The sequence below is a fragment of the Serinus canaria genome, chromosome 4, assembly GCF_022539315.1.
Source record: "Serinus canaria isolate serCan28SL12 chromosome 4, serCan2020, whole genome shotgun sequence".
NCBI classification, from domain to species: Eukaryota; Metazoa; Chordata; class Aves; order Passeriformes; family Fringillidae; genus Serinus; species Serinus canaria.
Genome location: NC_066317.1, coordinates 7,416,980 through 7,705,337, shown reverse-complemented (window position 1 = coordinate 7,705,337; position 288,358 = coordinate 7,416,980).

Below are 288,358 nucleotides of genomic sequence, written 5' to 3'. Positions count from 1 at the left end.
AGCAGGAATCTGGTCTCCTAACATGTTGTCTGAGGATGTGGAAAAACCACACCAGTTCTAATTTACACTACCAAAGCAAAAGTCAGGGCAATGAGGGTGAAATAGCAATATTTTAGGAAAGCCTGATTTCCATACCATTGTAGAAATAGAAAATGGATACAAAGGATTCATGTCAGTAGTTGCTGGTTTCCTTTTCCCTTTCTGAGGCAGAGAAAGATCAAAACCCCTGAGGCTGGCCAAAACCCCTGAGGGAGGCCAAAAGCAGATTTCAGCCCTGTTTTGATGTTTCTCATCATGGTTGGAGGAGAGAGGAGGAGCTGCAGAGATCCAGGGCTGTCTTTCTGTTGTGTTTGCTGTTTGGGCAGTGTAGCTGAGAGGCTTTGAAGTGGCATTTGCCATCTGAGCAGGATAAAATACATGTTTTGGGGATGGTAGGACTGTCCCAGAGCTGCATGTGCCATGATGGTGCATCTTCACTTGACCTTGCTGGGGACAGGGCAAGACACAGAATCATAGAACGTTTCAGGTTGGAAAGGACCTTCCAAAGGTCGACCTTCCATCCCCCTGGCATGGGCAAGGACACCTGTCAATAGACTAGGATGCTCAAATCCCTATACAATACAGCCTTGAACTGTCACTGACAGGGCTTTGGGGGCAGACAAAGGTGATACAGAGATTCTGTTATCAGAAGGTATGAAAAAGTACTTTACTATTAGAAATCTACAGTTCTTACAGAAACAATGGTGGACTTAAGACTTGATTGTCTTTTAGGAATTTTTTCCTCACTTATTGGTCAAGAAGGGACAACTCCCTCTGGTGCACATCTTTGACAAACAGAGATTGCTTGCTAGGTGCAGAGATTGAGAAAATAATTGTTTAAATTCTTTCTCTGAGCTTTCTCACAGCTTCCCACGAAAATCCTGGAGACCTGTGTCTCTCTCTGTTCAGAGGACATGTTATTCCCACATTGAACACTTCCAGGGCAGACCACCCACAGTTTGAGCAACCTGTGCCAGTGTCTCACCACCCTAGTAGTGAGGAATTTCATTCCAGTATTTGACATAACCCTACAAGCCCCTGTAAAAAGTCCCTCTGTAGTTCTCTTGTAGTGTCCCTCTTGTGATTCTCTTGCCATCAGGTACTGATGGACAATCTAAGGTCCCCTCAGAGCCTTCTCTCCTCTAGGCTGAACAGACTCAGCCTGCCTTCACAGCTCAGGTGTCCCATCCCTCTGACCATTTCTGTGTCCCTCCTCTGGAGCTGCTTCCACAGGCCCATGTCCTTCCTGTTCTGAGGAGCCCAGAGCTGCATGCAGTACTCCTACAAAGTGCCACCTTTCGGGCTGGCAGGTGACTTCTGTGGCACCCCAGCACTGGCCCCATCAGCATGTCAGCCTGGCACAAGCCACAGGATCACTGGGTCTGCGTTTCATTGTGGGTATTTTGCTGTTTCTTTGTTGAGGCAAAATTCTTCCAATGAAAAACATCTGACTGCTGAGCTCTGGGTCCCAGCTGGCAAAAGAAAGTCAACCTCTTATTACCCAGCAATGAACTGTGTTAACATCTTGTTAGGGTTGAGAAATACCCAGATAATTGTACGTGACCAGTTTTCCCTTGCTCTGTTGGTTGCTGCATCGTGGCATGAAACAAGACACTGTCCCTTGAAGGATCTTGGGCAAGGATTTTTCACATGCATAAAAATGTGCCAGAAAATTACTCTGTCGTAGTTTACATCATTCTGAGTGGGTTGGCCAAAGCCTACATTCCTTGTGCAACTTTAAGTTGCCCCAGGATGCCGGAAATGTTTTTTATAGGGATTGGAAACATGTCACACTAACTGAGGGGGGACCAGAAGCCCTGTGGAAAGGCAGTAGAGTCCAGGCAGGGTGCCCAAATTGTGTCTTAAATGGAACCACATACTCGGCTTTTGTGAACTAAATCCCATCCTAGGTGCACACACAAGCAATACACTATAGACACAAGCATTATTGTAAACTTATGTCAGCTCTGATGCAAAACAACAGAAATTTATGTTCCTTATTTTTCTGATGAAAGTACCGAGGCACTAAGGGAATTTGCCACATGTAAAATCACTACAAGACACAGGCCTCACCACAGTTTATTTTAGTAGCCCAAGTTGCTTCTCATTGTAGACTCTGAAAAGCTATTATTTCCCAAATGTATCCAAAATGAGTCTGAACATGTTTGCCTGTAATGCAACAAGGTGCAGTTAATTACAGGAAGCTTTAGAAGTGTTCAGCTCATGTGCTGCTGACACAGCAGGGGTGGGTCGGTCTGAAGGGAAGGGGAGCGCCGAGGACAATCCCTGTGTGGGAACCACCTTCAGAACAAAACCTGAGACTTCAAAGCAGGGGAAAAAAAACAAAAACCTAAACCCAACACACCAACCAACCCCCTGCAACACTTCTAAAATGTTATAATAAATGGAGTGAAAATAACGTGCCCATTTACATTTCTTTGTTCTTATTTGCAGTTTGACTTAATGTCAGGAGATTGCCAAAGTTTCAGCATCAGCATCTGTGCTCACCAGCTTCAACAAGACTTAGAAGAAAGAAAAGGAAGAAAAAAGCAGTTTATATTTTGTAAATTACCTGTGCTCATGTGCAGCTTACATACAGGGGCGTTGATGTATGCAATAGGGTTACTTTTAAGCAGAGCTGCAGCTTGAGGTGTGTTTCCCAACTTGGAGACCTGGTTTTGGGCCCAAAATTGCTGAATGCTTCAGTACTTATCCTTTGTGTCTTGTACAGCACCAAACCCCTGATTAATGTGGTATCTAAAGAATGAAAATGCCTCCTCCCCTCTAGCTTTTACTACTTTAATAGACATTTACTATAGTTTTAAATAATATTTTTATCAGCAGAGATCAGCAAAATTCCCACTGGACAGAGCCCCTTTAATAATGATGTATAACCAACTTCTGCAAGAGTGTTTTTACCAGAACTTCCAAATTTCTTGAGGTTTAGATTATTTTATAAGCAGTCAAACATTTTTATTTGTACTATTTATTATGTCAAACAGACAGAGAAGTGTTTTAACATCCAGCTGTGCTTCAATTCATTCTTGATTTGATTAAGGGGGTCTGCTGCATTTTGTTAATATAGAACCGTTAGCTAAGAACTTTTTTAAAAAGTGCTCTTCAGATAGTCTAATCCACTAAATTCAGATAGTCTTTAAAAAAGAGCTGCATTTTATTCCTTTTGCATGATATTCCACCATAAATTAAAATGAAATCTGTTGGCCTGCAGCTCCTTTTCATAATAATTCTTCACGTTTGAAAAACATCGACTCCTTTTTATTTTTATTTATATGAATGACATTTATATTTATTCTAAACTAGTGAAGACTTAACATCATCCAGTGCAAAAATCTAATGAAAAAATGTATTCTTGCCCACCAGGTCATTTTGCTTTGAATTTCAGGGTCACTTTCTTTAAATATTATTATATGAATCATCTCTATTTGCACTGATAATAAAATGTTTTCTGGTGTTCTCACACTAAAATTTATGAAAATAAAAAAACGTGATGCAGACACAAAAACACAAGTTTGTGAAACTGGATCATCCTGTACCTTTATTTGAGATAAAGTTCCTAGTTAAAATTTAAAATATTGCTGAAATTATTTCCTGAGGAAGTTATTTTGGTATTTTACAGTTAACTACACATGAATAAAACCAATGCCTATGAACAGCAATATTTTAAGTATTTTAAAATGCTCCAACTTTAAATAAATTGATGACCAGTGAGATCATCCCTAGACATTCAATAGCAATGGTGTTACAGGAGTGTCACTGAGACAGTAATAATGATGACATCATACTATCACGCAAAGTGTATTCTGTATGACTCACTGCTGCTTTTTTATAGAAGTCTTAGCTTCAGAAATGAATATGTGAGATGACTGATTGGGTGGATGAGCACAGAAAACAGAGAGACAAAAGTATTTTAAAAAAATCCATGTAATTTCTAATTTTATTTTTTGTAAGTTTCAGGATGCTGCCTGAAATCCAGACATGGCACAAACTGAACAGGTAACAGTAATTTTTCTTGATCAACTCTTCTATAGAAGTAAGTTTTAAATCATGTTAATGGATGGCAGAGTTTAACTCAAAAACCTGACAACAAAGGGAATCTGGTAAATGAGTTGCTTAAAAAGGATTTATATGTTTATATAAAATATGTTTATAAATATGTTTATATGTTGTAGTAAGTACTTCCCAGCTTTCATATTCTAATTACTTTAGACTGCTGCTTGAAAAGCAGTTGGTTATTATTACATTTAGACATGGTTTTGGTTTGTTTTCTTTCTGGTGCCATCTCTTCCAACTCTACAGGGATAGATATACATATATATATACACATTGTATATGCATGAAACATTTCCCTTTAATTTAGAGATATATATATTATATATGTATGAAATATTTATTTTAATTTTTTGGTTACAATCATCATGCAAATTATTGTGCTTATTGCATGACCCAGTTCACTGAACTGGAAAGAGAAGTGATTTTGTCATTTGGAGTTGCTCTTGGTTTATTACCTCACCATGCAGAGTGTGCACAAGCACTGTGTGTGGCTTTATTGAGTGGGAAAAGAGAGAACAAGACAGACTACTTGGGTAACAGCAGAATTTGAAGAATGTACACAGGCCTGTCCTCCTTTGCCCTGGGTTAATGTTGAATGCTTTAGACAGTATTGCAGAAGAGGCCTGGGTTTACAGCTCTGATTCTGGGGCTCAAAACACTGCTTTTCTATATTTTAATCCCATGTGTTAGCCTGAAAGCCTTATGGAGCCTACCAGATCACTGCAGCTGCATTGAATTCATCATGCAACTCTTCTGCTACAGGGAGAGCTGACAGATAAGATTTCCCCCCCGTTTTCTCCCACAGAAACTCTGAACAATAATCTTGTACTTGCCTAGGTAATAGTGTGTGATTTTTCCCAGACACTTAAGCTGCTATAAATCAAGTAAGTACATGTGTGTCAGAGGAAGACATAACCCTTTTTTTATGAATGTGTTAGAAGAACTGTCAGAAAGGGATATTGATTCTGGTTTTGTACAGGGAACTAGTGAGAACAACCAATCAATGGAACACAGGGAGAACTTAACATTGTTATGAAATATTTAGGTTGTAGGGAAGTATAAAAATTAAACAAATTTCCAATGGACAACAGCAGCATAACTTTTTTTTGCTAAAGAGAAGATGAAAAGCAGAGATTGGTGATTAAAAAAAAACAAAATGAAAGAGTAGCAGAAACAAATGTATCATGAAGACTTACATAAAGGCCCTATACATTGATACATTTTAATTAGAATATTTTGACTAAGAGAGCACAATTCTGAGTATCTGTTTACCAAAATGTATACTATAGTATGCAAACCTGGGTTATGTTTTGCTCAAGGTGCCCTGAACTGAGAGAAATTAATAAACAATTACAAAAGTACTTAAAATGGTCATTAAATGTTAAGAGAAAATACATATTAACATAATATGGGTTTAGAAAAAGAAAAACACCAAAGCCAAACACCATGATCTCAACAATTATTAAAAAAATCATTTGCAATATTATTTTTTTTCCTTGAGTTTTTTCTTACTGTACTAGTACCCTTTTCAAGCTCAGTTGATTAAAATCTTGGAGCAAGCGCGGTGTTTTGTTGGATCTAATTGTCTTTTGTTAAGAACTAGTTATGTGTGCTTGAAATATCTTCATGGTTGATGGCACTGAGGGCAAAAAATTTACCCTATGATATCAACAGCCAACCAAATTAAGCATGTGGCCTACTTGTATTGGAACAGCTATCTGCCCAAGGAATAGGAAGCATGTGTTCCAAAATGGAGTTGATTGAAGTCTTTCAAAATTAATTAAAACTTGAGTCATGGAGTATTTGACAATGGTAATTTTTGTGTGTAAATAGTGTAACTGGCAAAATAATACAACTTAAGTGTGGTGTTTGGTATCACAATTGGCCAACAATTATCTGAGGATTTTGGTCTTGAAGTGGCAGCCTTTCCATATTTCTGAAATACGGAAACTGGTGAGGTCCCCTCTCAGCCCCAGCTCTGAAATTTATACCCTTGAAGGCACAGTGTACAATAAAGAAATAAAGAGTGCTTTTCCTAATTTGACTGCAGAGTTCAGCACTGCAAAAGAAAGTTTCTTCTTAAATAGCAAAATCATAGAATCAGAGAATGGTTTTGGTTGGAAGGAACCTTAGATTCCACCTGGCTGCCATGGACAAGGACACCTTTCAGTAGACCAGGTTGTTCAAGGTCCCATCCAGGCTAGCATTGAACATTTCCAGGGATGTGGCACCCACAGCTGCTCTTGGCAAGCTAGGGCAGTGACCCACCCCCCTCACAGCGAGGCATTCCTTCCTTATGTCTAACCTAAACCTTCCCTCCTTCAGTTCGAAGCCATTTCCCCTTCTCCTGTCACAACCTGCCCCTGTAAAAAGTCCCTCTCCTGCTCTCTTGGAACCCCTTTAGGTACTGGAAGGTTCTATGAGGTCTCCCCAGAGCCTTTTCTCCAGACTGAACAGCCCCAGCTGTCTCAGACTGTCTTCACAGGGGAAGTGCTCCAGACCTTTCATCATCTTGGAGGCCTCCTCTGGATTGGCTCCAGCAGGTCCTGATGCTTGCTGGTGTTTCTATCATCACAGAATGGGTAGGTCAGAAGAGACCTCAGAGGGTCATCTGGTCCAACCTCCCTGCTCAAACAGGGTCATCCTAAAGCACATTGTACAGCATTGCAGCCAGACAGTTCTGGAATATCTCCCGTGGGAATATCTCTACAACCTCTCTGGGCAAGCTGTTCCAGTGCATGTTCACCCACATAGAAAGCAACTCTTCCTCAGGTGGAACTTCCTGTGCATCAATTTCTGCCCATTTCCTCTTGTTCCATGGCCTTGCACCACTGAGCAGAGCCTGGTCCATCCTCTTGGCCTTTCAGATTCTTACAGACACAGGTGAGGTCCCCTCTCAGCCCCAGCCTCCTCAGCCTTTCCTCATTGGAGAGACATTCCAGTCCCTCCATCACCACCTTCCATCTTTGCTGGATCCGCTGCAGGAGCTCCACGCGTCTCTTGGAGTGAGTAGCCCAAAGCTGTCACAGTGCTGTCCCTCACAAGGGCTGGCCCCTAATTGCTGACCTGCCTAAGGAATCCTGCTGTGCTTTTTGAATCCTCACAGGGTGGTGTTAACCTGGAAGAAACAACACCATAATTCTGTTTTGCTCTAGGGCTGAACATGAATCTGGTGGCTCAGAGGTCTGTCACAGGCAGGGGGGAGGAGATGCCCACCATGACATGTCCTGCTCATACAAAACCTGTATGGCCTTATTTTTCATCAGAACAAACTGTTTTGCTCATGACCTGTGCAACTGAAGTAAACACTTGATTTTAGTAGGATTTAGATGTGTGTTTAAGCACTTTGAACTGAATCTTAAAAGCAGTATGTGTACCTAATCTCAACTGCTTCTAGTCAGTCTGCTGCCTGCTTGTCTTCAGCACCTGTTGCAAGGGATAATGAATCTTATTAAAATAAACCTTCAGGGGGAAAAAAAAAGGAAAAAGGAAAAAAAAAAGTGATTTTTTCTTTGTATTTTTTCAACACTTCTAAAGGGCAGAAAGGAAAAGTTTAAAAATATATGATGAAGCCAGAGGGCTGAGTACTGATCTGAAGAATTTTGTGATGTATGCTAAAGATCTGATATCTCAAATGTCTTATCAAAGTCCATGATCAAGGAAGTTCAGTTTTACTGTGAAAGACAGACACAAGATGTTTGCAATAATCATTTTAGAATGGTTGGTGCAGAGAGGAAGGCAGAAAACTTCCAAAAGTTGAACTTCAGCTCCAGTCCAAAGGGAAATGTGAATTTCCCTGTGGATTTTTTAGATAGGGCTGCTTCTTCTCACAATATTCACCTGGATCAAGAGATGATTCAACTGGAAATTACTCATAAGTTGTTGTCGTTGTTGTTTTAACTAACCATTTCTAGTAAACTTTTTTTTTTTAATAATAAAGTAGCATTTTGCAATAAAAAAGATCATAAAGTGGATTTAGAAGTATAAAATACAAAATCTCTGGAAATATTCAACCTTAAAGAAAAGACATTGTGAGATAAGAGGTTTAGGATTATCTTTCCAGGTGGAATATCCTTAAGCCTTTTTAAAAACCATGAAAATTTCCTTCCTCTTCCATCACACTGATGTGCAAAAAAGAACATGTTGTGACCAGGAGAAAATAATTTGTGTTAAACAAGACCATTACTAACTATAATATTTCATAATAAATAGTCTTCTTAAAGTGATGTTCTAGCAGTGCAGTATTTGTTATGCCCTTCATTAATTTGTCAAGATTAATTTTAATGACTGAATTTGTTCTTTAATTTAATATAGTATTAATGGAAGGGGGAGAGAGATACATTTTTTAATAATTTGAATAAATCAACGTGAAAGATTATTTGAGATATTAGGTATAGATCTAAGAAAATAATTATATTTAAAAATGTATTTCCCACACTATTTTCCATTATTTAAATGGAACATACTGAAAAAAATGCTAAGATAAAGCAAATGTGGTTTTGCTGCCAAAGCTGAAGTTTTAATCTTTTGTATTAACATATATAAAACTGGTAAAAATATGTTAAAAGAAACATCTGCTATCATAATTCATGATTAATAGTAGCCTCTCTCTTCAGTCATGAGTATTCCATGTGCATAATGAAACTTGATAGAGTTTGTCATTAGAAACAGTCTGGAAACTGAAATAAATAACTTCAGAAAAGGTAAATGTCAGTATCTTTGTAAACAGAATGTGAGAGACATCAAAGAGACAAAGATGATGTAAAAGGAGAATAGGTTGTGTGTAGGTTACAAGGAACATACAAATATTAAACAAGTCAGCTGGCCATGTCTGAACAATGGATAATCTTGGATACTTCTCTTTACATTGGATGTCTGAGCACCCACAGAGCTTTGCCCTGGGATGTCCTTGAGCAATGGTCAAGCATCCAGCCAGAACCAAACCAGTTCATCCATGTAACTCTAGGGAGCACTGCAGTGCTGGAAATCTGATAAAAGAATATTTAAAGATGAGGTTCTGGCAGTTCAGAGTTAAGAGTCTATGAATCTTAAAACAAGAACAGCAGTCATTAAAATTAAAACATAAAGTTCTAAACTGAGTTATAACATATTGCTACTTTGCATTTCCCTGTTCTCATAAAATAATGTGCTGTGATGTTTATTACAATATCCTGTTTTTTTATTTCCTTCTTTTGCCCCACTTGCTCTATGCTACTATTGACAGTGAGGAAGAATAAGGGATGAGAAGTGCTCAGGTGCAATTTTTAAAGTTGATGGGGAGGTTTGTTGCTTTGTTTTCTTCAAATTTATTTTCAGAGCTCTTAAACGTGGCCATGATGACTTTGGTTTAATCTAGAAATATACTGCTACTAAACTTCAAGGTAAAACACCAGACATTATATATGTAATTCCAAACATTTGTTATACTCAGTCAGGCCCTTTTGCTGTGATAAAAAGTAAGGGTAAAAATTAGTAAGGACTATGGCCCATATTTACTGAAACAATACAAAATGTAATTCTGTGACCTGTTTTTAACACCTGAGTTTTTATTCTATATTTGCTCTGTTTCTTGTGAATTTGGCAACTAAATACATTCCAAATACTTTGCACAAACTCTCATATTCCCATAGGTCTGATGGTGATCAGGATGGCTTAGTGACCTGTGACCAGCTTTATTTCAATCTCAGAATCATGGAATACCATGTCCAAAGTACACCACTAGGATTATCTGGTCCAGCATTCCTTTCCCTTTCCCTTTCCCTTTCCCTTTCCCTTTCCCTTTCCCTTTCCCTTTCCCTTTCCCTTTCCCTTTCCCTTTCCCTTTCCCTTTCCCTTTCCCTTTCCCTTTCCCTTGCCCTTGCCCTTGCCCTTGCCCTTGCCCTTGCCCTTGCCCTTGCCCTTGCCCTTGCCCTTGCCCTTGCCCTTGCCCTTGCCCTTTCCCTTTCCCTTTCCCTTTCCCTTTCCCTTTCCCTTGCCCTTTCCCTTGCCCTTGCCCTTGCCCTTGCCCTTGCCCTTGCCCTTGCCCTTGCCCTTGCCCTTGCCCTTGCCCTTTCCTTCAATATAATTTATTTCTATTCCAGCACTGCACCATTTGATATTAAGGGAGTAGAGCACACACAGACATGCTGGCCCAGTTTCTCTGGAGGGTTGGGGAGTTCCAGTGGGCAAAGCCACTGGGACATGGTGTTCCCTCCTGTCCCTTGCAGCCCTTTCTGGCAGTAATTCCACGGTGCCGTACAGCACCATCCTCCGATGGCAACAACAGCAGAAAAGAGGCTCTAAATGATGGTTTGGGGTGCTGCAAGGCTCTTAAGGGCTTGGTGGAGAAATGTTGTTATGTTTGTGCTGACCCTGTAACTTGGGTTGACCCCTGTGGGCTGCCCTCTGCTGCCTTGGACTGCTGGAACCTTGAATGGACAACAACCGCCTTGAGGAGAAGGCACCCTTTTACTTCTCAAAGTGTCTCAAAGTAAAAGACACCCTTTTACTTCTCCATTCCCTGCTGGAGGGAGGTTTGTGCTGTAAAACCACGAGCTTTTCTCCCAGCAGAAAGGAAGGGAAAGGCATCAGCCAGCTTCACTCTCTGTTTCAGGAGAGAAACTCAACTCATTGTCACAGACCAGTATCACCGAGGTAAAGACGAGTCTGGGGAATCCAGATAAATCTGCTCAATCCTAACTGGAATTTCAGCTCAGGCTATGGGGATATAAACTGTCAAATGCAATGGATCAGGCCTGTCACTTCTTCCATCAAAACCAAAAATAAACCACTTTTTTTTGGTCCCATTATTTAGTTTCAAGCTGTTTCTCACAATGTGAAGAAAAAGCAGAAAGCAAAGGTTTCATTATAATACATTCGAGGTGTAACTGATTGAGTAATCAATGTATTTGAGTTCTTTGTCACATAATAACAAAAAAAAATTCTAATGAACTTCTTAAAAATTGTATTTCTTGAAAGGATGAAAGTATGTAATTAGAAATTGATTGGTGTAGCTATGAGATCAAACTGAGGGTTTTAAATGTAATGGTTGAAAATTAGTTTTTTCTCAGTACTCTGGTCTCTCTAGTATCTCTGTGCCTCAAGAATTCTGAAATAACCTCATAGATCTAGTTCTGTATTCCTGTCAATGGATAAAATTACTAGATTATTAAAGAGATTGCCTTTTATTTTGCATGTTTAGGGGGAAAATTGCTAATATTTAAGTGATGTATGATTTTTATTACTAGTTTTGATTACAGTTTCTTAAATGAGAGACCTTTTTTACTGTTTTTTTAAGAGAGATTTAGAGGGAAAATATTATGTCTTTTTAAAAGAAAATGCAGTCTTAACTTCCTTGGGTTAGAGGTATCTTCATTCCTTTTTCCACTGTCGAAAAGGTCATTAAAAAAGCCAACAAGGGGAAAAAATCCTTAATTATCTTAAATGTGAAAATGTTCTTATATTTTGTTTAAAAAATATGGGGTGATAAACTTAGATTCTCTGTGAGAACCAGAGCAGATTGGATTTTATTGTAAAAGCAATTGGGTTTTTTTTGTTCCTTCTGCCTTGGAGAGGATGAGTATGTCAGCAGACCATTTTGACCAGTCAAAGCTGATTTTTACATTCAAATTCAGCATAAACATGTGCAAGTTAAGAAGCAATATTAAATTAGATGCCTGAAGAAAACTGATGCACAAGAAATGCTTGAGCTTTATATTTAGCACCTAACATTTGTGAGTCTTCATGCTTGATGAACTTACATGAGGTTTTGAAATGTAGCAAATCTCTTCCCAAAATTAAGTTATGCTTTTATAAATGTCATTCTGGCAAGGAGCAAAAGCAACTAACATAATTTATTTTCCATATTTCATCACAGGAGAAGATTTTTCTTCATTGAATTTTTATCTGTGCTAAGGAGCTTTCTTTTTTTAAGTGACTCAGTACCCCAGTTTTATTGTGCAGATAAAGGAGTTTGGTTTGTGCAGCAAAAGCATTATTCATTTTATTTTAGAGGTAATTTTAAAATATGGGCTGTATATTAATGTAGCCTATTCATTCTAAGTGACATATAAAGCAGGCTTATCTTGACTTACCTTTTCAATGGTGCAGCACTGGGTGCCTGCTCTCTTCATTGTTATACTGGTAGCATACAGGACCCATTTTCTTTACATCATCTGATATATATTCTTTTTTTTTTTTTCCCTCCCTCTTCCTAATTCATTGTTTAATGTTAAATAGTGTGGTCTGGTATTTTCTCCCCACATCTTTTATGCATTATTTCTCACTTTCAAAAGGTTATACGGTCTGATTATTTTAATTTATTTCTCATGTGCTCAATATGGATTGGTCCTGAACTTTAGGCTGCTAAAATTTTGGACTAGAACTTTGCATTTAAAAGAAAGTACGTAGGGAGTGACACTAAGTAGTTGAGACAGTCACTTAAAATAAGTTAGATTAATGGAAAATTAGAGTTTTCTGAATAGAAATGAGCAGGAATACAGAGATTACAGAGATTTGTAACCCATATAAGTCCTAATACTTTTTCAAATAGTAGAATGTAGTATGTAGGCAATTCATTGAATGCTATTAAAAAAAAATACTTTCATCATCTTATTTGCTCATTTAATTAAAATTAAATTGCTGTGGGATATCTGAGGATGCTGTAGAAATGCCAAAAATAAAATCAGAACTGTAAGAGAAATTAAGATCAATCATTGTGTGTTCCTCCTACCACAGAAATTTAGTGCCATATGTGATCAGTAGTCAGCAGCCTAATAAACTTCACTTACTTCTTTATAACCCTGGAATTTTATTAGAATGTGTAATATATCTTGAGATATGTAAGGCATGTTTAATTGTACTCAGTCACACCTTTTAATGAGGTGAAGCTTCTTAGCCATCCATTTTTATTTGTTATTAAAGTGGTAGCATTGCTGAATTAATGGAGGTTAATAAAAAATCCCTAATGCCTTAGTCAAACTTTGCCAGTCCTGGAGATGAAGAATTGATTTAAGTTGTGTTTGCTATAGACACAGATAAACTCCATAAAGGGCACATTTTCATATTCCTACCTATGAATAAATTATTTTAAGGAGAACAAATGATTTAGACTGTTATCTCTGCTGGGCATCTGTGATCATGTGGGACATAATGAGCTCTTTCTCATGCAGGCTGTACACTGAGGCATCCCACAAAACACAGCAGGAATTTGGGACTCAGTTTCTGATGTGCTAGAAATATGATGCTATTACTTCAAGGGCTCCTCTAACCACATACAAGATTCACTAAACCACATTAAACTGAATTTGGGATCACCTTTAAAAATTTTTTTAGGCCATAGTTTTAATTTCCTTTCAGTACACTTTTATGAACAAGCTTTGAATGCTTTGAGTTGATAGGTTTCCTTGCATAAATTGTTACTTATTTTTTTAAATCAAATGTTCTGTATGAGAACAGTCAAATGTTTTGTGTGTGTTTCTGGTTTGCAGTTTAAGCTCTTTCTGGCAACAGAGAGAGAGTTTTGTGACATAGCATTGTCCTTTGTAATGAAATATACCAAGATCTCCCATATCAGGTCAGAAGAAAGTCTTATGTAGCCAAATTTTCATGTTTACCAGAGAACAGCAATTCAGAAATAAAATAAAATAAAATAAAAAGAGGGCATGCTAAAAGGGATCTTTCCCTCTTTTGCAGTCCTTTTCAGTTTCTTTCTAGCCATTTCCCTCTCACCTGCCTTGTGCCAGCAGAGAGCACAGTATTTGCTCTGTGGATCTGTGAAAGGGCTCAGACCTGGTAGGTGAGAAGCCAAGTGCTGCTGCAGCTGATGTACTGTGAGACAGCACAGCACACATGTGAGTTTCACATCTGAGCAATGGGTCAGTTTACCTAGCTCTGTCAGGGCCCATGGATAAAGGTTTATTCCTGTAAATCCTAAAATGGGGGATTTGCTTAATTTACAGAGCATATGCCTGGTAAACTTTACATAGTCTTGAAAAAAGAGTTAATGTAAAATAAATAAAAACTGATAATAATTTACAAATATTTTAGCTCAGTTCAGTTCCTCAGCAACGTGGTGATAAACAAACCCTCAGCTCTCATGGTTTGCTTTTTCCTCTCTTGCAGCTACCCCCAGCTCCCAAACTCTTCCTCTTTCTCACGTCTGAGCAGAAACCATTTGAAAGACAGCTTTTAGCAGCATGCTTGCCTGCTGTTGTGAGAGTCAGGGAGGATGGAAGACATATTGCTCTAACTGCACCTTAGTGTGTCTAAATTGAGTGCAGAGCACAAGTAACTCAGGTGCAAAGGTCTGGGAGAGATTCCATACAAGTTATCAAGATTTATGCCACCTCAGATGACTGTATTTTATTACATCTGTTCTGAACAAGGATGCTATTTTGCATCCACACCATCATTTGGATGAAGAGGTACCTGAAAAGCAGAAGCTATTGGGTGAGAAAGAACATGAAATTGCACTTGGAGTGTTTGACTCATCCCAAACCACACATCTTTGAGCTGAAGAGCCTCATTCATGGGAATGCTGTTCTTTCCCTCTCTATACTCCTGGATGTTTCAGCCTTGTCCTAGGGTAATGGAGTAGAGAAAACTGCTGACAGGTACAACTGTGGGATTCTGGTTAGTTGCCGTTTATTTCAGCACAAAGAGCTGCAAAGTTACATAGCTGTGAAATGTCCCCTTTGGTTACAAAATGGTGAATATCCTGCTACCAGTTGTTGAGCTTGATCTAAGTGCATTCGTGTTGTTCCTATTAATTTTCTTTATTTCTAGAAGGCAAAGGTGATATTAGCATTTAAATTAAAAAATATTTGTTTTTCTGATTCCTTATTATTTACTGTTCTATGGACCCATTCAAAACTACTAAATTGTTTTTTCCTCATTTGGTCTGTAATTTTCTGAACCAACTTTTATTCCATAATGTTTGCCCTTTACACACAGAGATTGCCCTCAAATGCTGAACCTTCATCAAAAGCACTTTCCAAAGTGGAAATAACTTTGTCATTAGAAAAAGGGGAATTGTGTTCTGAAACAATTCTTCATTTAATCTTCAAGATTATCAACACCTTTTATCCTTTCATCCATTTCTGGCTGGAATCTTCAATTATATTCTCCTGAAAAGAAATGAACTTTCTAGTCCCTGGCTCCATGTTGAATTCGGGTTGCTTACCCAAACTTTGTACAATACCTATTTTTTAAGTCATGTAACCTTCCAAAGAGGGGCTAAAAATGAAAATAAAAAGCACCTTCAAGCAAAGATGATATAACATTACATGACATTAATCATTTTACCATTAAAAGAATCATTACTGCCTCTACTTTGTTGAAAGACAGGAAATGTGATTCTTTGTTTTTGTTGTAGTTTGCTCTCCTGTAACAAGCACTCAATTTTGGATATATTTTAGTCAGATTTTGGTGCAGAGCCTAGTGTTTCCTAGTCAGAACATAAAGATGCAGCTGTTCCATGTCTGGGCTTAAATATGAAGCTCAGCTTGATATATTGCTTTAAACGTGACAAGAAAATTAAAACTCAGAGAGCTTGACATACACAAAAGCTTTAGAATGAGCTGTATAAGAATAAAAATGTAATATATTGCTATAGCATATGTAGCTAAGTTATCCCTGAAGCTGTCTACACTTCAAAAATACATGGAGTACACACCAGGCATCTCTTTGCAAATCTATATGATGCTGTAAACAAGGTATTTTTCCACACATTTTAGCTAGATTTTCCTTGTACAGAACCTGATGATTACATGTTGAATTATATAAAAGGTTACTACAGGTTACGTAATCATTTGCACCACAAAATAATTCTACACCACAAAATGCATTTCAAAGTCATTTTCTTGAACAATGTAGATTAGAGGATCAGAGCTGCTCAGCAAGTCCCAGTCATCCTGTGCCTCACATTCCACATCAAAAACAGGTTGGGGAGTCTTGTGTGGGCTTTTTTCTTTTCAGTTTTGCTTTGAACACTTGAGGTGAAAACCTTGTCCTTTTGAAGTCATCATCAGGAGTTAATCCAGCATGAAAATAGAGTCTACGAAGGTTGGATCCCAACAGACTAGGGATTTGGGTCTCCCTCACAAGCCAGTTTCTTCAGCTTTTGTAGATGGGGTAGAGATAACTTGTTAAAATCGTTCGTCTGGAGGGGAGGGAGGGACGGGCGGGAGGGAGGGAGGAGGGCGGGAGGGCGGGAGGGAGGGAGGGAGGGAGGGAGGGAGGGAGGGCGGGGGAGGGAGGGAGGGAGGGAGAGAGGGGAGAGGGAGGAGAGAGAGAGAGAGAGAGAGGGGAGAGAGAGAGCGGGGAGAGAGAGAGAGAGAGAGAGAAGGAAAGGGAAGGAGGGAGGAAGGAAGGAAGGAAGGAAGACGGAAGGAAGACGGAAAGGAAGGAAGGGAAGGAAGGAGGAATGAATGCCTGTAATGACACTTCCCTGCCTTCCTTAATTCCTGCATTCCTTCCTTCCGTTACTTCCTTCCTTCCTTCTTTCCTTCAGTACTTCTTCCTCCTTCCTTTCCTTCCTTTTCTCAGTGTGATACTTCATGGAAGTGTTAAACATGTTCTGCTGCCTATGTTCCCTGTTTTCCTTGTCTGAACACAATGACTAATGATATCTGAAGAAACTAAATATTGAAGGGAAAGCAAGTATATTTAAAAGGGATGTATACACAAAGAGCAGAACATCAGATTTATCACAAGCTCCTAATTATGATGAATGACAAAATGTTGTCAGACTGTGCTTGTCAGCATGACTTTGCTTGCTATCATAAAGTTTTAATGTAATATCAGTTTGGTGAATGATAGCCTGGCTTTTTTTTTTTGTTTAAAGAGACCAGATGGAGTGAAGAATAAAGCAGGGATTTATTAGGAGGTCTCAATGGATCCACTTTGGGCAGCACAGGAGCCCAGCCAGGGCTACACCCCAGATGAGCCCAAAATGGTGACAAAATGGACAACCAGTCATGGGGTCTCTCACTTATATAAGTTCTGGTACATTTGCTTATTGGGATTAATTTTCCAATTATAGCTTTAGGTTATGAAGTCCCATCCTTCTTGTTTTTCTCTCTTCATTCTACCATTGTTTATGCTCTAGGGCCTGAGATTTGAATCATTTGTCCTTGGATCCCCAGCTAGAGAAGGAATTGTTTTGTCTCCCTACTCTGTGCACAGAGCTCACCATCCCCTCATGTGAAGCCCAGACCCACCCACTAAAGCAGCACAGAACCTGAAAAAATACAAAAGCTAAAACCTGAGGTATCAAAACAAGTTGAAGCAAACCAATGGCTTCTTTTTGAAAAGGATAAATTAAACTAGGCCTTCAGTAGTGCTCTAGGGGTGGTGGGTTTCAAAGGCCACAAAAATAGGTGATGGAAGGCTACAAAGTCTGGGATCTGATGGATGTGTCCTCTGCTGATAGCAATCACAACTGACAGAGGTTTGCAGGAAGCTCAGAGAATATTATGCACAAGAAGGGGAAGGAACCAGTTGACTCTGAAAAAATGCTGGTTTGTGTAAAGTAAGTTGCATATGTGGTTCTACCTGCAGTATGCTGTAATTCTGGGCAGATTAGGACAAAAATGAGTAACAATTAAAAGTTAAATGAAAAAAAAAGGCATGGTTTTATCTCATGCCACATCTAGTAATGAGACAACTTGTACAGCATTAATCCCTTGACAGAGGGCAACTCTAGCTCTTCTACCTTTATATTTCACTAATGATTTTCTTATTATTCTTCTTCCTTTGCATGTAAGAATGAAAAGTAAAGGATTCTATCAAGGACTTGAGGTTACCAAAAAATTTTTGTCTGCAGTTGTCCCACATGACAATTTTTTGTCCAAGCAGATCTTTTGAATTCCACTGGTGAGGAGAATGCAAAAACCTCCTCCCAATCCAGCCAACTTTTCTGAACAGTCAATAAGGAAAAACAAAGCACAGTAAAGAATTCCATTGGCACCCCCAGGTTTGATTAAAGCAAGGCACATGGTAGCAACCCAAATGCAGAGCTCTTGTACTCCCAAAATGAAAATTATCAGAGAGAATAAGAGGGAAATCAGACAGAGGAAAAGCTAGGAGTAAAACAGAGCTTGCATTACTTGCTGAAGATGTAAAAACTTTCTGCAGAGAACTTCAGTAAGCTCGTCGCATGGCTGGGAATCCAGCCAGGGAAAATCCAAATTTCTGGGAGTTTACTGACTATAGAAAGACAATTAAAAAACAGAGGATGAGGAAGCCATTAGAGGAATAAAAATTTTGGAGCTTTTTCTTGATATCTTGTGTCCTTTTCTTTTTCTTTGTCTCAAAGCAGGTTGCCTCTGTTTCTGAAGCTGTGGTGGAAAAGCACAGAGAGCACAAGCATGGCATTTCTTTGACTGATATTCTTTCTCATATCATGAGAAGTCAGGTTTTTCCAATGAAAAATGCCTCAAACTCTTCGTGAGCTTGTGGTTATGGAAATAGAGCCACAAGAGAACAATTTGGACTCAAAAATGATGAGAAATTTGTCAGGAAGCACAGATAAATCTTACTGCTGCTGAAGATGTACTTGATATTATCAGTCTTGTAACATCTGTGCTTGTTTTATTTTGAAACAAGCTCTGTCCCTCTCTCACTTTTGCAATATGTTTAATTATTATAGTGAATATTAACCTAGAGTGTTCATTGTCTTCTCTTATGGCTTATTTTTTCTCCTTGCCATTTCATCTGATTATTGCTGCTTGAGTTCTGTTTCCCATGATGCCAGATCCTTATTAGCTGTCAGTGTTTATTTCTAGAGTAAACTGTGCATGTGTTTTATTTACAAGTTTTGGCCTTACTGAATAACTAGTGCCAAATAAAAATGTATTTTTTTTATGGAAGAGATCCTCAACAGTGACAACATGGATAGGGTTTTTTTTCCTATACCCATATCTTTTTTTTCTTTTGGCCTACTTATGAAAAGGATTAATGTCTGTTTATAAGCCTACTCTACATAATAATAACATTTTTCAGTACAATAAGCCACATAAAATTCCAAACACAACTATAACTGTACCACCAAAAAACAAATGAAAACAACCCAATTTTCACAGAAGTTCACATGGCACTTCTGATGAATCTATATTGCATTTGTCTATAGAAAAAAAATCCAAACAACTGCACACTCTCCTTGTCTCTTAGACTAAAAGAATCTCAAGGCTTCTATGTGCAAAGCAGCAAATGAGATTATTGAAAATGTACCTGTCCTGTTTTCCTTGATAAACATCAAATCTTATTTTAGCACTATATTAATACACATAAAACTTATTGGTTGATTGCTAACAACTTGTTTGAATATGACAAGAATTTTAATAAAAGTTTTAGGTTTTTCAAGAAAATAAAGCAGAAAAAGCTTGTGAAAAGGATTTACAGTAATGGAAACCATTGTTGTGTGTACTGCAAAAATCCATTTTTCTCCACATGTTTTACATGTGGATTTTAAGCAATCTTTGTCTAAACTTACTGTGGAGAATATAGTTTCTAAAGTAAAGACCAGACTGGCTATATTTGTGCAATACTTGGCTATTATTTGTTTTGTAATATAAGTTACTTCAGAGGATTTGCTCTCATAGATTTTTGTCATGTACAAAGTAGTATTTACTTTGATAAGAATGGTGAAATATGCTGCAATAATTTTTCAAACTCTAGACCCAGCCTATTTAGCAAAATATTTTCATGTCTTCAGAGAAATTATTTTCCACTAATAAGCAGAGGCATAAATGGCTGTTTAAGGGGCAGCTGTTTCCTGAAAATATTGAGTATCAAGAGAAACCACTCCAACATAGTCACAGAAAAGAAGAACTCTCAGCAACAGGGGCAGCATCTTTGTAAATGTTCTCTTGTCTTTCAGGTCCCAAATGCTTCCATTTCCTCCCATTCCCCACATGGAAATTTGATTTTGTTTGAATATAAATGATATTATTATTTATATTTTAATTAGCTCCTTTTTGGTCCCATGTTTGTTGTCTCCTTAAGCAATTCTGTTGATCTGCTTCCCATTTTCAATTTGATGGCCTAAAGACTTTTCCTAAAGACTTTTCTTCATGAGCTATCAAAACGCCACATATACTCAGGAAAAAGGTTAAAATCTTCGCTTGTCTTCCTCTGCTCACCTTAGTTGTCTTTGCCTGTTTGATACAAAAAATGAGGTGAAAAAATGATGAGTGAAAAAATGGTAAGGCCTGCCTATGGCTTCCAAACAGATAAAGCCTTGGTGAGTCCTGTCCCTCTCTCTTCCTCCTTTAAATCACTGAATTTAAGTGTAGACAGAAGAGCTGACATTTCTAAAGGAAAAATTTCGAGGAGAAATTAATTTCACCGACATTTTGTGGCATATCATTGAAAACTGAACTTCCCCTTATGCTTTCTTGTGAAAGAGGGTGCTGGTGAGGGGCAGAGGAAAATTACTTTTAGACCAGGCCTTGACAAGAGTGCAGGATTCTGGTGAATTTGGTTGGAGCAAGCTGTGTGTTAGCAACAAAAGGCATTTTTCTCTCTGTCGTCCTTACAGTTTTTATTTGATCATTTTTTTTATACAGTGCTTTAGTCTAGGCTTTCTTTACATCATTGCAAAGGTTAATGGAAAAAGAAAGGTCATTAAAATGGGAAAAAAAAAGAACAAATCTCTTAAAAATTAAGTAGAATATACAGTAGTAACTGTAAGAAAAAGAGGTGGCAAGGGACTTTTTTTGGTGGACAAAAGCCCCAAAAAACCTTTCCATTGCTGCTGTCACGCCGTGTTGTGCATGGGAGAGAAGAGTAACAAAAAAATACTCCTTGAAGAGCTCCATTTTTGTTTTCTAATTTTGAAAGCACTTTCTGTTCTCCTGTTGTCATTTCTAAGTAATAACTGCTTACAAAGAACACTTCTCAGCCATAGATATCAAGGCACTTAAAATAGACATTAGTTCTTCCTTTTTATATATGAGCAACCTGAGAAGCAGGGAAGTGACAATTCTCTCCTAAAGTGACCTGCAGAGTCAGTGCTGGAATCAAGAAGAAAATCAACCACATCAGCTGGGAAACATATAGTTCTATTGAAAATAAAAACCAAAAAACCCATGGGGAAATGGAATTGAAAGGTAGGCAATTTTTGTCAGTCTTTCACAGAAAATTAAGGGGGGGGGTCACAATTCAGAAAATCAAATACATTTTGAAGGTCTGGACAGGAAACGCCTCTTCTTTCAAAATTTGTCAAGCATTCAGCTCAGCAGTCTTGCTCCACCCACACAATCCTCTGCTGTGATGGGGACACTTGGGGACCCCTTCCAGTGACATTGTTGTCAACTCCAGATGTGCTGTTTTGAAGGGTTCAAGTTATTGGCTTGCTCTTATTTGAAAGTAATTGTGTATTTAATAGATGAACTTTGGAAAACCCTGAGTGCCATGAAAAATTAAATAGGTTTTTTAGAGGCTGGTGGATGGCTTCCAAAATATTTGGCATTCTTGAAAGCTTTAAATTTTTATTTGATGTGTCTTTGGTGGATGAAAGGCAATAGTAACACTTGACTTGGATCCAGAAAAACTTTAAAATAGGAGTAATTGATTTGCTTCAATAATAATCAAAATGTATGTCTTTGTTAAAAGTTCTTGAGTGCTCAGGATGTCCCTTGTTTTGTGGTGAGTGAATGGTCCCGAAACATTTGTGTGACCAGGACTGTCAATGTGGAAAGGCAGATAGGCTGATTAGAGATTTAAACTAGGAAAAGAAGAATCCCTGAGAATGGAGGGATGAGATCTCAGAACTCACCTATCAGTGGTATAAAGGGCCAACACAACATTTGCCCCGACAAAAGTATGTGATTTAAAACAGAAAAGATAAATATTAATACACCAGCAATGCAAAAACTGTGGGGTTTTTATCACATCAGATAATGAAATTGACACCAGAAGCTGAAAATAAATGTAAAAGAGCTTTAGACATCATTCTAAAAATACAACTACCTGTCTATATAATGTTTAAATTACAATTATAAATAATAAGCAAGGCAGAATCAGTTTGACTAGAACTAAGAGCAAATGCCCAGAGTATGCTGCTGGTGCATAAAATTCAGAAGTAGCCTCAGAGTGGAACTGTTCCAGAAGGGAAGGACAGAAAAAATTTGCTCTCTCTTTCAGTTCTAATGGAGTTTGGTTAAAACTTGAGTATCAGTTAAGTGGCTGCTTGCTGATGCATAATTTATGAAGAGTAAAAGATCCATGTATTTAATTGAATTCATATTGCACGGCTCTTGCCACGCGACCAATAATTCTTCATAAACCCACTTCAACTTTCTTCTCTAGAAAGTTCCTTCTTCCTTTCCTGCCAGAAGAATGGCTGGTGGATCCTGAAGCACGTTTTTCAGCCATTTAGGTTGACCACTCTACATTTTGAGGTGCAGAATCTGTGACAGGAAAGGGGGATGGCACTTCCTGGGGGTATGCTAAAGAAGCAAAGAGAAAAAAGGAGGAAAACCACAGGCTCAGGACCAGCCATAAGAGGGCAGCTTTGGAACAGAGCCTAATGTGTTTGCTTGACCCACTGTCTTTTCACAATACAATATCTTCAGCTGAAGGTAAAAAAGAAATTTTAGAAGGGCTCCCTTTGGGGTTTTTAGACCAGCTCAGCCTTTGATTGCTTCTTTAGGATGGCAGTGGGACAAAGAGAAGCCAGTCCCTGTTCTGACTCTATGGGGATGAAGGATCTGGGCTGAGCAGTCTCACTTGAACAAGCTGGAGTGAGATACCACCTTGCACATCTCATGATTTCCTCCTACTGAGAAACTGTTGTGGGTCAGTCTCTGCCTATAACTCAACAAGATTTCATCTGTGCTCTGGGTGAACAGAGCATCTGCAACATTGAGGTATTATCTGCTGCAGTTAGGTAAGCATATTAATGATTCTATCTTTTTTTAAAAAATATTATTATCTTCTAGTCTGGTGTTAGAACTGCAAAGAAAATAATGGGTAACAGTTAATCATCTATGTGATTTTTCCTCTTCAGTTCCCTTTTCATTCCCCCACACTTCTTTGAGGATATTATGTATTTAATCTTTGAGCCAATAAAAACTTCTTTTAATGCTGAATTTTTTCCAGTAATTTAGGAATTGACTTTAAGTAGCACCACTTATAGTGAAGGAGAATATATAATGCACTTAGTGGAAAAACTCCCAGTGGGTCCATGAGCAAGTTCCTTGTATATTTTTTGTCCTGAATTGAAGTCTCTAAAAACTGTGAAATCAGTCTGCTGTACCTAAGCAGGTAAGGAAGCACATTTCATTCCCTTCTGTATAATTTACAGATGTGCAAATTTGAAAACCTGAAAACACCTAGACTATAAAACACAGGCTATTAAAATCTCACAAAGCTGTTGGTGCATGGAAGTTGTACTCAGGTGGAAGGATATACATAGAGATATAAAGCCATCAAATAATGTGAAATTCCCTGGTGACTTGGTCCTTACTCACTAGATATTCATTAACCTATTCCAGGGCTGAAACTTGTTCATTTTACTTTGCAGCAACTAAGCCTTGCAGTATTTAAAAAATACTTTAAAATGTGTCAATATGCTTTACTTTGGAATATGTACTACACTTCTGGCAGCTTTTTGTATGGACAGATTTAACTCCTGAGTTGGTGGATTTTATTGTCTTTGTGACAAATTTTGAGAAGTGGATTGTTCTCGGGTGGTCTGGCCTACTTTTTTTTTTTTTTTTTTTCATAGTCAGAGTATAAATTACACCAGGATGTTTTTAACATGCCCAAAGATCTCCACTTTACTTTTCAGTCTAGAACCACGAACCAGCAACATGTGCAGTTGGCATCAGACATTTGGCTCTTGCCCACCGAAGGTGAAAGCTAGTGTATATTTGTTTTGTTACAAAATTCAAACCTTGAAAACCTAGAAAAAGATGAGGGTAATTTTGAATTGGTAATAGAAACTTACTATTCCTAGAAATTTCCCCTTAGACACCACACCAGGCTGATAAATTAATAATTTTATTAAAGGTTCAGAAATGTTGTGAGCTTGATATGCCATCACTCTTTCCTCCTTACCTCTTTTTCAAAACAAACATTAAGTTCAATACACACAAGTCTACAAAAAAGCTCTTTGGAGAAACCCATCTTTTAATTTAGAGGAAAATCACACCTATTATGCATTCCAAGTTCAGTTCCAAAAGGAACATTACTGTTTTCCTAGCACTAAACAGCATCAGCACACTCAAGACATGTTTTAAAGATAACTTCCTATTTTCAATTGCACCAGAAGATGGCAATAGTAATTTTTAATAATCAATAGCAATAATAATTTCACCAAAGTCAGTGAGAGTTCATGAGGAAAGGAGCTTGCAAGATGGTTTCATACTCTTTGGGTTAACTTGCATCTCTACTTGCCAATTTCAATCAAAATTTGAGATGTAGAGAGGTAAGAACATGGGTATAAATATAACTATTTGAGACAATTTGTATTTATTCTGTTTTTAAAAGTACAGTGAAATAGAGTATTTGGAAACTGGAGTACTTTAATCATTATTAGCTTCAGAATACTCTGCTTCCATCACTGGTGTGTCATCTTGCTGTGAGCTGCTCCTGAAGGTGAGGGTAACAAAGCTTCTTGTTAATAGATCTCTTGGGGCTGAATAGAGGGAAATAACACAGATTGACCTGTGTTTATGTGGGATTTATTTTAGAATAGTTTGACTGCAGTGGAAGGCAGATATACAACCCTCTTGGTTACCTAGAGAAATGAAAAAATATAAAAGTATAGAGATTTTGCTTGGGAAAATACATAAGGGAAAGAAAAAGAAAAGCAGAAAGATGTCACCACCCATGGATGTGTAAGGACTTAAAGAATGCAGTTAACTTCTTAAAACACTGTCAAAGAAGGAACTTCCCATAGGATAAGCCACCACAAACAGGAATTTGATACAAGCACAGACAGCACAGCAGGAAGAAGATAATTCCAGGCTTAACAGAGGTGGAGGTTAGGATAGCATCCAAGCAAAAATTCCCACCCTGGCAAACTGTGGGAAAGGAAGCAAGTGCTTATACACATACCTTCTCAAGTTATGGGAATGGCATCCGTGCCCCAGGAAACCTGGAGCTTGGGCTGTATAAGGTGATACCCCAGGAAAACAAATCCAGGACCTCCACCATTGAGAAGGCCAGGGTGAAGAAGGACCAGTGGGATGCCATAGGGATCCACATGAGGGTGATATCTTTTGATAGGTTAGAAATGTGGGATGTGGCTGGGGGTGTGTATTCTATTGCCATCTGTAAGAGGCTAGGCAGTTACCTTCTGTTAATTGGGCCATCTGTTAAAACCAGGTGGGGCAGTTTGCTTTATCTCTTCCACAACCCATCCTCCCTCTGGGAAATATCTTCTGTTAATGGGCCATGGAGTGTCCCTGCATGGCGAGAAAATTCCATCAGCCATTGGGAGATGCTCCACCCTAGGGGAGGAGCCAAGCATTCCTACCTGGAGATAATCTGAGATTTGGAGCACCACAGGCAGCCTTTTCCCACTGCATTCCCAGAGGAAGACCAGGCCCATCTACACCACCACCGGACCTTCAGAAGAAAACTTCACCCTTCTATAGGATCACTGCTCCAACAGAGCCACACCTGTCACTGCAGGAGGGCTGCAGCCACCATTTAATGGGACTGCCATCAACACCCTGACCCACAGGGTGTCAGGTTGTACTCTGTCAGTGGGGTTTTTTTATACCATTGCATTTGTATTTATAATTTTCCTATTATTATTGGAAAGTTATTCCTATTCCCATATCTTTGCCTGAGAGCCCCTGAATTTACAAAATTATAGCCCCAAGTTCAATGGGTTAATGCACATTCAGGTTCAGGTGGGAATGCCCAGGTACCTCCCCTGGCAGGGGAGGATTTTTGTGCTGTCATTTACGTGCAGTCTTCTGGTGGAAGGCTTCAGAAATGAGTCTGGGGATGCTTGGGGGGTCTTTGATGGCCTGTGACCCCTTCTAAGACATGGCTGCAGTTTCTCATGTCCCTGTAGTTGAGCCAGTTATGCCCCATCAGAAGGGATGAAAACCCTCAGACCTATGTGAATGACCTGATACCTCTCCTAGAGGGGAGCTTTACACCTGAGCCAGTTGTGCAAGGGAGGATATTGGCATGATAAAAAGCAGAATCCCAGCTCCTCAGGAGGTGTTTCTTATCGGCCTTCTCCCTTATCTGGCTCAAAACTCAGCTTGTTGCTAAACAAAGGTTGGTTTGTCACGGTCACTACACTTCAAAAACTCCTCCTCCCGTTCAGCTGCTGGTGCAAACCTGGCCTCAGCAAGGCACCCAGATGATTTTGCAAATGGCTGATTGTTTTGAGTCATTAACCTTCAACAGTTCTCACACAACCGTGTCTCTTTGCTTTTATTTTATTCATCCTTATTTTGAGGAAAGCCATAGAACCAGAGTCCACTTCAAGACAAATGCAAAAATCCACCTTAATTACTGCAGATACTAGAACGTGTGGAACCACAGCAAATTTCAAGCATTTTATTAGTCCATGTAAGAGCATATGAATGATCATCTTGACATTTCAAAATTGGTTCATAAATTCTACTGCACATGTTGTGATTTCTGCCTGAGCCCTTGCTAGTTCTTAGTTTGCTCTGCTGTGTGCTGTAGTGATTTGCAATCCTGACACACAAGTGTCAGGTAACAACACAAGTGGTTCCTCTACTTCCCTCAGGTGCAGTTACTGTGATTACTGTTGGCTTGCTCAACAGCAACACCACTAAAATTTTTGGTTTTGCTGATAATTTCTTAATCTGGCATCCTGAGCAATCCTAAAGTGCTGAGCATGTCTTCTAATATATAGATAAATATATATTTATATAAAATACATGAGTATTAACTTAATCAAAACCATAGCTCAGGCTGTCTTTCAACATTAAAAAAATTGCTGGGGAGCAATACTGGGTTAAAATATTTCATCCCCACTCATTGTTCCTGCCCAAAGCCATACTGTGAAGAAAACTGATCTGAGATCCAACTAAACTATTTTCTTCTTAAGGAAAAAAAAATGACAAGTGTGTTGTTGCGTGGCTGAATCCATTATCTGAATCCCTCCGTGGTTGAGGGCTGCCCACAGAGGTGGTTGTTTCTCACATGTAGGAGCAAGAACTGTACTTCAGAACATTCTAAAGCCCAGATCACATAAATAGAAATGAGATGTTTTTTTCTGCAGGCTCCTACCTCTGTCTGCCCCGGGGCAGCTCATGCTGAGCCCCATCACTGCTGTTCTGGTGCCTCTTTACAACCATGTTGACCCTCCACATCCAAGAAGACATTTCAGCTGGTGAATTAAGGCACCAATCTGCATTAAGGCACCAATCTCAATTCTCCAGATTTATTTTCTGTTATGGAGGCGTCAGTAAAGAAAAAAGGTTTGTGCACTGTATCTCAGGCAGGTGCAAGTGGATTTGGCTGTGCTAAAAGCTGATTTGTGTCATGTGAGCACAGCCAAGGGCACAGTAAACCTGTGCTACCAAGCAAAGCTGAGAGGCAGAGCACAGATGTCTGAATTTGGTGCCTTATGAAGTTTATGCTCAGCAGACAATGTGTCTGGGACCTCTCCACATCTGCCCACATCTGTGCTTGCATCAACACTGTCATTCAGGTGGTCAGCACAGTGGATAGGGCACAGGGTCATTTGATAGGAAAACCCAGACAACAGGCTGATAAAGTCAGCCATGAATTTTAAAATTTAATTGAAATTGCTTACAGATGTTTTAGGGCAGACTTTTTCTCAATTATTTAACTAATGCTATAGAGCATGTTACTGAGAAGGACCACTTTGATCTGGGCTGTGTACAAACAGCCAGTTTCTTTGCATCAACACTTCCCTAAGCATGCCTGTAAATTAGACATTCAAATATTTAAGATCACAGCAGACTGTAAAATAAAGATGCTTTAGAATGTACTGTATATTTCCACAGGGACTTCACATAATCAAAGTAAAAGTGCTGGCCCAACAATTTGACTTAAGAGCTGGGAAGGGAGAGAGAGAGAGAGCAGAGGTATTGGTGTCAGCAGGGGGTTCATAATCTGAATAAACTTTCAAATGAAAACAGTATGGAAAAGCTCTGTACCTTAAGGGCAGAACAGCTTTATTGTATCAAGTAGTTTATTTGGTTTGTTATGGCTTTCTCTGCAGAACAAAATTACCAGTGTCTGCTGGCTAAATGGAAAACACTTGGATCATAAAAATATCAAATGAATCTCTTTGGCAACCACTAAAAATCTACACACGTTTATGTAACTGTTATTTTTCTTCCTGTTATATACTGTCTGGAAATATAGCCTGAAGCTTCCTTAGATCTCTTGGAAAGAACTAGCATTCAGATCCCTGCTGCAAAAATACATTGCTTAGTACAGGTTAATTTTTATAAAGTTCTTTGAGAGATTTTTATTCGCTCCTTCGTAATGATTTTTGTACTAGAAGAGATCCACTTATTCATAGCAAACAGATGTTGACAGGAAAGCCCTAACATCTGCTTTCCAGTGGCCATCAAGCTTTTGTGAATTAGTAAATATGGAACAGATTGTGAATTTGTTTTGAATGCTTTAAAGTGGGAGTATTTAATACCTGCCTCAGAGCTTTTGGGTCCCAGAGAAAAAGTGAGCTGCTAATGGATTTCTGGTTGTTTAGAAGGCTTAAAAAGCAGCACAAGGCAGCCTGCAAATGTGGGACTTCCCAACTTCTTAAAATGAACCTTTGTATAGTTTCTATATAAAGGAAAAAGCCAACTAAAGACAATTATTTCTACTAACAGAGTCAGAGGAGGCCTTTCCTACAAGGTGATAGATGTGTATCTTTCTTGCATAGGTCATGTGTCCCCAGAAGAAACCAAATCTTTCCCAGCAGAAACAAAACTGTTATGTGACTTACAGATATGATCTTGCCTTTTGTCTAGACAAAATAATAAGCCAAACACAGCAGAATCATGTTAGACACCCACTGATTTTATTAAGGTCAGTGAAAATATGGCTGTAAATTTAAGAGAAACTAGTTTGTTGGGGTTTTTTCTTCACAGACTTGTTTCAATTGATTTAAAAGCTCCAAATGATTAATATCTCTACTAAAAATAATTTTCTGGTTTATATCAATTACCAGATTTTTTAGCCACTTGGAGTCCCTTCCACAGAAGTTGTTTCAGTGGTTGCAAGTAAACCTGCTTTTTATCTGATGCTCTTTCTATTACCCTTGGCTTTTCCACAACAATTTACTCTTTCACTAAAGGCATTTGCTCAAAGCTGTACATTTTATATTTAGAGAATATGTGCTAGAAAGATCTAGACTGATGGGACATCTACATTAATTTTGGGATGTGGGAGATATTTATCCTTAGAGAAGAAAGAAGATAGGAGTGTCAGACTTTGAAGTGACTTGAAATCCCAGCTCCATATCAAGATCTTCACTGGTGCTTACACAACTTCACAGCTTTCCACTTAGGAAAGTTGCTTGCAGTGTGATGTCAAAGTCTGAAACAATACTTTTGATCAAGTGCCAGCATCTCAGCACCCGTGTCTTTCTGCAGTTAATGTGTATTGTCCAATTCCTTTGCACTGTAGTGTAATTTTTCCCAGTAATTTTTACTTATTTTTGATCTCCAAGATGGCTCATTTTGCTATGAGGCTTCGGACAAAACTTTCCATTAGTGTTGATCAAGAAGATGATGGTTGAGAAGCCAGGTAGCACCTGGCCTCATATACCCTAATAACCTTACAATAACTCATCCAATTTATGAGGACTCTGATGCTTTTGCCATTTTGATAAGAAAACTTTATGAGGAGTAGGCATTTCATTTTTTTTTTTTTGTTTGGGAGTGCAGTTGGAGAGGGATTCTGGGAGGATTAGTGAGCTGGAGATCAAAAGTGTGTTCTGTCACTTAAAATGGAGCCATGTGCTGCATCTGAAAGGCAATCAAACCCACTCTGTCTGGTGTCCTCTGAAAGACAGAGGATCCCTTCAGAGCTCTGCCTCTTTAGAGAGAAAATGCCTTCTCCCTGGCTCTTGCATGCTTTGTTCTGGCTTTTGTGATCTTCATTCTCTGTGTTCCCTCAAAAATATCTCTGTTTCTGTGATTTATAGATCAAAATACATTCTCTGATGTGGCTGGCTCTTGATCCCTTAACTGCTTTGAAAACTTGAATTAAGGCTTTCAGCTTGTGTAAGAACGTGCCTGGATGCCAGTGGAAGTTTTTCAGCATAAACTTCATTTTCTACTCAACCCAAAGCCCTGGAAGGAGGAAGTCAGTCACACAGTCACCATCAGGATCTGTAAGTAACTCTGGATTTTGGACTTGCCCAACAATTACAAAAATAGAGCACAGGATTATGAAGCCATGTGCCAGCTTAGCCATGCCTTCATCTGGGAGAAACACCTTTCTAGAAAGGGATGGGTGGTGAAAAGCATTTTTGGAAAACACAGACATTCCAAGTGTAATTTTGCTTCACTTCAGGCAGCAGATTTTGCTGCACTGGAGGAAAAGGTGGATATAATTTTGAAGTTTTTCTGCTGTCTAATATGATTTTGGTCTTTTCTCAGTTCTGTGTGTTCATTCACAAGCTAAGAGGTCTCCTGTTTTGAAGAAGATTTAAAGATTGCTTCAGCTGAAATAAATGGTAAATAGAGGTATTTTACTAGAACACTGCTGACAGCTAAACCAGCCTGTCTTGTGTCCTCTGCCACAGGTCCAAAAAGAAGAGGATCAATAATGTAATTCTCTCATTTGAAGCTTCTGATTTTCTTTTTTTGCTTTTTATGCAAATTTTACTAACCAAGATTTTGTTTCTCTAATCATCTGTAACAACATATCTATGTAAAAATGGGCAAACCCTTTTTTTTTTGTAGCTTATGCAGTTGTAGTTGAATTTCATTGCCAGCAATGAAACTCAATTAGCAAAATCTGCCTACTTCCAGGAAAAATAAAAAAAAAGGCCTAATCTTTGGACCTGAATGTAAACATGATATCCAGAGATATTATTTCACATTTATTATCTATTCAGTGCACAACAATTCCAGCACCTTAAACTGCAGTAATATCAATGCAGTTCAGCTTAATTTTCTCTTGGCTCCCTCCCCTTTTTCTATTTGAAAACTAGAAAGGGATAAAGTGGGGCAATTGCATTTTGTAGAAAATTGCCTGGCTGATTCCATATTTACAGCCTTTATTAACCTGACAGGGAAGAGTGGAATAGCCAGCAAATCAAGGACAGGGTTGAAAATGTCAAAGTTGTGGAGCATAATACCATCATTACCAAAGTACATCAGGTATTATTAAAAGTTTGATAGTTCCCTCTTATGACAAGTACAGTAATGAGAACAGAAAATACACAAAATTAATTTATTTTTATGCCAAAAAATAATAATGAGGTGAGATGATTACATCCAATTTGCAATCTCAAACTTGTCATTTCCCAATGGACTGGACCAGTAATTTTAGTAGCTTAATTAAATCAGTGGTAATAATTCCTCCTCCCTTCCCCCATCTGCTCAGAAGAGGGAAAATTTAATGGAAAGGGAAGAAGATTTCCACAATAAAAATTGTCTTTAGGTTTGCACTCAAGACAGGGATTAAGCTGTTTAATAGAATTTTTTTCTGTGCTCTTGAACATTGTTCTTTCAGAACTTGTGAGTTAATATTTGGAAGAAACCTCAAGAATTGTCTTTACACCTTCCTGAAGGTGAATTACTTAAGCTACATGGAAAAAACTTTATAACTTTATTGTTTCTATAAACACTATATGTATGTGTTATTTTCCTAAAATAATAGTGGAACAGTTTTCCTGTATGCAAAATATTTGAGAATGTGATCAAATAATACTTTTGTATCTGTTCATGTTGTAAACTTCTTGGTGCAGAATAATTGAAAGGTTAATAAGGTAACTGGCATCCACTTCAAAATGATATTCAACAGCACTACACAAGCCTCCAGTAATTAGTATTTTAATTAGTCACTTAGTTGCAACCATAATTTGTTGCATTTCTACCCTGCTATGTCCTGTAAAACTGAAGTGTCTATTTTATGCCACCAATAACCATTAATTACAAATTAGGCCATCTCAGTGCTTAAGGGTTACAAGAGAAGACAATTTAATTCCATCTAGAAATTTTTGACACCTGTATGAAGCTTATGCTCCTTGAAACTTAACTCTATTGGCATCATCTCCATTTGATTGTTGCTCATCAGTTTAATAATTTTTATTTCATTAAGATCTTCCAATCAACATCAGCTTCTGAGTATAAAAGCTAATTTGGAAGGTCTCTTAGGTTTTCTGTTAGCCATTTGGATATCCTAATTATTAGATAGATATTTATATCTGATGGCTTTTTCTCTTACATTCAGATCTTCTTAGAAGGGGGACACAGGGTTGATGGAAAAAACCTGAAAAGACTAAAGTTCTTGGCCATGCTGCTTAAGTATTAGGTGGAAAAGACTACTTTATTTAATATTATATCATCATCTACTCCGAATATTTCTAATGAGAATCCTACTGACTTGATTCATTGCCATTAGATACACAGAAAAAAATCTGGAGGAAAATATGTGGGCTGCTTACTGAGAAAATGTGGAAATGACATTAAGGCTGATTGAACAGTAATTAATTATGAAGATAGCTTTTATATATAGAAAGGTATAATTTTTGGGGGTTTTTTTTTGTGGTTTTTTTTTGGAAAATTTTTTTTTGGAATGGCCAAATGCAAGTTTGCAGGACTGAGAACAAAGAATTTTGGGCAGAGTCTTCAAGTTGTAAGAAGATATCCTGGGAATACCACTTGGAGAAGGAGCTGGGGTCACAAGCAGCTAAGAGTCAGCAGTGTCCAAGCTGCCAGAGGTGTGTTGCATCCCTGGGAAGATATCTGAGCTTTGAGTAGGGAATATAAACTAAAAATATAACTTCTGCAAAAACATTGAGGGTCTCTCCAGCCAAAATCATTAGACCATCAATAGTTGCACCATTGGCATGCAGCTGCCAAAGGCACCCAGATAAACAGAGACAAATCAGATCCCTGGGAGTTTCCAGCTGGTGGTGCAAGGCAGGACTTTGACAAAACAAGGGCTCTCCAGCTATGAATTTCTTCTGGTGAGTGTCCTTCCTTGAAGGCTGAGAGTGAAGAGAAGTTGACAGTGGGTAGCTGCTCTTGTTTTGTGTCCTGGGAAAGCCATTGTCCCAGGACCTCAGGGCCAGGGAAGGTGCAGCCACCCCAGCCATCCCTGCCATGGGGCAGCTGTGGCTCCTGTGCTCTGTGAGGGACAAGAGGATGGGGCTTCACCTGGTTGGAGCTGTGGCAGTGCCATGCTGGTGGCAGTGCCATGCTGGTGGCAGTGCCATGCTTCAATTAACCCCAGCTGGCAACCGAGTCCATGCAGCCACTCGCTCCTTCCCTCTCTGGCCCTGGTGGGATGGAAGGAGAACCAGAAGAAAAGTAAAATTACTCAGTTGAGATAAGAACAATTTAATTGAATCAATGTACAAAATAATAATATAATAATAATAATAATAATATAATAATAATAATAATAATAATAATAATAATATAATAATAATAATAATAGTGATTAATAATAACAATCAAGTAATTTGGTGTTCCTGGCTTTGCAAATCTTTACTCATAAGAAACTCCCCAGGCTCTCCATGGAATTCCTGTGGTTTATTTCTGCCCTAGCTCCCCCAAACCCATATGCAGCATCTTTTACCCCTTGTGGTGCTGTCACTGTAGGTGGTTTCATTCTCATTTTGTTCTCACTGACATAGGCCTGCTGTCATTTATCCCCTTTAATTGTTGCTAAAGAGCCTCCTCTTACTCTGCATGTATTGCACACAGAGATTTTCATCTGATATTCTATTTGCCATTCACAAAACTCATACAGTAATTTGTAAATATTAGGTATATTTTGAATCCTTCTGTGAAATCCAGTGTTTGGGGTTGGAGCTTTAACCTCTAATTTTTAAATAAATTCTTGTGAACACTTAAATAACACAGGTTGTGAGACTACACCAGGATTTAAATGAAAAAATAAGTTAAGCTTTCACTTATCCATTAACCTTCTATTTTCCTGGAAGAAGCTGTTTCTGTCAGCATTTTTATTATGACTGGGATGAATGGAGAGGGAGGTAAAGTCTGCTCTAAGCAGATGGTTGTCAAAAAACTGCACATAGAAATAGAGAATGTAAAAAGAAATGAGAGATGTTCTCCCATTTTGTAGTTATTTCACAAATAGTGAGTAAAAGTTACATTATAGACAAAAGGAAAATGGTAAAAAACTCAGTAATGCCAGAAATTAAAAAGAAAAGCAGTAAAGTTGTTGAAAAGTATTTTATAAAAAAATTTGTGTGGTTAACCCCAAGACCTTTAATGATCAATGTTGATAGGACTGAAAACAACAAGAAAAAAATCAAAATAATAAGAACCATATTTGTTGATTGATAATCTCATATTTGAGATATTGAAATGAAAATTAAGTTTTACAAATCCTTGCTTCTGAAAATCAAGTGTCTGTCATGAATGCAAAGGAAAGCTATTGCAAAGATAAATAAATTTATCAGCTAAGCTGCTATCATCTGATTGCATTTGATTGTGGGTGAAAATCTAAATGTTCTCTCAACCATTTCTTTCCAGTTAGAGAATTCTTGTTAGTCTATTCCCTGATTCTTTCTGGAAAATCATCGATTGGGACAGTGTTTTCATACTTAAAGGAGTTTCTGCATAAGAGACATGGACTAACCATTTGTTATGTAATTCAAAAGTGCACAGGTTCAACAGAAAATGGAACTACTGGACAGGTAAGTATCTAGCAGATTTTTAAAAACAGTGTTTGACTGCTTTGCAGTCTTCATCTCTACAAAGGTGCCTGTATTTTGGTTCACTGATGAGACATGGGAGAGCAATTCCTCAATGGGAGTTTTACAGGCAGATTAGGACTGCACAAGTGGCTCTTGGTGTAACTGCAGAATCTGTTTGCATGTTTGGGTTATGGGGTTGCTTAACCTCAAACTGCAGCAGAATTTATTGAACTGACAGAATAAAGAGGGGCTGCAGCATGAATCCACTGAAGTGCCTTTGAACTGTATTAAATTGAGGGTCTTCACTGACTTTGATTGTACATATATACTTATAATATATAGTATTATTGTGGTTTTTCTATAGTTTGTAAAGAATACACATAATGTACTGCTATAGTAACAATGATAATTTCAATGTATCAAAACTCTATAAAATCAAAGGAAAATGAGGGTGTTTTTTTAGTTTATTTTTGAGATCATTTGTATTTGAGTTTAATTTTGAAGGGTACCATTTCCTCATTCATTCTGGAAAAAATTGCTTTAAATCCAAGGTCTGTTCCTGACTAGTACTTCAATTACCAATGCTTCCTATGCAAGAAGAAGAGAGGCATCACTTTTGTATAAAAAGGTATTGCTGCTCTAAACTCAGAGGTTAATTTGAGTACTGAAAATGTGTACACTACTTTGGCAGTTTAACAGGTACTTTGAGCCCTTGTAAATTGGTTTATACTACAAGGATAAAAATTACAAGGGTTACTAATCTTCATGCTGAAATCATTAAGCTAATTACCACCAACTGTTTTATTATCCAAGCATATTAAGGGAAATGTAGTTGCAATCCTGGAGCAATGAGTAAAACCTGAGTAGGTGTGCACCAGCCTGTGCTTTAAATGACGTGCTGGAAAATGCAGACTGAAGCTTCTGCATGTGCCTGGCACAACTTTCCCACTGGTGAACTTTTAGACAGTAGATATATCAAGTGGAATATTCTCCCTGCAAGCAGATCCGTTATTTCTCACAATAAAACCACATCAGAGCTCCTTTTCTGGTGTTTTTTGCTAATTATTGTGCTCCCTCTCATTTGGTTTACATCTCTTCCTTGCATCAGATAAGGCTATTATGTGCTATTATTTTTTCAAGTCAGAACTCCACACTTGCAAAATCTATTTGTAACACTGTAATTTGAGTCTTCCAAAGGAAATGAACAAATCTTGGATGATTCTCTTTTTTAATTAACGCTGCCAGTAGGGTTTTGATTTCCTTCCTTTTGTGTTTAACATGAAAATATTTCCCATTCTCCCAAAAGGAAAGTGCAAATGCCTTCATGAAGTCTTCCTAAGCTGTAGTAAAATTCTGAAAATGTACAAAAATGATTCTGAAAGTAAATGAGTATGTTGTGCTACACTTCACACCAGATATGGGCCACTACCTTTCCCAGCACAGTTTGGCAAAATAGGTTCACAACCACATAAAAATAATTCTAGACTGTTTTCTTTTATAATCAATAACACAAAAAAATAATCACCTGAATTTCCCAAAACATATTTTAATTTTTTTTTAAGTAACAAGAAATTCTTTAGTGAGAAAAAGTAACCATTTTTTTCAGTAATGGGATAAAAGTTGTTAATAAGTAACATTAATATTAATATTCAGTTGTTGTATTATTTTAATATCTTTTTATTAAAAGCCAGGTGGTCATAGGAAGCTTGTCAGGTAACTTTAGTGATAAAGGCCATGACAACCAGACTAAGCAAAGTGAACATCCTGAGGAAATAAATCAGAAAATGAGGCTTAATAAGTAACCTGTATATATTTCAATACTGCCTTTTGGGTGTTGGGCTCTTGTAATCAAGACAAATGTTCTGCATAGATTGGGATTAGAGGAGGGAATTAGAGAATAGTAAAAACAAATAATAACAAAAGAAAACTTTAAACTGTTTAGAATAATTGGGAAAGGGATGATTTTACTTTTCTGTTCATGTTTCCTGCTTACAGAGAAGGCATCCCAAAGCAGAAGGATGTACTGCACAGAAGAGCAGCAGATTTGTTCCCCCAGCCCAGCACCTCTCCTTTCAGCCCCATACCTCAGGTGCTCTTGGCTCCCCAGGGATGAATCACAAAAATGAAAGGCAAATAATCTGTGGGAAAGCAATGAACTAAGTCAATACAAATAAAATATATAATTCCAGGAAGTTTTTGTTGGTTTGGGTGAGTCAAACTTGTACACAAGACTCAAATTCCTTTTTTTCCTAGCATGCCCCCAGGTGGCTACCATAGTGATTCCTTCCCAGGGTGTTGTGCTGCTGCTTTGCAACATCTGGAACAAGAAGGCATACACCAATACTTAGTTCTTATAATGCAGATGTTTTCAACATTATTGTATCACAGCCAGACTTTTCATTTTTTTCCTCTCTTTTCCTCCATACATTTCCTCCGTATGTCAGTAGAAATCTTTTTTATGGGAAGGCCCAATTGCATTAATGGCTCTCTCAGCCCATGAAGCTGTCAAACCCAGGATGATTATGCCAAAAAAGTCTTCTGTACACACTGTCATACCCTTAACTGGTGTAAATTGACTTAGCCTCATTGACTTTAATGGCACTATATTTGCAAAACACTTATGTCAACTCTGAATCTGAACCACTGTATTAAACCCATTACAATGTGAGATAACTACCCAGGGACTGTATTTACACTTTAGATGTTCCTGTGTAAATACAGAGGGAAAACATTTCCTGGAAGCTCTACATTTAACCATTAAATGACATCCAATTACTCTGTATTTCATTAAAGTTACCTTCTCAATGAATGGATGAGAGGAAAATAAACAGCCCTTAGAGCTCTTATTTGTGATGGGTCTGCCACAGAATCACAGAGGGTCCCTTGAGGTACTGCCTCATTGAAAATATTTTTTTTTTTTGCCTTAGTGTACAAATTTCAAGCTTTCAGTCTCACAAAAATTAAAAAAAAAACATGATGGTCTTACAGATGTATAAAATTATGGAGCTCAAACACACAGTGAAAACAACAGCTCCCTGGAGTTTTGCAGAGGACCAGGGAAAAGAAAGGTTAGGTTTTTTGGATGTGACACCTTGTTTTTGTTTCAGCTCTTTCATTGTAAGGGATGTGTACAAGCCTAGTGCATTAGTCTGCTGTTGGGAGAGAACATGTAGTTACAGAAATGTCTGACAGATGGGAAGTGCCTGGGGGATCTGGGGTCAGAGGATAACTGATTGCTCACACATTATCTAGTAAAGTAAATAAATAACTGACATTTTAGTCTCTGAAAAATCAGTGAAAAGCCCACAAGTTGACTGGTTTGGACAATATATGGATTCCTGAACTGCTCAGAGATGGTATTAACTGATTTTTCTGTTAGGAAATAAAATATTGAATGCTGCTAAATTTTAACTGTTGCATACAAGTTGGAAACTATGAAAAATGCAAGCAGTATAGGTTTTTACACAGTAAATACCACATTAAATTTCTGGAAAGAACAGTGGTCATTTTGAATTACAGGACAATTTGGAAGTTTCTGATTTCCAACAGAATGCCCATAAGACTCAGGTGAAAATGGTTCACAGGGAAGCACTCTTCAAATGGATAACAAGAGAAAATGTATGCTAGCTAGATCTAGCTAGATGATGGTTTCCACTCTTAAAAAACAATTAAAATCTGTACTGCAAGTCAGACTAAGCATTCCAAGGGCAGGGCTGTGACTTGGAGTTTACAAGAGCAGCTCACAATCAGAGGTGAAGAATAAACTCTTGACAGAACGTACTTGAATCAGATTTAAAACTCTTTCTGTGCTTTTCTTTCAGCTCTCTCTGGATTTTCCCCTCCCATGACCCTCTGGGAACACAGGTGACAGGACCTGTGTGCTCAAGCACTCTACAAAACCTCTGTGAGTGCAGGAGAACAGGAGGGGGTGGGTTTCTCACCATTCCTTGAGCAGTTCTTTGTCACCCTTGGCAAAAGGCATTATAGTAGGGGGTGCAGCTCCCATTTGGTAGCAAAATAGGAAAAATCTGAGTTTCCTGCATGTGAAAGAATAGCTGCTGCCCACTCTCCAGTTGCAGGTCCAGCCTTTCCTTCCAAAGCTGCCTGCTTGATCTTCCTTTGGTCATGCTAACACCATTTTAAAATGAGGGCTTGGTGATGCTTGGTAAAGCTCTAATATGTTGTTATGGGGTTTTATCTTTTTCCACAGAACATCTGACAGCCATGACATGTAGGTTTGATGAAATAACTCCATTTTTAAGTCAGAATCCCAGCTGGGCTTGCATGGATGGAAAGGACATTGCCTTCACACCAACCTGTGAGTTTATACAGATAGTTTATCTTACCCTGAGACATTGGTACTGCTGAGTTTGTTAGTGGGTGTCCTCACAACACCATGAACTAACCAGTGTTTGCTTGCTGCAGAGCAGGGTCAGAAATCTGTGGCTGTTTTTACCTCACCTCTTCTAGGAATTCACTCTGCTGAGACCATGCAACAGCCTGTGTACAACTCAGAGATTAAACATAATCCTCTGCTTTCCACTGCTGTCCAAAAATACACTGCCCTGGAAACTCCTGCTGGAGTGACTCATCTGTATCAGAGGATACAAGAGTGGCTCTGCCCAGGGGTTTTTCCTTAAGTGTGTCATATGGTTTTTGTCCTTGAAATCTGTGGAAAGAAAAGATTGCTGACCCAGTTCCCATCACGCCAGTGTCTGAGCATCCCTTTGTCCATGACTCAGAAGCTGACTTTTTACTGAAGACAAGCTACTAGGAACTCCAGGTTATCACTGTTTCTGTAATTCTGATGGCTAATGGGAAAACTGGGTGAGTTCCAGTTCAAGCATGTTGTCAGCAAGTTTCTTTATATGAATACAATACGGGCTAAATAGCTGGGTAGTGGCCCAGCAGAATTTATGAAGAGGTTGTTCTGCTCCATTCCAAAGTGTGGGGCTTTCCCACACAGCACTTACCACAGAAAACTTTGAGGAAAAAAGAATAAAACAGTCACAATCTTCTCCATTATAATTCCACCTGTCCATTTCAAAGGAAATATAGGCTTTATGCAGGCTGTCAAAAGATTTATAGCCTGAAAACCTTCAGGCTATATATTGAGCTGAAAAACTTTAAAGATACTTTCAACTCCATGTGTAATTATTACTGCACAGATATAATTCTAGAAAATACAGTGAAAAAAAAATCATACTCATTCCAGATGTAAAAAATAATCAAGTGGGAGAGTATTTCTATCAATGTCAGTGTGACTTTTCATGTAAAAATGTGTTTTCAGTCTTCTTTGCTCTTTCAAGTGTACATTTGACATATTGATGATGAACATTCTGTAAAAACAAAATGCATTTTGGGGCTAAAATTCAGTGTGAGTTGTATTTCAAGGTGTCTTGCAGGTATTTTAACAGGTGGCTGTGACAACATTGTTTGACGGGTAGATTGTAAAATTAAAAAGGGGGAGGAAAAAAAGAAGGAATTTTAAATTTTGATAAATTTGGTTCATACTATAAATTACCAAAACATGGGATCTTTACACAGCCTGTTTCACAAAATGAGCAATTCCTTAAATAATTCTGGAAAATAAGCACATAGACTTAAATGTTGGTTTAAACATAAAGGTTGATCTCTCATCAGCAAAAATAAAGCTTCAGCTTTGTTAAAGGTATCACAATGAGAAAATGAAGCTTTACCAATATTATCCTTTTAAATTTATTGATTCAGCTCAAGTTTCCTAAATGATGAAATGATATCTGGGATTTTAAGCTATTTGTTTTCCTGACATTATAATATACCTTTAATTGTCAAGAATAACAAGGAAGAGCAAAGGTTGCAGATAATCTAGTATATTCTGAGCAAAATCTAGCCTGAAGGTAGGCTTGTCTTTGAAAGAGGGGGAAGGAACAACAGTTAAATGATGCTTTCAATTTACTAGGCTGATTAGAAGTAATTCAAGTACTTCAAGTGATGTAAAGCTTTAAATCTATTGATTAAATTTGCATCTCTTAATTTTGAAATGATCATTTATGTGGAGTGTAGCCTAAACTGCAGAATCTTTTACAACTTAAGTATTGATTTTCAATATGTCAAATGTACTAATTATAATGGATATTTTGTAGATTGCATTTTTAATATTAATATTTGCTTGCATTTTAACCACTGATATCAAAGATATTTTGCAGAATTTTATGTGTCATCACATGTTACTCCACTGGACAAAAAAAAACCAAAAAAACAAACAAGCAGAAGTAGCTACTTTCAGTATAGAAGAACTTGAAGACTGTGGCATAAAACAGAAATGCAGAAAAGCTCCAGTTTTGGTACTGGCACTGCATGGAATTGACTGCATCCAGTCTTTAGCAGATTCTATAGCAGAGAGCCATGAACAAATGGGTTGAGTGAACTGGCTTCAGGCATTCTGTCCCTCAGAGTTGCAGTCTGACAGAGCTGTGCTGTGTTTTTAACACCTTTTTGAGCTGTGCCCTTGCTCAGCAGCACATGTTTGGAGATCCTTCCTGACAATTTTGGACATTTTCATCAGAGAGACACATTCTACATCAGTTAATCTTGGTGATTTAGACCAGTTTTCCTCAGGACAAAGACAGCACAGTAAAATTTGAGTTGCATTTGACCTTCTTCAGAGACCTTTCACACGTTGTGTGATTTGCCTTTTGTAGTTCAATTTCACCTCTCCTCTGAACCAGAGACCTTAAGACTATACTTTTTTTTTCAGCTGACAGAACACCTTTCAAATTATTTAATATTGATTAAAATGTTGTTATCCCTATGTGAAGAAGTAAGACAGCACAACTATATCATATATTTATAGGCAATCAAATATACAAAGCTGCCATTTGAACCCAGGGCTCTTCCTAGAGTGAGTCCAGTCTATGGAGGCAAAGAGGCTCTCAAAGGACCTCCTAGGTGTGTACAGTAAGTTCTTCAAATATAACTGTCTTTTTCTAGTCCTTTCTCCTCATTAGAAGTGTCTTTTCCAGTCCTTTATCCTGATGCTCAGTGCAGAAACAATAGACCCTTGAAATCTATGATATGGATGTAGCATGTTCCCTAGAGACAAGGACACTTTAAAGGAGTAAAATATAAATGAAAGCTACATTGCATGAAGAATTTAGAAACCTGTTGCTCACCATTACACAAGGACATAAGAAGAATAGAATCTATAAAAAGGCATAGATCATTTAATGAAAATGAGAGTGGACATTGGCAGCATTCATACTTTGTTAATATCTTATTGAAAGATTTCTATAGGGGGCAGAGAATAAAGACATCAAGGGATGTTGTATTAGTGAACAAGGAATGATGTTTAAGGAAAGATGTAACAATTCACACAGAGAAAAGGTAAATAGTAGAGCTTACTGGAAAATTAAATATGTTCTTTGCCTCTGAGCTGTTTGGTGGTTTGGTGGCAGTGATTTAGATGTCCTAGTTCAGTGTAAGATGAATTAAGGTTACTGTAAGGGAGATGCAGCCAAGCAGTGTGAATGTACATGCCTACATTGCACAGTCCAATACTTGCCAGAGGGAATTACCTCCTGTAATCCAGACTAATTGAGCTCAGATCCAGGATCACCACTTTTGGGAGAGCTCTGAAATATGGAAAAGAGGAAAAGCCAAGCTTCTGCTGCCTCTTAGCAAAGGTCTCAGGCTACACTTCCAGAGGGGTGGATGGGCAGGTCCTGGCTGTGTCTGTGCATGCTTGTGCTGTCCTTCTCAGGGAGATCTTCCAGTGATGCCAGCAATGGGAAAAGGCAATCTGCTCTTGGAAAGGTCTGGTGCTGTACTATGGCATTTCAGAAGACTCAGGGTGAGTTAGCCAAGGTTATTCCAGGAGTGTTGTTGTGTCACTTTGCCTTGGATCCACTGGGTCAGATGGGGGCTGGGCTATGATTTTTTTCTCTTTGCAAACTTGAACTTTGTAAAATTATGCAAGCAAATGGTGAAGATGGACATGTGACTCTAAAGCCCTGCTTCTATCATTGTACATCCTTAAATGGGTTGCTGTGGTCTCAGGTGGATCTCACTATGTTTTTATGTTCTGTTTAAATGTGTTTTATAGTAAAACAAATGGCAATGTAGTTTTTTTTTTTGCTACCAGAAAGCACAAACTGGAGATTTCTACCTGAAGGAGTCTCCAACTTCTTTAATATTTAGCTTGAAATATTCTTCTTTAATGAAAGGGTTTGGTTGAAGGCTTTGAGTACATGTAAGTGATACATTTCTCCCAATCATAACATTCATTATATTCAATCTGTAATATGCATATTTCATTTTTAAAAATACATAAAAAATGCTCAAAATCCTTGATTACTCAGGAATTATGTGCAATGAATTTATGAGATAATGTTTCCAGGCTTGTCAATAAAGCCTAAACCCCTGCTGTGATGAAGCTTATGTCATGTGCTGCACACACATTTCTGGCACAATAATATGACCTGGTTTTACCTTCCTTTATTTAACTCTTATCAAATGGGTCATTTATCCTGTACTAAAAGCTCTGAAGGAACAAAAAGCAGCAACTGATAATATCATAATAAAAGAGAGCTGCAGGTATTATTTAGATTGCTATTTAGAGCAAATAACAATCTGTAAGTAATAGAAGAGGCACATGGAGCACTGCTGACTTGGGAGTAGCCTTTGGATAAATGGATGCTCTTCCAGTTATGTGATTAGAGGAAAAACATTTAAAAGTGCTAACAGCTATATTTCCATTCTTGTTCCGTACCTTTCAAACACTTTTTCTAATTTCTGGTAGAAAACAAAGCCCAGTGCATGCCTGCTGAACAGAGAATTTAAGCAGCTGAACATGTTCCCCAAAATTGAATTGCAGATGATTAGCAGATAGAACTTGGCAATGGAATCACTGATGTGAAAGGGGAAATGTTTTCCAAGAAAGCAATATATTTGGGACAGGGCAGGGATTTAGTAGGCACAGTAAGGATTATTTCATTTAAAGCCCACTCTATATTTGCACATTATGTGTGATGTTCAGCTGGCATATCTAATTTGTGACCAGCATTTCACCTGCTAGTAAGGAAACAGCTTTGGCAATTCCAGCTCTCTCCAGTCCTATGACCTCACCAGACATCAGAGATTCAGAGATCTCTCAGGTTTTGTATACTGATAATTTTGCAGGGGAAGTAAAACAGTAAAAGAAAGTTTCAAATTACTTTAAAATATACCCAAAGTAGTGTCTTATATAATTATTTTTTAATATCCAGTCCTTATTTTTAAATTGCAATAGATATGCCTGATATGCTAGAGACTGAAAAGTGATTATAGATGCAGTTTTGGCTCTCCCTTTATGCAGGGCTCTCATTTTGATAACTTTCTGTATCTCTTACTACTCTATCTTATTTATAGTCTCTCTTTAGAATCTCTGTTTGCAGTCTCTCCTCTGTTTTCTTTTTCTTCAATCACACACAAATGTTTGTGTTACCTCAATGAAGGCAAGGCTTCGATAATTCTGTCTGATAAAGATTTCCTCTTCTCATTATGCTGCTTCTAAATTCCAACAAACAAGAAATACTGTTATTTAGCTGGTTACCAGCCCCAAATGTGTTTCAGTGCTTAAGCAAACACAGCTGGGTGCATGAAACTGTAATGAAGAAAGAAAACATCCCCAATATAAATGAAGCTGTGTTTCTTGCACTCACCTAAAATCTCTACATATGAGTTAGTTACACTTACAAAATCACATTTTTTTTACACAGCCATTTGGCACACTTTAAGCCATGACAAGATTTTATAAATTTTCCATTGTTTTAACAGTTTTCAGTGCAGACACCAACTAAATGATCTAATTTCTTAGAGTAGTTGCTTATACAGAATTTAGATTTAAGCTTAGGCTGTCTAAATACCTGCAGCAAAATCTCGTTCCTCTAACTTCAAACAATTTTGTGCTGCAGGATTTAGTGGAAAGGGTGGATAGAGTAAAAGGATTTAAGAAAATGCACAATATGCTTTGAAATGCTTGTTATCATTGCTGAGCATTTGCTGATTTTTTCAGGATTTCTGCACAAATTCAGGAAAGGGGACTTGAGGTGGATCCACATTAAAAACTCACTATGAACAACAGAGCTGGAAATCTACCTGAAAGAGGAAATATTCTGTAAACTAAAGCTACTCCCCTTCTCATCCCACCAAGAAAAGAGAAGTGTGAATTCAGTTTTCTTCTTTTGAAAATGCAGAAATTAAAGTGTTGCAGGAGCACTGTAGGAAGGAGGCAAGTAGCATGCAAATAAAAGAATAAGAGCAATTGGATGTACCTTGAAAAAAACCCCAAATATGTAGAGAATGATGAGTTGGAGCTCTTGTATAAAGCAATGCCCACAAACCAGGTGGGAAGCAGCAGATGCCCAGAAAGAATTGCAATTACACCATAGATAGTGGGAAAGCACACGTGCAGATAATTTTTGTTTTCCTTTCAACTCTTCTCTTTTATTCTTCCCCTGGTTTGTACTAAACCCTGAAGCATGTGAACCCTGCAAATAAGAAAATGTTGCAGAGTAATGTTGATTCAGTAACACTTTGTGTGCTCATTAGCTGTGTGCATTGTAATTGAACTCTCTTACGTGTGGCAGCCACAGGGATGCCAAATGAATACATTATGGTAAATGCTGAGATGGTGAATATCAAATTAATTGCAAGTGAGTGAACATTTCCCATTTTCCATTGATTCCATAGCATTCAAAGTTTAGATTCTTTTAAAAATAAGGTTTGGAGCAGTGACATGAGAGGCTTACTGTATTGTGATATAGAATATGATCAGCTGGTGCTAAGTTATTCTCTGAGGCTTCATGAGAATTTTGTTGGCATTTTAAAACAAGGAGCAGGTAAAGAAACTATTTTTCTAGAAACTGAAAACAGATGAAGGATTATTCACTTGCATCCTTTGTAAGATTTCCTAGACAGAGGTCCGTGAACACTGACCAGCCATCACAAGGAAAAATGGGGATAACTGCTAAAGCAAGAAGTCATTTTTCATTTTGCAAACCATGCCTCTGGAGTGGTGGGAAAACAGAAGGAAAAGGTTTTATTGTTGTCATGCTTGGATTAAATGCTGCTTGAATAAACAAACAAAATGTTCACACTTTAAACACAAGCCTTGTTCTTTATTCAAATAAGCAGTGCTTCCACCAGGTGCCCCAGCCTTCAGGTAGCATTTATTTGCAGGAGCAGTTGTCATCAATGCTGCCTTGCCTGCACAGTAATTTGTTTTATAAATGGCCCCACAGAAATAAATGGCCCTACTCTGGGAGGTGTTTACCAATGGCTGAAGAGTTCAGCAGCCACGTTTCTGGTGAAGAAAATATGAAACTAAAACCACATCTGCTGTGCTTCTGGTGGGCAGAAAGAGCCTGCAGAATACAAGGTTAACACATGTCATGCTTATGTAAAGTCATTTTTACTGTGTTTTCATGAGCTACACTAAATATCATGTAAATCACATGCCTGTGGACTAGTTGATCTCTTCTGACATAGCTTGCATGGACTTCAAGAAAAAGAATGCAGATTTGCTCCTGAGTTCAGTGCCACCGAGCTGCTGCTCCTTCTCTTTGACTTGCCTTGGAATTAGACCTCTAAATTGGAATAAAAGATTATAGGGTTGGTCTGTTTACATTTAACACAAGAGTTTGCAGAAATAAAACGACATGAGCAAGAGTAAGCAGGTGGCCAGCTGGGTATTCCATGAGAAACTGCTGTAAATTAGGAAGAAACCCGTGCTCCATAAATGACTGGCTGACTGCAGAGAGCAAGAATGCCACTCCTCATGGCAGCAGCTGAAATGTCTGGTGGTAATGAGAGAGGGAAAAACTACTGGGGCTCTCAGGCAGAAAGAATGAAAGGTCAGACCTGGACACTTCTGTGCATTCCCCTTTCCTTCCCTTTCCCCTGCAGGAAATGTTCAACCTCAGGGGCTGTCCTGGCATACAAAACACTGAGGTGTGGGGATGAAGGCAATTTTTGCCTCTTTCCTTTGATGCTGGGTGAATTTTAAGTGCAAATGAAAGAAAGCACTTTGTGTCTCAGCCTATGAGGCTTCCAAAGTGCAACATTTCTCTCTTTTTGCCCTCACTTCTCTTGATATGCTGCCTGAATTGCATCTCTACCATGGTATTACTTTGATAGTTTTTCTGCTTTTCTCATTCCCCTAACATATTAAACTCTCTCTGAGAGTTTTTCCATCATCCAAAATACTAATTTTCTGATGTTTTCTTTCCATGGCCAATGGAAAGCTATGAAAGGCCTCATATTAGGTTATTTTCTCAAAAAAAAATTAGGGACATAAGGTCCTTTAAATAAAGTTGAAAATCATCCAAGCAGGAATGTTCATGACCAAGATGGGTCCAGGTGAGTCTGGAATTCAGTGAGTAGGCACAGATTAGGGAACACCTGATGGCTGCACTTGGAGGTCTTTTCCATCCTTTCTGGTTCTACCCAGTTCCATCACCTAACAAATATTCTTTTTTACTACAGATTGTGTCTTTTTGCCTACAGCACAGAAGGAATAAGTCTGAGGGAGGTGCAGTCTGAGCAGCAACACAGAGGCACAGACAGATGAGCAGACTTACAGAATTGTTTTAGAAAGGGGAGGACTTGAGGTGCAAGCACTTGTTCAAGGTCACCAAAGCTGTCTGAGACCAACCTTACCCTTCCCTGATGTTATCCAGTTCCTTATGCCTAAAATCACCACTCTTTCCTTTTGCCAAGTCCAGGCATTTTCCTAGCACAGTTAAATTTAATCTCTGCTGTACACTGAGGTGTTTTGGGACCCTGCAGCTATGGGTGGGCCCTAGGGTATGTGAAAGGTGAATTTCCTGGGTAAATTTGGAAAGAGCAGCGTTTATTTATACACACACCGACAAGTACTTGTAAACTTCCCCTGCAGAGTTATTTTTGTCTGCTAGCTCAAATTTGTCAGCTGCAGGGAGGTATTTTGGTGAGCTGAGAGGAGGATGCTTTTCAGGGATGGAGCAACACTGGCATGGACCAGAGGGCTTCCCACTCTGAGGGATTCTAGGGACAAGTGACTGCCCAGCATCAGCAGGGCTCCTCCCTCAGGTCTGGATTTGAGAGAAGCACAGGGATTCAAAGATTGGTGTTTTGCTTTTTTTTTGCTGTAGTTTTGTTTTCATGGAGGGATGCAGTGATGCAAGGATCAGCAGAGCTACCCTGAAGTTTGGAGTTTTTGTGCTGTACTGACTTCCCCAGAGAGTATGCCCATGACATTACAGGGATCTGTAAACACTTAAGGAATTCTCTTGGGGCTCTCTTCCTCTTTTTTCTATGCCATGTGCTCTTGCTGTGCTCTTTAACTTTGTAACATCATTTAAAGTACCACTGTTTTGAATATAAGGTTTCCATTTATAATATTCATTTCATATTTCAGGTTTTTCTCTTAAAAGGCAATCCCCACTCTGTGGGGATCTTCTGTGTCTCCAAGCCAGGGGAAAAAAAAAAGAAAAGAGATCTAAGTAAACCAGCCAGAAAAATCTGGGATATTCTTTGTTGCACCTAATGGTGCTATTGGTTTGCTGATTTTTTCCCCCAAGAAACAAGTAGCCAGCTCTGCTATCATGATCTCCAATATCGATTCAGATATTAGCAAGCCTGGTAATCTCTAAATTCCATGCTATCATTTTTCCTGGTAATTTACATAGAAAGAGTTTAATATTAATGCTCCCACTTTCACTATATCATATAGAAATTATGAGAAAGATTTTAACTTGGAATGTACAATAATATCCACTTAAACTCATTGCTTCTTGTAAATAAATGTTTTTGAAAGCTTCTCTTCTGAGCTGGTATTTTTCATTATTTCCCTCTTGTGTAGCAATAATTTCTTGGTTAAAAATGCAAAAAACATATAAACTGTTTTTGAGAAAGGTGTGTTCCTAGTTGCAAAATGAAGACCTTTTGCCTCCCAGGTTAAAAAAAAAACTCAGGAGTTCCCATAGCTTTATGTGCAATTCATGAGCGAGCTCTAAGGAAGCAATAACCCCATTTTGTGCAGACAAGTGGCAAGGGATGGATGGATGAAGATGAAGAATGAGCAGAAGCATCGTTTGCCAGCACACCTGATGGCACAATGACAGTGATGTTTCTTGGCTCATGCATCACCCCAGGTGGAGCTATATGTCACTTCCATCCAGCACAAGGGTCAGTCTGTGGGGGATATTATCACTTTTTAAGTCACTGCCTCTCTGCCAACTTGCTCTGGGGGCAGTGCAATTACCTGATTTTCTTCCTGTGGGCTTGATCTCAAACTCCTGCATGCAGCTAGAGAGGTGATCAGTTAAGGATTGCCATAATCAGGTGAGTTAGTCCTGCATCTCTCTGTCCTGTGCTGCTCCATCAGCTTCACCTCTGCTGGGGCACAGCCTGGGGCTAACACCAACCTGCTCAAATTCCTGTGGTGCAGACAGGGGAGCTTCAGATTGCATTTTAGGGGAGATTTCATCAGTGAAAGAGCAGCCAAACCTTGGAACAGGCTGATGTTTCAAGGGGGGAAATCCCCATCCCTGGAGGTGTTGAATTGATGTGTGGGTGTGGAGCTTAGGGACATGGCTCAGTGGTGCTGCTGTTAGGTTGATGGCTGGCCTTGATGACCTTAGAGGTCTTTTCCAGCCCTAATGAAACACCTAGTGCCTCTTACAAGGTGTAAATCATTATTTTCCCCTCTGCAATCACAAGGGTGCACATCCAATCTGTTTTTCCAGCTGTGGCAGATGAAAACCTTCTCTAGATACTCTATGCAAAGCTGTTGACAACTAAGAGTGGCAGGCTGAATTTCAGATACTCTCAGAAGATCTTAAATGTTTCTTAAATGTCTGACCTTGTGTTCCTTTCTCCCATAAATCTTTTTTTTTCCCTCCTAATGGACCCATGTGGAACGATGTCCACACATGATGAAGAGCTGCAGGCTACAAATTTTTTTTGTGATGTTACCAGTTGCCCATATCAACACATCTAAGAAAGAAAAAAAAAAATCCTGATTTATACTGAGCATTGAATTTTCACAGTGAGTCAACACATCTAAGTAGAGTCAGATCTCAATTACTTGCACTCTTGTTGATGTTGCCCACAACATGTGTTTTTTTCACCTTGCAGAAATCCAAAAAAAGGCATTCAGTTTTCAACACCTTTAGGCTTTGTGATGACATAATGGCTTAGTTTTGTAACAACAAGATGAAATATTGACTGTCATGGAATTGACTGTCAAGCTGAACTTTGTGTGGTTTGGTTTTTTTACAAATTAAAGCTGTCTTTTCATTTTCAGCCTTGCATACAATACCTGTGTTCTGAGAAATGCATAGCTTGGAAAGTCTGGGTGCTGTGACAAGAAAAAGACTGTTCCTATTTACTGTGATTAAATTTAGGACTAAAAAGCTACAAATACAAAGCACATGGGACAGCTCATCTGTAATACCAGCTATTTCTTCTACATTTGATGTCTGGACACCAAAAACACCCCAAAAATCATGGAATGAAATGTAGTTTTAAAACAATCTAAACATATTACAATAGACAACAACATTGATTATGGGCTTCATTTTGCTGCAAATCTCTATCATTATTAAATAGACTCTGTTAAATGTCTGAAGAATGAAGTCACATGGGTAGCTCTTGGTATTAGTCCTGGACAGTTCTCTAGCACCATATCATGATTTTCCAAAGCATATTGCTTCAGCAAAAAAAATAATTGCAAAAAGATACAAGACCTTCTTGCAATCCTCTCAAAAAGCCACCCTTACAAAAGGCATTTTTAGAGAAGAGGACACTGAAAAGCAGTGGTCTATTGCACATCATATGCTTGAGCCATCTCAGCTCTTTCCCAGCAGGAAATCTGATCTAGAGCATATGGTAAATTCACATGCAAAAGCACGACAGACTTTAAATGGCAGTTCCTAATTAGCACCTTATTAGTGTTCAGGTTCTGGCAGTGTCAGCAACAGCATGAAATACACGGTCTAGATTTTTGCATTTAGGATGGAATGACACCAGTTTAAACACATTTTGTGAAATTTGATTCTAATGACAGCAGAGGATAGCATAGATCTTCTACAATGCAAAATTGCATTAGGCTTTTGAAATCCTTGAACTTTTGGGCAACTGTACACAAAACAAAATTTTGTGTTAATATACTACAAATGTTCCACGGGCTACATTTGCTTTTTCCACATGTAATTTTCAGACAAAATATCCAAACTTGCCAGAAGTTTCCCAAAGACAATTTCAGTGCTGTTGTTAAGAGTTCTCTGTGAACAATCTGTATTTAGTTTACACAAAGTAACAGTCAGTGAGTAAAACAGGCAAATGACGTCCAGTTAGATTGGTGAAAGTTTTTTTTTTTTTTAAATATTGATTTTATCAAAGCAAATATTAAGTTACTTGTGATTTGGGCCTGTCATATGGACATGTACAGACTGAGAATATTGGGATGAGAATAATGGGATGAGTAGGGATGGAGAAAAAGCTGTTACCTTCCAGCAAGTGCCCTGAAAGGTAGCAGAAAGCTGGTGTTGCTTATAACCAAAACTGCTTGGTTTGCCTGAATGGTTTACCTGCTAGGCATGTCTGGACTGCTCATCTAAGCCATCTCACAAGGTATGCTCTACCTTTCCATTTGACATTTAAATAAAATATGAGAAAACCATGGTTGACAAAGTTGTTATAAACAATGGCAGTGAGAGATCAGTCTGCCCAGCAGTAGCTAACAAGAATGTAAGGGTTTTGGGGTTTTTTTTTTTTAAGGCAGCAACCACATTGGAAGACTGGTTCTACCAGGAAACAGAAAAGTATATTCTTGCTATGTGAAACCATTACACACAAGTTTCCAACACACTGACTCTTTTGGGGAGTTGCCTGTCTGTTTAAACCTAACCTCCCATCATATTTAGCAATTTTTTGCATAGCCAGAATGCCTGCAATTGTTCAGAGTGGGGTTGGGTTGGGCTGGATTTCCACCAAACAGTGACCAGAAGGAAAGCCATGAGCTGCAAACCTTGTATATGACTTTTTAGGGAGAAAAGAATAAGGTAAAGCACTTGGCCTACCTGAAAACCTCATTGCCATTGGCACTTCTGCTGGTTGATCTCCAGGAGGCTCTTTTGGATGAAATTAGAATCTGATGGGATGGGACAGGGAAAATAATTCACAAGGCCACCAGAAATGGTTCTTTGACTGATTTGTGTGTGGTTCTTTTCCTGATTAAGTAACAGCTGTTTCCATTGATTTGCATGTGGTAAAATACTTTGATAGAGTGAAAAAATACCAAGCAAGAGTAAAACCAGTTCTGTTCTCAGGAATTAGCTCTGTAGCTCTGGCTAAACTAATTGCATTTTCAGAAACACAAAACATGAGGAGAGGTGTGTACTCAAATCTGCACTAATAGTCTTTCTAACTCATTTAATGCCTGGAACAGAGTGAAAACAAAACTGAAAAAACCCCACATATGATAAATTAGGTGTCTGGCTATTTTTTTTTTCTTCTGTGGTCAAATTAATATGAGCAAGTGCTACTTGCTTCTCATTTCATTGTTTTGGTTTTTTTTTTTGTTTGTTTTGTTTTTTTTTTTTTTTTCTTTTTTAACTTGAGGGGAAATGTTGTCTGATATTGGCAATTTTTTTTTAATTCCATAGGTAGCTATAGTAATATAATATCACTTAAGTTCCTTAAATTAATAAATTTAGGGAATATGACCACTACTAGCACAAGCTCTTGCCTAAAATGGCAGCTTGAGTAAGCAAAGAGAGGGTTATAGAGATGAAATGATTAAAACAAAAGATTAAAAATAAAGTCTTGTTACATTTAGAGGTTTGAGTATTCACCAAAAATGAACAGAGAGGCTGCATGTTTTTTCATTAGTTTCACTAAAATGTAGTGTGCCTAAGCAAATTAGTTAAAGCTGTTTAGAGAATTAAATATGACTGCAGGAGGATAATTTTAGTGTCTAATCTCACATAGTCATGCCAAGCTAATTTTATTCTCCCTTTTCCCTTTTTAACTCAATGCACTTCTTTAAAACCGTGATAACTTGCTTTCCCTCATTATAAATATATATGTATATATGGAGACTGATATATATATTTATGTATATACATGTAAAAATATTTATAAAGATATGCACCATCATCTGTAAGACTAAAATATAGGAAAATAACTCTACATACTGACTGGGAGAGAGGGAACAAAAATAAATATCACATTAAACTGTGGATTTGTTTCTTTTGAGTGCTGTGCATTTGGTAGCACCTCTAACTTTCCACCAGTGAGTTTTACCATATTTAGGGAGTAAGCCAAAAGAAATCAGACCGTCAAAAATTATACATTGATGTGTCTCCATTTGAGTAACTTATATTTCATTAACTGTGCTGTGACAGAAGTTAAAGTGGGTTTTGTTCTTGATTTCAAGGCCCTCTATTGGTAAATATTGCCTCTATATGAGAGGACTGAGGATAATCCTTGGCCTGTGAGTTGGAAGGAAATTAACCATAATTTCTTTTAATGGGCATTCACAATTTTCAGACCTCAGCAATTATCAGACATGTGATCTGAAAAGAAGAAAATATAAAGAATAGGATTTCTTAATTTTTTTTTTTTTTTTAGATAACAGTAGGTGAAGGTAAAAATATGTGTTCTTCTCTTTGGATGACTTACCTGAGGGTTATATTATTTTTTTTATATTTAGTGTTCTCCCACACTTCCAAAATAAGAATCATCACTTCTGGTATCATCACTAGAACATGCAAGAACCATAAAGAGAAAAACATCTCTGAGGACCTGGTCATGAAATGATCATTACTTTCTTGCTAAATAGGGGTATAGTGACTTTGAATGTAAGCTGCAGGGTAAGAGCATGCAACACCTAAGCAGGCTGTACAGAGGAAGAAACTACCATCAGAAAACTTCATTGCACAGCACAGTCTGCACATTTTGATGTTTCTTTCTGATGAACTTGTAGAAATTTTTTTTTATTATTTAGCCATCTCTGTTAGAAACCATTGCTGCCATAAAGAGGAAATAGTTTGATTAGTCTTTGTAAGAAAAAGGTAGCATTGCAGCTAATAGTGATATCCTGCTATTCACTTAATCCTTTTTTTATACAGAAAAAACTTTTTTGTGTGTTATCAGGTGTTGTTATTCTCAGAAAGTGAATATACAGCTTCATGGGCATTTACCCTTGAAGACTGGCTGCTTTACAGCATTTAGTCAGAGCAGCAACAAAACTGTATTTGGGGCTGCACTTGCAGTATCTGCAGGCAGAGCAAAACAAATTAAGGGCAAACTAATGTGTGGCCAGGTACAACTTCACCCTCTGCTCTGGATTTTTCTCTCTGCTGTTGAACAAAGCCAAACACAGAGCCCTTTTTGAGTGCTTTGTTTAGATTGAGAACATCTGAATTGTAATGGTTCAACACCCCTTTGCACAACCTGACTGACGAGGGGGTAGCTGTGGGGTGGGAGGGACAAGACTTGCTCTGCCAGTGGCAGTGGCCTTAAAATCACCCTGGGATAGCAGCCTGAGAGTCACAGGACAGGCCTTTCATCCCTCTTTGATTAGAGGTTTGGCTTGCATAGAGCCAGCCTTAATGTTTGTTATAATATGAAGTGACAGCTTTGAGAATTTTTTTTCCTAAAGTTGATGGTGTTGGGGATGGGGAATTCGGCTGCAGTGTGCAGGTGATGTCCTTAAACTGTTCCTGTGATGTCCTTGAAGAGTTTGTTTAGGAGGTTAAACTTAATTAAATACAAAGAATTAGATTAGAAATATGTGAGGAATCTGCTGAATCACTTTTCTACCTGAAAAGCAATGTTTTCTTCTCAAATTACTCTTTATATTTTGATGCATACCCACCCAGCAGTGGACTAGGTGAAGCAAAAGAATGCTGGCTGCTCTTGGAACAAGCCATCAATGTAAGGGAAAGAGAGCAGCAGTCCTCAGCACAACATGAGGAAAATAAGAAAACAAGCAGGCTTTAGTGATGGGTGATTTCAATTTCCCAGTATGAACTGGGAAAACTGAAAAGCATGGCACAATGAAAAATAAAATTATAGAAGAAATAAAGAGTTATTGACCTATGGTGTCAGAGTACTAATAGGACTTGTCCTTTCCAATCTCAGCAAAAATGTGCAGTTAGTAGATTAGAAACAGCAAAGCCACTTGGTTCAAGTGACCCCATGATTAAATTCAATATAACTTAGAACACTAAGCCAAATAGATCAAAACCACAATATGAACTCTCAAAGGTCTCTATGGGAAAAAAAATTGGAGAAAAGGAACAATAATGGAAGGTGTTTCAAGTGATGAATTAAGTTTTTTCCTAACATTGCCAAGATGCAGATTTCTTGGGGGAAGATATGAATGTGGGGAGTTAATCCTTACAGTCTGACCATTGTGCTTTCTGTGAACTTTATATTAGATAAATGTGTTCTATTACTGAATCCCTGCTAAAATTGTTGTGCAAGATCCATAGTTACAGCTTTACCTGGGAGAGTGGGGACAAATATCACTGCCTATTTATATCCATTTGCTAATCACAGGAGGGTTGCTCGGGTTATGGCTGTTCCTCTATTTAGTGATTTAACCTCAGTCCTTGATTACAGCAGGGGAAAGCCTTTGTAGAAGTTTATATTTTATTGTTCTGGCATTGCAGAAAAAGATACCAAAATCTAGGAATCACACTGGAGAGCTCCTAGACATGCACTGAACATGGTGATGCAGATGTGGAATTAATGCATTTGTGCTATGTCTCTTCTGAAATAGCAGTGCAGATCCTTGAGCCATCTTTGGCTAGATTTTTAACTTAGTCCTCTTCCTTGTTTTGTCTCATTAAAAAAGTGCAAACTGGAAATAAGGAAAAGGAGAAGTATCTCATTTTCAAAGAATGTACCATGAATGGTCAAAATACTCAGGTGTCACCAGAACAAGGCAGTATAGACAAATCTTGGAGATGATTTATGCAGATTCTGGTAGAGCCCTTCCTTGTGTTTCAAGGAAAGAGATGAAAAAAGACCACCCCACACTTCATTGCTATGAGGTTTGGTGTTAAAGCTGCAGTTTTGTGCCCTTTGTTGGACAGGCTGTTGTGGTTTTTTAAGCTTCAGTCTGCTCCTCTAGAGACACTGATAATTCATTTAATTTTGCAATGGTACTCTCTTGCTTAATTTTTAAGCTTCTATGATCATTTGTGTAAGTAGGAAACATCATGGAGATTAATAAATCACCAAACCCTCCCTCCCAAGAAGTTGGTATACTTTTAGCATTTAAAGTCTCTTTAAAGGTTCATTTTATGCAAATTTTGGAACTTTCAGAAAATATCTCCAGGGATCAGAGACTTTCTTATGGTTTGTCCAACATTTCAATGAGTGTGGGCTGTGGCACTCTGGATAATTTTTTTTTTATTATTATTTTAAATTATTATTTTTATCAGAAAGTATTCTCTTGTCTTTCTTTGTATTCATCTTTTTTTCTTTAGTCCACATTACTTAGAACCTAGCAATTTCCATTTTCTCAGTACAGTATTAGAGTCAATGCCCATTAAATGGAAAGAGAAGGGAGGAGTTAAACAAAGAATTATCTTTGTACCCTAGAATATAATGAAAAATGCTGACAATATAAAATATTATGACATTATATCAAAATAAAATGTCCACCTCATTTGTAAACTTTTCTCATCAGACATTTCAAAATATTTTAAAAATTGTTTGAAAAATAAATGGAATAGAAAAAGCACTTCACTATAAAACTCAGAGTATATAAACCTTGTATTAGACTACTTGAACATAAGGGTACAAACTGGGATCTCCTGATTCTTGGAAAAGGCCTTGTAGGTAAGTTTATTGCCCAAGCTGGATTGTTTTTCCTTTTCACTGACCAGAATTGCTGTTCAGCACCCACAAAGGGCTGTGGGTCAAAAGTGTTGGAGAACACCTTTGTGCAAATTTATTTCCCATACTGGAGTTTTCAGGGCAGCCTTTTAGAGCTATCTCTGCTCATTTTCTTCTAACTATAGGTTATATATGCAGAGCAATGCATGTCTGAAACTCCCTTTTTATTGTCAAAATAAATATCTGAGTTAAAAAAAAAAATTAATCTGCTTCAAATACTGCCTTGGGGGTGGTGGCAAGTGTTCATAAGGACGTACCTGACAGAGCATTTGTTGTGCAGCTCCCAGGCATAACGAGGCTGAGAGGCTCTCCACTTGTTCAGTTTGTGGGCCAGCATCCAGATCAGCTAAAGGATGACATTTTTGGAGTATTACATCTGCAGAGCACATCAAACATATGTAATGCCATATGGTCACCAAGTGCTTATGGACTTTTTATTTATTAGGTAAGCTACCAGAGTTAATATTAGGTATGAAACAGTTTATATGCCATCAAAAGAGAAAAGAACCCAAAATTTTAGAAATAAGTTGAACACACAAAGAAATGAATCTTATTACTGTTTTTTGCAGAGGTGTGCAATGGCAATAATAAATCCTGTGGAGACAGCCAGATCAGATTCAACCTGAAGGAATCATGCACTCAGGTATGTTTGGTTAGCTCTCAAACTGACTTGGTTAGCTCTCAAAAGGCAGCTATGCCTTTTATCAACAATTCCTCATGCCAGGCAATGGACCAATATCCTGTGCTGGCAAATGGGTAAAGCTGGCAGCAGTGGTCCCAGCTTTAATCAGCACCTAGTTTTACATCTCTTGTATCCAGCTGTGGTCCTGTTATCCAAGAAGTTAACTTATCTTCAATTTTCTCTCCCCAGTCTTGCCCTCTTCCCCTTTAATCTCTCTTGAGCTACCCTCATGCCCTCATCTTTACCATTTCAGCACACCCTCAGCTTTAAACATGGATATCCTAGATATCCCTCAAGTCAGGGAAAGAGAGATGCTACTCATCCCACCAGACCCATCACCTTTAGCCATAGAACACTTAAATTCATGCCTAATCCTCTCTGTCAGCATGCTAGAAAGCACCATGAGGCAGGTTTATGTTTTAGTTTATATTTTACCAGGAGTAAAAAATATAACAGTTTATATTAAACCAGGAGTGTGGTATTTCTGGGGTCCCCAGTCGTGGGGAGGAAAGATGAGTCTGACTCCATGTTCTCAGAAGGCTGATTTATTATTTTATTATACTGTATTACATTAAAGAATGCTATAGTAAACTATACTGAAGAGTAGAGAAAGGATACTTACAGAAGGTTTAACAAGATATTAATGAAAAACTCATGACTCTCTCTAGAGCCTCAGCACAGCTGGACTTGGATTGGTCATTAAGGTAAAACAATTCACATGAAACCAATGAAACAATCACATGTTGGATAAACAATGTCCAAAGCAGCAAAACACAGGAGAAGCAAATAAGATGATATTGTTTTCCTTTTTCTCTGAGGCTTCTCAGCTTCCCAGGAGAAAATCCTGAGCAAAGAGATTTTTCCAGAAAATATGATGGTGACACAGAAGTTCATATTTTTAAAGTCCAGGATGTATTCTGATGTTGCTAGGCACTTTTTTTCCTTAGACATTGACCACAGTACCTGCCCTGACACTACAACATGAGATGTGATGCTCAGGGATGCTCTGGTCTCAGGCACTGCTACAAGGCTTACAGGTGTCTGCTCTGAGCCTGAAAAGTGTCAGGCCAAAAGAGCCTCTCAAAGTTTCCCAGGAAAGGACTTCAAATTACCAATTTCTGCTTCTGTTTGTCTTTCAGCAAATGCCACAAAATATAATGCACACTCCTGTCCCCAGACCCCATGAAGCTACACTTAGGCTTCATAATGCCATTGCCCTCTGCAATGAAATATCTAATTATCTTCTCATCTCTCTCTCTCTCTTTGTTTTTTTTTTTTTTTTTTTTTTTTTTTTTTTTTTTTCTGGACGGAAACCAGTGTGAGTTGCTCTTAATAACAAACTTAGCTACCCTTGGGCAGATGCTAGATGCTTCAGTTGTCTATGTATAAATACCTACAGGTACTAAATTTAGGTGAAAATAGAGTATTTCTCTTTCATAAACACCTGAAATCAGCTCTGTGCCAAATTTAGAATGACAAATCTGGCCATATATTCAATATAATCCACTCTGAACATCTATCTACTCCCAAACACTGGACAATGCTATAACAATTTTGGGACTTAATGTGGAAGAAAAAAGGCCATGAACCAAAAAAATTTCCAGAATCCTAGATTCCTAAAGGGTTTTTTTCCTGAGATAGGATGGAAATATTTTTGGTTGGCTTTTTGAATCTTAGAATTATTCAGGAAAGGTTTTCTCTTATCTATGATAGTCCAGGGAAAGAACTGGACTATCATAGTTGGCCTTGGACAACTAATCCCTACATATATAGAGCTAGACACTGGTTGAAATTATTAAGAAAAAAAATTTAACTGTTAATTTATGTTTAAGTACGAGTAGCTTCTCATTAAATCAGTGCTTTACTATTTATCCAGGTTACTTGTTTCCAATTTCTGTGATTTTTGCCAAGTAATTAAAAAGTAGTGTATTCTTTGGTTTTGAAAATCTTGAGTTATCACAGCAAGAAGCATATGTTCAGCCAATGGAACTGACATGTGTTTGAATTAGGACTTAACTGAGTCTTAAAACACACCTATTAAAAAGACAAATTACATGTAAATAGCAATATTATTCTACATAGTTGGACATAGTCCATCTTGTATTGATTGATGTTTTCCTTGAGCAAGAATTGTTTTGAAGAACCTGAGATTGGTGTGTTTTGTTTGCTTCATTTCAAAAGAAAATGATTTTGGTTAGACCTGGCCAAAAATCACAATTTCTATCTAGTGGGAAATTTTTGTATTGAAACACTTGGGGTTTTTTTCCCAAATCTAGTCAAACTTGAAAGACTGAAATTTCACACATTTTTTTTATCAAGCACCTGGGGAAAAAAAAACCTCAAAAAAGGTAGAAACAGTAAAACATATTTTGTGTGATTTCAGTAATAAATTGAATTTTCTATGCTACTGGTTTGCCCCAATGAGTTGCAGTTCAAAAACCTCATGGAATCATCCTCCTTGCATGGCTCCCTGACCTGACAACATCTCCCTAGGTGCAACCTGCATGAGCTAGAGAGGAGAATTCTCTAAGGGAAACTTTGATTGACAAGGCCATGGGGGACAAAATGCAATAAAAGAAGAAAGGAGTTTTCTTCAGGACACGGGTGGAAGAACACCTTGGAGTGACTTTCTTTTTAAATGAAATAACAGGGAAGGAAGCAAACATCATTCCAACATAAAGAAGAAGAATTTGCTGGAAAAAACCCAAACCAACTAGTTTCTGCCAGTGATACAACTTAAAAAAAAATAATAATGGCAAAGTAGAGGAGAATGATGGCATTGCAGTGGTTTGTCTTTTGTTCCTGTGTGTAATTTTTCTGGTCACTGTGATATGCTGACACATGGGTTTGGAATGTTTGTACTAGATGATTATGGATGTTTTGATTGAGTAGGTATGAGGTTGGATTTTTCTGACCTCTGCAAGTACAACAAGATATTTATAAGACCCCTGTAACCCCCAATGATGTTATTAATGTAGGTATGCTATACACACAAGTGACTTATAGTCCAATAAATAGAATAAAATTCTGTGTAAAACAAATGCTTTATAGCTTTGAATGCATATATGAAATAATACATGGAGGTGTTGATGAAATGGAAGGCTTTAAAATGCATTCTTCACTCCTTTCCCTGATACATTGGTTTCATTATCAATTACCACCATCTCCTCCCATGCCAGGGAGACTGGGCAGATGAAAATCCCAACTTTTGCTTTGTGTCAGGGAGAGAAGCAGTAGCAGTTACAGGTGACTGTGGGTTTTTTTCTGCTGAAGAACAGAATTCAGTGGAAAACTCCTGTCCATCTCTAACATTTTTTGATTACTTTGCACAGGAGTTCCCTGGAAGGCACAACCAGCACATGTGAAGCCTCAGTCACGCCTGGGTGCAGAGGCAGCTTCCAGTGTCCTCAGCTTCTCCCACCTGGGAAGCAGCTTCAGGATGCACTAATTAGCTCCAGCAGAGGACTCCACTAGGGTTTCTGGTCTCACTTCAGGTTTCCCTTCACTTTAATTTGATATTAAGTATCTAAGGAAAACATGTCCTTTAAGCTATCCTCGGTGGGCAAAAGGTCTGTTCAGAAGTTCAGGGTTTTTTTCCTGAAGATTTTAGTAGATGACAATAGAGAGCTATTCATATATCTCTTTATTAGCTTATTTCTCAAGATTTTTTTTCTTTTTAAACGTTTTTTTAGCAAAATTAATTCTACTTTTTGCAGAGTTTTGTGTATGCTGACAAATGCTTAACACAGGCACAAAATACCAAGAGATTAATTGCATGCTTAAAATTACACAAACTGTTTGTTGGACACCCAAGATATTCCAGGAATAAAGTGTCCATGCTCTGAATAGACTAAAAGACATCATTTCAGAGCTCATGCCTTGCCCATCTCTTCTTTTTGTAGCCACATTTCCCTTCACAGACAAAAGCAAGGCACAACTTCCCAAAGATATTTTCTAGGGTTCACATTGTCTGAACCTCAGAGAAAAAAAACCACAATTCTTATCTCAATTGATAAGAGATAAGAATGGTTGTTGTCCAAAAGTTGAATGAATTGTGGAAGATTGTTTACCTAAAAGAATTTGCTTGATTAAATTCTAGTGTGAGTGTTTTAATTCATTAACCAATTAAATCCATGTGCATGTGTCAGGACTGTCAGCTGACAGTCACGAGATTCTAAGCAGTTCAATTAGGTGCTTGTGCAAATTCAATTAAAATTAAGTTTAATATAGTTTAATATAATAGAAAATAATATAAAATAATATAAAATGATATAGTAAATAATTAACATTCTAATATCAATGGAGTCAAATACATTTACCTCCCTTCATTGGGGGTGCCCTGAATCCAATACCTTTCTGATCCGTGCTACAGCATGAATGCATGGCAGGATAAAGGCAGCTAATCCCCAGCTCCAGGTGCTTTCAGGATGGAGGCAAGGCCCCTTGCCATGGCCAGGGAGCTGGGGAAGAGCAGCACCAGATGGCCTTGCAGGGAGTGGCGTGGAGCCAGCAGCAGCTCAGCCACAGCCCCACCAGGCAGAGCTGGTTTCATCCTGCCCAGCTAAAAACTCTGCTCCTGGGAAGTGCCATGCCATGGGAGCTCAGGGCATCAGGAGCTTACTGCCCTCACCCTAGGGCTCAGGGCAGTAAGATCCAAAAGGAGCAGAGAGCCAAGGGACATGGAGGCAGTTTGGTGGCTGTGCAAAGGAGCAGTTTGGGTCAGCTGAGGACAGATCTGAGCCATGGCTTGCAAGCCCTGCTTGATTCCAGCTGAGTCTACAGAGCCATTTAGATCCCTGCAAGATGTCTTCAACCTTGGAGTGTTCATTAACCAGGCTGTTTCAGTCCCCCAGTATGACTGAGCTGACTGTAGCTAGCAGGGCTGGACTACTTGCAAGTATTTAAACTGTAGGACTCTCTTTCTTAAGTGATTTGTCTTTGTGCCTTTGCACTTGACTAATTTCTTGTTCCTGATAGTTGCTCCATTTAATATTCTATTTGTATTTTCCATTCTGTTTCTAACTAGATGTGCACCTTCACCAGCATTACTGCTAATGATTTTCTCTTTTCATCAATAAAACACATATTCTCTGGAGTGACAGTAAGTTCATCTGTTAGAAAATGCATTACTGTTAATAAGACAACACAAATAAGGAAGAAAATTTTTTTCAGCCTGGCAACACAACAGTAGCATCACTTTACTTCTGCCACTTGTGTGTGTGTTTGGGAGGAGGAGTAGGCTCTCTTCTTCCTTCCATTTCCAGCAGAGGTTTTGTGGTTCAGTTGCTAGAACTGGAGGGATAATTTCTTTCTGTAGTATTTAAAAAATGTGTCAAAACCAGAAATAACAGATAATGGAAGTTTTTTGATAGGCAACATCAAATAGAGAATTGTGAGATGAGACAGTGGAACTTATCTTCTGGTAGCTAATTTCAAGGATGTCTTTGCCTACTCAGGATGCCCATCTCTCTCTCTCATCATGGAACAAAAGCATTATTTAAAATTAAATTTTCCCCATGTTCAGGATCCCTGCAAAGTTGATGTCTCAGTAAGTAGCAATGCTGGGGTCTGGCTGTACAACTGTCTCTGACTGATCCTGCAGGTTTGTGCATCAGCTTGGTGTGGAACTACATCCCAAGCACACAATTGTAGCATGGTTTTGTGGGCTGCAGATGTTGGCTTTTGACAACTAATCTGGCTCTTACAGGACAAAATGAAAAATTTCATGGCACATTTTGTTTTCTGTGGGCTTTGTGGTGAATGATACATGAGCCTGTAATCATTTTTGTAGTCTGCTACTGTGCTTATTCATGGGCAGCATAACCTGAGTAAAACAGTCTATTGTCTGTGTTCCCTTTTTTGGACAAAATCCCCAAAATCCACAGAAGTGTTTATTAGTCATATTAATCCCCATCTTTTACAAAGTTAGTTTAATAATCTCAATTCACTAATTTATATGCATGAGAAAGAAAGTGGCCTAATGATTAGCCAGCAGACAGTGGGCTGAGTAGGAGGCACTGTCCCTCCTGTGGTGCAGTGCAAAATTCAGTCTCCAAAGACTCTCATGCTTGGGACAAGTGTTGGGTGAGGTTGATGATTTTTTCCCCTGCTTCTCTGCCAGCTCTGCTTTTTCCACCTCTCTGCAGCAACAAATGACTCTGCACATGGCTGGGTGTGAAAGTAGAAATAATAGGTTTTGTCAGCTTGAATTTCCAATCTTTTTTTTTCCCAAGGAAAAACTGCATCTTTTTCTTGGTGTAAAGTTATTCCCACAGCTGCAGTCTCTGGTGTGTGTGCATGTGTGTGGGAATTGCAAGGTAATAAAGTGCTGGACACTCACTGGTTGTTTTTTAAGAAGCAACCAAACAATACTGGCCTGCCAGATTGCTGGCTGGAGTGTTTGGGTAGGAAATGGATCCTCAAAAAGTGCTTGCTGCCAAGGCTCTTTGATGTCTGTGATCTTCAAGCCTTGGCCTTTTTTAGTCCTGTTGACTTTTCCCTGCAAGATGGTCACCAATAAGCTAGGACACTTTCAAAATGTAATAATGAATAAACTGGTTACTGCATGGCAATGAATAAACACCTCTGGTTATCTTTATATTCCAATATAATAATAATAATAAAGGAAAATAGATCTTCCCTACTCTGACAATGACTCAAGGTCATATTAAAATATCCATGATGATTTTTGCCTGTTGACATATCCTCAGCAGACACAAACATAGGTAGCAAAAGAAAAAAAAAAAAAAAAAAACAAAACAAAAAACCAACAACTCTCCTATGGCTTTAACACCTTTAAACCAGAAAAGAATTTCAAGGGAGCACTGAATCTGGAGACTGAACGTGATTGATCCCTAAAATATTGAGAATAAAAATGATAATGTGTAAAACAATATAAAAATACAAGACTAAAAAGCTCATTTGACTACATGCATGAGAGGAAGAAAGACTACATCAATATTTTATTTGTCTTATATAAAAAGTATTGGCTTACAACTAGGTTGTGTAAAAAGAGCATAATTTTGTTTCAGTACTTACTTTCAGACGTTAATATAACCACTTTCCATATGTTTCTACAATGATAATTATAAAAAGGACCTTTCAGTGCCTGAGATTTTGCCTAGAAATTGTGCCAACTCCTACAATTCCTCAAGTGTGTGTCTTCTTTGGGGGCGTTAATTTTCAATCCTGCTGGGTTTTGTTAAATAAAATTCCTATTCATAAAGTAATTGTAATTAATTCCTGACCATCCTAAAAGGAATTCCCCGTTTTCCAAGAACTTTCCAAGGTAAAAGAAATATGTTTTAGAAGTACTGCAATAACTCTCTGAAGCTGCAGTAGTTCTAAAGACATTTTCAGGTGTATACTAAAATATATTAACCCAATTGGCTTTCAGGATGTGGCTGACCACAAGTGCTTGTATGAGCATTAAAGCTGTTGTATGTTCACTTACCTTCCTCAAGAGATATTACTCAATACATTTGAAATCAACATAAAACATTGGAAATGCTTTGGGTACAAATTTTACATTGCCTCCAAGGTCAACTTGTGTCTTCCCTTGAGTAGTACAGGTATGACTACAGTCTTCCCTCAGCTCTGGATCACAACTATAAGCAAATAATTAAATATTCCAGCATATGGTTTGCTTCCATCAATGGTCAACTTTTACAAGAGGACATGGAAGCTGTTTGAGGAAAGAGGTATTCTCCACCTGATGTGCTTAGGAAGAATTGCAAAAATCACTCATGCTACTTTTTAATGAGTACCTACTGTCTCCATAATGCTTTCTTCTTTAATTCTGAAGACATTTGTTTAAATATATATAGGCTTACTTCTGGGAAAAGATGACAAATAATTTTTCTCCAAGCACAGAGCTCCAGATGGTGTAAGAGTGTACACAAACAATGCTTGTAGAAATCCTGCCATTAAAATGCATAAAATCCTTGAATTTCCTGAGTTGGAAGAGACCTGTTGATGTCATTGAGCCAACTCCTTGCACAGGAGAGCTCCAAGAATTACATCATGCACTTGGGAGAGTTGACCAAACATGTTTGAGCTCTGTAGGGTTGGTGCTGTGACCACTGCCCTGGGGAGCCCATTCCAGTGCCCAGCCACCCTCTGGGTGAAGAATCTTTTCCTAATATCCAACCTAAACCTCCCCTGACACAGCTTCAGGCTTTGCTCTCAGGTGCTGATCATCAGAGGGATGAGATTGGATCCTGCTCCTCCTCTTCCTCTCAGAAGCTAGTGGTTACTGCAATGAGGTCCACATCAATCTCCTCCTCCAGGCTGAACAGACCAAACCACCTCAGCTGCTCCTCATAAGCTTCCTCTCTAGATTTACATGGCTGATCTTTTTTCCAGCTGTCAAACTGGACACACAGACTCCTCAGCTACAGTAGGGATTTGCTCCCTCAGAACACACACAGGTAGTGTGGGATTAATTCCTAGGGACTTTGAGCCTAGGTATGAGGTTTCTGACTCCCCTGAGCATGGAAGATGCTGTGTGAGGGTGCTGCCACCCAAAAAGGTGCACATGGTCCAGTGGGTTGACCCCATTAGCTTGAAAGTCAAGTTTTACTGTTGTGTCCTTCACGTGCTTCCATGAGTGAGCAGGTGCCTGTTTCACTCACCTGATCAGTTCCCTTTGTCCAAGTTTCCAAAGCATTTGTTCCTTGAACTGGAGATTTTAGCAAAAGGCAGGGAGAGCAGGTCTTGGGGTGAGCTTCTGTGCAGACACAAGTTATTTGGCCTTAGATGCATGGTGAAGTTGAATGGACTAAGTTGATGTTTTGGAAGGTGTTTCACATTGGCTGAATGATGCTTTAAACCAAAGTTCTCTGATTCTCTAAATTGGCCAGTAGAGTCTTTTTTCTTACTTGGTTGAGAATATCTTGCCAGTATTTGTCCTGTGTGTGTAACTCAGACTACATGAACCACTGTAGGCTCTTTTGCAAGCCTTGTCAAGAGAGTTTTTTGGGGCCTTACAGAGAGCTTCACTTTCACATTACTAACTCTGGTTTGTTTCACTTGGTCCTTGAGAAGAAGGAGCCTCTTTCATCCAACATGACAAATGGAAATAGCAGACACCACAGAAAAAATTCTGTTTGCCCTAGCTAAAACAAGCAATTGGGAAAAATTAATTTGCAGGAAAACCTCAGTGAAGAGCAGTGATAGCTGAAGGCAGTGGTAGAGCAGTCTGCAGTGTTACTGTCAGTCCTATGTCTGCTTCTGAGGACAGTGAAGACTTTGTGCCTTCAAGCTGATTGAATCCTCACAAATGAAGTCAGGAACCATTCTGGGCAGGCTGTAGGAGTTGTCTAAGACCTGGATGAAGCAGGACTCTTGAGATTGCTTGGCTCTGAGTGGCTGTTGAGCAGGAAAATGCTTGTAAGTCGTTGAACAATCACTGATGTGATAAATTCTTAAAAAGCTCTTTTGAAGAATTAATTTTCATATTTTTACTACTACGGTTACATTGATATTTGTATACAAGTGAGTTATGTCTGCTGTGGGAAACAGCTTTAAAATTTCTAGTCAGTTTTGCATTTAAATTCTTAACCATAACGTTGCATTAATGCAGTTGCATTGAATATTAAATTGATTTAAAGGTATTAATACTATATACAATATGCACTCTTTAGGATGCAAATATCTTAATGCAGTAACAAAATGGAAATTGGAAAATATTATTCACATTCTTGATACAATATTAGCTTTTTGCATTAATTCCTGATGGCTTATATTCATTATAGCAAAATGACTTGAATGGAATTCTTTAATTTATAAAAGTGTAAATGAGCTCTGACTCGATTGCTGGACCTTGTAGTGTCACAATATGTCTATTAATTTTGAGTGCAGTGAGTGAACCCTTATAAAACCTCTCACAAAATAGCTTCCTCTGGCAAATGTGTTGAATTGAAATTATGAATGCTTCAGTAAAAAACTGATGTGGTCTTGTGAGCTAGAATAAAAAAAAGTCCCAAACCTTAACCTTAGGAAAAAACCACGCAGTTCTAACACAATTAGGTATTTACCAAAAGCATTGCATCTGAGTGATCAGTAGGAGCATAAATGAACTGACAGTCCCTTGGAAGGCATTCCCTGTTGGCTGGCTGTAAATCTGTCATCTTTGTGCTTAGGTCCCTGAAAGGACAGAAGATTATGGGGTGGCAGTGCCAGCACCCGTGGAAAACATCCCAAGCAGAGAATAAGACAGTCAAATAAAAAAACTTTTTATACCAAATATCCAATGTGGATCTACTAAACCTCCATTCCAGCTGTGGTCACCTGGCCTCTCTTCCCTGTCGTGGTGAGGATGTGGGTACAATCTTAAATAAAGATTATCACCTCAGATATTCCATCATCACCTCCCACAAATTTTTTCCCCCTTTTTCCTCAAAAAAAATTGAAATTCTTCAGGGAAGAAACTTTGTGTCAGCTTACCACCTTGCCCTGATCTGGGCTGAACCTCGGAGTGCTGCTGTGACCCAAACCATTCTCTGATCCAGCATGTTTACCATGGGCAATTCTTTAGGGAGAAAATACTGCATTTTCAGTAATTATGAAGAATATTTCTCTTCTCCAAAACAACAATTCACCTACCATGAGAGTAGTATGTACTTCCACCACAAATGCAGCTGGTAAATGCTGTCAAAAATATATTGTAACTTTTACTCAAATTTTTAATGCTAATGCACCTTTTATGCAAAACAATCACTAGAATTTTTTTTTTCTGAATGTGTTTTCCTTATGAAGAGAGTGTTAATGGAAACACATCCTATGCTGAAACAGGTTTACTGTTTGTTTCTAAAAACAGCCTCTTTAACACAGATCTCTTTAATGAAAATATAATGTAAACACAAACCCTCTACAAGACTGTATATTTTTCTGCTGCAGCCCTCTTCAATGGAACTGTCCATACACATTTCACTGATTGTTTTCCATTAAAACACATTAAACAAATCCTGTTTAAAACCAACATCTAGATCAGAATTTTTATAAACAGTTTTAGCTAAGCATTTTAAACACAATCAACTTGGTACAGAAAGAAACGTTTAAGATACTTCTTGTTAATTCACTTTACAGTGACTTTTTTCATTTCCAGTGGAAAAAGTGGGGAAATAGGGTAATACAAGCAAGTTTTGAGGGCAGTCACATTAAAATATGCTTTACATCAGGTAACATTGTTCTCAAACTGAGTTACATAGAATTGCCTCTGAAGTCTTTCTTCTCTACTCTTGGGTTAGGAGACTTCACCCCTTAGGCAGAGCCTGTATTTAGAAAGAGTCACTTACTAGAGGTCAACAACACTGAAAACAACTCCACAGGGTAATAACCTGAATTTGTCAGTGCCCTCTCAAGAAAGAATCTGTTTGTATATTCTCTCAGGAGAAGGTGGGTTAATGCACCGCCCTGCTTTTCCAAAGAAGCACTTCCCAAAGAAGATTTGTGGCTTTTGCCCACACCAGCAGCTCCACTGTGGTTGGCAGGAGCCCTTTAGGCATGGCCCCATGCTGCTTCCCTGCAAGTTCTTCTCCATAAAGTTATTCCCATCCCGTTCATTGCAGCCCCTGTGGTTGTGCCAGGTCTTCCCTGCTGAGCCCTGCTTGCAGAGGAGCTGGCTGTGACTTGAGCAGGAGTTTGGCACTGAAGAGTATTGGTTTCTCTGGGTCTGGATTGAAGGCTCTTGAGATGGCAGTTCATGTTTGGACTCAGGTGTTTATTATTTCTTATCAGTAACACAGTCTCACTGCTGGGAGTTCAGCAGCTTTTCACTAGCAAGGCACAAAATGGCCAACAATCTCTTGTTCCAAGGTCTTTTAAGACTAAACTATCCAATTCAGAACTGACACCTGGATTATTTCCCTTTTAACCCAATAACTGATCCCAAGGAGCCCTCAATGCAGACTTTCTGCCCAATTACAAAATGCCACCCAATCCCAAGAAGAAGAAGGAAGAAGAAGCATGAAGAAGAAACCCAGGACAACACCCTGTGCCTTCCATCTTACTTCCATCCTCTACATACTAAAAATCCCCAAACCCAAATTTGTCCCCAAGTGATATACCTACACTGCTCTCTATAATTTATTTCACACTTTTGTGGATTCCAGTCTATCTTGAAGTTTAGGAAACTTTCTCCATGAATGAGGGTCAGAGTCAGGGCTCCCCTGGGGGTCAGGACACTCCAGAGCAGAGAGAGAAATATTCCCAGTGCCTTGGGTTTCCTCAAAATAGGGACAAACAGAGTCCTGAAAGGTTAGAGGTTTGAGGTTCAGAGATCCTAAGATGACACCTCTGCAAAACAAGGAATTTGGTCACCGAGGCAAGGAATTATTTTTTTCCATTGTCAGACCTTCTCCTGTCGCATGATTTGGAACTGCTAAAAATGCAGCTGCCAGGCCCTCTTATTCTCACTGTTTCTGCAAGAGGTAGTGACCTGTAAGAGCAAATTGCCTCTTTTTATTTTTTTTTCCCCTTAAAACTCAGGGTTTAAAAGAAACTAAGCAAATTATGAAGAATGTATTAGAAACCAACCCAGGTTTCTAAGAGAAACTAAGCAAATGCTTTATTTCAACAAAATAGACTAATGGATCCCCCCCAGGGTGACTTATCTGTCTTTGAATTCCATGAAATTATACACCAGGAGCCACCATGTAGCTCAAGCTGGGAAAGATATTCTCTGCTTGTTAACTTCATAGGAATGGACTGGTTGCAATTTGGAAAGGATTAGCTCCTCCTTTAAAGATTAAATATTACCATTGCCCTCATTTAGGAATCACTGTTTCTTTAACACATTTGGGTCTTTGTAGTCCTAGCAAATATGCTGGAAAGATTCATGGGTGGTGAAAGTTTTGGATGTGTGCAGGAGCACTGGGAGCACACAGGAGGAATGTGGGCCAAAGAACAGACCTGCTCTTTGATTGCCTGTGTCCAGAGTTCCCACTGCCTCACAGAGAAGAGAGATATTGCAAGTTCTGTGTTCTCTCTAAGCCCATTGCAGAAGTTTCCAGGCTTCAGCATCACATCAGATGGAAAATTCTTTAGGTGACTTTAAATGGGCTCTTTCAATATGTGAAGTTACCGCTTCCTATTGTAGAACAGTGGGAAATTGAAGTGCTTAGACAGGGAGCTATATTTAAAATCCTAGCATTTTCATACAGCTAGCTTATTTCAAGGGCTAGAGCAGCCTTGAAGCAAATTATCCTTTGTCCTGGTTCAGGCTGTACATGATAAGCTCTCCATCCCATTCTGTTCAGTGTTGTTCCTCTTTTTGTTTTTGCTCTCTCTCAAAACTCCGGCAAGAAAAGAAAACAACCCCAATACTCAAATATCTTTCATCATGTTGCTGCCATGAGCCTTTCACCCTTAGCCATAACAGGAGCATTAAATCAGTATTTAGCAAGGATGAGTATTAGGAAAAAGCTTCTGTGCCTTAGTTCTCTACAAATAAAAGGACAAAATTTCAAATCTGGCTTTTGTTTCAGTGAAGCATTACAATAGATAAACATTCAATAACAGTGAGCTGTGACATTTACAGAGAGGAAAACATTTGAACACAGAGATTTAGCAAATTCTCAGGATTCTCAAGAGCAAATCTAAAATATTGCATCTCATTGTCCCCAGCTGAGCCCTGTGGACACTCACTGAGGAAAACCACTTTCTGTCTGCTATGAAGCAGACTCCTGAATGTGTCCATTTTTTTTTCCTAGCCATTTTACACACACTGAATTTGTTTCTTGGACTGAATTTTGGTCTTCTTTTTGGAGTTGTTATAAATGGTCTAAGGTAACCAAGAAGGTGACTAAGTTTTGGTGCTGAAAAAGGCATGATATTTTAAATTCTGTCTGCAACCTTTGAACTGTGGTGTAAAAATATGACCTAGATGTGAGAGTGAGGAATTTGAGTGAAGGAGCAGTATCTATTGATCTCTGTGGACTTTGAGGAGAGTGAAATGGTTTATAGGGTCTCTTTACTCTCACTGCCTGGAACAGCAGGGCAAAGAGAGAAGAAATAAATGTCTTTCTCCCAGTACTTGTCAAATAACTGCTGCAAATTATCCCTCCAAGGGACAAGGTAGACCAAGAGAGTATGTTCATAAATCAAGAGTAAAGTGGCAAGACTGTGGCCAAAATTCAGAGAGAAGGATTAAATAAAAGTTTATGGGATAGAAAATTGACTTATAAAAATTGAACTTTTTTTGTATTAACAAGCTACATGGACTACCAGATCAAGATTAATTAAATGCAATCTCTGTCACAGAATTATCCAATAAGAACAAGTTATATATGGACATTGTATGTCTATATATTTCATACAAGTAATGTTCTGTAAATGAGCATGTGCCCAGTATTTCCAGGTATCTTTTGCCCAAGGCAATATGATTCAACAGCCTGTGTAAGCTGACATGAAAATGGGAGGAAATTATTGCAACAAAGAAAGCTTGTAAAAGTGAAATCTCTTTTTTTCTTCCATATTATGTGGGAAACACTCATCATGTAACTCTGACATACTCTTTGATAGGAAATAACTAATTTCTTGAATCTGCTGTTTCTTGGTTGAATGACTTTAACAAAATGTGTAACAGTATAGAAAATCTAGTTATTCAATTACACTTTCTGTTGTGCAGTAAAAAAAGGGCACAGCCCAACAAAACACTTGAGTGTTTACAAGCTGAAATATATTCCAGTAGCATCTTATTAGGAGTTAATATCTTGGGTGATATATCAGCACTAAATGTACCATCCCAACTGAAATAATAAATTTCATTTTAGTTCTGCTTAATAGCAAGCATGAATCAGAAAATGTTTCCTGAATTTTATTAAAATTCTGTTATAGCTCATTTATAACTGAGGACAATGAAGTGCATACAGAATACAGAATGGTATAATCAGTGAAAAGATAAAGAGCTCCAAGCTACCTATTCTATATTGTTAACATAAATGGAAAATAAGATTGGATCAAGATAAGAGTTTTGCAAGACTGCCTTGGTTTTGTTCTGAAGAAAATTTTCCCCTCTATGGTCTGACATGCATTTTATTCTGTGTAAGGGCCCAATCTAGAAGTGTTCACCCAGACAATGAATGCATGAGCTGCACGTGGTCTCTGAGCAGCATGGTTGTGTTTGTGACTTGCTGCAGTTAAGGCACGTCAATAAAATGAAATCTCCAGCACTTCAGCCTCAGCCTGCAGTACTTCATGAGCAGCTGGCAGAATCCTTCACTGATCTGTATCAAGTAGAGACTGTGTGGCCTGCAGAAACTGAGTGATCAAACAGCATCACTGGGCTGCTGCAGTAAAAATTATATAATGTGCTTCTCAATTCAGCTGTACTGGGGAAAACTGCAGTGCTATTTTTGAGGGGCAGCTGAACAAAATGCATATTCTATTGAAGCTTCTTTTTGGAGTAAAGCCCAGTGTCTTGAACTTGTTTGCAATTGAACTGAATTCTGTTTCCTTCGTTTTTGCCACACACCGGTCTCCAGGCATGACTGTTATCCTTTGGAATTTACATTAGCTTCCTTGAGAAGTGCATGCCTGTTCAAGTGTGTGTGTGTATACACATGTGTAAAAATCCTATGTGTTTGCAGCTATTCTATTTCTAAAATGCTCAAGATAGAGGACAACAATGGTTGACTGTCACTGTCATATTTTCTAATAAGTCCCTTCACCAGGATTTGTTTTCCTGGGAAGATGAGAAGCCTCAGTGAAAAAAACAATATTATCTCATTTGCTTATCTCTGTTTTGCTGCTTTGGAATGTGGCTGGAGACGTTTACCAACAGGTGCATGCTTGATTGGTTTCATGTGAATTGGTTTTATTTAATGACCAATCACCATCAGCTGTGTCGGACTCTGAGTAGTCACTCACAAGTTTTTCATTATCAGTCACAATTTTTTCATTATCATTCTTGTTAAACCTTTCTTTAGTATAGTTTTAGTAAAGTATTCTTTAATATAATTGCATAAAATAGTAAATCAGCCTTCTGAGAACATGGAGTCAGATTCTCTTCTCTCACCTCGTCCTGGGGACTCCATCAAACTCAACAGTAGACAAAGATTTAACAAATTCCTCTGTTTGAGGTTTGTTGTTTGTTTTTTTTTTTTTAGTAAGACATCAGAGCATTTTGATCTGCAGGTGCTATAAAGTAATAAAGGGCTTTATTTCTCACAGCCAATGCAGTGTTGGCCTTGGCAGAGCAGAGGAGGGCAGGTGTTTGTCACCTGGAGCAATATTTTCAGTATGAAACAAACAAAGTTTAGTACTGACCAAGATGCTGCTATTAGATCTGTGGGTGAAGAACTTAAATCTACATTTGGGATTTCTTGCTACCAAAATTCTTTGCTATAAGAAGCCCTTTCTTGAGACTTTCTACTTTCGAGTATTACATTTTTTCTGAAAGTAAGAGCCATTATAAACATTAGGCATGGAAAAGTGAAGCAGCAAGAGCTGTAATATCTACTATTTAGGCCATTTTGTAAAGCCTTAAAGGTTGGAAATGTAAAGAATTAAAAATACATTAAAAATACATTTGTGAGGTCTAGAAAGTACCATTGGAGTTCAATGATTCCCTTTTTTCTCAACATAATGTCACGTCTATTCCTTTTATTTCTCTATATATGTATTCAGGCATAAATGTGCATGTGCACTCATGGTGTATCAGGTCCCCAGTTAGAGATCTGTGTAATTTAAACTGCATCTATACATCACTATCAGATCTCCACTGCTTACTGCTGCTGAGTTGTATGTAGGTGATAACAGCTGGACACTCTTCACTGAATAGCTGATGCCTGAACTAAGAACAGTGTCAACTGAACCTAACCTATAAAGGCAAAAAATTAGTAGGGCTGTTCTCTTTTTTTTTTTGTTTTAAACTTAATTCCATGTTCTGAAGGTGGTGAGAAGTGTAGTGTCTTATAATTTAAATAATTTCTCAGTAGTTAATGAATTAATTGTTTAGTCCTTGGAAATATTTTTTTTCTTTTCCCAACTTAAGGGAATGTTTAGAAGTTTTTTTTTTAAGAAATATTTATGAAAATATTTTGTCTGCAGAAATCCTTATTTAGAATTTTTAGTGATGACTGGAGATCTATTTTTCTTTTTTTTAAGGAAAAAGAAAAAGATATAGCACCATACCACTGAGAAGTCTCTCTTGGAAACTGTCAAAGAGAGAAATTCTATCATTACCCCTACCTGAATGATTTTTAAACACCCTACCAACATTTGTCATTTTGTTTGTCTATGAAATAAAAAACTCCAAAATATCCAGTTTTAGAACAATTTCAAATCTGTTCTCATCTGAAGAAAAATGCACACACATTATATATGAAAATATTTATACATATATATTTAAAAAAAAATCTTATTCTCCTTTATCATGGACCTCAGATTATTAAGGGAGCTCACCTAATACTGGTTCCAAGTTTAATGTCCAAGTTAGAGACTTGGATGTTTCTAGGCATCTGTTACAGCCCAGTGCCATTTCACAGCAAAAAATATTGACTGTCAGTAGGAACCTGACATTTAAAATCCTCTTGCTCCATTGATCCTCACAGTAAATACCTTTACAATAATCTTTTTATTAAAAAACTTCTAAGAACGATGAACTAAGGATTGGGACAGAGCTATTAATGAGTAAAAAACAAAGTAACTAACTCCAGACATGCTTTAGATATTTGATATAAGATATTTGGAATATAATTTAGGTATTAGATATTTGGAAGATTACTGTGGATGATTATTGACTTCCTGCACAGAAATGCACAGATATTTGTTAATATCTCAGATCCTAACACAGTTCCTGAATTCATGCCATTTAATTTTTATTCTTTAAACAGAATGAATTACAGGTTCACTCCTTCAAGGCAAATGATTATTCTTTTTCTAGGATTCCAACAAAAATAATATTAATTCTATTTAACTGGCATAAATGAGGGTTATTTTTATCATTAAAGAAGTAAACATACTTATTAGAAATATAATTAAAGTATACAGAAAATTACAGGGATCTTCTCACAGGAATCCACAGAGATCTGTCTGGTAGCAGAACACAAGAAAACCCTGCAGTTGGCACTTCTAGTTTAATGTTTCTTGTGACTGGGGTCATCTTAGTAAAAAAAATCAGTGTTGGACTGCTCCAGATGCTGATCCTGGGCCTCTGGGTTTGTGCACTTTGAGGAAGAGCTGGGAGAAGGACAAAGCATTTTTCCATGGCCACGTGTAGACATGTGACTGTTAGGAAAAATAATCAATAGCTATTTGTCTAGGGCTGGAAATACAAGGTGCAGCTGGTGTGTATTCTGTTGCCATCTGTTAGAGGTGGGGCACTTACCTTCTGTTAATGGGGCACCTGTAAAAAACAGGTGGGGCAGTTTGCTTTATCTCTTCCACAGCCAATTGAGTGCCACTGAGCGGGCCATGGAGTGTCACTGCATGGCTGAGAAAATTCCATCATCCCATTGGGAGATGCTCTGCCCAGGGGGAGGAGTCAAGCATTCCTACCTGGATATAATCTGAGATTTGGAACACCACAGGCAGCCTTTTCCCACTGCATTCCCAGAGGAGCAGCTTTCTTTTCCACTGGATTCCCGGAGGAAGACCAGGCCCATCTACACCACCACTGGATCTTCAGAGGAAAACTCCACCCTTCTACAGGATCACTGCTCCAACAGAACCAGACCTGTCACTGCAGGAGGGCTGCAGCCACCATTTAATGGGACTGCTACCAACACCCTGACCCACAGGGTGTCAGGTTGTACTCTCACTCTGTCAGTGCTGTTTTGTGCTACTGAATTTTATTTTTATTCTTTGGGGTTCTTTTTTTCTCAAATAAGAACTGTTATTCCTACTCCCATCTCTTTGCCTGAGAGCCCCTTAATTTCAAAATTATAATAATTTGCAGGGAGTGGGTTTGCATTCTCCATTTCAAGGGAGGCTCCTGCCTTCCTTAGCAGACACCTGTCTTTTCAAACCAAGACACTTTTAATTATCATTAGCAGGTAAAAAGCATCAAATTCAGTGACAAGCCTCAGCAGATGAACCTGATTCACATGTCCCATCCCTCACGTTGCTTTCTAAACCCCAGCTTTTGTCACAAGAGGTGTCTATTCAGATGGTTAAGAGTTATTGCTGTCATCACCACCATACAGGTCAGGCTTTTTCCAGCCTATTTCATAAATTCTGTTGCCAAGTACTTTTAGAGAGCATTTTATTTGGCCCATTTTGGCTTCAAATGAGAGTTGAGTAGTTTTGCCTACTCCAATCCATTCTGCTTGTGCACTTTTTGTATCTCCTCACTTTGCAAAAATTTGGATTATGTTTTTGTTAAAATTTGGATTGTGTCTACATAGGAACTGCCCAAATTTATAAAGAAAAAAGCCTATAGAAGATGGAGACCTTTGCATGGCACAAGGACCTTGATCCTGAACTTTTCCATATGAAATATGAGGACAGGTGTAATTCTGATGAGTGTTAGCTCTGATATAAATTAGGAATAGCTGGTCTGAAGTCAGCAGAGTTGTATTAGTCTAAAAAGGATGTGAAAAGATCAGGCTACACATACATTACTAATATAAATATGAAATTTTCTGTGGTTTTATTTGTGTAAGTGTAAATATAAAGATATTTTTAATTTTAGAATTCTCTGCTACTAATAGTATTTTTATTTAAAAAAAAAAGAAGCTAAGTCTAGAAAGGAAAATGTTTGATTCTGAATTATTTGAAGGTGTTTTCCAGGTAAAACACCACAGGTCATATTTTTTTTTTAATCTGCTTACATTTGGACTTCACTACTTAGATTTCAAATGTAATTATACTATGTATACTTACGTATACTATGTAATTATACATAGACTACATGAACAAAATTTTGTCAGCTGTTTCCAGAGTTAATTCAGTCTAGAGTCACATTTTCAAACACTGCTAATTAATGTGTATATATAAGATCGATTGCACCATGCAAATTTTCTGAAATTAAAGATCTGGATCTTAGAGATTGTTTTCAGAGAACAATAAATCAAAAAATTTGCAAATATGTCTCCTGGATAATGTTGCAGAAGATTCTCTAAGTATAATTATAAAGTAGCAAGTCAATAGTGCTGGTTAGATTTGGAAGAAAAGGCCACTGTGTTGGTGTCCTTCACTAACATTTTGAGTGATTCTGTTTAAAATGAAAAAATTAGCTGCATGTGAGACTTGGTATTTTTCCACAAAACCAAAAATGAGCTTTTTTGACTTAATGTTGTGTGTAGGCATCTCTCCAGACACCTCTATTTTTGTTTGTTTGTTTTAAAACCTTCCTATGGATGTAACCTAGACACAAAAAAATATAAATAATGACAATGGGATTTATGTATGTGCAGCTGATATAAAAGTGGACATCATTTGGAGCCAGCTGTGCCACTACCTGTTGTGATGGAAATGGAGTTATGATTGCTAAATATTCATTTGGTTGCTGAGATGTTTATTAAGTGAGTGTTGGTTTGGATTAATATGAGCCTTTATGGAAAAATCAGCAGGGTGGAAACAGAGTACGTCAAGGTAAGCCAGGTAGTCAGAGATTCTTAAAGGGCATTGGGAATGTAGAATATCTCTGCAGTCAAAAGAGCTTCAGCAATCAAAAGGGGGAAAAAAACAGAGCTAAGGAGTTGTTTTAGGAGAGCATAAAAGTTATAGGATCACTCTGATTTCTGCAATATCTCTGACTGCTTTCTCAGGAGGGCAATTTGGAGAACAAAGTTAGGTTAACTGCATAGTGCCTAAAGTGAGGGTTTGCTATTATTATTCTGAGCTTCATTACCATTGACAAAATCAATAACAATTTGTAAGAAAGCTGTCAGGAGTACCTCAGTGATGCAGAGACGAAGCCAAAGGAACTTAGGTGGGGTTTGCCCAAAGGAGAGGAGCAGAAAAGTGTGTCCAAGCAGATGGCTGAGGCTGTAGGGTCACCCACGTCCCCCTGTAACATCCTGTTTCTCCAGTGCTGGAGAGAAGACACTTGTGCATCCCTTGTTTTTCATCTCTGCTTTGGGAAAAGAGGCAGGAAGAGAAGTGTTGTTTACTACATGTGGGCCTTGAAAGCCTGAGAAATGCATTTCACGCCGTGCTGTGCCTGAAGAAAACTTTGCTTCCTTCTGATGTGTGAGGCCAAGCTATTCAAGAGCCACTGTTATGTAAATATTTACATTTGTAAAAAGTATTTTTTTCTCGTCATAATTATATCTATTCAGTGCCTACCGTACTCAGCAGCAAGCATTAAAACAAGACCCTTGCAAAGAGAAATCCCAGTCATTTGACAAAGAAGACTGCAATAATCCTCTGCTACTTGCTCCCCCCCTCCATTTTAATTGTTAATAACTTTTCAGCATGCAGGAGAAGTAATCTCCCACCATGCTAAAGCAGCCAACCTAATTGAAAAGAAATACCAGTCATCTAGTGCACAGCTGAAAAATTCAGCTAAAATGCAATCTGTCATTATCTTTCCAATGCCAATTTTAAATAGGTATTAAAGTAAATGGGGGAAACATCTTCTCGTTTCTCTTGCGGTATCATTTCGTTTTTACAGAAATCCCTAATCCCCAAATAAAGATTCTGCTTGATACCAAACAAAACACTCAAGACAGCCTCTAGTGTCTTGGAAACCAGATCCAAAAATAGAGGAAAAATTTCCCTATCATGAATTAATCTCATTTGAAAATGATTTTAAAAATACAGTTTATGCAATGCAAATCCTCGCTCCCAGAATAACCTGTATTTGTGGTTGTTATGCCACAGTCAAGAGATAAATTACTGCTCAGTGAGCTGTTTCAGCACAGCAACGTGAACTGCAGCTAGGATTAAGGAAACTGATGAAGCATAACTTACCATGAAAGAAATGAAAACATTTTATGGGACATATGGGTATTATTGACAGGTTTCTACTTTTTGATACGATGAACTCTTTCAGCAGGAGATAGTATCTGAAAAGTAGCCTGCATTAGGAAATTGTATGCCACATTTAAAAGTATTCACACTTTTAGTCCCCAAATTATTATGTGCTATATAACACATTTCAATTTAATTGGAAGAATATTGTATTGTGATGCTGAAAACTTGTTTAATGGAGTTAATATTTCAGCTCAGTAGGGAAAGTTGGATTCATTTGAAGCTGAGACATCCTCAGATTTGTAATTACCAAAGCATACTTCTGAGTAGGGAAAAGTATTTTGAAAATACGTCAGGTGGGGCCTTACAGAAAATCCATCAAGTCCTTAACAGGTCAAGCTCAAATAAAATCTTAGTAAAGCTATTACCAACAAAGTGCATTTGGTTCTGGTCTCAGGACAACTTTCTTCAGACTCCTCCACTGACTGAAATTCCCACAACTGCAGAAACCTCAGGATCTGTACTATGCTGCATGTGCTCTGCAAGTGTAAGAAAATAGCTGGTTAAAAAGATCCTGCTATATGAAGCTTGTCAAATTGAAAAAGGGAGTTTTTAACATTCTACCCTAAAACAGGAAAGATAATTATTTCTTCCTTCAGCAGCCTTGTTTTCTCTGTTCCTTCCCTGAAGTAGTAAAAGATTCAGCCAGATTGAACAAAGTCTATGCTCTCAGGAGAAATCATCTGCTGGTAGAAAATTATGTGACATTTCTTATGTTATTCTTTTCCAGTGTTCACAAACTGGAAAATTTTGTACTTCAAACAAGACCTCTGTTGTAGCTGCAGTTGTTGTGGTAGAGAAGAAGAGAACAAGAAACAGGGTTAGGAAGAATCACATCCTAATGTGTGCATTCTTCAGTCCTTTTGTGTGAATCAATAGCTACTAGTGTTTTAGAGGGATCTAATTCAGTAGTTTTCAAGACTCTTCCTGTGAGGTAGTGTAAGTCTCTTCTCACTCAGTGTCCATGTAGTCCTAAATTCATGGGACACAGATGTTTAGAGCAAGATTTCCTTACATGATGCTTCTTCAAACTTTGTTTTTGGTCAGTCTGCATTCTGCTAGGGCTTGCACATGGACATGGTTGGTAACAAAGCTTATTGTGTCACTGGTGGGAACCAGTACTAGAGAGTAAGTTTTAGTCTAGGGAATAAGAAAAAAATCTTTACTGTCTGGATGGTGAGGAACTGGAACAGATTGCCAAGACTTGTGGATGCCCCATCTCTGGAAGTGTTCAAGGACAGGTTGGATGGAGCTCTGAGCAACCTGGTCTACTGGAATGTATCTCTGCCCATGGTGAGGGAGGCTGGGACTAGATCATCTTTAAGGTCCAGTCCAACCCAAACCACTCCATGACCACTCCATGACCCTATAAATCTTGATAGACATTTCAAGTAGAGTGAAAAAAGCACACCTTTTTTGACTTTTACATTTGTTCTGGTGACATTTTTTAAGTCAAAGCTGAAAACCAGATACATTTCTGGTGGGACTCACACAGGGAACACTGGAACAGGCTCCCTAGGGAAGTGGTGTTTCAACCATCCCTGAAAGTGTGCAAAACATGAATAGGTGTGGTCTTTATTTTGATCTTTTTTAGTGGGCAAGGTGGTATATGTTTGAAAGTTGGGCTTGACCTTGGAGTTCTTTTCCCACTTTAGTGATTCTGTGATTCTAAGATGAAGGAAGATAAAAGAACACTGAGGAGAATCGTGGCAAAGACTGTTTGGAATATGAACTACATGATTTTATATAAGCTGCATTATTCTTCACTGCAACTCAAAATCTGAAAGACATGTTTTTCATGCTCTCTGTATTTAATTTGGAATTTGGGAAGGGACAAAACAATGACAATGATAATAAAAGTGATATTAATAATAATCTCTCTCAGGGGCAGAGAGGAAAAAGGGAATTTTGGTGATATTGTAGTGAGACTGCATGTGGAATGCAGATTAGTACGAATTAGGTAAAAGGAAATGTTTGTGCAAAAGGCTGCCCATCTGAATACAGATTTCATAATCAGCACAAGAAGACGTTGAAAACAAAGAATGTTTTTCTTATGTCCTACAGAATGTCATTATTTTCAGAAGTTGCACTGTGTTGAAGGCATCATAATATGCAGCACAGGATCTAGATGAGAAAATCAAACCAGTAAACTCATAGCACCCAAAATGCCTGCTTTTCAAAAGCAGAGTACTAAACTAAAGAGAGAGCCAAGGCAGAAAAATGATGTTTTCTGGACATTTGATAGCAGTGAATTACCCATGGTAATAACTGTGGTATATGGAAAATTTTCGGTATCCTTCCCCCCACATCAAGATATTTGCACTTCTACCTCTTCTGCCTGTTACTCAACATGTAAGTTAAAAAGTAAATTGTTAGATAGCCTTAAATTATACTTTTTATGTATACTTATTTATACTTCTTATGCTACTTAATTTATATAATATAGGAGGAGTGCTAACATGCAATTTCCCAAACAGAATGTGGCTTCTGTATATTCTGTTGTTCTCTGCCAGGGCTTAAAAAGAAAATAAGAACAAGATATTCTAGAACTCTGGTTAAGAGCTTGTTAGTTATATTTATCACAGAAATTGCCTAAAAATATTAAAATACCTGTTACCTGTTGTTTAGGTTTTCATGGACTCTTTAGAGTTCCAGTAGGGTGATTGGTTTTTTGGAGCTCTTTTGGTGTCTAGGGAAGTGCCCTCAATGTGTAGGCTGAGTGGCCATAATTCTGTTTCTTTTAAATCCATGTCTCCCAAACATGTTCCACAAATTCTTTCAGTTAAACTTTTGAATTAAGTTTATTTTGTACTTAATGACTCTCCACCAGATCTACGCTGGGGTTTAGTATAGCAATCGACACTTTGGGGGGAGTGAGATAAAATTGTCACAAAAAGAAAAGATAAACAAACCAACTTATAAAAAGTATTTGCAATTCCTTGTAAATGCCAAATATCCTTAGCTAAAGTTAACTGCCACAAAAACTGCCCCAGTGTCCTCATCACTAACGACAGGACAAGTCCCAGCTGGAACTATTTATTGGCTTAGTCAAGTGCTCCACTGCTTTGTTCTAAATATGTCAACTTTGATTCATCCTCGAGCTTAGTTCCTGTCAAACACTGTTAAATGGAACTGGAATCAGCATTGCACCTAGGCATCCACTAAGCCAAAACCAAAATCACTTCTGCAGAAATGTTAGTAATCCGTGGCACTAAAGAGTCATGGCATTCCTGTGAGGGAACCTTGTACAAAAGGGAAGTCTGGTCTCATCTTTGGCACCAGCTAGAGGTAAGAAGTTCATAACATCAGTACTGAAAGCTTTGGCAACAAGCTTTGTGACCTCAGAAGAGTGAAACTTCTCTTTGTTTGGGTGATTGATATTGTCAGGGCACATGCAGGAGTACATCACCAGGAGTTAGGATTGTCCTCACCAGCTAAAACATTGGCAGTGTTCAGCTAAACATTTTATTGGAGCTTGTTGGTGGGAGACTAAATGGAAAAAAAATAATAATTTTGAGAGATGAATGGTAAAGCACAAAAATTTTTGAAGTGGGTAAGAGAAAAACAGGTGTCATCTACAGACTGCAACAGCAGTTAAAGGAATCTACTCAGAATGGCATGATATCTTCTTCTCTTCATATCATGCAAAGGCAGCATTTACACAGATTTCAAAGGGTATCGTTGTGGAAAACAGCATCTGAAAGCAGCAAATACTTGGGTGCCATGTATTCCATTAAGGAGGAATGCTACCAGTAACTGCTAATGTAATAATTTACATTATGGTGAAAAGTAAAATTAGAAGGTAAGCTGGGTAAATGGACATTCACAAGGTATCTGAACACAATGTGATTTATTTTGAGCAGAGGTCTTCAAAATGGGAGAATGACCTCCAAGGACTCCGAGGGGTGCAAACCTTTAGGAACTTTTTCAGACAAGTCTGAATGAAGAAAAGAAACTATATGTTTCTTTTCTGTGAAAAAGAGAGTGTGTGACATGGTCTCAAAAGATATTTAAAGTGGAACATAAGGGTGCATTCTCATTAATTTGTTGTAAATGTCATCAGGATATGCCAGGAGAGATATAGGCTGGGCACTAGGAAAAAAAATCTTCACTGAAAGACTTTTCAGGCACTAGAACAATCTGCCCAGGGAAGTTGTGGAGTCACCATTCCTGGAGGTGTTTAAAAGTTAGGTGTGAACCTTGGGAACATTTTGGGTCCTTTACCACTGGACTTGGCAGTGTTGGGTTAACAGTTTGAGTCTAGGAACTTAGAGGTATTTTCCAATCTGAATATTTTGTGATCTTTTATTATTTTATTATGCATTTAATAAAACTTCTACACAAAGCTGCTCTTTCCTTAGTGTAGTCCATAGGGCTCTGGATGGCAAGGTCCCCTTCCCTTCACCAATGACCAAGGCTTTTCTTTCAGTTGGCTCCTAACTATTGTCCAAATCTCCTATGGAATTCCAGTCCTCCCTGCCTTTTTGAAAAGGTCAAAATTCTTGGTGTGGAGAAGAGAGATTACTGAGGAATTCTACAACTACAGCATCTGAATATTTCCATCCTTTTCTTCCATAATTTCTTCTAAAAACCTATTCTGGAATTGGAAAGTCTTTCCAAATATGTGTGTGATTTCATGGCTAGGTGGGTCTGAAGAAGAGGAATTCCCAGGTTCTGGCATGTCAGCAATTTGTGCTGTCTTCACAGCATTGCTGTTTGCTGCTTTGGTGTGTGCAGTGTGTGTGTATGTCTGTGCACAGGGATCAAACACTAGCAAGTAAGAACTCTTCACTCACTCTAGCAACAGTGATTTGAATATTTTGTGCTCTGGGCAAAGCACAGGAAGAGTTAAGGCTTGTTTAGCTGTCAGCCTGCCACAATATTTACTTTTGTATTTACAAATATTCAGTGCATCTGATTCAAGCAAAGCTAAGAACGATTTCACCTTAAATCACTAACACAACAGAAGCCAAAAACTTGTAACACTTATTTCTTTTAAATACTGAAAAAAAAAACCAAAACCTCGAAGGCCATATAACATTGGTGGTTAAATGTGCTAAAAACCATGGTGAATGCAGTCCTGTTTCGGATTTAATTTCAAAATTTCTAGATAATAGTAATTTAACTCTTTTTATGTTACATGTATTCAATTTTATAGCAGACTAATTAGAATCCTGGAATTTGCTTAACCAAGCATTAGACCAGAAACATCAATGCTGTAATATTTCATTAATGAGGGAAGCATTGTGAATAACTAATGAATTTTATTAAGACTAGTGTATTTAACAAGAGGAATAGCTGGTAGGCCAAGGAAAGATTTTTAGCAAGAAGTCTGTGGAAGTAAGTCACTGAAAGGTAAAATAATAAACTTGTTGGACACACTGAGGAGCTGGTTTAACTTTGGCAGTCATAGGGTGAAGGCACTGTAGTTGATAAGTCAGTGGCTAGAAGGGTCCTGAAGTAACAGCATTTGACATGCCTGGGAGATCTCATCAAAGGCAAAGGAAGATCCCTGACAAGAGAAATACTAAAAAGGACTCCTGGTGGGAAAGCTGCTGCCATGCAGGAAACTGTTTCAGATAAAGATATCCAAGAAACTCCTGCCCCCTGGGAGGCAGAAGTGCTTCTAATAATTGATGGATAGTATTAAGATATGTTGGTACAGATACTTTTGGAGCAGTATGAACAGCACCAAGTGTATATTAGGAAAGTAACATTTCATTTGTTTACTTTTGTTGTGCTTAATAAACAAGTTTTGAGCCTTTTTTGGTATCCAGGCAGTTATTAATTTATTGGTAATGTACATCAGAACTAGAGTCACACTACCAATGTTGTAGCCTTTCTTACCACTAGTTCAATAAATTTCATAGTAATGTGATTACTGAATGATTCAGCTGTTGTAAATATAATAGCTTTTAATGCACTTATTTGCATTGACCTAATGTTCCAGACCAACTAAATGTAGCATTCCCCTTCCCCAGGTTCAGTGCTAAAAGAGAACAGCTTAGTTTATCTTTTGCATAAACCTAGCTTTAAACACATCCTTGAGCCTCCTCAGTAAATAAACCTTAGTAAATAAACCTTTCTGGCTGGTGAAAAAGCTGAGTGTAGCTCAGAGCCATGCCTAGGTTTAGAAGAGATTGGCAGGTCATCCAGCAGCAAATACAAATGAGAACAGAAAAAAAAAAGAGGAATCTGTCCCTGGTGTGGAATTACTTCTGCAATGCCACCTGGTGCAGAACTTCTTTACAAAACCCCAGAAGGTATCACCTATCAGCTGAAGGGCAGGCTGCAGCAAAGCAGCCAGTACATGGGGGAACAGGTGTAGAATAAGTAGAGAAATAAAATATAGTGAAAAGAACCCATACATGCAAGAACTGTTGTCCTTCTGCGGAAAGTTAGTGACCCAAAACCTGTTTCTTCCATCTGTTTGGTCTTGGTTTGAACTCTAGGTGTGAACAGATGATCTGTATATCACATCACCTTTTGTTCCAGGCCTCTGACCACTGGGAAAAAATCCAAAAAGTTATTCTTCTGCTTTCAAAGCTATGTTACAATTTTTAAAACTTTTGGTCTTTTTTTTTTTTTTTCATCCTGGACAAAGCTGGGGCTTTGAATGCAAAGTTCAAGAGAATTATACTGCTGCTAATTTCTGGTATCTCAAGTAGTGTGTGCAATCCAAAGGCAAAATATTGATAGAGAAAAGATTAGGCATATTTCATTTAACCAGCTGTGTTTTACAAATAAAAATCCTGTGGAAGAGTTACTTAGGTCTTCAAGACACAGGACACTTTAAACTTTCAGTTGGAGATTATAAATCCAGAAAGCAACCAAAACAGTCACCTAAACTTACTACAAATATAGCAGTAGCAATGAAATTCTCCAATTAATTCCAATTTAAACCAGTTAATATATAATTTCAGATTTAAATGCAGCTTTGAAGGATTCCCTATATTGTAGGTCAGTTGTTTGGTAGCTCTGTGGTGCAGTAAATTTGGTATTGCCACTGCTAGCCAAAAGGCACAGATGTTGCATTAGCCCTGCAAATCACCCAAGCTGAGCCTGGCCAGGCTTGCCTTGGCTGCCCTTCTTTGGCTCGACTAAAGATGAAGTTTAGCTTTTTTTGTCTGATGAGCAGTTGAATATTTCCTAACTTTTTTTTCTTTAGGTTAGTAATTGTGTGGTGCAGTGTTACAATAATTTTGTTGCGTATTGGTAAGTAACAACCAGCAATAGTAAAATGTTATTTGCAGAGCCAAATACCTCTGACCCCTCAAAAAATAATATGGAGCTGAGGAGAAACAGGCAAAGGATGGTAGCAAAGGCCTTCCTTGAAAGGCACAGCCTTGGGATGACAGCAGATGTTATAAAGATGCAATAAACAAATTGCCAATGTTGCCAAGAAACCTAGCCTTGGAAATCCCTTAAAATGAGTTACAGGTCAAAACAGAGGGAAGAGCAAATGCCTGGAATGTGCAGCACACACTGTGTGAGCCACAGTGCATGGGGATATCTTGTGGGGGTGTAGATTAATGGAGATCAAGGTACACAATGGATTAAAAGCAATCAGAATCAAAGTGATGCAGACCTTAGAGCTGGGAGAAGGAGAAAGCCACTGTCAGCATCCCTCTCCTTGTGGTGTAGAAGGCTGACCTCTGATCCCAGTTTGCCCACCTCTTCCTCTTGCAAGAGTTCTCATCTCTGACTTTAGGATCTGGAAAATCAGGGGAAGGGGTAGCACAACACAAGGGAAAGGATAGATATACAAAGTGCACAGATAAAAAAATTAGAATGTCCTATTAATGAGGCTTTTTTGCATAATAATATAGTCAGAACAATCAGCATCAGTATTTTAATTGGAGTAGTAAGTCTTTGAATAGGCACAATAAAGTTCAGAATAACAATGAATTCTTGGCTGCAAATATAGGAATTTTCTTCCTCTATCCCACAAAAGCTGGAAAAGGTACAGATTCTACTATTAATTAACCTCAGTCATAAATCTGCATTTTAAAAAATTGCTTTATTTGTCTCGATTAACAATTGCCACCCCACCTGAATTTGTCATGTCTGGCTTCTGCTACATAAATCTCTGGGCGATTGCACATCCCTCTGTAATCAAATCAATACTCTGCAGACAAGTTTTTTACAGTTCAAGTTAGTTTTTAACTTTTTGTTTGAAAAGATGGAATAAATAGATCCTCATTTACCAGTGATTTTTAAAAACAAAATGTGACTTCTAGTGTTGTTCTTGTGTCTCTTTACTTTTTTTTAAATTGTACAAATTCTTCTGAAATCAAATGTAGTAGACTCAGACAGATGATGTCAGTACTGGTTATTCCTATGGTAGGAAAACATTCTTTGTATTCCTTCCTGGTGTCCTCTGTACATGCAGCTCTTTGTTCTTTCTGCCTCAATCTGACTCTAGAAATTAATGTCAGACTGATGATTTCATTTGCTGTCCTGAAGGAGCCCCCACCTACCAGCAAATTATGAAAATATTTTCTAACCATAATATATGCCATAAAAGCTGTTTTGAAGTGTGTTTTCTTTGCTGAGATTATCTTTCCTGCCTTTTTCTTCCCTTGGTATTTTGCTAAAGCCTCTGTTTCTAATATTGTTTGTTGTTGTCTGCTTTCTCCTTTCCCATTTAATGCATCTTCTTTAATTTAAGAATGCTGGGATTTTTTTTCTGCTTGTGTTAGCCTGGTCTCTTGTTCCACAGAATTTTAAGACAGGGACCAAACTCCAAGTGAATATCATGGCTATGTTTTCTCATGCTTTATTTGATAATTTTTAAAATATTTATTTATTTAATTGATAATATTACTTCTTTTTATAATTACTTACTTCTTCAGCCTGAGTCTTTCCTTTGACAGCTTAAACCTACAGTTTGTGCATGTTAAAACACTGAGGTACATGGATGGCACTTGGGCAAGCAGTCTTTGAAGCTGTGATATCCAGCTCTCTCTGTGAGAATGAGATCTGACATCAAGTCCAGTGTGCCAGATAATTCACTTTAGAAGTAGCTCCCAGTTGTTGACAATTGTTTCAGAAGCTCACAAATTATTTTTTTATTATGGGAAGAATGATATGTCAAGAGGAGATCATAGCAAAACCGTCCCTGATAATAAAGTTGGGATTTTTTTATGGGATAGGAAGCATTACAAATAACTTGTTATGACTTTCTCTCATTTAGACTGTGGCTTGGCATGAGTATCTTCTCTTTTAATACCCAGATTTCTAATATTTTTTCTGTCTCAATTTCCCTTGTTGCCTCAGTAATCTGATTCTCAGTGTGATGTACAGTGTACAAGTCAGCACTTGTCCTTCCCTTCATTCTTCCTGTTTGCATCAATTCATATCATTCAGCTGGCTCATCCCTGCCAGATCCAAGGTTCATTGAAGATAGCAGAAAGAATTATGATGACTTCACTCTGATTTGAATAAAACAGTTATTTAGGTGTGGAGAATCTCATGTGATGTCAGCCAAGTTGCACGATGAGATGGTGCAAACACTTAGCAAGACTGAGAGCACAGTGTCCATACAGAGTTCAGCAGCATCTATTTTAGGTGCTAATGTGGGTAAGAAACAAAATTAAATAATTGACAGCTTGTCTTCTTTTGGCAGGCAGTCACTGGGATTCATGAAATATGCCTTAGTGAATTTGGGAAAAACCAACTTTCATAATTAGAAAGCACTAAACTCTCAAAAAAATATATATTTCTAGCCATACCATTAAAAAAAAAAAAACCCAAACAACCGAAACCAAACCAACAAAATAGGCTGGATTCTAAATATGCTGATTTTTAAATAAATTGTAGGTATTTTCCTACTGGAAACCCTTATGGGTCATGGATCATTTTGTTTAAATTAACTATCTTTGAACAAATATTGAGCAGTCATTTTGCCTATGAATTGAAAACAAAGCATCTCAAAGACATGGTCTGTTGTCATACCCAGCAAACTGGATTTTTCACTTTATCCACAACTATTATCACCTTCCTTTTGTGCATGGAAATGGATTGACCTAGTGGGTCAAACAGTTTATATAATTTACCTACACAGTTTCCTGCTTGCTGGCTGTGACATGTGCTCATCAGTGCAGATCAAAGAGCTGTCCATTGGTAAATACTCCTGATAAAATCATGGTAATAGTTTTGCAGCACTGAAGTGCTGCTCAGTAAAATGTGTTTTTATTTGATAGAGACCTCTCAGCTTTGCCTTCTTTTGGTGCTTGAGACCCCCTTGACATATTATTGAGTGGGTGGATGACTCCTGGGATTGCCCTGGCAAAGGCACCAGTCCCTGGGAGAGATGAGCAGGGAAGCAGAGGGGCCATGAGAGGATTCCTAGAGCAATTCCTAGAGCTCCATGCAGTAATGCAGAGTCAAGAGGACTGTGCATAATGCATGGGGAACAAAAGGCATGTGCTGTCAGATACCTTTGAATGCTGCCTGGGAGGAAGGCAGCTAAATAACCCAGGAATTTTTTAATCCAAGATCAGAAGCAGACCACAACAGAGGGTTCATAATCACCTGCTCACTTGCAAGCTGTTAGATTGTATTGAAAAATTTATGCATTCTCATTTCTTAAAGCTACCTTTGAAAGTTTGTCATTAATGGGAAATCTATCAGGTTAAATAAAAGTCAATCATTAGCAGGAGCTTAAATGCACTATAAACAGGAATTGTGCTTTATTTTATATTTTAGTGCCATTAAACTGTTTCTGTGGCAGAGATTCCTTAAACTAGCCTGGGCTTTTTTATGTTTTTCTCTTTTTTTAGCACTTACCAGTAGGAGTGGGAAAATCATAGAATCATCGATTATGGAAGGGAAGGATCACCTGGTCCAAATTTTCTTGGCAAAAACATGGTCAAAATGAGATGGCCCAGCTCTCTGTCCAGCTGAATCTTAAAAGTGTCCAACACTGGGGATTCCAGCACTCCCCTGAGATTATTTTAGTGGCTGATTAACTCTTTGAAAATGGGATTCTCCATCTTTTCTTTGTGGAGAGGATTTAAATACTAGTAATCGGTGATAAGGTCTTCCCCAAGCCTTCTTTTCTCAAGGCTAAAAAAACCTAACTCTTGTATGAACATTAGAGGATATTTACCTAAGAGAAATAACCAGCTAACCACTATATTTGCCTTTGTCAAAAAAAAAAGAAAAAGTTATAACTTTATGCATTAAACTATTTAATTCAGAATTCCTTCTGGAAAATGAATCTTGTAAAATGTAACAATTTTACCAATGGTTAGATCTCTCATGTACAGGCAGAATAAAGTTTAAGAACCTTAAAATATTTGTGTTTCTATTTGCATATTTTAAAAAGGCATGGAAAAATCACATCTGCAGACCTCTGTTGTGATTGTTCTGGGATCTCCCCTCCAGCCACCTGAGATGCTTATTGTAAATCTGGAACACAGTATTCTTTAATACCTTGCATCTTTCACCGTACCACAGCAATGAAATTATATGTATATAGTATTCATAAATAAAACAACTAATTCCAGTTCAGCTTCCAGCATGTAACCCAGTGACCCACACTGCAGAAAGAGGCAGGAAAAGATTACACACTTGGCTTTTCTTTCTGAGGTTGGGCTTATCAACATCCTTTCTCACAGGACATTGCTTATGGAAGGAGTGTGGGTAATATTCTTGTTCTACACACACAAAGTCTGCTAATAAGGATTAATGTGAGGCTTACTCATAGAATTTTAAATATTTACAATGCACCTGTTTACACAGTATCACTTTGAGGTTAAACACCCAGCTTAATACTTGTGCCTACTCTTAGTGTCTTTTTACCAGACTATTTATTTTAACAATTAGCAAATAAATGAAAAGAATAATGAATGTAATTTTGCATAAATACCTACTCACAAGACAGAGCTTTTTCTTACCCTTTTTTGTCTTTGTAATAAGCAAAGGTTATAATATGAGTCAATCCTATTTGACTGCAAAAAAATTGGCTGGTGTCATCCAATCCTTTGAAGATTAGTTTTTCAGTAATGAATTATATATGTTACAGATAAACCCTAGGCAGTATGTGTCTCTACACTGTTATAAAAACATCTAGCTGAGAGGGACTTTCAGAAATGTCTTCCTTAATCAAAGTGGGATCTACTCCATTAGTGTCACTTTTTGACAGAAGATTGACCAAGCTGATTGCTCACTATCCAAAATTTTTTAAAAGTGACTCCAGATGGGCAAGTGAGGCAACCCTTTAATTTTCTCTCTATCTGGCACAGGCATTGAGAAGAAATTGTTCCTTTCTTTTCAGGAAAGCATTTCACCCACCAGAGGTGGGAGATAGCCCTGTTCCCCCTGATACTCCATTCTACACACCTTTCCCTGGTTGTGTCAGAAGTGCTCTGCAGCTCTTCACACCCCTCACACCCTTTGTTTCCCTTGGGGTTTGCTCTGCTGATTTGTCCTTTTTGCCAAACCCAAGTGCCAGAGGCAGGCTCAGTGTCCTGCTGAGATCTTGCAGGTGCTGGGCAGAGCAGGAGGATTGCTTGATGCATTTTTCAGGCTGAACTTCTATTGATGCATGCCATGGTGACATCTGCCTGTCTCATGAAGACATGACGCTGTCCATTTTGCTTGAGCATGTAACACCACATTGCCTTCAGGCCCTGTGCTGGAGGAGTGCTGTCTGCTTGGCTGTTCCCTGCCTGGTACATCTGCAGCTGGCTGTTCCTAAGTATAGCAACTTGTACCTCTCCCCCCTGAGCTGCCTCTGGAGCATTTCCCTACTTTTTTTTTGAGATCTCTTTGGTGGCTAGTCCCAGTTTCTAGCATGGTCCTTCCTGTCTTCATGTTTTCTCTAATTCTGCACAGAAGCTCCCTCTTCTTTCATTAATTAAGGATTGAAAAGAGCTGTTTGAAAGCTGGGGCCCTGTGGGAAGGCATTTAATATTTGCTTCCAGAGTACATTTGGAAAGGCTTCTGGGAGGTGCTCTCCAACCACTCCTGCACCCATGTTACAGCATTCAATCTAGACCATGTTTCCCTAGGTTAAAAGATTGTACTGTGAAATAATGTCATGTTTTGATGGAAAGATACATGATGCTTCTTGCTTCTCTCTAACCACATAGCTGGGTACTGTGTGGCTGAAGGAAATGAGCCAATTTTACATGATTTGTTCTTTGCAAGCCTCACTTGGTTCATCTTGCCTCTGCTTCCCCAGTTTTAAATAATTTACAACCTTTTCATTTTGCTAAACAGGTCTCTTCATCCCTTTTAAAATTTAAATTAATTATATATTTGCAAGAGACTTGATAGTTAACTTCTTCTTTATTGTACCTGACAAAGATTTTCCTCAGTACAAATATGGTACATAGTTTGAGGCTCGTGGCTCCTGCAGGATGCAGACATATCTTGCATTTAGGCTCAGGTGATTAAGAAAATTTATTGTTAAAATATTTTTCATGAATATCCAGGCCTAAAATTCATTGTAGTATTAACATGGCTAACCTGAAACAGGCCAAGTCTGAATACCTGGAGTTATTATTGGCCATAGGAGAAGAAAAGAGGGCAGGAAAAACATCAGTGTTGTGTCTGTGCAATGCTGTATTGTGAATAGCCATCAAATGCACAGCTATGGTAAGAATACTGGATCAAGAACAATTGCAAGTTGTCATAAGTTTTCTTTGCAGTAGCTAAGGGGCCTGTGAATTTATTTTCTCTTTGAGGACTGAGGCTTCAGATGTGAGTCCAGTTTCTTATTTGCATGTGAGATTACCTTTCTCTCTTTTGGCCTAATAAAGTGGAGTGCATTTGATTTATGTATTATTTTCAAAAATGCTGAATATTTTAGGTAACAGGGCAGAAAATTATATCCTCTATATGAGTACAGAGGTGATGGAGTAGGAGAGAATAAAGGTTTAATTTCTACTATGCAACATTATTTTCCACTGCTGCAGGACAGGCCTAAAAATTGTTTTTTAAGAACTCACATTTTATATAGTTTAAATTCAGCAGTTCTTATGTTCTCCCTTGGCACTTCTCTGCTATGGAATCTGGAAACTGAGGTCAGTCAGAGCTATAAAGGTTAGAACTGGCCTAGAGTGACACAGCAGTTGTGCAGATGAGGAGAGCACAGGGAGCTGAGCAATCTCATCCATTATTTCCTTGTGAATTGCCCAGCAGCAATAGGCAAGGTCCACAGTGCATATGGAAAGGAATTTCATTCACAAATATTGAGTTTTGCTGTGGTTGGAAAACATTTAGATGGGAAGTCTGAATACTGAGCTCTACACTGGATGCATCACAGACCAGCAGCATCTTGCCAAGAGAATTTCTGGTAGCACTGTTGTATTTCATGCTATGATGTGTTAGTAATTGAAATAGATGAGCCTTAAAATTCCAGGACAAAAATGCTGAAAATTCTGAAAAATATTTTTAATATCAACGTTCAGGTATAGGTGTGGAGAAAGGTATGGGGGTAGGAAGGGTTTCCATGGCAAAAAATGTTGGAAGAGAAGCAACACTTCTCTGTTATGACATCACTCTGTAAAGTGAACATCCACTTAAAGAAAGATACTTTAAACCCTACCAAAAAATTTACAACCACTAAAATGACAAGGTTGATAGCTGTATGGACAAAAATAACTATTAGGGACAAACAACAAACACAACAATATTCTCTATCAGGAGCTAAAAGTGGACTGTTCCAGTTCAATTTTATGAGCCTTTTTATTCTGGATTGAATCTATACATTTCTAATGATGTCATTTTATATCTACAGTGGTGATTCACATCGGGATGATTTTAAGATACTAAAAAGAAATGTATCAAACTTCTATTGCCCTAAGGTAATCCAAGCTAAATCCATCCTCTAATTACTTATTTCTGACTTCAGGCATACAGAAAACTGACGATCAACAAACACTGGTTTCAGAGGCTGACATTGGTGGACATCTGAATTTCCTGAAGTGGTGAATAGGCTTGAACTGGATGAATTGAGTAAAGAAACCTAGAAAAACCAAGCTCCTTAGTTTGCTATAAAAGGCACTCAGTTAATGTCCCTTTTGCTGAATACCCCCTCTAGAGTGAACACTCCTGACTATTTGCTGAGGAGGACAAGTGGTTTGCCAGAAGTGATTAAATGACACTTTGAGGGGGCAAGTTGACACATATTTAAAAATGGACATCCTATCTAAATTCCCTTCTCCTTAAACTCTGCCCTTAAGACAAGCTAGTGTGCAGAGCAGGCAGCTGTGTTGTTTATCTGCATGATATAGATAATCTTACAGATGAAGCCTTTTGTTATGGTCTTTGTAACCAGTGTCATATAAGCAGCTTAAGGCTCCTCTTGCCTATGTCAAGTCACCACACTGTGGAGAGGTTTATAACTCTTACTTCAGCTCAATACTGCTGTGAGTGACATCGAGGCTCTCATAATAATCAGTGGACCTGTCATAAAACTGTATTAAATTCTTAGCTCAGTAACCAGATATGTGTTGGAAATCACATAACAAGCCATTTGTTATGACCCATGTAGTTACAGCAGTTACAGCAGAGCCCATTTTAATTAACAGTAAGTTTCAGGTTATGCAGTTTGAGATCTTATATGTAGAACATAACCCTTTCTGTTCCAAACCTCTTTTTCAAACAGTTGAAACGACAGTTTGCACTTAAAATTTCATTTCTATCATGTTCTTCTACCAAAATAATTGTAAACACAAGGGCAGGGTTCTCCTGTGCAGGCACAGGTGAGTGCCCAGCCTGAGCACTGATCCATTCTCTGATTAAGTGCCCTGTGTAAGAAATCTGTGAGGCTGGGGTTTGTTTTAGCTTTGCTTTGTGTGGAAAGAACCAAGATGCCCTAGACAGGAGAACTTCCTCCAGGTAAGATAGATAAGCACTAGGACATTTCCACAGGAGTGAGGGGTCCTAGAAGGTTTAGACTGGTTTAGACTGAAGGAGAGAAGTCATCCATCCATCCATCCATCCATCCATCCATCCATCCATCCATCCATCCATCCATCCATCCATCCATCCATCCATCCATCCATCCATCCATCCATCCATCCATCCATCCATCCATCCATCCATCCTCTCCATGTCCAGCCCCACCTCTGCACTCTCCTTCATGCCTGCTACTCCTTCCTTAGCTCCATGACTTCTTGTTATTTATAGCCTAAGTGTCTTGTGAAAGATTATAAACCTTTCTTCTGGAGACTTATAAATCATACAGTCCCATTGTAAGGAAAATTGAAATAATGTTGTTTTCAAGCTTTCTAGAATTATGATTTCCTTGCTCCGCCACAGGATCTCTTCTGTCTAGTTATTCCTCATATTTGGAATATGGTTTGAAAAGTAGATTTTGCTCCCAAATATTTTTCAGTCAACTAAACTTTCCTTTTGCTCCACTGTAAGTTATTTTTAGAGCTACAAACACAAATGATTTGAATACTTTGAATAATTTCCATTTCAAAAATTATCATTTTTTTCTTTCTTTGTAATTTACTTCCTATTAATACACTTGATGTCAGCAGTAATGCAGAGAAAAAAAGCATTCATATGCTCTGCAGCTTTGTCTTTTGTTTTATGAATTAAAATACTGGAAGCAAGATGAGAGCAGTGTGGAAAATAGTACTCTGGAAATGCTGCTTCTATGGTTAATGAAAAACCTTCTGAAATGGAATCTGAATAGATTAATTTGGTTGTCAAGTGTACAATAAGATGCAGAGGAAGTTTTTGGTAGTTTTTTTTTTTTGTCTTTTTAATTACATAATGATCACAGATTTTGAGTTTAGGCTTTTTTTTCTTTTTTTTTTGGGGGTCTATGTTTTTGTGTGGTTTTTTTTCTTTTTCTTCAAATGTGCAGAATGAAACATAGAAAAACAGTTCAAGTAGGTCTTTGGTTGCTTCTAGGAATAAATATATTGTGTGAACTCAGGCATAGCATAAATGGCAAATTTACACTGAATTTAGTGTGTGAACATTTAGTAAACACTCAGAATATCTTTCCTGGTAAAAAAGCACTATATGAAGCTAAGGAGTTTTGCATACAAAAGCAAGTCAGAATAACATTTTTTTGTGAACCAGCAGGTACAAATATTGCAGATGGAGTTGCACTTCAGAGAGGAAAATTGTCTGTCTGTCTTGTCATGGATGAGTGATGTTGCTTACATTATCCCTAGAAAAATCTTTCTTAAAATCAGATTTAGGCATGTGTGTATGTGATGATAAAAGAAATTGTCTATGAGAAAAAGAGGAAGGGAGAGAGAGAAACTGAGATGGAGAAACCCTACTTTCCTTGGGTTTATTTGTTAATAAAGTTTGTAGCATGTTTCATGGAACGGAAGACCTTCATTGCTGGGAAGCATTTTGTCTTTTCCTGTTCTTCCAGTAAGAAACTATTCATCAGCTTTCCTGGGATTTTCAGTATTTAGGAACTCAAGGAGTCATGAAAAAGTAGCTTTGATGGCACAGCAGAGAACACTGTTAGCAAGTCATGCTGCAAGTCACAGGCCATGGCAAGTAGCATTGGAATGCAGAAAAGTGTTAACAGAGCACTTCTCTTCTCTCTGGCACCCCAAAATCAAGAGCAAATCTCTCTGGGTTGATATTCCAGCTTGCCTCTGTATGCATAATACAGGAGAAAACCTGAGCACACCTGAAAATGTGCATAAATTAACATAAATAATGCTGATTTATCTGGGCCTAAACTCCAGGGTGTCCTCTGTGGGCAGAGAACAGTTGTGGGATTTTCTGAGTCCCCCATTGTTGGGAGGAAATGATGAATCTGACCCCACGTTCTCAGAAGGGTAATGTATTATTTTATGATACTATATTACATTAAAGAATGTTAAATTAACTACATTAAAGAATAGAGAAAGGATACAGACAGAAGGCTGAAAGATAATAATGAAAAACTCGTGACTCTCTCCAGAGCCCTGACAGAGCTGGATGGTGATTGGTTATTAAGTAAAAAAAAATCACATGAAACCAATGGAACAATCACCTGTTGGATAAACAATCTCCAAACCACATTCCAAAGCAGCAAAACGCAGGAGAAGCAAATGAGATCACTTTGTTTTCCTTTTTCTCTGAGGCTTCTCAGCTTCCCAGGAGAAGAATCCTGGGCAAGGGGATTTTTCCAGAAAATATGAATGTGGCAAAGGGTAATTTAGCAAAGGTGCAAAGAAGCAGCAGAGTAGCATTCAGAGGATATGAAAGTGGTTATGGCCTTTCCTCTAGCCCACTGGATTCTTAGACATATATGACATTAAGAAATGCTGACAGCCTTTTTTTTTTTCTTTTTTGGTTGCCCTTAATACTTCCAACATCTACATTTTCCCTTTATGTTTTTGTTATTTTATTATTATTTTTTTCTGCATTTAAAAGGCCTTAATTCATCTGCTGCATGTTTCTGAAAGGAGGAAAGGCAGCAATCGTACTCCCTACCAAACTGATGGTGAAATATAACAACAAATCATGGTTCTGGGAGCCAATACTGTCAAGAGAATAATTTTACTCTCTGATACTTTAAAAGCACTTTTTAAAGCTCTTCCTTGTGATGTACTTAGAAAAGCAAAACAAATATGAGAAAAACAGTTTCAGACAGCTAGCAAAGACGACCTGCCAACAAACTAGGTCCAAAACTACTCTTGAATACTTCAGCTTGCAGTTAAGTCAGTGTCCCCCTCATAACTCTGTGTGATGAGTCTGATAAGCATGTGTGAGATTATTTTTAGGCAAGGCAGGACTTTTCAATCTAGTGAGACTGCTGTATTACCAGGTCTATGGTCCACATATTTAGAGCATTTCCACTGCTGTCCAGAATGGCTAGAAATTCTGTGTGATGTTGCCTTTCATCTTGGGCTATTTTTTGCACATCTGCAGAAACTGTGGGTACATAAAGTGCTTGAATAGTAACAAAATTATTTGTCAGACAGAATAATGTTTGTGCAAAATAACATTGTTGCTTTTCCCGTTTGTGCTAAATCTAATAATTTCTAATTAAAAATTTAATTTTTTTAAATTTAAAAATTATTATTAGTTATACAGAATTCTCTCATACGTTTGGGAATAAGTTTTTCTGAGGAAAAATTTTCAGGTTCATTTGAGAATTTGTGATTCTAATGATCTAATATTCATTGAAACTGATGTTATATGTTTTTCATGTTACAATAGTAGTTTCATATCACAGATTTTGTTCCATTTTTTATACTTTTTGGATTGTCATTTCTTTAGCAAAGCTTCCAAAGTTTGTGGAAATTAAAGGTGTAAAACCATCTAAAAGTATTGTCAGAATAAGTTACTATGCCAGAAAAGTGAAAGCTGAGTGAGGGAGCCCTACCAAGATGCTGTTCTGATATTCCATATCCACACACAGCAGACTTGAGTGTCATCCTTTAAACCCAAATGTTCTTCCTCCTTTTCTATTCTGCTGTAATTTTAAACTCCTCACTGACCATCTTAACAAAATCTGCAATGCTGTTTTACCTTGGAGAAACAGCATTTCTGTACACTCAAATAGGTGTATTTAGACCACTTGAGTTCTTCAAACTACTGTTTTTAAACATTTTACCAATAGCCTTCTCTCCCCATCAAACAACAAGGTAAATCATATGTTGTGTTGATAGGGCTGTGTTACAAAAGCAAACATTTTCTTTTCTGAAAAAACAACATATTTCTGCACATCCTAAAAATGTAGCCAGTGTTATTTAAGGGTGCAGATGGACTGAAAGTGTTTAACAGGAAGGCTGTAACTGATTTGGAGAACACCTTTCATAGGAATGACAGCTGTAACATTGCTGCTTACCTTCTCCAGCCATTCCCCCTTGTTCTACTTGTCCTATCACTCCAAGTCTTTGCAAAAAATCCCTCTCCAGCTCTCCTCTGCCCCTTTAGGTACTGGAATGTGCTTTAAAGTCCTCCCAGAGCCATCTTTTCTCCAGGCTGAACAAACCCCAGCCTGGGCTGTCTTCATAAGAGAAGTGCAAGGTGACAAACACTGCTAATTCTCGGGTGGACTAAAGCAAAGAGGTGGATTTCAGTTCATGGTCATTGTACTAGGCTGGACAAAAGGATGTGGGAGAGGAAGTCTCTTTTATCTTTTTCCTTTTCCACTTTGTCTCTTTTTATCTTTTCCAAAAATTGACATTCTGCAGGGTTGTTGCTCTAGGATGTGTTCTTGGTTTACTTTCAAGTTTGTATGATTTACCAAGGACTAATTCAGAACCTTGAGCATTATTTGAAGTGTGGCATGTCAAGCCAAAAAGAAATGTCCAGCAGCACTGTAAACTGGAAGAAATCCCATTTTTTAATAAGCATTAGTCATCATTTTTAAACTCACCAGGAAGATGAAAGGCTTGTTTAGAGTGAAAATGAAAACAAAGGTTAAATAGTACTTGTTAAAATTATTATTCAGCTCAGCAGGTAACTCAGTGCATTGCAACTAAACATGATCTTTTGAAATGTAGAAAAGGTAAAGTAAAATTACCATGACTTAAAGGATATATTAAAATTATTTATGTTTCATATTGCATAGCATTGTCAGACAAAAGTATAACATGATGAAATATAACATTATTTTCAATGAAATCTAGCAGTCAGTTTTAGAAATACATATATCAGAAAGCATGGAAAAGTACATTACAGCAGTAGTATGGTTATTGTGCTCAAGTCTTTTTAAAAATAATACAAAACCACTTCTTATGATTCTGATAAAAGTCTAGATGCTGTACTAATAGATTAGGATTTTGCTAAATCTTATGGAATTGTAAAGTCTTAATACTTACCTAATAATTCACTAGAATTTTGAGGCATTAATCATGGTGATGTCATCATCATGTGTCAGCACTTATCATTGCAATGGTCTGCAAATTTAAAACAATAAATGTTATAAAAAATAGTTTTCCATCTTGACTAATATAACTCCCATTTTTATGATCTCACTAAATGTTTTCTCTCCCACTTTTAGGGTTTAGTAATGCTTCCACCAGACATATCAGGCAGCCCACCTCATGTCTGCTCGTTTTAATAATCTAAAACTTGGTACCCACCTTTTTAAATCTAGTTTAATGCTGCCCTCTTCATTTTTCTGTGCCATGACTTCATAACTATGTTTCTGATGACAGCTTGATCTTGTGCTTCCTTCTCCTTGACTTTATATGAAAACCTTTCCCACTGGAGTTTTGGTACATTTGTGGAAACTTTCACATCAAATCATTCTCTCTTTCATGGTTGTGTGTCTTCAAACATCTTTCCTTCTTTTGCTTTTTATGGTTTCTCTTTTTAAAGAGCTTCCTGTGCCTGTATTGAATGAATGGTATAAAAATATGCACAAATTTGCATAATTGCTGCTAGATGTTTTTCAGGAAGTTGTTACTTTCTTTAAAGCAGCCTGAGGAATATTTTAGGTTGCTGTCACCTCTCCACTATTATAAAGAAATAAAATGCATAGAAATAGAAATAGGATTTACCTTTTCTGCTGGCATATGTAACTAACTGCAAGTGCTTTAGGCTCAGAGGGAGAAGGAAGCAGGTAAAAGAGAGAAATGCAAGGAAGTTATATGATTACTGCCCAAAGGTCATGTTTTGTAGTGGCAATAATATAAATGGAAAAATAGGACTATGGAGCAAATATATGACTTTATGAGATCTGCCCACAGGTAGCTCTGAGTGAAAGAGCACATGGAGCTACAGACACAAGAGACCTGCTGTATTATGACTCAATTTTCTAATTGTTATTGAGCTCTTAATTGGGCATGAAGTTCCTTTAGCCATATCAGAATTTGCCTAGCTCATTGGCTTGATAAAACCTTGGAGGCCAAACCTGTCCCTTACAGGGCTACACTGACTTCCATGAGACCTCAGCAAGGAGAAATTACTTTTATTAATATGATATTAGTGCTGCATACTGAGGGATGTATGTGTCTTGACATAGCATTCCATTTTAAAAAGATCAGGTTTATACATAGAAAATTAGGATGTGTCTTGAGATTATTCCCTCCTGGAAATGATTGTTTTGAACTCAGCGTTTGCTCTTTGAACCAGAAGTCCCATTTTAGCAGGGTGGGTTTGTGCTGCAAACAGAAGCAGTCAGGCTGAGCAGACTCTCTGTAAACAGCCCTGCTAATGGAAGAGCACCCCTAATCAAGCCAGGATCATGGCCAGTGTAAACAGTTTAAATAGTTAATGAAATTTACTTAGTAAAATGCAAGCTAGTGGATTTACATGGGGACTCCATATAGACAGAGGACTCTCTGTCCATTACCAGGCTTTTAAACCAGCCAGTTAAGGTGCTGGATGGGTTTGTTCTGATGCTCTTACCATCAGAGTTGGCTGAAATAAGGAGTTGCAGAACAAGGGAGAAGGTAGAAATGTCATTAGTTTGCAACAGACATATTAATAAAGCCTGACTAGCTTAATCAGAATTTTGGGTCACCATTCCTAAACTACTTAGTTATTTTTGTTCCTTAACAACAAGCATAATTCAAGTTTTATTTTCTCTCTATCTTCTTTTACAGAAAAAAATAGGAAATTCAAACCCCAATTCAAATAACGGAAAAAATAAATTAAAAGGTTAAAGTGTGTTTAAATTTGTCTTTTGAAAAACACCTTTACACCTGCTATAAAACATCCCTTATTTGACTGAAGAGTTTATTTTTCATATGGCAATTTCCTGTGCCCGGAAAATCTCTCCAATCATTCAACATGAATGTCCCAGGGATTTTGGAACAGTTCCAGCAATACTATCAAATATTCTTGGTGATACCTACTGGCCTTTAAGTTCCCCTTTCACCAGTAAAGTCCTGTTGTGCTTTTGGGTTTTTTGTTTTTTTTTTTTCTTTTTTAAAGAAAATAAATCCAAGCCCACACCAAACAGGAAGATGAAAACCAGGTGATGTTGGGTTGGTTGGATACAGCTACTTTTCAGCTGTGGAAATTCCACACACTTTACCTGTGATCTAAAGAGCTTAATGGCCTCATTTGCAGCAATGATGAGACTCAGTGGAAAGCAAGGGTTGGAAAGCAAATGCTTATGCCTGAAACTGGGACCATGAAGATCTTGATTCACCCCCTGGTAACTTCGTGTGTGTCATAGATCTGTAACCAGTTTATGGGTAATCCCCCCCAAGTTCCCTCTATTTCTGATTGTGTGGATGACAAAATGCCCTCTTTTTAACATCAAGAAGGATCTTGGCTCTCAGCTGGAGGTTATGCCTGATAAAATTTGTTGAAGTAGACCAGCCTTGACAAAAGGCTTGATTTAGTCATTAATTTAGTCTGGTTTCCAGAGCTGGTTATCACAAAAAATTTTAAAAGAAGCTAAATACAGCTCTTGTACTGAGAAAAAGGGGAGAAGATCCTCTTTTCTCTCCTTGTTCAGTGGTTAAAATACGACCTTGGGATTGTGTGGCTCACAGAAAGATAGAATGTCTGCATTACACAGGCATGATGCTCAACCATCACAGATAATAAACTGTTTCTAGCAATGGATGACAAAGAAAAAAATTTGGAAATGTGGGCACAAGGCTCACACTCCATTCTTCATGCTCAGTCATGAAATACTTTTTTTGAGGGTGCCAAGGGTGAAAAATACCTGCCTGGAAAATGGGACACCAGCTGGAGCCCCCTGGGCCTTGCAGGGAGGTGCTCCCTGTTTTGATTTGGGAGCTTCTGGAAGACTGCAGAAGCCATCCCTGGTAAGTGCTGGCATTGCCTTTGGACCAGGACAGAGTAAATTTTTGCCATATCCAGGAGGGCTGGTTGTCCTATGGCACTGCATGTCATTGCCAGGGGTGGGGACAAGAGAAGGGAATCTTATCTCTGGCTGGGGAGCATGGCAGCACACCTGGGTGATGTTGTTTCTGCATTGTTCCTTCCAAAGAAGGAACCATGAGGGGATTCTAAAGATCCCTTGGGCAAAGTTAGACACAAATAAGGTCGATATTACATCTAAGAGTTGGCCATGACAGAGAGGATAGAAAAGGCAGAAGCAAGAGAAGAAAGAAAAAGAGATGTGAGAAAAAATGAGAGAGAGAGAGAGAGAGAGGGAGAAGAAGTTACCACCTTGGCTCTCATGATGTCCTGTCAGTCCAATTCAGCAGTGACACCGTGCTGGCAGCAGTGGGACAGCCCAGCCAGTGTCAGGGCAGGACAATGACACTGAGGCAAGCAGGACAGCAGCAGGACACTAGGACAGAAGCAGGGACAACGACACGGGCTAGGGCTGGGACAGCAGCGGGGACACGGTGACAATCAGGGGCAGGGCAGGGTCACTGAAGGCTGGGCTGGGGCCCCAGGGCAAGGTAGGAGCAGCTTTGAGCTGAGAGAGTTCTAGGGCTCCAGGCTGTGCTGGGCAATGTGACACAATCCATCATTCCTTACATACCATATAGAACCTCCCATGGTCCCATCCTGGGCATGCCAAGAAAGGCAAGGCAAGAGAGGTTTAGCAGAGGAAAAGAAGCAAACTGTGGGGATTTCTTGGCATAGCCATGGCTTCAGAGGGAGCCAGGTCTCAGCAGCTTGGTAAACTAAGACACCCAGTCCCTGGAGCTAGTCCTGGTCCTCTACATCTGAATTTGAAGAATCATTCCAGTAAATGCCATCTTCTCTTTCAGGCCCGAGGGCGACTGAAAGCTGTTCTACTATTAGAGAAAAATGCATTATTAGAAGTGGTAGGAATGAGTCCATCTTAAAAGAGAGAAAAGGGAAAAGTTGATTTAAAAGCCTACTTTGATATCATTAGCATTTTCCCTACTTCAGCAAACCCTCTTCTCCTTGCCCTAATGTCATTTTTAACAAGAAGGAAGCAGAAAAAACTTCTTTAGAAAATGAGGATACAATTTTCAGAGCAAAAGTTTTGATAAGTGCACACTTACTTATAAAAATACCCAAGATATAATTTCTTTGCTAAATTTTTCCAAAACAGCTAAAACAAAGTAACTTGTAATTTTCATGATGATTGACATTTTTACATTTATTATTTTTTAACCAAAAAGAAAATACATTAGTGGTTTGTATAAAGCTAAATAAAGTTATTTCTAGTTAAATAATTCAATCAATGAAGGGCTGAGATAACACTTGTTTGTATACAAGGTCTTTATTAATTAGTTATGTGCATAATTTATCTTCCCCACAACTGTCTACCAGTGCATTTTCAGTGACAACCTATTTACATTCTTTCTAATTGTATGAGCAAGATCTCAGATAAACATCACTTATATGCCAACTGAATAATTGTTTGACAGCATTTTGCATCCTTGATGAAACATGAAGAAAAAAAAAAATCCACTAACAATGGCACTGCTGCCAGGACCAGTTATCCCACTGCAAAATCCAAACTTCAATGCTAGGAAACAGATGACAAAAACTACAAAATTTTATGGATGTATCTATTCTTTCTATTGCACATTATAATTTGGCTCATGAGTTGTACAGAAAGCAGTACATGGTTTTAACAAGCAGTCTTAAAAGAGCAGATTAACAGGTGGAAGGAAAGGGATTAGGCTTTTATCTAACATCAACATTGCACAACAGAGTACCCACTCTGCTGGGAATAATTAGTTTGTTTAAACCTCTTTAGATTTAAAAGCATCATTTTTATTAATTGAGTGTTTAGAATCCTGTTCTTCCCTTTTCAATCCTGTTTTTTCATGGCTCTGTATAGCAATAGGCATAAAAAATTGATTAAAGGCATGTTCCTCTTTTTTCCCAATGTTTTTACTTCTCATATAGTATTAAAGGCATTTCTCTTAAGAAGTCAAAGTATACTAAATATATTTGTGCTTGAAATTACCTGAATTCTCAGTTTAAATGGTTATTTGTGCTTCATTAAGCAAACATTCCTATACTTAAATGGTGCTTGTATTTTTTAGCAACTTTTAGGCCCTAACTGATGACAAATGTGCTCATGACCCAATGACTACCAGGGGAATTTCCATTCTACAGTTAGTTAAATAACTTCATTTGGGTCACAATGCATACAGTAGAGTCAATGAGGCAGCCACGCTGGCCAAATCAGCCTTTGATGTACTGACAAGCTGTAAAAAAATCAAAGATTATCCAAAATGCTTGGAAATATCAAACAGCCAACTCAACTTTCTATATTAAATGTAGTCAATAATATCATGTGCAATAGAAAGCATACTCTCACATGACTAATCCCATTATTTTTCCTGTTATTTTTCACTAGCCTGTACATACATGTGTATAAATACACATTTGCATACAATCATTTTATAACATCATAGAAAAGGTTGAGTTAGAAGGGACCTTAAAGAAAATTTAGTTCTAACCCACCTGCCTCAGGCAGGGATGCCACCCCCACACCAGACTAAGTTGCTCTGGGCCCCACTCAACCTGGTCTCAAAACTCACATTTCTCTATATTTATATGCATTTTAACCCATAAAATATATATTTTAAATTTCTTTCTCCCATATGCATTTCAGTTATTCTTTCCCTACTGAGTTTTGCTAATCTCTATTTGATGTTTTTGGGGGTTTCAAAAAGTGACTTTTTTGCTAAATCCCTTCTCCATTGATTTTTTCACAAGCCACATATCCTCAGATTTGTCACAGGGATAAAGCTACCCCTTCAGAGGGGTATTTGCATCACTACTCACTAGTCAGTGCTGGATTTAACATTGTATAATTGCAGCAATTACTTTTGTTTTTATTTTTTTCCTGTGTTTTGTAACTTCTAGGTAAAAATTAGCCCGTGAGTACCTTCAAAGAGTAGCAATGTAGTACAAAATAATTTTATTTTATTCAGTTTCTTCCCATGTTTTAGATGGATTATTGAAGCCTGAGTAGCTGTTCATCTGTGCTCTCCTTCAGTGTGGGTATTCAGGAAAAAAAACAAAACAACAAAACACTTCTTTCCATATGAATTTTCAAAGAAGAGTTAAAATAAAAAGCAGATTTCTTTGTGAAAGTTCATTTGTTTAGGAATATCCTTAGAAGCCTGTTTAATGAATGAAGTCTTTGGTGTTCCTTCAGTTGTCTGTATGAAGATCTGAAGTTTATTTGTGACGTATTGAAGGTTTGATCTACCCTAAAAAGGAAACCAGAAAACTTTCAAGCCTGAAATGAAAATTAGATTTGCATTGTTTAAAAATGTGGTGCTAATGATTTCCTATTGGGGAAACACCTGTTACTAGCAGAGTATTAAAAACAGTGTTCCAGATCCCATGAAAGTGAATAAAGAGCTCAAAGAACCATTCAGACAGAAAGCCTTCAACAAAATTCAGCAAAGACTATCAATCACCCTAGGAAGCCTTGATGAAATGTTTTCATTACTTCTAAACAACAAAAGGTGTCTTCCAGGGGGAAAAAAAAGAAATCCTTGGGGATATTTCAGCTGATTAATTAGACAAATAAGATGTCTCTTTTGTAACAAAGTGGTTACAAACAACATTGCAGTGTGCCTCTCAAACTTCAGAAAGTAGGCATTTCAATACAGCTAGGAAAATTTAAATTTCAAAGCATGTTCTTTGTCATTTTTAGTAAATGCCTGTGTGTTTAGGAGGAAGAGAGTAATTGAAGGCAAATCTGAGGGAAAGCCATCATAGAGAGTTTTATTCTTCCATTCCAGCTCCTGTTGATTGGTATCTCATCTGGAAATTCATCCCATTGATCAAGGGTGATGATTTCCATAGGAAGGCAGCACTCAGGAGGAGCACTGTGGCACATTGCAGACCATCATTCCCTGACATCCACACAGATCTCTGTGTGCACTCAATGACTATTGTCAAGGATGGCTCCTCCTAAAGTAAACACAGCAAAATGAAACATTTCTGCACTGAGAGCTGGCATGTGAGAAATGGCCAGGGACTAATGAAAGGGAGCTCCTCATTTTTTGTAAAAGTTTCAGCAGTGCTGTATATATGACTTTTTGTTCCTTAAACTTTGAAGACCAAGGGCCACCAATATGATAATTTTCATGGTTCATGGCATAGCTGATGGCATGTAATTTTATTAGCTGATTTCAAATCAAGTCTACAACTCCTGCTTGAGCTAGATATTGTTTAATAAGATAGCTAATATTATTTTAAATACTTTATGCAACAGAGAATTGACTGCTTCAACAGAGTTGTTCCAATTTCATGATTCTTAAATATTTTCCCCTAATTCCTTGCCTGATTATATCCACTTCAAGACACTGCAATGTCGCGTTGTACCAGTGCCTGCATCAAAATTCCTTTATTAAAAATCTATTTTCTTGCATTTACTCAGAATCACTTTTTTTAATAAATGACCTCATTATTTTTTCTTTAAGTTTCTCACTGTAAAACAGATTTCCTGGAGTACAAAGCATACCTTGTCGTTTTTCAGTCCTTTAAAAAGTATACTTACTTTGAAGCATGAAAACTTAATATTAGAATGGTTATATCATTGACATATAAACATTATTTAACATATATTGTAACATCATCAACATATAAGATATAAAAGAGCATTTTCTATGCTTTTATTCAATATTCTCCAACTGTTAACCACAGCTAAGATTTTTAGGTGCCTAGTTAATGAATTTTGATACTCTAGAGTAATTATTTAAAAGATTGCTTCATATGACTTATCTAAAACATGATGTTGAGCAAACAATATAGAAAAATAGAGCAGGAAATTTATATAACCCATTAAAATAAACTTCAGTTATGTATTTAATCTCATGACTTTTAATATTCTTTATCATAAACTGAAGTTTAGAAACATTGGTTGTACATATCTCACTGTAAATTTAAGTGTACCTCTATATTTGAATTTTGTGTGATTTGGAACCCTTGATTTGTGGATGTTCACAAGATTTCTGAATGTTTATTGCCATTAACCTCCAGCTGGATGATTTCAGCCTTGATACCTCTTAAAATGTGTGCTCTAGTAATTTATCTATATCAGTGAAGAGCAGCCTCACCTCTTCTGCCAGCAGTTATTTCTCTGTTAGAGCAGAGGATCCTTAGTTCAATCAGCTCTTCTAAATGGATTGTTTTTATTTCCCCTCCACCATGGAGTGTGATGGGATTTCCCTGATGGATGAGTCCAACTCCAATGCATCTGAGGAATCAGCCACATCTGTGTGCTACATCTATTGTTATAATAATCACAGGAATGCAGAACTCATGAGGATCTCTTCCATATTCTGACCTGTGTTGAAAAAAAAATGAAGAAACAAAAATATTAGATGCTCTGAAGTCTCTTTTAATGCAAATGCTGTATATAAAATCTTTTAGTAAGTGTAAAGATAAATTTTTTCTGTTAATTTTCAGTGATCAAATTTATCAGAAAAGATGTTAAAATATATCAAAATCTGTGACATTTCAAAGCTGCAGAATATACTGTTTAGTTGGCCTGTGAAAATTATGATATTACAAATTGCAGAACAGCAAAAGTGTTTTTATTTTTTCTAGCTAAGGACCTATTGTACCTTTTCATTTCATTTGATTCTGATTTTTTGGGGCTTTTTTCTGAATTACAGAGTCATTCAGATCGAATGGATAAGTAGCCATTCAGCTACTTAGATCATGATAAATAGGACCAAAAAGTATTACATCTCCATTTTAGAGGAGATATCCCCTTGAAAAATTTTGGAAAGCTCAGCTGACATCAGTAATGACAACCTGAACAGTACAGCTGAAGAATATTGAAAATTATTGTAAGTGTCTACTGAATATCTGTGAATGGTAGAAATACTGTGCAATAATAATATGTGGAGAAAATTTGTGTTTTGCTGGATCAGACCTAATAGTTGTGTAAACTCACAGTGTTCATAATCTGTAAAAGCTTCAAATTTTTCACTGTAAAAATGATTTTCCTCATCACAGATTTTCTAATCACAAACCCCAATTTCTAGAAGATCTAAAGACAGGATAAATTTGCTTTCCTTAAGATACAGCAAATAAAAACCTAAAGATGTTCAGATACCATTTAGGTTTTGAATGTTGGTACTCCATAGAATGAAAACCAAAAGAAAATCCTCCCTGGATTAATATTTCCCTTGACAAATGAATTCAAAGCACCTGTTTTTGAAAAAGGCAGCCCAAGAGATGTAGGTGTGTTATAGAGTAGGTGTTAAACAGTGCACTCTATCATTTGTTTTGTAAATCTTCTCTGATATTTTATAACCCTTTTATATTCCAATATTGTAATTACAACCTGTGAATTATAGATGTAATTATGTTGCAATTACTGTAATGAGGACAGCAAGAGCAGTGCAGAATCAGTTGAAGACAACTTGATAAATGCAAGTGAAAAACAAAAGAAACAGAAAAGAATGTAATTCCATGTCAATGGTGAAACCATAGTAATATATTGTCTTTTCAAGCTAAAGGAGAGATTTTTTTCAGGATTTAACATGCAAAACAAAAAGTAAGCAAATCTAAAAATATCATGACTGGGAATAATCTTGAAAACTCCTAGATGCTTTTTAAGATATCAGAGTGCTGTGTGAGGCTCAAGACTGGGATCAAGCAATCAATACATTTGTGGGGTTTTCCACCAATACTTTTATGTGTCTTTATTATTTATTTTTTTCTTTTGATCATCAGAGAGTTTATTATGTGTTCTGATCCACTGATTATGTTTGCTGCTGTCATGTCCAAATTAACTGCGAATTCCTTTCTCTTATTTTATAATTGACAACAAACCCCTGATTTTTGAGGAGCTGTGTTCTTGGCAGCTGTGTCCAGGTTGCCAAGGCAAGGTTTATTGAGACCTATTCACCAAAATCCCATGCATGAGGGCTGCAGACAAACTGTGGTAAGTAAGTAATTATTTTGTTGTTTGTGTCCTTCTGTATGGATTCTTCTGTCGTGTCATGTCGGTGATTATGGTGCTGGAGATGCCTTCAGGTCTGAAGTGGTTTTCATACAACACTTAAGCAGCCCCTGTCCAAATCTGCAGTACAGAGTCTCTCTCACAGAGAACAAGCACAAAACTGCCAGCCCTGAATTCTGGCCTATGCTTCTGTCAGCTGATTTAATCCTTCCAGCTCTAAGGAAGATTTCTCATACCATATGCCTTTATTTGTTGACCAGGGATTTAAACCCCTCGGCTAATCTGAGTCTGTTGTGAGGCTGCAGCTAGGCTGGGAGGGGCTCTCTCCTGGAATAAAACATCATTCCATGGGATATATGAACTTTCATGGTTCCCTGATCCCCTGCAGCAGTGTCACTGTCAAGCTGTGAAGCTCATCTCCAGGGTGATGTGCCTGGGAGTTGTGATTCCCACACCTTGTCATTCTGAAACAGCTGGACTTTCCTGGGAGTGGAGAATCTGTCCTCAGCTTTCTCCCCCAAAATGCACTTCAGGGACCTAATTGCACTTAATGAGAAACACCAAGGAAACTTCAGCTAATAAGGGCTTCTCTGTTTGCCTGCTTAAGAGTTTGAAGCACAGTTTTGTCATGACGCTGCCCACACCAAGGTGCTTTCTGCTTTCATTTCTCAGAAATACCTCACAGATTTTATATATTAATCTTCATGTGTTCAGCAGTAACCAGTCTGTTGATTTATAGTATCAAGGCAGACTATTGGCCTGCTTTATTTTTTTTTTTTTCTTTCCCCTGCTATGACAGCCTGGAATGCCATCTGCTGCTGGGATTCTTATCCCTTAAACTAAGTGTGTAATTCAAGTATACCATACAGTATTGTACTTCTGGTTTTTTTTAAACTGCACAGCTGTTGGGTACAAAAGATAAACTCCAACAGTGCTGTTTTAAGTCTGTTATCTATTAAATATCAATGAAGCCACGCATTGTTTAACACCATTATTAAAGATGAGGTTTTTCTCCAAACAATCAAATAAACAATCTGCAGCATCCAAACCAAGGAGGGGGATTTCATTAGGCTGTTGGGTATATCTAATGGCCTCATTTATCAAACCTTACAGAACAAAGATGTTCATTCACTTGAAATGGTACAGTCCTGCACTTAAAACAGTAATGCTTAGGAAAAATATAAAATGATTCCTACTAAAGAGGGAAGAAGGAAATACTGCAAGATAAAGTCTTGAGCGAATTAAATAGGCAATGGGTAAAGAATATATTCCATCTTAAGTTGTTGTAATTAACTCTTGAGAGAGATTCTCAGTTGGCTGGAGGATTTGAGCAAATCACATGCTCATAATTTGTATTTAAAGGAAACATTTTAAATGAGAGTAATTTTTGAAAATATTCACACACAGATGTTTTGGTATAGGCCAAAAAGAAAATCAAAATATCAAATCAAACAACAACAAAAAAAAAGCTCTTTATTTTTGCTTGACATGTTCTAGTCACTTTTAACCTGGAAAGGATTTGAAGATTTTCAGTACAATGAGAACCCAGTGGAAACATGTCACCACACACTGTGTCATACGTAACACGTGGGCATATCTGATGCCTTGTCAGCAAATCAGGAGTCAGGCTACAGAAAGAATATTCAAATAATTCTGTAAGAGAGTGTTAACCATAGAGAGATGCATATTAATCTCCCCTCCAAAGAAATCTGACTCACTGGAAGAAGCTGTACCCACAGCAGGAAGAATGGGAGGCACCTGGGAGAGGCAGCTCTGTTAGTCAGCACCAATGTTTGCTTTACAAATTCTTTCATCAGAAAATAAATCTGGGAGCTGCTCCTTTGCAACACCCAAAACCTTGAAGGGCTGCTTAAATACTGGCTGCCAAATAATATTGTAATGCAGAATATTTGAGTATTTTTTTCTGGAGGCAAGATTAGAAGCAGAAGTATGTCTTGTGCCACATGCTCTAGTCAATGCAATAAAGAATTTGGCTTTGATTCTGGGGCAAAATACCTGATTTTTTAAAAAAAATTAAAATTTGGAAACGAGAGACAGTCCCTTCACCATGTCTTCCCCTTACATCAGGGGAGCTGTAGGATTCTCCTGAGATGCAGATTTGAACTCTTTAGGGCTGAGGAAGCCATTGAATCTTGTCTTTGGCATGCTGGCACCTGAGATGCCATTTTAAAAATAGGGCATTTCTACAGCTTCCTCCCTCCTTCAGATATATTTTTGTATGTAAATAACCCATGACTGCTTTTTCTGATGTAATTCACTCCTGACTGTTAAGTAACTCTGAGATGGCAGGAGCATTTCTCCTTTTAGAAAGTAACCACAAGTATTTTCCTTCTTTAACTACGTGGGGACAATTCTCAAGGCAGATGGAAACAAACATTTGCTGCTCAAGGATGAATCCTTAAATAAAAGCACACAGGCATCAATAGACACCAGCTTAAATGGGTTTTGCAGGGTTTTGAGAATTGGTCTCCTGGAGTTGGCTTCCTCATTCTGCCTAAGCTCCTTGGGGCTGCTGCTGTAACCACAGGATCTTCCCTCACTGTACCTGTGCAGCTCTGAGATGAACTCCCTCTGATACCTCTGAGATCAACACAGGATAAAAACTGGGGTGTGCCTTTGAGTTTATGTCACAATTTTCAAGTCCGCTTATTGGGTTAGGCGCTTATCTTCGACTGAATTTTGGATGTGATTTTTACACCTAGCAGGAGCCTTTAAAATTTCAAAATCTTAAAATGTAGCATCTGAGAGTAAAACCTGATGCAGGTCTGGGAGGTTGTGCTGAGGTGTTTTTGTACTGTAGCTGAGACAATTCTATGAGAAATATTTAGAAAATCACAATCATGGATATCATTTTAAAATGCCTGTGAAGACTTGAATGTGCAGCTGTGATTGATCACTTTTTTGCAGTGCTGTGGTGTCCCAGTCCCATGAGAGGTAGTGGGAACCTTGTTGCTGATTTAAAGAACAGAAGACTGAAAAATTCCCTTGTGAAGAGGACCAGATCATTCTTATGAGAGAGTCAGGAACAGTGGCATTAACTAACTATTTGATGCTACCTCTATTCCAATTTCAGCATATTCAAATGAAAACAGCATTGGAAGCCAAAAGAGGAATGGTTTTGAGTGTGCTTCAGAATAAATTTTTCTTTTTTCTGTTTTGGTTTGGTTTGAGGAGGGTTTTTTTTTTTTTGTTTTTTGGTTGGTTGGTCAAATAACCTCTCCCTGCTCCTAGCAGGCAGCTGCACAATAAAGCCAGCCCCCAGAGCCATTTATAAAGTACAGGGTCCAATTCCTGACCCCAAGCCCTGCTCGCTGTGAGCTTCCAGGAGTGAATTTTGTGTTGATGACAAGTAAACATTGCTAATGGAAGTTCCATTTGTCCTCAGTTTTCACCTTGGGCTCTTTGGCTGCCTGTTCAATTTCCTACACTCCTCACCGTGCCTCAGGGTCCTTATTCCTGCTCTTTGGGCACTGGGATCTTCAGCAGGTTCCAGTTCTGCACTGGGGGGTGGGAAGCCAGCGCTGCTGAGCTGTGCCTGGGTATCTCACTGGTGCAGCCATGGGCAATGCAAGAGGGTTTGGCAAGGAGGATGCACTGCTTGCTTCCATGTTTCCATAAGTGCTCCTGTGTTCCAGAGGTGCTGATAAAATGCAGGGTGTGAGCGTATTTTGGGGTCTGAGAGGGGTATGAAGTGAGGCTGCTCCAGGCAGGGAGGTGGAGGGAGATAATCCAGGGGTTTCTGACTTTAACAGCAGGTCAGGAATTAGGTGACTTACTAGAGAATGTCATTAGAGAACACCCAGGCAGTCTGGGTATAATAAACAACAAAGCCTTAAGTCCAGAGGACCCCATTAACACTCAAATGTGTCTTTAAAAGTATTAAAGCCTAACAACACCACAGACTACTTTGTATTTTAGCTTTAAGATGCTCAGGAGTATTAGGTGTAAAGCCAGCATGAGAATCTGCCATGTGTTAAGTCTATCTGGCTGCAGCATCCAACCACTCCTTCCTAGCCTTTTTTGCCCTTAGATCCATCTCCCATATTGAAGGGGCAAATTTTAAAGCAAATAAAATAATCATGGATGTGGAGGTCTGGCAGGGTCTTGGAGTTCAGGTTCTTTCAAATAGGAAGCAAAAAAAATTAACAATATATAGTCTGCATAAGCCAAAAAAATAGATAACTATTGACTGAAACATCTTAATTCTCTAAGTTTAACATCTTTTACTGGAAAACACACCTAATGCTTTAAAACTTGAAAATATAAATTTAAAAAGAAAATTAAAATGGAAAGCATTTGGTTCCCAGAATGATGAAATGAGATATTTTGACATTTATAGAAATTGCTTACACTTATAAAATGAAGTTCCTGTAAAGCTTACTTGATTTGTGCAATGTTAACTTTCCAGAGACATGAGCAGTCTGTCAGCACGTTCCATGGAAATGCCAGGCATTCATATTAAAAGCAGTAAATAACACATTTGCAAACACAAGCATCTGAAACAAAGCACAAATAATACAATAATAGATGGCACCTAATGGCAGCTTTTTAGGCATCATGCAAACTTACACTCAGGTGTTGTTTACTACTTTGGGAATTTTTGCCATTGGGTAAAAAAATCAGTTCCATGAGCATCACAATAAACTTTTGTAAGGAAGCTAAACTTTTTAATAACTGCTTGTACCTGCCACAAGGAGCTCATTTGTCACAATCTAAAGTGTACTGTTCATCTTCACAACCATCACAGTTTGGCTAGTCACAGGGTACTCATTTAAATATAATGAGTCCTATCTAGGAAAGAAGCAGAGAAGAAAACAATTTAGTATTATGGACTGGAAGAGTATAATAAAACCAGTGATAATCAGCTTTTCTTGCTAAATGAATTTTCCAGGTTTGCAATGTGACTATTCTAGATTTCAAAACTTGGCAGGACAAAGCCTAGGGGTAGTTTGGGTAGTCTGGTGCCAGGCAGAAATTGGATGGGTGGACATCCCTTCTCTGGGGATGCTCCATGAGTGCTCCCCTTGCTTTCTCAGCTCTGCCATGCTGCTGAGTGACATCAGTGGGTGTGCCAGGGTGATAGGGGACATCAGCAGTGCTGGCAGGTCACCCCAGTGGGTATGGCTGAGGCACAGACCGGGGGAGCTGCAGGCAGCATGTGACAACGTGTGCCCCTCGGGCAGTGGGGTCAGTAAGCACAGAGCTCCCCCTGAACCCCCAGGGCCAGGCAGTGGGAATCCTCCACCCTCTCCAGACAATGTTTTCACTCAAGGATCCTAGAAAACTGGGCACTCTCTCCTGTGTGGTAGAAAACACAGAACTTCAGAACTTGACTGCATTTGCAAAACCCTTGGTTTCTCACTGGCAGTGGCTCGTGCCTTCTGTGTAATGCTGCTTGCAGCAACACCTGTGCAGGTCCTTCCCAGCACCTCACTTGATAATAATCTGAAGAAATAGTCATAATAATTTGAAATTATGGTGCAAGGCAGCTATCCAGAGCAGAGGGGGATATAAGCAATCATAAACATGTTTAGTGAGAAGTTATCACATCACTGAGCCTGACTTGTTTCATTCAAAACAGCTCTGTGTACTTTCCTTCACCCACAGCACCATTCCTGGGGAGCTTTCCTGGAGCTTCTGAAGGAATATTCTGGGTGCTTCTGTGCCAGCATCTTACAGAAGGTTTCTGCAGAAAACTGAAAAAATAAATCATCTGTGAGACAGAAAAGCAACTCTTTTGTTTGCATTGCCTTTGGATGGCTATGGTCCATAAACAATGAGCCAAAAAAGAGGGAAGAGAAGGGAGGAGCATTTATACATGGCTCTATCTTATATTCCAAATCTATGCCTGCATGAGATAAAGGACCACAGAGCACAGGCCTTTTTGCACCTGCCCACGTTCAGTCACATCCCAGCTGAGGAGAGAGCAGGTCAGGGAGGGAGGGAGGGAGGTGGTTTGGCTGCATGAATTTCATCTCAGCAGCCATGCACCTTGTGCCTTTAGTGCTCAGAATAGCATTGAGGCCAAGCTGTGGATGACTAATTTTCTTGGGAGGACTGGAGATGCCAAGGTAACTAACGTCACTTTGGTCTGCCCCCTCCTTCCTATTCTTTGTGCTGGGGAGAGGCACGAGGCACTTGGAAACAGGAATATTTAGTGCACATGGATTCAGAGCTGTGCTTCTGACAAAAGCCCCTGCAAGTGACAAAAAAACCACAGGAATTTTTTCTTTCTAATAGTGGCTGCTAATGTATTGGTAGCCATCAGGATTAACCATCAGGAAAAGGATTAAAGGAGCTGCATTGAATGTACCATCCCTAAAATATACCAGTTCAGCATTTAGTATTATTATTATTATTATTATTATTATTATTATTATTATTATTATTATTATTATTATTATTATTATTATTTCTTCTAAAATAAAAATTTAAAAAAATTAAGAAAGCTTTTCTTATCTATTCCTGGTTCCAGCATTACCAATGGAAAGGCTGCTGGGATTATCCATCTTTCAATTGAACTGTGTCAGAATGCAAGGCCTACATTTGGGGTAAGCAGGACGTTCCATTTAATTAAAAGCATTGCTGCTGTGATCCTCAGCCCTGTGAATTAGTCCTGCCCCGGGGATAAAGGGAAGCACACTAATTGTAAGCTGATTTGCTGGTTGTTTTTTGGGCAACTGGATGGCACTGCTATTTACACTAAATGCAGTCAAGTATCCTCTTAATACAGACATGGATTACACACATTAAGCAGAAGACAACATAATCTGAAAGCACACTGAAATGTAACAGAAATCCTGACAAAATCTAAACCAGCTGTTGGGCAGCTACAAATTACTTCTGGAACCCCTCCTAAGAGTTTTAGTGAAATAAATAGAATGGTAAAGAGCAGGGGAGAAAAGAACACCCAGCAATACAAACCCTTAGAATAATGACAGTGAGTGAAAAATTAACATCTTTTAAGATTTCTGAGTATTTCTTGCTAAAGAAAAGATATTTTACAAAACTTAATATGAGCATAAATGCTCACACATTTACACATTGTTTGCTGTCACCCAAAACCTTCAATTTTTTTTTTCTGCTTGGCTCCCAAACTCTGTAATGAAACTAAATCATGCACATTTCACACACAGGGTGCAAATATTTTCATAGAGATATTTTTTTAAAATTTTCCCTTTTTGCCTCTGGAACACTGAAGGGTATTCAGAATGGGTATGAGGATCACTCATTCTCTTTCTGATTTTCCATTTGCTACTTGTAAGAAAGTCTGGCATCAATGTGTAGCCAAATTTAATTACCTCTGGCAGGTAGGGGAACTCTAGGATTCAGGAAAGCTGGCCTTGATTCTAGTTTGTTTCCACTTCAGTTTTATTCACATTCTGAATAAAAAGGAAAGCATCTTATATTGAACAGTCTGAGGATTTAAAAGCTGTATATCAAATAAAAGTTTGGTAAAGATTTTGTAATAGTCGTGCTTAAAATTATGAATATTTATGATCTGATTTTGATCTCATTCTGATGGAAATGTTGCTAATGGAAGAGAAGCTGTTTTGGGTTTTTTTACATAAAAAATGCTATTTTTGTTATTTGGTATTTGTTTTTGTCTCTCCTGTCGATTTGATGGTGTCAGCTAGTTCAAAATACCTCTATGTGATGAACTGTGGGAGGGTTGTGCAATAAAAACCTTCTGTGACCAGACCCTCAGCCAAGAAAGAAAGGTTGCATTCTACACTTGGCAGTGTTTTAATCAACTTAGTAATAACTCTGTCTAGGTACAAAGATTTCCATCTCCAAAGGTCAAGCTGCTGGGTGCAATATGCATAATGAAGTCCTTGTCAACAAGGAGGAGCCAGGAAACTGGATCACCAGGGCCTGTTTGTTTTTGCAGTCAGGTAGTAGATGAGGCTTAAAATTAAAATAAAAATAAAATAAAATAAAATAAAATAAAATAAAATAAAATAAAATAAAATAATAAAATAAAATAACTTACAATATAAAAATATACACTCATGGTTTTACTAAGAAGAGGCAAAAAAGCACGGAAAAAAACCTCACACATAAGTTAGCTATAAGTTGTCTGTTTCACTGAAATAATAAAAAAAGAAAGATGGGAAATGAAGGTAACTTTCTACTATTAATTTCTAATATTCTTATCACTGTAACTAATTATATTTATAATTTTTTGCTTGCTTTTATCTGGCTTTTCTAAGCGGGTTTTTGTTTTTCCTTATGAAAATAGTATAAAAAGTATTTTCCCCTTGCAGAAAGGGAAAAATGGGTTTTGAGGTAACAGGACCTTATTACTGAGAACAAATTCATGTGAAGGGCTAGATGTACTTCAGATAAAGGAGAAAAAATGAAAACAAATTTTCTTGTTACATATGAAACCTAAAACTGATATGTTTCAAAGACATTGAGGTGAGCTTATCCCTGTGTCCCTCAGTCAGCACTCTTGGGTTGACAGAGGTTGAGAGAAGCTGTGACATTTTACTGATATGACCTGAAAAAAAAAAAAACCATCCTAAATCAAATTTGTGTTAGACAGCTTGATCTGACTTCTGAAGACTTGATTGTAATTAGTAGTTTTTGTTTTATTCCCATTATTTATTGTTTTTTCTTTAAACAGAAAGAGTAGAGGATATATGCAATATTATACTGGGTTTAGAGAGAGCTGTCACAGTCCATCAATTCATTTAATTCTAGTAAAAAAACGGATTCTGGACAGCAGGGGAAAAAAAAAAAAAAAAAAGAAATTTGTTTGGCTTTTTTTCCCCCCAGAAATGCTTTTCTTTGACTTTATCAAACCCTGAAATCACAGAATCATTAAGGTTGGAAAAAACCTCTAAAATCATCAAGTCCAATCATAATACACCTACGTATTTTCCCAGAAGAGTTGTTCAGATACCTTCATTTAAAAGTAACTTATTTAGGCCTTGGGAATCACATTAAAAGTAAAATAAAATAAAAATTGAAAAATAAAATAAAATAAAAATTGAAAAATAAAATAAAATAAAATAAAATAAAATAAAATAAAATAAAATAAAATAAAATAAAATAAAATAATAAATAAAATAAATAAAATGTGTCACATTAAGTGGACTTTTATATGTGCTGAGTTTAAAAAGGTCACCTGGATTTCAGATATTTTTGCTCTACCTCAGTAGCATCAATGTCTTTGTCCATTTTTGTTGTTATTTGTTTTTTTTTTCTTAAAACAGAGATTTCTCCTCTTCTTCCTCTGGATTCAGGTGGGCAGCAGCTGTTCCACTTTTATGTCATTGATGTATTTGTTCATGCTTTAGATGTTTAAAACATTTTTAAAAAATTAAAAACTCAATTCAAAGAAACGATAGTCATGGCATGGAAAGTAGGAATTAGAGAATTCCACAGTTCTAACCTTACTAAAGAAAATATTTTATATTTTCTTACTTTTTTCTAGGAATTCTGGCAATTATTTTATTTAGCTTATTAAATAGAAGAAGAATGTCTCTTCAGTATAGAGTGTTCTTTTCAATAAGTCAGTTATCAGTTCTCCTACTGATTAAATACTTTAACCTCTTTATAAAAGTGAATTTTATTAAGGAAGACTGTTCATTACACCACCGCGCAGCACAGCATTTATGCAAAACTTATCTGGTATATGATATTCTAGAAAAAAAAAAAAAAAGTCCATTTCCTTTCTATTGTATTGTTTTCAAAAGTATTTGTGAGCAAAATTTCAGGATTTTGTGAAATGAAATTTCACATGAACTTCACGGAACGAAATGAAGTTGATGGAAAGCTTACCATTTTTATGAGTTAATGTGCTCTTACCTGTACACAACTCAGATACACCTTCAGGACAGTGGGACAGGGACATGCCACCAGCACAAAGAGGCATTGGTGGTGCCCTGAACCACGAGAAGGGGTTCTCACAAGTGAGTGGGTGATGCAGCACCTAGCCAAGGAGAAATTAGCATGGCTTTATTTAAGAGTAAATGAGGGGAAAAAAAAAAATTCCTGCCTCAAATGTTCTGTAAAATAAATGGTAACTGTGGAGACACACAACATGGCTGAGCTCCCGTGGAGATTATGGGGATATAACTTTTTTGTCTGGGCCAGCTGCAGTATTAGACACCTCAGAAGGATGTGCTGTGTACAGAATTTCTGGTCTTCCCTAACAAGCACTCTGGAGGTGGAGGTATTTTCCTGTCCCCTGCTCTCTGAGATGCAGAAGATGAAATCTTATTATCCTGCGCCCGAAGCCTTCAGGGAGAGATTCCATTTTGAAAAGAACCAACTCCTTCTAGTAACTCAATTTCCAACAAGATCCGTACAAAAGATAAGTTGTCAGATAATCAGAGATGGTTCTTTTTGGTGGGATTCCACCAGAATAGTGGGCAAACAACCCACTGGAAGATAAAACACCTATTACCAGCACAAAGTGTAAGTCCCTCTAAGCAAGGTTTTGCCTGTGTGAATGACCGATACCATCTGGAAGCAGAAGATTGACAGGCTAGAAGGCAGTTAAAGATAATAACAGGGCACCTGAGAATCACTGAGGGAATTTATCACTGTCACAGGGTGTGCTAAGTAGCACACCACAAGGGTTGGCTGCTTCTTTTTTCCCTCGTGCAATTTGAGCCTCCGAACTGGTTTCACATGCAGCTGAAGCAAGGCAGCACAATGGATATTTTCCCTCATAATGCTGTCCTGCTGGTTTCAAATGCATCTCATTAGTGCAGTTTCCTTCTATGTAGCTCAACCAATACTGTCCACAAAAATTGCTGTAATTACTATTGTCCAAGCTGCATAAAGCAGAGATTATAATTTAAAATTTGCAGGCAAACTTAATTCTGATGCATTCTTGCTCTCTTCTGATACAGGCAGCAGATTTTATTTCTGGTTGCTGTTCATTTTCTCTAAAGTAACTGCATTATTGGTATTTCCTACGTGCTGACATTTACATAAAAAATTACATAAAGGAGGCAACAGAATGAGGAAGCATGGTCACCCTCCCTTTGTGTTGAAAATATACAAAATATGAAGCATTGCAGGTGAAATCCACCCATATGCTAAAAAACCCCTGATTCATGATCTGTGTGTGCATTTAATCCCACCTCAGCTCTCAAAATAGAGTGTGGTGGGAGTTGTGATACATGAAGTGGCAGATTGAAGCTATGGCTGTGAACAAATTGTGAACTCCTTGCTGCCTGGTGAATCCTGTTTTGTTTCAGGTCGTTTCTTCTCTATCCTCATCTCAAATTTAGGTATTGCTTTTAAAAGAGATTATAATATATTTTGTTGAATAAATTGTGTTCTATTTAGTGAAAAGGACTTGGTAGTTACTGAAAAATATGCTTGAGAATGCAAGCTAAAGTATTGAAGAGTCATAAATGTTAAGACATCCTCCCGTGGGCTACTTCTTTTGTATTATTAGGTTCATTGATGTGAAGCTTCTTGTGTTCTGAAACAAAGCTAGAAAAAAAAACTCAATAGATATGCATTTCAGCTAAAGTATGTAAACCAGCTTTTTAAAGGAAACCTAATTTTCAAGGAAGGATATGCTCTTTTTTTAATTTATTTTTTTTTCCCCCAAAACAGTGACTGTTTACTCTGATCATTGCAAACCTTGCAGCTGGGCCAATAAAAGACTCTTGAGAAAAGCTTGTGCTGTTCAAATCCTTCCCTGATTGCTCTTCTGAAGGTATGGGCCTCTGCTGAATTTTAACTAAGAAGGGTGTTTTGGGTTAGTAATTCTTTCCTTGGAGAGTTTGGGGCTACCATGAGCATTCCTGCCATCCCTGAGGCTTGCTTGGTCCTTGAGGTCTGCAAGGGATGTACACCTCCTGCCATTCACCACCATCTTCAGTGTAATTTCTTTCTTCCCTCTGCCCTAATCTACCATCCTGTGTCTTTTCCCACTATTTCTTCACAGTCCTTTTTTCCTGGAGGCCTTTTTGTGTGCTCACCACAGACAGATATTTAATGTAATTTAGCTGTTGTATGCTATAGCCGAACAGATTTTAAAGCAGAAGATTTATGATTTGCCCTCATTTGAGGCAGCAGAAGGCATTCCTCACTCTGAAAACCAATTGCCTTTGCAACCTGAAATGTGTGACACACCTAATTGAAATTAACCTGCTTGTTACTATCTGTGGTGTGCTGATTTCAGTCTCCTGCTCAGAACGAGCTGCCCGGATTGCTTTGATTTCACCTGCCTCTCCTCACCTCTCACCTTGAAAAACCCCTCAATTGCTAGAAAGTTTCAGTCTGAAGGTTTGTCCAACTAGTTAAAATAAATGCAAGGGGATCTAAAAGACAGCCAGGAGAAGCAGTGCCTGTGTGCTGGATTTTCACAGTATGGTAGCACTGGCTGTATTTTGTGATTCATTTCCTTGCCCTAAATAAATTAATTCCAACCACAGTCTCTTGAAATCCTTTACCAAGAAAGATCCCATACTGTTAAAGTCTTTTGGTCAGTTCTGTGTTATATATACAGAGCCTGATAGTTCTTGTTATTTGAAGATTTATGGGATAATTAGATCAGTTTTCTTCTTGACCTTGCCTGCCTTGTGGAGCTGCTTTTCAAGTTTGGAAGCAAAGGCCTTAACTAGACAAGAGAAAACTGGGCATTACCACTTTCCTGGGAGCTCCATATGGTTTTCAATTAAGGGGAATATATAGGTAATGGCTGCCAATTGTATCAATTTGTGCAGGGTTCCTGAGAAATGGCAGTGGAACCCAGGGCATCCCCTACAATGAAATGGGAGAGACAGAATGGGGGAGATGAAAATGAAGGGACAGAGAATGTCCGGAAAACACTTAAAGCATCACCCTGACCACAAAGGAACAGAGCTCAGAAACCCAAACCTCTCTGTGTGGAGAGCACAGGCACTGGGACAGAATTGTATTAGAGACAAAGGCACTCCTAAAATCTTCCTTTAACTAAAAATCAAGTTATCCTGATCCCTGGCTTTGATTATTTTAATTTGCCCCAAGGAAGAAAAAGAACCATTCTGAATTCTATTTTAAATCATCTCTGCATCCAGATCTCTTAGCCATCCAGTATATTTCCTCAGAGAAATTTATTTTTAAAACCTTTATTTTTACGTTTAATTATTATGAAATGAAGAAAAAATTAACTTCATATCCCCTGGCCTAGTAAGCAGAATCACTACATCTGATCAGAGGCAATTTGGCAGCCTCCTCTTAAAATGTTAAGATGATATTCATTTTCTTCATCACCCCCATCAATAAGATGCAGAGAAAAGTGGCACAACATTTATAATCAGCAAGTGCCTGCAATCCATAAGCAGTTTCCAAAGCATCCGTGACACATCGGGCGGCGTATTCATCTCCGTAGGAGGGCTGGATCTATCTCTGGCTGTCTCATTCTACAATTCAGCCAGGTCCCTGAAATTCTGAGAAGATTGTTGGCTGTTTGTGGCACCCTCAGGGTGAGCATGATGGCAGAACACAGCTGGCAGCCTGTCTCAGACTCGGCTCTTGGTGCTGTCTGGGGAATGAGAGGAGAACACGGGACTAAAATAGGGAATCCCACGCTGCTAGGTGCCATGGAGGCCAGGAAGGCAGAGAAGCTCCATGGAGGAAAAGCCCACAAATTGCTGTTTGAAATAGTTGCTTGGAAAAAAATCCTCATCTTAGGAACTCCTAGAGAGAAAAAATTGGCATGGACCAATGGTGCCTTGGTCTAGAAGCTGAGAGGAGCAGCAGTGTGCTGTGTCCATGTGACACACAGGGCATGGCCAACCTGTGCTCTGTGATGTTATGCATGTTTTTGGTAATATTTCTGCACAGATATCCCCATGGAACATGAGAACAGTGTGTTGGAAATCTGTCTGAGTGACAGGCATACCCCTGACATCTTGGGGCAGAGGGCTGTGGTTATGTGCCTGCCCTCATGTTATGGGACATGTCACCTGTCAGACCCTTCTCAACATTACATCCAAACTTCCCAGAAGCTCCCCTGCAGTGGGTAGAAGATACTCCACCTGCCTAAATAGAAAGAGACAAACACCTTGCCCAAGTTCACAGAAATGGCTTGGTACAAGAGCCAAGCACAGAGTCGAGCAGTTTGGACTCCTCGAAGTTTGTTCTAATCAATAATCACTATATCTCATGAATGTGTGATTATTATGCCTGCATCCACAGCTTGCCATCACAGAAAGGCATTGCAGGTTTAATTCCTCTCACAATTATGTCACTTTTAAATGTGTCACCTGTGTCAGCACTGACCAGTGTTGGTGCTGGAGCCAGGTCTCCCTCCCTACAGGAAGGCTTCTGGCCAGGAGGATCTGCTCAGAAAGTGGAGATGAGTTACTTGCTTCTGTTTGTTTCCCTATTGATCCTGTACATTGCTGCATAGAAAGTGGATTTTTACATTCTTTAGTGTAACGTAGTTTAAAACATTCTTACATACTTTCTTAAATTACAGATTTTACCCATTTCTGTGTTTTGGTTTTTGCCCTGCTTGGCTTGAAGAATGTAAATGAGCAAAGAGTGGCTGTCAAGGTTATCAGCATCTTCCTCAGGCAAAGCAAGATCTTGGTGGTTTAAAATGCTTTCTTTGCTCCCAAAAGTTATTTGTCCCAAGGAGAGATGTGCTAGGCTTATCTGTTACAGTTATCTTATTTCTCTCAGTCATAGTGACGGTTGTCACATGTAAACAAACCATGTCTATTTATCTGTTTATTTAAAATCATCCTTTTGTTATCTGTGTGCACAGTAAATACTTTGTTAAGGGTATTTTGAGTTTACTAGGAAACTGTTAAGGAAGTAGGTGCTGCTACTCTTCAATAGAAAAACAGGTATGTGAATAAGATCAATGCAGTATGAAGGGACTTACATAGACTTGAAGCCCATAAATTAATGAAAAATGTGAGTTAAACTCACTGCAAACATTATTAGGAAAAGTTATCCAGCCAGCTCTATGAGCTACCAAGTAAAAAATGAAATTATAAAGGTAAGGTGATTATGGTAATTTATCATTTAGCTGTCATTTAAATATGAAACTAGTATAACTCCCAAGATTTGCAGGTCAAGGGTTCCCTCCTGCATATTTCAGGAAGGGCTGCCTCCAATTTTTTGGTGAAAGATTGCCATTTATTTCACTAATCAGTAATCCCTCAATAATGTGAATGTAGAGGATGCAATTTCTTGGTAGCCACATACTCTCTCACGTTTCAGGGTATTGGATACACTGCAGCCTTAGTCTAACAAGCCATAAACTACTTGAGTTCAAGAAATGTACATAATTCACTACATCAGGCTATGGTTTGAAGTGCATATGAAGGGTGTACCCTACAAATATGAGCCCCTAGAAGTGCAATGTGATGGCTTTTTATGTTAGGCTTGCTAATTTGGAATGCCTTAGTAGTGATTTAAAAAAGGAACCTGAAACCCACAAGAATAATCTATATGACTTCTTGTCATGATAAATTTTCTCACTGCCGATAAATCATTTGTCCCCTGCTGTAATTCATTTCAATCCACAATCTACTTTTGTTTATTAGTCAGAAGTTAAATAAACTTGTAGTACCAAAATGTATATCTCCCCAGATGGCATATAAATCTTGGTTTTTCTTCTTAGTTACAAAGGGGCAAGCTGAGAGTAATTCCAGTGACGACAGTTGTGACACATTTAAAATTGACATAATTGTGAGAGGAATTAAACCTGCAATGCATTTCTGAGATGGCAAGCACTGGCAAGCTGTGGATGCAGGCATAGTAATCACACATTCATGACATATAGTGATTATTGATTAAAACAAAGTTTGAGGAGTCCAAACTGCTCGACTCTGTGCTTGGCTCTTGTACCAAACCATTTCTGTGAACTTGGGCAAGGTGTTTATAACTTTCTATTTAGGCAGATGGAATATTTTCCATCCACTGCAGGGGAGCTTCTGGGAGGTTTGGATGTAATGTTGAGAGGGGTCTGACAGGTGACATGTCCCATAACATGAGGGCAGGCACATAACCACAGCCCTCTGCCCCAAGATGTTGGGGGTATGCCTGTCCCTCAGACAGGAAGCCCTAAATCCTTAACAGATTTCCAGCACACTGTTCTCATGTTCCATGGGGAGAGCTGAGCAGAAATACTGCCAAACACATATATAACACCACAGAACAACACACTGACTCAATCCAGGGTGATGTATAGCATATGACAGGTCTTCAGAGGGCCCAAGGAAATGGTGCAGTCTGTTTGGCTAGTTTTTATTTTATATAATGAATTCCATTTGTATCTCGGGCTACAGTGTCTGCTTCCCCAAGATTCATTAGCTGGAGTAGAACTGCTTTGTTAGGCAAGTATTTACAAGCCTGCAGCTGCAGTGGGGCTGGCTCTTTTTGCATTGTTGAAAACAGTGTCATGAAGCCAAGGAAGACTACGTAAATTATTAGGCTAATGCATTCCTGTAGATAAAAAATAAATTGAATTGTTCCTTCCACTGAATTAAAAAATCTTTCATACGGAGAATGCTATGAAGAAATGCCTGCTGCCAAGAAAACATAAAACTTAGCCATAAGAAGGAGGTAAATGCAATCTTATTCACTCTGCTTATTGCAGTTCAGATTAGAAAAGAGACTTTGCAGAGGAGACCAAGAGAAATACTGCTCTTGCTGGGCTGGCTGCTTGTAAAGTCTTTGAAACATTGAATTGATAAGGTTGGAAAAGACCTTTAAGATCCTCAAGTCCAACTATCAATGTTGAACTGCTACTAAGTTCACCATAAACTATGTCCTTAAGTGCCATATCCATGAGCTTTTTGAACACTTCCAGGGATGGTGACTCTAGACATCCCTAGGCAGCCTTTTCCCATATTTTAAAACCCTTTCTGTAGGAAAAAAAAAATAATCCTAATGTCTAATCCAAACTTCCCCTGGTGCAAATAGATATAATTTTGTCTTGTCCTATTTGTTAGCTGGAAGGACTCATCACAGGCAAAGTCTGGAGGTATGAGTGTTGATGGCAGATGCAACCACTTGGCTTCTAAATGGAGAGGTGGAGTCAGCATCCCTGGAAGTGCTCAGAAAATGAGTGGATTTGGCACTTTGTGAGGTGCTTTAGTGGGCATGGTTCAGGGTTGGACTTGGTGTTCTTTTCCAACATTGCTAATGATCTCATGATTCTAAAATGAGGCCATGAAATCATGAGTCCTGAGATTCAGGAGAGTGCAAACACAGAAAATATTCCCTCTCCAGCAGAGGTCTTCACCCAGAGCTCTGATGAGTCATTACAGGGTTTGGCATGATATTCTGCAAGAAACACACCCTGCTCATGATGCTTTGGAGATACAAGGACTGTTAGCACTCTTCAAAAGCACCAGAATAAAAGGAAAATGAATACACCCCTGAGCACAGGGAAGCTTTGCTCTTAAGGAAAACCCAGCATTAAAAAAAAAATTAAGAATTGGGCACTGTAGGAGAAAACAGTGAATTTCCCAGGAAGGCAGAATGAAAGGTCAGAATCAGTCTTAGCATGCAGAGAAAGTTTCCTGCTATGGGAAGCTGACCTACCATGATCAGCAACATTTTCTTTCTCAGAAGAAAGAATAGAGCAATGAACAGGAGGAGGAGGAGGGAAGGAGAAGACTTAAAAAATACCAGTGTCAGTGGTAATGCACAGATGAAACATATTTTTTGAAATAAAGTCCAGTGATGTTTAAAAAGCAAAACAATATCACTTTTAAAATATAAATATAACAAAGATTCTATAAGTATCAATCCTAGAGAAATACTGAAAATGAAATCATCAGAAATAAGTTGTCTGATAAAATTAAAATCAAGCCGAGGTATTTCTGAGCAACTCAACACAAGTAACCAAAATTAAACAGAAGCACGGTGAAAGAATTTGTGGAAAAAATGCCATCTAGATAAAAATTGAAGTTGCCCACCCAAGTATTAACCTCCCATGTTCATTTATAATATTTTTTTTTAAAAAAGGTATTTTTTCACATTCCATCTCTTGCCCCAAGCCATTTGCTTTTATTTATATTAGGCAGAATCATGGTAACTGCAAGCCAAGGGCAGTTCATAGGTCACATTTTATGTAGAGATGTTGATATGCAGAAGTATTTAAAAATCTTGGTTTTTCCACCCCAATGCTAGACTTTCTCTCCACACTAATTTTGTCTCCATTTACAGTCCACTTAAATAAAAGGGACTCGTCAGAAATTTGAGACCTGAAATTCTGGATCGCAGCATTAGTCAATATGCAAAACCCACAACATAAGAAGGTTTCAGGCCTTTTAGATACACTCCAAACAAATTTGACCTCAACATTATGGATTCATAGCTCACAATTTTGTTTTTTCCCCTGTCTAAAACTAAGTCCTATTGCATTCTATGGCAGATGTAGTGTACAAGAAATAATAAAAAAAAAAAGCCATATTAACAACCATTTTCATTCTGAATAATTAGAACAAACTGAAAATAATAGTTTTCATTTTTAGCATCCAGTAGCAGGATGAATGCTAGCATGAAATTTGATGGCTCAGTTTATGGATGTTGCCAATAGGTGGTGCTACTATTTTTATATTTAATACTGTCTCCAGCAGCTCAGACTGTCTGCTCTGACCATCAGGAGAACACAAGAGTTTGCCTTTTTCAGGAGTGTCTCTCAGAGTAAAATGATGTGTGGGCTTGTGATTATTTTAGTGGCAGCAAATAAGAGATAAAACAGATTGAGAAAACATGATTCCTTTCATTATTAGATATAAAGTTTTGAGAAGTAGTTATGTAGAAAAATAAAGAAAAAAATGCCTGTGTATAATTTTGCTTGTATATATCTCACCTGTGCTTTAGCTGTGAATTTTTCAGTCACAGAGACAACTTTGTGTCAGTGGAGGCCTGATTCAACACAGATGAAAGGCAGTGAGAGAGTGGAGAGCAAAGTAAGCATAATTTGAATTTAATTTGTTTCATTTTAGCTTTGTTCTCCAGCTGTGAATGGTACAAAACTTCTAATTTGACATTAAGAAATTTGACATTTCTCTCTACATTATTTCTAAAGCAGACACGTGGCTGAGCACTTTGAAACACAGGAACAGACAGAGGTTAAACTCAGTGGCTTAATAAATACAACTTTCTTACTGGGGCTTCTAGTACTCAGCTGATTCACTGGCTATTTCTGCAAAATGCAAAATAGAATGTCAGTGTGTGGTGGCACATGTGATTTGGGGCATTAAAAACCAAAAGGAGGTTTCAGAATGTAATATTTGCACTCAAACCTGCTCCTCTGCACTGGTTTTCTGTCTCTCTAAATTTTTGGAAGTGTGGAGAGACATGCTCTATAGTGAAGTTAGGTGAATACAGATGTGTGTTAGGCATAGACCTGTATTCTGTGAAGTCTGCTTTTCAAGCACAGTGTGGCTCTGAGATTGCACTCATAACATCACAAAAGATGGATTGACAGCTCCTGACACCAGAGACCTTTATTTATCTTCAAAATAGGTACAGAGCAAGGACCAGGCAGAATTATTTATTATCGCTTCTCAGAAATCTATTCTGTATTTATTTACTCCCTGTTGGAAAATCATTTCTTAACAGCCATCTGGAGAGCTGCTGCTGGGATGGGAAGGGAATTTATTTTATTTTGAGTGTTCAATGAAGCCATCAGGAAAACTTCAGCTGTGGTGCAGACACCTCTCAGTCTGAGCTGTGCTTTTGGATTGAGATCTCAAACTCAGTTACTCACTGTGAGAAAAATCAAGAAGGCCTCAGACTAGAACATTTTTCTACCCAGACTTGGTTTTAAACAATTGCATGACAGTGAAAAATACCCTACTAATTCTGAGATTAAAAACAAAAGGAAAAAAAAAAAAAGAAAAAAAAGAGAAAATAAAAGAAAATGAGAAACTACCTAGTTTTTAGCATACTATTTAGTATAATATTTAGCATACTATTTGTACTATTGCTTGTTTAACCTATGGTAGGTAAATTATTAAATCAGTAGCTGATCTCTTTAGATCAAGGACAAATGAAGAAATACCAAGAAAGAAAGCAAAGGAAGGGTAAAGTAGATACCAATGAGCATATGCAAGTACATTTAGTATAAAATATACAACATCAACTAAACAGTTCTAGCAAATATTGCTCACAAATATCTCCACAAAGTGTAATCTATTTTTTTTTTTTATGAGTAAATCCTTATGGGGTTTTTTTCATTTCCTTATTGATTGAAAAGTATGGAACAGCCCAAGTCATGTAACTAATACAGAGATTTCTTATGCTCATCTGAATTTAGGATGATCCATGTGCTGAGGACAAGGGATAGAAAAGGAAATGAGGACTGTTTTCATTCCCTCCTTCTTAGAACAAGATAAAAATGAGATTCAATAAAGGCAGGTAATTGGTGAGGTAAAGAAGTGATAGCAAAGCATGTCCAGTTGACAATAGAAGCCAGAAGTGTAAAATTAATATTCTGTCTTGGCCTATCTTTCCTCTCTGGCACTACTTTTAGATTATTTAAAATAACTTTTATCTTTAAATAATAACTCCATGCAGAATGGCAAAAGCCTTGTCCTACATACTGATATTCCTGATAGAAACACAATTAAACAAATTATATTTAAACTTTATGTCTGTGTCCTTATCCTACTTGAATGAAAAAGGGATCAATGAGAAAGTATTTCTGTAAGTCCAAATGATATTTCCTGAAGAGCAAATAGCGTGGTCTGAGATAATTTCAGGTGACTTAAGCATGATGCATGAACATCTTTACTAGAAAAACTTAAAGACTGTTCAAAAGTCTTGCAAAAGTTTCCATCCAACTGCTTAATTAAAGAATGCAGGGACTATAAGTTTCCTAGAAAGACTCAGCTCAGAAATATTACTTCAGAAAAGACAAAGCAAATAATCTTACAAATATTTGCAACTATAGCTGGTCTATTAAGGTCATGGAAATATATGAAAAATGAGGGATGGACAGGAAGATTGATGAAAATGGTACATGGGAAACAATGGCCAGAGTTACCAACTAGAATGAAACAAATAATGTTTTTTTTTTAATTGTTTCATGTTTTATACTTTACTATTATTATTATTATTATTATTATTATTATTATTATTATTATTATTATTATTGATGTTGTTGTTGTTGTTGTTATTGTTATTGTTATTATTGTTACTACTCTTCAAGCATATGCTTTTAGAAAAGACTCTTGATCTGGAACCTAATGGTATGACTTGCTGCTTTGTCTGGGCTGCAAAATTTTATTTTCCACTGTACAAGAAGCTGAGTGCAGAAATTATATTTGTTTTTTTGGAGGACTGGTAATTTAAAGTGCCAATTAGTTGTAGGTGAAACTAGCATGGGAGTTTGGAGATGATGTTTTGATAGACCATTTTATGTCACCTGGTTTGAATGGATATAGTTTTGCCTTCAATAAGCACTTGGATTAGACACCTTCTCAAAAAGCTAAGAGTCCAATTTGCTGACGAATTCCTAGGTGCATAGAACTGATAAATAAACTTCATTTGCCCTGGGAAAATCTGGCATACTGGTAAGGAGACTCTGGAGCAGTGGGTTAGCTGGCATGTGCTGCCAGAGAAAGTGTGAATGGACCTTGTTCCCCAGGCAGTGCTCCAGAGCTGCAGAAGAGGTTCCTGCTTTCCCTTCCCTGGTTTCTCTAGTGATGCAACACCAAAATCTGACACAATGAAGTGCAGGAAAGACAACTGTGCTGAAAAGGGGGATCTTCAGAGAGCAGGCTTGTTGTAATTTTGCTTATGCAAAATTATAATAAAAATTATAATAAAAAATTATAATGATGACTGGTCAAAAAGAACAATTTGTGGCGTGTCCCCTGTCATCTGAGCAAAAGGCTGGAAGTTATTACTGACTGTCATTCCCCACAAGACCCCTTGAAGGCCATAATGTAAATGTCACTGACTCCTTTTAAATCAACACAGCTTCTTGACTTCAGTGGGGTCAAGCTGATTTACACCAGCTGATAATTTGGCTGATTCTTAGAAGCAGGAGCTGTGAAATCCAATGCTTGGTGGAGTCAGCCCAGAGCTATCAGGAATCAGCATTGACTTTATTGGGCAGCAGCCCTGGTGAGTTATTAGTGAGTGTTTTGTCCTGCTGTGTGCTGGACAGCAATCAATAATGCTCCATGACACAGACAGAAATCTTGCTGCTACCATAAAGATTTGCCATTTTCTACTGTCTTACAGAACTCCCAGGACTTCAGCTGGGTGGTGCCTTTTTGCACCTTTTAAATCACCTGCCTGCTTGGAAGCAAGACAAGATCACTCATCTCTGTGCTGGTGATTGCTTAGGAAATGTTGTAGTCCCACACTTAAAATATGAAATGTAGTTAATTAGAAAGGATATTATTATATATGCATACATATATAGATATATGCTAGGTAAACATTCCTATTCTCTGCTTGAAGGAATTTAATAATTACCAGATGAGAATGACACTGTACATTTTTTTTTAATGAATTACATTCAAATAGTGCAGCACTGACTCAATGTTCTAAGATATTTTTTTGTTCTTTGCCTTTTCCTAGGCTGACAATACAAAGTAAAATCACTTCTTAAATCTTAAAGCCTTCTGAATCTTAATTTGAGCTGTCTTCCATAGTTCTGAGAGGGAATGAAGATTTAATTTTCCTGAGGCATTATTGTTGAGTCTTAAAACAGAGGATAGAAGCTTGCTACAGCTTTACCCAGAGGTACTTAGCTTTGACTTGTGAATTCAAACACAGGGTATTTTATAACAATATATATATTAATAAGAAAAAATGTATGTTTCATTGTCTTTTGGTTTATTTTTTATTTCATGATTTTATTACTTTGTTCATTATATCTTTTAAGACATAAATTCTGGTTCTCTACACATATAAGGGTAATGTTAGGAGAGAGTCCTTAAAAATAGGTAGTAAAATCTTTTGGATTTTTTTTTGTTTCTAAATTTCTAAGAGAACACAAAAAAGCATTTACTGTATGAAGTTATTAGTTCCTCTAAAGACTACTGTTCTGAAAAAGCTGGAGAGCCAGAATCATTATTTTATTCATGAGGAATAATCACTGTGTCATAGAGATAAGTTTCATTTTTATAAAAATCTCCGTGACCATAATGAAACTTTTCAAACTGAAAAAAAAAAAAAACAAATAAGTCTAAAAGTACAGTTCCAGTAGCTTCTCCAACTCTATTTGCAGCTCACGTGCTTAGTAACTCAAAGAAAGTTATTAGGAAAGTTAAAATACATGCATACCTAGAGCTATGCATAAGCAATTTCCAAAGGCTCTACAGCATTCAATTTTCTCCTTGATGCCTTCCTTTAATTTACCTTTCTGCTCTCTGGGAGAGACTTCCTTTTCTCTCACCTGCCTCGATGATACCCTTCACTAAATACTCAAGGTTTGGATACCCTTTATGACCAGCACCTAGGAAAAAAAATGCCTCCCTCCTGTCCTCACCCTCCCCTAAAAAGTTTCTTCAAACACATTTAGTTTCCTTCAGCAGTGGAACTCTTGTCCTCCCAAAAGGGCTGGAAATTTTTTTTTTTTTTTTGCATCTCAACTGTAAGAAAAACACTTCTGGAGAGGAAATTCTCTATGCAAACATGAAAACAAAATAACTAGTTTGTTTTACACATTGAGCTTGAAAACATAGCTGTAGGGAAAAGACAAGAGAGAACCACACCATTTATTTCCTTGTCCTTTTTCTGGTAATGCTGGAGAGAGGTAAATATACCATTAATCCTGTTATTCTCTCTCAATCACTCCCAACATTCATCCAAGCACCCTTGTTCTTAGATATACAGATATCAGCAAAGGGCAATTCCAGGGGAAAAATGCAAACTCAACTGACTTTAAACCCACCTAATTAATTAATGATTCTGTAATTAATTTAATCTGTCTCTCCCTGTGGCCTCAGCTCAGTGGAGACACACTCACACATATTTCCAGAGGATGGTTTATGTGATTTCAGGACAGTTCCACTTGGATGATTTGCCATCCCAGAGCCAGATGCAGAATCAACAACTCCCTGAAGTCACAAAATGGGAATTGCAGGAAAAATACAAGGCTGTAGGAAAGATTTAAGGCTGCAGGAAAGTGCATATAATATTACTTGGTGACATGTTGTTTCACTGCTTTGGTTCCCCTGGAATGTTTGTGAAATCCCTGAGGTCAATTGTGTGTCAGCATACACACACACACACCCAAATTGTTGATAATACTGTAAAATCATAGAATGTTTTGGGTTGGAAGGGACCATTCCAACTCCCCTGCCATGGGCAGGGACACCTTTCACTAAACCAGGTTGCTCAGAGCTCCATCCAGCCTGGCCTTGAACCCTTCCATGGATGGAGCATTCACAGCTTCTCTCCACAACCTGTTCCAGTGTCTCACCACCCTCACAGGAAAGATTTTCTTCCTATTATCTAATCTAAACCTTCCCTCTTTCAAGCTATTCCCCCTTGCCCTGTCTAAGATAGTATCTAAGAAAGCCTGGAGCAGAGATGTTTGGTCTTACTGCTGCTGCCTGCTAATGCTCCCTGAGCCCACACCTTATGTAAGAAAACACTGATATTTCATTTATTCCATGCATTCTTTTGATCCTCCATTTTTCTGATATTTTAGATGAACTTCTGAATGTGATGTTTATAAGAGATGGTAAAATTTAAATGATTGGTGGGAGTCTTCAGTCAAGGATCTGAGTGCAGGATCTGAGCTTTAGGAAAGTATCAGCTCTCCCTCTCTGTGGACTGCTGGAAGAGTTCAGTAGCTCCCAGGAGATCTTTTGAAGTTTGATTGACACTGTTTTAATTTTTGATCCTTACCAATTTAATTCTTGCTGCCTTTATTAATATTGCCACACTGTCCCAGTGTTGCTCAGATTTGCCAAATTACCTCCCTGGGACCACAAACTTCAGGGTGGATTTCTGGTCAGCCAGCACAGAGCAGCTACAAGTGATCAGATTGACCCCAGTCAGACCCAAACAGCTGAGACCAAAGTGAGATTACCAGAATCCTGTTGCTGAAACCCTGAATCCTCCAGCCCTTCCCTCTTGTATTTTGATGCATTTAAAAATAAATAAATAAATACAATCCCTGGTAAGCGTTTTTTGATGTTGGGAAATGTCTGAGCTATTTACCAACTGCCTTTCTTGGCTGGCTTGGGAATCCTGATCTTCAGTCTGGACAGAGATTAGCTTTGTGTGTGCTGCTGGGGTTTTGGCTTTGTTTCTCTAGGGGGTTTATTTGGGATTTTTGTTTAGGTATTTTTTTGTTGGTCGGTTGGTTTAGTTTTTGGGTTTTGTTGGGGTTTTTGTTTATTTGTTTGGTTTGGGTTTTTTTGGTGGGTGGTCATGGGTTTGGGTTTTTGTTTTTTGTTTTTTTTTTTTTTTTTTTTTTTTGTTAGTAGTGGTGTGGTATTTTTGTTGTTTGCTGGTCTTGTTATGTGTGGGTTTCTTTAACCCCACCTAGGGATGTTGCATCAGCCTGCAGTGCCCTCTGGTGGGAAATGAGCCGGTGCTGAAACCTCGGGGGGGATCCTCATCCCTGGAGGCTGCAGGCACGGGTCCTGTGCCTGCTCTGGGCAGGAGGAGAGCGTCTGGGAGTCAATCAAAAACGAGGACCTGCTCAGCTCCCTCCACTCAAAGAGAAGGTGATAAAACCATCAGGAAATAGAATGGAATTTCCCTCTGAGTCCTGAGTACTAAAAAGTGTGATCAAAGTGATGGCCCCTGTACCAAAAGCCTTTAGAAATTTTTGTTGACATAGTCCTTTGATTCTATCCTAGTATACTCTTAATTCTCCATGTGATTAATTGATGACCTCCATAAATGACATTCCAAAGTGATGACTTTTCAGTCTCAGCAGATGCATGCCAGTGCATCTCAGCCTCCAGGAACTTTTCACACCCTAAAAAGTAAAGCAATGCATTCCCCAATGTATGGTTTACAAGTCATGAGTTGCTAAGGATAATCTTAGAGATTATTCCTCTCAAGGAGGAATTCTGTGTTCTCAGTAGCAATAGCATCTGCAAACCACAACTGCTTGTCAGTCATCCCACCCTCTGCTTTCAACCCTGCACAACTTCTTGTTTGTATTCTGCTTTGTCTTCTATTGTTTGTATTCTATTTTTTAAGGTTTAGCAGTTGGGTTTTATTTTCCCTTATCTGTATCACATTATTCCATACTGCAGGAGGAAATTCCCTCAAGGACATTTTTTTCCTGAAAGTTCTCTAATACAGAGCACAAGGAGACTTCAAATACTCTAATATATATGTGTATCTTTTGGGGTTTTCTTAGGGCTTCTTGTCCAGGAATATTTATTCTTGCTTGAAGTAGTAAGCATTCCCTCCCCCAAATATTCAATTAAACAGTTGATTTTTTAACAGAGAAGCACAGATAATTCAAAAATGAGTCCTGCTTGCTTTCCTTATTTCTTTTCAGCTACAGGATATCTTCAGAAGAGTTCAGAATCTTTCTGATCTATAAAACAGAGGTGGAAATACTTCTCTGGCAATAATGAACATTTTATAAATAAAATGAATAAGGATTTCACTGGGGAAGACTCTTGCTGCTGAAGAGAAATGTCTCTGGATATATATATATATATATTTGTTTATATTACTGTTGCATTTATTATATGCAGCCTGTTTGGAGGGGCTGCTGTTCACACAGAATGAAAGGGAGCAGGCACTGAAGCTGGAATCATCAGCCCATCACTAATGATTTTGGAGGCAGAAAGGTGTGCTTTCCACTAGGCTTTTTATTCTATGAAAAAACTACTCAAAGGCAAAAGCTTCATCCACACACAGGAAAGAAGTATTTTTTACTGTTTATTTTTTACTGTTATATTGTTTGGCAAATTCAATGTCTTTTTCCCAGCTCTAACAGGCACTACATTAATGCTGGAAAGGGGAGGATTGTTTATCTTTTGGCAGTCAGTAGCCTATCAAAAGCATGAAATTGCTATTTTGAAATGGCATTAAAAAAAATCTTTTCATCTTGGTACATCCTTTAAAATATTTGGCTTTTAAAGTTCCCTTTTTAGGCAGGGATGATCTATCTGTGCTTTAGCACCAAGACTTCCCCATCCTGGGCTTTTGGAGACAAAATGAAACATGTCTGAATAAAAGCAGAAGCAGTCCTCTGGAAAAGTTTTATCACTGCCAGCCACTAGCAGATATTAAGGTGTCATGAATTCTAGAATAAATCTGAGGAAGATGTTAGCAGGCAGAGGAAGAGGTCACAGGTAGATGATAAAGCAATGGTGGCAGGCTGAGCAATGGAAAGCATGCCTGACCAGCTGCTGGGGCATTGCCTCCTCCTCTGTACTCCATCCAAGTGTCAGTGGTGTGTGTGTGTGTGTGTCTAGAAAATAATTTACTTTATAAATAAAATGATTAATTTAATGATACAGCCACAAATTCAAAGCTATTCTAATTATTCTTAAACAACATTTGCATTTTCTGTGATATTAGGAGATGACCCTACCATCTAGAATATCTTTAGAAACAATGAAACATGTTTCTTCACATTTTTTACTTGTAATTTATATTAAAGGTTATTTTCACAAAATTTGGCAGGTCTGTGAACAGTTCCCTTATCTTTGTGTGGCAAGGTTTTGGGATCAGAGTGGGGGCTACAGGAGTGACTTCTGTGAGATACTGCCAGAAGCTTCCCTTGTGTCCAAAGGAGAAGAAGGGGAAGAATGGGAGAAAGCTGGTTTAAGACTCAATTTTCTCACTATTCTCCTTTGATTTGATTGGTAATAAATTAAACTGTTTTCCCCCAACTGAGTCTATTTTTCCCATGATGGGAATTGGTAATGGATCTCTCCTTATCCTCATCTCAACCCATGAGCCTGTTATGTTTTCTCCCTGCTGTCCAGCTGAGGAGTGACAGAGTGGATTTGCATACTCAGCACCCAGACAGGGTCACCCCACCACACAGCACCTGTACAGATCTCCACTGCTGCAGCATCATCCCCACACCAACTGCATTTATTTAATAGGAATTTATTAAATTAATTAATAGGAAATATTCCTTAAATTTGGAAGACTGTTCAGGTCAGCTCACCAAGTGTGCCAGGATCACTAAAAACCTCATTGCCCTTAACCATATTCACCCTTTTATTTTTTCTTTTTCTTTCTTCTGTGAAAAAATGTTTTTAGCCATTAATGTCAGAGCTGCCACTGGACCAAACGAGAAGCCTGATCATCTGCTTTCTCTGCAAAGCTTTTGAGAGCTCTCTGTGACACCAAAAAAAAAAAAAAAACAGGGGAGAAATCATCTCATCTCCATTTCCAAGAGCTGCTAATTACATACAGCATATTAAATCAAGTCCACTTGGGAAAGACTTCCCTAATTAATTAATTTAATTAGCAATAAGGCAGTAGAGGGAGATATGATTATCAAGAGATATGATTATCATACCTTTGGGACACTGCATTGCAAAGCTTTGCTTCATCTTTTTCATGGCTGTGGTTTACCACTTCCATGTGGTTTTGATAAATAACCTATAGATTCTACTGAGCAGCATTCCACTTGGTGGTGAGCCTACTCTGAAAACTTTTCCTTAGAACAAAGCAACTGTAATCAGAAATTAAACAAGTGATTTGCAGTCTGCTTGAGTGTAATAACTGGGGGAAATCATGTAATAGAATCTGGCCTTTTATAAGTTGTACTGCTGCAGAATAGACACAGATGGATACCAGGAAAAAAATTGAGAAAATACCCGTCTGCTTTTGGTATTTTTCCTGACACATTACTTTTTCTGGCAACATGAAAAACAAATGACTTCAAATTAATTATTTAAGTAAATAGTTTCTGACAGCTTTTCTATTAGATGACCACATTTCTTACAAGTTTGAAACACAAAGGAAATCTTTGCTCAGTAGTGCTCTATTCACGTGGGATTTGAAATTTTTTTGTGCTGTATCTTTTCCAGAATCTGCGTGGGCTGAGAAAAGCCAGGATGCTGATATGCCTCTGCACAAATCCCAGGTTTGCATCAGTTTATTTTGCAGTGTGATGCATCCATCTACTGAAGAGACACAGCAATACAGTGCCTTTAAAACTGCTCAGCATAATTCCTCCACAGGAGGGTTGCATTCTTAGATTAGGTGTTCAAGAGTTATCAAATCTGGGGAAACCTTGGCATAGAAAAACACATCTCTTCAGAAAGCCTTGAGGTAACTGAGCATTAGATGTTCCTACCCATGACAGGGTGTTGGAATGAGATGATCTTTAAGGTCTCTTCCATCTTAAATCATTATTTGATTTAACATGCACAAAAGAAGAAATTATCTGGCTGTGCTTAAAATCAGTCAATTTTTGACTTACTTTTGGTTTGTTTTGTTTTTTCTTTTTTATTATTTTTTCTTTACTGCAAGTTATTTCCTTTATCGGTGGAATAACTATGAGCTAAAGTAAATTGTTTAATTCAGCATTTAAATATTTCATATTCACCAAAATCAGGTCAAATTTCACCACAAGAATGTCACTCATGAGCCGGGGTCAGGGCAGGAACAGGCGAGAGGCAGAATTGTAGAAAAGGCAAAGAAAGCTTTATTCCAAAGAACCGCGCGGTTTTTATAGAGTGGTAAGATAGATTCTATTCTACTGGCTAATTAACAGAAACATCTTTCTCAGGCACTGTCCTTGAGAGGAACAGAAGAACAAGGTAGAAAAACAACATCTGCAAATTGTTTATAGCCAACAGGTTATCACATCTGTCCAGCTCCCTAAAACTTCTCCCAAGCCACTGTGAGAAACGTTTGCCGTTTCTCTCTCTCTGTCCCATGGCGTCCACACAAGAATTATTGAGAACTTTCTTACTCATCTCATTCAGCACTCCCCCTGAACCAAAATTGTTTCCCTGCTCTCTTTCCTTTGCTTTCTAATGTGACAGAAGGGCTGAAGTTTCCACCCAACAGTGGAGCAATTGTGCCACCTCGCATCCACGGCAGCACAGACAGCAGAGCTCTCCTCTCTCTGCTGCCACAACCCAAACCCTCTGGTGTCACTTTGCTTCCTCCCTCTCTGCTCTGCTTACTTTTCTCTCCCTCTGCTTTTCGCACTGACAAAGTCCCTTCTTTCTTCCATTACAGTCACCCTATTGTCCTGGCAATAGGAGAGATTGTGTCTGCTACAGAGGAGGTCCACGACCTCCTCCGCCTCTGCTCCCAGGAGTTTGTGTGTGAGCCAGCTCCAGCACAGAAGAGCTGTGCAACAAGGGTGGGATACCTAAACTGATATATTCTGCCTCTTATCCTTTCTGTTCTTCTCTCCCACTCCAGTTTTCTTTGTGTGTGTAAGTCTTTCAGGCTCTGTGATTTTCAAGACCCTATGCCAACACTTGATCTCTTTGTTATGCTTCTGGAGAAATCCAGCTTCTTCAAGTTCCAGCTGCTATCTGAGAGGTTAGAAAATACAGATTTCACCCCAGCCTCACCTCCATCCTTTTCTGCTTACCAAGTGAAGGTGTAAAGGATTGCTGCAAGCCTTTAACAAACCATTTATTCAGGGATACTCATGTTGATTCAATTCCTATCCTCTTTAGCACAAGGAGCATGAGGAAGAGGAAGAGAAAACCAGTCATAAAACAAGAGAAAAAGCAAATAAATGAACTATAACTCATCAACTGTATTAAAAGAGGTCAACTAAATCAACAAGGTGTCAGCAGAGTAATTCTCCTTGTGTGCTTTAATTAAATCAAATGATCCTCAAAAGTGACATCACCACAAAATAAAGTGAGATGTACTGCTGGTCATTTAATATTTCAGCTCCCATATCGTCAGGTAAAGGATTTAGGAGTCATCCACTTCCTGCCTTTGGATCTAATGAGTTGGATCTGCTCTGTCCTATTTGCCCTGTTGGCCTAAACAGAAAGCAGGCAACATGAGGCAAATCAGCTTCTAACTTTGATATCTACCTTTTCTCCTGGAGCATAATATTCTCTCATTATTGAGTCTCAAGTGAGATTCAACAATGCACAGCCCACAGGAAGAGATCAGGCATCTCCTGAAGATTTCTGACTTCAGTAGGAACAATGCTAAAATATTACTGCAATTTTGAAAGCTGCCACGACTTCTTGCTCCAAATAAAACTCTAACATGTCTCTCCTTTACTCCTGCTTTTATGTCGAGTGCCCCAGATGAAAGCTGAAAGTGTGCCTGCAGTACTGCAAAGAGGCAGAAGGTTCTGAAAATGACATCCAGGCACCATGAAATTACAGTCTTCAGAGCCTATCAGCAAGAAGATAATTACATATAATTTCCCACTCTAGTCACAGTTTTGGAGATGCCAAAGACTTGGAATATTGCCTTTTGTGATTTGTGCTATTTTGCTGTAGTACTTTGACCTTTTTAATAGGCTGCATTTTGGTGGGATGGACATTCCAGCCTTCCTGCTAAGAGTAAATTATCAAGGAACACAAGTGGCAAAGAAGTTGCACAGAAACGTTTCCATATGAGTAGTTTTAGGTGTGAATATGGGCTGGGGAGAGGGAGAAAGGTGAAGATTCAGCAGAACTTGGTTCAATTGTTCTGGTCCTCTCACCCTGCTGGGTGTCTCCTCTTTAATGGTATAATTACTTACAGAACCCTGAGGTCCTGCTGGTTCATCCTGTGGTGGGAACAAGGTTCTGCTCTTGGCAAGAAGTCCCAGGGAGCTCTTGGGTGGGACAATAGAATGTTTAGCACAAAAATGGTGCACCCTGGACTCTGAATAGAGCCAGTTCTTGACACAGACCGGTTCTTGACCCTGGCAGAACATTTCTTTGGGATACCTGTGAGAGACTGGAAAGGTTGATGTGCTGGGACATTTTGGGGTGCACTGTGTGAGGGAAGGGACAGGCTGGGCCTCTCCCATGTGAGCAGTGCCCTGCCCCACGCATCCCAGAGCCTGTATCCCAGCCCAGCTCCTGAGTGCCCAAATGACCAGAAATCCCTCCTGGGGAAGGGACCCAGAAAAGCCAAGGGGTGTTTAGGCTGAGCACAAGGCAACCACATGTCTTGACCCTGCCTGCTCTTGGAATTTCTATCAGCTGAGCACTGATGGAAACCAGGAGTTTGTAATTATTTGTGTGCTTTTCTACATCTTTCCTGTCTTTTTCCTTCTAATTCCCTCTTCTTGGCATTTTAGACTTACTTAAAATCAAGCAGGCTTAGGGTCTGTGGAGCTGAATAAGCTAAATCAATGCTTTGGGAAGTGTTTCATGTTGATTGAATGCTGCTCTAGACCTGACCTGAACTGGCCAAAGGGATATTCCATACCACAGAGCATGATGTTCACTGCATGAAAAAGGCAGGTCACCTGAGAGCCAGGGCTGGGCTGAGCATCAGTGAGGGGGTGGTGAGAGATTGTGCTGTGCATCACCTGTCTGTCCTGGGTTTTATTCTTTTCTCTCATTCTCATTAAAAACAAAAACAAAAGGAAAAAAAAAAACCTAACAAAAAAAAAAACAACCCAACAAAAAAACCAAAAAAACCCCACAAAAAACCACCAAACAAACAAAAAAAAAAAACCCACAAAATTACCCAAACTAAACCAAAACTATTATGGTGATAATAGTCATAATAGCAATAATAATAAAAATAACATGATTAATAATAATGGAATAATACTCATTATTTTACTTCTCAAACTTATCTCATTCCATAAGTTCTTGTCTCCACTTGTTCTTATCTCATTCCATAGGTTTTACCTGGTTTCTTATTCTGCTCCCCATCCTGTGGAGGGGGTTGAATGAACAGCTGGGTGGGTGCTGAGCTGCTGGCTGGGTTTAAGCCACAGCAGAGGGGTGTGATAGCTGCAGAAGTAGGATGTTTCAAGATAGCACTCCTTAGGGACAGATCCATTTCCTCCAGCCTGTTTGCCAGATTTTCACTGCCCATCAAAGACACCTGTTCAGATCCCCAGCTCACCTGCCAAAGCCCCATCCAGCTGAGCTTAGATGGGCCTGTGCCTGCTGAGAGTGGAGCTCTTCAGCTGTGCCCACCAGGAGCCCGGCTCAAGTGCTGTGAGCACACATCCTGCAGCAGCAGGGATGTCCCCAGGGCTCCCCAGAACATTCCTTGCAGGGCTGGAACTCTCTGCAGTGCCTGTCTGGAGGCTCTGGAGCTGTCTGATGTGCTGGGAGGAGCAGGCAGGATGTGCAGGATAGCTCACATGTACTAATTGCCCCCAGCTATTCGTGGGCAACCGCTGGCAAGCTCCTACAGACTGCTGTTTCAATGTGCCTCCCTAAAAACAGCATTTCTGTACTCCCAGGTCAGATGCAGACTGACAGGTCGTGGGAGCTCTTGGAAGGACACAGACTGGGATTGGGAGTGATGGGGAATGAGCTGGCACAATCCATGTCCTACTTAAGGAATTTTAAGTACCTGTTTGTGAGCTCTTGTCTCAGGTGTAAGATTTATCTGCCTAAATGCTGTTTAGTTACAACTTCCACTGCTATGCCTGCAAAATGGAAATACCAAACCTGTATAACACAGGGCAGTCTGTTAAACAGGGTAGGTGAAGCATGTTTACTGGTTTTTCACAGTGTTGTGAATACACAGTGTAAGTCAGGTTTAATTTCTTTAAATGGGATGAAAATTTGTCACAGATGCGTCACAATTTTTTAAAATTAGCTATTGAATTTTTCCTAGTCTGCTTTTCCCAGTTCTGGTTCCAGTTTCCTTTTAAATAACTCCTTAGATAAGACTCCATGATCAAAAATACTAAAAGTTTTACTAATGGGCTCTCTATTGATGAGAGGTGGGTGGTAGGAGTAGTTCAGATCTTCACTGCTGCATATTTGATACTCTTCATGTTTCTTAACTATCTATTTGAATATGAATTCATGTTATAGAATGAACACATTAAAGGCCTGCATCAATCACACTGAAAGGCTAGCAAAAATGAAATATAACATCTTGAACTGGGTTGGCATGGCCAGCTTTGATAGTGGGGGGCTACAGGGTGGGCTTCAGTGAGAAGCTGCTGGAAACTTCCTGCATGTCTGACAGAGCCAATCCCTGGGACATCCAAACAGATGTGGCCAAGGCTGGGCCAGCTGAACAATGGTGGTAACACCTCTGTGATAACAGATTTAAGAAGAAAAAAAAAAAGTTATTGTGCTGTTGTAATTGTGGCCAGATGAGAGGAGTGAGAACGTGTGGAACAGCCCTGCAGACACCAAGGTCAGTGCAGAAGGAGGTGCAGGAGGTGCTGCAGGCACCAGAGCTGGGGTTCCCCTGCAGCCCATGGTGAGACCATGGTGAGGCAGCTGTGCCCCTGCAGCCCATGGAGATCCACAGGGATGCAGAGATCCACCTGCAGCCCCTGGAGGAGCCTGGATGCCTGGAGGAGGCTGTGGAAAGAGAAGCCCCCCTTGGAACAGGCTGTCCTTGGGGGACTGCACCCCAGGGAAGAGTGAGCCATGCTGCAGCAGTATGAGGACACTGTTGCCTGTGGGGTGGGCTCATGCTGCAGCATTCTCTGGGATCTGTTGCTTGTGAGATGGACTCACATCAGGGAAGCTCATGGCTAAGTGTCTCCCATGGGAGGGACCCCACAGTGCATCAGGGGGACAACTTCTCTCCCTGAGCAGCAGGAGAACCAACAAGTGATGAACTGACCATAACCCCCATTCCCTGTCTCCCCGCACCACTGGGGAGGAGGTGGGGATGGGAAGGAGGTAAGGTGCTTTGGAGGGTTTTGTTTTACTTGTCATTGTCCTGCTCTGACTTTGTTAGCAATAAATTCACTTCATATCTCTCGTTAGAGCCTGTTTTGCCCATGACAGTGTTTGAGGAGTGATCTTTCCCAGGCTTTATCTCATGAACCCTTTGTTATATTTTCTCTCCTCAATCCAGCTGCAGAGAGGAGTGAGAGAGTGGCTTTGGTGAGTGCCTGGCATCCAGCCAGTGTCAGCACACCACACATGTGCTTTACCCCAGTTTACAAAGAATAATGTCTTCCAAGAAGAAACAGATGACATTTTTATACAAACAAAGTCCAGACTTAAGTAATTTCCAAAGGTATTTGAGACACTTTCAGAAGATTTCAGGCACTTAATGAATTCCTTGTAGCATAATCTCTCAAATGCCTTCTGCTGCAGCTATCTGAAAATATTTCATAGTTTTTCAACTTACTTGTAGGAAATTTATTATCCACCTGTGATTTAATATTAGTTTGAAAAAGAAGCTATGCAGCAAGAAAAAGTTTAAGAGAGTAATTTCCTTTATCACCTTTAATTTTCTCTGGAAATTATTATAAGCAATTTTATCTGAAGTGAAATCTTCAGCCAAGCTTTTTGAACCTGTTACAAAATGTAATTTAGGTCAGTTCTGTGATTTGGCTCATTAAATAATACTCCTATCATTTTGTCAACCTGATTATTTAAGTTGGTGTTTTCTGGGCAGAAAACAAATTACTGGATGAAGACCACAAATCTCTGTAGAAGGAGGATTTTGAACCATGATGTGACATTTTCATGTGGATGTGGAGCACAGGGCAGGAGAAGTTGCAGATTTGTGTGTGTGTGTTTTGAATAGATCTTTGAGTTTAATTTTGCCCGTGCACCCAATGCTCCTTCTGGCATCTGACACTCCTGACAGGCTGATACTAATGTGGAGTTATGCAGGTGCTTGGAGATCCTGGGAGTCATATCTTAAAGGTAATGCCATTATTTGAAGTTTATATAAAGCTGGAATGGAAACAAATTTATTAACCTTTCAGGTCTCTGTGACTGTTTTAGATTTACTGTTACAGAACTTTGTACAAAGGGTTTTATTTCAGGTTAGTTTCATCCTTGGTTATGCCTCAGAAATATAAAACTGAAGCCCCAAAGGATGATTTCCTGCTGCTGGTTTCCTGTCAGCCTCTGCATCAGCCACTGGATTGTTTGGGTGCTTGCTCCAGCTTAAAAGAGGAGGAAATTGAAATCCAGAGTTTCCATCTTGGCTCCAGGGCTGGTAAATAGATAATATAGCTTTTCACACCCAGCTTCACATAATTTTTACATTCTAGTGTCCACTCCTGGTGTTGCTTTTTGTGAACAATGCTCTGAAGATTTTGTGCAGGGCTTTGGACAGAGACCAAGTATTTCGTTCAGGTCTCTGCGTTCTGCTTTAGGAAGACAAATTCCTCTTTTATTGGTTTCATAAAATTCATTCTCACATTGTCCAAGAATCTTTGTAGGATCAACTCTTTGGTTCTATATACCCAAAAGTAAGATGGTATTCAGAGTATTTATTTACTCATTTCAACCCTGACTCAAAAACTTAAAAGGCATTGAATTTTTAGTTTTTCAAGAGCCTGATGAGATAAACACATTGCAAATCTCCAATATTTAACTCTCCAATTTTCTGTACCTTTCAATTATCTCTAGCTGTGACAGTAGATGGACAGTAGAAACTGGGTTTAGCATGTCTTTTGTGGGAAGCATGATCTTGCATGACAACCTCCAAGTGTTACTGAAGAGCATAAAGAGAAATTCCATGTCTTGGGCTGCATGTAAACACTTTGCAGAAAATTTCTTCTGAGTGATGCAAATCACACAGTTGGTGCTTGATTTCTCCCAAGAAAGTTCTGCAACAGCAAAGAGCTGCCAGCCTGGTTGACTTTGTTTGTCACTCCTTTTTAGAGTCTTTCTAAAAGTCAAATCTGGCACTCCTTGCCAGCCCTTGTGTTGGAAGTGACTGGAGTGACTGGAAAAGAATTTCAAGTTGCTTACAGAATATTTGGTGCTTTCTAGCTTTAAGAATTCCAACCCCAAATGCTCCACATTCAGCAGCTTTAATTCTCCTGACACTGCAGAAATTGAGCAAGGCAACCATGTTCACCCCACACTAAAACCAAAATTTCCTTTATTGTAAGAAAATCTGCAATGAACTTTGAATGGCTATTTTGATTGAATCTTTCTTGAGTCTCACAGCTTTCCAAATCTTTTGTTGCCATCCTAGATTTAAAACTTTAGGAAAATTGCTTCAGAGAATTTTTTTGAATGCAAGCTGACAAATACATATTTTGAACAACTGAATTTAAAATGTAAATTTTTTCTCACAGTTTCTTCAGGAATCTTTAATAAGTTGCTTCACTTTGCTGAGTTCTTGCAGAAGTCTCCACCTTTTAGGAAAGGCTTTCTTGTTCTCATTAGTAAATATTTTGAGTAAAGGCAGGATGCCTGCCATAGATGTCTGTATGTGTGATTTATGTGTCTGTTTTCAGGAAGATGTAAGCAACTCAAAACTGAGTTAAAATGAAAACATGTAATTTTTCATATAAATTAAATTTCTGATTCAGTGAAAAATATGGCCCTAATTTTGCCTCCAGATGTTGATGTCAGCAGAATTAGAACATAAACCTCATAAATGGGTCTGTGAGGAAGGCAAAATGACTAGCTATCTACTTGAAATTCTTTTAGATTTTAAACTTTGGAGATATGGTTGTTTTTTTCCTCCCTGGAAATATATCTATGCCTCTATGTGAAAGATAAGGATATGTGTGATTTGCTTCTCTTCTCAGTATTTGGCACCACCTGTCATAAGCCCTTTCTTCCTATTAAAAAAAAAAAAAAAAGGTAGGTTTCTCTGTAATTTGCTTTATTTTATGCTAATAAGAGGGGCTGTCATTAATTACCATTTTAATCACTATAGATATATCTGGTAATGGCATGTTTTCTTTGCTGTCATACACTCTTAGAGGAAAAATACTAATTCATAAATAGTCTTCTGAACTCATTTCCATCAAAAAAGCATCAGTGTTTTAGTTATTTACAGTGCTGGTGGTATAATTGCAGATCCTACTCATAAAAAACAAATGCCAGAAATATTTATTATTAGCAGAGCCATAGTCATGCTTTGGATCTGTGAAGAAACACTCAATAGGAGAAAGCTGCAAACTCAAACCAGAAGAAATTATGCAGGAAATGGAGGAGGTTGAAATAGTAGGCTTCAGTTTCCACTAGAAGAAGACATAAATTGGGCAAAACATCCTAAATCTCCAGAAATGCCATCCCTGTGAGGATTCAATCTGTTGAACTGCGCCCTCGTGATCCGAGGATGATTGCAAAAGTCGTACCCACTCTACATGCTAAAATCTGCCTCAAGGGGCTCTCAGCATAATCTAACCTCTTCTCTTTCATTTTTGCAGGAAGATCAAGTGTGTCACAGATATACAAGATATTTCCCACCAATTCAAACTACCCAAGGCTGCCTGAGAATCTTAAAAAGGTCTTTCTGTCCAGCAAATCACACCAGAGCCCTTCGATGCTCAACCATTGAAATTTAATGTTCAAGCAGTTATGCAATTTTCATTCTGAGAAAAAGCACATACCTACAAGCCTTGGATGAGGTTAAATCTCAGCAGCATCAGGAGGAAGTTCTGGAGGTCAGGAATGGCTGAAGTGACGTGGGGACACAGCTCCCTGTGGCAAATTTGTTGTCTAGTGCCACAGAAAGGACTCCACTGCTTCGTTCAGTGCAGTAGTTCAGAGACAGGAGTTACACATGAAATACATGAACTCTTACCCACCAGAAATTATCACCTATGTGGAAAAATGTCCTCTCAAGAAGCTGGGGGGCATTGCTTCAGGCCTGCTTACCTGGAGAAGATGTCTCCATCCCTACCCCACACTGCCTGCCACTTACAGATGTCACGCTGCTGAGTCATTCCAGCTGCTGCCAGGGAAAATGTGAAGTCTTGCCATGCTGTATCCAGCAGAGGGAAGGCTCTTGTCTTCCTTCTAAGTATGAATCCAAACACACAGAAAAGGCTGTGGTTTTCAGTGGCATCCCTTTTTATTTCTCATCTGCCTGCCCACACCTTCACCCACTGAGCCAAGCCAAGGCAAAAAAACTGAAGGAAATCCATGCATGCTCAAAAGCTGTGGGAACACTTTCTCCAAGGTTTTAATTGTAATACCAAGTTTGTCTGTAGTGATAAAATGTGGGCCTCATCTTAGAGAGCAGAGTTCACAGCTCAAGCTTTTAAAGTCACAGGGGAATGACTGCTGAGCCAAAGCAGCTAATTATTGAACACTCATCCTGCCTCCTCCCCACTCCCATTGGAATATCCAATGGCTTGGCTTGCTGGTTAATGCACAGTGGCAAGGGCATGCAGCTTCCACGAGTCTGCCTGAGCAGAAACTTGAAACAAAAGTCTTGTGAGTTCTTCAGAAAGCCAGGAGGCAGTGTGAGATTTGGGAGATGAGATCCATGGCTTTGGCATGAGGGCCAGCTCGGATGGGATCTAGTAGCCAAGGGTGGAGACCTAGGCAGAAGGGATATGCAAGGCAAGGAGTCAGACACAGCCAGTGTTGCATCCCAAAATTTATGTTGCTGTCCATCCAAATCTGATGATTCACTCACTTATGACAGAGTGAATTGGGTGTTTGTTTGCAAACAGGAAATTATTTATTGTGTAAAGACATTACTAATGCTATAATATTTTAGATGAACATGAATATTTAGAATCTTCAGTTTGGTTTTTTTTCCTATAAAACAGTTTTTTTATGCAGAACAAATGTAATTTTTTCATGCTTAAGTTTCATGAGAATTTGGGATTTTCCTTGAAATATTTGGTTGGATTAACACATACATTCATTGAACAAAAATTTTGTATTTATATGTGTTTTCAACAAGGCAGTCTAGAAAAATTCTGAAGACAGAAAAAACATAATGAATAAATATTTCCTGGCAGTTTGGGTTTTGTTATTATTTTATGAAGAGAAATTCTGGATTCCATTGAAAAATCAGAGGGCAATCAGCAAGTTGCTAATTGTTAAAATCTTTTTTTTTTTTTTTTTGGTGATGTTATTTTCCACTTTGAAAGTGTGAAAGTTTGGATGTGGCTGCTCAGAGCTTGCAAAATAATGTGTAAGATTGATACAGTTCCTGTGCTAGTGATGGATTGCCTGTGCTTGACTTTATAGACTGACACTATCAATGAAGAAATTTGGAAGACATCTCTGAAGGAACAAAAAAGACATAGGCTTAAATTCAGGAGGGGAATTATGCAGAGAAGTGTTGGAGAGAGGAGAAAAGTAAAAGATTTACAAAGACAGTCAGGAGAATTCTCCTCTTTCCTGCCTGCATTATAAATATCTGAAATTTAATGCAAATTTATTAGACTGTTATACAGCTTAACCTAGGTGGTCATCCTGCCATGGAATATGTTTCTTATCACACCTTATGTCAGGCTTACAGCTTTAAAAATGTTAATTATTCTTTTAGAAAAAATGCAAATATCTATTTTGTCACAATCAATAAATATATAAATAAACACTTTTATTCGGTTCAGTATAAAATAGACTTTAAATTAACCTTTTAAAAGTAAAATGCTCTCCATTATTGTAGGCAACAACTTGTCTGAACTGTCCAGAATGACTAATGAATGAGATAACAGAAATGTCTATCAATCCTTCATTGTGCACAGCATAAAAGTTTTTTTTTTTGTCCCTGAAGTCCCACAATAGCACCACATTTCATTTGAATATTAATGTTTAACTCTGAAATTATTAATTTAAAAAGAAGTTTTCTTCATTTGATACTGTTAGAGAATTCACACAGAAAGATAATGGAGTATAAAATATAATGAGCAGCATCACCCTAATAAATTATGTAGTAAGACATCAGAAAAAGTAAATACATTTACTTTTCATTTAATTTTCATGCCACATTTACCCATGTGAGACTGAAAACAGTTTTATTACATGCTGGTCTTATTTATGTATGTAATTTACAGAATTACCAATAGGCTCCTTCATACTTGAGCCTCTTGTCTGGAAGCAACGGGACCATTCTGCCAATGCACCTGCTGTATTTGATTTATTTATTGGGGCCCCAAGCATGCACAACTGCTGTGGAGCTCTGGTGGTCTAAGGAAGGCTGTGGGACACCAAGAAATTCTTGTGGGTGACAGATTGGTAAAAAGGATGCTGAGAAGTTGGTGCCCATGAGTTTTGAGAGTCAATCTGACAATCTAGAGGTGAATTCCTTAAGAGATATTGCACAGAAGTTGCTTCCACATAGTTTGCACTTTGTTTTTGTGACCTCATAGGGGATAAATTACTCAGGTTTCAAATGTGCTCATTTTTATGGTATTTTCTGCTTTCAAATCTGGATCATAAAGACTTTTAAGCCCATTTTTTATGTATTGCTTCAGATTTTCTTAAGAAAGACACTAAAGAATCCAACAAGATAAGTTTTGGGATTTGGTTGGCAAAGAAATAATCTGCTATAGATATTTTATAGATCTATAGAAATAATCTGCTATAGATAATATTTCAGATTAATGTCATAAAGGAGCACTTTAGATCAGCTCTAAATTAAAATTCCAAAGAACTAATTATCCAGAAGCCATCAGGAGTTTGGAAATGTCAGCAAGAGGAAAATATTAACCCCCCCATGTGGCTTTGTTCCTTCAGCCTTCCTCAAGATAATTGATATGTGATGTTTATTCAATAGTTAAATTTTCCTGAGGATGCCTGCTGGGAGGAAATGTTGAAGTCTCTCAGATGTTAAATTTGTGAGTGCAAAACGTACTGTTTAAAGAGTGGCTGAGGAGTGGAGATTAGAGTAAGAAAAGCTGGGTGTAAAATGATCCCTCCAAAGTGGTGATTCACATAGTAATTTTTTTCCATTTAAAAGCTGGCTCTGCACCTGAGATAAATGGCAGCAGTCATTTCTCAATCCTGCTAGCCCTCTTAACCTTAATATTGAATTTGAAGGATAACAGTAAGTGCCTATCAGACCAAAACTGATTAGCAGGACAGTCCAGATAGATCACAGGCTCCACATGAAAAAGCAGTCTTTGGTCATTATTGGACACAGGAGTTCATATCATATTTGTGTAAAGACATTATAACCTTTTTGTCATTCCATTATCCAGACCTGAGCACTTGGATTAGCATCCTAAATCTGGATGTATGCAGGGCTGAAATTCTGCTCTCCAGAATTCCTCTGGAGGATGGAGAGCTTCTGATCCTTCTGATCTCATCATGAAATGCTGCTCTCCAGTAATATTTCTAGGTTCAAAAAATTCCAAATACTGCACATGTCATGGGCTACGTTAAATGATTACACAAAAAAACAAGGTCCAAAAAGAAGGTGCATTAATTATGTGTAGAAATTTTGTCTGCTTTTATTTACTAAAATGAATAACCACCTGGTTTCCTGGGATTTTTACCAACTTTGGGGGCTAAGCATCAATGAATACAAAAAGCAAACAAACACACAGTTAATAATAATTTCCATAAGACTGCTGAAAAATAGCAAGCCATGTATTAATGTGCTGAAAAATGATTTAGGACAGTGCATAAATGCATCTGTTTCAACTCTTTTGCAAAGAGAACTTTGCAAAATGAACAAATTTATCTAAGTTGATGGATAATATTTCATAAAACCAGCAATTCTCCTTGCCAGAGGATACAAGCCAAATCTTTTTGACTGAAATATTGTGCAATAGTAAAACTGTAGAAAGAAATTAGTGCTATGTTACTATGTGGTGGATAAAGGTAGAGTGGAGAAAATATTTAGGGACATGCTAGGAATAAAAAGCATATAGAATGAAAAATCAGCCAGAGATCTCCTGCATGATGAAATATTTTTCTTTCTAGGCCAGCTGAAATGGGTAATTCAGGTGAAGAAACAGTGCACACTGAAATTACAGTAGCTACCACAGCTCAGATTCTTATTTAGTTCTATTAATGTATTTAAAATATAGTCCAACTCAAATCTGCACCACTAAGGAGGATATAAGGGTACAATCTGTCTCCTGAAAATTGTAAGCTCTTCTGCAGCATGGTTGGTATTTTAGTGAACTCAGATTTAAGAGAAAGTCATCATTTGGTCTTAATTTATAGTTTTCTTTCACTTTTCTGATGTTCTGCTTGTTTTAAGGCCCGTCACATCCTATGTAATGAGGTATTTCATTCTAAGGTGCAATTGCTGAGCATGGCAAAGGTATGACTCCTTTTCTTTTAATACTTTAGAGACTTTTCCAACATTCAAATGACAAAGGTTGCCACGATGTTCTAAACTGAAGAAATGACATTTGTTCAAACCCAAGGGGAAGGATAATCTACTGAGACATCTGTGCAGTTAGGAAGGGTTCTAGCACTATATTTAAGTAGTAATTCTGACCCTACAGGACTTCCACAACATTTTAGTCAGGCCTTCTCACTTTGGAAATGAAATAATAAATGTGAAATAATTGTTATTTGTCCATTATAATGTATCATAAATTTCACCATGTATATGTCCATGAAATTGTGAATTAGATTACTTTATTTCTGAATTGGAAATTTTATGACTCTTCCTTTGGTGCTTTTCATCTCTTGGCTCTCTTGCTTGGAAGAAATTGAGACAGAAAATTCTTGATATATTTCTGTTTTCTAAAATTACAGTGATTTGGATGGTAAAGAATATTTCCCTTCTAGGTGAAAGCTCTGCCTCTTCATGAAAACTGTTGTATGATCAGTCAAGGCAAAAATAAGAAGTCTTAATTAAGAATTATCTAATTTTAACCTAATAAAAAAGGTGAGGATTTAAAACCACAGTATACAGAGTTTCCAAAAATTACCATCTCTAACAAGTCCTTTTAGAATACAGAATTTTCCATTAAGTAGTTCTTCTTTGTCTTTAATGTTTTCCAAGAATTAAACTTGAAATGTCCCCCCCTTTTTTTTTTTTCCCCACTGTTTTCCTGGACATATTAAATCCTAAACAATAGCTTAGGGATTTTAATTTTTGTAGTTTTTTGTTACTCATTGATAGTAACCTGCTTTACTCTTAAATTTATTTATCTTAATAAACTTGCTAGCCAGTCACTGTAAAAAGCAAATTTTTCCCCTGTCCCCTTGTTTCTTTTTGAAGATTCCGAATTTTTTCTCCTCCTTGTTTATAATTGAAATGCTATGATTTTATCAGGTGGTTCTATTCCAAGATGGATCAGTGCTTGTCTTTGTCTAGAAAAAAATGTCTTTTAAGGTGTTTCACACCACATGTTGGGAAAGTTTACATTGGATATATGGGAATACGCAGTGACCCTTGTCTTGTTTATAGGGAATCTCACTGAAACATTTTTTGGGAAAACTTCCCCATTTGAAATTTTGATCCAGATTTAAATTCTGACTTTCTGAATTACTGCATTTTTGGAAGCCATCTTCAGTAGTTCTTGCCTTGGTTACATTGGATTGGAGTTGTATTTCACCATTGAATCCAAAACCAGGAGTTTGAAACTGTTCTTGTTCGTGAGATGGAGAGCTACACAATGAAGAAAGTGACTTTATGAAAACTACATACTCTTGCACAAAGGAAATGTAAACAGATGGACAAAAATTAAACTCTAACTGGAACAATCTAGAAGAACTTTCTATATTTTTATAGTCTATAAATTTTATAGTTCCTTTTCCCCTTGCAAGTAATTTGGATTTTTTAACATACTTATTGTTGCTATAATGCTAATAATAATTTTGAAAATCAAAATTATTTGTGTGCCAGAGCTGCAAGCTTTCTAATGAATTCTGAATCAAGTCCAAGACTCAACCATAACTTTAATATTTCTAATTAATTAATCTTGGCTATAGCAGTAGCAACCTGGAAAGGATGAAATTGCTGCCGAGTTCATCTGCATGAAAACAAATCCATTTTTATGTCAGAAATATCCCTAAAACTGCTGTCTAAAAGTTAGTAATGCTTTCAAATGTGTCCATATAGAAATCATCTTAAAAGAACCATTTAATTCTTTAAGTGTGGAGCCCAAACCATTCTCAAGGGAAAGGAACACCTCAGAACACTCACCTTCCTACAAAAGCCAACCTCAGGTCATTTTTTGTCAGTTAATTTAGAGAACTTTGAGTGGAAACAGAGTGTGTGCTGAATGCAAAATGCAATGGAGCTCAACTAAGTCCAAAAGCTTCTGTTTACCTTCCTATGCTACAGCAGTAAATAATGCACTGGCAAGGTTAATCCATAGGAAGACAGGCTGCTTCTGCATGCAAAACACCCAGAGAGAGATCAAAGAGACCCAAGAGTTGCCAGTTCTTCCTCTCACAGCTTCAAAACTTCCAGACTTCCCTTTCCCTGATTTAGGATGTCTGGGAGAATATCAGGCAAGTCTGCAGATAGGGAAAAAACCATTTTGCCAAATTCCTGCAAGCTGAATTCTTTGGACAGGTAGAGTCTGGGGTACAGCAGTAACTTTGAAGAACATAATTTTCCTGAGTGACTCTTCCCATGCAATGCAGTTTGACCAAACTCAGCTAAAATCTGCTGTACATGTCACAATTTGTGTGAATTTTTACAGTGTGAATGCTGCAACTTCCATAAATAACATCAGTTTGAAATTAATGTTTTGCTGTAAATTGCTGGATATTTTTTCAGTCAATTTTTAAAAATGCAAAGATTTTCTTTAGAAAATACTCTCATTTTGAAAAGAAGCCAAAGCAAATCCTAAAATGCCAAAGGCTCATAATAATAAAATTTACATGGTTTCACTATTTGTATGGAGGACTAGAAAAGAGATGGCATGATTTAGAATAGTAAAAGGATGAAAAGGAAAAGGTTTAGAAAAGCCATCAGAGTTTAGTCTAAAACTATTAAAATGATTTCTTTAAAAAATATATTATTATTATTTTGAATTACATCAGACCTCTGGAGGAATTGTTGTATTATAAAGATATTTAAACATGATTTACAGTGCAATGCAATCAGTTGTATCTGTTTAGTGGCTATAGATGATATTGGATGGAGTATTTTCTCAATAAAGCTGAAGAAATTTGTCATGACTGCTAAGAGCCAAAGTAGAAAACCATTATAATAAAACCATTTAAAAGAGAGAAAGTAATTGCTGATTTATTCAGATTCTTTATGAGCAACTGAAATTTTCTTCACTGAGTATCTGATAAATGTACAAAACCATTAGGCTAATAAAAAATCCTACATCATAAATGCAGAATAATAATTACAGCCAGAAGCATTAAATTAATTTATTAAATTGATTAAATCTCTTCTGAATCAATTTATGTTATAATGACTATAGTCACGTGATTAGGGTCTCTTAAAACAATATTTTATCAGACCATCTGCAGTAGAGCCAGGCAAGTGTTTCATCTTTAATTTTATTCTGAAAAGTTATGACAAAGAGAAATTTTTCACGTGCCTCATTTGTTTCCTGTGCTTCGAGTCAGATCTTCAGTCCCTTTTTTTTTGGTGCCACACTTTCTCAAGCACCTGCTGTCCTAGAGTGCCTGAATGCAGAGGCAGTGGAGATGAGAGATATACTGAGGATAATGCTGTCACTGAGGGCTTTTAGGCATGACAAATCTTTACAATATTTTAAAGTGCATGTTGGCCCAAAAGAAGTTAGTGGCAAATTCCTCCTGAATTCCAACAGGGCCAAAAAAACAACTTAGCACATTTTTCTGCCAGGTAGGAGCCTTCCACATCAGCTGTGACTGATGGCAAAGGAGCTCAGTTTTGGCTGAGAGTCCAGCCTTGTGTTTTTATTCATGGAATAACACTTTTAGGAAATAAGTTGTTTTAGTAGTAATATTTTCTTGAATCTTTTTCAATATGGAAATTATAGGATGGGTAGCTAGACTGGTATAGGATAGAGAAATTCTTTAGAAGTTTGATATCAGTAAAATTTATTTGTCCAGGAATTTTAGTTCAGTAATGCCTATTTGATTTTTTTCTTCTCAAGTCATCCAGAGCTTTGATTTCTCTCATCTGATTCTTGAGGAATGTTTGTTTCTCTCATGAATAAATGCTCAGTTACATCATAGAGTGTACCCATGCACATTTAGAAATTTTTTGTCAGAAAGTTCATTGAAAGGTCTCCCTTTAGCCAAGGTAAAACAGGCAAAGTTTGCAGGGAGATCAAATTCACATAAAAGAATGCAGTCTAAGCTGATGTTTCATGTTACACCCTCAGGAAACAGATAAGGTCAGCCTTGCTATGAACCATTTACAACATGGAAATACTGCTTATTTACTGCAGCAAGCACCTCCTTTTTTTTTTTTTCTGGTTTAGAGGAATGCAGGATGCTCCAGATCATTCAGTCCCATCCACTACTTAGTCCTCCTCATATTCTTTCCTTCTTATTTTGTGTGTCCCCAGATCCTCATGTTAAGAGCCTTGTTTTGCTTATGGGTAATTTGCTAAATTTGATTATGGAGCAATCTAGGCTTCTGGTGTGTACAGACCAACAGAAATGCCTCCTCACCTCCCCTCCAAGCATGTCCTTACTGCTAGAGATCCCTTCATATGGAATTTGTGCTGCCAGCTCCACATTGTCTCTCTTGTGGCAGTACCCAGTTGCAGCACATTTCCTGAATCATTTAAATTTGATCAATATTTGCTGCAGAACCCGCTTTTTCTTGCATTTGCTGGGAGGCGTTTGACAGCATCAAAGTTGAGGTTTCAGTCTTGTATTAAATGTATTGAACACTCTCCATCCTGTGGATCTTCAAGGGATCCTTAGAGGTGCATAATCAAGGCAAATTTCTAAGCAAGGGTTTTTCCAAAATTGTCCATAGGTATGTCAATATGTACTTGGATTATATTGGCTGGAAGATTGGCTCTCAGTGGTCTTTTTGCAGACTCCCAGAAGAAAGGGAGTTTTATTTAGCAAAAGCTCTAGAAGTGCTTAACTGAGCCCTGCTTGCCAAGCTGTTTTATCCACTCAAGTGGAGCAATTGAGCACAAATAGAAATTCCAAGGCTCTTGTGAGAGAACAGAGAGCAGAGGCAAAAAGAGATCATTTTTGGAGAGCTGATGTACTGTCCTTTAATATAGGTAAGAGCCAGGCAGGACTGTTCTGAGAGACCTTTCTGTAAATCTCTGTTTGTTTGTCGTGAAGGGAAGAGAAATGCCAAATAACATCCACAGCAGGTAGGAGCAAATGTGATAATGAGAAATTCCAATATAAAAATTGCACGGCTTCTCTTGAATTTCTGCAGCACATGATATTAAAAGCAATTTACTCACATTTTTCATTACATAATGATAATGATTTTATTTGTAGGCCATAATTAATACATGATGGGAAGGTTCCTGTGGTTAAAATGCATTATGAGCTCTCAGAGATGGAAACATACACAGCATGAGCTTTATTTCTTGGGATATTTTCATTGTTTTTTCTATGCTCAAGTAGAGATTCTGCTTTTTAGCTACATTTTCTCAGTAAAATTAACATAGCTGGTAATACCACAGCAAGAAGCAGCATTTTTCATCAACACAAAGCATATGATCCAAATGAGAGAGTAAACTTTGCATTTATAGAGCCAGTCTTTTGAAACAAGGTCCTGTAAACAGAGGAACATGCATGCAGAAACACAATGCCACTTTACAAAAACATAATAAGAATAAACTGCCATTCTTCATGTACTAACAGATCTGCTGTATTAAGTGTCATCTTTCACTGTCACTTCATGAAGAAGCAGCCAGGTTCTTAAGGTAATTTTTTTATTTGCTGCTAGCTTTTGATTTATTTGACACACTTGACCATGTGGTTATTTGATAATAACATTTTAAGCTGCCATCCTTTCCTCCACATTTGGTGAAGGTACCTTGGCTTGCCATTTCAGGCAGGTTGCCTTTTGCTCCTCTTCACATCTTAGTGCTGCACATCGATTTCTGTCAGTGTGTTTGCTTCTCACCTTCCTGACTGTCAGAAATCATCAGCTCGCTGCCTCCCATTCATTCAGGTGCAAATAGAAGCTGCACTTTGTCATATGAATACCAAGGGATGGAGCTAAAAGTCTTAGAGCTTTTAAGTGAGGTAGCATAAGCAGAGCAAGATGCACACTGATGTATCAGGAAAGGTTGTGCTCAATAATAAATTCTTAATAAATTCTCATTCACTAATTCACAACTTTGGCAGACAGTCCTCTAAGTATTGAGAAGATCCCATAGACATAATTGGCTTTGTTATCAAATGAGTGAAAACTATACAGACCCATAAAACAATGTTTAAACTTTTGGTAACACACATATGGTGTTGTAAAATTATTCTAAAGAGATATAAAAACCTGGTCCTCACTCTCACGTAGAGTTTTGAATGAGGGATGTACACAGCATGGCTACTCAGCTGTTTGCAGATTTCTTTGTAATTGCTTAACACCAAAGGGAACCTGCTCCCTGCTAATGTAAACACTAAATTCAGGATGATTATTAGTTCTGGGATGTTTTCATTCTGAGAATGTCACAGACCCTGAGAGATTTAGCTTCCCTGTCCTACTGACAAGGGAATGATAAAGAGAATCAGGCTTCAGCCCTGCACCTCTGCTTGGTGCTGTCATCAGGCCAGAAAATTTCTTGGTTGAGCATCAAAGTGCTCAAGTAAATCATCTTGCTCATGAACCTTCCCAAGGTCATTCTTGTATAGTTAAAATAAAAACAAGGTGCAGCCCTATTGCCTTCATTACTGTTAGTAACAAACAGAAGCATAGTGGACAAAAAGAAAGGATGAATTGATGAATGCCCATAACCAATAATAATCGTGCTCAATGGCCATGCTAATCGATACTATTCAAGGATTAACCAACCCAATTGTAAAATCAAATTCAGAATTTAAATTGAGTCAGTGTTTTAAAAAATGAATGATTCTGTTGAAGTCAATCCTATTTTCCTTCTAGATCAGCTTCTATCAGCATATGTCTTCTTGTGGTCAAGACTCTTCTATTCAGAAATCGGATAATAATGGTTTTTTTTCTTGCAAAAAGAATCACTCTGCAACGCTGGTGTTGAATTTCTGGCATGAATGATGCAAAAGTGATGTGGATAGGTTTGAGTATGGCTTGGGTATTTGCAAGCAGTCTATGACTGAATATATTCAATAAAATATTGTGATGGTTCTGTTAGGAAACAAAAATATCTGTGAGCTACTTGAAAAAAAAAAACAGAAATGTAACTAGACAATGACTTTACTTAAACACATATTTTCACAGATTCCTGCACCCATTTTCTTCTCATGGGCTACCTCTTTTCCTATATCCTGTCATTCTTATGCCCAATACTTCTGATTCCTGCTGCCAAGAATGCCTTTCCTACAACCTAAGAGGTTTTTTGACCTCTCCTCCTTTTGCTGGCACAAATTTTAGAGTGGCTTAGATACATCCTCCAGGGAAGAAAAGGTGAAGAGAAGGTAACTGGTGCTAGAACTGGGCACATTTCTGACTAAAATTTTGTTGTTTGTAATAAATACTGAATAAAAAAATTCCCTAACTTTTTTCAGCATAGTCCTGAAGACTGTACAGATATAAAGAAATTCCTCTTGCTTTACATTCTTTCACACATTTGATGCCATCTTTTAGAAAATTAAAAATTGATTTACTCCTCCCCTTCTCTCTCTATGTGAAGACTTAAAGTGCAGTTGTTTTGACATGGTTTGAGCCTATTCATTATCCTCATCATCAGAGCATAGCAAGATGTAGATTTTAAGAGCTATAAAAGTGCTTTAAGCGCTGGAGGCCTTTTTAAAAGGAATTGTGTCTACAGCTTTGTACAAAAATTATAATGGCCACAACTGACCCCTCTGTAGTTATATTTTCCTTCTCTCTGGGTTATGAAACCATTTGCTATATTCTAGATTTAGCACAAGATACCAGCATAGTTGGATCAGTATTGTCAACATTTTCTCTGGATGCTTCAGCACATGTCAGAGCTGTTGGGCAAGTCCAGGTTTATTCCCTCAGAAGTCAAATTTTTGTTGCTTAGTTGGTATTTAAATACCTACCTTCTGTGCTTAAATGCCATAAAATAATTTCTTGGGTCACCAGGCTTTTTTTTTTAATAATGGCATATTACTGTGATGTTAGACAAATTTAAATAATTTATTATTTTAATGAATCAGACTCTCATATATTTCAGAAAAGCTATGGGCAAAATTAAAATCTGCCCAATGAAATGAACATACCAGAATAAGGTTTTTCCCTTTTTTTGTTTTTAAGCTCCATGTACTTACCCATACAACTAAGAAGTGGCTGCTCTCATAACCTGTCAATGATGAAAAAAAAATCTGTATCTGAAACAGAAACTACCAACAGATAATCTTCCCAGGCCAGTTTGTCTGAGAATTCCACTGATGCCTTTCAAACTTGGGGTATGGCAGCTGAAGAGATGGCATTTTGGGGCTGTGCAGCAGATAAGGAAAGATTAGGAGCTCAGATAAATTGGCCCTGGGATTTTGAAATCTCTGTTGCCCCCAGTGCTGTTACCCAGTGAGTGCATAAGGCTAATAAAATAGATTATCTATGATAAAATGTTATCTATGATAATAGGTTATCTATCATTGTTTGCAAAATTATTATTTTTTCTATTATTTTTCTAATTATTAATTTGCTATCTTCTGACCAATAAGTTAAATTTCCTATATTACTTCTTTTAGAATAATTTCCTTTTTGACTTGTAACATATGCAAGACAATCAAAATGTTACCCTGAATATTGACCTTTTTACCAGGCTACACTTAAAATCTCAAGTCAGCTGTTTAATAAAGCTTTTCTCACCAACATCTACCATTTTGAACATTTATTTATCACATGAGTGTCTTTGGAGCAGAATGACTTCCAAGAACCAGAATGTTGCATTCACTATTGTCACTGGAATAATAATGGGGCAGATGCAGGAGAAAAAGTTTCAAAGACTGTGTTTTGAAGTTGCAGAAATACATTTTCAGAACAAAATCAAGTCATTTATTATTTTTTGTTTGAATTTATTACTTGCTTGTTTGAATTTTGTCTCAAGACTAGCTATTGTGTTTTTACCAAAATAATTTTGGACAGGATAAATCATCATTTCTCAACTCGACCATTATCTTATTCACAAGCATCACCTGCTAGAAAAAAAGCTATTTTAAGTGTAGAAATAACTGTGCAGAGCTGTGAAGAGGCAGATTCAGAACAACAAACTGGCTCCATGGCTCATTAATAATTATTGTTCATTTCATTGTTAAGTGAATAAAATAATAGATTTGGGGAAGAGAAAGATATTTTTACCTGGTTTAAGATAAAAATTAAGAAAGGATTGACCCTCTAAATAAACAGAACACACTGAGAATGTGGCCATCACTACAATGGCTATGATATAGGGCAAGTTTGGAGGATTTTTTACATGAAAATAAATCTCATGTTGCATACTCATTTGCATAGCCTTTAAACCCTTATTTTTTTGTTTTTGTTATCTTTTGAATTGTGGCACAGCTGAGAGGATTGAAGCTTTTACCCGAATCACCCAAACCTTTCTGTCTGCCCCTCACAGAGTGAAAAGATTTTGCCTGAGTCACAGAGGGCATTAAATTCTGTAGGCATCCTGAAGGTGGAGCCTGTGTGACTCCATTCCTCACACTTGCCCCACAGCAGGATAATTGGGACCTCATTAATGATCCTGAGCAGACCAGCATCCAGACTGGAAACATTCCAAAACCCAGGGTACCTAATTAATAGCAGTCAGCAATAGCTGTCTTGCAAGAATGCTACAAGTCAGGTTCTGGGACTGAAGTCAAGCATCAGACTATCCATTTTTCCATCCTAAACCCACAGAGACTTCTGTGGAACAGATGACATAAGCATAATAAATTTTGACCCTAAATGGAAAGGTAGTACACCTAAAGTCCCTTCAAATTACTTTCATGTAAAGATATTTGATTATATAATTTCATTTTTTTGCTGTTATCCAATTCACATTAAAAATCCATCGTGATAACACGATTTAATAATGCTTTAAAGGTTTTATTTAAACAGGACAGAACAAAAGTGTAACCAGCAAGCCAAGGGGGGTGATTCTGTCCCTCTCTTCCACTTTGATGAGACCCTACCTGGAGTACTGTGTCCAGCTATGGGGCCCCCTGTGTCAGTGTTGTGAAGGTCCCAGGATGAGGTGAGAGATGGGAATTGACTCCAAGTCCTCAGAAGGCTGGGTTATTATGTTATGATATTATATTCTATTAAAAGGAAATGATATACTAAAGCTATACTAAAGAAAGAGAAAGGAGACATCAGAAGGCTAAACAAGAATGATAATAAAAACCCGTGACTGACCGGAGTCCAAAACAGCTGGCTGTGATTGGCCATTAATTAAAAACAATTCACATGCTGGGTAAATAATTCCCCAAATCACATTCCAGAGGAGCAAACATGGAGAAGCTGAAGCTTCCCAGGAGAAGAAATCCTGGAGAAGGAAATTTTCAGAAACTATGTCAGTGACAGCCCCCAACACAGGATGTGGAGCTGCAGGTGTGATCAGGAAGGAGTGTCACAAAGAATAAGAGAAGGCTGGCACACTTCTGCTATGGACACAGGAGCTGGGATTGTTCAGCCTGGAGAAGAGAAGGCTCTGGGGAGACCCCACAGCTCCTTCCAGTACCTAAAGGGGCTACAGGGAAGTTGGAGAGGGCATGTAGTGGCAGGACAAGGGGGAATGGCTTCAAGCTGAGAGAGGGCAGGTTTGGTTTACATTTTGGGAAGAAATCCTTCACTGTTAGGGTGAGGCACTGGAAGAGGCTGCTCAGGGAAATTGTGGATGCCCCATTCCTGGGAATGTTCAAGGCTGGGTTGAACAGGGCCCTTGAGCAACCAGGTCTAGTGGAAGGTGTCATGGAGGCATGGGAAGTTCTTCAGCACTTTTACTGCTGCCTTTTGTGTGATGTGGTGACAAACAGAGGTCTTCACTGCCAGTTTTGAGAGGGGTTGTCACCTTCACTCAGCAAGAGATTTGGTGGTACTTGTATGTGATTTTGCAAATGGGGAGAGGGTGCAACAGTCGAAATGGTGGTAGGGTGAAAAGGAAGGCAAAGGAAATGCTTGCAAGGCCAAGACTGGATGTGAAAAAATATTACAATTTGGAAAAAAATAAAAAAAAGAATTTTTAAATTTAAGTGAGGAAACAGTGACCAAAAAAAAAAAAAGTGGTAAGTACACTGCATTTTTCTCCTTCCAGTTCCCAAGGAGATGTGGTTTTCCTCTGCTTAACTGGTGTGTTAACCATGGGCTGATGGTTGGCTCAGAGACCAGCATTGCTTCAAGGTGACAATCAGTCTGAAGTGGTGGACAATTTCTTAGGATGCACCAGTAGGAAAGGGGTTTACTGTTATAGATTTTAATGATGCTGAAGACCTGATAAGACTGAAATCTTTGTGTTTAATTCACTTTGCACTCTTCAACTGCAGCTCAGTATATTAAAGACAACTATTAATGTTAACTTTTTCCTTTATTACTTTGTTCATGATTTAGGCTGGTTAGGACAAAGCTTTCTTCATCTGTTCATGTACAGTCTTAGATATTGATTAGAGTAACAGCCTGGAGGGACAATTAGTATGTAAACAATAAACTACATTGAAAGGAAACATGGCCACCACTGCTCTTTTCAGAAAAAACTAATTTTTGGGATGATTGGCAGTGCTATGGTAATATAAAATAAATTTTAATGAGTGATTTAGCAATAAAAATCAAAGTTAATAGCATACATAATAACTGAGAGCCTAATTTAGGAGAGTTGATGTGTTTCAGAGGGTCACAAACAGCTGCATTTTATTATTTATGCAAGAGCTATTACTACATGCAATGCTAATTAATAATCACTTGAAGTAATAGGATTAAAACTTGACAAAAATCAAGCCAAGTGAGTTTTAAACCATATTAGCAGTGGCATTTCCCACTTAGATTTCTGACTAATGAGGCAGAAGGATAGCATGGATTTGTAATAGTTTCTATGCATATGTAATTATGGCTGAACTCTTGGAGGGAATGAGGGGACATTGTACAACAGCTCATTCCAAAAAAGGGGAAAAGATGAAAAAAGCATACAGGGCAGTGAATATTAGCAGTGCCTCTTGACCTTGTGTGTAAGTGCTATTACTGACTTCATTGAGAGTGAGAGAAACTATCATCAAATCATGATCCATGAAATCTCTTAGGCATATGTATAGCTTTAATGAGCAATACCTTAAATGCTTTAGACATATGTGTCCAATTTAAACATCTGGCAAGCTCAATCCAATTGTGTACAATCTGTTTCAGCAAAACTTGGAGTTATAGTGGGAAAAAAAAAAAGTAAAACATAATAAAAAAAGGGGTTTTTTTATAACAAGGTAGAAAAAAATAAAGTATGTGTTTGAAAGAATTGTGTTCAGGGACATGAAGAATGAAAGATTATTGGTTATCTGTGTTGACTTTTATTCAAGTTTTTGAACGCAAAAATAAAAAGTAAAAAGGAGGAAGAGTAAAAAGTAAAAAGAGGAAAAAATAAAAGAGGGATTCTATTAAAATGGTTTTTGAAATAGATTGTAAAATGTGGAAAGAAGAAAACAATTTTCCACCTACTTTCATCTACGTACAATTGAATGGGATGTCTAGGAAACTTTGGCTTTCAAATATTTTGGGTTTAACAGTTTTGTGAAAGATTTAAAGCTGTGGGTTTTTTTCTTTTTCTGTAATACCAGTTTTTGATAGAATTGGAGCAATAGTCAAAGTGATGGAGCTGGAAGCAGTGACTGCATTTCCAACAGCTCTGTATTTCTGTCAGGTTTTCATGTGAGTGTGACTGAAGCTGATGGTCACTGCTCTGTCACGGCGATGAAGCAGAGAAGCCACACCACAAAAATGGGTCTGGAATGAGAAACTGACCAGTGGATCAAAATCCAACACTTTTACACACAGCCTCCTCTCAGGCACAGCATCTTCTATAGGCACCAAGAAACCCTTACCAGGCTTACTGCCAGCTATGATCTCCCTCTTTAGACATCCAGATCTTCTTTCAACTTGGTCTGAGCTTTCAACTCTATTTATTGATTCTTTACAGTCCCTTAGAGCTTTTGCCAAACACAGAAATTAACCCCAAAACTTGGGCTAGGAGAGAATGAAATTATTCAGATTATGGAAGGAAAAATAGTTGAGATGTGGTGTTCAGTAGGAGACCATGTTGAGATAAAAGTCTAGAACAATTTGAACATTTTTCCCTAAATTCAAAATGGTTATATGTAGGTCAAATTCTCCCAGAATGTACTTTAAATAGATACTCTGGAATTAGTAGGAGGTGGGGGGGGAAAGCATGAAAAAGATCTGCTGGTGAAAAAGATACTGAAATATTTTCCTCACTCACCAGACAAAATTTTTGGCCAAGGTCCTGCAATCCCTTTGTGTTGTGTCTGAATTTGATTGATGGCTTTTTACAGAAGTAACTGAGTCAGACACACCTGGTGTTTAGAGCAGAGAGTTACTGTAAAAAAGAGTGATCAGAGCCAATGCAGGAGGGAAATGCTGAAATGGGAAATTTTACTTCAGATTGCTCTAGATGGAGCAATGATTGAGATGATTTTCAGCAGAAGCACTGAGCAATATTCAAGTGATGTGGTTCATGGGGAATGTGTTCAAAAGAAGGTAGAAATTACATATGCTTAACCAATGAATGTCAAAGTTACATTTCAAAAAGTAGTTGCTATGAAAACTGTGATCATATAGGGAGAACAAAACATTAGAACATCTTGGAGGAGCCTTCCTATAACTACCCATGGTAGTCTCCTTTTCACTGCCATTTATTTTGTAATTTTATCCTGAATATTTCATTTTAAAAGTGTTTCTCTTTTTCACAGAGAAAAAAAATCAGCACAAGTTCCTGTTGCATTTTTGTCACCATTTTCCTCCTAATTTTTTGAGACATGTTATCTTTCCAATATAATATTTTTTTTAAAGTCATGTTTTAGCATATAGCTTTTATGAAAACAAAATACTTTGACCCTTGATGTGGACTCTGATGCATATAGAACAAATTAGCAAAATCATGTTCGGTATTATGAAATGAAATTTGCATGAAGTTGTTGTCAGCATTATAAACAAATAATGTTTATAACTGATGACTGTTATTTTCATTCCAGGTGGATCCATATGATTTTGGGTGCTTCTGGTGAAAGTGTTTGGGAACTTGAAATTCCAGAGACATGTTGATCTTCCTTTTGTTTAGTATTTACAGTTTTTTCCTCTGTTAGATGAGGCAGACACATCTCCATCTAGTTGAAAAAATAGAAATAATACGTCTTCACTAAAATATTAGAATAAAAATTTGACTTGGTAGGTCTTAATTGATGAGAATATTTTACATTGCTTTGGGAGACATGGCTGGGACTCATCAAAGGAAATGAGGAGAGAACATATTCAATACAAGGAACTAGTTCTTCATGTAATGATCAATTAAGCTGTAGGAGTTTTTGTGCAGAATGCTCTGAGAGCTAAATGCCAATACAGATTTGAAACCAACCTAACAACTTCATAAAGGGAAAAACCCAGCTGAGGGTCATTAAAAATAATAGAAGTATTTTCCTGTCTCAGGAATACCCCTTGAACTGTAGCTTTTCAGGGGATAGGAGACCATATGGTGCTTGTGTTGTCATTTTCTCCTCTTCATATACATCCCTAAGTAGCCAGAAGTAACAAATGCCAGTGAGAAGACACTAACTTGATTTATTTTCCACCAAATGAAATGCTTTTCCTCTTAAGTTCTTAAGAACAGTAAATTTGTAGCTCATAATAGAATATAAAATAATATTTATGCTAAAATTCAAGTATTACAGTGTGCTGTGGTTGAAAATAAAAATTTAATTCATGCTTTAGGGGAAAGCAATCATTTGTTGATGAATAAATTAATACCCAAAATTTGAACAATATTCTCTAGAATCACTTCTGCATTAGCTTTAGTCTACTAGGTTATTTTATTTTCTAGATTAAAAATTATATAGAACCAAAATTCAACCCACATTCCATCTTACTCCATAAGATTGATAATGTAAGTCAATAGTATTTTTTTTTCTGATTTCCTCTTGGATTGATGCCACCAAGAGTATCAGTGGCAAATAGTTACAAGAATTTTAAAATTAATTTCTTAGAAATGGAAATTTTGGAGTTCACTTGTATGAAAATTACAGTTAATGAATATTTTTGATAATGGAAAAGCTCCTATCTAAGAATGAATTCTTTCCATGTAGCAAATGATGCAGCAATTAGTTAAAATATAAAGTTCCTACAAGGACACTGGAAGCCATAAAACAGTTGTTCTACTAAATTGATCCGACTTGTTAAATTGATGAATCTCTTAGAAATTCATTTTAATTCAGTGCTAACACTGTGGGAACACTTCTGATGACTATTTTATAAGATGCCATGGGGCTATCATTGCTTTGTAAGCCTTGCAAAGTCTAAGTTGTATTTTTTTTCATTTCTGTAAGAAGAAAACTCACAAGAAAAGTCCATTAAAACATACATTATTTTGCTCTTCGAGGTATAGGCATGCTTTAGTCCTTTGTTCTGGAGACTATGTGATTCATCAGCCCTCCAAAAGTACTCAAATATTTTCCATTTCTCTTTCTGCTCCTGTGAACACGAAGCCTGTATATGGTTATACCTAAATTTAAATCCAGCTCTTGATGATCGACATTATTGAGAGAATCAGGAGAATTAAAGAATTAAACAGCTGAAGGAGTAAATACAAAGTCAGGGTCTGAAAGCTTGCTTTCAGCTTTAGACATAAGTACACACCTCTCTCATCAGGGTGGCTCTATTTCAGGGTCCCAAGGACTTCTAGATTTCTTGGTGATGCATGGTTCATTTAGCTATTGTATTTAACAGGAACATGCCTAATTTTCTCTGCTTGTCTTCCACTTCTTATCAGAGTTTTTTTTTTTTTTTTTTTGTTTTTTTTTTTTTTTAATTTTTTTATTATTATTCCATAATCATACATGCCTGGCTGTACTTCTGGGAAGATAAACAAAAGTAACCCAAGCATGAGGAAGCAGGGACTTGCCACGGTGGATGGATATGCCTCTGGACATGCTTTTGGGAAATGGCAGCTTGATGCAGCTCCCTCCCTCCTGCCCTGCTGTAAATCTTGTGGCCAGGAGGGCACCAGGCAAAAGCATCATGTAATCAGCAGGTTTTCCCATTTAATGGTTTAATTTACATTTTTAATGAGGTTTCCTTTTCCAACTGGCACTATTAGTTGCTTTAAACACAAATTGGACAAGCAATGAATTCTTGGCCCCATACATGGGGTGGGTCCTCTTTTGAACATGACCAGATAGTGAATGTTGGAAGTCTAACAGTAGATACCCATTATTGATCATTTTTCACTGATGGGAACTCAGTAAAATTGTGAATAAACTCATACAGGGAGTTTTTGCTGAATGTAGAGATCACTACTTGCTACTTCAGTCTACCTCATCTCTTTATTATTTCTTTATAGGTCATATTTAAATATAAAATGTGGGAAGAAGTAAAAGTAATACTTTTTAATAATAAAGAGGAAACATATTTTCCTTGATTCCTTTTTTTTTTTTTAAGAGAAAGTTTCAAGCAATCAGTATTTTTACTGGAATGATAGAAGGATGGAAATTATAAGACAGAAATAAAATGTTTAAATTGTTCTTTATCACAACATTCAGTGATGTTAATCGTAAAGATACTTGAGGGGGCTGAAAGGAAAACAAAACTAGTAGTTAGAAGAAATCAAAATAACTCTGCTTAGCTGAAAAAAAACAACAAACCAAATATAAGATATGCTGCTTATATTAGGAACTTTTCATTTTTCCTAACTGATGAATTTAACAGTATGGAGACTTCAGTCCTCAGTGCATTACACAAAATACTGTTTTTCTTGTTTCATGCAAACATTCCAGCACAGACCAAGACATCCCCACGCCCGGAGAAGAGGAATTGCAGAGCAATTCCATCCAGCCTCACAGCATAAAACCCACTCACGCCCTGGGGACGGAGAAAAGGTGAGTGTAGCTGTGTGACTCAGAGCCCAGGGCTGGGAAGCAGGGCTGTCCCCACGGTGACCTTCAGTGGAACATGGATGTAGGGAGCAGATGGCTGCTGTCAGCGGCACTGGGCTGCTCCGACACTCCGCGCCAGCGCGGGTGCTGAGTGTCAACGCTCCGTGCTCCTTCCAGGTAGATTTGGCCTCTGGGAGAGGTTTGGGCTTTTTTCAGTCAGAAGAGTCAGAGTCAGCGCTGGTAGTTTCAGATGAGTTATCACCATGGATTTGGTGTGGAACCATCCACCTTCTTTGTTCATCAGGGAAATTTCAGCTCAGCATTAAAATGTCGCTCTCCAAAAGCGTGTTGAGTTCTTTTCTCTCTGGAACTTCAGAGCTCTGAAACACCAAAAGGTTTCATTGCTTTTCGCCTGACATCAAATATTTCTATTTTCCACAAATGTTCCAGCAGAACTGATGAAGATTTGATGAATTAATTCAATATTTTAACTTTACAGGACATTTAATATGATCACAAACTGCTTCTTCAACCTGCATCAACCAATTACTTTTTCATAACGTGCAAGACAATCCTGTCAGAACTAAGAATGAAATTGTCATCAGTGACAGTCCCAGTTCTACAAAAAGAGGTTTTGTTTTTTAAAAGGAAATACAGTTTTTACCTTTTTACCTTTCTATTTTATCATAGTGGTCTTTTTTCCCCACTGATTTTAATTTTTTATTATTTTGGACAACCTGTAAATTATAATAATTTTTGTTATGTTAATTCTTTCAGAACATGCACAAAACCTTACTGATACTGCTCTATTCTTATTGAAATATGGTCAAATCAAAAATTAACTGTAAATTCTATATGCTTAATCACAAATGAAATTACTGACAGGAAAGGTAAAAGTCACCTTCTGCTTCAATGGAAATTTTGATAATAGTTTTGATTATAGAATTATGAAGACCCATGCTTTTCTCTTTGTAAAAGAAGCTCTCAAACACTTATGTTTCCCAGTATTCTCTTAATCCCAAAAATTGCTTCTAAAAAACATTTAAATATTTTAGCCAATTCTAATCCCAGTCCAATGGTTTGCTCTACTAACATTCATAAATGATTGTCGAATTAGGACTTCGTGATTAATTAGATATGCAAAATAGATTTAATTTCTATTTTTTTCCTCTTTTCCCTGTAGACATATATGGATCTATAGTTTGCATGCATATAGAGAAGGGATGGTAATAGTTTTGCACAGACCCTGAAGAAAATGAGTTGTTCCCACTATTTAAATAATACACAAATGAGTCCATTCCATAGGTCCATGCCACTTCTGTTTCCCAGGAATATCTATTCACAAACCTGTTCCCCTACTAATTAGAAGGCAATGAATTACTGAGTGTGCTGGTTACTGAGCCTTTATTCATTTATGGCCTTCACATACCTGTTCTGCCCAGTGTTATGAAGTTTTGTTGTTTTTTGGCACAGAAAAGATATTTAGCCATTCTAAAGAGACTTTGCAGAAAAACTCTCCAAATAGATTTCCATAAATGCTACTTAATTCTTAAATCAGGTTTGAAGAATTATCTGGGACACAATTTCAATGGAAGACTTATAAAGGCTATAATATAGCAACTGACCTGTTAGTAATTAATAATTAATATTTCTTGTTCATGTGAATTAATTAAAATAACAAAAGAAAATAAAGTGTATAATGTCCTCCTTATAACTATCTTGTAAGATCTCTTTTTTCTCCACTATGTATTTCTCCACTTAATCTTGCCTTACAACCTTCCTGCTGCCACCAAGAGCTGTAGTTACAGCACTACTGATGGGCATAAAGTAATTTGCATGATTCTCATCCTTTCTTTTATGGTCTACAACACTGAGAAAAATCAAGTCACAGTTACTAAAACCTTTGACCGGGGTTACTATGGCAATAATAACAATAATGGTAGTGTTACAAGATCTTAAAATAAAAATAAAAGCTTCAATTTTTTGTGATTATTGGATTGACAGTTTCCCTTTATCCTAGGAAAGCAGAACACAAAGAGCATGGCTAACAAATCAGCCATTTCTCACACTGGGCTCTCTCTAGACCACTGCCCAATTTCCCTGTATTTTGTACTTTGCACTTCAGGAGAAGACAAAACCTTTTTTTACCTCAAATGTCCTTTTGAACTGAAAATTCTCCTCTCCAGAAATCTGGTCCAAGAGGAGAAGAGCAAATGGCACCCATATGTAAATCTTGACCCATCAAGGAATGTTCTGGGGAGTGTGAAAAGGGTGAACTGTTGAGTCCCTCTGGCTTTTTCTCCACATCCATTGGTGTGGATCACAGAGACCACAAATTAAGGGTTTGAGGAGGAAGTAGCAGATGAAAAGAATTTGATTTCTGCTTTCAGGTAGAGGGGGAATATCTCTACTTGGAGGAAGTTGTCTGTTATGGATACAGAGTATTTGATCTGGCTTGGCATGGCTTGAACTTTTTTTGAACTATATGATTTTATGAGGTTGGAGTTGACAATTTTTTTGGAGGTGTTTTGCAACTTTAATAATTCTATGATTTTGTACTTAACTGTGTATTTGAACAGGTCTTAGTTCTTCACTATTAAAACAGTACATGTGTCTACAATCTTATGAAATGTCTTAAAAGAAGAATTAACAATTTTTTTTTCCCAGCAACAAAATGGTCATGTCCAGTGGGATATGTTCTTCCTAAGCATGATAAAAGTCTCTGCCAGATGCTTTATTCCTTTAACATTTGCAAAGTTTTTGTTTCTGTTCTCATGAGTCCCACTCTTATGTTTAGAGCTGGAAAGGATAAATGTTGATGAAAACTCATTTCCATCAAAAATACCAAGCTGATCTCAAAGTAATCTATAAGCAAGTACCCCAGGCTCCAGAACACATAGTTAGTAATATTCTGTTTTACTTGTACAAAATGTACAAATAAAGCAGAATATTACTAAATATGCATTCATATTGCTTGCTCAACCCAAACTGCATTCAGAATCCAGAAGGTTTGAGCTGCTCACAGAAAAGAGACAAAGCTTTCTCCAGGGTAGATTTGAAGACAGCAGAATGGCATACTGATAAAAAGACAGAAAATTATATTTATTCACTTAGGACCAGATTTTTGAAGGCATTATTATACTTGGAATTCAAACAGAATGCCAAGGTAGAGAGTCAGATGCTTATTATCACTAATTTCAGTGGGGGTTAAGGGCTTTTCAAAACTATTTTTTTTTTAAGTGCTTGCAGTCCAGCTTGTGTAAGATGTGTATTGGTGATTTGATATGATGTTTCCTTACTTAATATGTAAGAAGTTTTTTAAATGCTATTAATATTCTAATTTCTACTCTGACTTTTTTGTTAAGAATTTTCTTTTGCACTTTATTCACTTATTCAAATTCTTTATTAAATTAGTATAACACACAAGGAGTTTACTACTTTTCTATCTTTTAGATAATTTTATCTGTAAACCCATGCTGTTTAATCCTTTCTACGTAAAGTTAATAAAATTATTTTAGAGATTTGGGCTTCTTTGTTTAGTTTATGCAGGGACCTGGAGAATAAAGCAGTTAAAATAATCAGTAAACTGTGCCCAATGATGCAATATTTGTTGTTTACACATCTCTTATTTTATAACATTCAAAACTGACCTTCAGTCTTATTTTTCTAAAGATAATACTGGAAATTAGGCACAAAAAGATGACAATATTGTCTGGAGTGATGAGCACTCTAAGTGCTGAATGAACTTAAGCATAGGTAAAACCAAAGGTTTCTGATTTGGGATACCCTAAAATATGGGTTTAGGTAACTCATTTCCTATTTTAGACAACTCTCAGCATCTTGGCCAAAGGTTATACCTAAACAGAAGTATTAAAAGAATTTTCTTTGGGTGCTTTGATTCATTTATTGAGACAAATGTGTGGGGCCTTTGGTTCTAATGTATGCATAAGGTACTGTAGCATTCTAAACCCTTGTGTTATTACCAGGCTTACCAAAGGCCATGGGTGGCATTGGTGATGAAAAAGAATTGTGGTGAAACAAGGTCAGCAATCTCCTTTCGAAAGGTGTGGTATTGGAGGAGAGTTCATTTATTAGATCCTTTTCTCAAAATTCTCTGCTCTCACAGGATTTCAGGGTCATGTTCTGTCCTCAGAAATCAGGCTACAGCCTGAACCAAAGAATATTTCACTGAACTTTTCGTTTTCATGGCTCATTTCTGAAACCTGTAATGGAGACATCTTCTTTGTTGCTTAGGCTTTCTGGCAGAAGTATCTTTTATTACACTCCCATTTTTAAAGACTGAGAAATGAGCTTTTCCCACACAAACTCAAATTTTGATTACTGTATTGTTCCATAATGTTGTTCACTAAAACCTTTGGGGTAACAATATCTCCATGTGCTGCTGCTTGAACATCTGCTGCTGGAATCCCTCATGCTGAGCATCCTTTCTCACAATGGGTTTCTCTGAGACTCTTGATTGACTGGCTCAATTTCCTGTCTTGAAGCCTTGGGTATCTTGGTATCCTGGACAATTCCAGTTAACTGCAGGCTTACAGTCTTCAGTTTAGGCTTGCCTCAGCAGTCATGCTCATATGTGTTATTTAGTTTATTTTTCTGCTCCTCTTGGGCTAAATGATACTGAATTTTACTCCTGAATAGAGTTTGCATGTACCCAGAAAGCTTTGAAGATAATAATAATACTATTTCAGAGTTGGAAAAAAAAATCTTTCTTTTTCTATAATTACAAGGCTATTGGAGGTAGATTTATTATACCATTTAAGTATGGCTCTTGTGCTGGCAAAGCAGAAAAGAAATGTGGAAAGATATGTTGATTCAGGAGGACACTAAAGCACAATTGTGAATCACACCATTAAAAAATGTCCCCTTCAGAGCCTAATTCAGAAAGAGCTTAAATAAAAGCCATTCTGCTCACCTGCTGCAGGATTAGCTTCCCACTCCATTATGCCCTAAGCAAAATCCAGTGTATTCCTTAGGTAAGAGTGAAGGTGTTCAGCTCCTACATCACCCCTAATCACTCCTACATAAGAAGAATTAAGGAGAAATTAAAAATAATTTTAAAAAAGACTACTACATTGCAATTAAAAACCAATTAGAGTTCAAGAGTTTTCATTTAATAACTTCTCAGGAATCTTTTCTTACCCTGTCACTTTGTGAAAATGCCATGGTATCTACAGAAGGGTAACACCCTTCCTTAGAAAGATGATTCTTAAATCCACAAAGAACATTAAAAATTTATTGTTCTTATAGCTAGTAACTATTTTATATGGATATTCACAAAATGTGACTTCTTTCTGTCAAGTCTGTCACAAAACAAATTTTATTAACCTCATTACTCATAAGAAATGAATAAAGGAGTTTAGAGATCCCACTGAAGTGAATACATTGCTTTTATTTAAGTGAGTAGCTATAAATAAATTTTTATGTTATTTACCATCTTGCAATTCTTAGAACTCATAAATGAACTTTATAATCTGCAGTAGCTGCTACATGAGTGTGAATGATTGAAATGCTGTAGTGTTTTGTAAATGTAATTTTAGCAAACACAATCTATCATCACTCAAAGTAAAACTTGATTTCCTGGGATGTTAGTTATTTCTCTGAAGCCTAGCTGGAATTTCCAGGCTGTAATTTTTCTCTCAAATGATTTGTTTGTTCTCGGTATTAACAGGTTATTAGGAGTCTCTGTCAGCTTCCACAATGATTTAAAACACAAACATGAAATTTGGCAAATGTAATGCAGGCTGATAACATGCATGTTTGTGCTCACATTGCTGGATGTGTTTGAGGGCTGTGATATTTCCTCCCTGCACAGAATTTGTAGAGGAAATAAATCTATGCCTTGAGTGGTCTTCTCTAGAGTTTGCACTGATTGCCTGCTTTTATGCAAATGGTGTTCAGTGGGAACTTGGGTGGATGTCAAATACTTGTCCCAAAGGGTAGAAATAACTGAGTCCATGTCATTGCCATCTTAATTTTCTGGAGTATCTGGAGTCTTTAAAATTAAGCTAAACCTCATGACATGTGTCTTGTCTGCGACTGTGATTTAAATCTTGATTCCCCCTTTCAATTTCATCACTCAAAGACATGACTGCTATCTTGGCATTTGTATTTTGCCTGGCAAGTTCTAATGGCTTAGAGAGGAGTGCAGATCACCTAATTAGAGGGGCAGCTGGCACCACTCCTCATGTGCAAGGTGAGGGAAAAGAGGCCTGAGAAAATACATTGATGAAAGCTAAGAAGGTAGATTTTGTTCTGCCTGAGCTGCTGAGTCCCCTAAGGATTCTTAAAATGTAGATGTAACTCTTGCTGGAATTCAAGACATTGTGTTTTAAAAGGCTCTGGCAGGTCCTTCTCTCTTTAAAGAGCAGTGACTATGTGGGATGGGCATGAAAAAGATAAAAGTAAAAATGGTCCTGGTCAACATCTTCTACTCCTGAAGCTTTCTACTTCATCAACCAATTGCAGTGACATCCTGAAAAAATTAAAGGTTTATTAGCCAAGCAGAACTCACTGCTATTAAAAATATTTATCAAATTAATTTGAAGGCTACTGTAACCTGTTAATGTCTTCACTTCTGACATATTATCAAAATATAACTACAATCTAATGTTACCTAGTAAAAAACAACAGCTACCATCAGGATTAGAGAACTACTTCTTAGCAAGATTTGAGAAGCATCTTTATTTGAGTTGACTTTGGAGAATAAGAAAAGGACTGATTTTTATAAAAATGTATAGTTCTTTTTTTTTTTTTTTCTGTATGTACTAACCTGTTTTACATAGGAAAAAAAAATCTATGAAATGGAGCAAAGAGGAGCCAATAAAAACATTAATTGTATTGGCCTTATGACCAGGAACATTTTAAAGAGTGATAGAAATTTATGTGTATTTATTGAGCTTTACTTACCCAAATTATCATTGTATTATGCTGCCCTACTATAAAAATTATTCACTTATTATTTCCTCCCTTTGTCCTGCTGTTTTTTGCCACGTCCTTGGAATGTGCACCTCTGACTCCACAGAGATGTCCCTTTCCAGAGCACTAAATCAGCACAAAAATGTGTCACTTTTAGCCATTCCTGTGCTGGGGCAGCTTTCTGCTGTGCATGGGCACCAGAGTAACCTGGACAGGGCAAGGGATGCTGGCAAAGGAGCTCACAGTGATCATGGGCAGGTGTCAGCATGGAGAGCTGCATGCTCAGCCCAGAAACCAGGGAATATCTGAACACTTCTCTAGAGACTTCTTAATCAGGGCTGAAATGTCTCAGAGATTATGCTGGAGGTAAAGTATCTTCTGGAATGATTCTGGGCTTCGTTTTGCTGCCACTGTTAATGAAGAGTGTCTTTTCCCAGGAGGGGAATATTTCACTTCAGCAGGATGATCATTTTGAAGGAGTGTTGCTTCACACAAATTGTCCTGTTTCAATAAACCTTGTTTGACAGTGAAGGCTGCAGTGTTCTCCTGTGCTTTCTGAGACTGCACGAGGATAGATGTGTCTGGGCTTTTTACAGTTCTTCCTGTCAGATTAATTTCAAGGAGTCGGGAGCATTCACAACTCCTTCACTTAAAGAGCTCTGGTAAGGATTTCTGGCTCCCTGTCTTCCATGCCTCTAAGAATTACCTAGCTCCTGGGAGAGGACTGTAGACCACAAATGCTGCACTGAGGGACCAAACTGATGGTGTGACTGAAGTATCTGTGCAGCAGAGAGGAGGGGACAAGCCACACAGGGTAAGGGAGCTCCCATCTTCTCTACTCCTTGGAGGGAAGGGACACTTTCACCCAGGTTAGGGACTGGATGGTGGTAGGGGAGAGCAAGGGAAGGAGGCAGCAAAGCTCTGAATCAGACCTCATGCTGAGTGGGGCATGAAGCTCTTAAGCATAGGAATTAATAATTGTCTGAGTTTAAATGTGAACAGTAACAACAAAAAAAAAATATTTCAGCTGCGTATCAGTGTCCTTGCCTCTTCAGGAGATCATAGCTCTGCCAAAAACACATTAAAAAATACATAGAATTTTCCCATTGTTTTGGACTCTTCCATGTTAAGTGGGGGCTTGTATGTTAATGGACCAGGAAGGTCAGCCCTAAACTGTGTGTTCCACAGGAAATTTTGCCATGCTGTTAAACAATAACCTGTACTGTGGAAGAGCGTTTATTTGAATTACATCCGTACATGTCAACTAACACTGAGCTGTTATTTCTGTATATATTTAACAGTCAGAAAATCTCCTTGATGTCAGATGTTATATAAATTACCAGGAATTTTGAAAGTAGTCTTGTTTTGTGCAAAGCTGTTTTGCTGACTCCCTCCTACCCAAGGTGTTCCTATTGCTGATAACATCTTGTTCTCTTAAGTGAATTTCTTGTAAAAGGATTGTCTGCTTTTTTCTGTTTCAAAATATTTTTTGTGGTTATACCTCCAAGCCATTTATGTTCCCCATTACAAATTCAATTATCTGGTGTGCCATAATTCTCCTCTGTAATATTTGACCATTTGGTATGCTATACAATGTTGTTGTCAAGTTTTAACATAACTATAAAAACTGGCATATTCTACAACTATTTGGAGACGCTGATTTTTAAAGAGATTAATATATCAATATAACCCTGAAAAACCTGCTAGAATAATTTGCATGTATTTACAGTTTATCTTTATCCCAGTTTCTCATTAACAGGCTCTGTTGATTTCTTACATTGCCATTAAATCACTTATCCATAAAAATGATGAAATTAATTATTTGCAGCTAAAAGGAAAGATGGGAAGTTGAAGCAATAGAGATAATCAACGCAGTTGTGGCTAAACTGGTATAAGCAAGAAAGAGCAGTAGGGTGTGAATTTTTCTTTTCCTTTTGTGCTATGCAGATGTGACTCTACTGGCACAAAAAATAAGAAGTGTGTGTTGGGTTGTTTGGTTGGTTGGTTTTTTTTTTTCCTTGAAAAATTCTATTACAGGCCAGTCATCTTATCCAAATTTCCCTGGCTGATGGAATCTGACAGGATCACTGCCTATGGGAATATGTCTGTAGGCCAGTAATTTTTTGTTGTTGTTGTTCTTGTCAGAAATGCTCAAAAGGGTAAGGCCATCTGCTTTCCAGCAATTAGATACTCCCCTTTCAATTGTAATATACTGTGAGTCAGATAATTTATTCATCCCAGGGTAAATGTATACACCAGCAGTACGGTGGAAATGGAGGGAACTAAGCCTGGCAGAGGAATAAATAGCTCTGCTGTGCCTCATCCCACCCACACAGATACTCAGCATGTCACACTGGCTGTCCCCCTGAGCACGCCTTCCCAGCCCCCTCTCTTGCTTTGGGACATGAAAGAAAGCTGTCATTGCCCAGCTGCTGGAAGATCTCAGAAGAACTGTGGCTATTTGGTTTAAAATTTTCAGTAGCCCATGAAGATGCAGATGGATTGTCTGATTTGGGTAGTAACACAACTGGTAACAGCAGAAGGAATACTGGCAGATACAGCACAACCAGTGTGTGAGAGAGAGTATCAGGGAAACCAAAGCAAACAAGCAGAATGTGCACCAATAAAGGAGATTTTTTAAATCTCAGGGCCACCCAGAGAGCAAAATTTGTTGCTGTTGCTATCAAAAAGCCACAGGCATGAATCAAAAGGCAGGACCAGGAGATGCTTGCATGGCTGTGCTGTCTCCTGCAGGTGCTGGCCCAGCAGTGTGTGTCAGGGGGTGAGGGGCTGTGTACCCTCATCCCAGCAGGATGCCCTTTGGCCAGTGGCAGTCTGGTGGGTGCCCAGGGGATGAAAGATGCTGATAAAGGTTGCAGACCTCACATGGGCATTGTGTGAAGGAAACCCAACAGTTTTCTCCTGTGAAAACCTACACCATCCCAGAGGAAGGCTGATGACATCAGCCTTGGGGCTGGGAGGGAAAGTGAGTGTGATCCCAGCCACAGTGGGCAGTTTGTAAGCAGGTTTTCTTACATTATATAACAATTAATATTGTCACTAATGAGGCTTTATTAATCAAGAGACGAGGGGTTGAGAGTATGAAAACTGGACTAATAATTATTACCTGCTGTAGTGTGAATCGGCTGCTAAAATGGGAAATAGGGAAAAAGAAAATTCTTGAGTCCTTGTTTATGGTCCATTCCCTTTTTCCCCATTGTCACCATGATATTTTATGAAAAATCTCTTTGCCAGGATTTCTTCTCCTGGGAAGCTGGAGAGCTTCAACTTCTCCCTGTTTTGCTGCTTTGGAATGTGATTTGGAGAACTGTTTACCCAGCACGTGAATTGTTTTAACTTCATGACCATTTCCAGTCCAGCTGTGTCAGGACTCTGTTCAGTCATGGGTTTTTATTATTCATTCCTTTCCAGCCTTCTGATGTCTCCTTTCTCTTTCTTTAGTATAGTTTTAGCATAGCATTTCTTTTAATATAATATCATATCATAAAATAATAAATCAGCCTTCTGAGAACAAGGAGTCAAATTCTCATCTCTCACCTCATCCTGGGGACCTCACAACACCACACCCCATGATGAGGTTTTGAGTGCTACCAGTAAAAAAGCTTCCTGCTGGAGTTAATTCCATGTGAGAATGAAAAATTTGACTTAGTGTAACAGTAGTCATATTTAAAGATCCCAAGCTAACAACAGAATTAGGAAAAAAAAATCTTGTGAGTACTAAGCCTCTAAAATTAAGCTGGATCTCTCCTCTTAACTGTGTTTCTACATAAATTATACAATTTTAAAGGGTGAGACGTCAAGTGAATATTTCTCTGGAGGAAAACTCTAGTTCCAAGCTTTTTCAATATTCAGAAAAATTCTAATACAAATCTAATCAGAAGTGCCTGGCTGTTGCTTTTTAACAGTAAAATAAAAGAAAATATAATAGTCTGCTTTGAATGCTGGAGAGACTCAGAACATTTTATCCCACTGCAATTAAAAACACAAGAATTTTATCTGGTATTTGAAAAATTGTTCAAAACAATAATGTGTAGCTATTATGAACACACATTAATAAAATTTCATTTGATGGAACTGATTTTAAAAAACTTGTATCCAAGATACAGATGCAACTCTTCCTAGAAATAGTCTTTAGTCTATCATTTGCTTGCACGACATGGGAGTTACTGAAGAAGTGAATTCAGAGACTAAAAATATCACAGAGCATTGATCAGAATTAAGATCAGTTCCACCAGAGCAGCCCTAGAAATCAGAGCGCTCCTGGGAGAAATTAGCAATACTTGGTCGTCGCAGAAGTCAATGTGCTAGACCCTGTGCTGGTGTAGATTAGCACTGAAATCAATAAAGCTCTTACTTTGCCACAGCTTTTGCTGCTGTTAAATGGAGGTAATATTTATGACAGCACTTTGTAGTGCTCTGTCTCTTGGAAACGTGTAGGTGGCCAGAAGGGGACTGTGCGCGGTGGAGATGCATCACGAAACATTAGCCGTGAAATGGAGGAGACTAATGGTGAAGATGACATGGTTATGGCTGCACACACTTGATCTGGAAGTACTTCAGCAGCATATTGTCCCATCAGCAGACTGAACCTTTAAGAGGGGAGGCAGTGTATGGAGCCTTAATGCAGCGTTTTCCATCTGCTGGGATGTTGGATGCCGGCATTAATTCTGTAGGCTCGTGATTTAGCACTCTCACACCTGATGTCGTGTACGCACCCCCCGGCAGCCATCAGTTGCAGTGGAGACTGGAATTTGTCTTGCTTTAGGAGAAACAAAGTGATTTTTACAGAAATATTAAATAGCAGAACAGATTGCAAAACCCCAGGCTAGATATCACTAGGAGCTTAAGAGACTTCTTCAGGGCAATTTTTTTCTACTTCACTTCATAAGTAGGATAAGGTAAACACCTACCCTTTATGAACAAACATTGCTTTATATAAACCCACAGACAGGAGACACAAAAGTTAAAGCCTGATAGAAATGTGATGTATTGAAATGTATGTACCTCTACCTTAATGGAAACATGAGGATTTGCTCTCATTTTATAGAATGAACTTGCTTCCCACAAATTCTTGGAAAATATACTTCTTCCTTTTAAAAACTTCAGTCTAGCTGAATTGAGGTTACAACCCTAAAATGTTTCCTAACACTAATCTCACATATTACCAGGGTGATAATAACTTTCTTCAGCTGAGAGTGGTGAAAAGCGAACTGGGAATAGGATTGCTGATCTTTCATTTTTGTTCTTCCAGTCACCTTTCCTGAACATATATGCCATTAAATCCTTAGTCTAGGAAATAGAACAAAGATTCATTGCCTCAAAGGAGAATTTCCCAGACACCAAAACAGAGGAAAATACGATGTTGCTGGTTTATAAAAAAGGGAGGCAAAGCATATGACCTACCTTGGCTGCTACAGTGGTATTTCAATATGTGCAGGTAGTATTTCAAAATATATATCTCAAAAGACATGTATTTTCTTCTCTCTCCTGAAGACCTATTATGAAACACTCATTTGAAATTTCATATCAATTGATAAACATTTTTTAGTTTATATTTGTGTTTGCCATGCTCTTAGGTGAAGCCCAAATTCAAGTAAGCATTGGCAATTTTTTTTTAAATTTATTACTTATTTTAATGTATGATAATTTTTATGATAAAAAAAAGTCATGATTAGTTCTTTATTCATCTGTCTTATGTACAGTAGTTCAGCACATCCAGGTTCCTTAGATGGTCTTGTTCCTTATCCTCTCCTACAGTAGGCTCAAGGTCTTCAATCTCCCAAATTCAGGAATTTGCCTTTCTTCACTTGGGTGGTGTAGTTGTAATATTTGCTGTTGAAGAACGAAGCATAGAAGTTTTTCAGAACTTTAGCCTTTTCTCTGTCCAGGAAAGCCAGGTCTCCCCTTTACTTCCAGAGAAGGTCCATATTATCTCATCTTTCTTTTGCTTACAACATCTGTACACAAACCCTACCCTACCCCTTATCCTTAGTATGCCTGGGCAGACTCAATTCCAACTGAACCTTGGCTTCCTTAACCTTGCCCCTAGCTTCCAGTGCAATTCCCTTATATTTCTCCCAGGCCACCTGCCCTTGTTTCTGCTCTGAGTTTTCTCAGCAGCTCCTTATCCATCTTTTAATGCCTCCTGGAATTTTTGCCAAATTTTGTCCTTGCCAGGATGAATTGCTCCTGAGTTAAGAGGAAATGATCCCCCAAAATTCAGCCAGCATTTTTGGACCCCTTTGCCCTTGCAGGGTCTATCCCATCAGACTTCATCTCTCCTTGGAGAGGCCAAAGTCTGTTCTCCTGAAGTCCAGGGCAGTGAGTTTGCTGTGTGCCCTCCTCACTGCCCCAAGGAACTCAAACTAGACCAGCCCGTGGTCCCTGATGCCCTGGAGCATCACATTCCCCACAAGCTCCACCCTGTTGATGAGCACAAGGTCCAGCATGGCACCTCTTCTTTTTGGCTTCTCAGTCACTTGTGTCAGGAGGTTTTCATTGACCCATTCGAGGAGCCTCCATGAGTCTTTGTGCCCTGCTGTGTTATCCATCCAACAGATTGAGGTTGAAATCCACGTGAGGACCAGGATTTGTGAGTCCCATCTGCCTGAAGAGGGCTTCATTGCCACTATCCTACTGATCAGGTGGCCTCTAGCAGACCCCCACTAAATATCCCCGTCCTTCCCTTACTCTTGACCCACAAGCTCTTGGCTTCCATAGAGTCCAGCTGGTCACTGACACACTGACACTTCTCCACCTGCTATTTGTGTTGGGGAGGAGCTCATCAAGAGGCCCCAAGAGTTTGGGAAACTTTAGTGTTGATTTCCTTTGTGGTGAAAAAGTGTTCTTGTCCTTGCAACAGGATAGACAAGTTGGAGTTTTGATAACTTTGAGAATTAATGACTAGAAACTGTCTTGATAGTTTAACTAACTGTCAGTATGCTCCCAACCAAAATTTTTCAGAACTATTGAGGAAGAGCAAGATACGATGAGTTTCTCATATTTTTATATGATGAGTATTTTATGACTTTGTCCTTGCCATTGCTGAGAAACTATATGGTTCCCCTCTGTAATCAGGAGTGCCTGGAGGGCATCTCTTATGCGTGACAGAGCAGCAATCCTCCTGCTCATTCATAGCACATTTCCTTGTCAGCATGGTTGTTTTTAACAACATTGCCACAAAAGAGAGAATAACAGCACCGAGGGTTTGTAAAACTTCTCAGGGAATTTGTGGCATTTGTTTGTTTAAGACCTCCATAATTGTTCTGGCATTTTACTCCAGATTGAGGATCATGAAGCAGCACATCTGAGAAAATAATCAGTATCTTATCTAAATTAAAATCTAAATGAAATCTATGTGCCTTGCAATTCAACCTTTTCTGTCTGTTTTATTGTTGGGCTGAATTCACTCTTGTTTCAAAGAAGGCGCAAAAATGCTAAAATCTCCAAAAAGAATCAGTCAGGACAAAGAAATCTATTCAAAGGAAGCATGAGAATAAAGAGGAAGAGCAAATTCAGCTATCCCATTAGTCTGTTCTCATCCTTTTCCTTCCTTTTTACTAAAGACATGACATGATGGGAATGCTGGATACTACTACTGCAGGTGGGTTTTAAGCTGGCTGAGAAAAGTAGGAAAATCATGTCTATGTTTGCCTGGCTATATAATTTAAGTGTTTCTAGATAATTTTAGGGATCACTCAGCAAAATTATACATGGCATTATGTTTTAATTGGCATCTACCTTTCAAAGTGGGTAGGTAGAGCCTGAACACGAGGTATTTCAGAAAACAAAACAAAACAAAGAGTGGTAACCACCATCTGTCTTGCAAACTATGAACTTAATCTTTAACAGATGAAATGTAAAATGTGAGTACTGACAGGGCTCTGACCAGGTCTGTAGATCAGCCAGACTGCTCCCATCCCACACCTGGCAGAAATGGCTGCATGTTTGCTCCCCCTGGCTGAGGACCTCAGGAGCTCCCATCCCATGGGGCAGGCATGGAGGGGCCATTCAAGCAGCCACTGCCCTCTCAGGGGCCATACTGATGCTTTGGGAATCTGAAGTTTGGCTTTATTTGCTCTTCTCTGTCCTTCCATGAAGGACCTTGTGTATCTCCTTGAAAAAGTATTTTGAAAAATCCATGCTATTTTAGTACCTAGCAGAGAACATGCTTGTACACAGTTTAAAGTCAGGCTTAGGTTATGCTAAAGATTTTTTTAACACTACCAAAAGAAGAATGCTATAGTAAAACTAATGAAAAAGAAACTGTACCAGCTTTAGCTAGTTCAAAGCCAGAAAATATTTTAATATTCTCTGTGTATGTCACACTATATCCTGTAAAAGTATAATGTTGCTGCTAACTTTGTTTTAATCTAATGTTTTCAATATTGGAAACAAATATTCAGGAGCTCTGGGGGGTTTGGTAGCTTACCTTTTCATTTTTTTCACCCCCTCTTCTGGACTGTGTGGGGAAAAAACCTACTCATTGTTCTTTGGAGTGCAGCATAAAACCTATAGTCAGCATTTGAGAGTTGGCTTGTAAATTTTATGAGCCTTTTTCACATTATGTTGATGCATAAAGAAAATTTTTATTTTTGAGTTTATAGTGAGCTTGCAGGGAGGAAAAAAAAATGCAAAAAAAGAGCTTTTTGTATTATGCCTCAGATTATACCTACTTTATAGAGCATGGACTATATTCAGGGCAAACAAATGCAATAAGCCAAGGTCTTCAGATGCAATGGTTCTGATGGGAATGAAATTGACTTTCTTCAGACCAGCCAGTATGGGGTGTCAGGGGTTTTGCAGAATCACAGAATGGTTTGGGTTCATTTGGTTTTGGTTGGAAGACCCCACAGTTCCCATCCTTCAGCCCAATCCTTCTGCCATGGGCAGGAGCTCCTTTCCCCAGACCAGGCTGCTCATTTGTGTGAAGCAGTGCTGCTAACACATCAGTGTTCTGGCTTCTGCTGAACAGTGCTTGCACTCTGTCAAAGATTTCTCTTAGTCTTGCTCTGTCCCCTCCAGCTTGTAGCTTGGGTTGGGCAAGAAATTGAGCTGGGACAGTGCCAGGACAGCAACCCTGAATTGGCCAAAGGGATATTCCATGCCAGATCACAATATGATCAGCAAAGAACTGTGCAGAGCTGTTGGGTCTTAGGAACAGCTTGGGTGCTGTTCTGCTCATGGTAAATGGCTCCTTTGCATCACTTTATTCCATCTCCTTCACTCACTTAGCTGTCTTTCATCTTGAACTATGAGTTTTATTTGTTTTTCCACTTCCTGTTCTCCCCATGGGATTGTGGGCTGGGGAGAGGCCAGCAGTGGTGTGGGTTGGCCAGCACTGACCACCACAGCTGCAGAAGTGCTGTAGCATGCTCTGCAAAGGCAGGCAGGAATGTGTCCATCAGAGATGGATATTTTATTATCACCTAGCATAGTTTTAGAGAGATAGTCAGGAAGTACTGGAATAAATATGAATTATCAGCTTTTAGAATAAACAGGAAGGAACACTGCTGTGAGACCTAGCTGTTTGTCTCTGAAGAATTTGTTTTGCATGAATCATGCACAGACAGAAGAATTTCAAGAGTTTACAAGTCACTGCAACAAAATTACTACTAGTACAGCTACAACTACCTCTGTGTCAAAAATATGTGAAAATAAATCAAAAGTGTATTTTACTACATCATACTGTTTGATAGTGACAGAAAAAGAAGTTGCTTGTTTGTTTGTTTCTATTAATTTACTATTATATTCTTCTTTTCCCAGGCAGAACAATGCTGCATAGTCCTTTAAGAATAATTATGATTGCAGAAACTAATTGGAATCTTCCAGAAGCTTGTTATTCACAATCATATGTTAAATATACTTGTCTTAAGATACACAGTTGGAATCACTGGTAAGTTTGTTTAATTTGCTGTTTGCATCAAATTGCACAGCATTTATACTTCCTGTTTTCTTGTAGTTTCACTGAAAAGCATTGGTTTGGCTATTAGATATTTGAACTTTAAAAAAACCCAACAAAACAAACCAACAAAACCAAAAGACACAAAAAACCCCAACAACAACAACAACAACAACAAAAACAAAAAAACAAAAAAACAAAAAAAACCCAAAAAAACTGCACCAAAACTGAAAAACAGCCCACCACCAAAATGCAATAAAACAGTTTCAAAGAAAAAACTACATCAAAGTATAGAAGTTTAATAGTAAGAAATGAAGAGGAAGCAATTTCTGTGATTCAACCAGTCAATAATGCATTGAAAGTTAGGACAGAAAATGAGAGAAGACCCTGAGCAGCCAATTAAGCATCATTAGAGGGTATTCTTTCTTTTTCATGTTGTGCTATAAAACATCTAAGGTGCAGTGGTAATGCAAGGACCTTAGACACACAGACTGATTTTCTGCTTTATCTCTTCTGCTATCATCCATTCAGTGTGACCCATTGATGGAGCAACTGCATTCACTAATTACTTAACTATTCTCTGTGCCCTTGGATCAACACCATTTGGCTCAAAAAGCAGAAAGGGAAATATTTCAAAGAGGTTTTCTGAGAGTCAAATCTGAAAATCCTATATATTGAACTTTGTCTTGAATTGATTTTGCAAAATGGAGTTGCCCCTTTCTCTGAAATTCAGCAATTATTTTTTCAGTGATAGGCAGAACTTATGCAAGCAATGATAACTTGTAGATAGACTCTTCTTTCAAGCATTACAAAATCTAGTGTTTCAAGCAATTACTTTTCAAAGAAGCATCTATATTCTCCTAAAACTCTCCTCAGTAGTGTGAATTGTCCCATCCCTTGCTTCATTTTCTCATTGCAAGAGGGAGCTGCTCAAAGAATTACATTTTGTGAATGAAGAAAATTCTCAGCATCCTGAGACTTTGTCTGACTTGCCAAGCCTAGAATAAGTGCTAAAATAAGACTGAAATAATAAATATTCAGTGCCTAAAATAAGACTACAGTTGATGGGGTTCAATTTCACTGTGACTTTCTGAAATGATAAAACCTTACAGCCTGTAGGGATGAACTGTTGAACAGTTGGCAAACTGAACTGCTGCCAGAGCAAGTTCAGAGCTTCCTCTTTGTAACGTAGTGAGGTACATGCTGTGGCTAAAAATTCATCATATTTTCTTCCTCTGTGCCAATGAAAATGTAATTTGGGAGACCATCTTGTTATACAAACACAGCACATCAACATGCAGATCCTAACCTGATGTAACACTAATGTGAACAACAGTAAAGACTGAAGTAGAAGAGTTTGCTGAATGCATGCTTTATTTTAATTTGCTGTCTTGCTCAGCAGAGTTCATCATAAAAACACAGTCAGTTAAAAATAATGTGCATTTCTTATATTTTTTACGTATGTTCTCATACAAATTGTAAAAGAAATGTTCCTCCAGGCATTCCCCAGATAATGCTTTCTCCTTCTGCAGTAAGGCTGTTAACCTGAAAGAGTATCCTATCTGCAAGCAGGCCTTTATTTTCAAGGATGAAGCTCCACTGATTCCTTTTATAACCATAGATACTACTCTTTTCATTCACATTTTCTGAAAGAACAGCTGTAAGAAATTTTTTTGGTGTTTAGTCTGTTTACTGCTGTGAAAAGTAATTGAAGTACAACTGGAAGAACCTATAATTTATGATTTCCACTTCAAACATTACTGGCATTTTAGCATTAGAGCTGGTTAATGATATAGCAATGTGCTCTGCAGATGCTAACTCTGAATGGCACAATTCTAAACATTTCAACACAGGTGCCCAGAAATGCTGCTTTATATGTCAGCAGTGCTCTGTGGTGTTCAGGATATGGACTGCAGGATATGCACAATGAAAACTGACTAAAAAGAGTTACTCTATTTTCTTTGGTAAATTTAAGACACAAGTGCTTCATTTTACATTATGCAGAAATACCTGTCTGCTGGTGGTCTCTGAGGTAGCAAATTAAAACCTTATGAGCTGTTATGTTGGACAAACTCTTTTTTTGCTGATTAACATACAATATCTAGCTCTGTTTTCAGATTGGGTGCACATACAAAGTCACCTTTGAGCTGTTCCTCTAAGTGCATCACATAATGGATACTTTTTCCTGGGATGTGAGCAGCCTGCTCCCTTCTAAAAGACTTTTGTCCTTTTTGCTTTGTTCCTTCAGTACCACTACATCAGTCAGTTTTAAGTTTTTCATGTTTGTTTCCTAAGATATCTGGTGTGTTCTTTACTTCGAGAATTATAGATGTAAAGAATTTTACCATCTCTTTACTTGGCCAGACTTTATGGGACTTTAGAAACATTTTATAATTTAAAAAGTGTATCAGGTGTTTTTGTGTTTGAGAAATGCTTAATGCAAACTCCTGTTTAACAATTTAGTATGCTCTTTGAGCAACTCTGAATTATAACACTGAAATCAGGCAAGTGCCCCCTGCCACAACCATTTCTGTTATGGTCAACAGCAGCAGAAAAGGAACATGTAGAGGGTCTTCTAAAAAAGAAATATTATTACCTCATATTTTAGCTTTGCTAAATATAGAAAATCCAAAGATGTGTGTGTGTGTTTATTGAGCTCTCCAAATGTTCATAATAGGGGAAGTTTTAGATTAGACATTAGGAAAAGTTTCTTCACAGAAAGGGTGGTCAAGCACTGGAGCAGTCTGCCCAGGGAGTAGTGGAATCCATGTCCCTGGAAGTGTTCAAAACACCTGTAGATATGGTGCTTAGGGACATGGTTTGGTGGTGGCCTGGCAGTGTCAGGTTGGTGGTTGAACTTGGTGACCTTAGAAGTCTTTCCTAACCAAATTCCATCCTTTCTATGTGCAGCATATCAGTGCTGAGTCACCTGCAGAGGAATATTTTTATACAGATGCCTGTGAATGAAATGCTTTGTAGTGCTGGCCAGCAAACAGTTCTGAGGCAATGTGCAAACTTGGCTGATTGACACAAGAAACATGTTTGCAGCTGGTTGTGGATGCAATTATTAGATGACAAAATTGGGAATCCACTGGTTTATAGCCAGAAGCAGGACTTTTGGAGACAAGAACCATAATTTTTCAATCAATTCTTACCAAAGCTTACTCAAGACTGCCAAAAGGTTGCTTTAAAAATTATGAGGAGTGATCAAGGATCAGGAAATTTGGATTATAAAGTACTGACTTGGACAGGAACCACATAATCACCACTCACTGGGGTGTCCTTGGATTGTCTCTCTAATGGCTTGGACTTCCTTGTGTTTGAGAAGGAGTGGTAGGCAATGGAATTCAGGTTGCCATCTGCAGAGGTTGGCCAGCTGGAACTGAGGCCACCAAGAATTCATTGGAAAAGCAGCAAGGGAGAAAGCTGGAAAAGCTCTGTCTTGAGAGCAGAGCAAGTTTTCTCAGGTCTTTAAAATGAGCTGCCCATGTAGCCAGGTCACTATTCACACATCTTCCCCTCACATGGAGAGAAGTTACATTTATCAGCTGACATTAGTCAGACCGAGTGAAGGAATTCATTAGAAGCTGACTCTGAGCGTGCATATATTTTTCATGCACTGTAAATCAATTTTTCATTATTTCAAATTGTGTTGAGAGATGATATATTCAGTTAAAAAAAAAAACAAAAAAGGAAAAAGTAAAGGGAATGTAAATCTCTCCAGGGACTGGTGCAATGTAATATACAACAGTGCTGCACAACATCTGAAGGGTCCCACATTTATCAGAATGTGATGTCCATGTAGGATGCTGAGCTGCATTTTGAAGTGCTTCCTCTTTGAAATGTCCTCTTCCATTAACTCCAAAAGAGCTAATGATAAAGATTTCCTGGCAGCAGCTTCTTCTCTTAAATATGGGATGTGATGTATTTAGCACGTATGAGGTAGTTAATTTGTACAAGAAACACATTACTTAATAGGCTGTAAGCTTGGGTATTGCATGATAAAGATGGCAATTAATTAATCAATTTATAGACATAAATAAATTATAGTTCTAGAGAAAAAAAAACCCTCAAATTTAATTTTTAAATTAAAACAATGGTGTGATGCAGTCATTTATTTGATTGTTCTTCAGCTGCCTGACACATGGTGAGATTACTGAAGTATGGAGCCAAACAGGCAGCACTTTATTTAGTTTTGCTTATTGAAATAATGAAGGGGTATTAATGATGGAGTACAAAACTGTGTAATAGAAAGTAATGTACTGTGAAATAAATTTATGTTTGGAAATCAAGAAAAATACAATCAAAAGTTCAAGGCTTAGATGTATTTGGAATCCACTTCATATTGTTTTTATAGAAGAATGGTTGTGATATGCAAGCTATGAAAAATGGCAGGAATGTGTTATGGAATCAAATTAATTTCTGAAAAATGAATTACTTCAGGCTTTTCTTGAAGTATAGGAACTGTAAAAAGTTGTTGGAAATGACCTCATGCTATCTAACTATTAACTTAGGTTTGCATTTTCATATAATAGATTTTTGTATTCTGTATTTTAGGAAGCTGGTGAAAGTGATTGTTTGTTAAACTTGAGTCAGGGGAAACACAGAGAAATATGGGTAATGGATATGATTCCAGTATGATAAAAATAATGGATTATAACTTTAAAAAAATTTTAAAATGCATGAACACACCATGTGCTTCCACATTCTTCAAACACATTTATCACAACTCAAAAAATCATCTCTCTTTCAAATAAAGAAAGTGTTTCTTAAAAAAATTCCACCTAAAACGAATAGAAATTTAATAGTAATGTAATAATTAAATTATTGGCTGACAAGACAGCTAGGTATTTGGTTAATGACAGCATGATAAAAATATATTTTCTTTTTACCATGTTGTATTTTAACAAAATGACAGACAAATTAAAATGGCACTACTGAATATGCCATGTGCTCTAATAAACTACTGTCAAGTTTGTAATTATTAGCAGAGCCTATTTATGTTTCACTTTTTGATACAAAGGTTTCCTGACAGAGCTTGCAAGATCTTAAATCATGTGCTTTAAACCACTTTCTTTTTCTGAATCTCTAAATTCTGAGCACTTATGTATTATTACAACTGAAAACTTGACTTGTTGGAAAATCAAATAAACACCTGCTAGTAAGCCTGAAGTGTTGTTCATTACTTTTCAGACATTCACAATATTATTTGCTTTTAAAGATGTATGAAAAACTAAATAAAGATCCGTATATATAAAAGCACATTTCTCTAGCATCAATCTCTTGATTTCATGCCCAAACCCAAGCAATTTAGACTATTTTAAACATCATTTTTCAAAATAGTTTTCTCATATTGACCCCAGTGATTAAATATTATCTTAAGCGAGAAAAGGTTAAATTCATTAAACTCTTCCCACCTTCAGAGAGATAGCTCTGATCAAAATCACATTTGGCTTCATTTTCAGTGCAGTGGTGGTGCTGATGGCAGTAATTAGAATAAATTCATTGGAAAGTGACAAAGCTGTGTAAAAAAAATCACTGCAAATGGATCATGTATGGCAGTTGCCTGGAGACTGAGTGGGCATCCTTTGCAGTCCTCAGGTATTCAGCAGTTACAGCTGGCAAATATTTCAGGTCAAGGAAAACACCAAAGGTTTTATGTTCAGTCATCATGTTATCTTCACAGAGAAGAATGGTTTTGGAATGGGTTTGAATGGTTTTGCATGAGATGGAATGTGAGGTCACACTTCTTAGCTCTGAATCCAGTTGTTTTCATTTCAAAAGATTTCTGCATTTTCTTAGCTGTGCTCTTTTCTAAGCCACCCTCCAGTGATGAGGAATGAGCAGGAGATGGGATTTGGGAGACCTCAGCATTACCCTATGGAGACTTCCTGTATAACATTGGAAATATTACTTATGTTCTCTGGTTTTGGGTTTTTTTTCACATCATTGCTATAAAATCAATTTGTGCCATGACAATTGCATTCTCTAAAGTCAAAAGAGTGAGAAAAGATCTGAACCTGACCTAAGAACACCTGGCACCCTCTGCAGTCAGTAGACTGCTGTTTATGGTGAGTCATGCATTTTGACAATATCAATTTTTCCAATGGGGGAACAAGAGTCAGGACTTATGAAAAATCATGAATAAGGCCACAGTGGAATTAGAACATCATGAAGAAAACAGAGAAAAAAAAATTTCTTTGCCATAGCCATGGAAAGAGGTAGCATAAAAAAAAGGTAGCAAAAAAAAAGAGGTAGGAAAAAAAGAGGAAACAAACAATATGAAATTAATTTTAAAAAATATAACCTGCTTTGATCTTACTGTGACATTTAACCATCAAAGATTCCTATGCACCAAAGGAAACAAAAGCATTGATACCCTCATCATCTCCTGAGGCCGTCTCCACTGGAAAAGCATAGTGGCAACAAAGCACAGAACTCTCTGTGTGTCATTCAGGAGAACAGTAATTAAGAATCTGCCTGGGAAGCAGGCACTATTTTGTGGCACAGTGGGGACCTATAGGCTGCTTTGTGGAGTAGGGGCTGCTTGCACCTGGAAATCAACATGCTTCTAACTCTGCCAGTACCAGAGCTGGGTATTTACAAAATTGAGACTTTCTTTCAGAAGGCAGGAAAAACAAGCATCAACCTTCACTCTTCACATTTACATAACTTTTTGGTTTTTTTCTGTTGGTTGTGTTAAAGGAAAATCAAACATAGACAATGTTGCTCCCTAGAGAAATTTTAATCCAAAAATAAAGCCAGAAGTTGCAAATACCAATTATTTGCCAACAAAAAGGAAACTAAGAAAGTGTGTAGGCTTTGAGAAGAAAACCAGCCTATACTGCATATTAGGTGAGCATTATTATGGTTCCTAATTATATTTAATGTAATTTCACTTAGTTTTATATCCATGAAGCAGGCATAAATATTAAGACAATAGTATATTGACAAAATATTTTAAGTCATGCATATCAATCTGAGATGCTCAGCTGCTGCAGGATAATTCCTCAACAAATACTGAAAGAGATCAAAAGAACTAGAAATATAAAGAAGAGATGTGCACACTTCACTCTGAATTGTTCAGTGGAGCTGTTTCCTGTTTAGGTAGCTGGTGTCTGGTTTCTCACAGGTTTAGATTTGTACCCCACCAGGTTTCTAATCTCAGTGCTTCTCCATCTTCACAGCTCCCCAAGCAACATCAAGTTTCCCAACCACGATCTTCACACCCCCTTTTCACCAGCAGCTACCAGCTGGGGCTACTAGAACTCCTTGACGCCAGACCATAACTTCCACATTCCCACTTTCCATCCACTAACTCAACAATCAGTGAGGGAAAAAAAACTGATGGTATGAAACCACACTGCTTAACCCTGTCATTCCCATCTGCACCCTCACCCCATGCCAACTTTAGCTGCACAGCACTGTTGATTTCTGACAAAGGAGCAAAATGTGGGCTTCTCTCTACAGCATGGTAGAGGAAATTGCTGGTTTGCCTTTGTTTCTGCTGCTGCAAGAACTTCAGTCTAGAGATTGCTTTTTTATTCCTACATGATTTCCAGGATAACTGGACCATGAACACCTGAGAAATAACTTGCAATGGTGCTTATTAAACTTGGATAAATCTGATTTTTATGGAGCCCACGCTGTGACTTTCACTTATTGAAAGTAACAATAAGAAACTAATGGGAAATTGCAAGCAGGTTAGCAGGTTCTTGCTGGAGAATGTTTTAGAATTTATGTCCAAGAAAGAGTCTGAACTCAAATGGCTTTGGTGCTTAGACTGTAGCTTTCATTTCAAGAAGTAGGAAAACTGCATGTAGAGCTCCTTGGAGATTCAAAATGTGCCTTGTTATTTACTAGAATAGTAGCTTATTTTTAGGAGGGGGTTAGTAAAACACAGACACTACTATTTGTTTCCAACAGGTTGTAATGATAATATCAATATGATTTGAGACCTGCCTAATAGGCAAGGAGTCCTTTCAGACTGCAGCTTGACAATGACGAGTTTTCAAAATTGGATGGGATGTGGAAATTCTCAAACGTATTTCTAAAACCTTAATTTACTTCTTTGGATTTATATCTTTCTACTTTAGATGGATCTATTTCCCAGAAAGTCATGAATCTACAATAGATATATTTTTAACTATTTTCTTCATTGGAACAAATTCAGTTCATACAACAAACAAAGTTTTGAGTAACTGCTATAGCAAATGAACAAAAAAATCAACATGTAAAAAGGTGATACTCTGACCAAAAACCTTTTTCCACCTTCATCCATCAGTTCTGCAATGTTATATTCTACTATGCCTGATAAGAACAGTGCCTAGACCCTTGGGGACTGTTGCACAAGGCCAGAATTTACCAATTTACCAATGATTCCCAGGCTTTCTAGGGTACACCCTGTGCAATTGACATATGAATTCAATATGAAATGTCAGGAGAGTAAATTAATACAGCTCTACACATGTTAAGACTGTACAAAAGAGTTTAAAAAATATTTTTACAAAAGCATGTTGGGTCTTCTCTTGTAAAAGATACATTTCCATTTAGCAATCATGTTCACATTTTATGCATGCCATTGCTGAGGTAAAGTGCAAAAATATTCAAGAATATTGTGTGCAATGAGCCACAGTGTTGGCTACTCTTATGTGGCAGAACTAGGAAGAGTACAGGGGAGGGATCTGTACCTCTTTCCTGATTTACCCATAAACCTACTTGCTTACAAACACAGAAATCATGACAGTGACTGCAACATCCAAATTGCCAAATGTGTTGGAGGAAGTTAAGGTATTCCACGTTCTCTGTACTTTCTTGAGAGCTTTTGCTTCTCCTTTCCTTGAATAAAACTTGATAATTTCCTATTATCATATTATCCTATGAAATAAGCAGTTATCAAAGAAGCCATAAAAAAGCCTTTCCTCTGAAACTCCATTTTATAGCTTTGAAAATACTATCCCACTTGCAGGAGAAAACATCAAGGGAAAGAGTCTTGGACTGACTTCCTTTAAAGGAATACTATTAAAAAAAATTAGGTCTTTAAAATTATTAGGAAAGATGAGCAGTTCTCTGAGCTGTCAAAAATTACTTTTACTTATTCAAAGGAAAAGATGGGCCAAATTGTTTTGGAATTATTGACCTGTTCTGATAAGAGTTATCAGATGTGAACAAGAGAAGGCAGACACAGCTCCCAGGTCAAAACTGCAGCTGAGCAGGGAGATTGAAAACATACCACAGCGTACACCAAACATGGGGGAACAAGCATCAGCTCAGCCTAGACATTAATTTACATCAAGAATTGACTTTGCAGCTTGAGGATTTCCTTTAGCAACCCTCTGGTATTGTGCTGGTGTTCCCAGGGGTCCCAGGACAAGGGTAGAGATGGGAATCTTGACTCCATGTTTCAGAAGGCTGGTTTATTATTTTATGATATATATTATATTAAAAGAAAATGATATATTAAAACTATACAAAAAGAATAGAAGAAAGGATTTCATTAGAAGGCTAGCAGGGAATAGAAAGGAATGATAATTAAATCTTGTGACTGACCAGAGAGTCCAAGACAGCTGGACTGGGATTGGCCATTAATTAAAAACAACCACATGAGACCAATTAAAGATGCACCTGTTGCATTCCACAGCAGCAGATAATTATTGCTTACATTTCATTTCTGAGGCCTCTCAGCTTCTCAGGAGAAAAAAATCCTAGCAAAAGGATTTCCATAAAATATGTCCATGACATGGTATCACACAAACTTTCTAGAAGAAAATAGCAATGGAAGGAGGGTTCCAGCATGGCTGTACTGCCCTCCATGAAGGAATGCATTTCAGAAACACCTTGCAGTGGGTTTCTGGAGCCAAGGGGATGTGGTTGTTATTGGGAATCTGTAGGAGCAAACAGCCTCCTGCCCATCCTAGCACCTCCCCTATGGGATGCACCTGCCAGGTTTGGGGATGTAGTGCAGAAAAATGTCATCTTGCGTTTTGTAACGAGCCTTTTCACTTTCTCAAGAAAAGTGTGGATTTTTAGTGTTCTCTAAAGCTCAGGACATGGAAAACAATCAAATAAGGAGTATTTCTCAGGGGATGGCTCTGCAGAGACACGTTGTTCTCTTTCTGTGATATGTCTGTAATTATGAATTTCATCTTTTGACGCTGTTATCATTTTTTTCCCCCTAGAATTCCTCAGTGTAGGAGCATACCTACTCTACAGAGAATTTCTTCATTTAAAAGGGCTTTTCAGTGTGAGTGGCCATCCAGTCAGCTGAAGGTTTCTTGTCATCAGATGTTATTGCAGTGTGGTCTGCTTTTGAGCTTTTCAGGTTTTTCCTCAGAGAAGTGGGTCACCCTTACTAAATTTCATTGGATATTTCTTTTTTGACTTAGTCTCTGCTTCTATGTACCAAGTTCTTTTTTTATTTTAGGGTTTTTTTTCATTTGGATTTTCCCCCACAAGTCTTCTGGATCAGGATTGGGGTATTTCCATGTGCACTCATACAGGTACATACAAATATCACCTGTACCAGGAGACCTAGTGCAGGGTGCTTAAACCTACCTCTTCAGAACCTACCTCTTCAGAACTCACCAGTCTGCCAAGCCTTATGCCATCTACAGATCTCCTCCAGTAACACTTTAATGTTGTCCATGAAGTAATCAGCTAGAATTTAGGATAATTTTAGCACAATAACTGCCTTGTAGAGGACCCTGCCAGTCTCAGGGCTTTGCCTGCCTGAATATGGGGGGGTACTAAATTGGAGAGTGCCATTCCTAAACCATGGCACTCAAATCTTGGGCCTATTTTAATTAAAGTAGTATGTTGCACATTTTAGAAATGAAGATATTCTGGTTGGGGAGGCTTTTTAAAGTGAGTTTCATAATTTTTCATCTTCTATTGAACTCTCCTTGGTTTCCAAACAAAATTCATAATACTAAACATGGAAAGTTTTATCTGCTGTGAGATATTGCTCAAGAAAATGATATGATTTGGGTGCAAATTGAGATTCAAAAAGAAGGGTAGTGCTCTCTGTGTGTTTAGGTAGCTGTATGTCATTATTCAGCTTGGTTGCACAGTCAAAGTGTCTAAAAGAGAGTATGGTTAGAAAAAAGAAAACACATTTAATGGACTAAAGGGGACTTGCAAGAGAGCTGGAGACAGAGTTTTTACAAGTGCCAGGAAAAGGAGTAATGTCTTCCCACTGCAAGTGAGCATCTTTAGATGTGAGGAAGGAGTTTTTTACCATGGGTGTGGTGAGGCACTGAAACAGGCTGTGCAGAGAAGCTGTGGATGGTCCATCTCTGGAAGCATTCAAGACCAGGTGGGATGGAGCTCGGAGCAGCCAGGTCTAGGGAAAGGTGTCCCTGTCCCTGTCAGGGGACATTGGAAGGAGATGTTCTGTAAGGTCCCTTCCAAATCAAACCCTTCTGTGATTCCCTGACTGTCAAGGAAAAAAAAAGGTGTCATGCAACTAAGAGTGCCTTCATGTGAGCATCTATGTCTGCATACAGGCACACAAAAAATGTCTATTATTGACACAGCTCATTGTTGAAGCAAACAAAGCCAAATAAAAATGTATTTTTTACAGCACAGGTTGCTTGTTTCCCTCTGTGGGTTATTGGTATGTTCAGTGGCTTGTGTCCTCCCACACTGGGGTTGTGTAGCTGATTTCCAGCATTGCTGAGCACAGTTTGGATTCATTGCATGTGTCCTCAGGAACAGATTAATGTTACTAGGTTGAAAGGAAAGGCAGAGAAATATTTCTAATAATTTTCATTATTTTGCAGTGCTATTTTTAATTAAAAACCCAACTTCTCTGTGCTAATTTCTTCTTCTGAAATTCTTAATAAAATACAGGAAAAGAGGCCCTTACTCAAAACATCTCACAGTATATTTTATTACAAATTTAGGTATAACACTAATAGTTCCTTTGGGAAATAGTAAAGTTTGGACAAGAGTGTTTACTAATTAAATATGTGGGAAAGCAATGTGCAAAAAAATAAAATAATAAAACTAGTAATTACAGCAAATTATTTTGTCTTGGGGAAAAAACATGCACCTTTGCTGCATTTTCTTATTGAGCTGCCTGATGGAATGGGAAAGCATGTGGGTAGGAGATTAATAATTCAGTCAGTAATACAAATAATGTGATTTATTCTACTATTAAGTTAACATGCACTATATATCACACTGGTGTATTACTACACAAAAACACTGTTATAAGAGGGAATTTAAAACATTTTGCTGTGATAACTTCCATAAGGAAGTAGGCATCTCATTATTCCATTCAGGAGTGAAAATAAAATGCTATTTCAGCTTTTTAAAAGATTAATTTTGCTGTCTACTGACATGATAAAAAAGGGGGAAATTTTAGGTACATTACCAGAGTCATGTAGGCAGGGAGATTTTCCTTCTCTCTCTTTTTAATTTTGAAAGCTTGGAGAAAGGAAAAGAGATGCTAGGAAACCTCAAAATTTCCTGTATCTTTGGGGTTGGGTTTTTTGGGTTTGTTTTTTTTTCCTCTCCTCTGACATGGATAAAGTTGATAAAAATCTGGGACCAGGAATTCCAACATGTTTAAATAGAATTGAAATCTGCATCCAGGCCTACTGAAAATCCACTCTGCCAAAACTGTGCTCTGTGGTACAAAATAATCTTTTTGAGTTGCTTTTCAGGCAGACAACTTGACATGCACCAAAGACATACAGATATATTAAAAAAATGTTATACTTTCTAGATTGCATAAAGGAGAAAAGGGGGTTAAAGAGCAAAGATTACACCTTGACTTTCTTTGCTCTGGTGTGATAAAAGCATGTAGTTGTGTTCACAGGGGCAACAGCTAACACGGACTAAAAATGAATTTTCTTTCTCATCTCCAGCTGTAATTGACTTTCATCTTCTCTGTGGCCAAGGGCTATTATTCTGTACACCTGCACTCAGCCAGGAGTGCAATGAAAAAGAATCAATCTCTGAAAAGAAAGTTATCCCCAGCCAACAACATTGGGCCACTTTCATGGGTCTTGCAGTGTTTCATCCAATTGCCAAAATGCGAGCACAAAGTCACAGTGTGCCATGCAGGGGGTCTAGAATCTGGTGTTAAAGCAGGGCAAAATGAAAGCAGTGTTAATTTGTGTACCCAGAAAGCAGTGATGGGCAGGAGAGCATGAAAAGCATTATTTCTGAGGAGATGGGTGAGTGCTTCTCTATTCCCTGTGCATTGGCTTTTTGGGGTTCAAAGCTGCTCGTGCTCTGTGATTTTCTGAGTTTAAAATTCAAGTATTGCAGAAATTTATTGATTATTAGCAAACTACCAAGGCATTCACTGAGAATATTTGTGTTCTAGGCTTTTAGATTGCATGTACAAGCATTCTTATCATCACTGGGTAATCATTGCTGCTAGATTCTGTTTCCTGCTGTTGACATGTATAATTTCAAATGATCACTCTGCAAATTTGCCACATTGAATTCATTTATTTCAGCAACTATTTCTGTTCCTGAGCTAAATTGCTTGAATCCAAATATATAGGTGATCTGGATATTTTAAAGATAAATATAATCAGTTTTTGACTGCCTGGGGAAAGTATGCTTACATTTTGTATAGAAGAGGTATATAAAATATACCATCACTACTGGAAATGGGATATTTCTAGAAGTGGGATATTTCCAGGTTCATCTCACAACAGATCTGAAAAGAATGAGTCTGCTGAGTCATCAGTTGAACAGTTGCCATTGACATGTGTTGGATACACCACAATGATTGACTTGATCTCCAAATCAAAACTGAGCAGTAGTTTAGGTTGTGTCATAGCCCTGCCACAGAGCCTGCTGTCAGGAGAGAAGAACTCTTTGTTCCTCTGCAGAAGGAACTCGTTGTGATGGAGTTGTTGGGATCCCCAGGACGAGATGAGAATTTTACTCCAAGTTCTCAGAAGCCTGATATATTATATTATATTATATTATATTATATTATATTATATTATATTATATTATATTATATTATATTATATTATATTTATTATATTATATTATATTATATTATATTATATTATATTATATTATATTATATTATATTATATTATATTATATTTAAAGAAATTATACACTAAAACTATACTAAAGAAAGAGAAAAGAGACATCAGAAGGCTGGACAAGAATGAATAATAAAAACCCATGGCTGACCAGAATCCCACACAGCTGGACTGGGATGACTGGGATTGGTCATTAAGTCAACACAATTCACATGGGATCAATCAAAGATGCACCTGCCACATTCCAGAGCAGCAAAACAGAGGGAGAAGTGACCAGATAATTATTGTTTACGTTTTTTTGTTTTTTCTGAGGCTTCTCAGCTTCTTAGGAGAAAAATCCTGGTGAAGGGATTTTTTAGAAAATATCATGATGACGCCTCATAACTGGAAATATTATCACCAGGTTTTTATCACCCTCAAAATCTGCAATTGAAAAACATTTCAGAATTGGTTGCAAAAAGATTTTGAAATCTTTTCTTTGGTGAAGATGCTTCTGCCAGAACTCTGCCACAAAAAATTAAGATAAGACCTCTTATCTCAGGTAGAATTTCTTTCCACAGAGTCCAAGACAAATCTGTCAGCATGAGAACCAAACACCAACTCCCAAGTTTCTCCAGTTTAAATTCAAGCCCACAGGTTAAATTCAGCCACTCCCCACATAGCTTCAGCCAAACATGGTGGTGTTTCACCTTTCCCAGGAGAGATACCTGGCAGAACCTGCCTGTGCTCAGGAGAAGCTCAGAGGGGGATGAGTCCTGTGAGAAATGTGCATTTTGCTTTCATTTGAGGGGGTCTGAGCTCTCACAGAGGAGGAGCTTAGCAGAGTGAGTTGTCAGAGCTTGTTTGGGCAGACAGCAATCCACCAGCACAGACAAAGATTTAGACAGCTGGCAAATCAGAGCTGAAGAGGTTCTGCAGATGACTGAGACATTTAGAAAGGGACTCCACACATTGACAGGCACAATCTCAGCTGAGATGATGACATTCTGCATTTCTGAGCTAGCAGGATAGTTATTCCAGCTGTGGTCTGCTCCTGTGACAATTTATTGGTCTGTCTGCTCATAAATCCTGTGTGACTGGCTGTTTCTGTGGTATCCCAGATGTTAAGGAATTAAATGGGATGAAATGAAACAAAAACTCAGTTAATAGATACATCAAAAAGCTTTGATTAATTGTTTTTTAATGCTCTTTTCCTGACACTTGGATTATGGTTGGGTTTAGTTAGTGTTCTCTGGCTGGCTCATGTGGGTTGGGGAGCCTGGCTGAAATCACCTGGCTTTGCCTCTCCCCCAGAGAGCTGCAGGGAAGCTGTGAACACATTAGCCTCTGTCTGTAGATGGAGCCACCTTCCTGCAAACCTTCCTGCAAATCCCACTTGGAATCTGTCTGCTGAAGCTGAAGAGAGCCTGCTCCCTGGGTCATCTTCTTTGCAGATTTATTTAGACTGAGGCTGGTCTAAACGAAAAAAAAATGATGTCATCTTCATGAAGATAAAAAGAAAAACTTTGAGACCTTGCCTAATCAGAGTGGTTTCTTTTAAAAGTGTTGTGACTAGATGTCATCAATTAACATCATATTCCAAAACCACTCATTATAAAGCCAATTATATGAGAGCCAAAACCACACAGCTCCTTCTGGATGCAGTGGAGATAAGTCACAAAATTAACTTTTTAACTGCATTCACAATCTGTAAACAGCCTCTCAAAAATTAATTCCCCTGGCTGCCTTCTTTCCTAGCACTCCCCACTGTGGTATTTGCTGGGGTCCCCAGGATGAAGGAGGAATTGGGAACCTGATTCCATGTTCTCAGAAGGCTGATTTTTTATTTATGGTCTATATTATATTAAAGAATGCTATACAAAACTATAATAAAGAACAGAGAAAGGATACAGACAGAAGGTTACAAAGAATGATAATGGAAACTCGTGACTCCTCAGAGCTCGGCAAAGCCTGACTGTGATTGGTCATTAGGTCAAAACAATTCCCATGTTGGATAAACAATCTCCAACCACATCCCAAAGCAGCGAAACACAGGAGAGGAAAATGAGATAATATTGTTTTCCTTTTTCTCTGAGGCTTCAGCTTCCCAGGAGAAGAATCCTGGGCAAGGGGATTTTTCAGAAAATATGAATGTGGCACCCCACTGCAGTCTTCTCCTCAGGCTGTCACAAAGCTCTACCAGCCCAGCAATTCCACTCTCTTCAGCTGAGTTCAGGGAAGCTGATTGCTATTAATGTGATACCCTACATTTATATCCCATTCCATTTATATTGGAAATGTCAGGTGGTGTTTTCCCACTGCCATGGTATGCTGCAGCTGTTTTCAGAACACAGATTTAAATTACAGCTGTAGTGCCATCAAATGTGATTTCACTTTCACAAATCTGAAAGCAGAGCATGTGCCAAATGGTTCCTACACAGCAGTTCCCATACACACTCCTTGTGTAGCTGAAGTGCAGCTTTATCTAGAGGAGAGAAATTTCCTCAGACACACACAATAAAACAGTTTTAAAAACCATAAATCTGCTTAATGTTGGCTCCTTGTGCACTCAATAAAATAAATTGATGTTATAGTGTATTTTTTGGTACAGTATTAGCAGACAAACAGCTTTATTTTCCTGTTGTTGGAGAAAAGGAAAGAACAGCAGCAAGCAGGTAGGGGTTCTGCACTTCCACTGACCCATTTATTCCTCGCTCCTCACCTCACTGCCTGTGTTCCCCACCTTCCTGGGGTTTCCCATCTCTGCCAGTATTAGGCTGTGTTTTGAAGGTTTTCAAAAATAATCCTTTTCACTGGATGACAAATCAGGAAGTGGAGCTAATCAGAATATCCCAAAGGAATATACCAATATGGCAGTTTTAGGTATTGCACCTGGAATCACTCCTCTATTGGTCATACTACATCAGAAATCTTCCCTAAGCACACTGATTGACAACTCAGTTTTTATGATTTATGTGTTTTTTTTTTTTTTCCAGGAGCAAATTTAGTGACAGCTTTTACTTGGAAAAAAAAAAAATTCTTCCTCATTGAAGCCCTTGCTTTTAGGAAGATCAGCACTAGCTAAGAAAACATCTCAGGCTCTCTTGAATATTCTAAACCTGAAAACCTTGTTCAAGACACAGCAAATGGAAGAACTGCTGAAGTACCAGGCTCCATATGAGCAAGTCAGCAGATACTGCCTGACTCATATACTTCTCTCTGAACTTGTTTTCTTGGTAATTCCTTCAGCTTAATGAGCTAACATTTGGCAACCACAGAGCAACTTTGATTTAGTGATGTGACAGCCTTAAAAATCTGCAGCGAGTGTGCTCAGAGCTGGCTGCTGGCACTCTGGCATGCTAGCAGGTACTGACTTCAACTGGAAACATGTATTTTGTTCCTGACAGAAACTCCACGTTGCTTCTGTGCTCCTTGTGCTGAATGTCAGCCCCTGTCAGTGTGGGACTGCTTGCTGTCATCACATGAAATTAGCCTAACATAGAAACTTATTGACGTGGGGGTGTTAACAGCCAAGGGAGATTTTTAATTCAGAATGAGATTCCAAACATAAGGAGCTCACTCTGTGTTTCCAGTCTAGTTGGATTTTCTGATACTTTAATTATTGCAACCATACTTCTTGGTGTTTGTAATTCCCTTGATAATACTGATTTCAGGTTCTTAAAAAAATCTGAAAGCTTATCCTTAGGAAAAAAACCAAAACCTTCATTGGCTTTTAAATCATAAATTTATAGTAGTGAGGATTGTTATGTAACAGACCCCAAAGAAGTATTAGTGTTCATTTCTAAAAAGTGACACTTCTCAGTATTATTTATTGATTTTCTCTGATACAATTGTACAGAAGTCAGTGTAGGCAAAGGTTGTGAAACAGAACCAAAAAAAAACTGATAGGAACAATTAACCCTCTGTCTCCATATTCAGTGAAAAAACTGATAGGAACAATTAACCCTCTGTCTCCATATTCATCAACAGGTTTTTTCTCAAAAATCTGGGGGACTTACAAGTTTCTTAGGATTAGAAAACAGATCTTGTTGCATTAGCAAAGTTATATATAGGTGAAAAAAAACCCACATGTGTCTTTGCCATGTAGAACATGATGTTTACATCTTCTCCATCTTTTGGACTGCTTTTAGACCTTTTTTTTGGAAGAAAATTCTGAATTGTGATATTAAACCACTCAGGTGATAATGGGGAAGTAATATTCTGACAGCACAGTGCAGTTCACTCTGGCTGTCATCAAACAGGAACGTGGAGTTTCAGGAACATGTATCCAAAGGTCTAAGTTGTTCTGGTGATAATTACTAAATATTTCTTTTGTGCTTCATCACTGCAATTGTCAGCATCAGGTCTCCATGATCTTATTATCTCCATATTGAGTTTAAGTAACCCTAAAAGTAATTTATTTTCTTTCCTTGTTGAACTACATAATATGTCAACAGAAATTTGATGAAATGGATACTAAAATCCATTTTAAGTCTTCTGTAATTGGGACTTACTTTTATTTGTTTCAAGTTGCGAAAACAAGTATTTAAGACAGAAATGATTTTTAGTATTGTTATTTGGCTAAAGGCAGAATTTCCTTTAAAAGAATGGATAAATAACATAGTGCTGTGGCTTAAAAATGGAATTCTCTCATTTAGTTCTCCCAATAAAACCATATAGCACTCTCTTTCACCCCTCCAACTTCAGGCACAAAAGGCAGAGGTCACAGGCTGAGACAAGAAACTGGAAACAGCAATGAGCTGAATCAAACAGTAACAGCAACAATGTTAAGTATAAGAGGTATAAAAAAAGAAACTAGTCACAGAGAAAACAAAAAAAGCCCAGTACTAGACAATACCAGATGTCTGCCCCTACCATGTGGTCTCCATCAGACAGAACCCTTTCTGTCCCTTTGCCTTGCCCCCAGCAAGGACAGGAGGTGGTGCAGAATGACCTCCTGGCCATGCCCTCTGTCAGCTACTGCAAAATTAACCCTGTCCTGGACAGAACCAAGATGCCAAGGAGCACTTCATCTCAATGAAATTAATTGGAATGGCATAGGAAGATGACTTTTTTTTTTTAATCCTTATCACAAAAGGAATTCCTAAATAAGTTTCAGTGCCAGACAAGAGTAAAACAAGTGGTGTGCTCTGTTCTCTTGCTCAGAGATCTCTCTAGTGAAGCTGATGAAGGTGTATATGGTCCAGTGTTCACAGCCTTGTGGTTAAATTTTTTACCTTGCCCTCCCCAAATTAAATATTAATCCCATATTTTTCCTAGTGAAAATCCTTATTTATAACAGAAGAGATCAGAAATGGGTTTTGTTTATGCATTTACCTGTATTTAGGTGAAAAAGAAACCCCATACCTGTCTTTGTCATATGGAACCTGATATTCACATCATATAAATTTTTTTTACTGCTTTTAGACTTTATTTGAAGAAAATTCTGGATATATTCATATAAATAGGAATATATTTTTGCTATCTGGAAATACAATAGAATTATAGTAAGATGTTGCTGGTATTTGCTACCAGTTTCTGTAATGAAGTTGGACAGTCTTCTCTGGATGACATTTTGCTTTATGCCTAGGAAGAAATGGGTTTCTCTGGCTCCCCAGACACACTCTTATCAGTGAGTAAAATTTGGCTAAAGAATGTGTTATAATTGTTCTTCTTTGTGGGAGTACAAATAAGATACTAGATTTCTCATGCAAAGAGATGCCAGGAAATTCTTTGTGTTCCTGGAGATTTCAATAGTCTGCTCAGATAAGAACCATTGATTTGGTTTGCTATCTCCTGTGTAAGCAGTCATGATTCTTACTTTTTAACACTTTTTCTTTCACATGGAATATGGATGGGACATGGCAACACATATAAAAATATATATACAGATATAGATCTATCTGTTTTTTTTAAAAATTTCAGGAGTTTTTCTTAAACTCATGGTCTTTATCTACAACCAAAATAAGGCCTATATTAATGGATTTTTCAGTGGGTTATGGACTGGCTTTTCTGCTTTCCTATGTCAGCTTACTGCTCTTTCTTCAGTGAAGCTTAACTTTCAAAAGATCTGCAATAAGATTTAATTGCTGGGAATTAATTATGACCTTTAAGTTTGGTAAAAATTACTCAGAATCATGTTACTTCATTAAGAATAATTAAAATATTTATTTGGTCTCTTGAGGAGTGAGAAAGTACTTCTCAGTCATCTTGTTGCACAGGAGTAGCCCTTTCACAACACTGTGGTATTTTCGGGTTCCCCCGTGGCAGGAAGGAAATGATGAATCTGACTCCATGTTCTCAGAAGGCTGATTTGTTATTTTATGATTTGATATTATATTAAAGAATGCTCTAATAAAACTATACTAAAGAATAGAGAAATGATACTTACAGAAGGCCTAACAAGATAATAATGAAAACTCCTGACTCTCCAGAGCCTCAATGCAGCTGGACCAAGACTGGTCATTAATTAAAAACAATTCACATGAAAACAAGGAAACAATGACCAGTTGGTAAAAAATGTCCAGACCACATTCCAAAGCAGCAAAACACAGGAGAAGCAATTGAGATCATTATTGTTTTCATTTTTCTCTGAGGCTTCTCAGCTTCCCAGGAGAAGAATCCTGGCGAAGGGATTTTGCAGAAAATACGACGGTGACACAACATCACTGATATCTTTTGTGCAAAAGGAGGTGTTTGTTTGCTCCCAACTTTTCCAATCCATTTTGCTGAACTTGAGGAACCTTTGCCAACTCACACAGCTATAATAGCCCTTGACAACAGTCTGCATCTCATCTTTCCAGACTGGCACCATCTCAAGAGGAAAACACTGATGTCAAGAAGGCCAGTGTGACAATGGCAGGTAATGTGACCCTGAGTGAATTTCAGCTTTTCGGCCAAAACTTTTGCAAAAAAATTTAAGTTCCGTCATCTCCAAGCACTTGCCAAAAACAGCCAAAATTTATGAAATGCTATTCATAGACTGGAAGAGGGGACTAGAAGAGAGAGAAGAAGGGGGAAAAGAAAGGCAAAGGGACAGGGAAAGAAATCTCTCCCCTTTGCTCTTCAGTCCCTGTGATTAGATTATGGGTTTGGTAGCAATATTTTTTGATTGCTTTCGCAGAGTATTTCTCTTTTGTTTTGCTTTAATGTTACATTTATCATGTCTTTCACAACAAGTACATTGGGATTCTGAGAACCCCACTACTCCTCCTCACAGGTACAGTGTAATTATTCTGTTTTGGTTTGGGGGTTTTGTTTCTTTTGCTGTTTTTTCACCTCTGCTCTCTTTCTTTGCTCTCCTGCCCCTGCCTAAACAAAGATTCACTGAAATAGAAAGCAGGCTTGTAATAACTGCCTGTTATGTTTTTGCTTAATGTACTGTGCAAAATATGACAAGGGTGACTGTTAGTAGATGTAACAGCAGTCAAAATGTTTCCTTATTCCAGCTGTTGTATCCTCTACATGCAATAGGTAGAAAAGATGTTAAACAAACTGGGACAGTAAGCTGCAAATCTTAAGGTCAAAAAATGCAACTCAAATTTTTTTTTCTTTCCATAAATAGGAAAAATTGTGATGAAATAGTGTAGTATCTAAGCCAAATATTTTTTTTCTACTGATTGCTGTCTTAACTTTCCTGAATATTTATAATTTACTTAATATTTTCAATACATATTGCAGAGATGTCCTTGTGCCATATTGAAATTGATCATGACTGCTGGGCCCTGCAGCTAGATGCTGTTTAACTAAGAAACCTTTGTGTTAATTTATTTCAATTTAAATCATTCTAAGCATCTTACTAACAAACTACATTAATAAACCATTCCAGTCCAACACACATTTTGCAAATTGCAGTCTCTGTGAAAACATTATTTAATGTGTCTAATTGCTACACATTTACTTTAAAAGCTAACCTGTCACAACACCACATGTATTTCCTACATTTCCTGAAAGAATATGCTGTATTTCAAACCTCCATACACAAGATATGAAACAGTTGCTGTCACCCATATTCTTTGGGTTTCTGGCTTTGATTCTTGTACTTGAGAGATATCTGCATGCCAATTTTTTATTGCATTGCTAATCCAAATATATTCATCCTGGATGCATTCATTACCCTGGGCTATCTTTGGTATTCCAAGAAAAGATGCAGCATGATGTATATTCATTTTTTTTCAGTTCTATAACTTTATTTGTTTGTTTGTAAATCAATCTATTTCAAGCCTCAAATCGAGGCTTGCGATGTCAGATTGAATCAAGAATCAAGCAATTCCCTGGCTTCTGTTTTGACAGAAATTCCAGGTTTTTCTGCAGACCTTTGGATAAGATTTACTCTGGAAAGAAAAGGTATCTCTGTAGGTGAGAAACAGACAACTGTATTAGCAAAAGCTGCCAACTAGGCTGACTTAAAAGTCAGTCTTAAATGTAAATTTAACTTAACACACACTTGACACCCTTGTTATATTTAAATGAGACTCAGAGAACCTGCTTTGGGAAGTATTGAGAGCTCAGGGCACTACAGTTATCATGATCAGATGCATCTAGAGTAATGGGTAGAAATGCTTATTTTGTAAATGAACAAATGTGTGTAATTGCTTCAACAATAAATGTCCTGCAGCATGTCTGCATGTGGGAACTTGATTATGTTACATATATTCCTGGATAGAATCTGAAAAAGCAGTTAGTCCAGAGTTGTGTGCAATCACGTGTGCTTTTCTATGCTTTGAAAGATAAACTGCTTCTTTCACTGAAAGAAAACACAGAGTTGTTTAAAATGCCAGTTTAGAAACCAATTTATATTTCTGGATTCATCCTGTCCTACATGCCTTATTAATAGACACAGAGGAGCCAGCCACAGTCTTCATTCCCAACAAGATTGTTCAGCATTGCCTTTGGTGGCAATGGCACGTGGCTCTTACAGAGGAGTGCAATGCCTTGCACACATCTCCATCCCCTGCCCATCTCTGTTGGAACTCCTCCCCTGAAAGCCTGGGTCACTGATCCAGCAAGGCTTCTTACTGCCTTACAACAGGGTATTACATGGAGAAAACTTCTGGCTGTTCACAGACCTAAAATTTTGGCTATCAGCAACGTCCTTGCTAAAATCCATCCTCAGAAGGACATTGCTAATAACCAAAATTTCTCTTTGCTCCATGTGCCAATAGAAATGGGCTAAAAATGTCAGCTGATAGGATTGATTCTTGCTGTTTTCTGTGTTCTGCATGTTCAGTACATATGTTGGCATGATCCCAGTGCAATCACCAAATGAGCAATCCCATGAAAACTTTATGGAGTTTTTAAATAATTTATATTTCAATGCTATAGAAAAAGAATAAGTTTCACAGTTACCATTTTTCATACAATTGCCTTTTGGAATCTTTAAATTCCTTCTATGGAGTCAGAGAAATTTTATTTTTCTATCAGGACAATAAAATAACCTACCCAAGTGGAATATTTTAGGTTGTACCACAATGCTTCCATTTGGTGCTGAATGTTAACATTTCTTCTAAAGGTTTTTCTCCTGAGATGCATCAATGAGCTATTTCCTCTGCTTATCTCTTCAAGAATCTGAAAATGTAAGATATAAAATGTATTACCTCATAGGAATTTTTTCTGTGAATTATTTTGCGAGACACCTGACTCTGAGCCTCAGGTTTTGCAGTCATAACATTCTTATTTTAAAGCTGTGGAACTGTCTCCTGCTTTCTCTTCAATTTCCACACTTCCTTTTGGACATTCCTAATTAAGAGCAAATCTCAGATTTTATTTGATTTCTTCCTAATCCTTTCCAGAAGCTGTATGGGAGACACTCACTTCACAATCCTGCTGATCAGAGCTGGGTAAATGACTGTTTCTATCAGGAGGGTTCATGCCTTTGGAAAGGTTTAGAAAAAGGCTTTATCTGAAAATACAAGACAGACAGTTAGATGTTAGTCTGGGAACTTCAAAAAAGAGAAGCCTATCTGTGCCTCTCTAATTCATTATGCTGCAAATGTTGAAATGTTTCCCCTTAAGCCTTCCCCAGCAGAGTTAGTATTTACAAGGCATTACATGAAATAAGATGTCATGCCGTGGGGAAAGCATGATGGAAGGGGGAAAGAAGATAACTGTATAATATGAATTTTAGGGGAAAAAACTTGCTGTTTTCCTCACAAGCAGGGAGAGTAGGTGGAGTGCAAATCAAACCTACCAAAAAAGATCAGACTAATCTCAAGGTTCAGGTATGCATTTCTAGAAGGAGCACGCTTCCAGGCAAAAAATATCTTGACCAATGGCTGTTTTGTGAATATCAAAGTGATAAAGAGGTGGGGCTGACTTGCTCTTTGCCCTACCACTCCTCTCAGCACTTGTGGGGCTCCTTGACTCTCATTAGCTGTGCTTCCATCTTTCCAGTGGCACCCATTAGGGACTTTGTCTGAAGATACCAATTAAAAATTTGAAATGTTAAATTTTTCACTGCTGGTTGAAGAGGGAGGCTTTTATGGAAGCTGAAAAGATGGGGAAGCCTACCAATTGCTAAGTGCCTGTGTACTAAAATAAGCAGGGGAGTATTTGGGAACTGAATTTCTGGACTCCAGCACCAAAATTCTTCTTTGTCTTTGTCCTCAGGGTGCATCAATACTTCAGCTAATGATGACAAGAGCTCTTTTCTGGCTTTGGGGAACTTCATGGGGATAAATGCATTTAGAAAGAACTCCCACTGTCATGGATCCCATGATGAAAGAGGCCAGCTAGCTGTCTGTAGGGACATGATTTGGCTGTTATGAGCTTTGTGTTTGGCCATAACCAACTTGTTCTCCTCCTAGCAGCCAGCACAAGACCTGTTAATAACCAGCTTTGAAATCATCCAGAAAACAATCTATAACTTGCACATAATTAAATAAGACTTTCAATTTGGATGGTTTCCATCATTCTTTCTCCTTCAGCTTTGAAGTATTTTACAAGGTGAAACCATAGTTTAAAGAGACAGTACGTAATAAAATCTGTCTTGAGGAAAAAGGAGATGGAGGCAACTTGGGTTCACAACCTAGTTTTGAAGTGTTGGGTTTTGCTGCAGATGTTTGATTCTCTGTTTTTTAAAGCAAAGCAAACTCTCAATGTAGGAAGAAATAAAAAAATAAAAAGAAGAAAAGAAAAGAAAATGCAACCTCTCTCTGTCATCTTGTGTCTCTGGAATTTCCTTCCCCTGCAGCCTTGCTGCTGGGATGCTACAGGCACGGTGTAATGGCTTATCAGCCACTCTGAAATTCAGCAAACTTTTAGCAGCCTTATGTTGTTTAATACATTGCTTTTCTTTGGGAGGCTTATGGCTCTGTTGCAAAAAAAGGAGGTGTTTCTTTACTGGCTGATATTAATGTATGTTAGAGAGAAATCAGGAAAAGAACCACAAGAGGAAAAAAGCAGGAGGAAAAGTAACATGCTGGGGAAGCAATAAAAGCTGGAATCAAAGGGTTGTACCAAGTATTGTCAGAACTAGTTGGAGCTGGTGGAGGGGAAGATGCTGTTTAATTTCCCCTCTGCTTTGAGTCTGCTGGGATGCATTTCTCAATTAGAATAACAAAGGCACTGCTGTAAAATTAATTTCTCACATTTGCTACAGTTGAGGATATGCCATCTCCAAAAGGCAGTGACAGGTCCTTTCCAAAATATTGGCCTCTGAAAAGTGGCTCATGGTAATTTCAGTATCCAATATATGACCCCCTTTTTAGAGCTAGATGTTGTCTGGCTGATCAACAGCATGGTCAGGAACACTGAGGGGAGTTTAGATCATCTGCAGTTTGTATCAGACTTTTCTGCTATTTCAGTGCATTACTTTGGAGAGAAAATATAAAATATAGGTTGAAATGGACTTTGACAAGAACAAGGGCTATAGGGTAGTTATCACTGTGTGATGAAATAAGACTTGATCTTTTGACATGGTTCAGTCTCCTCTCAACCTCTAATTGCATCTGTTGTTCTGCCTTCAAACTGCAGCAATATGTTAATATCTTTTAGTAGCTGAGCCATTATGCCTAAATAGGGGATTGCAAACAAATAGGGGTGGACAATTCCAAACATACACATAAATAGGGAGGGACAGCTCTCAGCATATGGCAATGAATGCAGCCATAAGGTCTAAAATATGTATTTTAACTGCCAAATTTCTGAGCAGCTTCCAACTGGCTTTCATTTGGCTTCAACTGTATGTCTGACAGAGATTGTAAACTCGGGTTTTGTGCCATATCATTTTCGTGCTCCATGGCTGGTACTTATTTGGGCAACATTAATTTTCACTATAGGCTGAGACTGTTCAGAAAATAAATATTTTATGTTTGAACTCGGTATACTGGATGCAACTATTAGTGCAAAGTAGTTGTTCATGGTGCTGTTACTTTCCACATTAATATATAGCTAATCATTATTAATGTCTGATACCAAATCTCAATGCTCTCTCTCTCCATCTTTTCAGATTCTTTACTCATAATCTAGAAATAATATTTGACTGTCCAGTCTTTATCAAATTACTATCCAATACTAATCAAGCAAATCTTATTAATTTGTTCTTCAAAGTAAAATAACCACGGTGGCATTCCAACAGAAAAGAGCCACTGCATCCATATGGCCTCTTTAACAATCCCAGTTTCAATTCTTACATAAAGAAGAACAAAAATTTCTTCTCCAAGGCTAATCTGCAATAAAGGAAGAGAGCAGTAAGGTGCTGAGCAAGCATCTGTGTCTTGCAGCTGGGATTATTCTGGACACAAACCCTCCCTGGTAGAGGAGGGGGAGTATGAAATTTGAGGTTATTTCTGACTATTGCTGGGGAAGGAAGCCTGACAGAGGCCATGGGCTTGGGCTGATGCTGCCAGTTTGGAGAGGATGTCCCAGCCCTCCCTCCATCCTCCCAATGGAGTCAGCAGATGCTAAAGGCCCTACAATGAGAAAAAAGGGATCTCTTAAAAAATGTGCTGCTCATCCACCCAAGTGCCCTCTCCTTCTGTACTGACAGTGTAGTAAGCCTAGCAGCCATACTAACTCACTTTTTCCATTCTTCTACCCCAAAGAGCATTTTCCAAATTTTCCTAAGCCTTAAGTGAGGCCTGATGCTTTCTGTCTGTGCTCTTATACTGCTAGTTAGCTCTTGAGGGTGTGCTAATTTCAAATTAAGAAAAAGGGGAATAATACTATTTTTTAACTTTAAACACCTCATTTTCAGAGTAACATTAGTACCTAACTACAGAAAGCAATTAGGTCACTTAATTTGAAAAGTTAATTACTTTTTTAGAAATTATTTTGCATTTTGAAACCCTTTCTGTCCAAACAAAAAGCATCTTAGGGCTCTTCAAGCAGAATATCATACCCTGATGTCACTTGACATCAGGGTGTTATATTCACTTGAACCTTCTCTGCTAATAATCTATGTCATCAGAACCAATCAAGAATGAAGACCAGAAATCAAGATGGTTCCTAGGGGGGAAAAAAAGGGTTTAGCTACAAAATATTGTGCAACCAAGATTAGGAGGACAAAGTTTCCAAGGAAAAATAGGGAAAAAAAGCACTATGGTGAGGACACTCTGTGCAAAATGTTTTTTACAAAGTTATTTTGAAGGAAAACATTCTTTTTTCGTGGGAGATCATTTAACAACATTTTAATGCTAGAATTATAATATCTGCACACTGTCAAGTGCACCCATTATATGAACTATTTTTTTATAACTTGCAACATGTAAGGTAAATTAGCATAATAAATGTAAATACAATTTCAGTAATTATACTATTGCAAACCTTAAATTCATTCAGGTAAAGAGTGAATCTGATTAGCATCTGTGAAATTCAGTTCAGTATTTCCAATGAGGAAAATCTGAACCTCTAATGCAATCCTGTTAATTGGAAAAAGAGAGGTTATTTTGGAAATCATATGACATCATGTTATCCCTTCCTTTTGAAGTGACAGGGAGAACAACCTGGGACCTTCTTCTTTCTTGCTAATACAGATTATTTGCTTAGGGCATTTGTATTTACCATTTCAAATTTTCACCTGTCAGCTCTAAAATATAATTTAAATTGAGGTACCTGAAAATCATTTCATCCTCAGCTATTTGTTTCTGCTGTTTCCTTCACTCATGGGGCACTGCTGAAGCAGAGGAAGGTACAGAAGCAAGGAGAGCCTGCAGGGGGATGGGAGTTGGAGCTCTGACCTTGCACCTCTGCAGTCAGCAGCAGCTTTTGCCACCTGCTTCAGTTATGAAGGATGCTGAATGGCATCTTATGTGTTAATGGGAATTCAGAGAATAATCATCTTTCTGGGGAAAAAAAACTCTTTACAACATGTTAATTGCATTTGTCATCAAAATGAGGATGCTTTGGGCCTTATAAATTGATAACTTCCATGCAAATTACAGGGTCTGCTGAATTGGAATGAGAGTCTCCCACACACACACAAGTCAATTTTAAACTTCAACTAACACTCTGCTTTTGCAGTTGGAATTAAAAATAAGTTCTACATAGACACACATATATACAGACATATATTACCAAAGTAATAACTTCCATTGTAATCTTTATAGATTTGACTCTTTTGGTTCATCATAACCCATATGTGTTAGCAGATGCTAATCATTGCTAGGATAAGAGTTTTCATGAATATACTATTGCTGATTAATGGCTTTTTGCATTTTCCTTTGAGGGGATATTTTCAAGGTCTGATCAGTTCAGTCTCATGGTTTTTCTAGTCTTTTGCTTTTAGCTGTTTTAGCTACTACTGTGTGAAATAAAGAAATATGAATAAATGATGGCTGAAAAAGTCTATGAAAAAGGGTGAGATAAAGTCCTTGTGAAGGAACACACAGCAATCAACTTTACTACTTGCTTAAAAATTAAAGTATTCATAAAGTAATTTTTAAAATAATAATAAAAACCCCATCCTGATTGAGAGAGGTAAGAGGTGAGATTTATAGCAAAATGGTCATTTTGTCTTGCTGTGTGCACATTAATATGTTTCTGCATGATGTCATGGGCCTGGAAATTAGTTAGTATAACATCAAAATAAAGATAAAATAGTATAATTTCAGAAAGTTCTTCTCTTTAAGCTGTAGTGCTAAACTATTTCTTTATGGAGATTATTGCCAGTGTGATGAGTTGGAAACATCAACTTTTACACAGAGAAGCAGAGGTTGGAAATGAGCTTTTCTAGATATAATTTCAATGTTTTTAATCTATACCTATGCTGGTAATGGTTCTCAGTAGAGAGAGCATTTTCTTTAAGATGTAGATCTTTTTATTTAAATCAACATTAAAATCCTCAGGAATGCTGGAATTTTGGAATAAATTCACCAGAAATACAGTGATATTTTCTTTTGGTCAGCTCTATGGAGGACAACTCCCCAACACATTCTAGAATAGTTATTTTTCCATTCTGACACTATTTTATGTATATTTTCTTGGCACTATCTGCATATCTTATTCCTAATTTAAGAACTTAATTTAGAACAACTGACAGCTCCCTTTAGCACCTCTAGCAGACAGATCTAAGAAAATATAGGCTTTGCCACACACATATAGAAAATTATAGCACTGCTGCTCTTCAAAAAGTTATGAATGTTTTCTCATACAATAATTTTTTACCCTGAAGCTGTAGTCCACTGTGCCAAGATGACCCTCACAAATAATTGTGCTGGAAGTGGTGGGAGTTCCACCCAGACCAGTCACACAGAATAGTGCCAGCAGGCCAAAATGTTCAGAGTGTTACTTTTAACCAGATTCTCTTTTTATTTTTGGTTTATATTATCATTAACAATGAATGAAGTACTTATTTGAACTAATAGAATGACTGCAAGCTCAAAAACTGAATTGGTTAATATGAAATGCAAAATGGAATGGTGATGAGCTTATTTCCATTGTAAGTAATGGAAAATACATCAAGTGTCTGCTCTTTGGGCTGCAAATGAAATGAACTCACCTCCAAATCAGTTCATAGAAGTTAGCCCTAAAAAAATCATCATTTGAATATAACTTGTGGCCCCTTGAGCACCAGCCAAGCACCTCCCAGAGATCTGAAGTGGGTATGTTTAATCATGACTCTGCTTTCAGTCTGTATTACTCTACCTGGCTCAATTTAACTCAGAATTTTACATCTTTTTATATCTTAATTCCACTTCATGGCAGACCTGAGGAAAAGTAAGTTGGTGTAGCAAAAGGTCCTTTTTTTCCTCCCTCTAATGATACATGTGAACAGGACTTCTGCTGACCTTTGCTGATATCCTCTTCAGAGGAAAAACATGTCCTTTTACACATCTTTTCCCCATCATAATAGTGCAGACAAGACAAAATAGGAAGATTAGTAGATCCTATCTCTGTTCACTGACAACAGAGAACATTAAGAGCAGAAGACACATATTTAGGCAGACCTAAAAAATCCTGGAAAAACAGTTTAAAAAAAAAGAGATAATTCCTGATTATTGAAAATTTGGGGAGGCAGAGTCACAATGCTACATATTTTGAGCCCTTGCATAGCAAAAGGCAGTGGAATATAAAAGGGAGTGAAATAGTTTTGACTTATTAGCTCTTATTCTGGAAGATAAGGTCTTATTCTGAATGTTCCTGTGTGACACCAACTCCGGCAATGTTGAAAATCAGCTTTTACTGGAGTGTTTGTTGTTTAGAACTGACTGCACAAAATCATTCCTGCTGAATTCATCCACTGCTTGATGAGTTTTCTTCCAGAATATCTTCCAAATATTTAGCCCATTTATGAGACTTTATTTGCTTGGATGATGAGACAGAACTTTGGGGTGATTTTTCTTGCTTCATTCTTGGATGGCTGTACATAATTATTATTAACAACATCTCCTCATTTTTATTTCTTGTATTTCTTGAACAGTTAATTCTCAGCTAATGACTGTTAGCAGTACCAGTCATGTTTAATTAAAAAACAAAACAAAGCAAAACAAAACACACACAAAAAAAAAAAAGCCCCCAAAACCCCCACACAGCAAAATAAGAGCCTGTAATTAAAATGTTTAAATATTCAAGCAATGAAGTAAAATTCAATCAGGGTTGAATCATAATCTGGCCATCCATAAGACATTTAGATTTCTGTGTCTTGATTACTTATGTCACACATGAAATAATTCCAAACCCATTGTTACTTGGTATTTTCTCGGTCCTACATGGATTTAATCAACATTAATTACACATGAGTCTGGCAGTGCTGACCTATTTAAATAGAGCAGGTTGTGTTTCTGAGGCACCAGGCCAAAATTACAAGCCATTATAAATTCCTCCTGACTTTTCTCTAAGATTTATGTGTCACCACTGAAGTGTCACTGGTGGGAGATCTCCAGAGAATTGGTTACTTGCTATATACACACCTCAACCTGTCCATGTAGACCATAAACAAAGAAATGACACAGTAGATATCACACATTTTGTTGTTAAGAAACATCAAATATTTAAATTTCTGCACTTTATTCAAAAGCATGGCATCTGGCCACACAGACCACACAGTGTATGGCTTATATTTTCCAGAATTCGAAAAGAAACCTGAATTCTGTGGCAAATTTAATTAACAGGATCTTTTTTTCTAACAAATAGAAGCTTTTTCTTTGCCACTTTCCTTCCTGGATTCCAGTTCAGATGACTAATAGAAGTAATTGTGGCAGTTGGGATCAAGAGAGAGACACGGTGTGCCATGTTTGCCAAATGCTGTCCTTAAAGCAAGAGGAATTCCATATGTAACTACAAAAATTGGGCATTTCTCAAATGATGAAAGAGCTACTTTGCTCCAAGGCAACTTCATGGGGCACCATCTGGCTTCACAAATCTTCAGAAGTGAGATTTTCCTTGAATAAAATGTTTCCAATCAGCCTGTGTGAAATGCAGGAAACCCTTCATTATGGCATTTGTTTGGTGCTCCTTGATAGTCAGGATGAGACTGGGTGCAAAACTGAGATTCTTTCTGTACTGAAATGGTCTGAGTCTTGTTTCCAGTGCTTGGTTAAGGGCAGTGTTTTACAACTTTATTCTCCCTTTCCTTCAAAGAACTAATTTCAAATGACAAACAACTTTTTACCTTTATTAAAGAATTTCTTTCAAATTCCACTGCCCTTTAGAACACAAGTTTAAGAATTCAGATTTCTCCAATGAAACTGTGAAAACTTTAACTAGTCTATTTCGGGCAGCCTAGGATGTAAGGTATCTCTATTTAATATTCTTTAAAGATGATATTTGCATTTTAAGCCATGGTGAGAGTTTTTCCTATTACTTTATAGCAAAAATTCTGGAGCCGTAATGTGAGGTGCTTGAGAAGGGCTGGCATATTATTTCAAGGCAATTTTCTTCTGATTATAGGCTAGAATAAACTGGAATAAAAGTTCAAAATCTTTATTTGCATGGGTCCAAGTTTGGCCTCAGACATCTGGTTACAGATATTAAAGCAGTTTGCTATTTATAGTGGTATTACACCCCTAGCTCACTCAGTGAGTTTTTTAAAGGGACACAGGAGTGAACAACAAACTTCTCAGGAGGTTGAATAGCAAACTTTTACTGGCAAACTTTAGACATAAAGGTACTTGGCAAATTTTGAAGCAAACATCCAATCAAAGTAAGACACTTCACAAAGCATTCACCAAGCAAACTCTAACCAGTCCAACTTCAAGTTATCCAGATTCTGAGAAGAGGAATTTCGGAGAAGAAAGAGAGAGAAAGAGACAGAAAAGAGTGAAAGATCACCAGTAAGGTGTCCAATGGCTTGGTAAAAAAATAGGGTTCATATCAATATCTTGACCTTGTACATAATACCTTGTGCACTCTGACACATCATCAGTACCAACAATGAAAATATATTTTATTCTTGTATATAAAGAGAAGAAAGACTTTGTGAAATTCATTTATTATTTTATCTACAGCAAAGCATTCACTTCTGATTGAGACCATTACACCCAAATAGCCCTGGACTGATACAGAAACAGAGTCTCTGAAATGTCTGGCCACAGTTTATCCCTACTGCATATGTGAGAGAACCCAAAAAGCTGCCTCAAGGGAGGCTTCACCACACTGGCTCTGAAGAAGAGAGTAGTTTGTCTTCTCTTCATATAGAGAAGATAGCCAATGTTGTTATTATATAGGAAGAGATTTGAAATATGAAGTGTCAAAATAATTCAAGATAAACTGTTGTGCACTAAGTTTAGGATCTCTACATCACCTCAGAAATTAAAAAGAGATTACAAAAAATTTGGCTCAATCCTAAAACAGGTTTGTGTGTCCAGGTTATTGTTGGAAAATGTCTTTGATTTATATATTTAAACCTTTTTTTCCCTAAAATAAGGCATTAATGTAAACCAATGTGAGCTGGAATGAGCGCTGTTTAAAAGAGATGTAGTGAAGTGCATCATTCTGCCTTTTCAACAAATTTTAAAAGAATGCCAAATATTGCTTCTGGAACTTGTTGCTGATCAGATTATATTTCTGCAAAAAGCCTCTGCAGAAGTGGGAGAAGAGAGAACTGAGAAGGAGCTTCATCAACAGCATAAGATTCCAAAAGGAGGGTGTCAAGAGGTGTCACCAGGCTCTTCTTGGTGATGCCAAGCCACAGGACAAGAAACAGGTAGAGATTGATGCTCAGGAAGTTCTGCCTGAATATAAGGAAGAACTTTACTGTGTGAGTGACTGCACTCTAGAGCAGACTGCCTGGAGTGTGGAGTGTCCCTCACTGGAAGTATCCCAGAACCATCTGGACAGAATCCTGTGCCACGTGCTCTAGGATGACTCTGCTTGAGCAGGGAGGTTGGAACAGGAGACCCACTGTGGTAGGAATTCCATTGAAGAGGGAGAAGAGACGAGTGAGAAGGGGCTTCACCAACCTCATAAGATTCCAAAAGGAGGGTGTCAAGAGTTGTCATCAGGCTCTTCTTGGTGATGCCAAGCCACAGGACAAGAAACAGAAAAAGATTGATGTTTAGGAGTTTTTGCCTGAATATAAGGAAGAACTTTTACTGTGTGAGTGACTGCACTCTAGAGCAGATTGCCTGGAGTATGGAGTGTCCCTCACTGGAAGTATCCCAGAACCATCTGGACAGAATCCTGTGCCACGTGCTCTAGGATGACTCTGCTTGAGCAGGGAGGTCCCTTCCAACCTGACCCACTCTGTGATTCTGTGAACCTGTGAGAGTTTGTCTTTTTGCTGCTAGGCCAGAATAACCCAACAGGTTTTCTCAGCACCAGTACACAGTTTTTAATTTTATTTCATCCACCAATGCTAATACAAGACTGCAAGGCAAGAATTTAAAATGACTCATTACAATACTGTAAAAGATGAAAAAGAATCTGTGTGTGTCAGTCATCTTCAGGGGGCAAGGAATAATGAAAATTAAATGCACACAGGGATGAGTTTTCTATTGTCAGTGATGAAAGTGATAATAGCCCCAAGTCAAAGCAAAATGACAGATGAAAGGAACCTATAGAAAATTGCCTGAGGCAGGTCCTGAGGCCAATGCTCAGCACCACATATACACATTCTAGACTGATATTTAATGAAGCTCTGGTTGACTCTGTAATGAATGTTGAAGGCTCTCTGGAGCATCAAACATTATTTAAGGCTGCTAGAAGTGAATGCTTTATTTTTTGTTTGGTAGTGGGAGGGGGAAGGGAAATTTCTGAAAGAGCTTTTCAGCTCTTCTAATGAATAAATTCAATTTGGAAGTGGAGAAAAATCCTTTCATGATGCAGAGTGAATTAATTTTTATGTTGTATTTGTGACATCTTAATACAAATAAAATGGAAGAGGAAATAGATCCTAATGGGTTAAGGAGAAAAAATTAGCCTGGTTTTGAAGTCTCTATTATTTATGTCAACAAGGGACTAGTCTGACCCTTGTGATATAAGGAGAAGCCTAGAGATTTATAAATCATGTCTGTATGGTCTGTGCTCAAACAGCTGAAGGTGAAAAAGAAATTGAAATATATTCTCCCTCATGATTTAACATGGGTGTGATGACTGTACTGTATAGATGTAACTTCTAAAGACCTTTGGGACAGTACAACACTAAATAATGGTTCAAGTTAAATATTAGTGCTGGTGCTAGAGCCCATAGCACTGACAGGCAATATTTCCTATCTGTTTTGATCTTAGTCAAGTTATTTTTCTGCCTTTTGTGGCTCTCCAGAGACATTTTTTGAAGTTAACATCACTACACCAGCTTTTGTCCAATTGTTGGCCCAAATTATATCAGATTTTCTTTTCTCCTCCCCCATTTTTTTTCCAGCATACAAATTTTGCTGTTGCTAGAATCAATTTAAGCAGAATATGGTCCAATCCAGTCTCAACTAGCAATTGGCATTATTTGCATTTGTAAGGCTCAAAATGTGTTACCCCCCCTGGAGAGGAGATACTAAATTCCTGTCTCTATTTTTTAGCTACCTTGCCCAGGCATGCAGTGTGTTAAAGACACAAACATAAAAGGATTCTGAAAAAAAAAAAAATCTTATTGAACACTGGCAAATGTCAGCTCATGTTTATTTTAATAGGAAAAATTTAGACTTCTTTAAGTGAATGCCAACTCTTGAGATGCTAAAATTTGTGAGTTCACCTACTTCAGCTGGCAGTTGTGTATCTACTTCCCACAAAGGAGACTTAAAAGAAAGAAAATGAGCCATTTTATTCTACATTTTTTTTTTTTATATTGCCTAGACAGGATCTATTTTAACCATCATTCCAAAAAAGACATAATTTCCTTCAGTGAATAATACATAATAGCAGGCCCACATTGTTGGGTGTCCAAATTCTTTGCTCACAGGTCATCTTAAGGGCTCTAAACCATCCTGAAAACTCATTAGTATTTCTAGACATTGAACTTGGTTATAAAATGGTGTAGAGCATACATAAAAAAATTCAAAGTAGTTGACATAACATGAATGGGCATGGTTGACATTGAAGCAAATTTAACCTTCCTGTATAATTACCAGACAGTAGATTTTCTGTTTTAAACATGAAAAGTGTGGGACCCCCTCACTGCCATCCAAAGATCTGATAGTTTACCAAATAATAGTTTTTACCAGAACAATATCTGGGAACCACAACATTCTGGAAAGTAAATAAATTGAATTAAGAATAAAATAAAGTAGAGCAACAAATTGCCAAGAATAGTTTTCAGGTGATGGAGAACTACATTTCCCTTTTATCCCTGAGGAGCTAAGAAAATCTCTTTTCTTTCCATCAGGCTTACTTCCCCCCTACAGTATGAAAAAGAGAGAATATGGCACAATGAAACTAAACAGTGCATATTTATTGCATATTTTGATATAGGACAGGACCAGCTAAGCACACATGGCTTCCTGAAGCATTTTTGTTATCACTAAGGGAATTTCACTCTGTTTCTGAACAAGTTTGGGTAAGCCAGCCATGAGCATTTGAGTCCAGGGTAGAAACTGAATTTAAAAATTAGTGGTCAGGAAAAAAGTTAGCTAAGTATTTTGATGCAGTAAACCCAGGAGCAGGAAGCCTGTGGTGTGTTCAACAGCATTTCATGTCTTTGTTTAATCAAACAGCATCCTCCTGCCTAGGAGTGGTCCATATCTAAAGTTTAGTGTGAGTCTACAAGGAAAATTATACATTAGTAAGATTATTCCACTAATTTCTCCTGGCATTAAAATTTTTCTTCAGTTTTTTTTGGTTGTTTGTTTTTTTGTTTTTTTTTTTTTGCCTGCATTTCCTCTTTTCTTCAAATCTTGTGTAACTTTTGCTGGAGGTAGTGACCAACCTCACAAGTGGAAAGCATGCTTCCCAAGAGGACATTATATGCAAAACCAATTTATAATACCTGGAGTAGTACTGGGAGGGGTTGCAGTGTATGACAATGTATAATTTATCAGCTAGGATGGAGCAGTACAGTCTGCTCTAAATGTTTTATTTTATATATATATAGATATATATATATATATATAGATAAATATAGATATATAGATAAAATATATATAATATATATATAATATATATAAAAATTATATATTTTTATATATATTTAGAATCTATTATATATAATATATAATATATATTATATATAAATATATATTTTTATATATAAATATATATAAAATATATAAAAATATATATGTTTAGAGTCATATACATATAAGACTCTAAATATATATAATATATATTATATATATATATATATAATATATATAATATATATATAAATATATATTATGTATATATATATTATATATCTATCTATATATATAGATATATAAAATATATATAAGACTCTGAAGTCTTCATTTAAAAAAAAGATCTCATTTTAAGAAATAAAATAGATATTTAAAGTGCAGAGATGTCAGAGAGACTCTCTGTTAGAGCAGAGTCAAATAAGAAGCTTTAAGGAAAGTGAATTTCTGCATGTGTGTGTGAATTAAGGAAGCAAGGAAAATATTTGCAACTCTGGCAAAGCAAAATGATATTTCAAACAATAGTGATTTACAGAATACTATGCTGGTATGTGTTTCAGTGATTGCTTCCCAGGGAGTTTCTGCAAAAAATTTAGTCAGTTTGGAAATAAAAATTAGCTTTTAGTTTTCTTTGCCAGCTTTTCCTTCAGGCTGGGGTCAGGCTTCTAACATGGGATTTTTTGAAGAGGGTATTAAGTGATCTTCAGTCTGACCTCAGCATCTCCTTTCAGAAACAGCTCTTTACTGCTAGAGTTAGAAGATCATCATACATTCTTCTTCAAGGTGGACTTGAAGGACCTCAAAAACTCTGTTTTGGTTGAGAATGAGCCACAGAATGAAGCAGCTGGGTGCTGTGAGGGTAATGGGGTGGCCCTGAGGTGTGTTGGAAGCCTTAGGGTTTGTAAGCTGAGTTCCAGCCTCATTTCACAGCCTGGGAGGACCTTCAATCATCTGCAAGCTGCAGAAAGCCCTACTCTCTGAAAGGAAAATTTGGAATTTGTTTTCTAATATCCTTAATTTGCTTGTCTATTTAGAGAGCTGAATCGCTCATATTTTTAATCAAATGCAAACATTTATTTTATATTGCTTTTTAATTGTATTTGAATTGCAAAACTCCCTATGATATGCTTTGTTAAGAATACTGCACATCAGTATGGATATGGTTGTTAGCAACAATAAGGATCAAAGCTTGCATCTCAAAATAGTGTTGATTACCATGTTATTCAGACAAAAGTATAAAATCACATGTATAAATTTAGACATGCTGAGACTGCAGTGCATTACTTGCCCCTGATATTTCCAGAAAGACACAAATAAAATCTGAATTGGAGCTGTGAAACCCTCACAACTTTATGATTCATTGGGAAGGAGTGGATGTATACAAATGCATGCACAAAAGGTAACATTTCAGAATAAACTGAAATAAAGTTATTTGCAATCCTCATTACCTTTGAAAGGTGGGAAAATATCATGTTTACACACACATGTATGTATTTTAGAGCTCTTGTAGGATGATGTAGAACAAGAAAACACTCATGAGGATCAATATTCTATGTGAGCAAATCAATGCACATGAACAGTGAGGCTGCTCATTTTCAGAGCTCCTAAAGGAACAGGTTTTTTGGATAATTTCATGACAAAAAGACCTTTTAGGATCTATGAAAACACACTCCAAAATGTCAAATGTGTAGGAGCCATGTGTCACCTGCAATGGTGAAAGCAGTACATTCTGCAACCTTTCCTGAAGCAGATTTACTAAACAAATTGCCTGAGTTTCACAGCACTGTAAATGTCTCTTGTGCTGTACTGTTAGGGAGTTGTGCTCCACAAATAATGGTGTTCTGTTATATGTCAGCCTGTTGTGGGATGCTTTGGGATTTTCAGTGGAAAGGGAATGCAGCCAGGGTATATTTGGTGGATGCCAGATGGGACAGTCAAGTCTGGGGAAATTAACTATAAGGGAAGGGTGATCAGAATTTCTTATTGGGGTGTTCTTGCAATATGGTGCTTTAGAAAGAGGAAATCCAACAGCTCAGCCCCACACCCCAAAAAAGCCCAGCAGCACACTGTGTCTTTCATCACCACAGCATCAGCTGCCCCTGAATTAGATACCTGTCACTGTCATATTTTATGGAAAATCCCTTCGCCAGGATTTTTCTCCTGAGAAGCTGAGAAGCCTCAGAAAACAAATGTAAGAAATAATTATCTGATTGCTTGGAATGTGATTTGGAGGTTACTTACCAACAGGGACATCTTTGATTGGTTCCATGTGAATTGTTATAAATTAATGACCAAACCCAGTCCAGCTGTGTCAGACTCTCTGAGTCTCTCACGTGTTTTTATTGTCATTCTTGTCCAGCCTTCTGATGTCTCCTTTCTCTTTCTTTAGTGTAGTTTCAGTCTATCATCTCTTTTAAGATAATATAATAACATAATATAAAAAATCAGCTTTCTGAGAGCTTGGAGTGCATTCTCATCTCTCACCTGGTCCTGGGGACCCTCACAACAGCACCACAGCATTTGGTGACCACAGACACCTGCAGCTCCTGTGCAGTGCACTGAAGTAGGCAGCATCCTAGGTTGGCATTATCAGAGTTTGTCAAACTCAGAACTGCAGAAGAGGAGTGAATTCCTTGCCTCGTTCCATCCCCTCCTCTGTAACTCTTTCATATGGAGTGCGACAGTTTGGGGGCGGATGAAAGTGTGAGAGTGCTTCCACCCAAAACAGCCCTTGCTCTGGGGGCAGAGGAAATCTGCATTTCTCTATCTTCCTCCACAGCAGAAGCCCATCCTGGTCTCCACGTTGAAAGCCTCTCCATAGGTCTGCTTCCTCAGCCTCAGATTCGGGGATTTCAGGTGAGAAAAGAAAGAGACGTGCCTGGTTTTCAGGCTCCCAGGTAAGGCAGCAGCCACAGCTCAGGCACAGCAGCAGCAACAACTCACAGACTCCTGTTCAATGTTCTTGTCCTTGTCAGATGTCTCTGTATTTAGCAATGTGGCATTTTCCAACTTTGGCTGGCAGAACTGGGCAGCAGTTTGTCACAAGGATTAAAACCAGCAGGTTTTGGCTTAGATCACTACGTGATCGATCAAGTCAAGCACCCCCTAATGAAGAAAGATTAAAGCTTTAAAAAAAAATTACATCATCACTTGCAGTATATGACAAGGTTTCACATAATCAATGTGCCCAACAAAGCCACACTATGCAGAGAGTGTACTTAAACAGATAAAATTACTTGATTCTTTGTTTCTTAGAATTTAACAGGAGTTACAATGCATAAGAAATCATGAAACCACATTTTGGTATGTGCTTGCTAACCCTACACATTTGCAGTATGTGTATCACTTATAGAGAGTGCATTCCTATTCAGACAAGCCTTTGGCATCAGCTAAAATAAATGTGTGATGCTGTTAAAACAAAGTTTTTGCTGCAGATTATGAAGCTGCTGTACATGAAATATGCAATGAAATGCCTCTGTGATACCAAAGGCAGAGCTCTGACTCACATTGCTAACTTTCCTCTCAGACATGCCTGAAGATCTGACAGAGGCTGGTACACAGACATGCATGCAGATGGAAGTGAAACACGAGGAGAGCTGACCACAGGAACATCCCAAGCCATATCCCTGCAGCATGAGGACACACATGAAGGTGTGCAGTGGTTGTACTCCTGCCTAATTACAGGAGAAAGCCAAACTGAGCATTTTCCTTTAGGGGTAGGATGGGTTTGAGTTTCTGTGCAGAGGAAATGCAGACATGTATTATGCAATTATCTTCCAGAATGTTTAGCAGCAAACCAGAAAGATCTTAGGCTTTATCATCATCCCAGGACTGTCCCCTCCTGAATTCTCACTTGCCCCAGTTTCCATTGGAAAATAAAAGCTCATCCTAAGGTGAAACCTGAGAAATTTTATTTCTCAAACTTGAGAAATTTTATTTACCAAACATGATAAGGAACAAGTTGCATCCGTCAGCAACTTATTATGTAGATACTGAGGTGCTGAGTCAGTAAGAATCATTATGGATGTTTTTCCTGGAGAATGTCAGAATTTACTGCCTCTTACAGACAGATGGATATTTATATAATATATATTTATACACAGACATACATATATACACACACTTTATATATATGTATATATATACATATATATAAAGTGGTTTTTTTACTACAACATGGTTAAGAAATGCTATTTTACTATAACAGTTTCTGTTTCCTCCACCAGTGTTTATAGACATCAGAGGAGGAATTAATTTAACATGGCTTTAGCTTTATCATTTGAGGCTTCAAACTTCAAGATCTCCTCTGTCATTAAGCCTGTCCACCACTTTTCAACCTATTTCAGCCAAATTTTGTTACAGCTGCCAAATTTGACACAGCCAGGGAGAAGGACAACTACAAAATATGTTGTGTCTGGTTGGGATTAGAGCCAGATTATTAACAGGATATTTTGTGAGATGAAGTGGAAAATTCAATATCACCTATACCTTCCCTCACCTCTTTCCCTTCTGATGCCTGGAGCCATTGAGTAGATTTTTTTTTTTGTTGTTGTTTTTTTCAGTATTTTTGAATGTATAACAATCAAATAGTGGCATTAAACTGAGAGACACCTTCATGTTTCACACAGAGGTTCCCCTGCTGCCCATTTCTTCATTTTAAAAAAATATACTTGAATGACAAGCTGCTGATAAAAATAAATACTTTGTGACAAGGGAAGAAATATGACTTGAGGGTGCCAGTGCTGGAATGAGTCTCACATAGGTCTTCCATCAAAAATGTAAATGTGGAATGGCATCTAAAACTGCACAGCTCCACAAATGGCCATTATTCAGCCCATGTCTGTAATTAGGACACCCTGTATCTACTCATGCATCAGGCCAAAATATTCTTAATATCTGAAATTTACTGCACCTAAGCCATGGCTTCCAGGCAACAATGGGTTACTTTCCTAAGGGATGTCTTCCTAAATGAATTTTCTTCTTATCTTTGTTGGATTATTTTCACAGTGCATACCTAATGGTCATTTATTAAGGCATATGTTTTGATTTTTTGATTTTGAATAAGTTTAAAGTAGGAAATGAGGGTTTTAAAAGATTTTTATTCTGTAGGAGTATTCTCTACATGGTAAGGGTGTGTCAGTATGAGAGCATGAGAGACACCACAAATCAAAAATAATGCAAGGTGACAGAATCTTCTATTCAGCATTGAGCTTTCCTTTCATTAAACAATACCTGATGATGCTACTTCCTTTGTATAAACCACCAGAAATTGGTTTATTTCCTTCAGTGGAAAACAATGATTTTCTAGCAATGTGTAACATTTTCTATTCTGCTTTTTGCTCATATAATTTCTTCCATTTTTCACACCTCCCTGTCCCCAAAACCTGAACTTTCTTCTCAGTTTGCATTTGTTTTGGAAATGCTTTCCCTCTGATCTGATGAAATGGCTTTTATAAAGTGCAATAGCTTTTTATTCCTGCAATCTTTTTCTTTGATTCTACTGTTTTAATTTTTAATGAAGATTTATTAATAGTTTTAGGGGGGTCTTAGAAATTGCATTTTATCTTTTACAGAATTTGAAGAGACTTTTGTGGGGTTTAAATTATTCATGCTGTTATTATCATTGCCATTATTATTAATTGTACCTGTTTACTTTTAATGGTGTGCATTTTTTCATTTAAATCATCATCTTATAAAACATTAAAGCCACACTGGAATGCATGAGTGGCAAGAAAGCCAGTCTAGCTCAACTTCTAGCCAGAACATCTTCAGAAATAATCTTTTTAAAGTTACATAGGGAAAGAAATATCACCAGCATTCAGATCATCTTTAAACAAAACCCTAATATCCCAGATGTTGGAACTGGAGCTGAAATTTCAGAGCACCAAGGCTGTAAATTGTAAGAGCCAAAGGAAAGCCTGTGGAGTGATAAAAAGTACTTCCAGTGGAAACACATTAGAAAAGAAAACAGAAATATAAACAGAAATCTTGCTGACCAATTTTTTTTTTTTCCTTTTCCCTTTCTGCCTTCTCTTGAAGTCTGGTATTGCAGAAGAATGCCAGCTCTATCTTTGTGCTTTATATTTGGTCCCAAAAGCACAGTCCAAGCAGCTAGCTCTAAAATCACAGTGATGTTTAGAGTGCAGGTTTTCTACTCTCTGTTTTACATCCTGTGTTTTCTAACAGAGGGCTTGGCTGCCCACAAACAATACAGTTGTACTGCAGAGGCCATACCTATTCTTACAAACCCCTAATACTTCCCTCCCACAGCCACTCAAAATTCCCTTTACTGTGTCAATATTGTCCCGTGGCAGGAAGCTGACAAGTTCATTTTACACTATGCTTGATCCTGGCAAACAATAATTAGTTTAAATTTTTCAATTAAAAGGAAAGTGTGGCTAAAAAAAAACAACCCCAAAACCTAAAACAAAATGCAAACTGAACCCACATCAGTCTAATATTTCTTTTTTTTTCCTTGTAGCCAGTGCTCCTCTTTGGTCCATTTCATGGTTATTTCTGACTCTGTGCAATAAAAGCCTGTTGATGCTTAAACAATGTTTTGGTGCTCACTCAGGGAATTCACTGTGCAAAAGTCAAGTATGACCTAAATATTATTAATAATTTGTTGTGCTGTTGGGCAACATATGTTTGGCAAAGAGCAGGAGCAATAAGCTTTGAAGAGTCTATGTGTTTTGAGAGAGGATTTTTCACAGGTGCTGAAGCTGCCTGGGTCTCAGATGTTCTTAAGGATCTAAGACAACAGAATATCTCTCCAAACCATTAAATTTTGAAAAGCAAGTGAACAGATGTTCAGTCTTTTAATTTAATATTTCAGCCAGCTGTGTAACTTTACCCTGTTGGGGCTTTTTAATTTTTTTTTCCACCTTTTTTCCCCTCTAACATTTAAAAAGGAAGCTGGGTTTAAGGTCAGGCCTGATGACAGGTTGAGAAGGCTCTGGCAGCTGTTTAAATGTTGGTGACATCTGGCTCAGAAGCCAGAGCTGCTGCAGCACAGTGTCCCTGTCATTTCCCCAGGCAACTTCCCCTGGTGAACAAACGAAGGCACAGGTAAAATATTCTGGCTTTTTTTTTTTTTTTTTAGTTGGTTGATTTGGGCTTTTTTTGTTTTAATTTGGGGGTTTGTTTGTTTGGTTTAGTTTGTTTTGTTTTGCTGTGTCTTCTTAACTGCTGCCTAAAAGTCACAATACCACCAAGGTGATGAGAAGAGCCATGAAACAAGGCTGGGGAGAAAACTAATCGCAAAATCCTGTGGGGACAGGAGGAGGCACAGCAGTGTAAAGGAGTTTCTGGGGCTCACACAGTGCCTTTGCCTGAGACAGAAACATCTGCTCCTTTCTTTCTTCATGCTGAAGACATTTACCAACACAGAATTCTAGACATAACTAGGAAGAAGTGTTATTTTTTTTTAAATACACTCCATATAACAAATATCATTATAAAGAAAAGCAGAGACATTTTACCAGGGTTTCCAGTGGTAGGTCAAAGGAAAATGGTTTTAAACTGAAAGAGGGTGGGTTTAATGGGGTATAAGGAAGAAATAGGTTTTTTTATGAGAGGGATGAAATAATTAAACAGGTTGCCCAGAGAAGTTCTTGTTGTCCTGTGATGGTGGGGTTTAATGGTCAAGTTGAATGAGGAATAGAAAGGAAGTTGAAATGGGCAAGAATATAAAGTTTAAACCATAAAAACCCTCTTAGAAACTAAGAAAAGAAAAATTTTTGAAGATAACCCTTACAAAATATAAGACACTTTGTGCTGCTTTTGAAAGACTTATCACTGCACTGGTGATGAGATGTGGCAAATTTTGCACAGGAGGCTGTAACAATACAAAATATTGCCTTTCTTCTTTGAAAAGCCTACAAGAAAACCACCTCCCAGACAGCATCTCTGAGAAAACTGGCACAGAACTTCTGATTTCTGGATGATATATCCTTAATGCTCACTTATTAACTCTCAATAAGGCATGTTTCCATGTAAAAATCTCATGGAGGAGTTGTAAGAGGAAGAAAATCTGGAGACACCTGGCCCTTCTTTAAAACTCTGTGGCTAAATGCAAACCACACAGTGCAGAGGAAGGATTGAAACCACCACAGACACAATTTGCTTAAATTGTGATCTTTCAGTGTGAAATTCCTTTTCTTTCCTTCAGCACCTGTGTCTCACTGGAATTGATGCTGTTATTACTGTGCCATCAGTTATTTTCTGGATGGCTGTAAGGTGTCCAAGGAGCCTTTGTTCTTTCGGTGGTGACACTCTGCCAGCTGACCTTATCCCAAAAGGGGGGCCATGAAACTTGTTCCTGCCCCAGGGGTGAGCCAAAAGTTCAAAGTCAATATTTCTTCATCTAAACAGATGTGTCAGTAGCCATCCTTTCTCCTGGGATGACTTTCAGCAGACCATTTCAGCTGGTTCTGACCATTTGCTCTCACAGCTCAGCCTTTCTGCAGTTACTGCAGTTTGGATCCATCCAAATTCCACCATTTCTCCTTTTGGCTCTTTGTTGCCATGCCGCTAGCCCACAGAGTCACTACATTTGCTTGGCCTTCATCCCCCTTTGCTGCTTTCTGCCACCACAACTGTAAATTTCCCAGCTGTGCATGACAGGGATGAGCAATGAATGCAGATAATATCTGTGTGCATCCCCAGGGATGCTGCTGACTCCTTGAAGGGTATAGGGTGTTTGGGATCAGAATTCAGCAATGCTTCAGGCACTGGGATTTCTGCTTTGCATTAAACCCTTGGCTGTGCCTGAGTCACACTGGCCATGGGACTGCCATGGCAAGCAGTCAGAGGCCAGCCCTTCTGCTGGTTGCCAAGAAATCTTCAGGTGATTTCTCAGTGTTTCCCTCACCAGCATCCCAGCACATGCAGCTCATTCCATTTGTTTCTCTGGACTGGCATATTGTGTCTCTTTTGAAAGATGAACCTCAGCTGCTGTGCTGAGCTGGAACCCTCCAAGGAAATTCTCCATGTGCTGTAGAGGTTGTCCTAATTTCCTATATTACACCCACAAGAGCAGTTTATTCATATACAAGTTCACCTAAGGATTTGTGGTTTGGTTTGACTTTTTAGAATTTTTCCTGGAGTAAGTTTGTAGTTTTGAAAAGCAAGAACAGCACTTAGATTTGCTGTCCACGTGATGGAAAATTTGCACAGGCTGGTGGAAACATCACAACCCCAGGGTGAGGTGTGGATGGGTTCCTGCTCTGGCTCAAATCCTCCTGTGTGCTTTTTTTGGGATGGTTGGTGTGGGAGCCATGGCTGATTTCTCAGTGCAGAACTGCACCAAACCCAAGCAGGGTGTGATGCTGCAGCTCTGCAGATTATCTCTTTCTGTTCTCCTAAATCAGCCTCCCTTTACCTGCAGGATTTATCAGTGACACTGAGTTTTATCTCTAAGCATGTCACTCAGCATTTCCTGACTCTGTTTCATGCCTTTTGCCTCAATTTTGCTTCATGGCTTTTTTCATCTGCTGTTCCTCTTGGTGCTGGTGAGACCAGCACTGATATCATTCAACCTGAACTGGTATCATTCAGCACTTTGGGCTTGTTTGTTTGGATGTGTTTGTATATTTTCATGGATAACCATATTTCCAAAGCATTCCTAAAGCCTTCTCCGTACTGAGAGTATTTTCAGTTTGTTTCTGATTTAAATCCCAGAATCTCCTGACCTAGTGAGTTCAACAAAAACATCTATTTTCATGGTTTATACTCTCCTTGGGATTTTGAGCATCTCCTTTCAGTTCTTTGCCTGTGCAGTGAGGGTGTGTGGAAGGGAGGGTAACTTGTTGCTCCTGTCACTCTGTACTTTTCCCTGCCCTGCTTTCTGTGTTACCTGCTCCATTTTTGGCTTGCACTGATGCAATTACTCAGTAAAAACAAAACTGAGCAGTTCTCTGACCTGCCTGTGCTCACTCCCCCAGTGACCTGTTTCTCTGGAACATGGGCATCAATGTCATTAATATAAAGTCTAAACTAAAACTCCATTTTAGGATAGGAAGGAAGGCTCCTAGGCCAAGCAGGCAGCCCTTGAGCTGCTCTCAGACAGGAGGCACAGAGCATGCCTGCTGGGGATTATTCCTAAATACATCTTGAGAGACCATATCAGTGTTAAAAGCTAATCCTGCTTGCCTGCAGGCCACACCTGAAAGGATCACCATGTCCCTAATGCTTAAAGCAGACATAAGCACCTCCTGGAAATTAACCTGCTTTAGATTAGGGATGATCTGGTGGAGCAAATCTCCATCAACTGATGTTACACAGTGCTGAAGTTTCCTTGGTCTGTAATTACCAGGATTGTCATAAGCAGGGAAAATCCATAAATGAATGTAAGAATGTAAAATAAACCTGTAAAATTGGGTTGGATTTCTTGCTGTTGTTTTTCCTTCCCAATATTCCAGTACTGCAGCACATCATGTAAGGAAAAAATTGATACTGAGGCAGGAAATCACACAGGTGGGTACACAAAAATACATGGTATCTCTGATAATATCACTTACAAGACACAAACCAAATAAAGAAAAGAAAAACACTGAGCAAATCACAAGGAGGGGGGGAAACCCCCTTCAGACAACAGGATTATTATCATAGTCACCCACTTGTTAGCAATTCACAAGATAAATCAATATATTTGTAACAGTGCCACCTGCTGATACCTACTGCTACATGACATTATGCTATGTTTTTTGGTATAGTTCTAAAATCAATATAATAATTTTCTGGTTCTTGCTTGTTAGTTTGTATTCAGAAAGCCCTAAATAAAATGTTCAGTTGGATTTAGGTGACATTTTCCAGCTTTGGCAATTAAATTTTGACCTGAGACCAACGATTTTACAGTATTTCATAAGAAAAATTATATGAAGATATTCCAGCAGTTATTTTCTAGGAGTGGCAGAGTTTTATAATCACACACTAGGTACTATATGTGCAGTAGATAATATGCAGATTGTTTTTCTACCTTGTGTAGCCCTAAATAAAAACAAATTCAGCTGAAGACTCAGCATGTGTCCCAACTGTGCCCTTCTACTTTCTTCAAGTCCTCAATGCAGGTCTAAGTTCCACAATCAAGAACCACATCCAATGTTTTTTTCCAAGAAAGTGGTGCAATTTTCCTCAGTTATAATAATAGCTTGAAACCTAATGTGGAACTGCATGATTCTGAAAGCCATGATCATAATCTCCAGAAAAATTAAGGAGTAAGATTGCCATGAGTAATTCCGTAGCTGATAGTTGACCTTTTATTCATAAAAAAATATATATAAAAAGAGCCTACTAAAATTGTTTTGTTACCATGTACAGAAAAAAAGAAAAAAAAATAGTTTGTATTTATTTTTCCTCATTTTTTTCAATATTTTGTGGCCATTTGGAAGAAGATTTCTCCCCAGCTATATTCCAAGGCAGGTATGCTTAGAAAGGATTTCTCTCACTCTCAGTTACCACTGGGCAGTAAGCAGAATGATGTATTCACAAACATGATTGCTGAATCCAGCAAAGTGATCCATCTTTGTTGGTAGCTGAGCCCCTTTGCTTTTCCATGCACTTTGGAGAAGGTGCCTTTATTTTTTTTACAATAAATGTTCACATAAAAACTGCTTATGTGTGAATGTTTTAGCATTTAGAAGAATTTGTATGCCAACACTTACAGAAAAGCACTCATGTATACAAGAAGCTCTTTCCTTCTTTTTTTTTTTTTACTCTTTTCCTACTCTTTTCTCATTTAGAAGAATGAAACAAAAGTTAAATCTATAAGGCAGGGATAAAACTGATTGTTCTTTTCATATTTTCTAGTCTAGAATTTGGAGCTAATATACTTGTTTAATGTGATCCAGAGCCCAGAATTTAAAAGAGTCATTCTTTGCCATGGCATTTGAATCATTTTCTGCCTGAAATACATTTTTTGTCTGAATGTGATAGAAAATACAAACTGCAGTGCTGTTGTCAAATAATAGAAGGGCAATGCTGAATGGTAGAATCATGAGCCCAGCTGCTACTTGAATAATTAGGAAAATTGACACTTGAATAACTAGGAAAATTAAAACATTTATAAAAAGCAGCCTGCTACCTGCAAAATGACAGATAAGTGTAACAAAAATTAATAAAGCCACCATGTTGAATGATGATGTCCAGTAGCAGTAGTTTCAGAATTTGCATGTCACGTTAAGACAGAGAGCTTCAGTTCTATTCTTGGTGTTCCTAATCAACACTTTGAAAAATAGAAACACAAAAACAATAAAAACAATACCAAAAAAAAGCCAAACAGAAGCTAATTTTTGTAGTGCTGGGACACAAAACAAGCCAACAATAGCAGTTGTTCACTGCAAAAAGATATGCAGAAATGTCAATTGGTGGTAACAGAGTCTCGTGGTGATTATCAGAACAGACTTTCAGCTCCCCTTTTGGACAGAATTTTTCAGTGTGTTTATATTAATTCACATTTATAGTAGGGTTTGTAGAGCTGGAAATCCATGGACTCCACCTAATTAATGCACAAATTTATTTAGTTCAAGAACAATTTGACAACATTTGAGTACTTTTTATAAAGCTAAAAGGTAATGCTGCTCATAGTCAAATATGTGAGCCAACCTCTAGAAGAGTTAGTTAAACTGAGAAACACTTTCTGAACCCCAAAATAAAAGCATTTGTCCAGCATTAGGATATATCAGAGCAAAAGGTTTTTTTTTTGGAGTAACTGAACCCTGGGGCTGAACTGAGCCATCATGTAGGAATTGCACCTTCATATTTCAAAAATAAAGTGTTTGTTATGAAATCTTTCTAGAAGTAGACACTGCACTGGAATCATTACTGAGAAACTGGTGTTGGGATGGAAGCATTGATGTCCATTTTAACATGGGATGTTTCCTACTGGCATGCAATTTAATTAAGTTCACATGTGAGAAATGCCTTCTAAATTGAGACAACTCCCCGTCCACTGAATTAACATAATTTTTTACCCCAAAGGTGAACTAAAATGAGAATAAACACTGAAGCTGCTCATCTGCTCAGTTATTTCCTTGGTAAACACTATCAGGACCTGAATCATATTAAAATAAAAGTGAAGAAATTTATGCATCCAGAAGTTCCTCATTTATTTTATTCCAGAAAATGCAAAGGCTGCTGTGCAGTGCTTCCCATCCTGCTTTATACCTGTTGTGACAAGGTAAGGCTCTGGCTTTTTTTTTCACTTCAGCAGTCACAGTTACCATTTCACTCTGGTGACTTGAATTCCATTTGGAAAAACTGTTTTCTGTAGATAGGTGTAGCTGTGTTTGCACAGAGGGAAATACATCTAAATGAGGAAGTATTTGAACTGGTTGTAGCAATTAAAATACAGAGAAGAAAAATTAAACTGTGTGTGACATTGCTACAGAAGGATTAGGGTGTCAAAAGTGAAGGACATAAAGCACAATGTGAAAGAAAAATGCAAGCAAATTAATATTGATAGTCTCTGCTTTATACAATGATGAACAGACACAGGTGCACATGTATTGTAACTTATCTGACGTGTTTTAACCAGCAAAAAAAATAAAAAATGCCTTTGTCTGCAAAGAGAAGTCTAAAAAGGAAATAGGCTACTTGTGAGTTTGTACTTTTGGCACTTGGTACTTGATTTCCACCCAGAACATCCATAAAAACCCCAAAACAAGCAAGGTTTTTTTTCACTTTAAGGACCTCTTAATTGTGTCAAAGTTGCTGGCAGGAAGTTCAGCAACAAATATCGATGACCTGAAACCCAGGAAAATCTCAGAGTTCAACAGAAAGTGTCATCCCCTTCAAATTACTGAATTCCTGCACATCCTGCATCCACTGCATGTCCCATCAGTCCATCTGACACCAAGCTGGAAGATATTCCTAGTTAACCTTTATAACCTTGACAGTAAAAGTGAAATCTCTGAGCCAACATATGCACCCAGCTTGGAGGTTTATTGGTGTCCAAGTCATTGTACCTACCTGTAATGGTCTTAACTAAAAAATAAAAAATGAAAAACCCAAGAAGTCCTCACTGGGGAAAAAGTTAAGACTGCTCAAGAACATACTCTGTTCCTTTTCTTGGGGTGAAGGTTGAGAAGGGAAGGAAGGAAGGAAGGAGGAAGGAAGGAAGGAAGGAAGGAAGGAAGGAAGGAAGGAGGAAGGAAGGAAGGAAGGAAGGACGGAAGGAAGGAAGGAAGGAAGGAAGGAAGGAAGGAAGGAAGGAAGGAAGGAAGGAAGGAAGGAAGGAAGGAAGACAGGAAGGAAGGAAGAAGCGAAGGAAGGCAGGAAGGAAGGAAGGCAGGAAGGCAGGCCGGCAGGATAAGGACAGGAAAGGAAGGAAGGAATGCAGGACGGCAGGTCCAGTGAAGGAAGGCAGGCCGGACGGCAGGCAGGAAGGACGGACCGTGAAGGCAGGGCACGGAAGGAAGAAGGAAGGAAGGAAGGAAGGAAGGAAGGAAGGAAGTTTCTGTCCCAAATACCTCCAGAACACACCCTAAAATCTTCACACTGAGTAAGGATAGACATGTACAAAAGAAATACCTGTTAAAAGAGCATTTCTCCATTTGTAGCAAGGGATAGTGGAATTTTAAACACCCATACCTTAGCATTTTCACCAGTTGCTATGGTAGGGCAAATGCTGTATTACTAGCTTTTTTTCCCTCTTGAGCACCAGTGTTCTTTAACATTAGGAGCATAACCATCTGTAAGTTTTAAAAGAGGAGGAATACAGGCCACAGCCACTGGGGAAACTCATCTTCCATGTCAAGCAGGCCTTTATGCCAGTTCAGGAATCAGGGACACAAACAGTGGAGATCTCCTAAAGCAAAAAAATATCTCTAGAGAAAGCCCTTCTTGCCTCAGAAAACATAATTCCAATCTATAGCCCGAGCCCATCTAGGTGATTAAGATAAATGATGTATCAGTCTTCAAATATTTTGTGAAAAGTTAGATTTCATATTAAGGCTTGCACCATGGTTAAACATAGAGATTTTATTGAACCAAGAATTCCAATAATACAGGTATGATATTGAAGCTGACATATGCATTAGCTTTGTGTTATTGATGCTGTGGCTCCTATTTCTTTCCACCTTGAATGTAATGTGGATATCAAATATAAATTCAGCTGGCATCAAGTTTTTCAAATTGAGCACAAGGTTAAAATCTAAATCTTAATTTATTTTTTCTAGGTTTTCTATCTTTGTGAATAAGGCAGTCTGCTCTTCAGACAAATATTACCTAGGAAGGTGGCTGTACAAACAACCTTTTTAGAGGGAAGAAAAGCAGCCTCATTTCACTCACGCTTCCCCAAACATGGAAGAAAGCTCCTGTAATTCATAATAATCAAAATGTGATTAAAATACATCATGTTCCCTTAAATTCTATTTCTGCTTCAAATGCAGGCAGTCATAGAGTTAAAACCAGTTTTTGTTCAAAGCTGTGTGTACTTGGAGAAGATGGAGAAATTCAGCATAGGGTGCACATGGATGGAAACAGAACTCCTACCACACCCTAATACACAGAAATGCAGAATATAGGTTTTATCCTATATACACATGTGCATGTATAAAAACTAGACATATAGCTACATGAACTCCTGTATCCTTTTCAGGTCTGCACCTTGTAGTGGCTAACAATAAAAAAAATCAAAACAAAACAAAACAATGGAAATAAAATAATAAAATAAAATAAAATAAAATAAAATAAAATAAAATAAAATTAAATTAAATTAAATTAAATTAAATTAAATTAAATTAAATTAAAGTTGTCCTTATAAATGCCTGACATTGTAAGATCTTAAATTTGCTAGGTATATTATTGATAATGAAGAAATTTTATTCCCTGGTGTCCTTGGCAATAAAGTATAACAGTAAATTCACAAGGTTTCACAAAATGATTTTTCTGGTCCTAAGTCTGTATGGTGTCACCTAAGGGTTAATAACAAAAGCCCAAAAGTAAAAAACAACCAGTTTATTTAACCTCCAAAAGTGCAAGGAACTCCATTTTTATTAATAAAAATGCATGTATAATGTCACAAGCACCTTCACAAACATGGAGGGCATGTTTATTTTAAAATAATCTTCTCCCCTTCAAAGTCTAAGGGCCACAGCTGTGTTTGATACCCACTCTTCCTAAAACATCAAAGTGTGCATGTTGCATGCAAGTGAGGAGCTCCTGAGTTCTCTGGGGCAAGAAAGCCCCACAATTTCAGAGTTCTTTGTCCATTGCATCTCCAGACTCTACCAGTTTTATTGGGAGGTGTCCAGTAGGGTCCTGGACACTTAGAATTCTTTCTGGATTAAAAAAAAAATCATTAAAATAACACTGAGTATTGTAAATTGATATTAAACTCCTCAACAGAGCAAAAATCTGCCTGCAATCCCATTTTTCCTGCACATTATTGTTTCCACTTTGGTTTGTATTGTTGTTAAAAAAAATAAACAAAACCAAACCAAAACAACAAAAAAAAAAAACAGATTAAAACTTTATCCATGTAATTTACTTGTTGTTTCACAGGTTTTATTTTCCAAAGGCAATCACTCTTCACATTCAGTTAGGTTTTACCAAATTCTACCTACCATTGACATGGCATCTTTGGAACAAGCATGGGTTTCAAGCCCATACCTACAAATATTCCTCAGTTTTCCTACATGCTTCTCCCTTGGAATGAAGGGTTCATTCATAAAGTGAAGTTTTCTGTTCTGAAGGAGTGGGATGTGTTAGCTTTTTGTACTGCAGGAATTAAAATTCCTTTCTCATTGCCATCAGTAATCTGATGTGCTTGCAAAAACTCTGTCCCACCTTTCCATGCACATTCCTGGTCTTCTGTTGACAGTCTTATTTACTTCCATTTGAACAGCTTCAGTCATGCCCACTCACACTGAATCAAGCTTTGTGCTTGGCTGATCACACTGAATGGAAACCTTCCTTTGCCTCTTGGATGTTGTTTTTCATAACCATTGGTGTTTCTTTATTCATATTCTCTGCTTCCCACATCCATCATGCATTATTACCTCAAGGTATTTCCAGCCTTAAAAATTTCAGACCTGATTTAGGGGGAAAAAAATCCATGAAACTGACATCTTTAAGAAAAAAAAAAAATAAAAAGTCCACTTTTTGGATTTTCTTCTTTCATGAGGAAAAAAAATGGAATGTTTTAGAAAACTGGGAAATGCATGGAAAAATACTGCAGTAGGATGATTGTTACACTGCTCACCAGCATCTCTAATAATGAATTCCAACAAATATTCATTAAGATTGATTAACTTATTCCCATCTTCACTCCTGTAAAGAAAGAAAGTTTGATCCCTACGTCACACAAGTTTCTCTAAGTATTTTTCAAATAGTTGCAGTCTGAACTCCAAAACACTCTTTCTCCAGCTCCACTATTTTTTGATGCTTTATTGTTCTGCCTTGCACCCTTACTTTTCTGCAATACAGTAGTTTATCTATTGCACCTCTCATATTAATCTGATAGTTGGGAATATACTATGCTATTGAAAAGGAATAAATCTATAAATATTTATTTCATTTCTTCATTTATCAGATGGTAAATAGATAAATACTGTAAATACTGTATATACTGTATCAGTACTGTATCTGTTTAGACTCTATTTTTTTATAAATTGATTAGGCATTTCACTATCAAGTCATCCCCTGTGAACATTTTAGTAAAAAAAATATTTGAGTGCTGAAGTTTATGTTTCATTAACATTTAACAAAATAATTCTCAGAATATCACACTATGGAATCTAAATGAGGTTCCTACTTATAAATAGGTACAAACAGGCTGCAATTAATAGGCAGATATAAATATAAACATGTGAATTTATGGCATTACTAAAAGAGTAAATATAGATTATATAATATTATATATATATAAAAAATATACATGAAAAAACCTTTTGTAACTTTATATATATTCAATATATTTGCAATATAGTTTTACATATGGTATATGACTACTATACAGCAATAAATTAATTACATTAATAACTAAAATCTATGTATATACAAATTAGATAGGCCACATAGGCACCTTATCTATGTAGCTACATATATATATATATATATATATATATTTTTTTTTTTTTTTTAATATATCTATATATATGCACACAAAATAAATCTACCTGCATGTATTCATACATTTTAAAATTAATATCACTTTTCTATCATTCCTAGTTAGGATTCATAGTGATAATGTTGACAGACCCTTAACAAATAAAACATGACAAGCACTGAAGTTTTGGGCAATTATGCTACAGCTCAGGTGGTGTTAGCTGGCACTAAGCCAGCCACTATAATCACACAAGAACTCAAATAATCTCCCTGTGATGTTTTATTTTTGAGTTCCTTGTTGCTCTTTTGAAATGCTGTATGATACATGAAGATAAGAAAGAGAAAGGGTTTGTTCCAAACTTACTGGGGGTGGGATCATGGGAATGGCATCAATGTCAAAGAGTCCAAAAGGCTCCAATGTCTTCTGGGCTGTGAATTTTTTAATTATCTACAGCACTAATAACTGATGTCACTCTAGTTTATGATTTTTTTTCATTGTGATCTCTGAAAATGAATAGCTTATCTTAAAAGAAAATGATTTTGTTTCTTTACAGGCAAAAGCAAATTCAGATGAGATTTGGAAGAGCTCTTTTATCAGATCAAAACATCTGTGAAGTTAACAGCAGCTGGGCACAATTTCTGTAAAAGCCCCTGCCATTCCTGTTTGCAGATGACTGATCACTACACTTTCTTAGGAAAACAGCTGGATTCTAAAATCCAGCCATAATCATGCCTATAAAACATACTGATCAAATTGTGTGTTAGGACCAGGCCAAGGAAGGTATCCACCAAATTAATTAGTTAGTGCCAATTTCTTTACTTAGTAATTAATTAATACCTAATGAATTCCTCATAGTTGAATGCCAATTAAATGCTTTAACAGATCTTCCATGTTTAATAAAATAGTAAAAATTATTAATTTATAGCATATGCATTTTTAATAATTACCAACTGACTGTTCTTATCACCAATTTTTATTCGACCTATTAACAATAATTCAGTATTTAAAATGCACAATTTTGAAAACTTGTTGTTATTTATCTGTATTGCTTATTTTGAACAATTTTATTCACTGTCAGTCATTTGTCAACACACATGAAATTCAATTCTAACTGCTGGTAAAAACTTATTTTGGACTTGAAATTCTATTGTTCTGCAATGTAATGATTTTTTTATCTGTAAAATATTAACATTTGGGTAAATATGAGACACAAAATTCAAAGTCCTTGTTTCTGAGGGGCTTACCCACTTTTTCCAAGCCATTTGATGTGTATGAAAGAATATTAATCAGATCCACTTACACTTTCAAATGCAAAATTAGTGATAAAATGAGAACAACAGGACTTAATTTATTTCTTCTTCTTTGGATCATCTAATTGTTATGATAATCAGAAAAAATCAGTTTAGATCCATATAGTAGATAATAAATGTATTTGTCTTGGAACTAACATTTTCGTAGCTAACATTTTAGGAAGTTAATCTAAGAAAGAAATAGATGTGCAAAGCATGAAAATGCATTCAAAATATTGAAAGTGCATTAAAAATATTGATATGTATTAGGGCATACATGATCATAAAACAAGCCCTGGGGAATGCACACTTCCTCTTTTCAGAGTAAAAACCTCTGCTAGGACTAAAAACTAATGTGCAGGATAAGTTTTTGTACTTCCTGAAGGTAAAGGATATCTTTCTGTGGATAATCTGAAATTAATAAATAAAGCAGGTCAGCTCAGGTTCCTGTCTCATTAAAACCAAATGACTTTGGCTAATGTGCTCTCCCTCCTGCTGGACCATCGGTGCTGTGCGGGCTGCGATCCATCCTCTGGAAGCAGGGTCACTAACAGAGAAAAAAAGAGAAAAAAGAGAAAAAAGGCACAGCAATTTCTCTTTGGGAAGCAGGAGCACCACCAGGAGCCCATCAGTCCATGGGCAATCTGTTTGCAGCGAGGTTCAGTGCTGGGAACTCAGCTGAGCTGACACAGGAGCAGCTGCGGGTCCCACCTAGGGGGTGGCAGACACAAACACAGCCTTTGTGTATTTCCACTCAGATGGAGCCTTGTTCCTCTTGTCCTGACGTGCAGGATAACAGGAGAGAGGGGTGACTGGCAGAAGTTGGAGTTAAATAACTGTGGGACGTGGAATTGTAGAGAATTTTTAAAGCTTGACAGAAGGCTCACGTAGTATGTATCTGTATGTAAACTTTGGGATAAGAAATGCTGACTTAGAAATGCCATGGCATAGGACAGGCGTTGTTGAGAGAGAAAGGGAGCTGGAAACAGGTTTCAAAGGATGGCTTTGCAAATAAGACTAGGTACTTTAGAGAAACAGAACTAGGAAAGATGCAATGTAGTAGGGCCCACAAGGGGTCATTTGAGATGATTGACTTTAACACATTGACAGCATGGTGTGGCAAAAGCTGATAGACAAGAAAAGCTATGTAACAAATACTAACACTATATTGATAAATAACAATTCGAGTTAGCATTATTTTTCTTCATTTTATCTGGCTGAACTGTGTGATACAAAAAAGACTAATTGAGTTAATGCATTGTCTCCAGGATTTTTTTGGGTACTGCAGATGCCAAAGTTTGTCCTTCTATTGGTTTCTCTGGATCTGGATTGAAGGCACTTGAGACAGTAGTTCATGTTCTGATTCAGGTGTTTATTATTTCTTATCAGTAAAACAGTCTTACAAGCATGGCAGCTTTTCATTAGCAAGGCACAGAATGGCCAACAATCTCTTGTTACAAGGTCTTTTAAGATTAAACTATCCCATTAAGAAAGGACACCTAGATTATTTTCCCTTTTAACCCAATTACTGATCCCTAGAACCTGCAATGTGGGCTTTTCTGTCCAATTACAAAGCATCACCCAAACCCATGAAGAAGAAGGAAGAAGGTAAAGAAGAACAACCTGCCTCCACCCTAAAACCTCCATTTTGCTTCATATTTATTTCTATATTCTAAAATCCCAAACTCAAAGTTTTCCACCCTGTGATATTACACACTTCTAATCAAACTACACACCCATATCCCAGTGCTATCAGTAAATTTTGGAAGCCTCCTCCACAGCCTCAGGTCAAATGCGGTGTTCTCTTGTGGGTCTGTGCCTTTAGGCACAGAAAGTTTAAAATTCTCAGCATCCAGGATTCCAACATCCTTCTTATACAACTGAGGATTTCAAGGATGTGTCTTATGTTACAGAAGCTGTCCTTGCTAGGATAGCTAAAAAACAATGAATTTTTTCTATGAGTTAGTAAATCTGTGGCTGAAGGAGATGTGTTGTTGAATTTAATTAATAATTTTAAATACCTGTTGAGTATCAAAGAAACAGAACATCCATGGCCTGAAAAAGAGTTGATCTTGCCAACTCAAATCCTCAAATTTCCCTCAAATGTCTTTCCTTCCAGTTTTTCAAGTTTGGGTCTCATTTTCTTCAAACAATATTGTTGCACTCTAACTGTAAATTCCTATAGCTCTAAAAATTATGCATATCCAAGTAGGGACATTGCATTGTCAGTGAAAAAATGTAGGAACCTTCAGGAGAAAATTTGTCTTATCCACCTTTAAAAGGTTATTTTGAAGTGATACTCACCCCTTCTGAACTTGATCACTGTCAACTTTTCTTTGTTATGTAGGCAAATTAGACCAGCCTGGACAAGTGCTTCAGTCAATGCCTCAATATTTAACTTTCAGACATTTGAGACCAGATGAATCAGTTCTCACTTGGTCCCTTTCTGTTTGGAAAACAGAAGGGCTGCTCTTTTGGCAAGGCCAGTTCAAGCAATGGGTGAGCATGGAACTCTTGGACTCACTGGTCTCTCTGGATGGTTGCCTCCTTCACCTCAGAGCTGTGACACCTGATTGGAGAGGGCTCCCTGGGTGCCACTGTAAATAATCTCTTTATTAGCAAGCTCTGGCTCTGCTGGGCTGATGGCAAAAGGAATCAAAAAGGACAAGTGTCCCATTCTTCATTCCTTCTCTCCCTTGAAGAGGAGAAGAGGGCACAGAGGTTTGGAAGGGCAGAGGGGTGAAGAAGGACAAACTTCTGCACCCCTCTGATCATCCCAGAGAACACTGATAGAGGCTTTCTCTATCCATGTGGAACAACTCAAAGAAAGGTGGGCAGAAAGGACAATTTTTCCTTACCTTCTAGTGCTTAAAACTTAGTGAAAAAATAGGTCCTAATTTATTATATTGCCACTAAATAACAAATTAAGAATATGTATTAGGGCAGCTTTCAACCAAATCTATACAGTATAATAGGTACTGATTGTACATATTGAAATATAGATTGATGGAGCAACAGGATTAATAATTTTCCTGTAATTTGTACATACTTTTCATGTATTTTTTCCCCAATATCATTCTACAGTGTGTGTCTGATATTTCAGGAGAAGTGGGAGCATTTAAAGCAAGTATTTGTTTTATTTTTTGTTTTGTTACAAAACTTGCAACTACTGGTTTTGCTATTTCATGGGAAATTGGTGTAAATCCATTAGAGGGCCCACTGTATCCTGCAGTGGGTAGAGGTCTAACAAATCCAATTCTCAGCTTGCAACTTTAGGGAAGCTTTCCTTTAAAAGTTAATCAGTGGGCAATGAAAGCAGCAATGAGCAGCAGGCTGACTGCAATAGGACCTCTGAGCTTTTGACATGTTTTCTCTAATCAAAAGGAGTCAATTATTTTCCAAGTCGTGCAAAAAGTCTAGTGGGCTGCCTGAAAGTTGTGGAGACTGAGAGAAGTGTAAAATTAATCAAAATCCTGTTTTAAAACATGGACCAAAAAGAATGTTATTTTTCCTGAGAGATGGAGCTCAAAAGCATCTCTGTTTTTTAGAGCTGGGAGTTAGGGAAAAAAATGTTTGCAGCACTTCAGCCTTGATCAACAGGAGGGTTGTGTGTGTCCCCTGAACATTAGCAGGTATATAAAAAAAATGCACTGTAATAAAAGAATTTGCAAACTGCAACAATTTGTATAAGAAGAGAAGACATTTTTTTCCTCAAATTACTTGCAATTTGCTAAAATTACTGGACTTTTTTAAACATTTTAAATAGCAAAGACTTTTTTCCCTTTTATTAAAAACAATCTTCTCTCTTCAACAGATGTCCATAATAATCATCATCATAAGAAACAACAGCTAGAAAGCACAACTGTAAAGCAGTAAAAAGATAAAAAAGGTTTAAGACCTCTTGACCATTTAATATCTTTGTTTGTTATTTTCTCCAGCATATGTTTAACCCCAATGTTTTATGATTACCCAGGAGATTTTATAGCACAGAATTTCTGCAAAGCTCTGCAGAGCCCTGAGATAAAGTGTATTTCATGTAAGAATATTGAATATGAGACACAGTGAGAAATAAATCACTCTCTCCTTATTTCATCTCTTTCTTCTTCATCTACCCTATTCAATTCAAGGGTTTTTTTTTCTTCTGTATCAGGTTCATTTCTTGCAGCAGGAGTGTAAGTCTGTATGAAGTTGGGTATTCTTACATTTGTCAAAAAGAGTGTGATATAAGCTTCAAATTCTGCTTCTTGCTTACAGCACAAGAGCCAAGTGGCCTCTTAATTTGCATTGTTCCTTTAGCATGGCTTTGGTTTGTCACCTACCTTCCTTCAGTGCAGTAAATTTTTTGCCTAATATTTCTTTTAGGCTATTTTAAACTTTTAATGAATGGACTATTGCAAGGCAATGATATTTTCAATGGCACAGTGGCTGCATGGTGGGTCTAGAGAGACCTGTGGATGCAGTGGTTTGGGAATGGGATTGTTTTCCTGTGTCACTGGACTAGAAAAAGAGTTCAGGTTTCAAATTAAGCCTTTAGAAAATGATACCTAATGATACACTTATCAAACAGGTGAAGAAGATGGAAAAAAATTTAGTTTTCCCCGTGCATTGCAAATGAAAATATCTCACACCATCAGTCTTGGGATTAGGCAGTCCTGTGCCTAAGGAAAAGCTGGGACAGGTGTCTAGACTGCTGCCTTTTTATTTCCCAATTGCCCAGGGGTTTCTCGTTTTTCAGGAGAGGAACACCACCTTTCTCAGACCATCAGAAATTAAAACAAACTAACTGAGCTAGCAAAATTCAAGGTGTAGTTTCTGTGGTAACGATCTGCCTTTGGCAGCTCTCAAACCTGCCTTTGCCTTCCCAGGATTATTTACTCTTCCAGCAGCAAAGGAAGCAAAGGTGAGGCTCTCTGCAAGTTGCACACTGATCACTCATAGCATAAAGTGTGGAAAGACAAGTGTAGGAAAAGTTGTTTTATGCAAGGAAAGAGGAAAAATAAAACATTAAAAAAACACTTGGGATATGATATTAATTAGTTCTTAAAGAACTGATAACTTTATAAACACCTTTATATACCTATAGAACTTTGTACGCCTATATATAAATATACACATATTTATACACCTATATAGAACTTTATAAAACCTAAAACACATATATAAATTTATAAATACTTTTATAACTTTGCAGCCAAGGTAAGGCACTGTGCAAGTTGCACAGTGATCACTCATGGTATAAAGTGTAGAAAGACGAGTGTAGGAAAAGTTGTTTTATGCAAGAAAATAAGAAAAATAAAAGATTAATACAGCAAGTAATTGCAATCAACTGTAATCACTTTTTTTTTCTGACCTGTCTTTTCCTCCAGTTCCCTCTCACAAGTCACTGAAATCTCATCACTGCTGTCCTGTTGTCCTTGCACCCTTGGTATCCACTTTTAGCACGTGTTAACTTTCTGTGTGAATGATGAGTTTCACATCACAGAAGTGGCACTTACTCATTGCACTTTATTAATCCACAATTTTGTGGAAAACCAGACCTTTTGCTTTTCACAGGATCAGAGAAGGGAACCCACAAGGACCATCAAGCCCAACTTGTAAGTGAATGGGCCCAAGTGGGGATCAAACCCCCAGCCTTGGCTCAGGATATGATATTAATCAGTTCATGAAGGACTGATAAATTGATAAGCACCTTTTTTCAGTGTTGCTGGTTTGAAGCATTAAGTTTAAATTTCCTTACACTACAAAGAATGTTGTGCAGATTCAATTCCCTGCTTTGCCCACTCAGAGCTGATGAAAATACACAAATGCTGAGTTTGTGGCCGTGCTGGAGATGCTCTGAGCCTGCCCTGCCCTTGGTGGGACCTGCAGCTGCTCCTGTGTCAGCTCAGCTGAGTTCCCAGCTCTGAACCTCTCTGCAAACAGATTGCCCGTGGCCTGATGGGCTCCTGGTCATGCTCCTGCTTCCCAAAGAGAAATTGTTGTGCCTTTTTTCCCTTTTGTCTCTTTTGGGTGGGGCTGGGAACAACACAGGCATTGTCAAATTCAGCCTGATAAAGCCAGCACTCTGAGCCAACCTCATTCAAGCCTGCTTCCCTCTTTAGTTATTTAGTGCTGCTTCAGATGCTTTTCAGAGATATTTACATGTGATAAATTGAGTTTCATTGGTGCCTTCCAACAAGTAGGAGTCTAATTATTGAATAATGCCAGAGCCTAAGACAATAATGATAGTAATTATAAAAACACTCCACATAAGCATGTAACTTTTGATCATTACAAAGCCAGCCTCATTAAATAACAATGTTGGTTATTAAGGAAATTGCAAAGAATTGATTTGGTGAAACACTGGCAATTTCAATGCATCTCTAGCTTTTTTTTTTTTTTTTTCCCAGAGTAGCACAATGGGAGTTACATGGAGGAGAGCTGAATTCCTCATTCCCTTCACGCATTCATCAGCAAACCATAAAGTGACAAATAATGGCAAGACCTTGGATACTGGCTGGTTGAGGATCATCTTTCAAAGGCATTTGGCTGAGTATTTAATATCACACCAGTGGGATCTTTGGTCACTAGGGATACATATTTCAAATGTTACTAGAAACTCTGGAAGAGCAGAAATCCTACCAGCCAAGATAGCTATGGGTAAAGGACCAACATTTTGAGTTTTAATCATGGTTTTTGTAATAGGAGACTACAAAGTCCTGACTTATGCACTAAAACAAGGATGAGTTATGAATCAAACTAGTGAAAATCCCAGTTCTTATTTTGCAGAGCATTTAGGTGCCCATGAAAGTGTTTTTGTAACTACCTAGTGTTATCATGGTATCAATCCAAACCTTTCAGTCTCAAGGCTCCTTTGAACACTGTGTGCTTAGTGTAAGATTGTTGTCTGGGATGGTTGATGCTCAAAAGGCTCTCCAAATTCCCAGGGATGAAAGGAATGGGGTGTATGAGCTACTGGAGATTCCCATCCTCATTGACACTAAGGAAAAATCAGCTGAATGGCTCAATCCAGCCCTGGATGTTGATACACATGAGGTAGGTGAGAGTGGTGGAGCTCTTTTACCACTGGCATTAGTCTGGAATGTATTTTTAATTTCAAAATGTAGCCTCAAGGCTTCTACCAATTGTAGTTAGGAATGCATGTCCTCTGTTTGAAATAACTCCTCCTCATGGAGCAAAAAGGCATTATGAATGTCCTTTTATTATTTTCTTTATTTAACATTCTCTTAAGCTAATGAAACGTCCTCAATATCCCCTCTTTGGGTCTACTAAATTTGGACTAAGTTAAAGGAAAAAAAATACATGAAGAGTGCTGCTAAAAATAGGACACAACTTTCTGATACCTCCTCTCACAGGTTTGAATGCAGATGTATTATACACATAGAAATAGGTACTACATTCATCCATAGCTCTTTGAAGTTTTTTTGCCAGAGGAGAAGTTGTTACATGCAGATGTTTCATTCTGATCCCTGATGTTTCATCAGGCCACATTGTCTTTGGAGATATAGTTGCTATTTTTCACATAAAATTTAATTATTAGGACTATTCCAGCCTGGATTGAAAAATTAATTAGAGGAGAAAATTATATATTGGTATTTAGTATAATTTTTGATGTTTCAAGAGAGGAGAGAGGCTGCAAAGTACTTGAAAGCTGTGTGCATAAGTCCTTGGTTGAGTTGGTTCCAGCCCTGAGAGACTGATATCTATCTCCAGCCTATTATCTTTGCAGAATATTCACTTTGCTTTTGGCATTTTGTTTATCAGATTGCTTCAGGCAAAATTAGATTACTGACCTCATCAGATGGAGTTTTGTTTTATTCTCAATAGAAAGCAGTTAGGTCCAACTCACATAAAGGATTGGCAATGAAATTGGCACTGGGAGGATTTTATTTTGTGTTGGTTTGGGAGTTTGTTTTATTATATTCTTTTTATTTCTTTGGTGAAAGAGTTTTTACTGAGCTATGGGATCTGAGTGAAAATTGAAAGCTGGGTTAAACAGGGATGAAACAATTCAGCTATTTCCTCAGAAGCAGGAGAGGGAAAATGTGCAGCTATTTCCCTTACTGTACATTAATCTGCTGTTGGAGTTGGTGTCTCTGAAAGAATACTGATTATTTAATAAATACTGCAGGTTCTTGGGTTTGGAGTTGAGACAGACTACATATTTTCTACAAAACAAGACTTGCACCTATTGAATAACACAATTAATGGAACTGAGAACTGTGAACAAGACAGTTGAAATAATTGGAACAGTCCTTCCTTATCCTCTTCTTGTGTTTACTACTGAGATACTCATATTTAAAAATATAAAAAGGATAGCTTTTTTGAAGATATTGCTATAGTAAACCAAATCCCAGTTTCCTGTTTCTGTGAGTGTCCAGATTGGATGGTTCAGAAAGAAGCATGAGAAAGCAAGAGCAACTGTGTGATCATATTTATCTATTTATCTCTTCTTCTTTACAATTAGCCCAAAATTGCCTTAGATCCTGAGACACTATAAGCAGTCTTGGCAGATAACTGTAACAGATGAAAGGAAAGCAGGAGCAGTATATGAAAATCAGGAAGAAAATGAAAAATCTATTTAATATTTTTTCTTTTCTCACCCCTCTAATGTTTGGACAATAACTGAGTGCTTTCAGCATTAAATTGTGTTTCATGTGCTCTGATCAAATGCAAATTCCTCTTCTGTGCATCAGCTGAGGCAGAAGTGTCTCATCCACTCACCTGACACTCACATCCCTCAGCAGTGGCCACAGAGTCACCAATGTGCTCATCTCAGAACTTTTGTCCCTTTTATCCCTGCCCTCCTTCCAGAGCTGCCAGCCAACCAGCCCTTCTCCTGACAGCACAAGCTGTGAGTGCAGCCTGTAAAAATGAGCAGAGCATGAAGACAAGTATGGAGACAGAAATGAAATGTGATGCCATGGAGTTTGGGAATGTGACAGAACTGGCTGTGTCAGCGAACCACCAGCCAACAGACAGCCTTCATCTTTTTGTGCTAACACAAATGACACTGAGACTTCTTATCCTTTTGTCTTGTTAAGCATCATCTAATCAAAGTGCTTCTTTAGCACTGTCTAAATTACTTCTCATTGTGTCCAAAACAAGGAGCCAGGATCACTGGATTCCAGCCATGGATGGGGATGAAGACGTAAGGAGGCTGAGATGCGATGGAAACCAATAATTATAAAATGTGTTGAATCTTGTTACTGGTGGGATGTGGGAAGCTGTAAGAGGATAAAACTGCTTCTAAGGATGTCCCTTTCAATGTCTGTAGGCAGCCTGTGACAGGAGTTCAGCAGCAGCATGTCACCTGCCTTTCCAGAGCTCCACAGAGATCCATCCATGTGCCATCCCTTGCCTGCTCACCCCAAGCTATGTACTTAGCACAGATACATTTAGAACTGGAACTGATTCAAGGCTGTAATTAACTCAACACATTTCTACAGTTTACACTGTTTAAATAAACCTACCTGATATTTTCAGGTGCTTCTATGCAGAATCCACTGAAAGGTCACAGGTTTTTATTCCACATCCCTAGCTGATTAACTTCTTTAGCCTCATGGAGGCTGCTTCATAGAAAATTAAACTTGCATAAAATAATATTGACTGACCACCACTTTTTTTCTTTGGTCTGTTTTTCACAAATATTTAAGTTATCTAATTTTAATGATATTAACATGGTGGAAAATCAATTTAAGATCTGAAAACACAGAATCCATGGAAACCAGCTTCTAAATTCTGACATGAAAAGGAAAGAGGCCAAGAGGGTTTGGAAAGTCTTCTAGGAAAAAACTAAAACCAATTTACAAATAATTAATGCATTAAATAAAAGCATTTTAGTATAGTCTAAAAACTAAAAAAAAAAAAAACCACTAACAATTAAATTCATATTATAAAACAAATTTTCAAGTATATCCTACAACGTGAACAGACTAAGTTTAGTTAGTATAGAGAATTTATTTATGTGAGAATACAACATCTCTGTGACTTTAATAAATTAGTTCCTCACCTGAGAGAAGTAATTTTCCATCACTTAATCAATCTGTTCTCACAGCAATATCTGTCCTGGGTGGTGATAGACAGAGAAATCTGTTCTAAGGCTTTGTGAAGGGAGCCCAAATATCAGAGGAGGGATTTGCTGGCATGCTGACCACTTCAGGCTGCCTTTGGCTGGCTGGGCAGGGATCTCATATGGTGGCATCATCTGGCCAGCTCACCAGGAAAGGTGAAAGCCAACGAGTTAATGCTGTGGCACCCCTGCTCAGGATAATGTCACAGCACAGAATCTTGTCAATGAGCCACACAAAGCAACTGGAGCCAGCCTGAGCTTTAAATAACCTTGATAAAAATGTTAATATCTGCCTCTTCAGAAAATGCTTCTTTTGCTCAGTTTCATCTCTAAGACACAGGGAAGTTTGGAAAGTTTCTTCTCCTGGATGAGCTTGTTTCCCAAAGTTCTGCAGCAGCACCAGAGCTGCTGTACCAGCAGCCAGTGTGTGCAGCTGATTGGCACTAAAAAAGAGAGAATTATCCAGCTGTGACTCTGCAAATACCTGCAGTCTTCTTGGCCATGAACAAGGGCATGTGAACCTTCAGACTTGGATGCTTTTATGACTGTTCAAAATTGTCCTTGGTCAAGCCTCTTGACATTTTTTCTTGTATTTTAAACACAAGCTTTCACTTTTAGCACCGAGACTCTGACCTGAACTTTGCTTCTTGATAGTTTTCGTTGTTGTTGTTTTCTTTTGTTTGCTTGTTTTTAAATTCTCTTTCATTTCCTCAAGTATCATAAACCAGGGCATTCACTGAATACATTTGATTTGATTTACAGTCAGAACAACTATTTTACTAAATAGCAGTCTTTTTATTTTTTTTCTGAGATATGTCATAGAAATGTGTAGAAACATTTCTACTAAATATCAGAGAAGCTTTCCTGATTCAGGTTAAGGGCAAAAGTGTAAATCATATTTGAACAAGATGTGCAAAAAAGCCACTGAGATTAGCTCAGCTGATTAAAATGTGGTGTTAATAATGCCAGGGCTGGGGGTTTGGCCCCCACATGGGTCCATTCACTTAAGATTTGGGCTTGATGGTACTTTTGGGTTCCCTTCTCTGATTCTGTGAGAAGCAAAAGGAAAGAAAGAGAAAGAAGTCACTGATATATTAAATTACTAGGTGAGCCAATTGAGTTGGTCTTGTAACTTATGCTGATTCAGAATAAATTAATCTTTTTTGCCAGTTCTTCAGAGCTTCAGTCCTCTCTTCAAGCAAAAGGCTTTGGTGCTGCTCACTGTCAGTCTTGGGACCCCAAGGATGAAAAACTCCCAGCCCATTAAAAGGATAATCTGTGCCACAGAGAAATTACTGGGATTTTATTCCTTCTGTTGGCATCAACCAGATTTCTCAGTGATGGATTTCCTATGATAGACTGGAAACAGAAAAATAAAAATGGAGATTTTTGTCAGAGAGGAGTTATACTTTAAAAGTTAAGTGGGGATATACAAAAACAAAGCCAGAAAGCAAGAGCTCTAACTCACAGACTGTGCTAGTTAAAGTTGAGAGTTAAGAAAAAAAACCAAAAACAACAGGTAATTAGGTGGAAAAAAAGAGTACAGTTCTAGTTTTATCCACTTAATAATTTCCACCAGTTCTTTATGAGGTTTAGAGATTTAGTGTTAAAGGTAGGGAAAGCAGAGAGAAGATCTTTATCAGCAACTTACTCCAGACAGTTTTGATCAGGACACAAAATAATCCACAATCAGGTGGAGTCAATCTTATGAGAAAATCAACTACAAAGTTAGATTTGGATATCTTTTGAAAATAATAATCTTAATTTATGTTTGTATTTCTCCCAAAACATCTGACTGACTGCAGGGATTAACTCTGCTTCTCTTTTCCTTCCCTGGAACATCAGGAAAAGAGCAGTGATAGTATTGAGCTACTCTTCATAGAAGGAAAACAGGCATGGGATGTACAAATGTTGACTTCTTTATGTCAATGATATTTAACAGTATTTCCTAAGCATTGACTAAACCCAATATATAAAGTACAATCCATCTCCAATTCCTATAAAAAAGGGATGAAAACATCAAGGTTAGGTTCATAGTGCAGTAGGTTATGCTATTTCATTATTAGTTTCACAATTATTATCCATTATTTAGGAAATAAAGTCTAGAACAATGTGTCAATGCAGGATGTCTGTCACAAACAGGGTGGCATGTGAATGGCCAATATTAAAGTGCACAGAGCTCTTAAAATCTTATCATCAATTCCCTTCATTTCCTGAGTTTTCACCAGTATCACCTGAATATTTAGTTGAACTGACCAAGAAATTCCTTAATTGCAGTAGTGCCTCTAGTTTCTAGGAAAATCTGTTTCCAGAATTCAAAGGAAAGGAAATATTTGCCTTCCTTCAAAGGAAGACATTTGCCAAGTGTGAGATATGCTAATATTTGTGTTTAAAATATTTGCAAACGATGTTCTGACCATTAATAACCCTGTACTTCATCCACATGCAGATGTCCCTCTGGGAAAATAAAAGCCATCTGTTCCTTTCAAGGGCATTGTAAAAGTGTTTTATAGATGGTTCTAAGGAGATCTTTTCATAAGGTTAAAATCCTAGATTTGTCACAAAATGGATTCATTTCTCTTGCCATCATCAGACCTCATTATATTTTTGGCACAAAGTGAAATGGGTTTATGTCATTTTTCTGTCAAATTTTTTACAAACACAATTTTTTTTTCCCTGATAATGCCTTGTAAATTTAAATTTCCATCAAATATTGACCTTGTGATGATTCATTCTTAGTGCAGAGCAGCACTAAGATAAGAATTGATAATTGATAAGAATGGCCAATTGCACAAAATCAGTTGACTCCTACTCATAAATATTGTGGGGGATGGTGTAAGTATTGCTTGCTTCTTATGGTAATTTATAGCCAGTTTGGGAAGGAAAAAAGTTATTGTTAAACTTAAGAGACACCACAGTCACTGATGCTTTAAATTCCTGAGATGGCTTCCATTTCAATAGAGTGAAAATATATTAAAAAAATTACAGTGACACAGAAAATTATGGTTTTTAGAAAGTGGAGTTTTTAGAAGCCTTGTAACACATAATAAGAAAATATTGTCCTAATTTTGCAGAAGGAAATTTGGCCAAATCCCCTTAGCAGCCATCTCAAGCTAGACTGGCCACAGGAGAGTTTGCACCAAGCAGCCCTTGAGGCAGAGCAAACCAGGCTGGGAAAGACCTTCTTCCACCACTACAGGAATTTGATTCTCTCCAAGGGAAGCTGCTGCCATAAACAATGGTACAAACAGTGTGCATTTCAGGGCCAGCAGTGTATTTGGATTTTCCTGAGTTTGTGTCCTTTGCTTTGCACATTTCTGGCCATGAGAGGGGCATCAAACCCAGCAGGGACATTGACAGTCCCTACCCTGCCACCTGGCACAGCCCCAGACCAGCTACTGAAGGCAGCAGGGTGTTTAGGTCCTCTCTGGCACAGATTTGAATTCTGAAAGTGTTTTCCTTGATAATGGGCATAAAAATATAAATAACAAGTTTTTATGAAATTTCTGACGAGGTGAGGTGAATGCTGAGAAGTTACATGGACCCTCAGGGTAGGAGTTCAAATCAAAATGTGACCCCTGAAATTCCTGGGTGATGAATTGCAGGACTCTGGGAGATAATTTGTGGAAGAGTTTCATATAAATTTTACATGTTATTCTACCCTTTGTGAGCCTTCTCTTTTTAGATGTATTTTGAGAGATGGCATGGGAGCAATGATTGTGTCTGGGATAAAGCAGCTGTAATTACATTGCTGTGTTTTGGTTCAGCCTCTCTGTTTAGTGGTTATCACTCCTGTTCATTTCTTCTCTACCTCAAATCTGCTTAAAGAATAACTGCAAAATTCTATTTGCTCCCCCTTCTCTCTTCCTTGAGGAAAAAGAAAGCAGAGTGGGAGCCAAACACATTTAGCACAGATGCAACATAATAGAAACTAAGCAATTTTATTCTTTATTTGAGGTGAAGGGGGAAAAACAAAAAGGGAAAAAAGAATTACTAATTAATGATTTATAAAGTGCCATTAAACCATTTAATTGAAGCTAATCAAATAATTACTCTAAAAAAAATCAATTGCCCAGTAAGCAGAATACAGGTGGGCCTGGCAAAAGGTAAAATCAACCCACTTAGTATTTTTTATTTATACTTTCTGATACACTTCTCTGCATTCTAAACATAAAAATACACTATCCAAATACACTTTTTCTTGGATCAGGAAGACACAGTGTCAGTAAAACTAAAAAACTCCATGTCCAGAGTCCAGTTTATTATAAACCAGGTCTTAGTTATGCTGTGTTTGCATACAGACTCTGGGCCTTTTTTCCTAATGTTGCAGCATCATATAAATGCAGCCTTGTGAAATTTAAAATAAAACCAGTTTTATTTAGCTGTGTGCCTTGCTGAGCAGTGTTCTTCCAGAATTCTAGGAAAAAAAAAATATATCCATAAATAATCATAACATTTCTTTTGTTACTCCCTACTTGAGAGTGGAAAGCATACAAAAGAAAAACAAAAGGGGGGAAATAAAAAGGAATAAAAAAAGGAAAAAGCACCACCACAAATTCCCCAGGTCCCTGAAAAAACCTGGAAAGCTTCTGTTTGGAAACTTGTTTCCTTTTCTGGAAAGGAAAACTAGAACTCTACGTTCACCTGGTTTTCATCCAACCAATGTCACACAAAAGTAATAAAAACTGCTTTGAGATCTTCTGGAATTGCTTTTTCACTGCATTAATGAAGAATATGATGTTGTTTTAAACAAACAAACAAACAAAACCCCCAGCAAGCCAAACAAGGGATACAAAAGTCCATAATATGTAATCTTACACTTAATACTTTCATGCTCACTCTAATATTCCATTGGCACTGGGAACAACACAAAAGTTATTGGCTCAGTATAAAACAGTCTCTCAGTTTAACATTGAAGCAATATTTGGCCCTCATACAGGCACACAAAATGACTCTTTTTTTTTCAAATAATTATAAGATTTGTCTTAGGGAAGTATTAATGACTGAGAAGCCAGTTAGGCTGCATACCAACTTGTATTCAGCTCCAGTGTGATTGCCTATTTTTAAGTAATAGGATTACATGGAAACTGAGACAAAGTTAATTTCCTGTTTTATGTATTCATAGAACTGTGAAATAATAGCTATTGGTCCCTCTGTTTTCTCATAATGTCACTCAGAAAAGGTGTTGAACCCATTTTCATAATTTTTTTTTTCTTTAGATAAAATTTAACACCCAGTTCCTGAAATGCCATATGGGTTTGTATATCCACCTACCTAGCCAGATAAGAAATGAGCTTTTTGTAGATCTAAGAATGCAATTGTGAATGTTGATTATTTCCAGTGGTTTTGGCATCATACAAATAAAAGCTGTTTAGCATCTTGTGGAATGGTGTTATTCATTTGCTAGCTAAAAACTCCACAGAAGGTTGCCACTTGTACGATTTCTTCTAGTGTTTGCCAATTGTAATTAAAATAATGTGTGCAACAAAGTGGTGGTTACTGAATTGATTTGATTGCCTAACCTTGCATCCCCCAACAGTGTTGGAGAAGTGTCTCTGTAATCAGATTCATGACAAATTTAACAGTAAGGCTTTCTGCTAAGTGTTTTGGTGTGTGTTGTGTGCAGCTGAGGGTTTTTTCCAGCCTATGCTTCTTTATTGGCCTTTGGGATCTTTGACTGCTTTCTTTTTTTTTCCATTAATCTTTCAGCAATCCAGACAGATGCCCTGCTGTACAGCACTTCTGCACCCTTAGTCTCTTGACCCTGAAAAGCTGACATGTTACAGAGCAGAATTATGTTCTGGTTCCAAGAAACCCAGATCTTCCTGAGGCAGGACACTGAGGGCACTTGAGCCACGGTATTGCTGAGTGCTTTACAAGTTTCAGATGGTAAATATTTAACTGCTCCCCTTTGTTTGCCTATTTCCAAGAGTGATATTGTCATTCTAGCAGCAGGCTGTGACTAATTTGTACCATCTTTCCAGTTTTCTGTTTCCTTCTCAATTTGAGAATACTGACTGCAGCCTATTAAAAGGTCAGGTTACCAAATCTCTTTTAGCTCTGGTAAATACCCCTTCCCTGTAAAGGCATCAAATTTATTTTGTATTTTTATGAAAACACTGATAAAGTTTACTAATAAACATAGGTGTTTGTTTAGGGTTCTTACAATAGTTTTTGGCATTAATGGACACTGTGCTCTATGCAGTCAAATTAAATAAAACCTCTTCCCTGAAAGACATTTTATGCAACAACCATAATGGGCAAATCCCTTGGAGGGTTTGGGAAGTGTGACATTTGGGCATGGTTTACAAAATTGTAGACCAAACAGAAACTCAGCACTTGCAGAAGTCAGGAGCAGGACCTCACTTTCTTTGCCCTGGGTTAAATGCTCATGATGAAGGAGCAGTAGGTTTTAGGAAAATGTAAGGGAAAAAAATCTATCTAACCCCAAGGGAGTTTATGCCACAAGCATTGTTCCAGTATTCAGACAAACCCTGAATGATGTGCTCTGGAAATGCCCTAGCTGGGGAAATCACCTTGTAATGACAAGAAATCCATCCTGCTGTTCATTCTTAATTCCTGCCATCCCCTGTTGCACTGTTTGTGCTCTTTCCCTTCCTCACTCACTGGAGCAGTAAGCTATTGTGTTGGGTTTGCACAGCCTGGTTTGGGTAGAAGGGGGAATGCAGAGGTGGCTCCTGAGAGGAGCTGCTGGAATCTTCCTCCCTGTCTGGCAGAGCCAGCCCTTGATGGCTCTGAAGATGGACATGCTGCTGGCCAAGGCTGGGACAACTTAGAAATGCTGATAACAGCTGCCTCTGTGATAACAGATTTTAAAATAAAGAAAAAATAATTGTTGAGCAGAGATAGTTATGGGCAGAGAAGAGTGGGGTGAGAAGATGTGAGAGGAGCAGCCCTGCAGACACCAAGGTCAGTGCAGAAGGAGGTGCAGGAGGTGCTGCAGGCACCAGGGCTGGGGTTCCCCTGCAGCCCATGGTGAGACCATGGTGAGGCAGCTGTGCCCCTGCAGCCCATGGAGATCCACAGGGATGCAGAGATCCACCTGCAGCCCATGGAGAAGGCTCTCTACAGAACAGATGCCTGAGAGGAGGCTGTGATCCTGTGAGAGGCCCATGGAGACAGGGGCTCCCACTGGAGCAGCCTTTCCTTGAGGGACTGCAGCCCAGGGAAGAGATGGAATGCTGCCCATGGGATGGACTCACATTGCAGCAGATCACAGGGGCTGCTTCCCATGGGATGAATCCCCAGTGGAGAAGGTAATGGAGAACTGTATCCTGAGGGAGGGACCCCACTGTGGAGCAGGGAATTCTCTCCTTGAGCAGCAGGACAAACACAGAGTGATGGACTGACCATAGCCCCCATTCCGTGTTCCCCTGCCCTGCTGGGGAGAAGGTGGAGCTGGGGAGCAGGGAGGGGTGAGGAAAGTTCTTTTTAAGGGTTTTACTTGTCATTATCCTCCTCTGATTTTGTAAGCAATAAATTCATTTCATATCTCTGATTAGAGCCTGCTTTGCCCTTGGTGATGTTTGATGAGTGATTTCTCCCAGCCCTTAGTTCAACCATGAAATAAAATTCATAAAATTTTCTCTCCCCCATCCAGCTGCGGAGGGGAGTGAGAGAGTGGCTTTGGTGGGTGCCAGGAATCAGTGTCAAACCTCTGCAGCTATCCAGCATAACAAAGCAGCAAGCACAGCAGCTCCCCTTGAGCACTAACAGAACCTTGTTTTCTATTTATCTGTGTGCTTCAAAAATTCTCTCCGGTACAATTTCAAAATTAATCTATTTTGCTTATGATTCTCCTGATGAAAGAATGCAAGTTTAGAGTTTGTCCTTTGACAGACTTAGAATCATTTCTTTCAGATGATGAATGACTGTCATTTGTAGTCTTTTGCTGGTTGTTTTTGCAATGATTGATGCCCAAAAGCTCCCAGAACAGAATAATTTAGAAGAAAATATTCTGGAGACAAATATTTAAGCTAAAATGACAAACAGAATGTTTTAGTAAAACAAAAATAACCAAAGAAGGAAGAGGACCATGAGATGTCTTGTATTCTTTTCTCTGTGAACTATAATACTTTAAATCTTTTGTTGGTCCCATTCCATATGGCATTTAAGCAGTACCAGAAATGCTGAAAGTAAAACACACACACAACTTTCTCAGTATTAGAAAAAAATCTCATCTCAAAGATGAAAAATATTTGGCCTTTTTTTTTTTTTTCTTATCCCTGCTCCTAGCTCTGTTTCAAAGGAGTTACTGTCTTTCCTCATCTTCAATCACTGGACATAATTATTACAGTGCTCTTTCTGCTAAAAATAAATGGTACAGAGGAAATGTCACAGCCTGGTGACCCAGGCAAGGACAAATGAAATGTTTTCAAGAGTGTCCATTAACTATCATTTCTCTTGAATGTTGAATATTGGAGCTCTTCAGTAAGCAAATGTTTTTATATCAGAGATCTAATCATTACCAAAGTCCCTTTGAAGCCTCAGAGAAACACATTAGCAAAGGATTTATGGCAATTTTGAATTGGTTTCAGAAAGGTACATCACATTTACAGCTGGGACTCAGTGTGTAGAACAGCTGTCCTGACAGAGTCCTTGTACTGGCATGATGACATCCTGCCAGCTCTTTAAAACATTAAAGCATCTGGTTCACATTTAATTTTTGGACTCAGATGACTTCTCTGCATTGCATTTTGCTGCAGGGTATTTCATTCATTATTTATTGTACATAGGTGTTAAAAAACCCAGCAACTTTGTGTGTGCCACAAAGCCCTCACTGGCTGTTTACAGGACAACACACCAACACACATTTTCAGTAAATCAGGTAGATTAAAAAAGCAAAAGCTGTTTTCCCTGAACTTATAAAAAAACTTATTCAGTCTATTAAATGCCTGAAAAATTTCTTGAAAATGCCTGAATTTCTTACTGGGAAATTGCTATTACAGTTCTACTAGTGCTGAGCAACTTACAGGGTGTATCTGAGCTGAACACATCTCTAACTCTGAAACTCCTTTCGCCTGTCATGGGCATAATGTGATGCTGACAGCAGCCAACTCATGTCAGCCTTGCTTTGTTAAAAGCAAATGATCAGCATGAAATACCATAATTCCCTAATTTGATTTTTGAGGGCACATATCTGGTACAAAATGAGGAACAGCCTGTTGCCTCATCACCTGTTGCCTCATAAATCTGCAGACTGTTTCCAGTTCCAGCTGCATGGAAAAATGCATTTCAGATAAAGCAATTCCACAAGGAAAATGGGGATGTGTTGGAATCTGAGTTCTGCAAGCACCACTTTTTGCACTATTGACAGATATTGACAGAGCATTTGGAAGAAACAGGGGTTTGGCAGAGCAGCTCTCCAGCTGGAAGAAAACAGAATAATGTTAGAAGAGTGGCTGGGGGCAGCTGAAATACAAAAAAATCCTTTAGCAGCAGCACTTTGAGATCACCAGGTGACCCTGCCATGGCAGGGGTTTGGGAACTAGATAATCTTCAAAGCTCCTTCCCATCCATTCTGGGATTTTGTGGTTCTGTCTACAGGGAAATAATTTCTTGAAGAATCTCAAGCAAATTATTTTTTTTTATTTTGCTACAGCAGCATAGCAAAAAGATGCTTGTGTAGCAACATTATATTGATTTACTGATATTCCTATGGCAAGAGCCCTTACATTCCATACAAGCCATGGACACCAGTTTCCAAACCTCTCCTGACATCATTAAAGATGATTACAGCATGATCTTTTCCTTCTTCTTAAATTATTAAAATATCATTAGAAAAAAATAAAATTGCAAAACTGTTGCGAAATGCTGGATGCACCTGCATTTTCCAAGTTTATGAAATGAGGTGTTATATGTGTTTGGTATTCCTTCCAGAGAGAACCCAGATCAACAAAGGGTATCTAGAAGAACTGTTCTTTTGTTTTTGGTCATGTAATACATTAAATTTAATCATTAAAATTCCAAATTTTTTTACTTTGTTTTGATTCAAAGCCAGAATTAAAATTAATATCTAACTAATATAAATACATTCAATAATATACTTAATACATTATGTGATACATTATGATAAGTTGAAACAATGGCAATTTTTAGGACACACAGGCATCTTAAAATTTAGGAATATGCATTTCCAGGGATAGACATCTCTCCAGCTATATTGCTGTGAGCTATTAAATTGAGGATAGTGTTTTAAACAGGTATTTTAAAGTTCTCAAATGAAAAAAATATTTATGTTGGCATAAGAAAATACAATCTGAAGGTGCAAACCAGAAATAGCCTTCAGTCAGAAGTACCATATGAATGACAACAGCAGAAGATCAAGATGAGATTTTTCAAGTGTCTTCAGAGGATATTGAAGCCCAGAGTAACTTTTGAGTCATGAATATACTTCTCAAAAGCAAAGATCCTTTTCCTTCTGTTTTTGAGGAATTTTCTGGTTATTTTATTCTGGCTTTAGGAAAATATAGAAAATTTATTTCACCTAACTTTGATGGTTTGGGTTTTTTTTTAGATATCTGAGCCATTTAAATTTTTTACCAGAGCTTCTTTATTTAGGCTGTCTATTTAAAAAAAAAAAAAAAAAAAAAAAAGAATTGATGAACAGAAACAGTCATGTAGAGCTATGGGACAAAAAAATATGTCCATCAACTGATTTTGCTGTTGGATCTTCCTGTGAGGAATCCATGCAGAGCAATGCTGATGCTGTCCCTGGAACACACCACTCCCCATTTCATCTCTGCTCTGATAAACCAGTGTTTGAATGGCTGCACAAACTTCTTTAGGAGATGGAAAGAGACACTCCTCCTGATCATTTCCAGAACAAAACAAACCAGAAAATTATTCACTTTTTAGTAGAGTTAACTCTGCTGTGAACCTTTTCTGAGGAATTGTTTGAAGGCCAAAGAGCCAGAGTGCTGGATGTCAAAGCTGTAAAATTCCTGACAGGGGACATTACAGTGCTTGTTAATTGCCAAAGGCTTGTACAGGCAGCTCTGGGAGAAGATAAACACAGGCAGCATCCCTGCTACTGTCATGGTGTGTGCTGTATAAAATTTATGGCCCCTCAGTTGTTGAAAGCTCTTTGATGCAGAGCCTGTTATCTGTGTGCAGGCAGGAGAGAGGCAGAGAGACCTGGAAGTGCCTTTAGGCTGATCAGCTGCAAGGAAGCTGCTGGGAGCCAGAGCTCAGGAGTGATGCCTCCCCTGAGCCCCCACATCAGTGAGCAGTGTGGCGTTCCCATCCTCTGAAAAATCCCTTCACCCAGGGTTTTTCTCCTGGGAAGCTGAAAAGCCTCAGAGAAAAGGAAAACAATGATTATCTGATTTGCTTCTCCTGTGTTGTGCTCATGTGGAATGTGTTTGGGGATTCTTTACCCACAGGTTCCATTGGGTTCTGCTCTGAGTTATTTTCACTCATTGGCCAATCAGTGCCAAGCTGTGTCAGGACTCTGGAGAGAGTCAGGAGTTTTCATTATTATCTTTTTAGCCTTATGAAAGCATCCTTTCTGTATTCTTTAGTATTTATAGTTTAGTATTTTTTAATATAATATAGTATCATAAAATAATAAGTTAGCCTTCTGAGAACATGGAGTCAGGTTCATCATTCCTCCCTGCAAATTCAATAGAGCAGGATGAGTGTTCTGGAGGAAATCAGTGCAGGCTGGATCCTCAGCAAGGAAAGAAAACATCTGATGTAGGAGTACCTACAGAAACATATATACTCCTTTGATGCAAACCCTGGGATTGGGCATGATTTAGGATTATGTTTCCCCAGCTAAAGTGAAGATATTGCTTCATATTGGAAAAAAAATGTTTATGCATGGTAACTTTGGAATAAAATAATTCCACAGTGCTTCGATAGCTGTTATGGTGAGAACCAAAGGAAACACTACAGAGATGCATAATTCACACAAAATCTGAGATGCCATTTTTAATAATTTCACTGCCATCCCACTGAAACTGCAGAGCAAATAATATACATCTCCTGGAATTTACAATTACTGGTATTTGTACTGGCCTCAGGAAAATAATTCAGATGCATAAGTTGTCTTCTCTGTTCCCTCTCCTCAACCCAATACAGGTGCTTAGACAATTCAGTTTTCAATTCAATTTTCCCAAAATAGACATTAGGGGAGTTAAATCTAAACTACACAGGTAAACTTGAAAGTTAAAATGTTTAAAACTTAGGAAAATCAAAAAACTATCTAACCCTTGGTTCTGAGTTTAAAGCAATTTCCTTTCTTATTTCAAAACATATATCCTTCATTATAGCTGTTGTACCATTCCTACTGTGCTGATTTATCAGTTGTTTTATGTGCTTTCATTTGGGACTGGAATTATCCCACATTCCTGCTTCCAAAGACTGCAAGCTCTTCATGATTTAGCTCCTACCATGATGCTGCTGAACCTAACTTGCCTGGTTTCTGCTCTGCACAGGGCAAGGAGTCTTGTTGGACACAAAACTAAGAGAAAGTATCACAGAGCTAATAGACTCTCTAATTTCTCAATTTCAGCACAGCTAGTTGGTTCAAATTTTAAATAAAAGAAAGAAGAAAAAAAATTAGGATTTTTTTTTTTTTCAAGTTCTGGTACAGCATGAATCAACCTCGATTTCACTTTGTCACTGTCCTACACAGATGTCTCAGAGACAGCAAGTGAAGTCAAAACATCGTGTGTTTGGACAGCTCAACCATACTCCCAAAGTTTGTTTTATTGCATGAATCAGTAGCACAACACTATTACACTTCAAGACTGTGGGTGAAAGGGAACATGAATTTTCAGTGGATGCAAGTAATTAAGGATGCATTAGGGTTTTGATAGACAAATCAAAATGCAGTGGGCACTTGCTATCCGCCCAGTCACAGCACTGCTAAGTCACTGTCCAAAGGAATACAAACCCCCTCCCCCCAAAAATATTTTAAAATTATTTAGCTATACTTTCACCTTCAGGTATCTATCCTTTTTCCTCAGTGTAACATTCAGCCTTGGGGGTCACCATCTGGATCCCAAAATCCACAGTACCCATCAAGGAATTTGGAGGGGAATCATCTTATTAGTAGCATCCCAAGAGCTTTGCTGGGAAGAATGTGACATTTATGGGGAGGTTTCTGTCTCTTCAGTATTGGGCTTGCCCTGTCACTGACATGTTTTATGAAAAATACTTTCCTTAGGATTTTTCTCCTCCTGAGAAGCTGAGAGGCCTCAGGAACAAACGGTAAACAATTCTTATCTGCTGCTGTGGAATGCAACAGGGGAAATCTCTGATTGGCCTCATCAGGCTGTTTGCAATTAAGGGCCAATCACAGTTCACCTGGCCGGACGGTCTCAGTCAGAGACAAACCTTTGTTATTCATTCCTATTCTATTCTTAGCTTAGCCTTCTAGTGAAATCCTTTCCTCTATTCTTTTAGTATAGTTTTAATATAATATCTATCATATAATAATAAATCAAGCCTTCTGAAACATGGAGTCAACTTTCTCGTCTCTTCCCTCATCCTGGAACCCTTGTGGACAACACCACAAATGGTGAACCCCGAGTGAAAAAAGGAGCACCACCACGAAAGGTGAACACCAAGGACAGAACTGACAGATGGTGCCTCGAGTGAAGAAATCACCACAATTGGACCCTGAGTGAAGAAGAATTCTTCATTTGGTAAGCCCAGAGGAACATTGCTAAATTTGGGTAAACCCCGAGTGTTTAGCATTGATGGTCACCTACACAAGTGACCACAGGAGTGGCTTCTAGCCAGGAGCTGAAGAACTGAAGATCCTGAAATTGGACAGAGTTTACAGCCGAGGCTGGCCACAGAGAGAACCTTTTGAAAAATCTCCCAGACAAGATGTCCAGAAGTCTTCGCAGCACAGAGCAGCCTGCTGAAGCCCAGAGGACACTGTCGCAAGGTACTGTTTACACCGCCCTTCCTAAAAATGCTGCCCTTCATGCAAGGTGGGCTAGGATGTGGCAGAGGGTGCCTAGGGAGGCAGAGGTTCCATTCTCTTTCGGAGATGAAAGAATTATTAACCTCTGGCAAAAATGGGGTCATCGATGTAGAGTTCCTATGGTGAAGAGACATTTCTGTGAGTTTTTCAGATGGACAAAATACTATGTTTTTTTCCCTGATCTGTTGTATTCCCTTGATTCCTACATATGGGACTGCATGGCATTGGTTTTCGAGGATGCTTTGCACCATGAGGGATTTGGAACTCCTCACTGTTATCCAGCATTCAAAACTCTCTTCTCAATTTTGAAATTGATAAAATATTCATTCGAGAAGATTGCGTATTTAAGAGGCCGTTTTTCGCTGGAGCTGGCAAGAGTGGAATTTGTGCAAAACCACAGCCTGCAGCTTCCCACCCCCCCGAATGGTGGTGGGGGGGCGAAGCTTTGCCCGCGGCAGAAGAAAAGTTTTTTCTGCACCTTTGGAGCATGCTCCGACGGAACCGCTTCCCCCCCCCTCGTTGCTCTCATGGGGGAGGTGAGTTGGCTCTGTCACCTGAGCCGGACCCACGGACCCCACCCCAGCCCGCCCTGCAGGAGGTGCCAGTCCCCGCAGCCCCTCCCGCGGGCCCGCTTGCAGCCAGACCAGACCCATCGCTTCCAGCAGAGTCTGTTGGCGTTCCCGTGGCAGAAGCACCGCCTCCTGCAGCTTCGCCCGAGTTTCTAGGCGACACACTTGACAGCATCGATGATCGACGGCAGCCCGTCCCGGAGTCGGGACCTGCAGCCCCTGTCCCTTCTCCTTCTGCATCGCAGCCGGCAATTGTGTTCACAGCGGTGCCGGCGGGGGTCGGTCCCACGCCGTCCGCGCCAGTCCCTCCCGCGTCCGACCCTCCAGCAGAGCCCGTGAGGGCTCCGACCACGGCGGCCTTGCCTTCACCTGCCATGCCGGTGGAGGAGGCCGAGGTTGAGAACCGCCAAGCGGAACCAGCATCGGAGCCACCTGTGGCCCCGCTGCTCCCCACGGCGGCCACCGCGACCCCTGCGATCAGCTTGGATTCCCCCCCCGAGCTTTTTGGGCTGTCCCGAGGCTGCTCCTGCGGGGGGAGCTGGGACAGGGGAAGGGGATTCCGGCCTGCCCCTCCGTGGGGGGTTGTGGCTCGACAGCTGATCGCAAGCTCGGCCCGCCTGCTTGCCTTCAAACTCGGTGTTTTTCGCGGGCTGACTCGGGTTTGGTTCGGAGGTTTCCGCTGGGGGTTGGAATGCCTGACTCCCCCTGCGTGCCCCAGTGGTGTGGGGGAGGGGGCTCCTGAGCCTTCTGCCTCTGGTCCCCAGCCCACAGGGGGTGGTACTGAGGGGCAGAAAGAGGGAACACCTTCTGCATTTGCGTTGCGGAGGCAGGAGACACAGTGGAAAGTGAGCATCGCTCACTTGCTCTGGGGACAAAGCACCCCCATATCTGGGGTGATGATCCCTGGGACAGCTTCTCTTCCCCAGCTGCTGGTTTGCACCAGTTCAGAGGGGATGAAGCGTTCGGTCACTCGTGCTGCCCAGGCAGGGGCAGCAGGGTGCCGGGTTGTGATAACACAGAGCCCGCTCCGCGGGCCGGGTCTGGGCCGTTTGGGTCGGTTCCAGGCCCGGCCAGCGCCTGTTGGGTTTGGGGGCTTTCTTCCCTCCGCCTGGACCTGGGCCACCGTTCTGTGACCCAGGTCTGGGATCTCTGATCCTTCCACGAGGGCCTGGGCCACCATTCTGTAGGCCAGGTCTGGGATCCCTGTTCCTTCCACGAGGGCCAGGGCCCCCGCAGGGCTTCAGTGGCCCCTCACTGCTGCTGCTCTTTCGGGGAAAAAAAAAAAAAAAAAAAAAAGGAGTTGAAAGAGCTAGCAGCTCAGAAATTTTGCAAGCCTGTTTCAGGACCAAAAGGGACTTTCAGCGATGTCAAAAAGGAACATCTTCAGTTTGGACTTTTTCCTGAAACTCAGCTGTTTGGACTTGAAGCAATGAACTTTCTTTGCATTGTTTTTGCATTTTCTTATATCTTAGGATTGTTTTGGTGATGTGATGGAATTTGGTGTTTTGCAGGTGAAGAATTCCCTGATGGTTCCACACCAGCATTTGATTGATATTTTGATTGGCAAGACATAGCCTCTCAGGTGCTTGTTCTTTCCTCTGCTTGGCCCAGCAGATGAAATTGCAAACACTTTTCTTTTTAATTTATTTAAAATAAAAAGGGTGAGATGTCACCGACATGTTTTATGAAAAATCCTTTCCTTAGGATTTTTCCCTCCTGAGAAGCTGAGAGGCCTCAGGAACAAACTGTAAACAATTCTTTGCTGCTGTGGAATGCAACAGGGGGAATCTGTGATTGGCCTCATCAGGCTGTTTGCAATTAAGGGCAAATCACAGTTCACCTGTCTGGACGGTCTTGGTCAGACACAAACCTTTGTTATTCATTCCTATTCTATTCTTAGCATAGCCTTCTAGTGAAATCCTTTCTTCTATTCTTTTAGTATAGTTTTAATATATAATCTATCATATAATAATAAATCAAGCCTTCTGAAACATGGAGTCAACTTTCTCGTCTCTTCCCTCATCCTGGAACCCTTGTGGACAGCACCACACAGGGCTACTTTCTTTCATGTTTTCTTCAAGCAGTTTGCTTATTTGTTATTTTTTCCCCCACTGGATCCCAGCTACAGCTTGATGATCATCACCACTTCAACAGCATCCCATAGCCTCAGCTATCAGAAAAGTGGTTTTTTTTCTCTTGTTCTGCAGAGGCTGCACAGGTTTTCTAGATCTTGATCACATTTGCTATGCATGGAGATAAGCTTGAACAAGGCAGGTAATAATCTTGTGACAGAAAGACAAATGCTGTCACAGCAGAAACAAGCTGAAATGAACTCTAGCCAAGGACAGTCCCAGCAAGTCCTGAGGCCAGTGCTGGTGAGTTAACACTCAGCTTGTACCCTCATTCTCCCTGAGCTGCAGCTGCAAAGTTTTGACCAACTTTCATTTTGTCTGATCTCTCCATGGCCTTTAAAATCAGACAACTGGGCTTTTGTTGATGTAAGAGCACTGGCAGATGGAGAAAGAGATAAAAAGTGGTCAAAGGCAGGGACAAATCAGGACTGAAATTAAGGGAAAAGCACATTAAAGGGATTTTTGACACCTGTAAAGCATGGGAGAGACTCAAGTGTTTATCCATTTTAGTCCCCAAGACATATGGGTACATATTTACACAAATCCACATGAAAATGCACACATATATCTGTGAATTTGATACAAACCTACTGATTGTACTTCTGTGAAGAAAGAAGATAATTTATTTTTTGAACTCAGCAGCAGAACATTTTCCTATTTGGGATATGAAATACAAATCCCACTTATTGCCAAAAAAGCTTGATGTCTCCTTGTGTTGTGCTGAACATAAACCAGAGCCCCAGTTATTATACTTTTGTGGATGTACCTGAAAAGATGAGTTCTGTAGCTCAGAGTGTTTGTGTGTAACAAATATCTTCTTGCTGTGAGTAATAGTCTATCCTTATTCTTCTATATTCAACAGAAAACAAAAACATTTCTTATACTTGTGATGTGCAAATTATGTCTGCTTTCAAAAATGCTTTAAACACGGGCAGTTTCTTAATACATGATACAAAATTCATATAAAAAAATGTGTCTAGGTTCATATCTTCACAGGGGATCCTGCATCAGATTATATTGGTGAGATTATGCAAGAAAGCAATTTATGAGCAGAAAGAATTACATTCTGGCAGATTAATATTTGCTGGCAGATTAAGAAGTAAATAATTATATTACCAAAAGATGTTTTCTAATATATATATATATATATATATGCACACATATGTGAAGGCTGCTTATATTTATTTGTTCATGGAGAGGTTCCAAATGCTGAAGCACTTTAATAAAACAGGAACAAACTGGCAGGGGGAGCTTCTAATTGACAGAGAAAGCAGCAGTTTAACAAGCATCCTGAAACCTGTAGAGCTCCAAGTTCTTAAACCTAATTTATGTACACATTTAAGCATATACCTTATTATGTACTCTTTGAGTACTTAACTGCTTAAAACACTTTGAACAGGCTGCAGCAGCATTTTGCCAAATATTTTAGCTGTAAGTGGTGCTATGTATTTGGACTCCAACTATTTGATGAAATGAACTAACAAGTCTAGAACAGCAGAAATTGAAATCAGGACTGTGTGCCTTTCCAGACTGGTGCTGATGAGTGCCAGCATGGCAGTGTTCACACTCCTATTTGTCTTCCCTTAATGACAGCAGAAAGAGATGCACTGTTAGGAGCTGCTTTTAAAATGTCACTCCCAAAAGAATCATCAGGACCTTTTCTCTTGTACAGATAGCAATGCTTTCCTTGATGTGAAAAACGCCAATCACTTGTTTCTAAAATGTTAAAAGTTTAATAGTAATAAAATAGTTATAGAAATAGTAATAAATTTAGAGTAATAATAATTTGGAAAATTAGGATTTAGGACAACATGAGAGAATAGAAACAAAGAGTTATGGACAATCTGGGTACCTCTTTCTGGGTAAAATAAGCCCCAAAAAGGACACACATTAACAGAGGATTAACCCTTGAAAGCAACAGCCTGTTGCATATTCATACACCTCATCCATGATCCATAAATTCCATTCAAACACAGGATTCTGTCCGGTCAGTGTCACTTTCTTCCTCTTAATCCTGATGGTGTCTTCAGGCCTGATTGAGGCAGGAAGAAGTTCATTTCTTCTGATAATGGGGCAATAAATTCTTTTTCTCTGAAAGATTTAGGTGTCCTGTGGCTGCTGTCTCAATGCAAGTCTTTTCTTTAAGTATCTTACCTAGCATATGTAAGATACTTTAACATTTTATTTTAACATTATGTTATCACCTAAACTATTTTAGGTTTCTATTTTAACATTATGTTATAACCTAAAACTATATTTAACACACTGCTTAAGAAAATTAATACATCATACCTTTCTAACATAACACATATAATATTCATTTTAATATTTGCAAAAAGCCAATCATAAAATATGGATTTTTCCCACTTGAAAAGGAAACACAGGGTATATTGTCTTTTAAAATGATCAGTAGGTTTTCCCTATTCCCTGGACTGTAAAAGCAGGGTACATTTACTCAGAATGAAGTATAGGCACAGCCCCTGGAGTGCCACTGCCTCACAGCTGGCTTGGGGGGTTGGTGAAGTCATGGAGATGTATCTGCACACCTGTGCAACCTGCTGCCCACTGCACATCAATACACTACAGGGATCCCACATTTATTTATTTTTATTAGGAAACATTTTCCTGTGAAAAAGCATTGTCTTTCTTTGTCTCCTATAATGCTCATTAAATGAGAAGGATGCCAATACACAGGCAAGATGGACTAGTGAGTTTTCTGTCATGAATACCAGGGTAGGATAGTTAAAAATAATGCATCTGGACATGACCAGGTAAACAAAACACCCTAGCCTAGATTTCCCTAGTTCAGTGAGAGATTTCTTATATTAAAATTTTCCATATTATGACAAAAGTCTGAGTTTGTCTTTACCTTACTCCTGCAAATTTGCTTTGACTCATCATTTACCTGTTATTTACACTCATTTATTTTTTTAGATGTCTGCAGTGTACAATTAAAATGAGTGAAAGAGGAACTCCAGAGTACCTGTGATTTATTCACTAATAGATGGAAACATTTGCTGCAATATTTGATCCATATTAAGAAGGATATTAGCCAGAGTTAGCATATGGAACTAAAATACTTGGATCAAAATCTCCCAGAAATGCCATGTGGTTTTAATTCTTTTTTCCACATCTGATTCAATATCACTAGTGCAAGACACCCTCTATTAACTACCTCATTATTTTACCAGCAACTATAATTTTTATCCCTAAAAGGAGAAAATTGAGATGCAGACACGAGCAAGGGTGGGGAACCAACCCCAAAATAATGAAAATAAAATGAGTCAGACTGCATGAGTGCAAATCTCGAGTTCAGACTTTGTTTCCTAGCATGGACTTTCCTATGACAGTTTCTGTAAAGCCAAAGATTCCATGCTGGAGCCTCTGTAAGCCTCAAAAGGCAGCATCCTTCCTCCGGGTCTCATTGAACCTTGGCTCTGCCAAGCTGCTCTGTGCTTTAGAACTTATCATCACTTCACTAGAAATTAAAGAGGGGAAGAGTTGAGCAGCAGAAAACCAGATTTGGATGAAATTCAGATCAGAAAGCATAACTGCCCATGTTTATGGTTCTTTAGGAAACCCATCTGAGCAGTCCCAGCTGAAAGCTGGGGAAAGGCTGAAGGCTTCATTCCAGAGACACCAACCTGTGTGCACTGATCCCTACAGCAACAATGAGAAAAGGAGACCACAAAGGCATGTGATACCTCTCAAAAATACAAAATGGCACTCACAGAACAACAAAAACCCAAACCAGAATGAAACCTAAACCAAGTGGCTGATTTTAACCACACAACGCTGAGACTGAAAATGGAAGAGCACTAAATAGAAAAATTTTTGGTTTGCTGCAAAGGGATTCGAATTCCTAACATGAGCACCAGCTGTCACTAAAGGTTGCAATGTGTGCAAAAAGCAGAACAAATGAAGATTCCAACCCCCAAACATCAAGCTGGTTTTGAAGTCATTTCACTTCCTTTCTCTGCAGAGTTTTCTTCAAATTCCATACATTCATCCAGAGCTACTGCTGTGTTTGCAGTACCTCAGGGGACAAAACACAGTGCTCCAAGATCCCTTAAAAAAACATCTTTGTGTTTATACAAGCTGCTTTTAATGCAATAAATTTCTTTTCCTTCATTGTTCACAAACCCAGTGGGAAGCAGAGCCACAAAGCCTCCTTTTGTCACTGAGAAGATGCCTTGGGGAACATCTGCGCTGCTGCCACAGCCTCTCTGATAGATTTGAGATCCCAAAACCAGGGCCATGTCATTGTGCCTTTGTACTCAGGACATCAGGAGCAGGAATTTCACAGGCAGATGATTTAGTTCTGAAGAGAGGGGCAGAAAATCTGCTGGCTTTAAAGGCTGAGGTTGCCACCAGTGTCACCACCTCTGTGGTGAAAGTATTGAGTAATTTCCTCCACTGTGGATGTTTCACTGAAAAGCTTTTCTGCAAAACCCTGGGGAGGTACACCAACACCCCAATTACTATTTGGGATGTAGTTGCTAAGACATAAAGTTCTCAGTGTCTGAAAAATAACACATTTCTCTAAAAAGATTAACCTGAGTTGAACCTAGCTGTGAAAACTAGGAGGGTTTTTTCTCCCATACAATGATTTATTTCTTCCTCAGGGTATTTTTGTTAACTAAATGTGAGTATATCTCCTAAAAATCCAGGCTGCATTGCTTTCTTGTTTAAATTTTTAGATTTTTTCACTAATTATGAAAAGTATTGCCTCCTGTATAATTTCTTCAGCTATTTGTTCCTTCTGCAAAACTCCTGATATATTTGTTAGCATTTTACTATTTAAAAAAAAAGAAATAATAGCATAATAATTTCATGATAGAATGATGTTTTCACATAATAAACTGCATTTCACAGCTCAGCAGAATTGACAGGGCAAATGTCAAGTGTGATCCACCCCAGTTAACTCAATAAAATATGGGAGAGATGCAGCCCAAAAGAGAGGACACCTAAACCCTACTCAGGGTCTGCAAGACAAGACTCATTTATGACATTCTGGCTTAGCAAAAGCTCTTTTGAGCACCTGTGAAAAGGCCAGAGTTTTTTGCAGGATTTTGTTGAGTCAAAGGAAGAGATTTAAAGTTTTAGAGATCGGAGACAAAAGTTGGTAGGTTTTGAAAAGAGCTTTCTGAGAGGAAGTTCACCAGTATAACTGGATTTTTTACTTTCTTTTATTTCATTTGAAGCTTCTGAAGGAGGAAGTGCTTATCATGAAGGGTTCATGTACCCACTCCTAGAAATCTCTCACCCAAAATTATTCTTTCCTAGTGCTATATATTTGTAGAAGTACATTAACTTTCCCTATTCATTTTGCACTGTAACTTGGACTGGCTTAATAAAAAAATTCCCTCCTGCTGGGTTTTAACAATTGAAAAACTTTATTTCCCCAAACAATCATCACCTGATAAGCCCTTAGAAAATTTTATAAACCTAGACTTACAAACTCCTCTGAGGAACAGAAGCTCTACAGAGTCCCTAATCCTCAATTTGTAAAAATTTCAGTGATCTTCCATTCATTCCCACTACAATACTCTAACTGGGCAGGAATGCAGGGAGCCTGTATTGTCTGCCTTACAAACACCTTTGGAGGTTTCCCACAGACTAAACTGCTGGTGCTACACCTGCTGCACAACAATGGCAGGTTCAGATGACCCAATATTAACTGCAAACCGATTAAAGAGGATATCTAGATTAATTTGAGGGGGTTATTGCCAACCAAATCATAGACTGTACACACAGGGTATGTAGAGTGCAGGCACCTGGCTTCTGTCTGCTTTTCTCTGGGAAAACAGAGTAGACATGCAGAAGAACTCAAGGTTCAGCAATCATTCTTCCTTAAAGACCTCCACACATCAGCAGGCATGGGCATCCACACATGCACAGGTGTGGTGTTGTCAGGGTACCCCATCATGGGGAGGAAAGATGAATCTGACTCCATGTTATTAGAAGGCCAATTTATTATTTTATAATATGATATTATATTAAAGAATGCTATACTAAAACTATACTAAAAATTAGAGAACTATACTAAAAATAAACTATACTAAAAAATAAAGAAAGCTGGAAGATAATAATGAAAACTCATGACTCTCTCTTCCAGAGTCCTGATACAGCTGGACAGAGATTGGTCATTAAGTTAAAACAATTCACATGAAACCAATAAAACAATCACCTGTTGGTAAACAATCTCCAACCACATTTCAAAGCAGCAAAACACTGGAGAAGCAAATGAGATAGCATTGTTTTCCTTTTTCTCTGAGGCTTCTCAGCTTCCCAGGAGAAGACTCCTGGGCCAAGGGGATATTTCAGAAAATATGACAGTGACACAGAGGTGCACACAAACCACACACTTTTCTTCTTCTTCAGCAGCACTACTATGGAATCTTCAGGTAACAGGAATTATCTATCATCTAGAGCCCTTTAGGAAGGTCAAGAAGTAGCTTTTTTTCCCCTTGGAATTCACAAGTATTGGAGAGTTGCCCCATATAACAAGAAATCTTACAGTCTGCAGGCCTTGAGTCAAAGCACATATCTTATCACCTTCTTGGTAACCAGTGGAATAAAGAGAACAAGAGAAACCTTCAGCAATATTTCCTTATGTATGACACACAGTTACTTAAAGCAGCCATCTGTGCAGAAAAGTGACTGTCAGTGCACTTCAAACAGAGAAGGACAAACAACACCTTGATACAATATTTTTTTTTGCCCCAAACGTTTAATTTTGAAGATCTGGATAAATTTCAGTCTTTAAATAAATCTTTGCCCAAAAAAAAAAAAAAAAAAGTACATGGCATTCTACACATTTGCCTGGCCAAGTACTAAATCATCAAAACTTGTAAGCACTATCAATTATTCACAGTGACTGTGGTGCAAGCATGGATGCCTGAAGTTATGAATTTATGGCATGAATTCACCCAGCTGAGAAGCTCTGAAAGAACAATAAACTCCTGTGTGTTGTGCTGGGGGATTGCAGTGGGGGCTTGAGCAAGAATTTACTGGCATCTGGGTTTCCAGAAAAAGCCCATCCATTCCAGTGCAAATCCAAATTCAGGACAATTTGGGAACAGGGTAATTTGGTGAAAATAAGCATTTTCTTGCATCAGAGGAGGGATCAAATCACACCAAGTATGTATGATGCAGTTCTGCAATTCTTTCTGCCATGTTTCATGGCAAATTCTATGTGTTAATCACCAAACTGGGCTATGGCAGGGATGTTTTGGCCTTCACATGTTAGGCTGAGCAGACTCTAAAAATTTTGATATTCAACAAAAATTCCATGTAGAATCATAGAATTATTCAGCTTGGAGCAGACCACTAAGATAATCAAGCCCAATATCAAAAACATCAAAGAGAATTAAGCAAAATGGCTGGAAAAAATCGAGGAATGAATTAGAAAACCAGTGTTTATGAAACCACTGTACTAAGCACAGCATATGGCTTACATCATTTCACATATACCAGGGTGCTAAAACTTTACCATAAATAAAACTTCAATAGCCTTTTGACTAGTGTTGTATTAAGGGGGGAAGTGGTGCACTTCTTAATTTTTAATCCCTTTTCAGGAGTATCTCCAGCACAAGCAGACAACAGGACAAAGAACCTGTCTAACCAGACACTTTGCTCAGATTTACACTCATTTATCCCCAAAAGATCACTACATTTGCTTTCCCATCAAAGAGAGGAGTGCATAGCCTAGCTAAAATCTCAAGTCCTCCATGTACATGATGTACAAGCTTCCTTGATGTGTAACTGCCTGACAAGAAAATGGAAATATCTTGACAGGAAAAACCCAGCTCTTTTTTTCCTTGGTATGAAAATAGAGGTACTTTTTTATTTTCTTTCAAAATATCTCCTGATATTTAAAAGGAATTTGTATCTTTTTACTGTTAATCAATTTTATTTTAAATACTTTATCAATCCTTCACTCTAAAAGTTATTTTGCAGTCAGCATTTTAAAGTGTTTCCTATAACCATGAATTTACCTTTATCCAGAATACCTGACTAGTACTTAAATTCTGCAAAAATCTCAAAGAATTATTCTTTTTACTATATTTAAAAGTACATAATCCCTAATGTGAAATGGAATGCTGTTAATTCATATTTAAGTAAAGCAGAAGATATGCAAAAAACGTTTAAATAAACATATTTATTTTATTAACTTGGAGGGTGATTTTTTTGTTAGTTCATTAAATAAAGCTATTAAAAAATTTTATCCTATAACTCCACATCTTGAATTAGGCACCATTGGCAATGCTCCTTTCCTGTGGAGTTTACATCACCACTTCCTTGGAATAATTCCTTCCTTCATTATAAATTTCTGTGGATCCAGCTGTGGGGGATGTCCTTATTAATTTCATAATTTATCTTCATGGCATGGATTCTAACCACACAACAAAAGGCAGTGGCACTAATACATTTGGAAGTGATAAAAGGATAAGATTATAAATGCCACTTTTGAAGATATTATCTGTGCAGTGAATTCCATCTTTTGATATAGGGAAATTGTTGCCTTTGGTTCAACACACACATAAAAAACTGTATTCTTTTATTTATAATATTCAAATTTAAGGCACAGGCTGTGTCTTATATGAGCAGGTTGCAAGGTGTAGTCTCATGCATCCAAGCCATCTTCAACAAGAACCAAGTCACATTTTAAAACCATTCCAGAAATATATTAATAGAAAAACAAGTGAAACATTCGTATAACAGAAATTAAAAAGCCATGGAGAACCCAGAGGCTCCAAATTGGAAACAGCTTTTTAAACAAGCACAGATCAGATTATCATAGTCTAAGCTTGCAAAAAATGTTTTGTATATTCTACTGAACATTTCCAGCTTTTAACACTATTTCAATATGCCTGCAGAAGCCTGGTGATGCTTCCACCTGATTCACTTGCCTCCCTGCTTAGATGTAAGAAGAAATAATAATGGCGTTATAAGAATCAACCCATTTTTTAGGAGAGATTTACAATATTATCTTTTGGTACCTGATCAATGCAGGGTCCATCAAGCCACTATTTTTGAGATGACCAAAATGGCACAATACAGTGCAGTTGTTGAAAAAATACCAGCACAAAGTAGGACATTGGAGGGGCAAAGGGAAGAAAATAAACTGTCACATCTGAATAGAATCCTTAAGCTAAATGTGACTGATCTACTCTTGTTATTGCTGCATTTAATAAGGAATACCTTGGGAAACAGAACAGCAGGTTATCCAGACTGTGTAGACATTGTCAGGGAAAGGGATGAAGAAGACATTCTCTTGAAATGCCATTAGTAAAAAACAAAAAATTGTTTACATCAAGGATAAATGAAAATGTTAAAAGCTCCAATCTTTCTTCAACAGTGGTGTTAAATATTTACATTTCCTGTTTTCAGCTGTATTTGCTCAAATTCAAAAGAGATGGCAAACATTTATATTTATAGCCAAATTTCCTGTGTAACACAGAATGTTATTGTCTTCCACATCTGTTCCCAAATATTGTGACTGTCCCTCAAAGACCCAGCAGCTGGAAATGGAATGGGGCAAGGGGTGGTGCTGGTCCATTTTGGTGGAGTCACCCAGGCTGAATCTCTCCTGCTCTTTCCCTTTCATTCTGTTCTCTCAGGGAAAGCTGAGGCAGCACCAGGCAGAAGCTCACTTTTGTTTTCTTTTGTTTTTTCTCCTGAGGGTGTTGCTTCAGGCAGGTCTCCAGAAGCTGCATTTAGCAATCTTAAAACTGCTTCAAGGCAAATCCAGCAAAAACCCATCTACCTGGGACAGCATCACTCCACAGGGTTGCCTGTGACAAAGAACAAGAATTTAAAAATCCTTAGATTAGTAGAAATGGCTGTATTTGACAGCAGCTTAATCTCTAACTATGAGAGTCTTTAAATTATTCATAATTATTTTTAGAAAGAATCTTCATAATGTTCCAATCAGGGAGGGCTACATTGTACTGCTCAGAGAGGAACAGATCCACAGCTCCCTGGGAAAACTGGGAAGGCACAGCCCCTCTCCAGGCATCCAAATAGGTGCCAGAAGTTAGCAAATGATGCATCCAATTCCTGCCCAGCATGCCTGGCATTCACTCTCATGGCTCATGGAGCTCATCTCTCTAATGTCCTTGGAGCAATATGCTAGCAGGAGGGAGGCATGAGAGAAGGATCTGCACCTTCCATTGGAACCTTTTTTTTTTTTTTCTCATGCAAGAAAGGCTCTTGCTGTCATTCCTGAGCTCTATACCCTGGAATCCACCATGCTGCAGCCCAGGTTCATTGCTCACCACAAGGTCAGCTGCTGCAATGCAAACATTGACTTTGCAATGACTTCTGCTCCAGCACTGTAGTCAGGCCCATGGTATGAGCTCAACAAGCTGAACATTCCCTTCTGTTTCCACTAGACATGTCCCTAATTTTGCTGTTTGTGGAGAAAATACTTTTATCACTCAGCCACAGAAAGTCTCTGTTAGAGATTCCCACCTCTAGAAACATCTCCCCAAGAATAACAGGGTGGGGTGAGACAGGAGAACTCCTGTGAGGAGATTCCCTGCCTCACAGGAATGAAAATAGACCTTAAAGAAACTTCTGGTGTGAAACTACCAGGAGCTCTTTTCAATTGAGAAGCTGAACCCTGGAGATCATAAAAACAGTTTGAAACCCTTTTACAGATCACCATCAAAGGGAAAAAAATACAGAATCAGCCATGAAAGCAACCCTTGACCTTATTTTGGTGGACACTGTTAGAAGTAGGCTAAGAGGGCAGCAGACCCAAAAGTAATTCAAAATAATTAATTTTTGTAAAAAAAGAAATTGATATCAGATTCAGTTTTACAAGTAATGGAATTATATATAATTGTTTAAAATTTTATAAGTATTTTGGTTCCTTTATAATTGAAAATGCTACCAGTCTTTCTGAAAAGTCAAAGTAGAGCAGTCTAATTTTTTTAATGAAGTTTTTCTTTAGATCACTGCATGACCACAAAAGATTTAACTTTAAATGAATCGTCATTTTCTAACTGAGAAGTACTCCCTCAGAAAGACTCTGTCCAGAAAAATCTTTTAACCCTTTAGCAGGGTTATCAAATCAAATCAAATCAAATCAGGGTGGTGTGCTCCATCAAGGAGCCAGCAGTGCTGCAGCTGAGCCCATCCACTGTCTGTCTTCCACCCTTCACCTGCCATTCCAGCGGCCTCTCCCTTTGCTGCCCAAAATTGAGGCACTGGAAGAGTTTTAAGATGAGCAGCACCAAGCAGACAAGGGTTGGCAGGGAGAAGAATCTCTTTATTTGTAAAGATTCAACACCACTGGAAAGCTTTGCCTGGAGTGGGGCTTGCCCTGCTGAGATGTTGGCTGTCCCAACAACGGAGTTGTCAAGTGTGGAGGAACTTCCCACATGGACCACTACAAAAAAGCAAATGTAAACAGAAACAGCTGCATGATGTTGCAATTTCTGATAAAAATATCTGAGAAATAGGACTACAGAAACACCCAGGATGGATATCCAATGGCAGGCTGGGATGTCCCAGAAGAGAATATAATCCTGCAGGTTCTGTGCAGAGGTAAAAAGAAAAAAGAAGTCTATTAAATCTCAAACTTATTAAATCTTAGCACTACATTTAAATCTATTATAGAAGAACATAAATACATTGATTCAGCCTGATGCTGGCTTTTAATCTCTGCTTTTCCAAGAACACGTTAGCCACACAATTCCCATGAAAAGGAGCTGAGCATTGGCAAACCCATGCTGAGTGAAAGTATTGCCTCATTACCATATGAGAATGCCTTTAGATCTCATTTGCAATTTTCATTTTAAACTCTTACTTTACACCCTGCATAGACTATCCTAACCCAAGTTTCACAACTTTAGGTAATATTTTTTTCTTTCTCTGCCTGCACTACCCATTGCGGTGGCATAAAATCAAAAGGCCTTTAAGTGAAAGGCAGAATTCAGTGTTGTTAGGATCTGGAATTTTGTCTCCTTCAACCATTGCTCTTGAAAAAAAAAAACTTTGAGGTATCTTAAATCTAGAAGCCCAAAATCTTTTTTATATTCAAGCGCATTTAAACTAAAATTCACTTAAAACAATAATTAGGAGCCTGTGCTAATCCCATTTTATGACATATTACCCCATTGTAATTAAAACTAATCATATAACAAGTCAGCAATCCAGTCTCAATGTCTTTGTGATTTGTTTGTTGACTCACTGTTTTTCATTCTTCTCACAGACTCAAGCACTTTAGTCCCCTTAACTCAAAGTCTTAGAGCAGGAATGCTTTCATCTTGCTTGTATAAACATTCAGGAAGTAAAGGGAAATTTCCCCCTGATCTTTTTTATCTCTTTCTCTCCTTTTCTCTATAATAAAATCTTTCAAATTTTCTGTATTTATCCTTTACCTGGGGAAGTGGGAATGAGCTAACCACTCCTCCCTCCCAAAACCTACCTGTGCCCTGAGATAAGAAACCTCTGAGCAGCACAATCTGAGTCCCAGTTCACTGATGGATCTCTGCCTGCCTAACTGAACTGTGGGCAGAGAACTCTGGGCTATGACTCTGCTCCTCACAGAGCAGCAATTCATCATTTTGCCTTGCAGCTCCTGTTATCAGGACAAGCTTTTGTCATATGGTACACGCCAGTTTTTGTTTTGATACTTGGCTTTTAATTGAACCATAATGCCATTGCTGACAGAGTTTGGGAGGACTGGAGTTATAAATCATAAATCCATAACTGTAGCCCTTATGCTCTTAGAAGTGTCTGAATACTAAAGGAGCCTGATGCTATTTGGTTTTCCAATAAAAATGAGCTGCTATAAAATGTCATGGCATGAAGACACAATAACTATTTATGTTTATGTATAATTTATAAAAGTAAAATAAATGTAACAGGTGGTGAAATAAGCCACATGATGAGCAAGTTATGATGAACCTCATTGGAGTAGTCATAACTTCTTTAAAGTATTTGAGTTTATATCCTTGCAGACCTCGTGAATTTAGAAATGCTTCAGTGATTTCAAACAACTGACTATAATGACAGGCAATTTGCAGTTAGTAACAGCTTTTTATGGCTACTGCAATTAGTAAGGGAGACCAAGCAGAAGTCTTGAATAATACCTCAACTTCTAGACATAAAAAACTGTACAATTTAGGAATATATATATATATACATATATATATATATATATATATATATATATATATATACACACATATGACTTTGCTAGACAAAGAAGTGATGTCAAAAAAGCCATACTAACCATCACAAGCCATTAAAATCTTGTGTTTAAAAATACAGAAGCTTTCCTAGCCCTCACATCCTCCTATTACAGTGAGGCAGTATATTATATTACACTCAAGGCTCCATCCTACCACAAGCATGGATATCCAGGGCAAAACCCCTACAAAAAGATGGAAGATGGGGAAGAGGAGAAATCTTCCTCTCCTCTATTGCACAAAAGATTCCCATTTTCTTCTTAATTCATCTGTTTTCACTGTTAATAAACAATTTTGCACATGACCATATTTTTTTTATTAAGACACAGGTATGGTAATTGAGAGTGCACTCACTTCCTAATTTTTTTTTATTTTCAGTTTTATGGCATCTTTCACTTGAATAATTTATAGAGGTATTGCACAGTTGCTACAGTTTTAAAGAAGTTCTTAACACATGCAATAAGTAGCCACAGCATCCTTCTGTATCTCAGAGACCTGATTAGATCTCTCCAGCCTATTCCTCTCCACATTGCAGATGAATTTTTTATACAGCCACGGAAGTGAAACTCCAGTTTTTCTAGCTAAACGTCATGGAAATAATTTGCAATCAGCAGCCATTGTAGCAAACCTTAGTTTCATTATGTTGCTTTTAAAATTAATTGAATGACACATAAAAGTGGGGAGGCTTTGGCTTTAAAGATCATTTCTACGTCAAAAAGTAGCAGTGAAAAATTGGTTAAAAATTTGAAATTAGCATCAACCAGAGTAGCTGTCATCTAAGTGCTCCTGTTTTGCATGTCTCCTAATTTAAAGAAAGCAGCATCTAAGATTATTCTGCCTTTCAGTTTTGCAGGTTTCAGGTCACCAAGTGATCCTGCACCCAGCTTATTTTGCAATATGATAGCCGATGGGGTATTGCTAAGGTTTTAATCTTCCTGAAATGGCTGTTTTGAAATCAGAGATATTTATCACTCCATTTAACCAGCTGCAGAGCTATGGAAAACTGTTTAGTCAGTATTTCCAGAATCCAATCACACCATCAGGACATGTTCTTTCCAGGCATTAGCAGACAGCTCACCAGCCCTGTCACCCGACGCGGCCCAACGCGATTGACAGAGTGACAAATCTTTTCCTCAGGAGTTTGAGTCACATCAAATTAGTCACACAGCACTGTTAGTAACATATAACCTGCAAAGATGTAATGTCTCTCCGATTTTATACTCCCCCTGTTGTTATTCAGGCACTGCCACACAGATGCAGATGGAATGTCTTCTTGATTTTGAACTACTGCTCGTGCAAGCTTTGAGAATTTGTTTTAAGCTGGGGCAAAGAATTCACATGGCATCTGAAGTTGAAGATATTCAAATGTATCTAGCAAAAACTAATTTACACCAATATTGTGCTATTTATTATACACCAATTCTATTACATGCAGAATTCTCTTTGGCTTCAGTCTACAGGATCAGATCTCACAGGCAGGATTCTTGCAATATATATTCCATATAGACTATTATAACTGAATTATATGACAGTCTTATTCAAACCTGGCTTGCAGAGCTATTTGGAGCTCTCTGTTGAACTGATAATTTGACTTACAGTTCTGGTGGCTTTGCTCCCAAACAAATTCTTAAACCAAGAAAGGAAAGCACAAAAACCACACTGTGGCTGTGATCCATTTGCCCCAGCAGCCACTCTGAGATCTGCAGTTAAAGTGAAGTGTCAGCCTCAAAGGCATTGTAGCTTACTGGGGAAAAAGTCTTCCTGTCTCTGCAGCATGGCCAGGCTTGGATTTTGACATAAAGATACCCACCTAGGGCCTGGAAAGAACATTTTTTAGCTCAGTTTCAGAATGAAAGAAAGGAGTCTTCCTGAGGTTTCCATGACTCAACGTGAATTGCCTCAATTTCAAGTACACAGGCAGTCACTATCAAACAGAAGAAAATGGTAGAGTAGGCTATGACTAAAAAAATGCACATTTAGATTATTGTTTATTGTGATTGTTGTGCTATCCAAAGGCACGTAAGTACTTAAAACACAGAACAACAAAAGTTCTTATTTATTCTTTTGGAATACAAGTCTTACCTTTGCTTCAGTTTTAAGAATCCCAAGTACTGCTGTGCAGTGTCACAGGAGCAGAGAGCACTTCACCTCCTCAGTGATGCTGGAGGTCTGGAATCTTCATAAAATACCCTTCATAAAATTTTCTACACATCAACCTGTGTGGCCACAACGGTTTTGGGAGATTATTTTTTGGCAAGCTCCAACTGATTTTTATAGGACAATAATAACAGTTTTTGCTGGAGTCTTTCTCCCTCAGCAGTTTGTCCCCATCCCTCAAACTCTGGAACACAGCACCAGAAAATGACTTTACCTTCACATTCCCATGACTGAATTTGTGCTCTGGATTCTCATACATGTTCCCTTCCTCTCTGAAGTGCAGCATTCCTTTATATCTCACTGTTCCTACTATCTGGAGAACCATCATAACACATGAAAAAAAACAAATTTACCTTGCAGGCTTTTCCAGACTGTGGACCCTCACTTGGATGTACCCATCATTTCTCATGGAAATGTGAGGAATTGCACATCTGTGAGACCTTTACCTTGCTGTTGACTTTGGCTGAAGATGACAGAGCAATGAAAATATATAAAAGATGTTCTCATTGGTTGACACACTAGCTGACAGAGAAGCTGCTTTTATTTTTGAAATGTGGGTCTGGTACCAAGTTCTGTGAGTAAGGAAAGTGAAACTTCCTGAAATATTAACAATATTCTCTTACTTCTTTTTAATAGTAATGAATTTTAAATTTGACCCCTTTTTTTTTTTTTTTTTTCTCTTGAGATAAAAGGATCCAGAAGAATTGGTAATTTCTTTCTCAATTGGCCATTGACCTGCACTTCCTGCAGGGAGACAACTGAATTTTCCTTTACACCACCTGTTAAGTATTGGATTTTAAAAGATCTTTACTTACAGCACTGATCTATTTTTCATTGAGGTATTCTCAATCCTCCAAGTAGTGTGAAAAATCTTGATGTCAGTTCATGGACTCTCAATGCCTCTAAGCTCTCCAGACAATCATTGCTGTACTTTGACTTTACCAAATCCCCCCCAGGTTTAATGCAGAATATATTGCTTCCAATTCAAATTATTTATCTTCTCCTATAATTCAGACTACAATCTGCTACATTTCAATTTAAACAATTACTGTTATTTGTTCATAAAAATGGGTGCCTCCAAAGTTAATTTGTATTTGTACACAAATATGATTTCTATTTGTGTGTGGACTTTTTGATAATGCTCTTGATACTCTGCTTTTAAATTATGTATTAACTGTTTAGAGAAGTAGACTCAGTTTTTCTTTATTGCCAGAGAGGTGATGTCAGGGATTAAAAGAATGAATTTGGCAACAACTGCTATTTATATTGGCTTAAATGAAAGTGCATTTTATCATTTATGCTTCCATATGGTATTGTGGATCTGCATAATAATGTATGATAGCCATGATAAAAAGGACATTCTGTCATTTTAAAGAAATTAAGCCAATTGCTGAGACAGATGTAAACAACTTCAGCAGCATTGAAGACAACTTCTACTGCTTTAGTCTTTTAAATCCATCAATTTAACAGGAAAATTCCCAAATTAAGTTAAAGTAAGGCTGAAAAACATTAGAGTTTTTAATTCATAACACTTCATATTTAAATATAACTTCAAAATCCTTTTAACTGTCCACAAAACAAAAATGTATAATCACAGCATAAGAAAATGTTTTTTTTTTCTCTTTTTTTGGCACTGCATTATTTATGAAAGCAGCCTAGTCCAAATATTTTGAATCAGCTCTCTTAGTCTCTGTGCAATGTTTAGGTAATCTCACTCTTTTCTCCCCTGTATCAGTGAAGAAAGCCTGGACTTGCACAGCTGACCTGAACAGGGATCACTGCTTCTTAAATTTCCAATTACTAATTTAAAATCCTTCCCTTGTCCACTCTCTATGTCACTTAAATATTCCTAAATAATAGTAATATTAATAATAGTAATAGTAATAGTAGTAATAGTAGTAGTAATAATAATAATAATAATAATAATAATAATAATAATAATAATAATAATAATAATAATAATAATAATAAAATAATAATCCTGGACAACCTTAGCTAGCACCAGCTCCCCATGCTGGAACTACCTTCCTTGGCTGGCACCAAATCCCTCTGCACACATTCACAGCTGGCTTTTCCACATTGCTATGGGCTCCCTATCTTCTCCTGGGCATTTATTCAGATTTAACTCAGCTCTTGTTTTTTTTAAATACAGCTAGAAACACAACAGGGCATTTTCACCATGCCACAATAGACATCACATGGTGATAATTATTCTCCTGGAGTAGCAAGTATTTTTCCCATTATTGCTCTCCCCTCTCTGAAAGCTTGTCAGTGCCTGCAGGTAGAGACCTGTCTTGTATTTGAGTCACACATTATTTACACAAGTTATTATTGGTAATTATAAATGTTTCTTATGTTCATCTTCCCATACATCCAGCACTCTGTGACTGTGTTAATTGCTCTTGTCAGTCCCTTTGGCTGTGTCAGCCTCTCCTTAAACCCTTGCTGTGACTTTGAATAAATTTTTCCTCATCCTATCTTATTGTCACAACAATAATAACCCTTTTAGTGGCAAGGTTTGGGAGAATGAAAATGCATTAAGGAAGAAAACAAGACTAATAATTTGAGAAATAATGCCATGTTGATCCTCAAAAGCTGCTTTGTCTCTTAGTAACTTAACAAGAATTAAGACAACAGAGCAAATCCCTGGGAGCATAATAATATCAATGATAATGAAAAGTTTGTAGAATCCCTCAGAAATAAAATGCTACCAACCAAGACAAGGTAACATTTTTTTCCTCAATGATTCTTTTTTTTTTGTTTTCCACATTGTGGTTGCAAACTGCTTAGAGGGAAACAACCCCCAAATTTTATTTCAAAATAGAATTTTCAAACACTCATTCAAGAGAAGTTACAGAAGGAAATCCATTTCAAAAAAGGTAAAGTCAGTACTTGTCTGTGTTTAAATAAACATTAAAAGGGGAGAGAACATTCTATAGAGAAAAATTACCACAAGGAATGAGAAAATAATGCTATGTTTTGAATTTTTTTATTATATTACTTTAAAATTATTCAGGAAAAGATCCATATTCTTGCAATTTTGTAATGTGTAGTTCTAATGTCTTCAATGGATTGTACAACACAAAGAACAAGAACATTTTCAAATAACAGTGGAATTTTGTGTGTATTGTATGTCATGCCACAAGACAGAAATATGACATGACATACTACATTAACCTGCCAGGATACCATAACTATTACT